The sequence below is a fragment of the Marmota flaviventris genome, chromosome 10 (assembly GCF_047511675.1).
Source record: "Marmota flaviventris isolate mMarFla1 chromosome 10, mMarFla1.hap1, whole genome shotgun sequence".
Lineage (NCBI taxonomy): Eukaryota > Metazoa > Chordata > Mammalia > Rodentia > Sciuridae > Marmota > Marmota flaviventris.
The window spans coordinates 17,710,099-17,994,379 of record NC_092507.1 but is presented as its reverse complement, the minus strand read 5'-3'; the positions used below and the strand labels follow the sequence as shown (position 1 = coordinate 17,994,379).

Sequence of the window (284,281 nt, the reverse complement as noted above, 5' to 3'; positions counted from 1 at the left end):
GAATTCCCTGCTGTCCTTTTTTTTTTTTGGTATCGGGGATTGGGCACTCAACCACTGAGCCACATCCCCAGCCCTATTTTGTATTTTATTTAGAGACAGCATCTCACTGAGTTGCTTAGTGCCTTGCTTTTGCTGAGGCTGGCTTTGAACTTGCAATCCTCCTGCCTCAGCCTCCCGAGCCACTGGGATTACAGGCACGTGCCATCACGCCCAGCCTCCTACCTGTCCATTTTAACCTTTTTCTCCTGTCTCAGTTTGACAAAGAATTATTGTGGTGCAGCACGCCCAGGAGACTTCAAAATAAATGTTTAAAACTCATGCATGAATGTTCACAGCATCAGAATTCCTAATAGCCCTGCAAGTCAGAAACAACCCAAATATCCTCCAACTGGTGAATGGATAAAAAAAAATGTGGTATGTCTATATAATGGAATATTATTCAGTCCTATAAAGGAAAGAAATACTGATTCACGCTGAAAATGTGCTAAACACAAGAAGCCAGTTACAAAATGTGACATTTGGTATGATTCCTTTTATATAGCATGTCCAGAATAGGTAAATCCACACAGAGCAAAGCGGACTAGTGGTTACCAAGGGCTGGGGAGGGGACAATGGGAACTGATCGCTAATGGACGTGGGGTTCCTTTTTGGGATGATGCATTTGATTCTGGAGATGGTTTCACAATTCTTTGATGACATATACTAAATACCACTGAATTGTGCACTTTATTTATTTATTTATTTGGCACTAGGAATTGAACTCCGGGGTACTTAGTCACTGAGCCACATTCCCAGCCCTTTTTAATATTTTATTTAGAGATAGGGTCTTGCTAAGTTTCTTAGGGCTTTGCTAAATTGCTAAGGTTGGCTTCAAACTTGCAATCCTCCTGCCTCAGCCTCCCAAGCCACTAGTATGACAGGCGTGCACTACCACACTTGGCTGAATTGTGTATTTTTAAAAAACTTTAAAATATTTTAAGTTGTAGATGGATCTTTATTTTATTTATCCATTTGCATGTGGTGCTGAGAATCAAACCCAGTGCCTCGTACTTCCTAGGCAAGTGCTGTACCACTGAGCCACAACCCCAGCCCTGAATTGTGTACTTTAAAAGGTAAACTTTAGGGCTGGGGTTGTGACTCAATGGTAGAGTGCTCGCCTAGCATGCACGAGGCACTGGGTTCTAGCCTCAGCATCACATAAATGTAAAATGAAGATATTGTGTCCACCTAAAACTTAAAAAATAAATATTAAAAAAGGTAAACTTTATGGATATGAATTATAGCTTACGCTGCTGTTCTTCAAAAGGCAAGCCATAGGATGACAAAGAACTTGCTTTATATACTTTGTGTATAAAACTCTTCCAAATCTATAATGAAAAGGGAAGACAGCAATATTTTAGAAACTGGGCTGAAAGACTGAAAAGTAACTGCACAAAAGAGGACATTAGTTCAATCCCCAGCCCTGCAAAGAAACCAAAGGAAACCAAAACAAAAGAAAAAGATGACATCCAGATGGCCAATAAACATATGGAAAAGCGATCAATTCAATTACATATCAGGCTACACAAAGCCACAAGGAGCAATCATTGCACCCACTTCAGAAAGGCTCAAATTAAATATTCTGACAGTTCTCTAGCACTGGAGTGTTCTGCACATGTACCAATTGTGGGAATGTAAGTTAGCGAGGCTCCTTGGCACTGCTGATGAAGGCTGAATATACCCACACCTTACGACCCAGAAATTCCTCTACCTGAAATGTCCACGCATGCACGAGAGGGAGAGGGAGAGGGAGAGGGAGAGGGGGAGGGGGAGGGGGAGGGGGAGAGGGAGAGGGAGAGGGAGAGGGAGAGGGACTCTCTGTGTGTACACGATGAGAACCAAACCACCAAGTTGTTCACAATCGCACCTCTTGCTGTATGGACCCTCAATTGGAAACAACAATCTGTGTGTGTGTGCTTATTTGTGTCATACTTGAATTAAAAAAAAAAAAAAAAACAAAAAACCTGGGCACAGTGGTGCATGCCTGTAATCCCAGTGGCTTGGGAGGCTGAGGCAGGAGGATCATGAGTTAAAAGCCAGCCTCAGGAATTTAGTGAGGTGCTCAGCCACTTAATGAGACCCTGTCTCTAAATAAGATACAAAAAGGGCTGGGGATGTGGGTCCGTGGTTAAGTGCTCCTGGATTCAATCCCTGGCACCAAAACAACCAACAACAATTTTACTTACCAAAAAAATCCTGCTATTCTTTCAGCCTCAGTGGTGCTGAGGATCGAACCCAGTGCCTCAGGCATGCCAGGCGAACGCTCTTCCACTGAGCCCCTGCCTCAGCCCTATTTTTAAATTTTTATTTGTTTCAACTAGTTATACATGACAGCAGAATGCAGCATAAATTTTCATTCTCTGGTTGTTCATGATGAGGAGTCACACCACTCGTGCAATCATACACCAACCAAGGGTAATGATGTCTGTCTTGCTCCACTATCTTTCCTTCCCCTTGACCCCCTCTTCTCCCTTCACTCCCCTCTGTACAATCCAATGTTCCTCCACTCTTCCCTAGACACCCCCTCTCACATTGTGGGTCAGCATCCACATATCAGAGAAAATATTTGGCCTTTGATTTTTTGGGATTGGCTTATTTCACTTAGCATGATAGTCTCCAGTTCCATCCATTTACCTGCAAATGCCATAATTTTTATCATCTTTTAAGGCTGAGTAATATTTCAGTGTGTGTGTGTTTGTGTGTGTGTGTGTGACATTTTCTTTTTTTTAATATTTATTTTTTAGTTGTAGTTGAACACAATACCTTTATTTTATTTATTTATGTTTATGTGGTGCTGAGAATTGTGCGAGGCGAGCCCTCTATGGCTGAGCCACAACCCCAGCCCCTATATGCCACAATTTCTTTATCCATTCATCTGTTAAAGGCATCTAGGTGGGTTCCACAGTTTAGCTATTATGAATTGAGCTGCTATAAACATTGATGTGGCTGTGTCACTGTAGTATGATGATTTTAAGTCCTTTGGGTATAAAGCGAGGAGTGGGGGTTCCACGCCAAGTTTCTAAGGAATCTCCAGACTGCTTTCCACAGTGATTGTACCAATTTGCTGTCCCACCAGCAAAGAATGAGTGTCTCTTTTCCCCCCACATCCTCGCCAACACTTATTGTTGTTTGTATTCATAATAGCTGCCATTCTGACTGGAGTGAGATGAAATCTTAGAGCAGTTTTTTTGATTTGCATTTCTCTAATTACCTAGAGATGGTGAACACTTTTCCATATGTTTGTAGATTGACTGGATTTCTTCTTCTGTGAAGTGTCTGTTCAGTTCATTAGCCCATTTATTGATTGGGTTATTTGTGGGTTTTTTTTGTGTGTGTGTGTGTATGTGTGTGTGTGTTTTGAGTTCTTTGTATATCCTGGAGATCAGTGCTGTATCTGATGTGAGTGTGATGAAGATTTTCTCCCACTCTGTAGGCTCTCTCTTCATGTTATTGATGGTTTCCTTTATTCAGGTTCTTTTAAAATGCCCTTTTATTAACATTCACAAAGTCACAAGGTCTCTGGGATACCCGTAATCGAAGGCAACTCTATTTTTCTCTGATTTCACTTCCCTCTTTGGAATCAATCTTTCTTTCTCTCTCTCTCTCTCTCTCTCTCTCTCTCTCTCTCTCTCTCTCTCTCGTACTGGGGGTTGAACCTAGGATGCTCTACTCTGTGTTAGTCAGCTTTTTCACTGCTACGACTAAAAGACCCGACCTGCACAACTGTAGAGGAATAAAGTGTATTTAGCGGCTCACCGTTTCACAGGTCTCAGTTCATATTCAGCTGGCTCCATTCCATGGGGCCCAAGGTGAGGCAGAACATCATGGTGGGTGAGCGTGGCAGAGGGAAGTGGCCCACGGGATGACCAGGATGCAGCGAGAGACACCACTTATCAGATACAAAATATATACCCCTAAGCCACGCCCCAATGCCCACCTCCTCCAGCCACACCCCACCCACCTTCAGTTACCTCTCAGTTAACCCCCAGGGATTAATTCACTGATTGTATTAATGCTCTCATAACCCAATCATTTCTCCTCTATAGAAACCCTCTTGCATTGTCTCACACATGAGCTTTTGGGGGACACCTCCCATCCAAACCATAACAACCCCTGAGCTGCATCCCCAGCCCTTTCTATTTTTTAAATTTTGAGACAGGGTCTTGCTCAGATACTGAGGCTGTCCTTGAACTTTGATCCTCCTGCCTCAGTTTCCTGAGTCCCTGGGGTTATAGACCAGCTCCACGGGGCCTGGCTTTTGTGGACTCTTTTGATGACTTGACCTGGTTTAGGAACATCTGTATGGGAAGAGCAAGAGATAGGAGACCAGCCACTTCCCAGTGGGTGACCACGAACAGGTGTCCCCCAGTGATAGGGTTATTAGCTACATGCAGCAGGAATTGATTGTGTTGATTTAAGCAGAACCGGAGACCAGAGACCAGAGAAAAGCTTCAGAGCTCAGAGCCAGGTGTTGATGCCTAAACTCACTCTAAGGCACCGTCAGTACCCGCACCATTGCTGCTCTTGCTGGGCCTGGCCCACAGAGCCACCCCATGGACACGGGGCCTGGACCCTTGATAATGCTGCAGTACGGCCACTGGAACTCCTGAAATAGTGCCACAAACCTGCCACCAGGGCAGATTCTGCACAGTTCCTGTCCCTTCGTGTGATCAGCTTTTAGATTCAACACTAGGACAGGAGTCCGGTTGGCAGAGCCTGTGTTACAGACCTCCTCTCTAGCTGGGAAAATGAGTATCCAACCTCCTCAGCTTTTTTTTTTTTTTTTTTTTTTAGCAGAAGGTGACCTTGATGCGTAGAGGATTCCCCAAACAGGACAGTGGTCACCAAAGGCATGATAAGTGCCCACTGCATCACCCAAGGACAAGTTACCGCCCTAAGCCTGTTTCCTCATCCATAAATGGGGCTAATGGCGGATCCTACGGGTGGGACTGATAAAGGGGCAAAGGAACTGTTGGGTGTGAAAGGCCTCCCCTGTGTTTGGCACACAGCGGGACGTTATTTTATGGTAAATATCATTATTGGTGATTTGATTTTTTTTTCCTAATGTCCTATAGTCCCTGAGGTCCCCAAACCTTGGCATCTCGATGCCTCTGGTTTCTATCTGCAGGCTGTGAAATGGGGTTCCACTTGTCATATCTGAGCACATCGACACGTTTTGTGACTCACAGAAAGGTCTGTTGAAGGGGCCTGCCTTTCCCCTCAGTGGTCAGAAGTCTGTGAAAGAGTCCAGAAGTTCCCCAAAAACTCGATTTACATTGTCAGGGAAAGGCGGTTTTTGGAAGAGACACTTGTTAGCTCTAAATATCATGGGAATTAACTCAACACATGTTGGATTTAAACTTTTTATTTATTTTTAATTTTTTTCTTTCAGCATTTAATACCTTTTCTTGACTCAGTGGCCAAATAAGGGAACATCTACTCAGTCAAGCAAGGCACCTCGTCAGAAAGGAAATCCAGAACGGTGATGCAGGGTCCCGGGTGACAGGACCGGCTCCTAGCACCTGCAGAGCAGGGACCCTGCCTTTATGTACATGGTGGTACCTCAGCCTGTCCTCAGGAGCCCTTAAAGGATGCTTCCTGAGTCATCTGCATGAGTTAAAAACAAGACCCTCAAATCCTTTTATTTGCTTCCTCTTCACCACCCTGTCCCCCTTCTCTCCTCCATGTCCAAACCTCCATTTAGCGAAACACAGCGGGGTGCAGCTCAGGGGGAGCACTTGCCTAGCCTGTGCAGGCGCTGGTTCCATCCCCAGGTGGCAATAACAGCAAAACCAGACCTGGAGGAGCCTGGCCCCAGGGAGACCCCACTGTGGAGAAGAGTAGGGTTTAGGCCTCAAACATTCCAAACCTTTTTTTTTTTTTAAGCAGAAAATGTTGAAGGGAGCATACCTGTTTGGGACTTGAGCCCTCCAAGAAATGGCTTTGCCCTGGCTGGGTGTCCTTCCCCCCTGACCCTAGGGTCTCAGCAGTGAATGAAGCAGGAGGCCTGAGAGCTGGACGGCCTCAGACAGGCTGTTGCCAAAACGGCTTTGCCCCTGCCTTCAGCTTGGAAGCTAGGCCCTGGGCTCCATGTAACCACAGACAAGCCTGTCCCCGTTCAGCTCACAGAGGGATCTGTGCTTCTTTGGGTCGGGATGGCAGGTCAGAGTGCTATCACAGAGAGGGACCTGGTTTTGAGTCCCGTCTTTGCAACTCCGGCTGTGTGACTTTGGACAAATACTGATTATTTTTGAGTTGGAAATGTTCACGTGCAAATGGACAAAATAATACCTTCCAGGGCTTTTGGGAAAACTAAACCATATGGGCTGATTCATGTGAAAGCACATTACAGAGTACTTGGTACTGACAGATGTTGTGACATAGAAGGAAGAAAAGATGGTGGATAGTCTCCAGAGCTATTCAAAGGAATATTTTTATAGGGAGATAAATGACCTGTGTGACCTGGGCCAGTCCTCTTACCCCATTGCCAGTCAATTTCAAAAGATAATTCTAACCCCAAGAGGGAGAGGGTAAATGTCACACTATGTCACTTTGTATGACACAATATTTATTACCTTGTTTCCAAGATGTCATCAATTATAAGATGTATAATTGAATCAAAAGGACAGAAAGAATAAAAAAAGAAATGGGGGACCCACCCACTGTAAGACATGTTCTGATTTCAGGATCATTAAAACATAACCAAACCTATGTTCGTACATCATTACCCAACACCATCAGTAATTATGCTGGTTCCCATTTGCTAATTGTCTACTGGGGGCCAGGCGCTGTACTCAGGCTGCTTTACTGGGTCTTTGACTCCCACGAGGCAGTTATTTCCATTTCCACCCCGCTGAACAGAGAAAGGTGGTCACTTTTCCAAGGTCACCCACCCTAAAGTAGGACTTGGAAGGCTGTCTTCTCAATCCCAAAATGTTGTCCCTAATATGCAGATTGTTCTCCCAGCTCAGGGTGAGAGATGAGCTTTCTACAAAGAAATGGTGTGTGAATGTGGAGCTCTGGATATGTCTCAGTTCTCTGCAAGGTGACCAAGAAGGACGGAAGTAACAGAGTTGGAATCTAATCCATCTCCAAATAAGGGTCGCTGGAGGGAAGGGGTTAACAGGACTGTCAGGGCTGTTTAGAATCCAGAGAAATGAGACAGTGTCAGGCCAGTCCCCCTGGAGCCCGAGGAAGAACCCTGACCAGCCACCAGGCTCATCCCAAGCCCAGGGACAATGGGACAACATTCACCTCTAATATTCCTCGAGGTCACCCTACTCCTTCTGCTGACGCTTTAATAACAAAGCAGAAACTTTTGAGAAGAATTCTGTTTTCTTTTTAACTTTAAAGGGGGAAAATAAGCTGACCAATCATCATGAGCTAGCAGGCTAGCGGTCACCCAGTCCTGGAACAGGTTATAAATTAACAAGTTGGTTTTCTGGTTAGTTAGTCCAGGTTAGTTCCCCTGTGCCTGATGAGGGGATTCAGTGTTTCGCTCTGCAAAGCTGTGCCCAGGGCACTTCATCTGAGAAGACTCCGGGACACTCTCAGAAGCACTCCTTGACCCATAACTCCTGACCAGAAGAGTCAGGACTACATGTCTGCCTGTCTGTCTGTCTGTCTGTTTAGCTAACGTGTTTGTGGGCAGAACGCCAAACCCACATCCATGGGTTCTCAGTGTAGCGCCACCTCATCAGATGACACAAAAACGTTGCACAGCTTTTGGGAGAGCGGCAGTGGGGACGTGGGCGCGGGTGGGCTGGGTCAGGCCAGAATGAGGTTAAGGACCCCCTGAAGCCACAGGGATGCGTGGAAGATGCCTCTGTCCACCCGACCGGAGGGACTCGTGGCAAAGCCGCCGGAGAAGTGTGCTGCTGGGTCTCCACTCTGCAGAGAGCTCCCTGGGCAGGGGCAGAGACAGCACAGGACAGGGGTCACCGGGTCTCCACGTGGACATCAGCCGGGCCGAAGGTCACCGCTGTAGGCTGCTGGCTGCTGTTGCTGTTTGGGTCCAGGGCAGAAGGGGCAGCCGGCTTGGGGCCCTTGGGCTCCAGCTCCCGCCTGATCCTCATTTTCCTATAAAGACAGGGGCACGTGTGGCAGGGTCTTCTCCCTCCTGTGGCGGGGAATGGGCTGTGACTAGGGTGCTGGTGAAAAGGTTAGTGCAGATCATCACGAAGTCACGCGGCTTAATTGCTGACCACAGAATTTCACAACTAGAAAGGACCTCAGACATCAGCTAGTCTGAACCTTCAATTTTTTTGTTCAACTTACTTATTTAGTTTTATTGGCTTATGTTAATGAATGAGTAAGGTGTCAGACGAGTGGCTATATTCACAACAAAATGAAGATGTTACCTGTCTTTTGTTCAGAGGTGTAGTGTGAATTAAACTCTGCAGCCTCATAGGCTTGCTAAGTTTATTGCTAGAAATATGTAAATGCTTATTTTTTTTTTTTGTATTAGAATTGAACCTGGAGTGCTTTACCACTGAGCTAAGTCTCTAGCCCTTTTTTTAATTTTTAATTTTGAGATGGGGTCTTACTAAGTTGCTGAGGCTAGCCTCCAATTTGCAATCCTCCTGCCTCAGCCTCCCGAGTTGCTGAGATAACAGGCAAGTGCCATTCACTGTTGGGCCCAACTTAAAAGCTTTTTATGTCATTGGGAATGTATTTAAAAGGTATATCCTATCTTCGCTTCCTATGCCATAAAAGTCAATAATTAACAATTAGGAATTCTAACATTTACATGATATTTTATCTTGTTGACATAAGTGTTTTTTAAAAGTTTATATCCTCAGTGAAGTTGCACAAATATTCTAATTAGTACCCCAATGCACTTCACTGATTTACCAATTGTTAAAAAGTTATCCCATTTGGTTTCTTCTCTGATCAGTCTTTTTTCTCTCTCTCTTTGCATGTGCTCAGAGTTCTTAAAAATCATGAGCCCGAGGCAGACTGATCACATGACTTCGGTCCTTTAGGCTCCTATAAAGAACAAGGGCCTTCTCCAATATGTTCCCAACTCAACCATCCCACTCTGAGATCCTTCCATTTTAAAGATCATGGAGTGGAGACACAGGTTTTGACAGCACGAAGATGCACCCAAGCCTCCATTTCCAGCCCACACAGCAGCAGGTGGGCAGCAGGTGGTGAGTTGGGGTGTCCAACCAATGTCAATCTGGGAGAGGGACCCAGAGCTCCAGCCACAAAGGAGAGGAAGGGAGGTCGACATTGGGGTTTGACTTGATGCCACTTCTTGGTTTGGGATAGACCCAATTTCTTCACTTCCTGTTATCGTTGCTATCGTTATGGTTTAGATATGAGGTGTCCCCCCAGAGTTCCTCTGTTGCTGCAGGAATCCCCAGAGGTGACACGGCTGGATCATGAGAGCTGAAGCTAATCGGTTCGCCCTGGTGTGACTAAACGGTGTGGTGGCTGTAGGCTGGCAGAGGCAGGTCACTGGACTGTGCCCTGGAAGGGTCATCATCCCTGCAGACCCTTCCCCCTGCTCTGCCTCCCAGCTGCCAGGAGGTGAGCAGCTTCCCTCTGCCACGCCCCTTGGTCATGACGAATGGACCCAGCTGACCACGCACTGGACTTCTGAAATTTATAAACTTGAAATAAACTTTTCCTGCTCTAAGTTGTCAGGTGTTTTGGTCACAGCAACAAAAAGCTAACAGTGGTTACCACATGTAACGGTGGGCACGTTCTCTCCAAAACCAGGACAGGTTTGAATCCCCCCTGGGCCCCTGAGGGCTGAGCCACCTTGAGCATGTGACTGGAGCCCAGCGCCTGTTCCCACACTGAAGGGGACAAAGCCCAGGGCCCCCATACCTGTTGTACATCTTCAGCAGGATCAGAACCACGGTGAAGATGACGATGACAACCACCACAATGGCGGCCACGATGGCTCCAGAACCTGCAGAGGGAGAGGAGCCAAGGGGGCCACTGGCGCTCAGTCAGACGAGCGGAGGGGGAGGCGCCCTCTGCGCCAGGGAAGGGGGACGCGGTCCTTCAAGCCCTGTTGGTGGGGAGGTGTGTGGCCACTCTCCATGTGGCCCTGCCCTGGGATCAACAGGGAGGGACCCGGATATCCCCCTCTCGCCTCCTTGCCTAGGACACCAATTTATATTTGAATTTAATGTAAACAAAGATAATATTTTAGTGTAGGTCTTTGCCAGGCAAAATTGGAGACTTACTTATACCAAATATTTGCTTATTATTTGTCCAAAGGTCTCATTTAAATGGGAATTCCAAAGTTTATCCAGCAACCCTACCACCAAAGGTCAGTTGGCAATGTTGGGCAGCTGTCACAACTTGGGAGCAGGGGACAGACGAAGGAATTGTGACTAGCACCTAGAGGGTGGAGGTCAGGAATAATGAGAACCATCTTACGAAGCACAAGACAGCTCCCCACAGCAGAGACTATCCAGCAGAGGTTGAAAACCTTAATGAAAGTCTCCACACGAGACTCCGCAGGGAGGGGAGGGCCACGTTGTCCTGTGGAGGGTGGCTGCCCTGCTCCTCCTCAGTCCCCTTCTGCTCTTTCTTCCTATGAATATTTGCACATGGTTTTCGCTTTGTTTTGACTTTAGTAAACCTTTTGGAAAAGCATGATGTACATTCACAAAAGTACAAATCATAAGCTGGGGGAATTTTCAGAGTACACACACGTGTGTAAAGAGCCACCCTGTCAAGACAGACCAGGATCCTGGGAGGCCTGGCGGATAGATTTTTCGGATATAGGATTACCAAGTTATTTTTAAAAATTAATGGAGATTTAATATGCACATACATGGTCTCATTGGTAATGTAGACACAGGGAGATGACCCGTGGTTCTTAGGTCAATGAGTTCTTTTTCCTCCTCCATTTTAGCTTGTATTTATAATTTCAAAATTATCTACAAAAAAATCACATTACTTTTGTATTATTGAAACAAGGAGAGGGTGTTTTGCTGTCCGTATCACAGGAAATGTTTGAAGCTGTGCTGGGGCTTCTAAGAATACACTAAGGGGCTGGGGTTGTGGCTTAGAGTGTCAGAGCGCTTGCCTAGCATGTGTGAGGCGCTGGGTTCGATCCTCAGCACCACATAAAAATAAACAATAAAGGTATTGTGTCCACCTGCAACTAAAATATATATATTAACAACAACAACAACAAAAGAATAGACTTGGCTTTGGCAGAGTTTGGAGAAGAGACAGTGACGTTCTGGATCACTCCTTGGTGACCCCAGGGCAGAGTCATATTGCGAGTGGCCATGCCCCAATCCCCCCAGCCCCAACAGGGCTTGAAGGACCACGTCCTTTTAGTTAAGAAAAAACAGGAGCATGCCCGTCTGACCTAGTGTCACTCTCTCTACTTCCCCTAGGGATTGTAGAGAGGGCCCGGCAGGCCTGCCCACCCAGCAAGTAGCAGGATAACTTGGGGGACCCCACCCTGAGAGCGACTCCTTCTGGGTCTCCAAGGAAGAGACGCAGCCTGTCATTCATCCAGCCGCCTGCAGGTACCACAGCCTGAAGCTGTCATTGGGGAAAACTGTACTTTTGTGTGGGGAAGGTTGTCCCTTAGGTGGAGGTGTGAACAGTTATACACACAGCCAACTGAGGTGGCTGAGAGGGTCCCCTGCTTCTCCTTATATAATCAGTTGGTTTTCTGAAAGAGCTATCTTCAAATTTTTCATTCTGGGGACCCCTTGTTCCTGGCAAGTATCTCCCCAGGTATGTCCTCCTCCATTAATTTACTCCCTTATGAGTTGATGGGATTTTTTGGTGGGGGTACCAGGGATTGTACTCAGGTTCATTCGATCACTGAGCCACATCCTAGCCCTATTTTGTAATTATTTAGAGACAAGGCCTCCTGAATTGCTTAGTGCCTTGCTTTTGCTGAGGCTGGCTTTGAACTTGCAATCCTCCTGTCTCAGCCTCCCAAGCTGTGGGGATTATAGGCATATGCTATTGCACCAGAGGCTGTTCTAAACTTTTATGTGGATTATCTGTTTGAGTCCTTATGACACCCGTGTGTGGCAGCTTCATTAATATCCCCATCTTACTGATGAAACTAAGGCCCCAGTCAGAGGTTGTGTGCCCAGGTCACACAGCCAGCCAGGGGTAGGCAGGGACTGAGACCCGGCGCTCCATCTCCAGAGCCCATGCTCTGGACTTCTGCACCAGGAGCTGGCCTGGCACTGGCCACCCAGCCCTCCCCAGCCTTCATGCCAAGGTGGCCTTACTCTTGTACAGGAAGTCTTCTCCCCTAGTGGTCATGTTCAAGAAGAAGGTGGCATCTCCCAGGGTGGTGGCTGTGGTCATCTCGATCCTGGTGAGAACAAAGAAGAAATTTTGCTTAAAACCCGAATAAGCCATATTATTTCTTTTAGTCTTTATCTGGACGACTGTAGAATATTCCAGCATGCAGATTCTTTTTTGACAGCCAATGAACCCAGGGCACATCACTAGACACCCCCTGGGGGTGTTGAAAATGATACATAGGATTCCTAAAGAGTTTCATTCTTCCAAGAAGTTTCAATTCACTCAATGATGTTCATTCAACTCCTTCTGTGCTTCAAAATATCTAAATTGATCTTCTAGAAACCCTGTGAGGTAAATTATTGTTGCTATTTTATTGATGAAACTGAAGCCCTCATAGTTATATGGAGCCCAAATTTACCCAGTGGTATTGAACCTGGGGTGTCGACCTCCATTCCATCAGGCCTTTCTTCACCCCGCAATAAGGACTGAAATGGTGCTTTTGCATTTAGGTTTTTTTTTTTTTTTGGTACCAGGTTTTGAACCCAGGGTTGCTTAACCATTGAGCCACATCCTCAAAGTCCCCCCCACACACACACTTTTTTTTTTTTAAAGAGAGAGTGAGAGAGGAGAGAGAGAGAGAGAGAGAGAGGTAATTTTAATATTTATTTTTTAGTTATCGGCGGATACAACATCTTTGTTTTGTATGTGGTGCTGAGGATCGAACCCGGGCCGCACGCATGCCAGGCGAGCGCGCTACCACTTGAGCCACATCCCCAGCCCACACACACACTTTTTTTAACTTTTTATTTTTGTGATAGTATTGTGTTGGGTTGCTTAGGGCAATTAACTTGCTAAATTGCTGAAGCTGGCTTTGGACTTGAGATCCTCCTGCCTCAGCCTCTCAAGTCTCTGGATTATAGGCGTGTACCACCAGGCCTGACAGAAGTTTTAATACCTAAGGAAGAATAAAAGAAGAGAGGAAGAAAGATGAAAACTTTAGCTCCGGTTAAGTTGTCAGTCATATAAACCATTGGCAGTGGAAAGCAATTTACTGGACAAGATGTATTTGAACAAGCCTTGAAGGCTGGCATAATTTGAGGACCAGAGGAGAAAGAACAAAGGTGAGAAAACCCTTAATGGGAAGAGAGAGATTGAATTTTGACCATCTGCCCTGCAAGAGTGTCTCTGTCTTCAGCACCTCTGAACACTCGCTTACCCTCTCCATCACTGGGAAGCGGCTGTCCTCCACGTTTGGCTATGGAGCAAGGGGAGGCTCAGAGTGGTAAAATGATTTTGCCAAAGTCACACAGCGAGGAAGAGACAGAACTCAGACTTAAACATACTCTTGGAGTGTACAATGTATATTGTTTCCCCCCCCCCCCTTGACACCACAATGAATCAAAATTCACAATACTAAACCGGGCGTGGTGTTTGTGCATGTAACCTTACCACTCAGGGGGCTGCGGCTGCAGGGTCACTTGAGTCCAGGAGGTTGAGATCAGCCTGGACAACACAGAGAGGCCCTGTCTCAAAAATACGAACAAAGACTCATAATCCTGTCACACTGGAGGGGTGAATCCAGAGTGTGCAGTTAATTTGATGTAACGCCACCAGAAGAAGCAGGTGAGATTCTTGACCATGAATACAGAGCCCACAATGATAATTACAAATAATTGCCCTGAACTATAGGAATTTTTAAAAAGGGGAGGAAATAAACCAGGGTTCTTTTTTTTTTTTTTTTAGACAGGGTCCTGCTACGTTTCCCAAGCTGACCTTGAACTCCTGGGCTGAACCCCTTCCTGCCTCAGCCTCCTGAGTGGCTGAAACTGCAGGCGTATATCACTGTGCCCAGGTACACATCAGTTTGGTGTTTGTTTGTTTGTTTGTTTGTTTGGTACTGGGGATTGAACTCAACCACTGAACCACATCCCCAGTCTTATTTTGTATTTTATTTAGAGACAGGGTCTCTTGAGTTGCTTAGCACCTTGCTTTTGCTGAGGCTGGCTTTGAACTTGCAATCCTCCTGCCTCAGCCTCCTGAGCCACTGAGATTACAGGTGTGTGCAGCTGCACCCGGCTACAAATCAGTTTTTTTTTTTTATTTTTAAATATTTTTAGTTGTAGATGGACCCAATACCTTTATTTTATGTGTTTAGTTTTATGTGATGCTGAGGCTCAAACCCAGTGCTCACATGTGCCAGGCAAATGCTCTACCACTGAGCCACAACCCCAGCTCCCCCATCTCTTTTTAAAAATTTTTATTTTGAGATAGGCTGGTGCCCACCTGGAGCTCCTCCTGCCTGGGAGTACAGATATGTGCCTCCACGCTGAGCAGAAGTATTTTCTAAATTACAAAGATTAATATAATAGGATCCCATGTACTTGCCATTCAGATTTAACAAATATTTATAGTTCCCATTTTCTTCAGTTCTTTTCAGATTTCAACAAAATTGAGATGAAGTTGAAGTACCTTTTCTATCTCAATCTCATTTTCTCCTTTCCCCAAGAAGCTGTGACCTTGACCATTAGGGATATTCCCATCAAAAAAGCATAGTGTTTTCCACCTACGTATCTATCCTTCACCATTCTGCACAGCGGGACTCTGCACACTTACTAGATGAAGGTCAAGCACAGAAGCCACCATCTGAGCACCTCCACCTGCCGCTATGCCAGGAGCTGGGGAGACGCTAGTGAAATCCACTCCTTGCCTTGGGAAATTCAATCCTGGGCTGGGTGGGGAAGAGAGTGTCTGTTGGGTTTGCTTGGATCACTCTGGGCCTCAAGAAAAGACCTTCTGTGGGGGGGGTAGGCTGTGGCTGTGGCTCAGCGGCAGAGCGCTTCCCTAGCCCGCGTGAGGCCCTGGATTCGATCCTCAGCACCACATAGAAATAAATAAATAAAATAAAGGCATTGTGTCCAACTACAACTAAAAAATAAATATTAAAAAAAAAAAAAGGAAAGACCTTCCCACCTGCGCATGCACCTACACCTGGCACAGAAAGCACTTCTGGGCTTCCCATCTTATTTCCAGCTTCTTGGCTCTGACACCAGGCTCTGCTGAAGGGCTGTGACGGTGGACATGCCATCAGTCACTGTGACAATGGACCACGCCATCTCCCTGGCATGGCTGGGCTGCTGTCCAGGGCTGGGCACCTCTGGCTCCCCACCATGCCCCACAGTGGGCCTCCCTGAGAATCCCGGCCACTGGGCGCCAGCTCCCCACTCTCCCAGCTCTGATGGAAACAGGGGTCAGCCTTCTACTGCCCACATCCACTGGGTCAGGCCATTTGCTCCCAGCCTGGGGACTCTGGTGACTGTGGCCTGCCCTGGGGGCCTGGCAGCTTCACAATGGCCCCCTGCTGCCAGGCCCCCCAGATCCACAGGAAGGGTTCTGCCTTCACCTGCAAGTCCAGTCTGTCTGTTTGTCCCTCTCCTCGAGGACCTAATCCTCAGATGCCCACCAGGAAACCCCGAGGGGCTCTGCCTGGGCCCCACACCCACCAACCTGTCTTCCCACCTGGCCTTCTGGTCTCCCAGTGCCTTAAACAGGCCCAGCCGGCCATGCCCCGGGGCCAGCGCCCTGGGAGGACGCCCACCCCCAGAGCTGAGCAGCCCTGTCCTCTCCTCCCACAGCCGCGCTGCTCTGCGAGAACCACCTCCAAGCCTGTGTCGCAGTCGCTCGTCTTGCAGCTCCGAGCATCGCAGTGGACATTAGTAAATATCTGCTGAGCTAATTAAGATGGGGATCTGGAGCCCACCTCAGGGAGAGACCCGCTCTCACGGACAGCGGTCCACCCCAGCGGGCAAAGGGTGTTAGCGCGCATGCGCTAAACCTTCTGCTTCTACCCTCCACAGCATCAAGCAGAGAAGACTCGCCATTGATGCTTTCTTACAATTCCTTCCAAAAACAGAAATGCAAACAGGTGGCCCCTGATCAAGGGTCACTCTGGGAGAGAGACGTGGCACAATCACTGGATAACCCAAACTGTGCCTGCGGAAACATCCACGGGAAAACCAACACGCCACAAAGGACAGAAGCCACCACCTGAGCACCTGCCACAGCCAAGACCTTGTGCCAGGTGTTTCTTATCCATGCAGTAATTGTGAAAGCTGGGGATGGAGCCGCGGGCATCTACCACCAAGCTACACCCCCGGCCCTTTTAATTGTTTTTTGAGATAGGGTCTCTCTAAGCTGTCCAGTCTGGCCATGGACTTGTGATCCTCCTGCCTCAGCATCTGGAGTTGCTGGAATTACAGGTGTGTACTACCACCCCTGGCCTTTCCCCTTGTTTCAGCTGAGGACCCCAAGACCCAGGGCTATAAAGCTTACTCTCCATGCTTATATAGTTTGGAAGCTGCAGAGCTGGGGTATGAACCTGGCCTTGCAAAGCCTGGGTCCCCCCACCACCCTGTCCCTGATATGCACACAGTGGGGTCCATTAGTAGTCACTGAGTACACACACACACACACACACACACACACTGACCCGCAATGCAGCCTCCTAGGCCACAGGACAGAGACTCCTTTGCAGGTCCTTTAGGGGCGACCTCCTGGGCACCGACTTCCAGGTGCAGACTCTCTCTCGAATGGGCCCAGTTCCTCCTCTTTCTGGGAGAACAGTGAGCAATCCCGGAGCAGATCTTGCCTCATCTCGGGACCTAAGGCTCTCAATTACATCTCTGTTCCTGCCACATCAGAGAAGGTGGGAGGGGGGTGGTGGAACATCCATGGCCAAGGACGTGGGTGTTTTTATGTGTGGGACCTCAGCGACTGTTGCCAACCAAGTGAAGTCCAGCAGGGGAATTTTAGAATCAAGTGTGGCTGAGATCAGGGTCCATGGTCACGGAAAACAGGGAGGGGGAGGCCGTTTTCACTGACAGAGGCTAAGTTAATGATAATAATGTATTTATTATGTGACAGGTGCTACACTTTACATGCAAACTCTCATTTAATGCTCAAACCTATCCAGTAACGAGGGCACAATCATTGTGTTCCTGCTACAGATGGGGGCACTGAGGCTCAGTGCAGAGAAGATACCCCCCGAGTCCACAAGGCTAATATGAAAGCCCTGGTGGGACTCAGGTGGGGTCTGATTTCGCAGCATCTTCTCCATCGATCCTCACTGGGCTGCCTCCGGGGAATGCACGAGGTAGAGATGCCCCGAATCAACGTGGGGCCTTGGCAAGAAAACCCCACTCAGGTTAGAGTTCAGCCAAGAGTCATGGCCCTTGTCCTGGGCCCCTGACCTTGACTATGACCTGACTGGAGCTGGTACTTGGCCACACTCTGGACTCTGCCTTCAGCTGAGCCTTAAGCACATTTACAGAATCTGCAAGGAACTCTTGTTCCTGGGGTTGTTGACAAATGGCCTTGTGTGGGAGGTCAGTTTGGGAAGCGGTGGAGGGTCATGAATGTTTACTTGTTGACTCATTCCTCGAGTACAAGAGCCATCTGGGAAATCAATGCTGCCAGACCCCCCATCTCCAAAGTACCTTGCTAGGGCACCCCTCTCACTTTGGCTTGCCTTACAAGTTCCTGTCTGGGTATGACAACGAGGACATTGCCAACCTCAGCAGACACCCCCACAAAGTACCAACTGCAATTCAAGAGCAGGTGACCCATGAAGGCCCTCGACCTGCCAGAACATTGGGGCTGACTTCTGCTAGTCACCTGAGAGATGCGAGGTACCTGCCTTGATCTTCCCCATACACCAGATCCTCACTGCTCCCCAAGTGGCCCCTTGAGCTGTTGGATGCTTCATCAGAAAACTGACCTTCATGTTGGCACCTCGTGATTTTAAAAAATTCAACAGTGACATTTTATTTTTCTGAAGTTTATCACTTTTACAAAGCAAAAAGCAGGTATTAATCCAGCAGAACTGATAAAAGTTCTGTGCCAGTGTTCACGTAAGTCAGTGATTAGGACACTGGTAACCAGTGTAAACACTAAACACTTTGGTGCCTTGTGATTTTCACCCATTGGTCCCAATTCTCTTTTTCCATCTCTTCTACACGACAACCTGTCAGTCAGTCACAGAGCACTTCTCTGTGGGGAAGGTTGAACTTGCTTGGATGTTAATTAGGACGGCTGATATCAGCCTGGCAATTCTACCTCCCACCAGTAGGTGGCGGAAGCAGTTGGTTGTAGGGTGGTAAATGTCCTGTTGAACCCAAGCTTGCTAAAGTGAGGGGTTTTCTGTCTCTTCAAAAACAGCAATTGTAGTTTTTCTGATGTTTTTCTTCTCTGTCATAAATAGTCCCAGCTCCTCAAACAACTCATTGACAATAGTGTCCCTCAGGGGTCCCTCATTCTTCTATTCAACATCTCCCTTAAATACGGTAAACGGTACGCATGACGTCAGAGGGAGCCTGACATGTTCAGAATGACATTTCTCTTGAGACTTCTCAGACCTCAGTGTGAATTCTACTGCTTACTAGCTGCATGTCCTAGGTCAGCTTTTTTCATCTCTCGATTTTCTGATCTGTAAAATAGGAATTACAATAGTCACAACCCCACAGGGACATCATCTGTGGCTGTCACACTGGGTTAATATGAATAGCCCATCAGCCACCCCAGAGCACTGCTCATCTGAGCCCCGTTGACCACCCTGAAACCCTTTTTCAGACTTACACTTGCTTATGAGCAAACAAAGCCCTAAGGTCTGCAAGTAAAGGGAGCTTCTTAGACGGCAAAGTGCTCTGGAAATTCAAGGCAAAGAGCAGCATCATGGGTGGTGACAGTATTATGAGGAGCTGTTGTCCGGTGACCAGGACTCCATTCTATACTTGTGGAAATGGCTTTGGGAAGTCTAAGCGCAGGACTTTCCATTGGCCTTCGTTGGCCTTCACCTTGCTGATTTGGTCCCTTGGGAGTGAAATTCCAGCTCCTCCTGGGAGGCTCTTGAGAACAGTGTGGTGGCAGTTCCCATGTGGCAGTGTGGTCACAGAACACATTGTGGAGGAGCTTGTGACCCAGTGAGGGCTTTGGGGTCAGGAAGACCTGGGTTCCAATCTTGGCCTGACCAGTGACCAGCTCCATGAGCCTCTTCTCCAGGACTCCGGTTTTCATCTGGAAACAAGGTTAACGTGCCCTGCCTCCTCCTGGGGTGCTGAGAACCCATGAGCTGCCACCACTGGCCAGCACAGTGCCTGGGGGGGTAGTGGCTGACGGGTCAGGGTCTGTTGCCTGTGCCCCTTCTCCTCCGACTCCCGTCTGAGTGCTCCCTGCTCCTCCTGGGAGCTCCCTGTTCTCCATCTGGTTATGCACATAAACAGGTATAGACCTGTTTTGGCGCGGTGTCCCGGGAGGGGCTCTGAGGCAGCGTTCACCAGGGCTTCCAGAAGCTCTGAATTTCCTCTCTTCCACTGAGGACAGAGGCAGAGCCAATCGTGACGCTCCCCCAGGGAGGCAGGAAATCCCACGGGGAGTTGCAGGGCCCAGGAGCTGCTGGCTGGCGGGGGAGGAGCAAGCAGCAGATTTATGACTTGGGATGAGAATCAGGTGGCCAGGATTCCCTTTGCCACCCACCTGCCATGTGACCCTGAAAGGCCTCCTCCTCCTGGACCTTGGGTTTGCTGTCTGCAGAATGGCCCAGTGTAGAGATAATCTTGAAGGACCTTTCCAATCTGTGGTTCTCTGGCTCAGAGCCGCCATTCATAGCTTAACTCAAGAACCACTGTTTCCCAAGAGTTATGCTTCTGTGTGTCGACCCCGGCTGCTAAGAGAGGGGAGCCAGCGGGAGCAGATCAACCTGGAAGGCAGGAAACCTTCCCGGAAGGCAGGGGACGCTAGAGCAACCTGAGAAGTTCCCAGGGGGTTTTGAGTAGGCAACAGAGTGCCTTGGAGTCCTTAGGAATGAATCTCCAAGTCTACTGGGGGCATAGTACCACGCTGCCCAAATCTGACACGCCATTCCCTGTCCATAGCTGTGGGGTCTCACACCACCTCATCCACACCCCCATCTGTCCTGTTTGTTTGGGGCTCTGTCCCAATGTGTGTCAGAACTTTCAAAGTTGAAGTCTGAATTCTGCTGACTGCCCTTGAACTTGAGTCAAGCCAGACACAACTGGATGCAGAATAATGTTCCTATGGCTGGTTCTCAGAAATCAGGAAGCACATGTTACGCTCCATGTACCCACCGTGCTTTCCTCCTCCCATCCTGATGCCCCACCCACCACCGTCCATCCTCCCACCTGTCCTGCCTTGTCATTCATTCAGCCGGTGTCCGCCACATGCTCAGCACCACGAAGATTGGGGGGCTCAGTCAGAGAGGAGGAGCAAGGGAGCAGTTTCCTTCCAGAATCTTTCCCTCCGTCAGTCTTTACCGGACATCTTCCTCCCCATGCCGGCCCAGCTCTGATCACAGAGATGGGACGATTAATATTCTAGTGAAGAACTGTGGGAAGGAGAAGGGGTTCTGGAAGTCTCGGTTCCAGGCCCGCCTCATCTCAGAGGACTTGTTGACTTGCTCGGTTTTAGATGATGCTTGAATATCCTTCGTTTCTCTGATTTTGTGGCTCACGTCGTGAGGAAAGGGAGCTCGAGGAGCCTCTACCCAAGACCTGCAAAGATGACGAGCTCTCGCTCAAGAGCCATAAATAGAGGTCCCAGATGAAAGTGGTCACAAGGCGGATTTGGCCTAGTGCCAAAAGGGCAGCACAGGCTGTGCTGGGAGTCCGTGGGAGGAAGGGGCCGTGGGCGTCCTGGTTGGGACCGGCAAGAACTGGAATGTGACCTGGGGCTTCCATTTGCCCCTCAGCCTTTGGGCCTAAGCCAAGGGCCCGGTGCTCAAGAGTTCTCAGACTACATACGAGCTCCCCGTACCTCACCAGGTGTCCCACTGTCCCTGGGGGTGGGCAGGAGGGAGGGAAGGCACCCCCAAGTTCTAGTTAGAAAGGGAGGGAGCTAACATGCAGGCAGACTCAAGGTGCCAGGAACTTGGGTTTTATTTCTATTTATGTTCTCTGGGAGGCTTCTTATCTCCATTTTTCTGGTAGGAATAAGAGGCTCAGAGAGGTTCAGCGATTTGCCCAAAGTAACAAGTGAATGGAGGAGTTGAGAATCCAGCTCGGCCCTTCCACTTCCACACTGTCCATGGCTGCAAGGCCTCCAGGAGGTAAGCAGGATTGCTGGGGCACTCTGAGGGTGGGTGGCCCTGGTGGGAAGGACTCTGCTCATTGTTCTTTCTACCTGTTGATATTCTGAGCCCAAGGGGTAGAGCAGGCCTCAAGGATAGCAAGGCTTCCTAGGCCCAGCACTGCTGGTGTTGCGTCTAGATAATTCTTTGTCGCACAGGGCTGTGCTGTGCATTGTAGGACGCTTAGTCGCATCCCGGGCCTCCGGGAGGCCAGAAGCATTCCCCGTTGTGACGAACCCCTGGTTGAGAACCACTGGAACAGAGCCACCAGACCTATTCTAAACCTATTCCTGATCTCTTCCTCCAAGAAGTTTCTAGACAAGAAGGAACACACTCAGTCTGTTCTTACATCTGTGGATGAACAACCAGTAGCAATGATGATGCCGATCACCACAACACAATAGGTGCCATTTAACAAGTGCTTACTGTGTACCAACTACCATGCTAAGTACCGTCAATGAGTGCTTACTGTGTACCAGCTACCATGCTAAGTACTTTACAAATACTTTATATATATTTTTCCACAGATATTTCCTTATTTTACAGATAAGGAACGGATGCTCAGAGAGTTAGGTAACTTGCCTGAAGTGTCTGTGCTAATATATGCCAAGGCTAGGATAAATTAATTTCCTATTGCTGCTCTAACAAAGGTCTCCAAATTTAGTGGCTTAAAACAACACACTTTTTTTTTTTTTTGTATAGTATAGTTAGAGGTCGTATGTCTAAAGGCAGTCTCAGTGGGCTAAAGTCAGTGTCCGCAGGGTGGGTTAGGGTTAGGGTCCCCTCTTCAGGAGGCTCTGGGGGACAACCTGTTTCCTGCCTGCCCTGCTCTGCTCCTTCCTCGGTCGTCCGACCAGCAGGAAACACCTTCCCCTCTGTCTGAACGCGGCTTCCACCATCACATCTCAGCTCTCGGACGCTCAGACCACCCTCTTACAAGGACCTTTGTGATTCTATCAATCCAGGGTCATGTCCCCATCTCAAATGCTTAAATGAATCACATCTGCAAAGTCCCTTCTGCCTTATAAACTAACGTATTCCCAGGCTGCAGGGACGGGGACGTGGACATCTTTGGCCTACTGTGTAGGACTTGGGGTCTTCTCTGAACCTAAGATTTGTGGACCCCTGCTTCATTCTTTTCCTGGTGCTGGGGAAGAAACCCAGGGCCTTGCCCACCTAGACAAGCTCTCAGCCACTGAGTTGGATCTGACATCAGCAGGGGCGGCTGGCACTGGCTGTATCAGGAGAGAACCTGAGAGCAGGAGCCAACCAAGATCCCGGGCCCTGGCCAGCGGGGGCAGGGTGTGGGCACGGCTCGGGAGGCCCCTGGGCAGGCAGACTTCTTCTGGGCCTGGTACCTGTCCTGTAACCTAACTTCACATACCCCCCCACCCCCGTTCCTCTGCCCTGAGGTTGGGATCCCCTTCCCTCCCTGGTCCCTGACAGGACCTTCCCCCTTTGCTGAGGGGAAGACACTTCCCGTCCTAGAGGTGGCCTGCACCCGGATGAAACCTTTCGCACCAGGGACGGCATTTGGGGCCTTGCTGTCCGCAACGCCCTGTGCGTCTTTTCCCAGGAAGCTCCGGAGGGTGTACTCCCTACAGGAGGGAGCAGAGAGAGGTGCAGGGGATGGGGGACTGGGGCCCCAACAGGAAGGAGGGACGCGGTGCCCCGGGCTGCCCACCTGGGGGCAGTCACTCTGAGGGAGGGGCGGGATCCGGGAACTCCACCAGGCAAGAAAGAGGAGAGCGGTGGATTTGCGTGTCTGTGCAGACGGAGAAGTGACCTGCCTTCCTGTTGGCATGTGTGTGGGGGGGGGGACCACTCATGACAGAAAACCAAGCTCCCCAAGGACTTGGGGGACAAAATTCCTCCCTCCTACTAGAGCCTCATCCCTGGTTCTCTTCACCACTCCCACCTCCATCATGGCCCCAGGATGCAGCTCCTGGTCATCACAGTGTGTGGTACCCAGTCTGAAAACCAGAGTCCACTGCCCTCTGCCTACTAATGGGGACACCGAGGGTCAGTGACGCACCCAGGGCCACGCAGGGAGGAGGTTTATCTGTGACATTTTTGAGAGTTCCTTCTGATTAATTTAAAACAAGATCAGTGGGAGGCTGAGGCAGGAGGGTCACCATTTTGAGGCCAACCTCAGCGACTTAGCAGGACCCTGTCTCAACAGGCCGGGAGGTGTAGCTCTGAGGTCGAGTGCTCACCTGGCGTGTGCCAGGCCCAGGGTTCAAGCCTTGGCACTGAGGTTTCTGAGTTACTCTGTCACCTATTAAAAGCAAGAATACGGAGATATAATTGAGTTTTCCCAGACGACGGCCAGCAAGCTCCTTGGGGAGCTTTTATTTATCTATTTTTAAAGAACCAAGGTCAAGTCGGACGTGGTGGACCACATCTGTAATCCCAGTGACTCAGGAGGCTGAGGCAGGAGCATCCCAAGTTCAAAGCCAGCCTCAGCCTGGCTGAGGCCCTAAGCAACTCAGTGAGATCCTGTCTCAAAATAAAAACACAATACAATAAAATTAAAAAGTAAAAATAAAAACAGGCTGGGGATGTAACTCAGTGGTAAAGCACCCCTGAGTTTAATCCCCAGACCCCCCCACAAAAAAAAAAAAAAAACCAAAGCCAATGTCCTCTTGCAAGTTCAAAAACCCTAAGTTTTTCCCGTAACAGACTTTCCAGTGGTCTCGCTTTTGATTTTTCTGCCTTCCCACTGCCTTCTCCAAGGGCCAGGCCAACCTCCAAGTGTTTGTTATTCAGGGTTAAGGATAAAGATGCCCCCTGGAGTATCTGCATCGTAATCAGGAATTCTAGGAAACCCACAGTCCGCAACCTTGAGGTGACAGTCCTTCTTGGAGCCCGAGTGTCCTGGTCTCCGGACCTCATCACCTTCCTGATGAACAGGGCGGCCTTGGAAGCTCAATGGAGAGACCTGATGGGGGCGAGAACCCTGGCCTGGAAGTGAGGAGCCCTGGACTTGAGTCTCATGCCTGTGTCTTGATTGCTGTGTGACCTTGTGCAACTTACTCATTCTCTCTGGTCTGCAGCTTGCTCTCTGCAAAACCGACAGCTGGGACCCAGTGACCTCCCTCTTAGACTCCTTTCATCCTGTGACCTGGAGCCTCCGGTGTGACTCAGGATGGCCCAGCCCTCCGTGCCACGTGCGAGGCCCCGAGGCCCTCCATCCCTCCATCCTTCCATCCCTCCATCCTGGCAGGCGCTCCCCTCCCTCAGGGCTGCTGTGGCAGGAGCCGGGGTGAGGAACAATCCCAGCCCTTCAGGCTGCGTGGCAGGAGCTGGCAGCCGGCCAGGCACAATAGCCCCGAGGTACAGAGGGGCGTTTGTCTGGGGACCCACAGCTTCATGGAACCCTGCCCTCGGCCTCCCCTTCCCCCCACCCTCTCAGACGGCAGTGCCACCTCAGCCTGGTCGTGAGATGGGACAGGGACGCTGCTCAGCCCTGAGCAGCCTGCGGTGGCCTGGGAGCTTGGAGGCTGGAAAAGACAAGGGGGTGGCAGGAAGGCAGGGAGCCCCGAGTGGGGCCAGGGGGACCCCAGACAGGGGGGAGGGGCAGACGCTGCAGGGACAGTGCAGGGGCTGTAGAGAGAGGGACAGGGACAGGCCCTGACCCCTCACTGACTAGTGAAGAGACTGTGGGCCGGGGCTTCCTCCTCGCTGGGCCTCAGTTTCCTCAGCTGTAAAATGGGGTGACTGTCCTGCCCTGATGTTCTGAGGACTCCACTAAATAAAATCGGGGCTCGTGACGGCCGTGGGGCGTCAGGGAGAGCAAGGGTGGACCCAGGAGTCGGGTCCAAGGGCACCTCGACACCCCTGAACTCACTCTTAGGGACAGACCATTCACACTCCTCGTTGTCCTCTGGACTGAGTAAGAAAGGCTGGAGGCGCCCTGCCTGGTGCCTGGCGAAGGCCGGAGGACTCGGCCACGGCCACACCCTGATCCTCGTGGACCCTCTATTACCATACATTTTTGTGGTCTCTATTTTTTTCCAATATGAGGGAAAAAGAACTGAAACATTTTCTTCCACCTTCAAAGGACCCCTCTCCCCAATTTTAAGAGCCGCCAAACCCTCCTTGGGGTCCTCCAGAGTAAGCCTCGTCCGCTGTGCCCAGGGGCTCTGGCCTTGCTTCGGAGTTCTCTGGGTCCTCGCCGGCCCTGGGCAGTGTCGCCAAGTTCCGCTGGACGCCAGGAACCTCGTCTCTGAGGAATCCACCTTGGGCTCAGGGTCCCGCGATGCCGGTGCCCCCCACTGCACAGAGCTGAGCTCAGGGGCCCTGTTAGTGCCACCCCTCCTAGTTTCAATGAGGCTGAGCCCTGTCCCCAGAGGCAGGTGGGACCCCAGAGAACCTCGGGTCTGGGAGAGTCCAGGTGAGCCCCACGGCGAGGGGCGGGTGTGTGGCTGGGCCGGACTCTTCAGGAACCAGGGTGGTGGGTGGTGAGCCTCTGGCGCCCTGCTGTGCTTGTCCCTTTGTCACGGTCTCTGTGCCAGCAGAGGTGCTTGGGCCTTCACGCTCGTGGTCCCAGTGAATCCTCATGGCACACCATTCTGCTTCACACCCAAGGAGACAGGCCCAGAGAGGCTGGGTAACCCGTCCAGAGTCACAGAGCCACCAGGGCAGGATGGGACCCGTCTCCTGTTCCCCACAGCCCTCCCTCCCCCCTCCTTAAAGTGTTGGGGGAGGGTGGGGGGACTTTCAGGGCGAGTGGACACCGAGGAAAGTGAGGGGCGGGTGCAGGAAGGAGGTTCTGGAGGACGTGCAGGTGCGCAAGGCGCCGTGCTCCCAGGGCCACCTTTGTCCTCCCAGGTGAGGGTCTGAGCAGCGGCAGGGCCGCTGCTGGTATGTGGGCCTCCCTGTCTGGGGGACGTGACAGGTGGGGCTGTCGCTGAACAGGCGAGAGGTCCTCGCCCCCTTGCCAAGCTGCTCAGAGCCAGTTCTGTTTACCCAGAAACCAGAGCGGGCGCAGGGCTCAGCCCAAACCGGCCCCCTTCAGGGCCCACAGAGGAAGGAGTGGCGGAGGCCAGGCCGGGCCTCAGGCTCAGAGGGAGGAGGGGGAGTGCTAGTTCCAGCCCATCTCTGTCCCCAGATCACTCACTGGCTGGGTGGGTGCTGCACCCTCTGTGTGACCCATCCGCCCAGGGGAGGACGGAGAAGGCCCACTGCAAACCTACCAGCTGCGCCGAGCCCACCCTGAGAGTCCTTAGGTGAGAAGAGTGACCGGGGTTAATCGAAACACCCAAACTCAGCCTGTTCCTTTTTGCTTTGGGAATGTGGTCCCGAGAGCTTTTAAGTGGCACCTGTGGCCCATATTATGCAGAAGGGCACTGACGGACACTCTGCCCTTCCTCGGCTGCCTCCCCACCAACACACACACATTCATTTGTTCAGTGCGCTCAGGGAATATTCATGAGCTGGAGAGCGTTAAACATGGGAGACAGAAGGAAAGGATCCCTGTGGCCTTTGAGCCACAGGAGCTTCTGAACTCTGCCTCAAAGATCCCTCGCGGCTTGTGTCGCGCACACCCACATCCTGAAACGCTGCCCTGCTTACTTTCACACTTACTTCTGGAAGGGCTTCCTAACCCTGTCTGCCTGGCAAACTTCTATTTATGTTTCAAAACCCCCAAACCTTCACCCACTTCAAACACGTCATCTAGGCCTTCACTAATTTTTTTTTTTAAAAGCCACCCCTTGAGGACTCCACCATCACCTCCACTCTCTCCGAGGACTCTTCCCTACTAATTTTGGGATGTCTGCAGTTTGACGATGTCATCAAGGTCATTGTCACCTCCCATCTTCCTTCCCCTCCTCCCAGGAACTCTGCCTCACTTACCCTCTTTAACTTTCTCCGCAGAAGAGCCACCGTCTGAAACCACCTAGGTTGTGACCTGTCTGTCCTCTACAGAAGCGAGGTTCCCTGCAAGGGCTCTGGTCTTCCTCCTCCCAGGGCGAGGTCCAGTGCCTGCCGCGGTTCTTGGGGCCCTGAAGGCACCTGGGATGTGCAAATGGTGGACGCTGGCAGCTGAGGGCAGGATGTGAACCACAGGCCCTGGAGCTGGATTGCGGGGTTCTAATCCCGGCCTTTTCTCAGACCCCATTGACGATCATCGTCATCATCAAATCATGCAGTTAGCTACGGTGATCATCACAGACCTGTCCCCAGCTGCTCCAGCAGTGGCCTGAGCGCCCAGGCTGTGTCTGGGTCCTGCCATGCCCAGCATGTCTCAGAATCTGTCTTCCCATTGCAGAAATGACACTGACACCCACCTGCAGCTTCTGAAGCCAGAAACCTAAGGTCACCACTGTCACCGGCGCATCACCCCATCACCAAGCTCTTTCAGATGGATCTTCGTTTCCTACAGATGCCCTTGTCTCCCCGTCTTCCCCACCTGTCCAGGTCCAGGCCTCTCAAGATCTGCACCTGGTAGCTCCCTGCAGGAGCTCAGTCTATCAGTCACTCCTGCCCCAGCCCCAGGGCCTTTGCATGTGCCAGGCCACTCTTTCCTCCCCCACTGATTTCTCTGATGCTTTAGTCACATCAAATCTCCACACCGTGCCCTGTCACAGGGCCGTTTCCCCCGCTCGCTACTGGTGGTAGTCAGCATCTTCCACCAGTGACAGAGCCCCACCCAGGACTCTGAAGCAGGAGCGTCAAGGGTGCTATTAAGCCCTCCAGCCCCAGTGCCTTGAGCACCACGTGGCACATCATGGGGGGGTTGCTCTGTGTCCCACGAACGAAATGAATTCCCAGCTACGCGAGTGAGCGGAGGGTGCTCAAAAATGGACCTGCAGCCCGGGCAAGGGTGGAGCCTGGTGGTGACACCCGTGTGACACTGAGCACAAGTCAGCCCGGGGGCTGTGGACCTGGGGGGCGGCTGCCTGGGGAGCTGGAATGTGAGGGCACCGTGGTCACTGTGCTCCTGGGCTATGGGGTCACAGCGACCTGGGTCTGAGTGCCAGGGAGAAAGTAGAAGCCGCACCTGTCCAGTTCCCAGGGCCCAGCCCTGCCGAGGACTGGACTGTCCCCCCAGCAGATGCCTATTAGCGTCTAAAACTTATATGTGAGGACGCAGAGGCACCAGGGGCTAAGCTCCTATCCAAGATGACCAGCTGGGAGAGGACGTTCCTTTTCTCCAAGACCCACCTGAAGTCCCTGCCTATGTCAAGTGGCCAGCCTCCCCGAGGCCCCGCCCATCCTCCCACAGCAGGTGCCTGGTCAGCACTGGCCCACACTCTGCTGTCCGTGGCAGCCAGACCCATCTCCTTCCTTCCTCCCTTCTTTCCTTTCCGACTGGCATTGAACCCAGGGGCGCTTAACCACAGAGCCACATCCTGGCCCTTTTCATATTTCTATTTAGAGACAGGGTCTGAGTTTCTTAGGGCCTTGCTGAGTTGCTGAGGCTGGCTTTGAACTCACGATCTTCCTGCCTCAGGATCTGACTTCAGAGTCTGGCCCACATTTTGGGGACTCGATAATCCCAGCAGCTAGGGAGGCTGAGGCAGGAGGATCGTGAGTTCAAAGCCAGCCTCAGCAAAAGTGAGGCCCTAAGCAACTCAGTGGGACCCTGTCTCTAAATAAAATACAAAATAGGGCTGGGGAGGTGGCTCCGTGGTCGAGTGTCCCTGAGTTCAATCCCTGGCACCAAATATATAAATAAAATAGACATAACGAGCACTTACTATGTGCCAAGCACCTCTCTAAAAAGTTCACAAATGATTTTTATTTGAATAGTTTGTAACCCACCTCATTCCCAAAGAACTCTGTGAGGTATCAGGGTCTTCATCTTAGGGGTGAAGAAACCGAGTTTTAGAGAAGCCAAGTAACTTGTCTGGGGTCACACAGCCAGTGAAGGTGGCAGACTTGGGTGGAAATGAGACTGAATACTCCAGAATTCAAGCTGTCACCTCTCTGCCTCACTGCCTTGGCTCAGTGAGTGAGAATCACTGTTATTTACCGAGATTTTGTAGGGGGGAAGGGAGGAGTGCCATCCTAGCTGGGAGGACAGTAGGGAGAACACAGTCAGGAGGGGAGTGTAGGATTGGGGGGGGGAGGGACAGTGAGGTCCCAGCACCATGGAGCTGAGGGCCCAGGGAAGGCCAGAGTGTAGATGAGACCTGAGGGATAGAGTGGGAATTCAACCTCCATGGAAGGAACCAGCATGCGCTGCTCTCAAGAATCCCTACGCGATGGATTCCATGGGAGGTAGGAGTGTGAAAAGTAGGAGTGTCAGAACCTGACAGCTCTGCTGGGTGGCCTTTGAAAAGTTACTTAACCTCTCTGTGCCTCCATTTCCTGTTCCATAAAATGGAGGTAGTAACAGGCCCCCCCCCCCTTCACTGGATCGTTGTCTGGGAGAAATAAAATAATAAATGTCAAGCCCCTGATGGTGTCTGGCAGAAAGCCACCATTTAACATAGTTCATTTCCCTCCCTTCCCCAAGACCTCTCCAGCTGTGCCAGAATCAAGAGTAAACTACGGTTTCAAAGCATGTCTGAGACTGAGAAGAAAGAAGAGTTGATTTCCGTGTCGCCTCTGGGTTATATAACTGAACTTCCCAGCTCGGTGCCCGGAGAGGGGGGGTGCTCAGGAGGCAGGCTGGCAGCAACAAAAATAAAGAGTTCTGCACTCGCTGTCCCGGGCCGCGGGTGGCAAACACCCAGCCTGCAAGGGCGGCCTGGCCGGGCAGAAGCTGGTGAGGCCTGAACTTGGCGCTGCAGGGCAGGGGACCTGGGATCCAGGCCCAACCCTTCCTGGGACATGGACATGTCACAAGCCAGCACTGGTTGGGCACTGGGTGCCCTGGGAGGCTAGATTCCAGCATGGCGGGGAGCCGGGGTGGGGGGGGGGCCTGCAATCCCCACCCCCTGCCTCCCACGCCTGTGCCCCCCAGTCCTGCCTCCTGCCTCCTCCAGACCTTGGATTTTTAAAAAAATTCTCTTGATGGGATTTGTCCCCTCTTGTGAGATGCCCTCCTTCCCTCAGCCCCTTGACCGAGGAGTAGACAGAGGGCGGGCTTTGGAATTAGACCGGGTTTGAATTCTGACAGTCTGGTCACCTTGGGCTCATGACCCCTCTAGGCCCATTTCCTCCACTGTAAACTGGGCTTTGTGACTCCTGTCTCATTCCTTGTTGTGACCACCAATGGTGCCAAATATTTAGCCTTACTGTATACACCAGGCACTGGGAGAGGATTTGCGGGCCTGAGTCCCATTCCTTTTCCTCCAAGACCCACCTGAAGTCCCTGCCTATGTCAAGTGGCCAGTCTCCCCGAGACCCCGCCCATCCTCCCACAGCAGGTGCCTGGTCAGCACCCGCCTATGCTGTGGTGTCCGTGGCCGCCAGGTCACCTCCTTCCTCCCTCCCTCCCTTCCTTTCATACTGGCATTGAACCCAGGGGGGCTTAACCACGGAGCCACATCCGGGGCCTTTTAATATTTTAATTTAGAGACAGGGTCTGCCTGAGTTGCTTAGTGCCTTGCTGTTGCTGAGGCTGGCTTTGAACTCCTGGTCCTCCTGCCTCAGCCTCCCATCCACTGGGATTTCAGGGCGTGGGCTGCCAAGCCCGGTGCCTGGCCTCTTTCCGTTGGAGGAGCTCCCTGGGGACAAAGCTGCCTCAGTTACAGCCAGGCTGCCAGCACCCAGCAGGGGAAGGGGTGAGTGAAAGCTGCGGGGCGGGGGAGGGTGCGCCAACAGAGGGCGCGGTGGGCACTGGCACTGCCTGGTCCTCTGCTCTGACTCCCTGAGCTCAGGCCGCCAGCCCCCCTCAGCTCTCTGGAGCCTCCTCTGGGCCCCCGTAGCTCCTGGACCTGGATCAGGCTTTTCTAACCCAAAACTAGGATGTTCACCCTGAGGGACGGCGGCCGTGGGGACCATGCAGTGGCCAAGTGGGGAAGCTACAGGGTGACACAGTGGAGCAGCTCTGGACTTCCTAGGTTGTCCTGGTCGTGGGCTCCCTGGCCTGGCCATGCACGCAGGCTGCAGGAATCATCTCCCAAGGGCTCAGGAGGTGACGTCCCGCGTGCTTTCCCTGCTGCGATGGGGTGGGGACATGGTCCTGTGCAGGATCAGAGGCCGAAGCAGGAGCCACTTACGGGAAACGGAATCGGAATTGTTCAATTTTACCTCCCAACCAAGTCTCCCCCATGTCATGGATCGATTCAAACGGGCTACAGAATAGAGCCCAATTCTGTCTCGGCAACCAAGGTCTCCTGAGGCTGCTGTGCCTTCTCCTTCGCTGACTTCCTCCCTCGCCCACCCAGGGCAGAACGGGGGATTTCCTGTCCCCTGGTCTCACCAGCACTTCCCCCTGCGGCCAGCTGTGGTTTCAAAAGGGCCCCACGGTGCGCCAGACCACGCCCCCAATGAGTGGCAGCGCCATCTCCCCGTCCCCTGACCTGGCTGGGCCCTGGCTGCTCAGAGCACCAGCACATGTTGGAAGTGGCGTGGGCTTTCTGGATATTGTCCCCAAGTGGCAGCCTCTGCTTCCTGCCTCTGGGGAGGTACCTGCTCTAGGTGAGAGCCCCCGCGGAGCTCCCAAGTGCCCAGCGTGGTGCAAAGTCCTGGGAGGGAGCCATCATCGACCCCCAAGCTGCTGAGCCTTCAGAACATCAGGCCACAACCACAGAACCCCCTGAGCAGCCCCCAGCGGATCCCAGTCAGCTGAAGGTGGCAGAGAACAGGTACCAGTCTGCACCCACCCACCCACTCCACCATGGCACCCACCACTCCTGTCAGGGCCTCTCACACCTCTGCCCTCTCCTAAAAATGGTTTGCAACAGTCACGGTGGCTTTGTATTGAGATCCCTTGTTCCTTTTAAGACAGGCTTAAACTTATTCCAAAACAGAGATTTTCCTTCTTTCTCCGCCGACCCCTGCCCCTCCTCCCATTTGGGATTGAACTTGGCCTCGCACACCGAGCTGCATTCCCCAGCTCCCTAAACAGAAAATTCCTATCACTTCTCAAAATGGAAACCAGTGTCACTTGCCATTAATAGAAAGTAACAAAAGAAATCAGATGAAACAATGTCATTAAATTCCAGCCAGACAGGGCCACCTTCCAAAGTGTCTGAGCCCAGGGCTCACCGTTTCCTCTTGGAAAGCTAAGGAACAGTGCTGCAGGGACACTGGTGACACAGTCAACCAGGCCCTGAGTTCCAGGACCCGGGGTGACACACATCAGCTTTGGGATCCCCGGGTCTGGAACTGAGCCAGGTGGCCTTGGATGCAGCAGAGCTGGGCAGCCTGTGACCCCTGCTGGACTGACTTTGGCACTCACTGGTCCCCGGATCAAGGTTCCCCCGGATCTGGCCGGCTCTCAGGATTTAGGAAGGCCCCCGACTTTCCAATACTGTTTTTCAAAAACTAGGTGTGTGTGTGTGTGTAAAATACTCTTCTTCCCAAAGTGGCGAACACCGTTCCTGCTTCTGGCACTGAACTTGGACTTGCCACTCTAACCGTCCCCAGCTCTCGCAGCACCTCCCGGGGCTGTTTCTGTCGTTATTTCCGTATTTCCTCTGGGAGCACTCTCAATGTGGCCTTTGTGTGTCCACCTTCTGAGGCTTTATTTGCCCAAGAATATTTTTTTAATGACCTCATGTTTAAGTGACAGTTTGGCTGGCTTGGAGATGCTGGATTGAAAGGTTCTTTTCTTTCGGTCATTTATGACATTACCTCCCCGGCTTCCTTTGTGGGGTGTTGTTAGGGAGAACTCTGTCTGAGCCTTGCTGCTGGGTCCGTGATCTGCTGTTTCTGCTCCTCCTCCTTCTCCTTCACGTTTCTAACTTTGCCATTGTGTCTCTGGGTCTTTCTTCCTCTGTTGGCTCTTGCATGGGTCCTTTCAATCTACCTTCATTCACATCCCTGTCATTTTGGAATATTTAATCTCCATTATTTCTGCAATACCTGGCTGGCGCTCTGCCAGGTAGGACAAGCGGCTTCTTCACCTTTAGGTTCCCAGGGAGAAGTGGACGGCGAGGAGGAGACACTCTCATGAGATTCACCTGCAGGGAGGGGGTGGGGTGGAGTGGAGGCAGCTTGATGGGTGGGGGGGACGGCTGAGCTGGTGCCAGCTTTTCTCAATGGCTCAGTCCAGCAGGTCTCAGCTGTCCCAGAGGACTCCGGGTCCCCAGGACCAATTTCTCCATGAAAGAGGCAGATGGTGATGGGCTCAAGACAAGGAGCAGGGACCCAGGCAGGGAGCTTCCCTAAAGGGCAGGGCAGCGGGAGGTCCAGGAGTCAGACTCCGTCAAGTTTCCACTCCTTCCATACTGACAGCTTGTGTGGGAGACCCTCTGGGCCTGTGGGTTCTGCCTCTGTGGGTTCAACCGGGGTGGATCGAAAATATTTAAAAAGTATTGCATCTGGCCAGCTGCAATGGCAAATGCCCGTGTCAGCCTCCTGAGCTGCTGGGATTCCCGTTGGCGCAGGTGTTCCAGCAGCTCAGGAGGCTGAGGCAGGAGGATCGTGAATTCTAAGCCAGCCTCAGCAAAAGCGAGGCACTAAGCAACTCAGCGAGACCCTGTCTCTAAGTAAAATACAAAATAGGGCTGGTGATGTGGCTCAGGGGTCGAGTGACCTGAGTTCAATCCCTGGTACCAAAAAAAAAAAAAAAAAAAGAATTTCATCTGAACTGAACAGACTTGTTACTTGTCACAAATCCGACACCATTTTATGTCAGGGACTTGGCAAGCTGGGGGAGGCTCTGGAGCCAATCTCCCAGGGAGGCAGAGCGTCACCTGTATGACCGAGGTACTCTGCTGGATGGGGGGGAGTCCATGGGAAACTGGGCACAGTCCTTGCCTCCATGGAGGTCACACTCTGACAACAAACAGGACTGGACCCAAGTCCTGGCACTGCCACCTGGGAAACGGTCTTTCCAGCCTGGGTTTCTGCTGCCGATGGGCAGGGCACCTAACCGCAGGGCTCCTGAGGCTTTGGGGTGGGGACAGGGGCTGCAGGAGAAGCCCCCACGTGATTAGCATGATGCTCAGAGCCCTGAAAGCTCTTGAAAATGGGAAGCATTGTTGTTGTTATGACCAGTGGCGTTATTTGGGAGGATCAGGTAGATAGGAACTTGGAGTTCTTTCTACAGGTAAATAAATTCCCTTTGATCCTACAGGCAAACGAGTTACCCTTACGGTTCATAACTGGAGAGAAGGCTGAGGTGGGGCACCCAAGATTTCAGAGAAAGAAGACCAAATGGGCTTGGCTCATAAAAAGGTTATGATCAAAAAGCTGTAAGATCTGGGCACAGTAGTGGCACGTGCCTGTCATCCCAGCGGCTCAGGAGGCTGAGGCAGGAGGATCACGTGTTCAAAGCCAGCTTCAGCAACTTAGCAAAGCCTTAAGCAACTCGGTGAGACCCTGTCTCTAAATAAAATATAAAAAGGGCTGGGGCTTGTTCATTGAGCATCCCTGGGTCCAATCCCTAGTACCAAAAAATAAGATAAAATAAAAAAGCAGCGTGGGGCTGGAGACATGGCTCAGAGTTAGAGCACTGGCCTGGTGTGCATGAGACCCTGGGTTGATTCCCAGTGGGGAGGAAAACAGAATAAGCAGCAAGGGTTGGGGGGTGCAAACCAACCAAATTCCACTTTCTAGAACAAACTATCCATACCATTAAAGGTGCTGAGATTCAGATAACCAGTCCTTTCCCAGCTCTTCTCTTTTTTCTTTCTTCCTGCCTTCCTTGCTCACAGGCAGCAGGGTGAGGGGTCAGAGCTCCTACAGTGCTGGGCGTGGGCTGGAGTCCCAGCCTGGCGCCTGGCTTGCTGCTGCAGGACCAACGTCTCCATTAGGACAGGGGCACCCTGCCTAAGGCCCACAAAATGTTTTCATTTCTTTCAAAATCCTAAGGAAAAATTGTCTTTCGGGTTGAACAAAATGCTCTGATGTACTGATAGGATCATAAACTGAACTGTAAATATGTTTATGGGGGGAGGGGCCCACAAAGGGTAATTGCTTCAGGCAGGGAAGTCAGAACAGACCCCTGCCCGACTCTGATGCCCCATCCCTCTGAACTTAGCAGGGGACTGAGGAGCGACCACACCTCCCAGGATGCCGTGGGTCTCACGGGGGACTGAGGCATGCGGAGCATCTGGCCCTGTGTGGGCAACAGGAAGTGCTCACCAACAAGGCCGACCATTCGTTTCCTCTGTGAACTTCAGGCTAAAGCCTTGGGAATCTTCAGGAGGGAGTGGGACTGAGCACAGGCGTGGGGACACAGGCACCCAGCTGCTTTTTGCACAACACACTAAGGAGACACCCCCAGACACCGGTGGAGGAACAGGGAGAAACTTCAAAGCAAGCTCAGTGGGTCCTGGGGGTCTGCAGAACCCACACATGCCGCAGAGAGAGCTCCCCGAAGAGCCAGGGCTGGGCCTGGGGAGGGAGGTTCTGCCACTGAGGACTCACGGGCTGAATGCAGGGGAATTGTGACAGGAATTTCATTTCACTTCATTCATTCATTTATTTATTGGGAGGAAAAGTTTATTTCCACTCACTATGTCAGAGGGGTATTTTTTTTTTTTTTTTTTGGATACCAGGAACTGAACTCAGGGACACTCAACCACTGAGCCACATCCCCAGCCCTATTTCATATTTTATTTAGAGACAGGGTCTCACTGAGTTGCTTAGTGTCTCGCTTTTTGCTGAGGCTGGTTTTGAACCTGTGATCCTCCTGCCTCAGCCTCCCAGGCTGCTGGGATTACAGGCCTGTGCCACCGTACCTGGCCACAGTTTCAGGGGTTTAGTTTACAGCTGGCTGCGTCCCTGGCTGTGGGCCCGAGGGGAGGCAGAGCACTGTGGCAGAGGAGTGGAGAAGGACTGGCACCTCAAGGTGGCAGGAGAGCAGAGGGAGCTCGTGACAGGAATTTTAAGACCCTGAGTCTGTTTATCCTAAAAGTTGGCTCAGCAGGCCCCAGACACAAGGTTTTCCACAGAAAACCGATACTTATTCAGCAGTTGCTGTGGAGTCACCGTCTCTGGTTAAGAAATCAGGAAGCGGAGGCTCAGAGAGGGGCTTGAGCCCAGGGCGGGGTGCAGGGAAAGGTCCCCGCTGCTCTGCGCCTCTTTGCCGCTGTGCTGCTGCTTGGAGCAAGGCCTGCAGCCCTTCCGCAGCTCTGCCAGCCCCTCCGAGGGCCCCCGAGTCTCAGGTGTGCCTGTCTTGGGCAAGAGGCCCTCAGAGCAGGCCTCGGGGCAGGCCGCAGAACAGACCTCTCTGTCTCAGACACTGGCACACCCTCTTTTCCATCCTCAGGCCAAACTACAGCCACCCCCAGTGGGAGTTTCCAACCACATGAGAGGCTCCAGCCCCGTCCCCCAGCTTCCCTGACACCCCGGCCTCCTCAGGAATCCAAGTTGGGGCTGGGACTCCCGTCCTCCTGCCTCCTCCTGCCCATCTAGGATCTATACTTCAGATCAGCAGCTCACTTCAGGGCAAACAAGGGCTCCATTCTACCGCACCCCAAAGCAAAGAGTGGGAGGCCAGGGGCTGAGAAGCCTCCTCTCCGGGTCCCAGTCCCCTGGCCTTTGAGATGAGGGGCACCCTCTATTATCTTCAGGTTCCCATTAGCTCCAACACTGACTCAGGTGCCAGGAGCAGTGGGTGGGTCGGCACGATGCTGCTTGCTTTCCCTCAGAGACCCAGGGGCCGCCACAGAGGGGCCTGTCCTCCTCAATTGTGCAAATGTCTAGTAGTGGCTCCTTTTCTGATGTGGTGGGAGAGAGAGTGGAGGCGATCAACATGGGAGAGGGGGGATACACCCCTCAAGTTGGAGGTGGGTGGGGACTGGACAATGAAAACAGAAGCTCGAGGTCAGTTTTGTCAGGATGGCCTCTCTCAGAGCCAAGAGCCCAGAACTCAGCCTGGATGTGTTCATTCCACAAATACTCATTAAGCCCCTAATATGTGCCAACCCCCAGGCTGGGCGGGGTAAGATGAGGATGGACGGAACTCTGCCCTCTGTGCTCCAGAGTTCACCGCCAGCCGTGGATAGCAAACAAATGACCATGGACAAGGATGGATACAGGTAGAAGAAGCCTCAAGCTCTTTGTGGGGTGGTGTCTCCTGTTGATAGGCTCCTCTGAATCTGTCCAAAAAATTGCTTCCTTTAAGGGACATGTGAACTGAACCCCAGAGAAAAGAAGGGGCTTGTCCAAAGTTAGGATAGACAGCCAGGAGGTAGGAGCCACCGGATTCCCACACCTGCGCCATTAACTGATTCTAAGGCTTGGCTGGGACCCTGGTGTTCCCTTCCCAGCTCCACCCAAATCCTGCCTCTTCCAAAAAGTCCTCCAGAATCTTCCTCCTAGACTCCAGGGCTTCCTTGGTCTTGCTAATCCTGTCCTGTATTTGACACAGTCACCTCCTCCTCCCGCAGAGGTACCCAGAGGACTGGAGTCCTCTGCATCTTTCCCCTGGAGGGGGTGGTTCGGTGGCGGCCTGTTAAATTTCCTGATCCGATCGGACCCTGGGTTCCTTCTCCGGCTGCGGGTTTTCATCTCAACAAACTGCAAATCTTCCAGAGGGGCCTGTGCTTGGGCCTGACCCATCAAGACGCCCATTTCACAGAGGAGGCAAACTCCGGCCCCCAGCGAGTCAAAGCCCTTTCTACCTCTCCGTTTCTGTTCCAGGAGTCTAGGTCTCTCACCCCTGAAGGCTGGGGTGGCTGATGGGAGGAGGAAACGATTTCTAGACGCCCCAAAGATCATCCCCCCCTCAGGACTGACTAGGGTGCTCCTCTGAGCTGGGTGGGGTTCAGTTTGCATTCCGGACACCTTTACGCGCTCACTCCAAATCCACCTGAGATGATCAGGATCCCTCCCGGCGCTCCCGACCACCCCCCAAAGGGCCAGACACCGGGCACTTACTCCCACAAAGGTGGGGGCGAGACTGGGGCCCTCGAACGCACCCTTGGACCCTCCTTGCCCAGCGCGCGGGCAGGTGACAGGGAGCCGCAGGCCTGAACCCGACCGCGGCTTTCTCGGGACAGATCGGGACCGCACGGCCCCTCCTACCTGTTCGGGCGACCCTGCTCGGCCTCTCGCCCGCCCCACCGCGGTCCCAGCGCGTGGTGGCCGCCGCTGTCGGCTCCCGGCGCCGCTGCCCGAGGATCCCGCCCCCGCCCGGGGGTCCCGCCCCGGCCCCGCCCCGCACAGGTGATCCTCGGAGCCTCGGGGGCCGCCCCGGGGGCGCCAGTGTCCCGCGCGCGCTGGAGTGGCGGCGCCTCCCCGCGGTGTCCCCACGCTGTTCTTGGGCCTGGCTCTCTTTTGGGGCTTGGTTTTGGCATCCCCCTGGGCGCTTGGTCCCCGGCCACATCTGTCAGGTGAGACTCCTCAGAGGACCACAGGACAAATTACGGGGCGGTGAGCTCCGAGAACCCGTGGAGGTGTCGTGAAAGCAGGACGTCGCTAATCTGGCTGAAGGGTTTGCGGGCAGGTTGAGATTTGGGCCATCGCAGAATGTTAGACGCCAGCAACCAGGATTGACAGCTGGAACCAGACCCCTCTGTCAGGCCGTCTGGCCTCCGCCGTCTCCTGGGAGCCCCGAGCTCTCTCCCTGGCACACAGGTGGCCTCGACGGGTATTATGGAGAGGGAAGAGATGTTAGAGGGCGAGGGAATCAATCCCCTCCTGGAACAAGCAGGGAAACGGAGGTCTGGGAAGCAGAGATGATTGCTCCAGGTCGCATAGCAGGTGAGTGACAGGCAAGGATAGACCCACATTTCCAGATATAATTTGAAAATTATATCCAGAAAATAATTGGTTATGGATTAAGTGCTGGGGAGACACCTTCAAGCTCTGATCGCTTCCTCCCTGTTGACTTAAGAACTGAGTTTCCTTCATAAGAAACTCCAAGGTGGTATACATTAACAAGCATTGATTAAGAAGTATAATTCATTAAGAAATATAATTCTGTCATTTTAATTCTTTACTAAAGATGTGGGACACGAGGCTGCAAGAGCTTTCTTGCGGTCAGGGCAAATCTGGCCACTAGGAGGGACCATGACCAGAGTCAGGAGCAAAACTATATATAGGGCCACTTTTGGATATTTCCAGAAGCTCTTCCTGGTGTTTTGTCAGGGCAAAGGCAGGGCCATAAGATAGTCCAGGCTCAAATCCTGGCTCAGAGTTTACTAATTCAAGGTGGGCGAAGTTTTTCAAAGATCTCTGAGACTCAGTTCTTTTCTGGAAAGTGAAGATAATATACTGTGCTCACCTTGGTATGGTTATGGTGAGGAATGCAAATGAGGCACTTGTAAGTGCTGGGCAAGTCGGGGAATTATCAGGCTAAGTGGTAGGAACTGGGGAGGGGAAGGTGCTGGCACAGAGGAGCCTTGGCGTCTCTGAGGACGTCCTCCTCTATAAGACTTGACGATCCTTCTGTTCTCCATGGCTGTACCCCACCTCCTGTGGTCTCCTCCTAACTCAAGCCCAAGCCTGCATAACGACTGGCCTGTCAGAATGACCTGGGGGGTCTTGGGAGCAGAGTTTTCCCTCACTAACCCTCCCCATAACCAGAGTCAGGCACAACAGGGAGTCACGCCCCTGAGGCCCAAGAATAAGAAGGCTCAAGGTGAGCGTTATCTCAGCTTATTCATTCATTAAGCACTGCGGAGTGACCAGGAAGGGTTGGGCACTTAGAGAGTCAACAACAGCCCCTCCTAGCCCTGTAACCTCACCTTCCAGTGGGGGCAGCGCAGGGCAGTTGGTACCCAGCCTTGAAGGATGGTAAGGCAAACAAAGGTAATCCGCTGAAAATTCTGTGAAGGAAATAATAATGTGCTGTCAGTGGTCAGTCAGGCAGAGGGCAGGGGAGCCTTCAGAAAAAGTGGGAAGAGCAACCACTGTCTGCAAGGAGAAGACAGATGGGCTGAGACTGACAGGACAGGCATGGGAGGGAAGGGCCGTGGGCTGTGTGTGCGGAGTCCATGAGGCCAGGGCAGCCACCAGAGTGGGAGGCGGAGGGAAGAGTGGACAGAATGAGGGCACAGGAGGCAGAGGTCAGATGCTGCAAGGTCTTACAGGTCAGAGTGAGGAGTTCAGATGTTATTCCAAGGCCTGCAGAAAGCCGTGGGAGGGTGAGAAGGAAAGCAACAACTTGCTTTTGCCTAAGGTTTTCTTTTTTGTGTGGGGGGTGGGGTACTGGGGATTGAACTCAGAGGCACTTGACCACTAAGACACATCCTCAGCCCTAGTTTGTATTTTATTTAGAGACAGGGACTCACTGAGTTGCTTAGTGCCTCGCCATTGCTGAGGCTGGCTTTGAACTTGCGATCCTCCTGCCTCAGCCTCCTGAGCTGCTGGGATTACAGGCGTGTGCCACCGTGCCTGGATTTTGCCTACATTTTTAGCAGATCAACCAACTGGCTGAGTGAGTCCAGGTGGGAGGGTGGTGTGGACGAGAGGTGGCAGTGGAAACTCTGTGATGTGCGGTGTGTTCTGCCGGAAGGGCAGATAGGATCCGCTGAAGGCTGAAAAAAATGAAAGCCATGAGGTGGCTTGGCTGTCAGTGAGTCAGTTCATGCCCTGAGCATCTGAGGCTTCCATTGTGCAGGAGGCAATTCAGGGACCTTCTTGTCTTCCTTATACCAAGAGTCTGAGCCCAGAAATGCAAGGACCGTGCCCGTGTCTCATGCATGTTGTATGAAGTCTGCACACGCTCACAATTCCAAGGGACAGAGTGTAGCCACACTACTGTGCTTATCAGGGAGACGCCACACACACAAATGCTAAAGGTGTGCAGCACATGGAGATGCACGCATCAACAGAAAAGGGAACACACGTGAACTCTGACACCTGTACAAAGCGTATGCCTGGGTGCGGATGAAGATTCGAGGGACATTTGGTGGAATGTAAATAAAGTGTGCTAATTTTCCTTGTCCTTTTCCCTAAAAAAGATGATGTTTACATAAAACAGTTTTGTACGTCAATGAAAATTGCTTTTAGAATTGGTTTCAGATGTACCATGTAGGTTCTATGCGCTGGGAGATTTAGAAATAGGAGAAAGGGGTTGGGGGTGTAGCTTGGTGGTAGAGTGTTGGCCTAGTGTGCCCGGGGTCCTGCGTTCAATCCCCAGACCCAACCATAGAAAGGGAAAAAGAAAGAAATTGAACAAATGTTGCTCCTGCATGGAGAACATCCAATGCAGCGAGGGACCCTTTCCTTCCTTATTAGCAGAGGTTACTGCTGTGGAGCAGCCTTCTAGCGCCTGGGTCTTTATCTCGGCCAGGATTGTCCATTCTCTTGCTTCTTCCCTCAAAGACTTAATCTGCTGTTTATGGCTTCCAAGATGGTTGCCGGGGAAACCAGCCAGGTGTCATATAGGATTAAATGCAATTTCAGTGGGGAGATGAAGCCCAGGGAATCAGGAATCCAGAGAAACCCCAGTCTACCTTGATTCATCCAATATGGAAAAAATGGAAATAAAGGTAAGAAGGACAATAGCTTTTGAAATCAGTTCTTTGCCTCTCAACCAAGGGGTGGGGGAACTGCAAAGGCCAAAAGGTTCGGGTCATGGCTCTTAATTATTTAGAGGGCCCACAGCGCTGTTTGTCCTAGGCCGTTCCCAGATAGACACCTACTGCATGGTGCCTGGGGGTGGGACCCAGAAGAGGGCAGGGCTCTTGTCCTGTGTGCCGACAACTCCCATTTCACCTCTGGGAGTGTCTGAGGATGGAGGGTGAGGAGAGAAGAGTCAGGGACCAGAGTTGGGGTCTGGAACCCCCAGCAAGCCACGTGATTTCTCTGGGCCCCTGTCTTCTTACTTGTAAAATGACCCGTGCACCGTGTGGTCCCTGAGGCCTCTCCCAGCTCTGTGTGTGCTAAGTCTGATTCTCACGGCGGCCTCTTTAAACAGGCAGCTCTGGTAATTCCCCAGCAGCTTCCTCATTTTAGGAATCAGTACAAACCACTTACAGGTAACTATAAAGAGGAAAAATTCCATTCCTGGAGTGAAAATGAGACGCTATAAATTAAGTTAAGCTCTTAGCCATCAGCAGAAGCCACTTTCCACCTTGAACCAGGAAGATAGGTTTATGTCTAGAGAATCCCGAGAGCACTTCCTGGCCGCAGGTAGCCCATTCACAGCCACCTCTGTGCTGAATCTGCCACCTCTGTACCTGCTGGTCCATCACTATCAAGGTCACCCTAGCAATCCCAGAGCAGAGCCAGAGAACAATGGTGAGAAGAACATAATTCAATAGCTACTCCATTTGTTTCTTTGTGTGACCTCAGCCATGTCTCCTAACCTCTGGGTCTCCTCATCGCCTCCAAAATCCATTCATTCATTCCATGCGTATTTACTGGTGCCTCTACACGTCAGCAATGAATAAAGAGACCAGTAATCCCTGCCTTGACGAAGATAGCATTTGAAAGAGGAACCAACAAAAATGAATAAATCAAGCCAGCCATGGTGGCACCTGCCTATAATCCCAGCGGCTCAGGAGACTGAGGCAGGAGGATCAACCTCAGCAATTTAACGAGGCCCTAAGCGACTTAGTGAGACTTGTCTCAAAAAATAAAAATGTCTGGGAATGTGATTATAGTGTTCTAAATGGATAGTTAGTGCAATGAGAACTCTCTAGCAGTTCTAGAGGCCTAGAACACGCAGTAACCAGGAGGAGAGGACCCCAGTTTGGGCAGACACGAGCATCCTTCAGCCCAGGGGGGTCTCAGTGCTGGTTGCCCCTTAGAATCCCCGGGGCACTCTGGAGGACTTCTGCAGGACCCAGCCTTAGAACTGGGCCTCTGGGGTGGGGCCAGCCTGCCGTGGTTGTTGACGAGGGACCCAGGTGATGCTAGTGTGACTCAGGTTGAAGCCACAGAGACAGTGGCCTGATGAGGCCTGGCAGCCAAGAACTCTGGTACCCAGCCCTGAATTTCTCATCTCCCAGGCTGAATGTGTCACTGTGTGCCATTAGGGACCCCACCAGGATGTCCCGGTGTCTGGCCCTCCTCCCACCTGCTGGCAGCTGACTCTCTTATTGAGGACAAATCACTGAGGGCTGTTTGACTCTTCCCACCATGACTGGGCTGTCAATCATTCCTGGTTGCTATCTGGTATGGGGGACCTGTGTCCCCCCAGACTCATGTGCTGAAGTTCTAATCTCCAGAATAGACAGTCCTTGATGGTTGAATTATGATTTTCAATGTTATAATGCAGTCAGTAGGAACCGTACTTTGAATTGAGGATTTTGAATGTTTTGGGGGCTAGTGATATTTGAGCTACTCATCTCTTGAGACATTGGGTGGCAGCAGCAAGTGCAGTGCCCAGGTAGCTCTGTAATCACTAGGGGACACTTTTTAGTGTATGTGTTGCTAAGCTAGGATGTGCAATATGTTAGACATATTAAATCCACTTTTGACTTTTAAAATTTTCATTAATTCTATATTTTTTTTGTACTAGGGATTGAAGGCAGGGGCACTTTCCCACTGAGTCACATCCCCAGCCCTTTTTATTTTGAGATAGAGTCTCCTTCTCACTAAGTTGCTGATGCTGGCCTTGAACTTGTGATCCTCCTTCCTTGGCCTCCTGAGTTGTTAGGATTTCAGTGTGCACCATTGTGCCCAGCCATTTCCTTTTCTTTTGATCATTTTCCCTCTTCTACTAAATTGTGAGTGTCTCAGTTCATCTTCGTCTTGGCATCCTCTGAAGCACCAAGCACGGATCTCTAGAAACATACTAGAAATCCAGCACACCATCAGGTGGAGTAGATTAAATAGGCTTTGGCCATCACAAAGGTCAGTAATAAAAATTACAGGTCCCATCTGGGTAACGTGGGCTAGGTACACAATCCACTTAATTGTCTAGACAGTTACCTAAGGTGAGTGCCGCTGTTGCGTTTTACACATGAAGGAACTGAGACTTGAACGGGTCATCCACCTTGCCCACGGTTACCCGGAAGAGTACCTGGCTTGGACCAGGAAAACCTTGTGACTGGAGCTGGAGATGGCGCTGGATCTTCAGGGGACCTAAGCCCTGGGCAGACCCTTCATTAACACTCAGCATTGACCATGTGCGACTCTTGCCCAGGTCTCCGTGGCATCACTGCTGGTCACCATCATCCCCACCTTCCCCGAGCTCCTCCCTCCCCACCCACATCCTTGTGGGCCACACCTGTTCCTCCAACAAGCCTGCACCGGGCCACTCCTCCCAGAGGCCAGCACCCTGCGTCCCCAGCTCCTCCTGCCCACAACGGCCTTCCTTCACCATCCCACCGTGAAGTCCCATCTAACCTCAAGAATTGTTGCTGAAAACTCGTCCTTGTCCCCAAAGCCAAGCCAATAATAAGGACATGGTTTGGAGAAAAAGGGAAAGGAAGGTTGATTGCTTTGCTGGTGAAGGAGAAGCACAGGGGACTCCTGTCCCGGAGGCTGTCATTCTGCCCATCAGCAGGAAGAGGTGACGCCATGGCTACATTCCCCGTGTTCTCTGCTGGAGTCGTCATTCCACTGTCAATTTGGGAAAGAGTCATTTCTGAGGTCTTCTGGTGCCATCTCCAAAGTCTGGATTCCTTCCATCCTGTGGTGGGTGTGTGATCCAGGACAGAGAACTGTCTAGATGGGGAAGAAAGGTGATCCTGTTTCCCCTGAGATTTGGGACGGGAGAGATTCCGGAGGAGAAGGGGGAGAGAAAGAGAAAGAAACACACCCGTTTAAAAAATAAGTTGCAGTGGCTGAGCAGCCAGGGCCACATCCAAAATATAAAGTAGACACTTTACAAAATAACGTCCCCCTTCTTGAAGGCTCTAGGAGGGCAGGGGCTGAAGTTTATGTTATATTTCCTGCAGTATTTAATGCTTAATGGATTTTTAAAATAAGTTTGAATCGCAAAATGCACTCATTTGCCTTAACATGCCCTTTGACTTGTATGGACTCTGTCCTTCTTGCTAGCTGTGGCCGTGGCAGGCAGAGGTGGATAGCTGGGCATTTATACAAGAGATGCTTATTCAGGGTGCTTGTTGGGGCTATGAGACATTTGGGACCAGATGTGGTCATTGGCTTTTTTTTTTTTAAATTTTGCCTAGAGCTGTTGCGTCTTGGGACATCACTCCTGTGAGAGGAAAGAGTGTCTATGTGGGGTGTTCAAAGCTCCCAGAATATAAGACTTGGCTTTCTGTCCTAAGATCTACTTAGACACTCAGGGAAACTGGAGGTGGGGGTGATCAGTCCCCCTCCCTTTGTCATCCAAAGCTGCTAAACAGAATCCTGGCTGCCCACCAGACTGGACACTGTGGGATTTTTTTTGCTTTTAAGATTTGCTTTTAAGATTGGCAGATTAAGGCCAAGCATTTTTATCCTTCCCTTAGTCTCTCTACGAGGTGAACCGAGTTCCAGTATAGGGAGAACTCGTCTGCGCAGCCTGGTGCTGTTCAAATGACAGTTCTTTGGGTCTAGGGAGCCGGGGAGGCTCACCTGTTCCAATCCATCGTCACGAAAGGCCAAGGATTTGGAAGTGACAAGTTCTGGCATCTTTGACACCCAACACCTGTGCTTGCCGGGTGTTTTCTCACACCTGCTGGATGGGGTTGTTACCTGCATAACACACCAGAAAGGGAGCCACAAAATTGTTGCCAAAAGTTTGGTCCTTGTCCCTGATGCCAGTCCAATAATGAGGACTGAAGGGAAAGCGAGGAGCGAGAGACGAGAGACGGAGACCAGGCGGAGATCACACGATGAGCTGACAGATAAAGGCCACCTCTCCACAGGAGACAGAGGCCACACAGGCTGGGGTTCTGGGACTTTTATGGGGGAGGCTCAGGAACCAGAGCCAGGGGGTCCTAATGCAGGGGGTTAGGGGTGGGGCTGGTATGAGGGGGTGGGGAGCCTTTCTCAGAAAGGCCCTTAGACGGGAAAGTGAAACTTTTTCCTTAAAATGGAGGCTGTCATTTAAGGTGGCCATCCAGATGCTAAGCAAGGACCTTATAGGCACAGCGAGAAAGTGGGCCCTCTCCAGACACTGAATCTCCTGGCACCTCATCTTGAACTTCCCCAGCCTCTAGCATGTGATTATAAATAAATTTCTGTTGTTTTTAAGTATTTATACCCATTTTATCTTTGTTGTAGCGATCTAAATGGACTTTGACAGTTTTATTTACATGAGCATACATACATACATACATACATATGTGTAATATGCACAGTCTGTAATATAAAATAGATCCCATAGTTCTGTGTCATGATACGAGATGATATTATCATATAACATATACTTTATATAATATATTACATACAATCTATATTAACACTGTTTATCATTTATTTATTCATTTTGTGGTTCTGGGGATGGAACCCAGGGTCTTGTGCATGCTAGATGAGTGTTCCACCCCTGACTTCACCCCCAGTCCTGACTTGTTATTTAAATTTCTGTTATCTGCACTTATTTTTTGTCCACCTGATCTCTCAGGATAGCTAGTCGAATCTCCCCTTCCTGTTCATATTTCCTCTACTCTGTAAAATTTTTCAAAATGCTGCCAACAGGCTCTCTCCCCAAGCCAACTACAGTCTGAGATGAACCCCTGTCCTAAACTTGACCCTTCCTGTGTCTCTTTTCCTCCAAGCCTGGAGTGCCCGGCCTCCCCGTACCCGCAGGTGCCCACCTCATCTCCAAGCCCAGTCGTGTCCTGCTTTGCTTTCTTGTCTGCCAGGCACTTCCTGGGCTTCCTGTGGCTCCCAACTGGGTTTTTGTCTATAAAATAATAATAGATGCCCAGCTTACCTCCTGGGTTCCTGTAAAGACCAAATATGATGCGTGTGACAACTACTTTGAAAACAGTGAGGTGCAAATGTCAAATGAATGGCAATAACTAAATTGGTAATTGGACCCACAGCGATTGGGATGCAAACATCAAGACTGTGCTGCGGCCCAGAGGAGAAGCGGTGGCTGGGCACCAGTGTCGGGAGCGGGAACCGTATCAGGAACAGAGCGGCCACTGAGTCAGGCTGCAGATTGTGCAGAAAAGAAAGCAGAGTGTCCCTTGGAGCTCTTTGAATACACTTGATCACAGAACGGCATTTTGTCACCTGAAACCGCTCCCAGAAAGCGCCCTTGGGAAGGGTGTGACTTCAGGGCTTGGAGCTCTTCTGTGAAGCTTGGTGGCTCTTGGTTTAGGTTTCAACTGAAGATCTTGTTCTCCCCACGGGGATCCTAGCGGTTTCAAGGAAAGGCAACGCCTTCTAGTAAAAGTCTTTTCTTTCCAAGTTAAAGGACAGGGATTGTAACTCTCCCTCAGTGGCACGTAAGAAGGTCAGTCTCATTTTTTCCCTTCCACCAGGACAGCCACCAGATATTCCTAATGACAATATGTTATTACTTATGTAGAGCATCCGTGGAACTAGAACCCTGCTAGGTGACTTACAGGTGCCTCAGTAACCCTTACTGCAAGGTGTTCTATTATTCACATTTTACAGATGAGAAAACGGAGGCTCACCAAGGTGAGGGTTAGGGACCTTGCCCCATGCTGCCCAGTGCTGGGTCACCCTCTGACCCCCGGCCTGGTCTGACTCCAAACCTGGGACACTGCCCCCCTGCAGAGATCCTTGCCACCCAGACTCCATCAGAAGCCTCCTCCCCAGGCCTTTCGCCTGCTCCCTCTCATGCCGCAGGGTGCCCCACCTCCACTCTGCCACAGCACGTGTCCTGAAGCCCCACCTGCACAGTCCTCCTTCACTTCACCCCTCCTGCAGGCCCAGTAACCCACAGCGGGATCCCGTGTCTCGGCCTCACTGCCCACTCCTGCATCACGCGACGCTCAGCTGGCCCAGTGGAGTCTGCTTTTGGGTTGTCTCAGGAGCCTCCTGCTTCCTCCCTCTCTGGGACTCACTCTTGTCCAACTGTCCTGCTCATCCCTTCTCTTTCAGGAGGACTTTCTTGCTGAGTTCAGCTGGCTGAGATGGCTCAACCTGAAGAATTTCTTTCTTTCTTTTTTTTAACCTTTATTTTGTTTGTTTTTATGTGGTGCTGGGGATTGAACCCAGGGCCTTACACATGCCAGGCAAGCGCTCTACCACTGAGCCACATCCCTGGCTCTCAAACCGAAGAATTTCTATAGCATCCACCCATCCATCCTTCCATCCTTCCATCCTTCCATCCATCCATCCATCCATCCTTCCATCCACCCATCCTTCCATCCTTCCTTCCATGCATCCATCCTTCCACCCTCATTCCATCCATCCATCCTTCCACCTATCCTTCCATCCTTCCTTCCATCCATCCATACTTCCACCCTCATTCTGAGAAACTAATGTAACTCCATTTTTGAGAAACCAGCCTCTACCTCAGAGAAAAGCCTGTCCAAGGAAGGGGGAGTGACCCTTGTCCTTGGAAAAACCCACAGAGCACTCCTAGGCCCATACCCACCCTGCTGAGTTGTTTGTCTGTAAATAACTGGAGAGGTCTGAGGCGCCAGGTGTCCCTGACTCAGTTAGACTAGGTGAGGACCCATAGCAACCCCCCTAGCAACCTCCAATCAGCATGAGACAGGGAAAATACCTGGAATGCCAGATGACCCCCAAATATTTTATGGTGGTTGAAAACAAGTTGGGAAACCATGTAGTTCAGCATGTACACCCCTCGTGGCCTAAACCAATCAGTTTAAAAGAATCCCCCTCTTGTACTAGCCAATCACTCCTACCTAACTTGTTCCAGCCACTGAATGTGCTAATCAGTATTAAGAGTTGTTGTTTGATTTTCCTGCGATGTGAAATGATTTGCTGTGTGATGTAGTGATGCATAGAGTATCCCCCCAAAACCTATAAAATCTCACTCCCTGGGACCGCTTCGTCAGGAATGGTCGTGAGTCCAGGCTCAAGCTTGCAATAAAGACTCTTGTGTGATTGCATCAGATTCGGCTCCTGGAGGTCTATTGGGGTCCCACGAATCTGACATAACAATTCCATTCATCCATCCTTCCATCCATTCATCCGTCCTTCCTTCCATCTATCCTTCTATCCTTCCACCCTCCAGAGCTGAGCTTTGTCAGGCACAGCCCAGGCATTGAGAATGAGGCACGTCTGGCTCCAGGCTTATGAACAATTACAATCCGATCCAGTCACACAGGGTGATTTCCAAGCACCACAGGAACATGCTGATGAACAAGAGGAGCATGACCCCTGACCCGGAGGAGCTCGCACCCCTTGGGGAGACTTCCAGTGTCAGGATGGAAGGTGCACAGGCTGGAGAGCAGGTAGAGGGAAGGAGCAAAGGAAGAGTGGCAGCAGGGCTGGAGCAGGGACACCAGAGAGGGTGGTGCCCAGGCAAGACTTCCCCATGGAGTGAGAAGAGCTAACTGCTTACTCCTGCGCTGTGGGTGGGCAGTGAATTCATGGTCTAGGGCTGCTGGAGCAAAGTACCATAAGCTGGGTGGTTTAGATAACAGAAGTGTATTGTTTCATAGTTCTGGAGGCTACAAGTTCAAGGTCAAGTTGTCCGCAGGGTGGGCTCCTCCTGAGGACTGCCCTCTAGTGGTTTGCTGGCAATCTTCAGTTCCCTTGGCCTATAGGAGAATCACATGCGCCCTCCCTCCGTGTGTGTGTGTGTGTGTGTGTGTGTACATACGCACACGAGTGTTGGTCTGTCCAAATCCCCCATCCCCACTTTTTTTTTTTTTAGAAGTACATTCACATCAAATCAGGGCTCACCCTAATGACCATGTCTCCAATGACTCTATCTCCAAGTAGGGTCATTGGATGAAATACTGTGAGGTAGGACTTCAACTTCTTTTATGAAATGCCGCAGCCTGGCTGGGCACAATTCAGGAGCCACTTATCAAGCAGAAACTAACTTTATTTTTAGAACACAGGCTGCACCACAGAAGCTCTTCAGGAATTCCCTGAGAGCCCAACTGCCACCACCGTCTTCCAGCGAGCCTCTCAACCCCCAACTCCTCCCGCTCTTGAGGCCGATTGGCTGGGTTGCATGGGCAGAGCTAAAAGAGTCCCCCAATGAGCAGCTCCGTGGTCTGAAAGGGCAAGGAAACAGCCCAATGAGCATCACCGCAGAGGAGCCAATCAGCTGGCAGCTGGAAATTTGCTGGGGCCACGGTGAGCCAATCAGCTGGAAGTTTGCTGGGGCCACAGTGAGCCAATCAGCTGGAAGTTTGCTGGGGCCACAGTGAGCCAATCAGCTGGAAGTTTGTTGGGGCCCCTTGGGCTGTGGCTCTCAACAATGAAAGATAAAAATATGTTGATAAGCTAGACTAGTCATTCCAGCCACTCAGGAGGTTGAGGCAGGAGGATCACAAATTCCAGGTTAGTCTCAGCAATTTAGTAGGTCCTAAGCAGCTTAGTGAGACCCTGTCTCAAAATAAAAAATAAATCCAGGCATGGTGGTGCACATCTGTAATCCCCGCTGCTCAGGAGGCTGAGGCAGGAGACTTGCAAGTTCAAAGCAGCCTCAGCAACTTAACAAGGCTCTAAGTAACTTAGTGAGACCCTGTCTCTAAATAAAAAGGGCTGGGGATGTGGCTCAGTGGTTAAGCACCCCTGGGTTCAATTTCTGGTATCAAATAAATAAAATACAATAAAAAGAAAGGGCTGGGGATGTGGCTCCGTGGGAAAGTATCACTGGGTTCAGTCCCTAAGGGAAAAACAAAAATGGAACTAGCAGGCCTCTAGAAAATTCTCTGCTGCCCAATGGCTGCTTCTCATTTCCAAGGAGACAAATCTCCATCCTAAAACTTCCATTTCTAATAAGATAGAATAAGTAGCCTGGGAAATGACTCAAGTTATAAAGGAAATAAGTAATAGAAGATGAGGAAATTTGAACCATTAAAGTCATTTAATCTTAGGGCTCAGCCAGGCAATCTCTGAGAAGTTATTTTTGGTCTAATTTCCTCTCTTGGTGGGAGGGGACCTGGCCAAATCTCCCAGCCCAGAAGACTGTATACTTTTCCATATTCAAGACACAAGAAAGACAGCACAGGGCCAACAATTAACGTGATTACTTCTTTGAACCCAAAAGAGATGGAAAACCTAGATTCAAACCACATACTGTGCCCAGACAAGAGTGAATGGCACCATTTATTTATGAATTTTCCTACCCGTGCAGGAGTAAATTCAATAAAAGATGAATGTAACTTTACTTGGAAAAAAATATTTGTATAAACACATTTAGCCACAAAACAGGTTGTACCTGGTATTTATGGGAAAGATTTATCCTAAAAGAAAAGGCAAAAATATCACCAATAAAAATCTGGGTTTCACCCAATCATAATCCAACAAGATATTTTCTTCTAGAGCAATAATACAGAAAATGACATGCTATTGTTAACTAGGAATGCAGAATCAAGGTAGGAAGGAAATAGAGTAATGACAGATTCCTAAAGTCTATGGAAAGGCTCTGGAAGGTTGGGGCCGTCGGACCTCTCAGTCTCCAGCTTGTTACCATCACAGGTCTGGGCGAGTGCCTCCTTCAGGGGTGTCTGTTGACTGTTTATCTGGTTAGTTGAGAAGGTTCTTGTGTTTTGCTTTACATAATGGAAGTGACCCATGCACCTCACTTACTCTTGTGTCACTCGGCTGTTTTCAAGATCCATCTGTGTGCTGTTATGCCTGTTCTTTTTTGGGGGTACTGGGGATTGAACTCAGGGGCACTCAACCACTGAGTCACACCCCCAGCCCTATTTTGTATTTTATTTAGAGACAGGGTCTCACTTAGTTGCTTAGTGCCTCGCTTTTGCTGAGGCTGGTTTGGAACTCGTGATCTTCCTGCCTCAGCCTGCCAAGTTGCTGGGATTGCAGGCGGGTACCACTGTGTCTGGCACAAATCATTAATTTTGATGTAACCAAATTTTATATATATATATATATATATATATATAAAATTTTTTTTTTGCTTTATGCTTTGAAAATTTTATGAGGACTCCCCCTGCTCCTGGGTCACATGACATATATCCCATTAATTTTGTAGTCATACATTCTGTACTTGTGTCTTTAACCCACTGTGTCCCATTGTCCTACATATAGGATGCCAACAAAATATTTAAAATGAGCAACAAACATACCACTTACGGATACTTTGAAATAAAAAATGCTTTGAGTTCTCTTCTTTGAGAAAATAGGAAATGATCAGAGCATTTGGAAAAATAAACGAAGAATAGATAAAGGACATTTAAAGTCTAGATTATGATTTCCAACCTATTTTAAGGCATTGTCATATTTACAGCTTTGAAAACTTGAGACTTATTATGCTAACTATCTGGAGTCCATCTTCTACAGGGTATTTGATGGGAGACCAATGTTTATTCACCTCCATATACGAAACCAGCTTTCCCAGCACCACTGGATGTTAACCTTTCTCCGTCTGTTTATGGTGGCACTTTATTGTATAATAAATTCTCACATAGACAGGAGTTAGTTTCTATTACTTTTCGGTAGTTGGTCTGTTCTTGCACCAGCCTCACCTCACTCTATAGGTTGTCATAATATTTGGTAGGGCATGTCATCTTCTCTTTTTCAAGTTGTCTTAAGATGGCACCCAGTGGCTTGGAAAGCTAGGGCAGGAGGATCACAAGTTTGAGGCCATTCTCAACAACTTAGTGAGACCGTGTCTCAAAAGAAAAAATAAAAAGGGCTGGAGATATGGCTCTGTGGTTAAACACCCTTGGTCAAATCCCAATACCAAAATAAAAGTTATCTTACCTACTTGTATTTCTTTATTCTTCCATAAATTTATTTTTATTTTATTTGTTTACTTTTTTGTGGTGCTGAGGATTGAGCCCAGGGCCTTGTGCATGTGAGGCAAGCACTCTACCAACTGAGCTATATCCCTAGTCCCTTTCATAAAAACTTTAGAATAAATTTAATGGGTTTATTATAGAAAATATAATTGGAATTTTGGTAGCTTTTATTAAATTTATATTAATTTGGAGAAAAATTGAAATTTATAAAAAGTTTAACCACTTTAGAGCATGAAACCTGCATGTACTAAAATTATCTAGATCCCTTTTAGAGTTTCAGTTTGTCTCTGGGGATGTTTTGTTGCAGTTGTGAATAGTATCTTATTGGTTATTCTTTGGTCATCCATAGTGTAAGGAAATGCTCCTGTTTTTTCTAAGTTATTCTTAGGTCAAGACACTTTGGTGAAATTTCCTATAGATTCTAATAGCTGGATAAACTTGATTTTCCCACCCATGAAACCCAGAGGGCTCTTTCTGATGCCCTAATGCAACACTACTCTTACAGTTAGTAAAATAATTTTATTTCACAAATCTATCCTTTAACCAGACCCCCAGTCAAGATTTTAGAATGTTCCTCCAAATGTTCAAGAACCCGGGCAACGAGACAAAGGGGGTCCAGTTCCTCACATCTGAGCAACACAGTGAACTGGGGGCTGCCTCACTGAGCTTCAGTCAATGACAATGGCACGTACAGGATGGCCCCCCGGGATCATACCACCTAGTGACGTTGAAGCTATCTTAGTTGGTGTTAGGTACGCTTTATGATGTTCACCCGCCAACATTTTCTATGACGCATTTCTGAGGACTGACCCCTGTCCTTAAACCATACACCACTGTACGGCTACCAGGAGACTATGTAAAAGGGCACATTTAAAATTTCCTAGAATTACTGCCATCCAGAAACTTCAATTCTTCCCAATATTTTGGATCACAAAATCACACGCTCTGAACCACCCATTTAAATATCTAACCCATGGGTCCCTTCCATTTATACTCTGAAACATGATTTATTCTCGATAAGCCTTATTTTCTGTCTTGAAAATAAGCTTGGCAAGACTTGAGATCTTTCCTACATAAGAATTTTAGTCTTTTCTGTACTTATTTTTCAGCCATGTTTCCGTGTGTGCCTAGGGGGCAGGGAGAGTTCCTCCTGCCATCTATTTTAACATTTCTTGGTGATAATAGGACTCTATATTTATATTGTTGAATTCTACTTTTACGACAGGCTTCAAGGGAAATTACTTAAATGTTTATATTTTCTATTTTGTATTTTTTAATTGTCTTTTCCCCCCTTAGGATGTTTACAGTGGTTTTCAAGGAGCCAACGAGCTAAACCTGATGCTGGGATCACAGTGTTCTACAAACCCTAGATGAGTTGGAGGAAGCTGCTGGAGGCCCCAGGAGCTTGGCAGCTCAGCTCCACCTGGAGACAGCCCCGCAGAAGAGTTTGGAGAAGCATCTGCAAAAGTGGAAAGGGCTTCGGCGGCCCTGCTTTAGTTTTATTAACAACAAAACAATATCTAGCTTTGACTTCTAATATATTTTCTCTGGAAAAATTAAAGACTTCAGTTTAACAGTAGAGCGTGGTCGGAAGAACCTGGGATAATGGCTTCTGATCCTTCCCAGGTCACTCTGGCCCAGGTGTGCGAGCTGGGCTCCGCCTCCTGTGCAGGTGTGGGTGGGTGGGGACAAGCTCAGGTGACTGAAGGAGGTGAAGGAGCGCCGGTTCCACAGCGCTCTTGTGGCGGGGGCACCCCACTCCTTCTCTGCCTCCTTCAAATGTAGCCTCTCTGCTTACCTGTTCTTTTTCATAATCCATTTTTTACATTGGGTGTCATGTAAGATTTCTTTTGAACAAAGAGCAGAGTTTTATGTCTTAAAAGTAAGTATTAACAAACCCTTTTACTAGAGAACCTCCGCAGTCTTTCGAGTTTCCATATTTTGATTTGGAGATTTATTTTTTTTTAAAGTCAAGACAGAAAATAAGCCTTATCAAGAATAAATCATATTTCAGGGAGGTGGAAACCAGGGCCAGAACTTTTCTTGGTGCAGAACTACACTACAGTCTTTATTCCGGTCGGCAGTGACTCACCCTTGAACTCTGGCACAGAACAGCATTCATGTTCAACAGGACTCCTGTTACAGGAACAAACATAATATTTCACTTTCCTGTATTTTTTATGTTAATGCCTAAATGTAACTGATGCATGTTGAAAATTGTACAAAGAACTCGATTCAGTGGGCTGATTAAATAAAAGCGACTTTATTTTTATTACTTTTAAAAACAAAACTTGTCACGAATCATCATGAAGCTTCTCCCCCCCCCAAATTACATTCTGCTTTTGTGTCCCCTCGACAGGACAAGGAAAATTCAGAGGTCCTCAAACCACAGGAGAGTTAAAGCTGACAATGGCCAAGCAAGTACAAACCCTGCTGTCTCTCCAAGCGCACGGACAGGTGGGACACGTGTACACAGATTACAGTTTTTGGAAGTACAGCTCACAGTACCCCAGAACGGAACACGAGGTCACAAATGTGTTCAGACACAACAGTAAATCCAACTCCTGGGCTCGATTAAGAGGAAGTGAGATGGTGGGGAAAGTTCTCTTGGGTTGGTGTGCATGACAGTGGGGACAGATATTCACACTCACTCCGGGTCGAGGAGCACAGGGAGCACAGGGCCCAACAATGGCACCGGCATTGGCCCTCTCTCCAGATCCGGATCTGAGCTTGGATGGTTGGGGACTAAACAGGAGATGAAGTGGAAAAGCACATGTTATCTGCATAGATCACCATGAACCTTCTGTACCACAAGAACAAACCTCAGTCAAGGCCATGCCGAGTTGCAAGAGTTGGATGAATGTGACTATTTCCAAAGGAAATGGGGGCTTACAGCACAGACCCTGCATCTGATTTAGTGGAAAGTCTATGAGCTTTTATTTTAGTGGGTAGGGGTGCTTGGACTTAGCCCCAGGATGGTTCTTAACCCGGGCTGGACGACGTTCACCATGTTCTTGGCCAATGAACGAGGCAGTTATTCTTGCTTCAGCTGCCGCGTGGCTGGTGCATTTGGGAATTATGACACCTTCAAGTTGGGAACACCCGGCCCCACATTTGTGATGAAGGAAAACAGTGTCACTCTGATGATGACGTTGGGGAGCTGTGAAGCAAGTGGGTATTTATCAGATGGTTGGCCAGGGTCACACAGCTGGTCCTTTCAGTTTATACTTTTAAACAAATGAGTTTCTATTATATGAACTTCCCCCATTAGAAGCTACTACTCCCCCCCGCCCCGCTCATCTGTTCCTTTACACAGTCAAAAAAAATGATTTTAAGTTGTCTATTTCCTTGAATGCAGAAAGATGAAAATGTAAATGTGGAAAAAAAAAAAAAAAGCACAGGGACAGGAAGAGGAGGGACAGGAAAAGGAAAGACGGCAGCGGTCACCTCTCCAACAGGTCTGAGGTCCTTGACTCTGGACGAAGGACCTGGCCCACCACAAACTGAGTGCATTTTCCATGGCTTAATTATGTCTGAGATCTGCCTTTTGAAAATAAATCCATGGTCTATAAATAACACATATAGAAAGTACAAAGCACGTACTTTTGGTTTAAAGTTTTCTTCAATTTATTCAGTACTTTCTCTCAAAAGAGAGAGAGAGAGAGAGAGAGAAATAGAATAAATTGATTAGTTGTACTGTTTGAGTTAACAACAACAACAAAAATCTTACATGCTCTTTGATTGGCAGGTAGAGAATGAAATCCGAGCCAAATAACAAAATATTATGGGGTTTTAATCATTTTAAAAATTAGAGTGAATAAATATTACCTAACAGGAAATTTTAAAATTTCTCAACTGTTGAAAATATCTACATTTCCTGGGGCTGGGGATGTGGCTCAAGTGGTAGCGCGCTCGCCTGGCATGCGTGCGGCCCAGGTTCGATCCTCAGCACCACATACAAACAAAACAAACTAAAGATGTTGTGTCCGCCGATAACTAAAAAATAAAATATTAAAATTCTCTCTCTCTCTCTTTAAAAAAAAAAAATCTACATTTCTTGACAGGTAAGTCGGGTCCATCCTGCAATCAGAAAGAGGCAGAGTCCTGAGCTTACAACTGTGGAGCGGAGCGGGGTGACGGTGTGTGCCAGAGTCCCAGAACATCAACTGAGCCCAGGAGTTTGAGACCAACCAGGGCAACACAGGGAGGCTCCACTGCAAATAAATAAATATATAAATAAATAAATAGCAAAATAAATTTATTGAGTGGCTGTCAGCTGAACTGACAAATGATGATCTGAATTCAATAAATTACTTGTTTCTGGAATTGTAAATTTCACCTGAATTTACATTGAGGCTTAGCAATGGCAAATATATACAAATAGGAGAGCTTATCATTTCAGCACGTGAGGGGCAAAAAAAACCCAGAAAACTTTTGTTTTCTCCAATTTGTGGGTTGTTTGGGTAATAGAGTTTAAGTCCTCAGAAATAAATTTACTATAATAAGAACTAAAGTACAACAACATGTTACCAACAATATACAGATATTATGGTTTGAATTTCTGCGTTTTTCTTTCTTTCTTTGCAGCGTAGCCACTGTGGTTTATCAGTTCTAACTCCGGTGCAATTCCCTCATATCTGTCCGGGGAGCTCTGGACATCTGCCACACAAAACAGCACAGAGCCAGCGGCCACCTGGCCAATAGCAGAGCACGCTCAGTTACAGGCCTTTTCTGTTAAGAGGGACCGCAAATTCTGAATAGAACACAGAGCATCAAATAGATACTACTTCTACCTTGGGAGGTTCAAATACACCTCTGAAACATAAGTGAGAAACTATCCTGTTTTAGGGAAAAACGATAACTATAAGCCAACATAAGAAATTTCATTGAAAACAAAAGTATGACCTCTCCCCTCGCCTGCTAATTCATAGAAAAATAGTATGCCTGACTTTTCTTCCCCAGCAAGCTGGAAATATCCCAATAGAAAAATTTAAAAGAGTCTTCAGAAAAAAATCTCATGGTTACCTTTTCTACTTTCAAGACTATTAATGGCATACACAAATATACGTACAGCACAGAAAAACTCAACAACTAGTGGCTGACAGTGCTGGGGAAGGTAGCAGACTGCAGAGCACACGGCCTGGCCGTCCAGAGGCTAGAACTGGGGTTCCCAATGGTAGAACGCGGCAGCCACCCCAACCACAGCCAGTCAAGCTTCCTCGTGATGTGTCCCTCTTCCCATGTACCAGTTCTTCCCCAGAGGCCCATCTGGGGGTGAGGGGGACATACCAGGAAGAGCCACCTGCATGCAGCACTCCCCCAGCTTCTACTAAGAGCCTGCCAAGGGTAAGAAGAGCGCACACACTGGCTGGCGCCACTTGGTTCTGATCATCATAGTGGATTTGGCATTTCTTTCCCCAAGGTTAACCAAAAAACAAAAACAAAAACTTGGAAAAAGAGAAAAAAGAAGATTCATTATTCATTATCAATAGTTATGAATTATTCTGTATTTCAGGTTTCTTTTTGTGCAAAAAAAAAAAAGTCATGTATACCAAATAACAATTACCCTTGATCAATGTATTAGAAGCCATTATACCAAAATAAAAACACCCAGCCAGATGATCAACACTGTAAGACTATTTTTAAATTTGTAAAAATGGGACTGCAAACAGGGTGCTACGGCTCCATGTGTGGTACCCAAGCCGAGTGCAATCTGGGGCGCTAACCTTGCTGGGGTGGGGAAGCCATGTTCCTAGTTGTCACTGTTTAAAACGGTCATCAGCGTCACATCTTGGGGGCTAATCCTTTAACCTGCCATTTGGAGTATCACTCAACATTTCAAACCCGTGAAACCGCGGCGCCTCCATCCCACCCGCAGCGAAGGGCAGCCCGGGTCCCTTGCAGCCTCCCGCCCTGGGGCCACAGCGCCCCCTGGAGGCGACGGCCAGAGCTGCGGCGGAGGCTCGCGCCGGCCTCACAGCGCACAGTCGAAGGCCTGGGGCTCCTTCTGCGCCGCGCTGGGGGGCTCCGGGCGCCGGGTCTGGGTGATTCTCTGCTTCGGGAGCTTTGGTTCCTCCTCCTCAGTTTCGCTCTCACAGACGTGCACCACCACGCTCGGTGTGGACTCGGTCCCCGCGTGCAGTTCGTACTTCTCCCCTGTGGAGGCAAGAAGGGCCCCAAGGCGTCACCTCCAGCAGGAAGAACCGCAGGTCCCTTGGAACATCTTGTGCTATTAGCATTTCTATTATTGATAATTTCAAAAAATCATTAAATCCTATGTTAGAGTACTTTATCTGGCTTTGGTGTTACAGATTCCATGACGTAAGGCTCTTATACACAATGGTGTCCCGGGCCTGAGGTCTTGCAAATTAGCATGTAGATGCCCCCGACTGTGGCATGAATAATACCAAGAATCTGCTGCACTTCATGATGGCTTCAGCGTCCCCCAGAGACGCTGGTAAGGCTCCAGGCAGCACCGGCAATCTATTCTAGGACCTCAGAAGTCAAAAAGGTGGGTGTCTTAAGAATTCCCAGCCTCTCCTCTAATCAAGCCCCTACAAGAGGTGAGACGCTGTCCTGGGTGGACAAGTAGCACGAAATCTGTGTCTGTGTTACTTTAAAGGGATAAGACAGGTGGGGAGAAATCAGGGAAGCAAGGTCAAAATGAAAGCTCAGAGAACAATTTGGAAGGGATGATATAACACGACAACCAATTCCTTGAGATACAAGGTAGTTGTCATCTATCTGGTACATGACGGGGCCAGTGAGAGAAGGCAGCTAATTCCAGTCCTAGAATTTGTAACAGTGAGGATATTAAGCCGGGCTGGTGGTGCAGCCCTGTAATCTCAGTGGTTCAGGAGGTTGGGGCAGGAGGATCATGAGTTCAAAGCCAGCCTCAGCAATTTATGGAGACCCTGTCTTTAAATACAATTAAAAAGGTGGTTTGGGGGGGAGAGCTACAGATGTGGTTCGGTGGTTAGGCACCCCTGAGTTCAATCCCTGGCACCATACACACACACACACACACACACACACACATCAGAACTATTGAGTGTTATGCACTGTAAATTGATCCCTGAAATCACAGTGAACATGAGGATCATCTCTATAGAGGAAAGCAAGGAAGGCTCAGAAAACTGAGGCTTCGGAACTCGCTCAGGATCTCGGAGCTCGAAAACACACAGCAGGAATCTGAACCCAGGCTGATGTGATGGTGTCTGCCATTGTCATTGTGTGCCCCTGGGTGGCCAGAACACACCAGGCTGAATGTGGCCTTCCATACGAAAGTGTCTTGGGACAAAAACGGGAAAAATCAAGGTTCGTTACCTGGCCCCAGTTTGGACACGGCGCAGAGCAGGTCGTAGTTGATCACGGGCATGGCGTCCTCGCTCTGTTTCCACCCCACGGGGGGCGACGCGGGAGGGGAGATGAGGAACTGTTTGGCAGGCTGAGGTGGCAGTAAGTAGGCTTTGTCCCGGGCCTCGCTGGACATCTGCACCTGCAGGAAGGGAGAGACTCACAGCCACTCTGTGGACGGGGCGGTTTTTCTTCGTTGCCATCATGACACGTACTGTCACACTGTCTGAGAGAAAATGTGAAACCTCCCCTGAGCGTCTTCCAGCCCCAGGAAGGTGGGGTGGGTGCCGTTGGGCTCATTGTGCGGGGCCACATACATCTGGTGCTCATTGAGGAGAATGAATGAATGAATGACCAAGGAAAGGCAGAGCAGGAACCACTTCCCAAAGGTGAGGTGAGCTACGGTGTGGCCTGCTCTCAGGGGGCGCTACTGGGAGACGGGGAGCCGCGGAAGTGGGGACCAATGGCAGTCTTCAGCCAGTGCCTTGAAGGGGACAGGGGACCCCCGCCTCTTCCTTTGCTGCTTCTTCTGCTTTCTGGCCACGAGGTGAGTGACTTTGTTCCCCCTGAGCTCTGGCCACGAGGCGCTGCCCTCACCACAGGCCCCAAAGCCAGGGGCCAGTGATCACCAAAACCTCCCAACTATGAGCCAAACCACCCCCTGCTCTTTACAGGTCAGTTATCTCGACTGATGCGACCCCCTTGTTAGAAGACAGGTAACTGTGCCATCTGATTTCACCTTCCCTTTCAAAAGACGACTGGGAAATGTCTACCCAGCTTTCATTCAGGTGTTCATTTGGAAAGCAAGATGGCAAACCTCTTTCGCTTTATATTTAGAAGTAAAAGAGCGGGAGGCAGGGGATACTTATTATTATTTTGGACGATAAAACAATATATTTCATTCATGAGATCTAATGCTTTTTTTTTTTCATTGATTCCTTTGAGAAAAAACTGGTTTATTAAAGAGCCACACCCACGCAGGATCAGAGAATGAGAGCCCTTGCCCGGGGATCACTACCAGCTCAGCCTTTCCACAGGGTTCTGCGCCCCCTGCTGGCCATCCCTCGGATTGGCAGTTTTTTTTCCAAGAGGCTCCTCAGACGAATCAAAACTCAAAAAGTGATTTGAGAGACTGTTCTCTCACATCTCAGGAGGACTTCGCATCCTAAGTGCCAGATACACAGGGAAAAAATTAACTCACTAACCACAGGGTCCCAGGGCTTAACCCTCGCGGAGCCCTCATTGAACAAAGCTGCCAGAAAAATGAATTCCTACCATTTCAGCAACACAAAGGTTAGGAGGATAAGTATATTCAGAAGGTAAATCAGATCGTGTACCTATAAAACAAAGGGAAGTTTACATTATTTGCTGGCTGGGATGGTTTGTTTCAAAAACCTCTGATTTGATGAGACAGCAGAGGAGGAGGTGAGAGTTCCCGTGGGTGGAGAGATTCAGAGAGCAGGTCCGCCACGCTGAGACGTACCTGTGCGAAATACAGCTTCAGCTTCTTCCCGTTGAAGTCTGTTTCATGGAGTTCGATCCGAGCTCTTGCTGCTGCTTCAGGTTTGCTGAAATTTATTCTGACTCTTCTAAAGCTTTTAAATAACTGAAAGGTAACCTGGTCATCGTAGAGAGTGAAAAGTGCTTCAAATCTCTCCTGTAAATTGAGGAACAGCAGGGTCCAGAGAAGTGGGGGGGGAGAAGAAGCAGATTTTAAGGCTATGTTCCAAGTGCGCACAATATATTGCAAGGAAGCCACTTTCCATTTAATGAAATGAAACTTAAATGATTAAACAGAAATACTGGGGTAAAACTCATTATCTTTTCATCAAAAAAAAAGCATAATTCTCCTGCAGGCACCTAAGATTCAAGATCCTCAAATTCATATGCTAAATTCTGCAATTTATACTTAGTTTAAATAAAATGGACCTTATTAAATACTGTGTAGGTTTGAATGCTATACATATAAGGTATAAATATGCTACCAACATGTCTAATTATAGAACAAGAACATTGCTACTGTTTTGAAGTGGCCAGCGCCTGAGTTGTTTACTTCCTCATCATATTCCGGTCCTCCCCCCTAACCGTTTCTGGAATTTTGTGGATATTCCCGTGCTTTCTTTTCATAGTTGCACAATGGTTATCTGTGTCCTTAAAAATGGAATCACACTGGGGCTGGGGTTGTGGCTCTATGGTAGAGTGCTCAGCTAGCACGCATGAGGCACTGGGTTTGATCCTTGGCACCACATAAAAATAAAGGTTATTGTGTCTAACTACAATTAAAACAAAATTTTAAAAAATGGAACCACACTGTACATATCCTACAACTTGTGCTTTTGCTTCCTCATTGCTCTGTTCCCGTGTTCTTTTTCAGTGCTGTCTAGTATTCTGTGGTAGAGCCATACCACAGTGTATCCGTTCCAACACTGTTGTGATTTGGATGCCTCCAGTTTTTTTTTTTTCCCTACTACAGTGCTGCTGTGAACATTCCTGTACAAAGATATTGCTACCCACATGTATGAGATTCTCTACTGGTACACATGGCACTCTGGGCCTTGGGTTGACACATCTTTACTAGATAATGCTGGATAGTTTTCCAACATGTTCGTACCCATTTCTCCTCTAAGAGCGGGTATGTGTTCCGCTTGTTCTGTACCCACCTACCTTTGACAGTTAAACTACCAGACTTTATCCACTAGAGGTATGGACAGGAAATGGACTCTAACTTTGACAATGACTCATATTTCCTTGAATAATAAACAAGGCTTAGGCTCATTTCACATTTATTGATTATTTGGGTTCTTCTTCCTCTCCTTCCTCCTCCTCCTTTTTGGCACTCTGCCCCTGAACTACCTCCCCGGTCCTCACATCACTGCGTGAGACAGGGTCTATGTTGATGAGGCCAGCCTCGAACCTGTGGCCCTCGGCAGCCTCAGCCCCCTGCGGCATGGCCCCACCTGTGACGGCTAATTACTGGACAAGAACAGGTTACATCCTGTTCATGTCTTTTGCTCGATTTTCTATTGGGTCATCTTTTTTTATTGAGTCGAAGTTCAATAGAGATACGGATTCTTTGTCAATTATATGGGCCACAAGTATCTGTGGTTCTTTCCCCCTTTTTAGAAACAGAAATTTTAAATTTGAACACTTCTGAATTTATGAGGGTTTCCTTCTGTGCCTTTTGTGCCCTAATTCTCCCACTCCTGGAGACCATGACGATGTTTTCCTAGGCTGCCTTCTAAGGTCTGTGGTTCTGCCTTTCACATGTAGGTCCTTATTCAACATGATTATTAGTTAATCACATAAAGTTCTTCACATGTAAAGACTGACACCTGCCAACCACTGTCCTCCCCCCCCACCCCCGTAAATCAGGTTGCATATTCTACGAATGGAATGATACAGTATGTGCTCCTTTTGGGGGGCATGTGGCTTCTCTCACTAAGTGTCATTGCTCTGAGATTCAGCCAAGTGGTTGGGGTCTATTTTTGTTCCAATGCTGAGCAGAATTCCGCCAGACAGGTCCTCATCCACTCACGTGCTCACAGACACCTGGGTCGGCTCCAGGTTTGAACTGTTATGAGTAAAGCTGCCGTAAACGTCTGGGCATAAGGTTTTGTGTTTTGTTTTTATTTCTGTGGGACAAATACCTGGAGTGGAAGGGCTGAATGTATGTCGTATGGAATTTATTTCTCAGACACTACCAAACTGCTTTCTAGGGCGGCGGTATCCTTTCACTACGTCTGGATCTCCAATGTCTTAGAAGCAGCTTTAAAAGAAGGTCAATTTTAAGACAAACCCTATTTTTGTTACTATATGTCACTATATTGTTTTCATATATTAAAGTGAAATGAACTAATACATATCATAGACAAAGAATTTTAAGATAGCACATCTGTTATTAAATGAAAACACATGAAAAGTTTGTAACTATTATCACCTCTAAGGGTGTTCACTGTTCCCTTAGCACCCGTTTCAAGACTTGCTAATTTAAAAAAAAAACTGGAATGAAGATGCTGTGAAACCACATTACATTTAATTTTGGGGGGTGGGTACTGGGGATTGAACTCAGGGGCACTCGACCACTGAGCCACATCCCCAGCTCTCTTTTGTATTTTATTTAGAGACAGGGTCTCACCGAGTTGCTTAGCACCTCACCATTGCTGAGGCTGGCTTTGAACTTGCTCCTCCTGCCCCAGCCTCCTAAGCCGCTGGGATTCAGACGTGGGCCACTGGGCCCAGCACATTTCATTCTTGATAGTAGCTTATTTTAAATGTTTTAAACAGTAAGCAAATATTAAAATTTCCGTGAGTGATAGTTAAACATCGGTACTGAACACAGCAGAAAGGGAAATTAAGGCCGAAACTAATGAAGCATGGCTGGTGAAATATTGTCATTCTGTACATAAATTGTTTTCTTTGTCCAGGATAACAATAGGACTTTTTTTTTGTAATTAGGATTAAACCAGGAGACTTTACCCTAGCTACCCCCCAGTGCTTTCCTTCTGTCTCTTTTCTTGAGACAGGGCCTTGATAGACTGCCCAGCCGGGCCTCCAACTCGCAATCCTCCTTCCTAACCCTCCCAGAGTGGCTAGGATTACAGGCATGTGCCCTGCTACTATTTATTCCAAATACCTCCCAACGAGGGATTTTCCTGTGTCACAATGCCGGTATGACCCACACTATCTTGCAAAAAGTTACTTGTATCAATTTTTCTTCCTACTGCCTTCAAAACAATTTTTTTCTCATTCCAGAAACACACTGTAATTGAAAGCACCCTGCAGATGGTAGCGACGGATCATCCTGTCTCTGCCTGCTAAATCCCATTACCTGTGACTTAATCAAGAATTTTTAAAAATGGTGAGGCTGCGGCTCAGTGGTAGAGAACATGCTCAATACATAAGAGACCCTGGCCTCGGGTCCCCAGGGTGCATATGGCTTTACACACACACACACACACACACAATTATACACAAACGAAGTCATGCAACAGTTGATGAGTAAGTTTTTCTAGGTTTTGTGTTTGCTCCCTTTCATATTCATTTTCTCCTTTATGTAGCATAAATACGGTTTATGAAATATGTGAAATCTGCCTGTGAGGGAGGTCCCGCAGAAACTTGAACATTGTGTAAGAGGCAAAACTTGGCGGTTGTGTATCTCTTCTCTGAAATGCTTGGGAGCAGAAGTAGTTCAGGTTGGATATCTGCATAGACTTTACCAGTTAAAAATCCCTAATCCCCAAATCCCAAATCTGAAATGTGAAAGTCAAAACTTTTTCAGCACCAACACAATGTTCAGAAAGTTCTGGATTTTGGAACATTTGGGATTTGGGGGTTGGGGATGCTCAAGCCATATTAATTGAGGGAAAAGTAAAGGCCCTCAGTAGGTGGCCTCCCTGAGGCTGCCCCTGACGTCACAGAAGGGATTTAGAAGCCTGGGGACAGAAGAGAGGATGGGATCTGGGAAAGTGAAACGAATCCGACGGGCGGTGACCGTTGCAGTTAGCAGCTCAAACACCAAATTATGATTTTTCTTCTTAGAACGGTTTCTGCAGTAACTCACTTTCATAAGTTTCTGAATTTCCTGATATGAAATTAGCATCACCTGCCATAAGGGAATGGTGGCACGTTTCCTCCAGAAATTTCATCCTTCAAAATATTAAAAAATGTATCTCATCCTTCAGATACAATAATGGGGACCCCAACATCAAACGTCCTCAGCCACGCTCCTCCAGGGGCCACCAGCGCGCCCCTCAGGCAGCAGAGGTCAGCAGGGCCACCGCACCTGCAGCCTCACACCAGACCCCGGCCGCTCAGGCCGCAGAACAGAGGCTGCCTCGGAGTCCCCTGCGGCACCTGAGCAGCCAACAGTACACTGAAGACCATGTCCCCAAATGCCAAGGAACGACGCGTGGCCAACTTCTCCAGGACTCAAGAAGAGCCCAGGGGAGCCGGGCGACGGGACCCCACAGGCAGTGGTGTGGCCAGGGCCTCCCGGGAGGTGGGCCAGGGCAGGTCTTCTGGACCCTTCCCCGCTGCCCTATGCGGACACAGGACACAGCGGTGCGTCTGTCCATCTCACCAGGGAGCGACTGTGGAAACGACCGTGCTGCACCCCTCTGCCCGGCCTGGAGGCAGCTAGAACCCTCCCTCCTCAACACTAAGCCAGCAGGAGGAAGGACTTCCCTGGTGGGAAGCGGAGCTGCCGCCCACTCGACAGTGAAGTCATTTCTGGTCCCTGAGGCAGGATACCACCACATCCTGTGTGATACATTTCTACAGGGGACAGGGACTGCAGGCTCCTCAATGTCATGGGCAAGGCCTCCATTTCTGCCTGGTGACAGGCAAAGCATCTACTGTACTCTGAAGGTCTGGGTCTCTCCAAAATTCCTGTTGAAATCTAACCCCCAATGTGGCAGTAGTAAGAGGTGACTAGGTCAGGAGCAGGTCCCCTTATAAATGGGATTAACATTTGTATCAAAGAGGCTTGAGGACCACCACTGGGGACACAAAGAAGGTGCCATCCATGAGGAATGGCCCTCATCAAACACCAAACCTGCTAGAGCCTTGATTTAGGACTTCTCAGCCTCTAGAACTGTAAACAATACCTGTTTGTTGTTATAAACTACCCAGCCTCAGGTGTTTTGTGATAGCAGCCCAAACTAAGACACTGCCTTTTGTTTCTTCTCAATCATTACTGCTCACTAAAACAACCAGAGGAAAGAACTTGACTGGCCAGAAAATGGCACATGTACAGCTGAGCATGGTGAATTGAAAACTTTGGTAATCTGAGCCCTTACAGAATTCTGGGATCTGAATTCAAAAGTGACAGAGGGGAGAACATATAAAAAAATTAAAAACCTTCTATAACCTTATTTATTTATGCTGCTTCAACATTTTTCCAGATCAGAAAGAAGCATGTAAATGAATCAAATTTCAAGAATACACAAAATACTACCTATTTGTATTCTGATGCTTAATCTATTTGTAAATACTCTGCCTACTGAACACAAATCTTTAAAGGGCTATGCTTCCCTCTCCCCCCAGATCTGTCATCTCTACACCACATGCAACAAAAAAGGTCACCATGATAGATCTTTTTCCTTTTTTAAAATTTTTGTTTTGCAGTGCTCGGAACTGAGCCCAGGGTCTCGTGCATGCCAGGCTAGCACTCTGCCAATGAGCCACACCCCAGCCCAGAAAGTCACTTCATGGCCTGGCTCAGGGTGGGGTGGCGATGAGAGAAATCCTTGATTGGAGTGCTGGTCAGAGGGAGAGTCTGCCACAGTTCACCACATTGGACACTTTCGCCAAGTTAATAACCAATGCACACAGGAAAACAAAAGGAGGCAGGAAGGGGAGGCTACAGCTGCAGAGACAGAGGAGGCTCGTGGGCCTCGGCCTCATGGAACACAGCCGGTGGGACCAGAGCCTGCTTCCTGAGTGCCTGTCCCCAAGCTGGCTGTGAGCATAGGAAGGTGGCTCTGGCCACAACACATCCTTAGATATTAGTAGTCATTCTGCGTGCTAAAATTTCTTTCTTCTGTAGCTAAGTTGGAGAAGACCCATCAGCACAGAAGTTATTTTCAAGCATCATAGCCTCAAAACATCTAGAAAACGCACGCAAGGGGTGCGACGTATCCCCGCCCAGCACACCCAGGCCAGGTGCCCACATACCCAGGCCGGGCATTAAGAGCTAGGCTGATTAGGCAGCTGTCAGGTCTGTGCCAGGAGTCCTGCACGCACACGCCGTTTTCAAGGTACCAAGGCACTGTTCCCACGCAGTGGTACTTAAACCATGTGGCCCATCCATAAAAAACACTTTTATTTGGCCTTTCTGGAAAACACTTACTGGAGACACGTAATCTTCAGAACCGCAGGTCTGAGAATCCACAAGTGCGGCTTTTTTTTTTTTTTTTTTGCAATGCGAGGGATTAAACCCAGGGCTTTGCAGTGCTGGGAAAGCGAGATCCCGGCTTCTGACAGCTGGTTTTTGTTTTGGAGCCTGAAGGTTGTTTGGTTGTTTAGTTATAAAGCCCCACTTCGGCTCGCTGACCAGCTGGACTACTTTTGTCATTGCTGGGCATCTTGGAGGGGCAGGCAGGCATTTATCTAAAGTCTCAATTAGCCCACAAAACTCTTCTGGCTGGAACCTGCCCAGGCCCTTGAGCTCAAATGTACCATCTTAAGACATCACAGGTGAGAAAAGCACTCAGGTGAGTTTTCCTCACACATTGTCCAGGACCGGCCAGCTGTCTGGGTCCTGCAGACCGCTGCCACATATTCTCCAGGTTCAGATGCCCAGGTCAGCCAGAAGGGTCCATGTCGGCAGCACCGGGAAACCCACCACGCTGCTCAGCAGGATGCCCCGACCCTTACCCACCCCCCGCTTGTCCCGAGAAAGTCCAGGTTCTGCCTCAACCTCCTGCCCGGCCCGGGGCTGCGTCCTGCACACCCCCTCTGCTCCTGGGAGTGGAGTGCATGGCTCTGCCTCAGATGCTGGCCAGCCCCGTCAGAGACGACGACATCAACCCGATGACCTCTGTGATTTCGGTGACTGAGCACAGGCTTCATACCTAAGCCACCTCCTCTGAGCAGAGAGGATCCCTTCCTGAGAGCTGGCAGCCTCTGCCACCCGCCTTTGGTGTGGATAAAATACTCCTGTGTCCAGAAGAGACGGTCCATTGCTTCAGACATGAGGCCACAAAAAAAGGCCCTAGGAGGAGCCCACAGCCTGGACAGGTGACTCTGGGAAGGTGTGTGGTGTCCACAGCTTGTTATCCGCACGGCAACAGAACTCTGCCCTCCACTGTTGGGGGTCAGTTCCGGCTCTACTATACAGCTGTGTGACCTTGGGCAAGGGGATTTCCTTGGCTGTGCCTCCAAGTCCCCTGCCTGTTATGAGGATGATACCAACACCCACTTCCTGGGGCTGTTGTGAGGACAGTGAGTGACCACCCAGAGCCCTGAGAACAGCTCTTACCCAGACAGAGCCGTTCCTAACAGAAACAGGGAAGAGCTCTTGCAGGGGTCCACGGGCCCGTCCAGCCGCAGAGAAACTGTTCTGTACCACGGGGGTCCCCAGAAGGAGGCGAATGCCCAGGGGTGACACTAGATGAACTAGACAGCGGGCGGGAGTCGCTGATGTAGGACCAGAATGCGCCCCTCCTAACAGTCCCACCCACTGCTCGCCACCCCTCTGGGAGACCTGTCCCCCAGAAGGCTCGGGTACACTGGGTGACAAGGTACACCACCAGCAGTGACATCACTGGCCAACTTCCTAGGATCCTTCAGCCCTGTTCCTGTGGTCCTGAGCACCCTGAAGCAGAGGAGCCTGACCTGGGTGGAGGGGGCATGCGGCAGGCTGCGTTACAGTCAGACTCTGCACAGTGAGAAAAATGCCAGTCACTTCTGCGGCTTTTAACCTTATTAATTCCATCTTTTGGTTTTGTTTTTGTTTTCTGTTGGTTAAAGTGAGCGGCTCCCGATGGCCTTGATGGTGGCTTGCCGCCGGTGCCTCCCTTGCCGGGAGAGTGAACTTCCGCTCACCTAAAGCCCAGCCAGAGGCTGATGTAAAGTTATCAACGTAAGCAAGAAAAAGGAGCAGCAGCGAGCCGGGTCCTTCATCCAGGTGGGTCATACGGGTCCCCACGGCCGGCCTGGGCGCCCGGGGACTGGAGAGGACTGGAGACCCGCCTCTGGTCGTCTGCTTCTCTGTGGCCCCATCCGAGTCTCTCCGGAGGTCCCTCTACTCCCCCACCCATGGGCTAAGCCTGGCCCCGGGGAGAGTGAGGAACCCAGGTGGCCGTGTGCGGTGCCGACCCAGCGACACAGAATCTCACACTCCTGGCAGTGTTCTCTCTGCGCACACGGGAGGACGGATGGAGACCCATCTTTCCAAAGGCAGGTGAACTCGAAAGATCGTCAGAAACAAACATGGGAAAGAATTAAAGGAGGCGCATTGTTTTGTTTTTTGGAAAAAAATCTTCCCAACTCTTCCTGAAGATTTGTTCTGGAAGCTTTAAATGGGGCGACTCAATGGAGTGGACACATGCTGATGGGCAGTTTGGGGGTCACAGAGGGGATCCCAGCTAAGACGAGGGATCACTTGGAGGGTGGCCTGGCATGGGGTGTCGGAGCCCAGCAGGGTCGAGGACGGCATGTCCAAGGGAGGGCAGCCCGGCACAGGATGCGAGGGAGGGTGTCCAGGCAGAGGGGCCAGAGGACAGGCCGGAGCCCAGGCAGGGTGAGGGGGGGGCACACACAGGCAGGACCCTGTAGAGGGGGGGTCGGTGTAGGAGGTGGCCCAGGACACACAGGAAGGGGGTGTTGGCAGCGACACAGTGGGGGAGGTGACTGACCCAGTGAATATGAGACAATGGAAGCAAATTTCTTCTCTCAGAGAAAAGTGTCATAAATTTGAAAAGGGAGAAAAATGGAACATATCCCTCAGCATTTCCTGGAGTTGGGAGGACAAGGCTCCACATGGCATCTGTAAATATGTCTGTGCCTCTACATCTCCTAGCTGTGTCCAGCAAGAGACCTGGAACAGTGACCGTCCAAGAGAAGCGAGCACACCTGCCTCCACACCTTGATTTCTAAACACTTCACCGAAAGTCGTCAGTGAAGTGGCTGATCCCCGGGCGGGGGCAGGGAAGGCACAAATCGATCCCGAATATCAGGATGTGCTAAAAAGTAAAGAATTACCCAAAAAACAACGGGCACATGTCCAAAGACCCGGAGCCACCTCATGCAGGGCAAAGACAGGTCCTCCCACTTTTTTTTTTTTTTTCCCAGTACTGGGGATGGAACCCAGGAAGTTGTACCTACACTCCTCCACAGAGCTACCTCCTCACCCTTTTTACATTGAGACAAGGTCTCCCTGAGTTGCCCAAGCTGACCTTGAACTTGTAATCCTCTTGCCTTAGCCTCCCAAGTATCTGGGATGACACACGTGTGCCACTGCCTCCAGCTGGGGTTTTCTATTTCTTAAAAAAAAAAAAAAAAAAAACTTTGGGATTTTGATAGGTATCGAGAGGAATCTAAATTTTTTTTGGTTGTAATAGCTGAACCTCTGAATCGGTAGGTTCTGCATCTGCAGAATCAACCAACCATAGACTAAAAATATAGTCAGGCCTATGACAGTTGTGTTTATAAAAACATTTACAAACATCTTCATGATTCCCTCCACAATACAGTGTGACAACGACTTACACAGCCTTGCATTGATAAGTCATAAGGAATCTGGAGGTGATTTTAAGAACTCAGGAGGATGTGCGCAGGCTCTGCCTTTCAGGTAAGAACATCCACAGAGTTTGGGATCCATGGGGATCTTGGAACCCATTCCCTACAGACACCGAGGACGACCATATTGAGGTTTCATAGTTCTCAGTGAGCAAGTGAAAAAGGAGTTCTAAAACAAGCCATGATCGTGAGCCCGCTGGATATCCTTGACTAGGATTTCTTCTACCTTTCAATGTCTGAGATTCTCCAATATTTAATGTAGCCTTGAAGCTAACTAAATCTATTGAGCTCTCGGCCAGAAAAGCACAATAGATTCAATCAAACATTCATTTATTGAAACCTTTTGATATTTCAGGCTGTTATAAAACACATTTCACTGTAACAGGAACATTCTCCCTTGAGTTGCTCCTTCAATGAATCACTTTTCTCAAACGATTTTACTTCTGGGTGGAACACAGTGCTGGTCACCCAATAACGGATTTTAGTCTGAAACCCAGAGAATCGGCTCGTTTGACTAACTTCCAAATGCCACTTGGTTTTCTTATTTTTCTATTCTTCTTTATATAGAACAATTTAAATAGTGCACATGACTACACAGACACCAAAAGAATTTGGTCACTGTATCTGGGATCATAAATTTCAGATTAAGTCTCCAACTTACGACGTAACCTCCCTCTGCTCCTAATTCTGTCTCTTGGTCACAGCACGGCATGGTTATTCACCAACAGCCAGTGCATCCCACAAACACTTACGGGTGTTACTCTGCCCTGGGAGCTCAACCAGATGCTGAGTGTCCCTGATCAAGCAGAGATGTCTTGAGGTACCCCATTAAAATGAGAAAAACGCTCAAATAAAATGGCCTGTGGAGAGCAGGTCAGTGGAAGTCATTCTTTATCCACAGAGACTCTCTTCCAGTTCCATTTACTGAATCCATGCAGACACCCTGACCTAAGGCTCACCTTGTAAGAATGTATATTATATTCTGAAAACTCATCATGCTCCAATCAGAAGCAAGTCCAATTTTTAATTCTTTTAAGAAAGGGAAAAACACAACAAAGAAGAAATGCCATCGCGCTGGGAAAAACCCAAACCCAAGAAAAAAGAAACACTAACCCGCAGCCGTCCTGACGGAGCTGCTGATTCACTGGCACCTGGACAGTGCAGCCACCCTGCTGCCGGGGAAATAAGAATGTTTATGGTTTATTTTCTTTGGGTTAATAGTTCTCCCCTCATGTGCATTCTGTTTTTAAGAAACAATGATGAAAACAGAGCCCAAATCCAGCAAATTTACCTTTATATGGTAACAGCACCCGTGTTATTTGGTCTAGTGCACTTGGAAGGATGTGCAAGCTGGTTTCAATGATAAGATGGCCATAAAGACAAAAATCTTTTCAAGTCAGGAAAAAAGTTCTTTCAAAAATAAAGTGTTTAATTGCAATCAGGATGGATTTGTCTGAAATCCATCAGAAGCGTCCACTCCTGAGTTCTGCACGTGTGTGGATCACCTGCATAAACAGGTGATTCCAGAGCCGGGCCTGTAATCCCAGCTACTGGGGCGCACACCTGTAATCCCAGCTACTGGGGAGGCTGAGGCAGGAGGAACCCAAGGTCCAGGCCAGCCTCAGCCACTTAGTGAGACCCTGCCTTAAAATCATAAAAAGGGCTGGGGATGTAGCTCAGGGTAGAGCCCTTGAGCAGCAGGTGTGAGGCCCTGGGTTAAATCTCCAGCACTGCAAACAAAACACTCGTGATTCCAGGAGAAAAATAAAGCCAAATAGGACACTGATATTGTAACCATTTGATTTTGCCCACATTTTATGTCTAATTGATGATCTTTCTGTGTGTGTATGCATGTGTGTGTATTTTACAATTTCAGACATTACTGATAAAATGATTGTCTAAAAGTCACCATGACTAGGAATTATCTACAAGGTGAAGTCTGCTAAATTGCTGCTGCTACTAGAACTTCCGCTGAGACAATTTTTGGTATGAATTTGGGTTAGATACAACCCCCAGGTTATTTAAAAAATGAAAACCAACAAGGACTCACCCCGTTGGCAAGTTAAAAACTCCTTAGGTTGTGGTTAGAAAAGGTTGAAACAGGCTTAAGATTGTGAGGTTTCTTGGGCTGGGGTTGTGGCTCAGAGGTAGAGCGCTCGCCTAGCATGCATGAGGCACTGGGTTCCATCCTCAGCACCATATAAAAATGAAATAAAGATATTGTGTCCACCTAAAACTAAAAAATAAATATTAAAAAAAAAGATTGTGAGGTTTCTTGCAAGAATTCTTGTGAGTATAAATTTGGGATAAACTGGTTTGAAGAACTTCTCAGATACCAAAGTTTTTGCAAGTTCAAGTTCCTCGTGTGAAACAGGGTAGTATTCGCATATAAGCCACAGCCCCCCATCTACTTTGAATCCTCTCTAGATTACTTAAAATTCCTAACACAATGCAAATGCTATGTAAATAGCTGTCACAGAGCACTGCTTAGGGGCGGTGACAAGGAAAAAGGTCTGCACATCACACATTCATGGGAGCCATTGGGGGGACTATTTTCAATCACTCACAGAGTGACACGAAGGGCTGGAGGTCATACATGTGGTTTCTCACATCAAACAGCAAGATTTACTTGTTTATAATATAAAAATTTTAGAGCTCTTAAAAAGTATGAGAAAACTAGGAAAGACAATTTCAAAATTTCCAAATTGTGACTGAACCCAGGGCATGCCTGCAATCCCAGAGGCTCGGGAGGCTGAGGCAGGAGGATCATGAGTTCAAACCAGTCTCAGAAATTTAGCGAGGCCCTCAGCAACTCAGTGAGACCCGGTCTCTAATAAAATACCAAAAAGGGCTGTGGCTGTGGCTTGGTGGGTAAGTGCCCCTGGGTTCAATCCTGGTACAAAAAAAGGAAACAGCATTTATAAATTAAAATGACCCCCAAAGACACAAAATTCAGGATGGTGACCCCCCCCCCTTGCTCCACCACAGGGAGGGGTGTCATCTGTAGGCAGGTTTACTTGGAGAACCTGTCTCCTCCTACCACTCCACCTCCACTGTCAGCTGACCTTCCCGCACAGCTTGGATGGCCGTTCCTCTGCTGGGAGCCTGCAGGGAACACACCCGTGGGAAGGCAAGCTCCTGCACTGACCCACACTCGGCACTATGGCGCCACCAGCGCAACTTCTGCCAACCACACAGGATGGCCTTCTGCTTCCTAGCGTGGCCCAACCTCCTGACGCAGCTCTCTTGCTCATTCTGTTCCCTCTGGCCCCAATTCCCTTCTTTTCCAGTTAAAATCAACGCCACAGCTCCTCACTGATGTCACCTCCTCTGGAGATCTTGGATTTCACTTGGTGTGATCCTGTCTCCTTGGAGACCTCAGAACACTGGCAAGCACTTCCCAGAGTGTTAGCATTCCACCTTACATCACCATGGATGGCCATCCCTGGGACGCGGAAGGGTCGTGCTCTAACTGCGAACAACTGGCACGGTGCCTCATGCATTGTAGGGCTCAGGTGTGGACTGAGTTAAACTGACTAGTTCCACTCCAGGAAGACAGTAGTTTGAGTGCACAGACATAAAGAAGGGGCAGTGAGGTATTTTTCAGAAGAAGATCAGAACATGAGAAACACGGAACATCGGCAGAGATCCATTACTTCTGTGGGATTAAGACCTACGGCTTATTTAGTGAGGTGTTATGGTGCAACTTGCAAGGCTGAGGCAGGAGGATCCTAAGTTTGAGGCCAGTCTCAGTAAATTAGAGACACCCTGTCTCAATTAAAAAAAGGGGGGTAGGGTGGGGTGGGGCTGTGGCTCAGTGGTAAAGCACCTCTGAGTGTAATCCCCAGTACAAAAGATTAAAAAAAAAAAAAGACCTATGGGCTTTTGAGGTTATGATGGAAAAATACACACACACTCCCACATATAACCTCTTTCCAGGTAAATAATAAATGAACTAAAGGAGAGTAATTTTTAAAGAAACAAACTGAGGCCAGGCGTGGTGGTACACACCTGTAATCCCAGCGCTCAGGAGGCTGAGGCAGGAGGATCACAAGTTCAAAGCCAGCCTCAGCAATGGTGAGGCCCTAATCAACTCAGTGAGATCCTGTCTCTAAATAAAACATCAAAAAAATAAGTATGGGGACGTGGCTCAATGCCCCTGAGTTCAATCCCCAGTACCCCCCACCAAAAAAAACCAAAACTGAATCATTTTTCCCCATATGAGTCGTCAAAAGTAATAACAAAAAAAATGTTTAACAATGATGCTACAATGAAATCCTAAATAGTCCTAATTGGCTGTATGTAACTAGCCCCAGGAAAAAGTGGAATTCCTTCTTTTATGAGTACTCCCCTGGAATAGGAAGATGAAAATCTTGAGCTTTTCCTTAATTACAGTCTCCAAAAAAGAAAGAATAAACGAATGAGTAGATTGAATAAGACTTATTTGAAGTCCACAAAAGCTAGTGCTTCTCACAATATTTGGGGGAAGGGACTGGTTTTTAAATATTTCCTATCTATCTGGTGCAACCTGTACTCTTTTATAATACAACACGAAGGCCTAAAGTCTGACATGCTTTCTGTTGAATTTGTCTCAGATCAATAACATGTGCTTCCCCCAAACCCATGTTCTCCAGGCCAGAAGTTCAGGGTGGGTAGGATGCTGCCTACCTTCTGCTCCTGGACTTCAAACACGGCTTCATGGACACTGCAAGCAAAAAGTGAGGTAGGCAGGTCACTTAGATCCATCATCTCTTCCAAGTCATCTTCATTTTCACCAAAAACCATCTCTTCCTCCTCTTCCTGGTCACTGCTACAGAGGTCTGATTGGCTGTCATTCCAAGATTTCATAGTGTCCCTTAGCATCATCCCCTAAAAGCAGGTCTTTTCTGTTTTTCAAGTTCTTAGGATATCAATAGGGCACCTACAGGTAAAAAAGAAGAAAACAACACCGAGGTAAAACTCTGAATGCCACCTAAGGTTCCAATCAATTGGCCTCAAGACAGCAGTTCATCAGGTGCAGCCATTCTATCCGGGAAAGAGCCATCAGCCTTCAAACCAACGTCCGCCAGCCCTCACAGGTGAATTCTATGTGTACTGATTTGATTTGCTTAGCATGTTTCACAGGGCAATGACAGATCTGGAAAAAACCAAGAGTTTTCCCATGACATTGGGAAAAGAAGGATCATATCAACATGTTCCCTGGCTGACAAGCAGCGGGAAGAAAAAAAATGTGAACGAGCACTGCCTGCACATATTTGTTTTGTATTTTAGCTCTAAAACATTGAAAGAGGCACAGCAGAATCAAACCCACGCAAGCCGCTCGCCATCTGTGCCCTGAAGTACTGTCTGATGCGCTGCTTCGCCTTAACGGGGTTGTTTTTTGAGGTATTCTCTCAAGACCTCAGTTACTCAGAACCAAAAGTCCTCTATGAAGTCAGTCTTTGTAAATATGTCTTGGAAATACTTACGGTGGCAAAGTTTAACATAAAAGACAATCGAAAAGACGTCCTTTTTCTGAACTTTTATTAAACATCAAGAATTTAAGTTAAAGACCTGGAGCCAACAGGGTCCCTCTGTTAAACACCAGAACGGAAGCTGTGCTGTACGTGTGTGTTACATAGGTCCCCCCAACACCCCCTATTCCAAGATCAGCATACCACTTAAGAATGAGTGCCTGAGGCCCAGGAACACTAAGTGATCATGGGTAAGGCCACCTCAACAGCTCCTGAGATTTTTCTCTTTTATTTGCAGAATGATCATCAAAGGATAAAATAGGGGTTTTCCCCCTTTATTCTGATATTAATCAAGGCTAATTCTAAAAAGTAAAATCTTCACTCATTCTCTGCTGCTTGGTACTGGGGGACACTCGATGAATGGGACATGGTTCTTATCCTCATGGAGCCCCGGGCCCAAGCAAGAATGTCCCCTCCTGGGTGCCAGTCATCCTCAGGGCTCCTCCTACAGCACCCCGTCCCCTGACCTGTCTGCTCAAGCCCTCCTCCTCCTCCTCCTCAGCAGACGCAGGTGCTCAACATCCCCACCTCCGGACTCTCTCTCCCCCTTCTACCTGGCTGCCCTTCGCCTTTCCTACCAACTTCCTGGAAAGAGCCGTCCATATTTGCCTCCTTCACTCCCTCGCCACCTGTCGCGCCCCAGTTCGGTGCGGCTGGGCGTCCGCCACTATCTTTTAGCTCCCACTGTCCTCATGACGGACAGCAGCAAGTTCTAAGAGGACGAGGATTTCAGGTCTCAGCTGTGTCTGCCGCACACGACCTCGCTGCCCACCCTGTCCACTCTCAGAGCTCCTCAGGCCCACCGTCTGCTCCTCACCCACCGCCTCCGCACTGGCCCCGCCTCCGCCCTTCACACCTGACCTGCGCGGGCCCCGCCCACTCCCCCTGCTGCTCCTCCTCCTCGTCTTCCCGGGTGGTCTGACCACCGTCGAGCTTCACCCACCAGCCTTCTCAGCCGAGTTTCCCTGTGGTCCGCCGGGTGCCCCGGCGCTCTCTCTCATTTCACCTGACTCTTGAGCCAGGAAGGACAGCACCATGCCTCTTTCTTCCCAAATGAACGATGGCTTTCCTGCCCATTTCCTTCCATTATGCCACACCCGTCTGTGCTCTTCTCCTTGACCAACCCCCTCTCTCAGGCATGTGCAGGCAGGGCCCTGCCCTTGTTCCAAGGGCTCCTTGCTGCTATTTGATTCCTCTGGCCCCAAGTCTCCTCTTCAGCTGATGTGTCCTCCTATTCTCATTGAGACCCTTCTCTATGGCCTTCATTTAGGTAGAGGATATTTCCCATTTCCCCTCTCCGTGTTCGTCACACCTCCTCTGAGCTCCTTTCTCTCAAATATTCCATATTTTCATGTTGGAGAGTCGGGATCATGCAGTGGTCATAGACTGACCAAGGCTGTGGGAGAAGCAAGGGCAGAATCTTGCTTGCCCACCAGGGGACAGAGGTGAACAGGGTAGAAAAAGGTGTAAGAGACTCTGAGCTGCTCCTCGGCCCCTCTTGCCTATATGCACTGGAAACTTCCAAATGTCTGTGCCCAGACTCAGGCCCTTCTCCTGAGTTCTAGGCTGGTATGTTTGGCTTTCCACTGAACAGATATCTATCTGGGAAGCTCGCAGGTCCTACAATTGTTTTGCACTTATTCCTTTAATTAGATTATGGCGCCAGAAATCTCCAGTCTCAGGGAGCCCCAGGAGAGTGGTGGGAAACGCTATCACACTGTGGTTTCCTTATCATCTTTAAGGCCAAGATGTCACGTACAGTCCCTCACGTCTCTGTTCTATATTATGATTATTTATTTGCAAACCACCCCTGCCTACAGACTGTGAGTGCCTTTGAATCCTCAGCCCTGGCATGGTTTGCAGCCCACCGTGGCTTAACAAGGACTCCTCAATAGGAGCAGAGAGCACCACAACGAGGACCCCACGGGCACGTCAGCACAGACAAAGGGAAATTTAATTCTGCATGGGATTAGACACAGGCTCTCAGAGGAGGCTGTGGTGAGACTTTCAGGTTGAACAGAGCTTCCGCAGGAAAAGAACCGGGTGTGTTCCGCTCCACGCCAACAATGCGTGAGTGCAGCCAGGGAGACAAAAAGATGAGCACGCACACAGGTCACATGCTCTCCAGTGGGTGCGGTGCACGGGGTGGAGGGGGTGGCGGGAGACAAAGCCAGACAGGCAGGTGTGAGCTGGGCTACAGAGCTCGACACAAAAGCAGTCCCATCAGCACACCATGGCCATGACAAAACCAACCCAATTTAACTTCCAGTGACACTGTTTTTATCTGCTCCTCTCCCAACCCATTATGAAGAGGCAAAGAAAATACCATGTCTAGATTTTTAAGAGGGTGATAAGTTGTGGGGGGGTTCTGGATGGAGAGATTTTGAGAAAGTGAGCTCATTTTCTGTGTGTGTGGTATCAGGGAGCAAGCCCCCGCCCTGTGCCTGCTAAGCACACTCTACCACTGAGCTCCCCCAGCCCCCAGCCTATGTTTGATAAGACTTTTTTGTTTGTTTCAAGTTCCCTCCTCCAACCTTAAAAAGAAGAAATAGAGCACAGGAAACAATCCTTCACCTAACATGAAAACACACACACAAATCTTAGAATGATATACCTTCATTTCCTGTTTTCTACCTTCAATTTTGAGTTAACTTTGTTCTTTTGCTTAGAACTTCAAACAGAAGTTATAAGAATTGTACAAGGAACTCCTGAATATCCTGTACCCAGAGTTACCAATTTTGCCCATTTGCCTTATCATTCTTTGTCTCTATTTAAAAAAAAATTTTTTTTCATGTATTTTGGTCATATATTACAGATTGAACCCAGGGTACTCTACCACTGAGCTACATCCCCAGTCCTTTTAATTTTTGAGACAGGTTTTCACTAAGTTGTTTATGTTGGCCTTGAACTTGTGATCTTCCTGCCTTAGCCTCCTGAGTTACTGGGATTAAAGGTGTGTGCCACCACGCCCAGCTTTTTCTCTATTTTTATACACATGCTCTGAACCATTGAAAATAAGATGAAGTATATACCCTTTTCCTCCCAAGTGACTTCAAGGTATAAGAACAAGATCGTTCTCTTATATAACCTAAAGTATTAAAAACATCAATATGATCCTATCTAATTAACAATCCATATTCATTTTTTTTTTTTTTTAAGTACTGGGGATTGAATTTATGGGCACTCAACCACTGAACCTTATCCCCAGCCCTATTTTGTATTTTATTTAGAGACAGGGTCTCACTGAGTTGCTCAGCAACTTGATTTTGCTCAGGTTGGCTTTGAACTTGTGATCCTTCTGCCTCAACCTCCCAAGCGACTGGGATTACAGGTGTGAGCCACTGGGCCCAGCTCATATTCAAATTTTGTCAGTTATCCCAACATTGTCCCTTCAAAGTTTTTAGGTTACTATTAATGTATTTGTATTTATACCAAAACATTTCAGTAATATTTATAGTATTGCTACATTTTGTTTACTCACAAATTCTAACATACTTAAAAAGGACAGACTACTAAGAAGCCACAGTAACTATAAGACAAGTCTGAGCAGTCCTTAAGTATATCCCAGAAAGATTCAGGCTCCATAATCAGCCTTCCTAGGATTGGATTCTGGCTCCTTAAGTACTCTATGTTAGATGAACTCTTTTGCTTATTTCTTCAACTATAAAATGGAGATAGTAATCCTCACCCAGTAAGAATAATTAAGGAGAGAATAATTAAGGAGATAATAATAATTAAGTAAGGAGAATTAAATGAGAGAATACATGCTCATATCCAGAATAATATTTTGCATATAGTCTATGCTCACTAATTAATTAACATAAGCATGATCTGAGTTAATGCACTGTTGGGCTGAAAGGACCCCAACAGTATCTGAACCACTGGTGGAACTGATATTCAAATCATGAAAAAAACAAAAAGAAGAAAAACACATATCTCCAAATGATCTAATTCCAAACACCAAAAATAAATTAAAAACAAATAAAGCAACAAAAATAAAACTAAGTTTGTATCACCAAGAAAACTGTTTACTAGTAGACTTATCAACAATGTGAGCTCCTTAACTACCAGTGGAGATAGTAATCTGATTCCAGAATGAAAACATTTGAAGATTTAAAAAACAGAGCTAGGGAAAAGGCCACAGTGCCTTTTTAGGGGCCTTACAGAATTTTAGGTCACCATACAACGCATACAATATCAGAGACATTATCATTCAGATTTTGGTTCTCTTGCTAAAGACAAACCAGGAGGGTTTTTTCAACATTGTCAACCATTACATAATTTTCTGACATCAGAAAATTACATGTGAAAAAGACAGTAATATGGAGGGAGGTCATTTAAGGTAACTCAGCTGCTGTTTAAAAGGTAAACTATGTTTCACTAGGACAAAGAAAAAAACGCAGAAGCCCATTGGTTCTTTGAGGCTGTTACTGGAGTTTCTGCCAACTCTGCCCGACTGTACTGCAAGACCATGCTCTCCCTCCGTTCACTAACCCAGGGAAATCTAGACCCACCCAGCAGAAATGCTGAACCCACATCCTCCTGCTTCTGTAAGCAAAGGTCTGAGCTAATCAGGGTTTAGCATCATCTCCAGCGCAACTGTAGCTGGGGCTGGCTTCTGGCAAATTGTTTCTTCATGGAAACATCAAATGAGTGGAAAAACTCCAAGGAGCAGGACCATCTGCTGCACTATGACAGGCCCTGTGACAAAAGTAATCCATCAAAGCAAAATGTCACGCACACGGAGTTGATCTTGCATTTTCTGCTCTGATAAGAAAAAGGTAAATTCCCCTTGGGGCTTTTGAACAAATAATTTTTTGAAAATAATATGCTTCCAATTTGGGGAACATTTTAATACCTTAGCCAGATGCACTTTTTAATGTTTTGGGTATGTTCAAAATGCTACAACAGTCCTGGAAGCAAATGTGTACCTCATTTGAATTTATAATTTAAATTTTTAAAAGGCCACTCAGGACTGACAATGTGGAGGTTCTGAATGTCTATCCCGAAGCCTCTATCTTCTCATTTACCGCTTACAGGTAAAATGTTACCATTTTCAGTAGCTGAGATTAAAAAAAAAAAATTGGTGCAATAGTAAAGCAAGTGAAAATTATGGGCTGGGGATATAACTCAGCATTAGAGTACTTTCCTACCACTTGAGAGTCTCCATCCCCAGCACTGCAAAAGGAAAAAAAAAAAAAAAGTGAAAATTAGATTTTTATATTTTGTGTGTGTTCATGACCTATGCTGTTTTTGCTGCTAATTTAGCATTGGTCCTGTTACAATTGAGGTTCCTGCTGCCCCCAGAAATAGTAGTATCTGTTAGCATGAGAGAGAAAACAGAAATAAACAACAAATATAAACTGTCGAGAATATAATAACAGGCCTTAAAGAATAATTTAAGTACAGCCATGAAAGTCTCATGTTATTTGTTTTGCTGTATATAATTTACTTCTGCTCAATATAATCTCTACCTTCCAGGTACAAAGTGGAGATCCCTGACCAGCCTCTACCTTCCATGGTATCTGGGGCAGGGGCCCAAGAAGCAAACACCACTGATTGCCCGGGCTGCCATTATTTCACAAGCTTCAGCTGAACACATTTCTAAGTCACATTACTCTTCACCAAGGTTTGGTTTTTCTTTAGACCAACAACTCCTATAACATCAGACAGAATCTCATTTCTTACCCTAATGTTCACGTTTTAAAGCTTTACAAGTGTTACATTTCAACAGCAGGAAAAATCCTATTTCCCATAAAAGCACAGAAATCTCTACCCAAGGAAACCATTTGCCAGTGAAATGAAATGTAAAGCTGATGATATGGGTAATGGTACTCTGAGTTTCCCAGCTTTTTTTCAGTCTTCCTGCATCCAAAGTCCATTTCTAGAATAAACTACATAAACTCTCCAGCAAAAGAATGAATTTGTGCGATGCATAAACATCTAGACCCCGAGTCTTCATAGTATGTTTTTACAGTTTAATATATTGAACCAGAGCTAATGAGATAGTCTTAAGGTATTTTAAGTAGTACATCAGAGACATCTATTAAATGCAGACTTCCATGCAAAATTCAAACAATCTGCTGTGCTGGGTAGCTTTCAATGAGGGAAATCGAGTATTCTTGGCTTTGAGCCCTATACCAAAACATCTCTTTAATCCTAGAGTGTATCTCAAACACTGTGAACTGCTCCCTACTCTAGAATCCTAATCTCTAAAGGAGATGATCAGATTTTGCACGGAAGCTGGAACGAAGCGACCTGGAACAGGTCACTATTGATTGCTCTACCTGTGCAGGGAGCGGATGGGGCAGGTAACAGGTTGCAAGAAGTCACGAATAAATGCATTCGGCGGTTATCCACGCACCGCGGGGAAGGGGCCCTGGAGGAACAGGGGGGCTTCCACCTTCTGGCCTGGGTTTACCAACTGCACCTCTCCTCCCTCCAGGGGAAGAGCGGGCCTGCCAGCTTTTCGAAAAGTCAGTTTGTGGGAGAAAACTGCAGGTGGAAGGGAGAAAAATTGGTGGTGGTGGTGGTGGTGATGGGGGGGGGGGGCGGGGACAACCAGGAACACCCCCCCACCACCGCCAGAAAAGACCCTGGGCGCGAGAGGGCTGGACGGGGGTCCTGACCGCAGCGCCTGGGGGGGGGGGCCCAGCTCACGGGAGCCCACCCCTCCCAGGCGCCTCCGACGGCCGCTGTTTTCACTTTTAGGGGCCCCGCGCCCCGGCCCGGGCTGCACACCTGCTGGGAGAGGCCCTGCGCCGGCCTCGCGGGGAAGGGGACACTCACCTGCGCGCTCACCGCTGCAGGAGGCAGGACCGAGGCCGGGGCCGCCCGACGGGGCTGCGGGGACCAGGACGCGGCGACTAGCTCGGCCGGGGGCGCACAGACGCCGGGGCCGGGGGGAGGGCAGAGCCGGAGCCGCCGCCACGCCCTCGACGCGGGGAAGCGGCCTCCTCGGCGGGGACGCGGGCGGCGCCTGGGGCCGAGCGCCGCGCGCGCTCCCGGGCCGCGCCCCCTCCTCCTCCCGGGGGGCGGGGGCTCTCCGTGCGCGCACCCGCCCGCGGCTCCCGCCGCTCGCTCCCAGCGCCGGGCCTCGGGCCCTCGCTCCGGAGTGGGGCGCTAAGTGTCCCCGAAAACAGGACCTTTGACGACCTTACCGTCTTCCGCTGTGACCAGCGAGTTTCCCTGTCTCCCGCCGGCCCCTACGACAGTCACAAGGGCCGTTTATAGGAATATTATTCCCGTTTACTCCGCGCCAGTTACTGTGCACCCTGCAGAGCGCCCCGCACCTTCACCTCGTGTAACCTCCCGTAACCAGCCAACCGGATATTACCGTCCCCGCTTTACAGACAGGAGGGGCTCCCAGGTGCTTAATTGCCCGAGGAGCAGAGACTAGGCGGTGGCCGAACTGTAGAGGGCACCAGGTGTGTGATTAGGTCCCCGGGACTCAACCCTGGCGCGGCGCCCCCTCCTCTTCCTCCTCGTGCTCCCGCCCCTCCCCCTTTCCTTTCCCTCCCTCCTCTTAACTGCTCTTTGCTCTAAACCTTATTACTACATTAATAACATTTACATCTTTAATGCTCTTTTTTGTTGTTGTTGTTTACAAAGCCTTTTTGCGCACAGTCGTGCTTGTCCCCGAAGCACTAGGAGACAGTGGGACCTAATGATGCCTGTCTTGCAGCTGGGAGGAGCCGGGGCCTAGGTTGTTCAGCGTCTTGTCCAGCCCGGGCTGCAGAATTGAGGCGACGCGGGCAGGCATTAGTGCTACAGTTTTACAAAGCAAAGAAGCCCAGTCTGGAGGGGAGCTGGTGTCTCTTCCTTTAGCTCACCGAGAAAGCAAGGGGTTTCGGGGGTTGCGAGCAGGAAAGGAACTTGTCTCAGCTCGGGTCTTCAAAGATACCCAGTAAGAAAAAAATCAGCTCTGATCACTCGCTTATGCCCCCTCAGAGGCCAGATAAAGCAAAGTGAAGTTCAAGATCAAGGTGTGTAGCATAGTCCAATTACTGTTACATTTAAAACAAGGGGTCGGTTGCTCCTGGGCACAGTCACACGTGTGTCCAATAGATGACCCCTACTTGCTTTCAGTGGTCTCTGCAGCTTCTGACCTGGGGCTCCTGCTCCATCTTGACTAACCAAGTTCTTCACTTTCATTTATTAACAAGTAATTATTGGAGAGTCTCTTTTGTAAAGATCACTCTAAGAACAGCAGTCATATTTCCTTCTCTACCTTTTTCTAAAACAGCAATTTCTGAAAAAATTGAGTTTTTAAGTCCAATGGTTTTGCACACCGGTGGTTCTATACCCCTGCTTAAGATCCACAATTCCCAGAAATGGTTTTGAGAGATCCTAAGTCAAAAGACCAGAGGGGCCTTGCTTAACTCAGTTTCCCTCCTGTGTTGGGCTGTGTGTTGGTGGTTGACTTGCAAGAATGAGGCCTATACAAATCTGCCCCTCAAGGAGCTCACAGATGGGAGAGACAGCAATTGTGATGTGGGTATATGTGTGTTTGTTAATAGAGACATTTGCAAAGCTCTGCAAAGGAGGAATGGGAGCAATTATACTTGCATAGGTCAGAAAAGGCTTTGAAGTTCAGAAGTTATCTAAGTAGGAATTTTGTAGGTAGAAAAGATGGGTAAGAATATTGCATAGAAATAACTACCTAGAGGCATATAGGATTCTTAGGTTGGTCTTTCTGGTGAGGATTATCAAGTATTATTCAAGATTCTCTTTTTTTGCATGCAGTACAAACTAGGTTAAGCAACAAATGGAATCCATCAACTTGCATAATAGAAGTGTTTAGTGCTTTAGACATGGCTGGATCCAGGTGCTTAAACTTTGACATCAGTATTAATCTTCTCCCCACTTCATGACTCTGCTTTCCTTTGTGTTGATTTTTCACGCTCAAGCTATCTTTCCCCATGAGTGGCAGAATGCTTGCAAATTTGAATCATATTCTTACCAGCAGAGTTTATTTTCCCCATGTAGAATAGAACACAAAACAGGCAAAGGAAAAATCTAGAAACCACCATGGTAGGCAAAGGAAGAGTTGCCATCTTGTACCAGCCAACTAGGTTGTGAGCAACTCGAGACCCAGGGGAGGAGAATGGAATCTTCCACACCCTCTTCTTTCCCGTTGCTGGTGGCCAGGTGACGGTCACACAGTGTGTAACAAATGCTTGTTATGAATGAACTGGACACCGGAGCACATTTCTAATACTCCCTCCCTCCCTCCCCGCATCACCGTGAGGCTTGACCTACAGGAAAAGAGAGAGTGAAAGCGATCCCTTGGCTCCATCCACTGAAACCCCTGCCAAGGCTGATAAGCATTTTGCAGTCCTGGAAAACTCAAGAAGCCTCGGTCAGATGATGCTACACATCCTGAGGAGCACAGCTCTTGTCTTGCAGGAAAATTTCCAGACCGGAGATTTCATTTCAGATATTCTTATCCTAACTTGAGTCGGTTTAACGGTCAATACTCTGAAACATCTTTATTAGATGTGTTAGGCTTGTGCGAGGGAGTAGTGCAAGTACAGAAGGTGGCCACGTCAACTTGAAATATTTTGCTGGTGGGATGGAAAGGGATGGGGCCCAAATTCCACTCCTAGATACATACTCAAAAGAAAGGTGGGTGAATTTCCACTGAGAGAGAGAAAAACAGAGACAGAGACTTAGACAAGAAAGCTCAACATCTTCATCCAGAATATTACCAGATTGGAAACGTCCCCAATATCCATCAACAGAACAATGATAAACTATGGCATATTCAAAAATGGAGTAGTAATATAATAGAAATAAAGAATGTTGAACTTATATACATAACAATATAGATAAATCTAAAAAATATTTATTAAGAAAAAGAATTGGGCTGGGGATGTGGCTCAAGCGGTAGCACGCTCGCCTGGCATGCGTGCGGCCAGGGTTCGATCCTCAGCACCACATACAAACAAAGATGTTGTGTCCGCCGAAAACTAAAAAAAATAAATAAATAAATATTTAAAAAAAAAAAAAGAAAAAGAATTACCTACGTACCCAAGGGTCTAGATGTCTGATTCCATTTACATGAAGTTCAAGAAGAGGCCAAAGTACTGTGATGATAAGCATCAGAACCGTGGTTGCTTCTGAGGAGTGGGGATTGATCAGAAAGGGCACAAGGAAACATCCAGGGCTGGTGGAAATGTTCTTTTCATGCCAACGAAATATAAGCCTTAAATATAGCTAATGACAGGTCCGAGGAGCTATCTTTTCACCTCATTTTTTTAGTGGCTGGACGGAGGCAGCAGAATGCTTCATGGAGTCGGGTGTATCATCAACCATGTGTCCTTTGAGCAAGTTCTTTAACCCATTGAGCCTTACTTTTCTCATATGTTAAATAGAATTGATGAGAACTTGCCTTGTAGGGTTGTTTTATAAATACCAGACACATTAGGATGCCCAGTGAGCATTAAAGGGTTTATAACGTTTACAGGTTAAATTTTATTATTATTATTATTTTTACCCAACAAGATATGAGCAAAAGAAAACTGTCTTAAATGGAAGAGGCACCGCTTCCTTTTTTTTCTAGCCTACCAAAGTGACCATGATGCGTGGAGCTTCAGCAGCCATTTGGGACCAGAGAGTAACCTTGAAGGTGGCAGCCACATGTTGGAATGATGGAACAGAATGATGCGGAGCCTGGGTCCGTTGTGACACCAGAGCTGCCCTACGAGCCCTGGGTTGCCTACATCTAGGCTGCCTTTACCTGGGAGAGAAACATTTCCGTATCTTATTAGGTGTCTGTTGCAACCAAACATCATCCCAGCTGATATACCCTGATAAGTAACCCTGTAGCTCCTGTACTACTTCTTCACAGCACCTATCACAGTTATAGTTAAGAGGATCATTATGCAATAATGGATATTGCCCAAGTCCCCAACTAGAATAGGTGCAGGGACTAGTTTGTTCACTCATGAGTCCCAGATATATATGTAAATAGTAAGTGCTCAGTAAACGTGGAAGAGAGCGAGGGAGTGAACAGCTGCTGCTGACTATGGGAAATCCCCTCAGGAGAAACCACGGCGTGGGAAAGGAAGAAGGCAGAAGCCAGAACCCAGCCTGCTTCAGCTCTGCCAGGTTTTCTTTGCCTTGGCCTTCATCTTTCTCCCATCAATGGGCACCTGGATGTGTGGATATTTAAACTCATGGTCTTGGGCTGGGGATGTGGCTCAAGCGGTAGCACGCTCGCCTGGCATGCGTGCGGCCTGGGTTCGATCCTCAGCACCACATACAAACAAAGATGTTGTGTCCGCTGAAAACTAAAAAATAAATATTAAAAAATAAATAAATAAACTCATGGTCTGCCACCCACTCTAGACCTCCCCTGGGATTCGTCTCATAGATGGTATGTTTTCCCAAAGAGCCTTCCATCAGCCAGCTTCCCTGGTAGTCCCCTCCTGTGTCCCCCAGGCAGCGAGGAAGGCCAACCAGTTGTTTGCAGGATTCGACAGTCTGTCATCACCACCGAGTTCAACATGGGTTGGGAGATGAATGGTGTCCATTTTTGAGTTTTGCACCTTCTCACTACAAAACTGGACTTGGTTCTGTAGGTAATTTGAAAGCAAAAGCATAAATAAGAAAATTAAAGTCAGCTTCACTCCTATGATCCAGAGATAGTCTCTATTCAGTATTTTCATATTTCCTTCCAATCTGAAGATTAGGTTTCTCATTGGAGTCAGTGAATTTGGATCTCCTGTCTATTTGGTCACATGAGATTACAAGAATATCCTGTGTTTCAAAACGTATTTTAAAGGGTTTTTAAACGATCTAAAATTACAGTGATGAATACATATTATGTAATGTTACATAGTATTACAATATTGGCAATTATTGTGTGTGCTCTTTGACTTTTTGAACTATTCCCTTATTTTTAGAATCAAGATTTCTTTCAAAATTTCCTTCTCTAACTAACGCTACAACGAATGCCTTTATACGTAAACACAATATTGCCCTTCTGTTTATTTCCTTAGCATGGAGCCCAGCGGAGGTTGCTAGGTAGAAGGGCATGAAGCTTTAAAAACTCCCGTGGAAAAAATCACAAAGTGCACTTTGGAAAGGTGCTGGAACGGTCCCTCCCACATCCTCAACCTAAATCTCACACATCCTCAATAATACTGAGAGCTGTGTTTAATTCTGAAAGGCTTGTCCTGTTCAATGGGCCACAGACAAAAACAACCGGCCAACCAAACGAAAAAGCCATGGCATCTTGATTATTAGGAGAATAGCCTTTTTCTGTGTGGGCATCATTTGAAAAGTGCCCAGCTCCTTCTCCTGTCAGCTCTTAGCATTGTTTCATTGGTTACAACAACACGGCCTATGGGTAAACAGTGACCTTGTTATGGTATTTGTTGGAATTTTCTCTTAATGACTTCCCTCTTGAAATTTTTCTTTCTTTCTTTTTTTTTTTTTTGATATGGACATTTTTCGGTTTGTATGTGAATGTGTTGAACTTTGTGACCTCTTCACTTACTGATTGTGACCTTCATTTTGTTTTCTGATGGTCTGTTCCCTTAAAATTTATTTTAATATGAAAACATGAAGACTCAATCTGAAATTCTTTCTCCAGTAGCTCTAACACTTGTTGTTAAGTAACCCACGTTAGAGCTGGGCTCAGTGGCATGGGCCTGTAATCCCAGCTACGTGGGAGGATGAGGCGGGAGGATCATAAGTTTGAGGCCAGCCTCAGCAATTTAGTGAGACCCTGTCTCTGATAAAATAAAAAGGACTTGGGATACAGCTCAGTGGTAGAGCTCTTGCCTAGCATGTGGGAAGCTCTGGGTTCCATCCCTAGTACTATAAGGAAAAAAAAATCCATTCTACCCACTGTTTCATACATACACGATTTGGTATATGTATTTTATATAGTTCCAGATTATTCCTTGTGTCTCGTGGACGTAGCTGTGAGTGGAAATGGTTTTGGTGGCTGTAGTTTTATTATCTGGAAGGGCACGTCAGGGTACACATATTTCACATACTTTTCAGAAAAGTTGTATCAATCTGTGCTGCCTCCTCCCGCCCACCCCTTCCCACACCCCCAACCTCAGCTGTACAGGAGCCACCAGGGCTGTGGGAGGTCTACTTCAAAGTCTCCAGGGCGGGGGCTCAGTGGCAGGGCCCTTGCCCAGCATGCACTGGGTTCAAAAAAAAAAAAACATGTCCTCAGAAGACACAGGCTGACACCTGCTTGTTTGTGCCACTCGCTGTTGTTGAACCCTGAGCAAACCACTTGCTCTAAGCCAACTTCCTCTTTAGCTCCGTGGCAGTGACAGTGGTACTTACCCATAAGATGGTGTTGAGGCTCCAATGAAGAGTTTCCTCAAGCTTCTGGAAAACTTAATTAAAGGTAGACAATCAAATGTTAAATTATTAAATGTTTATAAAAAGAAACCATACCCAGCCCTCAAAATTATTCAGGAGCACCTTTTTTTAAAAAAAGGCTGGACCTGGTTAGGGGCCCACGCCTATAATCCCGGTGAGTCAGGAGGCTGAGGCAGGAGGATTGCAAGTTCAAAGCCAGCCTCAGCAATTTGGCAAGACCTTAAGGAACTAAGGAACATGGTCTCCAAATAAAAAAGTAAAAGGGGCTGGGGATGTGGCTCAGTGGTTAAGCACCTCAGTCTCTGGTATCAAACAAAAACAAAACAAAAGACCAGAGGAGAAGCCCTGCACCTGGTGCAGGGAAAGCGAGGAACAAGAGCCGGGCGAGCGAGAAATGAAAGACGGAGACCATAGCGGACAAATAAAGGCCACCTCTCTTTAGGAGCGAGAGGCTACACAGGCTGGGTTCTGGGACTTTTATGAGGGAGGTTCAGGAATCAGAGCTGGGCTGGTCCTAATGCGGGGGGTGGGGGTAAAATGGCAGCTGTAGATGGCCATCCAGACGCTAAGCAAGAACCTTATATTCTCCCCTTTTTTGTTTTTATTGGAACCCTTAGGGAACAGGGATGAGGGTCAGTCTTCTATAACTGCTTCCTGTGGGAAGGGGCGGTGTTTAAATCCCTCATTAGGGGCATGGGATGTCATTGGAATGATGATGGAGGTTGAGTGGAGGTAGAATGTGTCCCTGGTGCCCCAATTTTTGGTGACGGGTTGTATTCCATCCTTCAGTAGAGGAGAGCTGTTGTTTCCAATGTTCAAGGTCCTGTTGGAGTTGTCTTGTTCTTTTCTGTACCAGATTGACTGACGTGATAATAGCATTCCTCCTGTGGGTACAGACAAAGTCTGCCAAGATCAAGGCCCCTTCGATTCTGCAGAACCACAGCAAAGAATCAGGCTGGGGTTGGATGGTTAGTATGGTTTGAGCACGTTGCTGTAAGTCTCCTAGAAATTGGAATGGTCACTCCTGGTAATGGTCCCCCGAGGGGTGAGTGCAGGATGAGGGAGGAAGGCAAAAATGAAGAAGGGAAGGGTGGTCCTCGTGGTCCTCAGAGTCCGGAAGAAGATTGGGGGTTCCAGCCTTGGAGAAACAGCTTGAGAGGGCCTGTGGGTGTCACTGTATAGAAGGGCGGAGAAAACTGTTTTAAATGCGAATTATGAGCCCCATATGGGATGCCCTCAAGGTGGGCTGCTGAGGGGGTGGTAAGGATGACCCCAAAGGGTCTGGTCCATTTTGTGGAGAATTGAGAGGAGGAGAGGGACCTGTTGGGCAGGTTAAAAGTACCAGGTCCCCAGGAGACAGAGTGGGAGAAGGGGAAGAGGCGGAACGAGGCTTTTCCAGAACAGCATCGCTGTATTGCCAAAGGTTCCTAGAGTATGCGAGAAGGGGCCAGGAAAGGTGGGGAGCAAGGGGCCTTCCTGTATGTGGGGGGTGTGGAAGAAGGTCCTCTAGAGATTCAAGGCATGAATGGGTGAGAGGAAGAGTCCTGAGGAGCGGGGAGGAGAAAACTGGGGTCTTCCATCAGGGAAACCTGAGAGATAAAAGGCATCAGGGGGTGGGGAATGGAAGCCCTGGTAGGTGAGGAGTCCTTTAGGGGATGGGGAGCCAGGATGGTGCGTGGGGCCCCAGAGGTGGGTTTCTTTGACTTGTTAATGAGCAGAGAGGTTGTGGCCCTTCCCCAAATAGTAGGTCAAGACCCTTCAATAGATAAGCCACAGGGACCAAGGTTGGCCCCAGCATGTGTCCGAGGGCCCCTAGAGCAAATCCCTGCTTTTCAGCCACATAAAGGTGAACTGGGTCTGTGAGATCAGGGCGATGGAGAGAGAGAGAAAGTTTGGAAGTCATTCTTCTGTGTTGGAGCCGATGGAAAAGTTAAATTGACTTTTCTTTTGTCTCTTATCAATGAAGCCTTCGGAGTCTGTCTTTGTATTTCAACGTTAGCTTCAGTGTGGCCTTGGCCAGGGATGTTGCTGCCCAGGGCTTTACAATGTTCTATGCCAATCAAAGGAGGGAGGAGGGTTCTGGGTCCCTTGTTTGTCTAGAAGTAGGGTCTCTGGAGGAATCCAGAGCCTCAGTGGCAAGTAGAAGCTGGGCGGGGGAGGAAGAGGAGCCAGGGAAGGCTTAGAGTGGGAAGGGAGAAAGCCTGCACAGAGGGATTAGAAGGGATTTCCTTCCGTTTTCCTGAGTGCTTACAAAAGTTACGAAGATTCCATAAAATACTGGGATCAAAGGTGCCACTAGGTGGCCATTGTCCAGTCATAGAAGGGCCATGATTGAGTGGACATTGAATTAGGGGCCAAGTGGAGAGGGGCTAAGTGGGCAAGGGGGCAGCCAGAGGTGAGTCAGGTGGATTCTGGACTGCGGTTCCCCACGGGGAGCTGGAGTGCTGAGTGGCTAGACGCAGGCGTCCCTGCTCTAGGCCAAACCAGAGTGAGAGAGGGGACAGCAGTGAAAAGAGATGGTCACCAACAATTCACTGGCCCTGAGGCTGAAGCCTTTCTGGGACTGAGAGAAGGGAGTCCTCTCCCGCTGCTTCCCTGGTCGCGGGCTGTGCTCATGGAAGTCTTGGTGCCTGGCCAGGGCTTTGGTGAGCTCTGCTGAGGAGCCGAGAACCAAGACCTGAGTGAACTCTCCAAGGGGAGGGGATGGGAAGGTGGAGAATCTTGGGGCTGGGCCAAGAACTAGGCTCACTTTTGTCTCTGAGAGGAGACTTGTCACTGCCGTCTCTAGGGATAGAATTGTGAGGAGGAGGGGAGGGGATGAGGCCGGCCGGGATCCCAAAGCAGCTCAAATCCCCGGAGGGGAGAGCAAAGCTGATGGGAGACCTTGATCAAGGCAGCTCTGCAAAGAGAGGGACAGCAGCAGCCAGGAGGGAGAGCAGGTGTTGTGATTGGGCCAGAAAATGGAGGGGGTCTCTGAGACGGATGTGAATGGGCTTGTGGTGTGAGGCCATAGAAGGACTTGAGCATCCTGGACAGTAGTGTCCACCTCAAAGTGGGTACCGGGAGGCACTGGCAGACGGAATAGGGGATGGTGCTGAGGTGAGGGTGAGGATCGGGGGAGCAGCAGGCGAGTCTGGATGGCAGCGTGAGGGAGGGGAGAAGGCTTTGAGGCCCACCTGAAATACACAGCTACCCTGGGTTCCTCGGAGTGATGATAGTGGTCGGGTGATGGGGACGTGGGCCTCGTCAGTCCCCTGCAGCCAGTCCTAAGAGTTGGAAAGGGGAACCAGAAGGGCCAGATGGTGGGGGGCTGCTATGGGCTTGGGGATAGTCAACGGCCCAGTGTCCCTCCTGATGGCATTTAGGACAAGGGCCCAAAGGCTCTAGAAGCTTAGGACATATATAAGCCCAGTGACCCGTCTGACCACATTTAAACAGGGTCCAGGTGGTCTTGAGGGACCCTTCTGTGGGTCAATGGAACCAGGGACAGATGCTGGGGCCAGACAGACGGCTTAAATGAGCATCTGATATTTCTGCTTTGGGGCCTTCTTGCCTCTCCCGTTATACACCTTAAAGGCCACTCCCAGAACCTCAGCTGGGGGAGTTAGGGACCCCTCTTGAGGTGCCTTAGTTTGGCTTTAATATCAAGGAAACTCTGGGAGAAAAAGTTGGTCAATAGTAGTGTCTCCCATCTGGAGTCTCAGGTCCAGCTTAGTATATTGTCATAAAGCCCTGGTCAGGCAGTCTAAAAATGCTGAAGGGTTTTCATTCTTATCTTGGATGATTTCCTGGAGCCTTTCATAATTGATAGCCTTATGGGCGGCCTTTCTAAGTAATGAATTGAGGCAAGTAATGAATTGGTTTCTACTCCTCCAGGTGAATTATAATCCCAATTGGGCTCCCGATCAAGGACCGCTTCCGTGCCAATTGGATGGGCAGGAGAGGTCTGATGTACCTCATCAACATAGTTTCTAGCTTGCTCCCAAACTCGCCTGCGCTCCTCGGGCAGGAGGGTGTCCATATGACCAGGAGGTCCATAGATCATATGGACATCACGGAAGGTCAGATCATATGATTGAGTCAGATATTGAAGCTCTTTGATCTATGTGGTGGGACTTGGAGTATCGGACCTAAGCCGCTTTTCTATCGTGAAAGATCTGACAAAGAAAAAGGCACAGGAACCCGGATTACACCCTCCACCCCAGCCACCTCGTGTAGAGGACACAGAGATGAGGGTTGGGCAGCAGCAGCCCATGAGCATGTGGCAGGAGGAGAGAAGGGCGGAGGGGCCGAGGGGACAGTTGCTGTGGAGGCTTCATTAGAAAGAGAATTGTGGTATGGCAGGGGCTCATCCGCTGGGTCCAAGGAGAAGGAGTCCTGGGTAGGATCTTCTGTCCCTTTGGAAGCAGGCATAGGGGAGATGTGAGCTAAGAGACTCGTGCAGGAGAGCAGGAGTTGCAGAGAGAGGGCTCAGAACGTAGAGAGGAGGAGCTGCTTGAACGTATGATGACTTTTTCCATTTTCCAGACCGACCACTCACAATAGTTGAAAAGGTCCCTGATAATATTGGGATCTAGAGTGCCCTTAGTGGTCATTTAGAGTCTTTATCCAAAGGATATTGAGGCCAGATCTGATTGCCCAAGCAGATAAGTTTTGGCGGGGTTAGGTCGGGGGTGAGAGCTCAAAACCCAAGACCCAAATGAAAGACCGCCTATAGACCCGGCCGACAGCAGGTATCAGCTGTAGCTGTGAAAGCTGTGACTGGGGGTGCCCCCGACTACACACGGTAACCCTGGGAGTACCTGACCATTAATGGTCACTTCCCAGGACCCGTACGTGGTTTAGGTCGACAAGAGACAGGGGCCTACAAGAAATGTCTCGTGGTGGGTACGGAGAGGGCACTCAGTGGAATGGAGGGCCTGGTCCCAAGATGGAATCTGGATGGGGGCCCAGGGATGCTCAGTGACCCTCGAAGAGGGGAGTGGGCACACCGGGGAACCTGATCCCAGGTTTCAGCACCAAAATGAAGGGAAAGCGAGGAATGAGAGATGGGAAACCAAGAAATGAGAGACGGAGACCAGGTGGAGATCACAAGAGAGTTTGTCAGAGCTGACAGATAAAGGCCACCTCTCCATAGGAGAGAGAGGCTACACAGGCTGGGGTTCAGGAGACTCAGGAATCAGAGTCAGGGTGATCCTAAATGCAGGGGGTTAGGGGTGAGATTGATATGAGGGAGTGGGGAGCCCTTCTCAGAAGACCCTTGGGCGGGAAAGAGGAACTTTTTCCTTAAAATGGTGGTTGTCACTTAAGATGGCCATCCAGATGCTAAGCAAGGACCTTGTACTTGGGACATAGACCTCTCTAAGGAGCAGGTGTTGGCATCTCTGAGGGAGGCGTCAGGGAGTTGGTTGTGCAAGGATTGGAAAGAACCATGAAACTAGACCCCGCTGCTGCGATGGAGGGGAGGCGCTTCGCCGTGCAGGGATCAGGAAGCAGCAAGGCCCTTTGCCTCCTGCAGCCTCAGTTTCCCTCCCAGGCTCCTAACAGGGAGCAGTGGGTACAGAGGAAAGAGGGTTGGCAGAGCTCCAGCCCCAGCACCCCAAAGCCAACGACAGGAGGACGGGTTTGGGGCAAAGAGAGGACAGCTTAATGACGGACACGTGTCAGCAGCCAGAGGCCTTTATCCTCAAGTAGGTCCCAGACTGGCTCTGAGTCTGGGGGAGGGGGCTTCGAAAAGACCCAGGAGGCTAAAGATAAGACTAACCTGGTGCAAACCCACTCCCAAGGGATTGAGATCAATGTCATTGGAGAGTCACCCCTTCCTTCCCTAAGGTGACAAAATTGATCCTCAAGACCTAAAGGAAAGGCAGGAAGCTCTTTGCCTTCTGCCTCTTGCCATCTCTCGTTAGGCTGCTCCCTGGCTCAAAGAAGAGCCACAGCTGGTGGTATTGAGGCTTTAGTAAATGCCAGGCCTTGTTCTGGATTAAAACTGTACAGCCTCCTATGAGGGTGACAGCATTATCACCACCTTAACAGACGAGGACACTGTGGGTCCGAGGAGCCCCATGCTCCCCCAAGGTAGAAGGCAGAGTAAGGGCGGTGCTCGGACTCCGCTGCAGCGCTGTGCGCTCCCCTGTGCTTTTCTCCCGCCACCAGACAGCCACACACAGGTCTAGAGGACATTGGTGTAGGCCCGTGCCACAGTACTTGGCCACCTGCAGGGGTTCCTGGTGCCACCAGGGTTCAACCTGCTGGTGCTCTGGTCGGGAAGACCGGGTTAGCGCCCTCCTCTCGCAGAGTGTGGCGGGTGAGGTGCTTGTTGAGGACCTCAGTACAAGTCCTGCAGCTGGGAAACCTGCCACTGGGAACGTCTTCTGACTGTTAGGGTGGCAGCGGAGTGGCCTAGTCCTGCGAGGATCCACTGGTTGGGTCCTTTTGAGAAAGAGGGTGTAAGACAAGTTCTTTAGGGAGGACCACTCTTTCTGGGCCCGGTGGGATCAGCCAGGCCTAGATTCTGGAGTGTGGAGCTTCCTGGTGGAGGGGCGCAGGGATGGAGAGCTGGCGCCGGGCTGTGAAGGCTTACCTGGAGCCAGGTGAGAACCTGCTCAGGAAGGGCTCCTGAGGTTAGGCTCAGGCCTGCAGGATCCAGGAAGCCATTTCCAGGGGTTGCTAGGGCCTGTTCCAAGCTTGGGAGGCACATCGTGGAGGGTTACTCCTTCCCTGGGACCAGAGTGGGTAAGGGAGGGCACATCAGTGGGTGGTCGCTGGCGGAGAGCAGCTGAGCTCTCTAGGTGCTGGCCTCAAGAACAGAGGTCATAGCAAGACAAGAAAGTCAGTGGGAAGCCCAAGACAAGCTGCAGAGAGCACAGCACCCTTGAAACAGTCCCTGAGGACTTCAAAAACCCAGGGGGCTGGGGCATAGCTCAGTGGTAGAGGATATGCTTGGCACTTGGGAGGCCCTGGGTTCCATCTCCAGCACCAAAGCCGAAACCTAAACCCAACCACATGCCCCAGAAGATGGGGAGACAATGTCACACTGAAGGGGGCTAATTTCTGCTTTTAGAAGCTTTTAAGAAAGCCAGGTGTTCTGGTGCACACCTATAACCCAGAGGCTAAGGCAGGAGGATCACAAGTTCAAAGCCAGCCTCAGCAAATAAGGGAGACCCTGTCTCTAAATAAAATATAAAAAGGGCTGGGGATGTGGCTCAGTGGTGAAGCACCCCTGGGTTCGATCCCAGGTACCAAAAAAAAAAAAAAAAGATCTGGGGGTGTGGATCATGACCTCCCAAGGCCTGAGACAGGCCCGGACATAAGGGTGTCATTGAAATACAAATTAGATGAACTTACTATCCAAGGGGATCACGGGGAGCTGGAGCTGCTGGTGGTAGCTGACTTGGCTGGAGGTGAAGGGACTATCTCTTGCCCTTTCAGTTCCACAGTATCCCAGGGAGCTCTGAGCCTTTTCTTGAGTCCAAGCTTTTGGATTTTGAAACCGCAGCAGTGATTTGGAAATGCCCATACTGTGACGTCTATCTTCCTTCTTGAATTTCTGTGATTTATTTCAATCAGAATGGATGCCTGATTTTTTAGGAACTGGGTCCTGTTCAGTGTGCTTATTTGATGAAGTAAGAAGTTTAAACAAGAACAATGAACTAAGACTTGCCCTATCAGATACTAAAGAACAGGGAAAGCCTCAGTGATTTCAACAGCGTGCTCCTGGTGAATGACTAGGCAGACAGCTCAATGGAGCAGAGTGCTAGTCCCCAAAATATAGAAATTTAGTTTTATATTAGTGACATTCAATTCCTAGGGCTAAGCTGGACTAGTCCAGGCACAGACCTGGGCGAGGTGGGCTGCAATCTGGACTGAATTGACGTGGCTCCACCTCCTGGCGCTGTACCTGGGGATAAACTCCCAGTAGCTCTCGGATGTAAACATAAAGCAAAAATATAAAAAGTAGAAGATACAAAAGAATTCTTTTATAATCTTGGAGTGGGGAAGACCTATCAAACCGATTTGAGATCCAGAGGCCACAAGAGAAAAGACATTATGTATATATAAATACTTATATCTACAAATAGGTATATAGAAAAAATTGAAGTTTATATAAAACACACACACACACACACACACAAAATAACCAGACTTTTTCATAGCAGTGAAAAGAAATATCATAAGCAAATCAAAAGGCAAAAAACCAAAGAGGGGAGAAATGCTTGTAGTTCAGATCACAGTAAAGGGTTTATCCGTGGCAAAAATCACTGTTAAAAATCAGCAGGAGGCACTGAATAATGGGTAAAGAGAATGGGTAATTTACAGAAAAACACATGGTACGTAACCATGCAAAGATGCCGCGTCTCATCCATAGGAAGAGAGGTGTGTGTGATAGGAGGTATTTGTAACCAAGCACCATCTACGCGGCTCTGTGGCCTCCTCATTGGGAGAACTGCACAGCTGTCTTTCAGTTTTTGAGTTAAGGACAAACAGGTTTTAGGAGAGTTCAACAGGGGCTCTGTGACTTGCTTTTTAATTAAAAAGCAGTCCTGAGAGTTGAGCATATAAAGATTTCCAGGTGCAAAGTGGAGATCACGTTTCCGCGTAACATGGAGACGGTGAGGCCATGTCCTCACTGCCCCCTGATCTGGTGTCCCCCTTCACGTTCTCGCACCAACACCTGTGGCGTCACAACAAGATGTCCACGTCGTGGCTTGCATTTGTTTTATGTTTATAACCTAATACTCTGCCCGGTGTGTTGTGGTTTAATAAGGCCACGAGGGGACACGGGTGCTGACCTACCAAACACAATCTCTTGGTGACACAGGGTGTGGACTTTGTTTCCCTCTTGTGTTTGTTTGGACCAAGAAAGCTGAATTCATCTCAAAAGCAAAACGAAATCACAACTGAATAACCTTTAAGTTGTATTGTTTCGTTCAACAGAGTCTCAGATTCGTGGATTCCTGTGGACTCAAAAGTGTCTCCAGCTCTGTGATGGCTCCGCAGTGTCCTTTGTCTGGTTAGTGGTTAGATGGTGGGACCACTAATGCATGTCAGCGGATGGCCTTCTGTTGCAGGTCCCAGCCTCCCTTGAAACTGTTTTCCTTCCCTTCTCAGCCGAAGCTGCAGTCCTCATGCACAGCAGACCCCTGCCCACTGAAACCCCCTCCAGCACACTGGGAAAGGCAGCCCAGCCCAGGAGAAGCTCAGGGTCCCAGCCAGGCAGCCCTGGGCTGGCATCCTGGCTCTGCTATTCACCAGCGATTTCCTCCCAAGCCTCAGTTTCTTCGCCTGTAAAATGGGGATAAGACTAAACTTTGTGGAATAATTATAAAGAAAACTTGAGATAAACATGAGGTTTTATGTGTTGTGTGGTATACAGTAAGTGCTTCATAAATGCATCATAAAGGAGACACAAGGTATACTTAAGGTCTTCATGCATCGTGGTATACAGTATGTGCTTTGTAAATGTATGAGTATGTATACATTTACTTAAGTGTGTGGTATAAGCAAACAGGTACTATACAACACCTGCCTTTATAAGTTGGAAACTTAGAATGAAGAGACATGTGTGCATAGAATTGCTTAAGTCACAAGTGTTCATTATATAATTTAAAATGGAAAAAAATTATTTAATAAAGTTTAAAGATGAGGTGTTCCCCACAAAGCTCCCGTGAGACAATGCAAGAATGTTTAGAGGTGAAATGATTGAGTTAGAGAGCCTTAACCTAAAAGTGCATTAATCCACTTGAATGGTATTACCTGGGTGGAAACGTAGGCAGATAGGATGTGGCTGGGTGAGGTGGGTCCCTGGGGGAATGCCTTTGGGGTATATATGCTTTCCCCAGTGAGCAGAGCTCTCTCTCTGCCCCCTGATTGCCAGATCCTGAACTGCTTTCCTCTCTACATCCCTCCACCATGATGTTCTGCCTCTCCTTAAGCCTGGAGCAGCGGAGTTGGCCATCTATGGACTGAGACCTCAGAAACAGTGAGCGCCAAATAAAACTTTTCTTCCTCTAAAATTGTTCTCCTCTGGTCTTTTGGTCATGGCAGCAAACAAGCTGATTCAAACAAGAGGGAAACTATTGCTTCAATATAACACACTGTCCTGAGGGGATGGTCCCAAGACTGCCCATCTATTAATTCATCTGCTCTTCACAGTAACCCTTAGGTAGTTAGCTAACCTTCCTTTTTCACAGATTTGGCGCCAAGATGTTAAGTAACTTGCCCTACACCACACTGCTAACAAGCCGTGCAGGTAGGATCTATGCTTTTAACCATTGCAGGGAAAAAGTGCTCAATTCAGCTTCCCTTGCATTGTGGGCATCTCTAGGTCTTCAGGGTTCATACAGCAGTCAGTAGCCATGTGTGGATTTCTAAATTTAAATTAAAATGGAAGAAAATTAAAAGTCCAGTTCCTTAGGCACACTAGCCACATTTAAAGTGTTCTACAGCTGCATGTGGACAATGGCTGCCATATAGGACAGTAATGACATCGAACATTTCCGCCGTCACAGAAAGTGCTATTAGCCAGTGTTGTTCTGGATGAATCTAGAAAATATCAGCCAAACAAAAGACTCAAATTCAATATATACTGCATGGATTTTTTTTAATTAAATACCATCTCAGTGTTATTTGCACCTAGTACACATTTTTCTTTTTAAAAAATAAGACATGCTATATTAGCCATGAAGTTAACAAAATATAAGCATCCACATAGAATATGTCCTAAAGTGACTTCATTTACACAGCTTCTCAGGGAAACACACAAGCGACTTTCTTTTGCCTACCAGCCAGTGTGGGGTTGATCCTAGGAACTCACAGGCTGCTGGGTGGGGCTTCCCGCACTGCCCTGATGGATGCCCCGTCTGCACAGCACCCTGGAGCTGGCTGGTTCCTACTAGAAACGCAGGCCCTGCCTTCCCTGCCCAGCATTCAATCCCATGCTGCAAAACCCATCTTCAAAGCAGTCTCTGAACATGTTTAATGTCTAATCAGGGAACCCAGAATCCCAGGCTGTACAACAGGGGGCAGAGGAAGACCAGAGATCAGCGGAAGTTTAAACCCACGTTTGGTGATGTTCCATCAGGTACCTGGCAGCTGGGAGGACGGGGCTGTTCAATGGGGCTTGGAGCATCAAGGGCTGGGAACGTCAGAGCCATGAGTGACAACAGGACTCAGAGCTGGGAGTGGCTCCTACCAGCCAGTGCGCATCACCATTAGTGGACAGTCCACTTTCACCTAGGGACAGCACCCGGGAATGGCCAGCCCAGGCAGATTCGGAACTCTGGACATGAGGGCCCCCCTTCGGCTGTCCTTTCCAGCTGCCTGAGACGATCCTCTGGCCGCACTCAGGAAACCACCACAGCCTTCTGCTCAGCCTTGAGGGGTGGTGTCACTACCCAGACCTGAGGACAGGGAGCTGCCTAGGCCCTGGTGGCAGTTCCTGGGTGGCACTGTCATTGTCACCCAGGAATGACCCATAGCAGACCTGAAATTAAGGTGCTCTTGTATCCATGCATCTCAAGAGAGCTGGCTGGCCCAAGGCCACATGGCTCATTAACCAAAGTGGGAAGGGACAGGGCTGGAGGGAGGCTGGGAGCACTCAGAAGGCCAAGGCCCATCACCTGGCTGGGTGCACTGAACAGCTCCCGCTGACCTTCCCTACCACTCCGCCCCTCCCTGACCCTAGAAAAACCACCCGGAAACAGGAATATCTGAAGAGCACTGAAACCTGATCCTATTTCCCCTTGGTGTGTCCTTGCAGGCCCAGAGGTTGACCTTGAAAGGTGCCTTCTCAGCCCGTTTCTTCCTCCACACTGAACAAGGCCTCCTGTCCACTCAGAGCTCATCCTGCCGTTCTCGTCCTCAGGAACCATCAATGGCTCCCAGGCCCTCCAGGGTACACTTTCCACTCTTCTGCCGGGTATTCAGGATGCTCAGCCTCCACTGCTGATCTTTCCTGGTTCATCTCCCACCCTTTTTTTTTTTTTTTTTGCAAATGCTGGCTCTTCTGCTGGGGCAGAGTGTGTGAGACCACCCCACTCTATAGGCTCTGCTTAAATCTTAGCTTGGCCCCGTCATTGTCACTACTATCTGTTCCTGGGGCCAGAATCACCTCCAATTCTGAAAACCCTTTGGGCTCAGGGCCTGGCCTGTTGCTTTCTGTGGTCTGCTCTTGGGGCTGGGAGTGTAGCTCAGGGGTAGAGCCCTTGCCTATTGTGTGCAAGGCCTGGGGTTCATCCCCAGCCGTGCAAAAAAGTGTGCACCTCTCACAGCCCTGCAGGAGTCGCCTGCATCCCTGTGTCTCCCCCTGCTGGCTGGAGGATGGGAACCCTGTCCTGCTGGTAGCTTCACCCTCTAAATGCTTAACGAGTAGTAAATACCTCATAAATATTGTTGAACGGTTTCGATACTCATCCTAAGGGAACAAAAAGCTCTTTGTTGCCTTGGTAGGCATTTAAGACAATACAGAAGTGGTTAAGACACAATACAGAGTGGTTATCAGGACAACAGGAATTGTGAAGTCAGGGTGCTAAATCAGCATTAAGCACAATCTACAGAGATAAGTGACCTATCAACACTGGCCTGTTAACACTGTTATCTTGCCTTAGTTAAAGGCTGCCCTGGGAAGCAGCAGCTGATCTAAGTAGTACTCACAGGGTGGGGGAAAGCTACAGATCCTATAGGGCCACTCAACCTGCCGCAAGCAGCCCAGAGAGGAAATGGAAGCATAACTCTCACCTCCTAGCAGGGGCCCCTTGGGGTCCTAACAGCTGCCTCTTTCCACTGCAGGCTTTCGAGGGCTGTGATCTTGGGTTACTAGCTATGGTGCCATTTGCCAATGAAGATACTTGGGCCCTACCCCATAGGCCCACCTAAAATGTCTCCGTAGCTGGGGTGCAGGAATCTGCATTTTAAATAAACTCCTGAGGGACCCTTATGTTCATTAAAGTTTGCAAACCTTTCTTTCCTTTAAGATGATCAGGTCTGTGGCCAGAGGGAGCCACAGCCCATCTGTGAGTACAGCTGCTTCTCCCAGGCACAGTGCTGTGGCTGGGGACCCCAGCAGCCTGCACTGATTCCAGGGAAATGACCAGTACCTCACAGGTGGGTGGTGGGTCTCTGAAGGGAGAGCACAGAGGGGGTGGCTGCAGGCTGGCTCTGGGCCGAGCACCTCCAGACTTCCCAGCGGGTGTTGGGCGGGAAAGTAACTCAGATTTCGTCTGTCCTGTATAAAGACATCCTTGGCTCCAAGTCCTCCTATTCTCCCCCTTCTTCTCTAACTGCCCCATTCCTTTGGGGGAAACACGATCATGCAGTTCTCACAGGACCAACACCACGTTAGTTTCTAGAGCAGATCCAGCACTGATGACCAGAGGCCGAGGGACACTGCCAAGGTGCCAGTGACCGCGTGTTCCGCTCACAGCAGGCCTGCTATGCCCCTGAACGGAGCGAGTGGATACTGTCAAAAATACGAATTGTGAGTGAGACAGTGGGAGACGAGCCTGCGAGTGGCGGAGGATGAGTTTAGAGGTCCCCAGGGCTTCGCTGGATTTAGGAGTAAGAGCAGAATCTCTGCCTGCAGCGCCCAAGAGCACGGCAACCTTGGTCACTGCCTGGGGAGGCTCAGTGCCCTCGGGAGGCCAGAAGGCTAAGCCAGGCTGGGCTGAATTCCACGCAGCCCACCTGGAATACTCTTCTCTCCCTCCCCAACCTCCCCATTTGGAAGTTCAAGACCAAGGTCACAAGGCTTTCCAAGATCCCCCTTCTATAGAGTTCTCGATTAAAAAAAAAAACAAAAAAACTTGAAAGGCAAGTTGTAGAAAGAAGGGAGCCGTCAGCCCGGCGTGGGCGGCCAGGGGGGGGAGCTGCAGTCCGGGAGGCTCACTCCTTCTTGGTGTGCTCCAGCACTCGGTAGGGAACCCCCGGGGCACTTCGGGAGCCGTGTTCCTCTTGCATGACTGGCAGTGTGGCAGGAGCGTAGATCTCGGAAATGCTGTCGTTGTTTTCCAGGGCCCCATAGGAAAAAGAAGCTTTGAGGTCAGGCTGCACCGTCATCCCCTTGTCATGCATGTTTTGCATCCCTGAAATGAAATCCATGCCCCGTCATTATGCAGAAAGGAGGCCCAAGAGGCTGCGCCTTCCTCCACCCGCCACACTAAGCAGGCGGCCAGGGGCCAGTCATGTGCACGCCCATTTCCTGAATGCTTTAGGTTGAAAAGAGAACACTCAGAAAGGGACAGTTGCTAAGCAACAGAGATAAGTCTTCAGGAAATATGCGCACAGACCAGCCACTGACCAGCCACTGTCTGGAGGAACCACCAGTGGACCTAGAATGAGATGGGATGTGTGTTTGGACCCACGGCGGGGTGGAAAGGGCACCATGCTTTGGATGTGGTAGATGCCAACACTCGACTGCTGAATGAACTCAGAAGTCAGAGCGCTTCACTGTACTGTTGAGGGATGAGAGTAACTTAGGCATCATGGACATGAGGGGGGCAGATGCATCATGATGCTTGGAGGGTGCTGATCTTCAACACCAGCATCCCCTGTCCAAGTGCAGGGTGACGTACGGCCATGTTAGTGCTCTGTGGGCACGTGACGCTGGGTTTCTACTCACATTTGAAGGCAGAGATCTTAATGAATTCCTTTAGCCTTACCCTGTCACTCCTCCAGTTAGGGGGGACCTGGTTACTTTTGAGGGCATCTCTTCTCTTGTCAAGGAATAGACTCTCAGATTCTCCTGTCCCCAGGATGAGTTAGAAGAAGCTGACTGCAAAGTGTCTTCCTGAAGACACGATGGGTAACAGCTGGCATCTGATGGCTTAACATGCCCCCAAGTAGTAATAGTGCCAATGGTAACAATGGTGACAGTGGCCGAGGTCTGAGTGTTCAGATGGTGGCAGACACTGTTCTGAACAGCTGGACGGTTGTTTTTCACATGACCCTCACAGCTGCTGCTGAGGAGAGTGAGGCAGTTGGAGGCTCACTGCCCGAGAACAGCAGCTCTCCAGCGGCAGTGCCAGGCTGCCAATCCAGGGGGCCACACTCTGAAGCCACTCTTAGCTGGAAGGCTGTGTGGTCTCCCCACATATCTGCATTGAATCCCCAAAGGATTCTAGGACAGGTGTAGCTGCCGCCCTCATTTCCTAGATAAGAAAACAGATTCAGTGGCTGGGGTTGTGACTGAGCGGGTAGAACGCTCGCCTTGTACGTGTGGGGCCCTGGGTTCCCTCCTCAGCACCACATATAAAATAAAGGTACTGTGTCCACCTACAACTAAAAACATATTAAAAAGAAAGAAAACAGATTCATAGAGAAGGAGCAATGTGCTTGGGATCACACAGCCAGCGAGACACGGGGCTGGGCTCTGCTCTTCTCCAGCCTGCAGCTGGCCCGGGAGCACCCAGTCTGTGGAAGGCCCCTTGCCTCCATGTGGCACATGACTCAGATAATGGTCATTTGAAGGGCACAGCTGAAGAGTCTGTGGTTTGGATTTGGGGTGACTGTTCCTCAGGGAAGAGGAGTGGCTTACAAGGCATTGTTTAGCTTTTGATCTTGACAATGTTCCCCAGGCAAAGAGGACCAGGAACACACCTACAGTTGAGCAGATTCAGGTTTATGGATGCACCCCAGTAAGATGCACGCCCTGGGGAGCCAGGGGTGTGTGAGTCACAGGGTGTCCGAAAGGATTCATTCTGGGATTTGGGTGGGGGTGGGGCGGGGTGGGGAGGGGTCGAGGAAGGGAGGCTCTGCTGTGGCTCCAATGCTGTCCAGAGAGCGCGGCTACTTCTCCTGGGATCTTAGTAGGTCTTCTCGAGGAGGGAAGCCTAGGCTGAGGCTGCAGATGTGACTGGCAAGGAGGCAGGAGGGTCTCACACTAGCCTGCGGGGTTGCAGGGTGGGCTGCTGGTCTTTTTATGCGGTGTGGAAAATGTTTATGTTTTGTCTGTGCTCAGACATGACAACAGAGTGGCCCTGTTTGTGTGGTCACCCATGATGGCCAGCGTGGCCTTGTGCTATGGTTTGGATCTGGAATGTCTCCCAACAGCTCACGCATTGAAAGCATGTTCCCCAAGGCAGCAAGGTGCAGAGGTGGGCTCTCAGGCAGGACTGGATCCTGAGGGCTCTGACCTCATGAATGGACTAATCCACTGATGGCTGGGAGTCGGGAGCTGGGTGGAGGGAGGTCACTGAGGCTGTGCTCTTCCTCTCCCTGTTTCCTGCCTGCAGGAGCTGAGCAGCTTCCCTCCACCATGACATTTCTGCCTTGGACTTGGCCTGTCACAAACTGGACTGGAACCTGTGAGCCAAAGTAAGTCTTTTCTCCCTCAAATTTTTCTTGTCAGGGATTTTGGTCACACAATAAGCTTATCTGCCACTGGAGATGTATGACATGGTTCTGCTCAGCAGGAGGCATCAGAGCCAGCAGAGGACCAGTGGGCTCCTGGGATGGGGGTGGGGGGCTGCTTCTCTCTTCTCAGGTTCAAGGAGGCTCTGGATCCCTAATACTTAAAGCCAATCTAAACTGACACGTAGCGGATTTTTGGAATTTGGAGACCTCTCGAGCAGCAGCTACTGGTCTGCTGTGTGGATAGCAATCCAGGCAGACAAAAGGCCAGGTCCTCCTGCTGACTAGGACACCGAGGGGCTGGAAGACAGACTGTGGCAGTTTCGTTGTGCCTGTGCTACCAGGTCCAACAAGCGTTTGAAAACTTGCAAAGTTTTTTAAAGCAAAAGGGAAATGAAACAAAATTCAAGCTGGCATCTACCATGTCCCAGACACAGTGCAAGAGGCCCTTCCGTATGACACCACTGCCCCGGAAGGAACCCAGTTTACAAGTGAGGATGAGCAGGTGGCAAAGGTGGAATTTGAATCCAAGTCATCTGCACCACAAGCTCACACTCTTCACAGGACAGAACACGCCTTGAATCAGGAGTGTCCTGACAGCCACCCTGATAGGGTAGGGTCTCCCTTCCTTGATGTCTGACCTCCCCTCTAGTCACAAGGTACAAAGAGAAAGTTCAAGAAGCACACCTACAAACAGGCCACAGAATGTTGGAATCTAAGATTACCCGAGGTTACCTTCTATTTTCCACCAAAAATGTCTGTATATATGTATATACAAGTATTTGTATAGATATATACACATACGTAGTTCACAAACACGAACGCACATACACATACACATACACATACACGCACACACGGAGTTGACACCTCACCTATCTGGAATTCAGCTATCCAGCGCCCTCATCTATCCGGAACACAGCCGAGAAACAAGGAAGTAAGCAAAAAAGGCATCTGAGCAGCCAGATTAGACGTTTCAAGGTCCATGCACCAAAGCCCATGCACTTGACTCCTAGGGGAGCCTCGGGTCCCCACCTTGGAGCTCACTCCACTTGGTTTTACACGTAACTTGAACAAGCGGGGTGAAATGGGAAGAGTGACGTGGAGCTGCCCTCCTCAGGCAGGCTGGTCACAGCGAGAATGACAGACAACAGCTGGACAGCACGAGGTGAGGAGGTAATACAGAAAGGACAATCAACTGCTTTCGCTGGGGATGGGTGGTAAGGGAGCACCTCGGTCAGCCCTGAGGACACTCCTGTGTCACAGAATCACCACCCAAAAGCTGCTCTGTGTCATCAGTGTGTCTGCATTTTGTTAATGAAGAATGGAGATTATGTTTTAGAGATAGAGCTCCACCTTACACATTTAAGTTCATGGTCACTGGCAACCTACAGAATCCAGGACAGCAACTCTCGCTGGGGCTGGCCCAACACCCGACTCCCCAGCCCGAATCCCTCTTGGCTGCACAGCACTCTCGGTTCTCTGCTGGCCCCGCCACTCCCTGCTGTGCAGCGCTCGCTGGGCGGATTCAGGATTCACGTGTTTATGTTACTGTCCAGGCTTAAAGGCATCTGACCTTGTGCTTCTCAGCTCCCCGGAAAATTAGAACAATCCACTCCCTTGTGGAATCCAGGGAGTGAGGTTATAGGATGTGAATTTCATTCATCCTGTTTTCCTTCCCCTCTCTGATCATTCCATTCCAACAAGATGAATGGATTTTTCCACTTTCAGGCATGAAGCCTGGCGCTGCAGATCATAATTACATTCAGTGTGCATCAGGGTTTTCTCTAAAAGATCCCAAAATAGTCAGGGGAACGGGCAAGATGTACTTTCAAAACCATCCGAGGTGCCTTAGCTGTTGCCTCCTCTTCTGCACAATGAGATTTAAAAAAAAAGAAAGAAAGAAAGAAAAAACAGTCACACTGTAAAGGCACAGAACACAGTTCCTGTACCCAGCCCAGAGCTGCGCTCATCTCTTTTGCAACAGGAAATGGCAGTCATTCTATACAGAGGGCCAGTGGGACATGTGAGGTCTGAACGTTACCTGGCATGGCATCCATGGAAATGTAGGGCTCAAATGGAATGGCTTTCTTCCTGTTCCGCGTGATTAAGAAGACGCCCAGGAACGCAATGAGGCACCTGAGGGAGGGAGATAAGGGACTCTTGCAATCACAGGTGCTAAGGGAAAGGCCCCACAGCCCAGAGAGCGGCCAGGCTGGGGGTGGGGGGGTATGAACACTAGTTGAATAATAACAGCCCAGCAGCCCACGTGCCCCGCAGGCACCAAGCTGTAATCAGAATAAATCAGACTCTCCTGATTCTTTCACTTCTACTCGGCCAGGAGTCTCAGAACCTTGTCTTTAAAAACAAATATAAAAACAGAAGTACAGAAAAGTAAAAATCTTTAAACTGAAAAGGGGGCTTCCTGTGCCCCCCCAGCCCCCCTCCGCACTCCAGGTAGGTGTGTAGTCTTCCCCAGAATTTTTCTATTTTTTCCTGATAGCTTATGTAAACTAGTTTCTAAAAATAGATGTGTAATTTACATGCAATAAAATCCAAGAACCCTAAATGTACATCTGGGTGGCTTTTGCTTCTGTCATCAGGTCCCAGGCCCAGACAGAACCATTCCCCCCCTCCTTGGAAGCTTTCTGTGCCACTTCTAGATGCAACAGGAAATGGCAGTCATTCTATACGGAGAGAGCCTGTGCCTGACTTCTCACTATGGACGCCATTTACCTATTTTCAGATTCTCCTTAGTCAAATCGTACAACCTCTACTTCTTATATCCAATAAATTATTTTTAAGATTCATCTACTTGGGCTGGGGTTGTGGCTCAGGGACAGAGCGCTTGCCTTGCATGTGTGAGGCCCTGGGTTCGATCCTTAGCACCATATAAAAATAAACAAAATAAAGATATTGTGCCCATTTTAAAAGAAAATTAAAGAAAGATTCATCTACTTTATTGCATGTATTAATAATTCATTAGTTTTAGTTGTGTAGCACCCATCGTCTGAATATTCTATACTTTTTTCTGCTCTCCTGTTGAAAGACATTTAGGGTGTTTCTCATTGGAGCTTATTATAGATAAAGCTACTATAAATACTCATATTGGAGACATTTTACCAAAATATGCACTCATTTCTTTTGGGTAAAAATCTAGATGTGGAGGGCTGGGGTTGTGGATCAGCGGTAGAGCACTGGGCTAGCAAGTGCAAAGCCTTGGGTTTGATCCTCAGCACCACATAAAAATAAAGGTATTATGTCCAATTACTACTACTAAAAAAAAAAAAAAAAAGAGAGAGAGAGAGAAAGCCATCTAGATGTATGAATTGCTGGAACATGGGGCAGGCCCCACTTTTAAAAAAATGTACCTTTTTTTTTTCATGTAATGCACCCTACAAGGGGTTCTTTGTCAGCACCTACAGGCTGGCCTCAAGTTTTCAAATGGCACCATAGCGCTTTACTATACAAATACAGCACAACTAATTTATCCTATGTCATCGATATTAGCTTACCTCTAATTGTTAGCTTATATAATTAATTTAAAAATTAAATACTTCATGTGTCTTTTATGTTCCCCTTCAAATGTTCTTCCAAGTTAAGTTTTACAAATTGAATGCTACATTAAAAAAGTATACTTATTTAACATGTTTATTGATGTTGACAAATTGTACCCCCACATTCAAGTACCCCTGGTCTCCCCTGCCACTTACTTTGAGACACAGAAAAGTCTGGTGGTTCATTTTCAAAATCTAGTATTCCTCCTTAATTGGATCCAATTGTAGCCCTTCTCTTTTGCCCACCCTAATTCTAAAATTAGCCAATTGCATTGGATTGTCACCCTGAACTCCTCCAATCAGGGTGAAGGACAGCACTGGCCATGTTCAAGATGTAAGCAGGTGGACTCGGGGCGCGCGCAGGTGCACTTGCTAGCCAGGTTCGGGAAGCCCCCTCTGCTAGAAGCATAGGTTTGCCTTGCCCACCCCCACCCCACTTCTGAGCCCGTGTTTGATTTCTCATGGCACCTCCTTATTTCTACTGTAGCCAACAGAATATTATCAATCCTGTTAAGTTTCTGCAAAATGTTGGTCTCTTATGGAACTTTAATGTGTTTCTTAGATGTGGGGTAAGGATGAGAGCCTTTTCATGGGTCAAAAAGGTATTGTTTTAGAAATGACCAAGAGATTAACACCCCAAAGAGAAGAGAGGAGGAGATATTGAGGAGTAAGATGGAAGGTCCAGACCCACAGCTCCCTGGCTCTGAGGGATCCTGAGACTGGAGCCCAGCCCCCTGCTGTGCCTGGCCCAGCGTGCCCGGGACTCACCCGAGTGCAAACATGCAGATGTGCAGCGCGTCCTCCCCGACGAAGTCCAGGTAAAACACTGCACCTGTGTCAGCCAGGAATAAAAACGTCACCCATCTGTCTGGGATGGGCTAGCTCTTCCCTGCAGGGAACAGATGCCTGGAGACATTAGAGTAACGACTAAAAGCCACCTAGGGGAACAGATGGTCTCCCTGTCCCCAACCCTGCAAGCCCCCTCTCATCTTTACCTTTCTTTTTGGAATGTTTTGAGATAATATCAGACTCCACAATTGCAGAGTCCCACGTACCTACCCTTCCTCCAGCTTTTGATCATGTAACCACAATGCATGATCAAGACCAGGACAATGACACTGCCATGATGCTCCTAATGGATGCCACCGACCTTCTTTACCATTCTTACACACACACACACGCACATAAGGCACGCACGCCTTCGCCCCTCCCCGCTGTTGGGCTGGATACACAGCCCCTGTGTCTGCATCCTCAGGGGCTCTGGGCCATGGTGGTCAGCGGATGCCCAGCCAACAGCTCCACTATTGCAGTGTTGGGGGTACCGCGCCCACTGCGCTGCCCTGCAGCCTACCTCTGTCTGGCATCGCTGCAACCCCATGGCTTCCTACTGTATTCTGGGGCTCCTACCCCCTGCTTGGCTCATTTCTGACTCAACCACAGCATCTGCTATTGCTTGCAACCTTGACTTGTTTACCATCTTCTTGACCAAGGTTCTCGGTTGGGACTTAGCTGTGGCTGCTCGGGTGGAGCCGCTCACAGCCCAGGTCCTGGGAGGCTGTGTGCCCTTGTTCCTGCCCCTGAGAATGGATCTGGATCCAACCTGTCCTAAGTGCAGGGCGCCGCTGCCCAGCCGGGCCCTCTTCCAGCGGAGGTGCTTGGTCCTTATCAGCTTGTTTACTCTGAGGACTTTTAGTCACCATTGCAATTTTAAAAATAAACAACAAGCTCATTGATACACTTGAAACCTCGCAAGCTGCTTGAGAAAAAAACTGGAAAAAAAAATTGGGGGTGGAATGGAAGAAAAGGGGACTCTAATTAAATGATCGCTTTCTGAGCACCTACGATGTTGCATACGCTTCAAATACTCACGACCTCTAAAAATGATGTAGAACAGATGTCTGATCACTTGGCTAGTAGGGGCTGGGGTGCTGCAGATGACAACCCAGATTGTTGAAGAAACCCTGCCTGGGATCTCCAAGCAGTATGGGGCAGAGGCACTTGGATCATATGTAATGCTATTCTAGGAGCTAAGTGTGATTACTCCCATTTTGGAAACATGGAACTGAGCTCAGAGGGCTTAAGTGACTTTACGAAGGTCACACAGTGAGCATATCTGCACTGAGATGCTAACCCAGGTCTTGCACATTCTCCATGAAGTCACATGACTCCACAGGCAGAACCAGTCAATGGGGCAGTGGTCAAGCCCCTACCCACTGGGGTGATGCCCCTGCTGCTATGGCAGAAGACAGGAACCTATGATGGCCCCCTTACCTGCAGTGATGGCCACAGTGGTGGACAGGATGTAGCCCACACTGGCAATCAAGGAGGAGTCGTAGATCTGGGAGGCTTGGCTTAAGAACCTGCAACACAAGCACTCGGTCAGGGGCCAGCTAGGGCTGTGACAGTGCAGCTTGGTCTGAAGCGTGAGGGGACATCCTCGGGTTAGGAGAGTGGCCTCCTCACATTAGGGACACCTGTGTCCTAGGTCTGGGGCCCACCCCAACCCCCAAGTGGGCACCACCTTCCTGTTTTGCACTTTTGATTGCAGGATCCCATCATCTGAGATGCCTGTCCCACCTCTTCCCACCCTGAAAAAAGCCACTCCTGGGTCTCTTCCACCTGCCACCCCTGCCAAGAAATGCTTAGAGCACATGTCACAATTTGCCTGGTGCTGTACTTATTTTTAAAAATTTTCTTCTAAATTCAAAATAATGTGATCATTGCAGTAAATACAGAAAAAAAAAGAGAAAAGTAGATTCCCTCCTGATCTCTGCATCCGTGATTAACGCTATCTCAGGTAGAACAGATTCCTCATCCTTTCTGGGGTGGCATTCTGGGGAGGACACCCCACACACCGTCAGCTGTAGCTCTCTGTTTATGGGTTGTCCCCCATCAGGGCTGTGAGTGCCTTGGTCAGGGACTGTGGCTCTGTGCTGGGCGCCCTGAGAGGAGCCAAAGCCCCTGGCAGGCATCCACGTATGCCCTGGGGCTCAGCAGAGGCTGCACCAGGCGCTGACTCCCTGGGGACAACTGGAATTCTCTGCAGTGGACTAAAAATAACCACAGTCAGAATGGTGGTGGTGGTGGTGACCATGGTCAGGAAGAGCTGATGAGCACAGGACGTTATCTGGGGACTGCACTGGGTCTGTGTGACGCTTGGGCAGGGACTACTCTCCCTGTGATGGACAGCCCGCGCCCCAGGGAGGCTGAGCAGGAGGCGGGAGCTGGACGCCTGGGCTCAGCTCTGGGCCCCGCCACTCCCCAGCTCAGTTCCCCATGTACAGAAAGGGGACAGCACCTCCCTCCAGAGGGTGCCCTGAGGACCAGATGAGCAAGCCCTGTGAAGCACAGTGCAGCCCCGTGGGGGACCCTGGGGGCCTCATGGCTGTGGACACCAAGCCCAGGGCTGGCTTCTGAGCTGAATGAGCCTCGTGCCCCTCCTCAGGCTGGCCACCTGCAACATTGCTGGGGCAACAGGGCTCAGGGCGAGGCCCAGGCCTCCCTCGGGGTGGCTGGTTCAATTCCTGTGCTGAGAGAAAGGAACGCACACTCTCGGACTTGGGAAGGTTTGGGGTGATTTCCTGAGGAACAGAAATGACCCCCCTTACTTTCCCATCTAGCAGACAAGTGGCCGCCTCCTAGGGAGGGCAAGGCCTCGTCTGAAGTCCTCAGATGGACACATGCCCGCCGGGAGAAGAGGGGGAGCCAGGCTGCCTCACCACAGGTCCTCACAGTGTGGGGGAACAGAAAATCCACCCTGGGCTTGTCTTTCAGGTGGCACAGAGTCCCTCCTCGTGACAGCTCAGCGCCCTTGTCCCTCCTGTAACCTGGAGGTCAACCCCGGGATCGGATCCTCCCCATGGCTTTAAAACCCAATGCTGTCAGATCCAGAGGACACAAGAGCCCTGCGTGGCAAGGCCTGGGCGGGAAAGCCCTGTGACTCACGCGGCTTGGTAGATGGCGGTGGCCACCATGCACACGAACATCACGTAGAAGATGGGGTAGTCGAGCTGCAGGTTCCCCTGGATGGACAGGACCAGCATCCCAGCCACAGCCTTGACTGTCACCACTGTCATGGAGCCTGCAGATGGAGGACAAGGGCGCGGGTAGTCCCGGGAGATGCGGGAGTCAGGTGGGCGTATGACCCCTAAGGACCTGGTGAGAGATGAGGGTCGGCCAGTAGCCAACCTGCTAACGGTGAGATGAGATATTTGGGTTGTTTCTCTTCACCTCTCATCAAAGAAATGGGGAGGGGGCAGCAGAACAGACAGGTGTTTCGAGCTCGCCTCAGGGGGCCAGTGTGCTCAGTCCTCTGCACCTGAGTGCCCACCCCGCGCCCGGCTCGCAGCAGAAGCACAAGGCCCAAAGGAGCTTCAGGTGGATAAACGAACCTCCTTGGAGCAGCAGCCTCATGGCGGCCACAGGAAAAACACGGTGTGCCAAGGGTCCGGGAGCTTTTCAATGCTCAGTCATTTGTATTTTTAAAAACGTTTATCCCAAGAAGTTTCCAGTGTTTCAGAACGCACGCCCCGTGCCACGCACACACACTCCCCATGCGTGTGTGCTTATGTATTTCAGAACTCTAGTCACACAACACTGTCCTCGTGTGGCATATACATTATAAACCAGGACAGGAAATATAATTTAAAAGGGAAATGAAAAAATATCACCTGGGTAGCCTCAGCAGAGCGTCCCATCACCCTCTGGAGACCATGGCCTTGACCCGGGGTGCAGGACGGCTCCTGGGCACACACCATCAGGTGCCCTGCCAGGCAGGGGTTACAAGAACAGACCTCGAGCAGGAGGTGAGTGGGGCCTGGCCCAGTCCCTGCTCTGCCCTCTCTAGCCACAGCCTGTTGCACAGTGGCTTCTGGGCCCCTTGGCCATTGCACCAGTTTCCAAACAGCCACTGAAGATGGGCTCGTGCCACCAGGCTGCCCTTGGGAGATGAGGGGACTGGCCTGCTGCCTCAGAACCGCTGGCCTTCCTACCCCTGAGGAGAGGATGCTTCTGGACTCAGGTTCCTCCAACCCACTTGGAAAGTCGTCACCAATGAATGAAGGACCTATTGACATTGTGACAGGGCTGAGCCTCAAAACACCATGCTCAGCCAAAGGAGCCAGTCACCAAGGCCACGGGCTCCACACAGAGAAGACGCTAGAGGGCAGAGCTCTGAGGAAGGACGCTGGGTGGGGGGACGCTGGGGCTGGGCAAGGGATGCTGGGCCGGGGGAGGGGACGGGAAGTAACTGTTCACAGCACGAGGTTTATTTTGGGGGTGACAAAGCCGTTCTAGCACTAGAGGAGGGCTGCAGAGCTCCGGGGTTGCACTAAGAGCCCCGACATGTGGGCTTCCAATGGGTGTGGGGGGGTTATGCCATATAAATTCTAACTCCATAAAGCTGTCCCACCAAAATAATAAATTAGAACAATGCAAACCTGTGCTCAGGGATGGCTTTTGGGGGAGGGGCAGAAGAGAAGCCACAGGAACCAGGTCTTCGTGCCCATCCCACGTAAGCCCTGATCCTCCCGGCCAGTTGGGGTTCTCTTGTACCCCTTTTTAGAGTGAGGACAGTGGCTTAAACAGGGAAAGTCACCAGCCGGGGACCATAGCATCAGCAAGAGGCAGCGCCCAGCGGATGTGTGCCCCCTTCTCCTATGAAGTTACATGCAGGTGGGTCCGTCTGTCCACTAACCAGACTCAGGAGCCATCTCCCCAACAGAACCATCCTTCTGAAAGGACAGGAGAGGGATCGAGAGAGGGAGAGAGGAATGGGGGGAGAGGGAGAGAGGTGGGGGGAGAGGGAGAGAGATGGGGGGAGGGAGAGAGGAATGGGGGGAGGGAGAGAGGGAGAGAAGGATCTGGCTTTGCCTTGAGCCCAGCATGGATTCTGCATGGCCCCTGGAGGGCTGCGCCACCTCTGGCCTCCTCTAAGTGACCTCTGGGCTCGCCTCCCTTGCTCTGCCTGAGGCTTCCTCTCTGTAGATGCCAAGGCCCCACTCACACAGCCCACGTGGTTGCCAACCTGCCCAAGGCCATCGCCTCCTTCTATGGAGGCTCCCGAGGACAGAACGAGTCTGTCCCTCTGTCCCACTGTGGAAGCAGCAGCTCCCGGCTCTTAGGAGGCTCCTTTGAGTGAGGATCCTGGAAATGAAGGGGCTGCCTCCCTCAGCAGGACCCCTGTTCCTGCAGCTGTCCACAGAGTGCCCACCCTGGTTGGCATCAGAGGCTTCTGCATCCAGAGGCCTCGGCTCCATCAACAAAACCCCCATTTCCTTCTGAGGCCACTGGCAAAACCCCACCCCCAGGCCCCACTCACCGAGCAAAGCCACCAAGAGGAGAATCACGACGATGCTGTTGGCATTCTTCTCCTTGTAGAAGTAGAGCAGCAGGCAGAAGAGAATGATCTCCACCAGCTACGGGGCAGCAAGGGGAGGTCAGAGCGGCCACCGAGGGCCCAGGGGGGCATCCCTGCAGGGCAGGGCCATCTGGCCTGCCGCTCTCTCAGTTACGGGCCCTCTGAGTTAAAGGGACTGAACACCAAGCGTTTCCACTGCCAGATCCAGTGGGAAGGAAACGCCCCGGGAGGGGTCCTGTCCTTGGGCAGCATGGGACAGCTGCCGCTCCCTCAGGCCAGAGCTTAGAGGGAGATGGGCCGCCTCATCTCCATCGGTCTCATCAGGTTGAGATGGGCTGTCCCCACGTCACTCCTCCAGGGGTGTCCCCATCACACCTGGGCGGGTTGAAGAGGAGACACTTGTTCACCCAGCAATTTGGTCAGGAACACAGTGTTCACCCCCCTTGTCCCAACCCAGGAGGAGGAAGGCATCTGGAGTGAGGGTCAGCTGAGCTGTCTCCAAACTGGTGTGTGACCTTGGGCAAGTCGACTTCCCTAACCCTCAGCCACCCGCTCTGAGTCGCAGGGATAATAATCCTAACTCTCCAGGGACAGAGGAGGCGCTTACTAAAGAGCCTGGTCATGGGGCAGGCCTTGTTCTCAGCGCTTTATCCCCATCACACTCATCAGCAAAATAATTCTATGAAGTGGATGTGGTCACAAGTGAGCCAATGGCAGAATGGGGCTTTGAACCTGGGCAGCCAGGGCAGCCTGGCTCCTGGACCATGGACAGTCTCACCAGACCACGTGGTTGAGGTCAGGGCCAGGTGCTCCGTTGGCAGAGCTGACTACCAGACGCCCAGCCTGAACTCTGAGAGGTGCCCCCCACCCTGCATCAGTGACTGTCCTTTCCACCCTCAGAGCCCAGGCGTTTGGCCACGGCTTCCCCATCAGCCACCAGCACCCAGCAACTCAAAGCAGGAACTGGGACAGGGCTCAGCGCCCCGCCAACCCCACACCCTACAGAATCTGCTTCGCAAAGAAACCAACGCAGAAACATCAACGGGTGTTTGAAAAAGAAAAAAATTAACATCCTTATGATTAGAGGCCCTAAGACACAAGCCGTTTCTGTCGGGAGTCACCCCGGCTCCAAAGACTAACTTCCCCATACCCCGAGAAGAGCCGTCCAATGGTGAGCCCTGCTGGCTCACATGATCCTTACCCACCAATCAGAAAGCACCCCAGCCAACTGTCAAACCTTTCAACCATTAAACTGTCATAACCATCAAACCACCCGGGCTCTATAAAGATGCAGAGCTGTTCCTCAATAAACGGGCATTTTCTCCGACGACGAGCCTTGTTCATTCTTTCAGTTCCCGCGTCCCCTGCTTCTCCCCGGCCTTGGTTCCAGTAACTATGTATGGTATTTTGTCATTGCCACAGTCAGGGTGTGACCTCCTGTTGGGAGGATTCTGGTTACATTAACAATCTCATTTGCACGAGGCCATCATAATCATCTTCCGTTGCTAGGGACACCCCACCAGGCAGATGTGGGGGTCACCACCAACAGCCCCAGGTCGTGCCTGTGTTCAGCAGGGGTGGGCTGGGGTGGGGTCCCAATCTTCCCGATGGTTCTTCACACTTCAACGAGTGCTCCAACAGCCCTTGGCGCTAAGTCCCCAGGTGGCTGCCCGGGTGCTGGCGTCTCCTGAGAGGCCCTGAGTCCTGTGAGGACTGTCACACTCATCAGCAAAACAATTCTATGAAGCGGATGTGGTCACAGTCCCAAGTAAGCCAATGGCAGAACGGGGAAATCAGAATCTCACTGATTTCTTAACCCTCCATGTCTGGCTCACGGGAAGCATGCAGTAAATAGTTATTAATCTGGTCTGGCCAAGTCTCTGGCTGGAAGCGCTGCCTCACAGTGATGACAGAGTGAGACAAACTGACTCTGGGCATCTACCTGGTGCTGGGTGACCTACACGTCTCCTCATGTAGCTCCAACCACAGTCCCAAGTCCAGTGATTCTTGCCACTTCACAGAGAAGAAAACAGAGAGAGAAACTGACTTGCCCAAGGCCGCACTGCACATGAGGGATTTGTGCTCAAGACTCCCTAAGTGAAAGGGCTGCTTGGGCCAAGGCTTCTTGGGAGGGGCAGGACCTTGGCTCTGTCCTGTGCACACTTCTCCATGCCCACTAGGGAACTTTGGACCTGGCTGGGGGTAGGGAGAGGGTCAGGGGAATCCATCCTCTTCCTGTGGCCTCTCAGAGGAAAAGGATATTCCAGGGAACTCGAGGCCCAGTCAGGGTCCCGGCTGCTCAGATCAGAGGAAGACAGTGAATGCCAGGCAGCTGGCCCTAGGGGAGCAGGTGGCAGGCGAGGCCAGATGGCCTGGCCTTCATACCCAGCTCTGCTGTCACGGACGGGACGCGGACCCCGAGCACGTCAGCTCACCTCACGGAGCCCCGGCTGCCCCTCCTGGCCTTCCATCAGCTGCCAACAGCTGGGTGGCACCAGGGAAATAATGTGCTTAAACCTTTTAGGATTTTAACTTGTCACAAAGATTTTCAGTGGTCACTGTAAAATTCTGGATGAAAGATGAAGAATAAATGAAAATGAGTCAAAATTTCATCTCAGAGACGACTCCCTGGAATTTGTTTTTTTCATGTGGTTTCCACAGACACAGTCTATGGACCAACCTGAACAGCCCCAGAAATGTGAGGCTGGCATCATGCCACGTGCGGCTCTAGTTGTCACTGAGGACGAGTGGCATCCACACTCCTGTGAACTGCGACTCCCGCCAGCCTGGCCTCAGAGACCATGAGACGTGCTGTGATTCCTGGAATCCCCTACTGCTGGGTACGGAGGTTTCTGCTTCCTGGACCCGATCCCCTCCTGCCATCTCAGGTGAGGCCCGGAGCCTTCTCTTACCGTGTACAGGAGGAAAGGCCAGCTCACGAGGTGCCTGGTGATGTTCTCGCCCGTCATCTTCTCGTGGCTGTTGGGGGCGAAGGTCACCAGCAGGTAGGTGCCCACGATTGCCAAGCCGCAGCCCACGAAGGACAAGACATAGCGCCCTGCAGGGAGGGAGGGATGTCAGTGGCCTCTGTGGGCACAGGCCCAGAGCAGGGGGTGCCTCAGTAACACAAGGTCAGGTTTTCCTTGAAGTACCTGAGACCTGTTTGTATTTGGGGGTTTTCTTTTAAAAATAAATTATCTTCCTTAATGCCCATTCTTTCTTTTTCTTTTTCTTTTCTTTTTGATACCAGGGACTGAACCCAAGGGTGTTAAACCACTGAACCACACCCCAGCCCTTTCGATTACTTTTTATTTTGAGACAGAGTCTCATTTTGTTGCTTACAGCCTTGCTAAATGGCTGAGGCTGGCTTCAAACCTGCAATCCTCCTGCCTCAGCCCCCAGAGCTGCTGGGATTACAAGCGCATGCCTCCATGCCTGGCTCTGCTGTTTTTTTCTGAAGTACTCTCTGTGATCTAACATGATCTGATTTGGTTGTTTGCTTGTTTATTGTATCCCCAACACACATTCACACCAAGAGACTAGCATCTCTGTGGGAGCAGGAACCCCGTCTGCTATATCCCCAGCACCTACAACACAGCATGGTACTTGGTTATTGGGGGGAACACTTCTTCCCCGCTCCTCAGGTTTCCGTGTGGAGGGACCTCTGTTAAAGTAACTTGTAATACTGTTGGTCCATGTTTTCCACTGGGTGGAGCTGACCTATTCTTAAAAGTTTAAACCTAGGGGTTTAGATATTGGTCTCAGGGCTAATTGGGAGCTGGGGCACATTGTGGGAGCTGTGAATAAATTCTTGGGGCTGCATACCTAAGCTGCAGGCTCCAATCCCGCCTTTATTGGTAACAGTGAGAACATCCGGCCTCCTGGGTTTGACCCTATTGCTCTGGAACTCAGTGCGCCTTTTCCCAGGCCTCAAAGCTCCCAGTAATAGATGCTCAATAAATGCAGACCGGATGGAGTGAATGAAGGCCCATTTTCAAAAGTCTCACAGACGATTCTGGTGTGTAGCCTGGCCTGGGGACCAGTGATCAAAACACCCAGCTCAGGGGGTGCTGAGGACAGTACAGAATCACAGACAGGGATAGGCGGTAGGCAGTCTCTTAATTGGGGTGAGCTAGTTTTATCTTGAATAAAAGACACAAGCATAAAACCCAGGACGGGGATCGAGGGATGGACTTACTCAGAAAGTCTCTAGGTTTCCATTTTTCTTTGATGAATATGATTCCTATGATGGCGCTAGCTGGAAGGAGAGAGGACAGAAGAGAGAAGTGAGGCTGCTGTCACTCAGAGGACGTCCCTTTGCCTGTGCCCTCGGGGCTGGCTCGTTCCAGGGGAGCTTGTTACTTCCTGACCTCTCACTCCCAGGAGCCCAGTCCCCTCTGTCCCTGTTCCTCCACCTCGGGAAGGAGCCCCTCCGAGTCTCCCAGGGTCCCCAGGAGCCACGGTGGAGGCCCCTCACTAGAGGCGGGTGCTGTCGTTGGCTCTATCAGACACGCAGGGACACTGAGGCTGGACGGGGTGAAGGACCCACCCAAGATCATGCGGCTCGTGATGTGGGCCAGGCTCTGGCTTCCCCATCACAACGTCCACCTTGGTGGCTCCCCCGTCCTTTCCTCTCCTCGACTCTTCCATGTCTGCAGATGCTAGGACAGGGCCAGCGGTCACTGTGAATGGACCTGGCTCACTCTCCCGAGGCGATTCCCAGCTCTCAGTCTAGGAGATGTGCTGCTGGATCCAGCTGCCCCTTGCTGGGTGCTGACCATCAGTAGCTTGAAGGGAGCCACAGCGGACTGACCACCCTTGCTCTGTGATCAGCAGCCCCGTGGACCAGCTGCTGCTTTTCTCCCTGTCCGCCTCCCTTTCTTTTCTCCTGTCTCTGTCTCTTTCTGTCTGTGAGTCAGTTTATCCACATTCCACTGAAAATAAAACTACTTCTCTTGAGTTATAGGGGCAGTTAAATAAGGTAATACTTAAATTAAATATTTAATTTAAATCACTTTGGTACATAGCAAATGCTTTATAACTAAACTATTATCATTAAAGTACCTGGAGCAGTGATGGATAAGCCAGAGGTACCCAATGAATGGTAGTCGCTGTCGTTGTTGTGATTATTATTTGCAGTACCAGAGATTGAACCCAGGGGCACTTTGCCACTGAGCCACATCCCCAGCCCTTTTTATTTTATTTAAAGACAGGGTCTCACTAAGTTGCTTAGGGCCTAAGTTGCTGAGGCTGGCCTTGAACTTGTGATCCTCCTGCCTCAGCCTCCTGAGTTGCTGGAATTATAGGCGTGCTATTATTTTTAGTATTATTTTTTCCTGGGTAACCTCAGAAGCTCTAAGAGTCCCTTAGGTCTCATGGCTGACACCTGAAATCTCATCATAATTCAGGCCTTTATTTTTAAGAATATTTCATATTTATTAAAGTTTAAAGACTAACAGTTAAAGTGCTAGTTACTCAGTCACTCATCTCTCTCTGCAATGGGCAGGAGAGAGAGATAAGGGCATAAATCTAAATAAGTACAGGGGCTGGGCAGAAAATGGTCAGAAGTCAACAGAGAAAGGCTGAGACTGTGCCACACGCTTGCCTTATGAGGGGTGTTCAGACGACACGACAGAGCAACGCTGTACGGGCAGCAGCAGGCCCGAGGACCTGCTCACCAGACCCCCCAGACAGGGACAAGGCCTTAAAACGGGGTCAAGGAGAGCAAAGTGTTTGTGAAGCTACTGACATCATTACTTTGAGAATTTTTTTCTGATTCTATTTCATTTGTGACCTCAGGACATTGGGATCCTTTGTCTTTCATTGATCCTCCGAGTTGCTGGTCTGGGGAAAATGCCAGATGTGGAAGTAAATGTAGTTATTAAAGGGGACTCAGGTCAGGCACGGTGGCACACTCCTGTAATCTCAGAGGCTCAGGAGGCTAAGGCAAGAGGATCGTGAGTTCAAAGCCAGCCTCAGCAAAAGCGAGGCCCTAAGCAACTCAGTGAGATCCTGTCTCTAAATAAAATACAAAATAGGGCTGGAGATGTGGCTCAGTGGTAGAGTGTCCTTGAGTTCCATCCCTGATACCCCCCCCCCAACAACAACAACAAAAAAGAAATCGGTTGCTGCAAAAAGATCCCGAGTGCACTTCTAGAGGTGCAGGTTATCTGAACCCCAGAACAAGGCGATTTATCTTGATGGTGCAAACACGTGGGTGAGGGTTCATCTTCCTCTTGCTGTGGAAATAAAAAGCCATCCTGACAAACTTCCTGAACAGGTTCTGGCGCCCGAGGCTCCTGGGCTGGGGAAGTAACTCTATCCCTCTGGCCTCCCTGTAAAATGGGGAGAACAGGCATCTCCCGGGGCGGCTGGTGGGAGGGTCAGGAGGCTGGCGGGTGGGCACACCAGGGCCAGGCCGCCGCCCTCTGTCAACGCCTGCTGCTCTCACAGCAAGAGCCGCTTGTTTGCTGAGTGCTCTGACCCTGGCGGTGGCACTGGCCCCGGGCAGGGCGGGACGGGTCTTACCTATCACGGAGACGGCGCCGAGGGGCACGATCAGCGAGAGCGGGGCGAAGGCGTAGGAGGCGAACACGCCCAGCTCGCCCAGCAGCATGAGGAAGAGGCCCAGCCACCATGTCTTGGTCTTGAAGTAGGCGCGCGGGTCCTTGGTGCCCGCCAGGCGGATGTGGCAGTACTTCTGGAACCCAGAGAGAACGAGACTCGCCCAGATGCGCGAGGCACGTCTCCCAGGTCTGCGCCCACCTTTAAGAATCACCCGGAGCCCTTACTGAGAGAAGATGAGCCGCAGCCAGCTGCACGCCAGCTCTCCCCCGTCACTCTAAGGCAGTTGTCCCCAACGATGAGGGGCTGAGAACCACCGAACCTTCCCTGGAAACCTGGATGGACACCTGCCTGGGCTCCTCCCCAGGGTCACCGCAGTGGGCAGTGGGAACGGGCACTGCTAACGCACACCACAGGCAGAGGGCAATCGGGGCGGGAGCCAGGTCCAAGGTCCCTGCCGTGGCCTGGCCTTCTCCCTCTGGCTGCAGTTCCCGGGGGTGCTCACGTATGGGATGCTCGCTGGTCATGCTCCCTTCTGTAGAAGGGGCCAGCAGCTTCTGCTGGGCAGCCGCGTGGGTATCAGTGGGCTCTGTCTCCCCTGGGCAGACCATGGCTCAAGCATGGTCAGCGCTCCTGTGTTTCTGGAAACGTGAACTGGGCACAGACACCGAGGCGGTAACTGAGGAAGGCTACGAGTCATGTGGAATTAGAGGACAAGTGTGCTAACTGGGAATCCTGGACACACGCACACATGCACAGGCGTGTACAACACACGCACAGGCGCGTATACATGCACACAGGCGTGTGCACACATGCATGGCAGAGGTGCACAAGGCATGGGTGTACAAGCCCCACACCTGTCCACAGGGCTACAGTTTCACACCTGCTCTAGGGAGGGGGGAGGGAGGTGGGGAGGGAAGTGGGCGGGGCTTAGGGACTTAGACCTGGGACAGGTGGTGTACCTGGGAGGTGACCCCAAGAAGCCAGGAAAGGAAGGGATGGAGAATGAATGAGGGGTACATTAATGAGAAGAAGGGCCCCGTGGACCACCGAGGCTCAGTTCCCGGGACCCCCAGAAACCCTGCCATTGGAGAGGAGCCTGGGACTTGTCCATGGGTGCCCATCCCCCACGGGCTGCAGGCCACTGTCCAGGGGCCTTAACGCTTCCTCTTCCCTCACTGCACCTTCCGCCAGGGGGGCAGTGCTCTGTGCCCTCAGGGGAGCCCCTCATGCTGCCAGCCTGCTCCAAACCACAGCTGCTTGTGAACACAGGGGCCAGAGGCTCTGCAGGGCACCCCGAGACTGTAAGCACCGGTCTGTGCTGTAATCAGAGCTGAACTTGACAGCAGCCCAGCAGCAAGGGGAACAGGAAAGGATGAGACCAGAACCCAGGAGGCCAGGCAGGAGGCTACTGCACAGCCCGGGCCCAAGAGGAGGGGAGGTCCTGAGCTGGGCGAGGGAGCGGGGCACAGAATCCAGAGAGACTCTGCATCAGTCCACCAGGCACTGTAGCAGGCACAGCCCAGGACGGAGCAGGCAGGGCCCACAGAGGAGGCAGCTGGACCTGGATGAGACACCCACCTCCTGCCCTGTCCCTGCTGTGGATGGTGCCAGTGAGGGAGACTTACCTGGAGGTTAAGTGCGATGCTGACCACGAGGTGCCCAAAAATCGCCAAGAGGGCGCCAATCAGGTTTTCCTGGAAGGAAAGTTCACAAAGCAGACGTGCGTCATGGCCAAGCCAGGGGACCCCAGGAAATACCTGATGCTCAACTATTTGCTGTCCCCATAGAAAACCAGAAAAACAACATCCAGCCTGAATTGGATACTCCAGGAAACTCCATCCTTCTGCCGTGTGGTCACAACGACCAGAAAAGCCATGCTTAGAAATCAGCATTTACAGGAGAAACACGGGTCTGGGTCCTGTCATCTTACTGAGAGCCTTCATGCTGCCAGAAGTACCCAAAGAGACCCGGTTAACTGGCTCAAGGCCTAGGGCCTTTCAATCATTTAATCTACAAAATGTTAATTTAGATCATCTTATGAATAAGGTTCAGAATCCTCGGCATGGTACGTGACTATCAAATGTATGTTCATTGTCAAATAATTAGGAAATACTGATTTGTAAAAAGAACACTGCAACAGAAAAGCCACCTGTAACTCACTAACCCAGAGATAATCACTACAAACATTGTGGTTCTTATTCCTGTAAGCTTTTTTCTGTCTACAAGTTTAGATGTCAATGGAAATTGTTGCTTTACTTTGTAAAATGACAACCTGTTTTATACAACCTGGTTTGTTTTTTTGAAACTCAACATATTGTGAACACATTTCCCTGTCAGCCATGTTTAATTTGTTGTTTTAAATAAGGGCCAAATAGTTCATGTGCTATATTTTATATCATTACCATGATTGGACATTTAGGCCATTTTCCTTTTTTATTTACTTGCTTTTTCTGCAGTACTGGGGACTGAGCCCTAGGGGCATTCTACCTCTGAGCCAAATCCCCAGCCCTTTTTATGTTTTATTTTGAGACAGGGTCTCACTAAGTTGCCCAGGCTGGCCTCAAACTGGTGATCCTCCCTCCTCAGCCTCCCGTGTAGCTGGGATCATAGGTGGATGCCTTGCTCCATTTCCTTCAGAAAAATTTTGCTGTGATTGAATATTCTAGTATGAAAGTTTGTGCATCTGTGTAGATTAGGCCCTTAGGATAAATTCTTTCTTTCTTTTTTGCAGTTCTGAGAGTGCATTCAGGGCCAGGTCCTGCTGGGCAAGAGCTTTACCATGAAGCCACACCTCCAGTCCCCTTAGGGTAAATGCTTAGGAACCCAATTGCTCTTAAGGTGCACTTAGCTTAGCATTTCAGCCACACCCTATTATGTCCCCAACATGCCCAGCAGAAGTACTCCACCCCTAACACTAAAGAAATGCTTTATTTTGGCGAAATAGTAATCCACCCTTCCCTGGATGCTGCTTTCCTTCCCGCCTCTGCTCCTGTCTCTCATTCCCATCTCTCTCTTCCCCGGGAGTCCTACCCAACCTCTAAGGCCTGGCCCCAGGATCAGCACAGCTCTGGCGCAGTGTCCAGTCTACCTGGAGAGAGAATCAGCGGGCGCCCCAGCGTGGCCGGAGCTGGCCGAGGCTCCTCCTCAGGAAAGGTCAACAGGGAGGGATGAAGTCACCCTCCCTCCCTCTTTCCCCCACTGGAACGCACAGTACTGACAGCTGAGGAGGTCTTCCAGGAAGGGGCAGCCGGCACGGGGCAGAGGGTCTGCCTAGGTCCCCAGGCACAGCTCTCTTTAACTTCTACCCAGCAAGGCGCAGGGCGCAGCACAGGGGAGGAGGCCGAGCTGGGAGCAGGTAATGGGGTGCTGGTCCCAGCTGCTGCCACTTCACAGCCACCCTGGACAAGTCCCTCCTCTGGGTCAGTTTATGTGTCCCCCATCTGGCCCAGATGACAGCTAAGAGCTCCTCCAGCCCTGCCCCAAGCTGGGTGGGTGGCCAACAGAAACCAGAGGACCTATCAGGCCAGGGCAAAGCTGGTTCTGACTTCACGTTCAGCCAGAAGGATCCGCTGACTGTGGGCAGAAACCTGTCCTTGCTGCAGTCAGACGGCCGCAGAGCTAAAGAGTCAAGGGAGACCTACCAGGCCAGGGCTTCCCTACCTGGGCTCCCCAAGACTGTGGGAATCATCCTTGAAGAAAAGGAGACAGTGAAACACCATACCCCTGAGTGCCCCCTTTCGGTTCCCCAAAATCTAGCCAAGTAAGGGAACAACGAAAAATAGTCCGGGAAGGTCCAGGTACAGAATATCCTTTTTGGAGGGGGTCCCGGGGATTGAACCCAGGGGCACTTAATCACCGAGCTACATCCCAGACCTTTTGACTTAGACCCAGGGTCTTGCTGGGTTGCTTAGGGCCTCGATAAGTTGCTGAAGCTGGCTTTGAACTTGTGATCTTCCTGCCACAGCCTCCGGAGCGGCTGGGATTACAGGGGTGAGCCACTGCACCCAGAAGATACATATGACCTTGCAGCACACTGGCTTTCTCTTACACTCACTGGGGGCCAGGGTGGTCAGTGGAAAGCTACCTTCTTACACATACAGCAGGACAGTTGCTCCAGATGCTGGTCGGACAAGCTAAGCAAGTTAATGCTGATGATGTCACTGCTTTTGCAGCCACATAGGAAAGTCCTCTCTCAGAGGCCACCCGGGCAGAACCGAAGGAACTGTGGAGAGGATGCATGTCACGCTTCCAGCTGGCTGCCACTGAACAGGAGGCACGAGGGACAGAGGCACTGCTTGGCAGAGCACTGAGGGACGGAGGCGCTGTCAGCCTGGTACCACAGGACCCCTCTTGGAGCAGTCTCTGATCTCCTGTAAGCTGTCCCCAATAAATCATACGTCTCACACGCTGTCTCCAGGTGCTCTTGTTGGCCTCTCTGCAACCTGACCCACTGTCCCGTGTTAATAAGGGTCAAAGGCAGAACCCACGGTGTGGCTGAACAAGCTCGGGCAACGCTGTGTCCCCATGGCTGCCTGGAGCCCGCGGGCACACCTTGGCGAAGCTCAGAGGACTTTCTCTGAGTCTTACTCAGGCCTCCCTGCCTTATTCAGCTCTGGGACACACTGGTCATTGGCTCTGTAGTAGATACCTCGGATTCTCGCTGGCCTAACATCATCATCACCTTCCTTGTCTTCTGGTGAGAGCACCCCAGTTCTGCTGTGGAGGACTTCTCCCTGACACCCCCCATGGGCAGTCTTATGAGGACTGTCATTCAAAGTGCTCCATCCTGGACAAGGACAGGCCTATGAGCCAAGCTTGACCCAAGTCAGCAGGTCAGAACTCTCTCTAGGGACCAAATCGTGGACTGGGACACACAAAGGCTTCCACCTATGGCCAGGCCTGGAGGGACCCTCAGCTCCTGCCCCACAGACCCCTGGAGCCATCCTGGTTCCTGCCCTTCAGTCTCTTTTGCTGAAGAGCTGGTTTCTGTTATTTGCAACCAAAGAGCCTAACGGAACCGACGCTTGCTTATCACTGATCCAACTTCCCGTGAGCAGGACTGGGTTTTTTTAAAATTATTTTTTCTTTCTCCTTTTTCTTAGAGACATGTCTTTGCTGAATACCACCAACAAGAAAAGCTGTTTCATTTTAAAACTCTCTATATTTGTTATCAATGTAAACAACTTTACAGATCTAAAGTTTAAAAAATCCTTACCATAAACTAAGTAATTCTTCTAACAAATGGTACTTAAATTCTCTTAAATTTCTAATGCTCTTCACATACGATGAAATTATTTTACGCTTTCAATTTGAAAAGGCAACTCCAGGACTTCGTTTCTGGGAACGTGGAGTACGCACACCTTCCCTGACTCTTCCTAAACCCTGGACACGGAAGAGAAGACAAACATGAGACAGACCCTGAGAGGGGCAGAGAAGGCAGACAGGCAGGCTAGGGAATTGGGACCCCAGAACGACACGGTGCAGAGTCCCTGAGTTTTCTTTGCCTTTTACCTGCCAGACACGGAGCCCAAGAAGCCGGCTCCCTGGAAACACCAACAGGAGCAGGGGGTGGGGGACCCCAGGAAAAGCCTGCTCTCCGCCCTAGGCCAGGAGACAGGCAGCTCAGTCAGAAGGGAAGTTCAGCCACTCCCCCGCTCTGTTCGGACGCCACGGGGACACCACAGGGACACCACGGCCCCCCCACCTGCACCAGGATGTCCAGATGGGAGCCTGGACTTCCACCCTTCCAGGGCTGCCACAGGGCACCTGCTACAGCCTCAAGGTCCACATCCCTCAGACTCACATGCTGCAGTCCTAACCCCCAGATAACTCAGGAGATGTCTTTGGGAAGCACCTCAGAAATGAGATTTGATCCTCATGAAAAGGATCTGAAAGAGATCCCTCGCCTCTTCCACCCCAAGAACATGGGGAGAAGCCGCCATCTGTCAACCAGAGAGCAGGCCCTCCCCAGACACAGAATCGGTGGCACCTCGATCATGGACTTCACAGCTTCCGGAACTATGAGAAATAAATTTCTGTTAGTGAGCTGCCCAGTCTATAGTGTTTTGTTACAGAAACCCAGATGGGATAAGACTCCACTTTGCTTTGGTCTTAGCGCCGTTGTCAAAAACATCCGTTGAGCGCAGATGTGAGTTTGTCTCTGGGCTCTGTTCTGTTCCACTGGGTCCGGTCTACCTTGGGCCAGCACCACACTGCTTTGATTACTGTGGCTCTGCAGTGATTTCTGAAAACCGGAAGTACGAGTCCTCTGACTCTAGTCCTACTTTTCCAAGATTGTTTTGGCTACGGGGGTCCCCCTGCATTTCCACATGAATTTTAGGATGAGCTTGTTTCAAGGTATTTTTTAATCTCTCCCCTTGTGATTTTTGGTTGGCTCCTTGGTTATTTAAGGTGTTGTTTAATTTCTAAATATTTGTGATTTTCCCATTTTGTTGCTGTGCATTTCCTTTGGTCAATGACTTATATAATTTCATTCCCTTATGATCAGGAAGCACACTTTGAATGGTCTTGATCTTTTCAGTGTACCGAGTCTTGTCTTCTGAACTGATGCATGCTCCAACTCAGAGAAGGTTCCGCGTGCACTTGAGAATTGGTGTCTTGTTATTTTGAATATCTGTTAGGTCTAGAGGGTTTACAGTATTGCTCAGGTTTTCCACCTCCTTGTTGACCTTCTGTCTATTTTTGAAAGTGGGGCATTGGTGTCTCCAACTGTATGGGATTGTCTATGTCTTCTTTGGATTCTGTCAGTTTTGGCTTCATGTATTTGTGGGCCCTGTTAGGTACATATATTTGATGATTGTTATATCTTCTTGATAGACGGACTCTTTTAAATTTTTTTTTCTTTGACTGGGGATTGAACCCGGGGTGCTCTACCACTGAGCTACAGCCCCAGACCTTTTTCCTTTTTTGAGACAGAGTCTAAGCTGCTGAGGCTGTCTTCAAACTTGCTAACTCCTGCCTTAGGCTCCTGGGTTGTTGGGATTACAGGTGAGCACCATTACACCTGGTACCTTTTTATAATTTAATGTTCTTCGAACCTCATAACAATCTTTGTCTTAAAGTCTATTTGATGTTAGTACAGCCACTCTTATTCTCCTTTGGTTACTGTTTGCAAGGAATGCCTTATTACTGCCGCCCTACTTGTGCCTTTGAATCTAAAGTAAGTCTTATGTAGATAGCATATACTTGGATCATACTTTTAAAAAATCTGTTCTGCCAGTCTCTGCTTTTTAAAAAAAATATTTTAGTTTTCAGTGGACACAACATCTTTATTTTATTTTATGTGGTGTTGAGGATCGAACCCAGCACCCTGCGCATGCCAGGCGAGCACGCTATCGCTTGAGCCACATCCCCAGCCCATCTGCTTTTTAATTGGAAAGTTTAATCCTTTTTTATTTAACATAATGGGTGATTCTGCTATTTTACTACTATTCTCTCTATGCCTGTGTCTTCCTGTTCCTCAGTTTCTCCATTACTGCCTCCCTTGATTATACAGCTATATTTTCCAGTGGAACAGGTAATTGAATCCAGGGGTGCTCTTCCACTGAGCTACATCCTTAGCCCTTTCTATTTTATTTCTAGACAGGGTTTCACTAAGTTCATGAGGATGACTTTGCACTTGTAATCCTCCTGCCTCAGTCTCCTGAGTCACTGGGATTACAGGCCACCATGCCAGCCTCTTATTTTTTCTTTTACTATTTATTTTTCAGTTATTTTTTTAGTGACTGTGCTGAGGATTACAATGAGCATCTTAATTTTTTAAAACAATTCAGCTTAGATTAATACCAATTTAAGCAGCATACAGAATTTTGCTCCTATATAGCTCCATTTCTCACCCCCATTATGCTATTATTGTCACAGATTTCTTCATTACCTTTTAAAAGGTAACCACCTTCCAGGAGTGGACAGAATTCTGTAACCCTGTCATTTTAAAACGATATCCAATTGGAGTCCTTGTTGATTAACAGAAGGAACTTTGTTTTTTTGGTACCATTGGTTCAATCCCAGGGGAGCTTAACCACTGAGCCACATCTTTAGCTCTTTTTATATTTTATTTATTTTAGGGGTACTGGGGGTTGAACTCTGCACTCAACCACTGAGCCACATCCCCAACCCTATTTTGTATTTTATTTAGAGACAGGGTCTCACTGAGTTGCTTAACACCTCGCTTTTTTGCTGAGGCTGGCTTTGAACTGGCGACCCTCCTGCCTCAGCCTTGCAAGCCTCTGGGATCACAGGCATGCGTCACAACGCCTGGCTTTATATTTTACTTTGAGACAGGGTCTCTCTAGGTTGCTTCGGGCCTCACTAAGTTGTGGAGGCTGGCTTTGAACTTGCGATCCTCCTACCTCAGCTCCCAAGGCACTGGGATTACAGGTGTGTGCCTGCTCCTGGTGAGGAATTTGGTCTATGTTCCCTAAGTGGCCTAATCTATGCACAAATAAATGGTGGTAAAGGTAAATGTGGCACATGTCACAAGACAGTTCCAGTGAAGAGGAGGATTTCAAAGAAGGAATCCACTCTGGGCACAAAGTCTAACTCCCTGGCTCTGGGTCATGTGGCAGAGGCAGCACTGAAAGGGCTTTAATTAAAATAAAATGCAGGCTCTAAGATTTCCATCCCCGGTGACTTCTCACGCTTGGCTGCTCCTTCCTATGGCCATGTGGCACCTGGCCCAAGACAGAGCGTTTCAAACACACAGTCCATCATTCGTGGACTGGAGACACAGCAGAAGTCCACCTGCAGGGTTCCGTGGGAACTCTGGGAGGAAACGACATTCCCAGGAAGTGCTCCTGCACAGCCCAGAGCAGCTGTGAGGTCAGAGGGATCCTGCCTTAAATCCCACCTCGATCCCTCCTGGCAGTGTGACTGGCCTCCCTCTCCTATCTGTAAAGTGGTGTTATTAAGAGTCCTGACTCCCAGGCTGTTGAAAGAATAAACAAGACTAGCCCATGAACACCACGTAGCACAATTCCTGGCACAAACTGTCAGGTTCATGGAAACGGACTTCTTTACTGCAGGACTCCCCGTTGCCCTCGATAGGCATTAACTATCAGCCAACAGCAGGACGCCTGAGGCCCTCCCAGGAGCTGGCACGTGCTAGTGGGAGGTGGTCAGGACTAGTAAAGAGCTCAGATTTTGGCAACTGGCAGACCAGGCTTCTTGTAGACGATGATGACGATGATAATGACAGACAACAACACTTACTGGGCACTTCATACACATTACCTCAGTCAATCCTCACAGCCACTTGCTGCCACCTCATTCCACAGGGAAGAAACAGACACAGGTGGGAGGAGTCGCTGGTAAGCGGATGAAGCACGATGGGACCCCAGTGGTCTGACCCCAGGGCCCGGCTCTTAACTATCAAGTCAAACTGTGTAACACATAAGCTGTGGAACTGAGCCTGGTGCGCTCAATAAACAGCAGGTAAGATCAAGGCTGGTCCTGAGCTCAGTCTCCCAGGCTCGACCGACAATTGTACCACCTGTCAGAGATGAGCACAAGCAGGTGGCATGCAGCAGAGGGAGGAAGGGCAGATTCCATGTGCCATCGCTGGGGCCTACTGTGTGCCAGGCACTGAATACAAATGTCACGCCCTGTCCCCGTCCTCATGCAGTGTATATTATATAGCTGATTATTTAATCTCACTGCGAGCAGAGCCACCTGGGAGCTTAGAGGCACAGGGTGCTCTAGGAATGCAGGCTGACCTAGTGTCTGGGGGGGTGCTGCTGAGGTCTAGAGAGGTGGGGCCGGGTGGGGTAAGCCGTTCCACAACCGTGGGGGGCTCCTGAGAGGGAAATGAGAATAGGACCTTTGAGGACCAGAACGGTGGCCAGTGTGAGGGGACAAGACCCAGGAAAATGGGCTCCAGGGCACTAAGAGGCAAGGCAGGGTCCAGGGAGGACGAAGGGAAGCCAGAGTGTCCAGGGAGGACGTTGGAGGTGGGCCTGTCACCTGGGGGGCTTCCACTCTCCCACCTCCACGAGTCTCGGCAAGTCAACTCCCCCACGTCTCACTTCCCGCAGACTTTTCTGGACACAGCAGGCTAACCAAGGTGCCTCAAGTGAAGAAAGTCACTGACTTAACTGGTAATGCTTTTTTTTTTTTAGTGCTAGGGATGAACCCAGGGCCTTGTGCATGCAAGGCAAGCACTCTACCAGCTGAGCTATGTCCCCAGCCCTGGGAATGCCTTTTTGATAAATTTCACAGAAATGGTGAAAGAGAAACAAAGTCTATGTTAAATTAGGTGTGTCCAGTACTTTGATTTGAACAAAAATGAAGGAGGCCCTAATCATACTTTTAGCTGGCTGGCTGATAAAGGTGGTTTATCACTGTGATTTTTTTTTTTTTTTTTTTTTTGCACAGAACTTGGAAGGCGTTCAAACAATTCAGCAATGCAGCTACAATGTCACTCTTCCATTCCAGGGACTTACAGCAGTGTGAGAGAACCTGTTAGTACTTCCAGCCACAGAAACCAAACTGGTGATAGAACGGACACTGAGCTCTACCCCCTTCTAGCAATTCAGATACTCAATTCTAACACACTGTTAGTTTGGGTTCAAAATTATCATAAAACTTTATATTCCATTAATCAATTGCTTAAATCCAGATGGGACAATAAAGAGGATCTTTTGACTGAGTCAACCCTTATGAACCTCAAATCCAAGGGAAAAAAAAAATTTATACCAAGAATTGAACCCAGAGGCACTTAACTACTGAGCCACACATCCCCAGCCCTTTCTAATATTGTTTAGAAACGGTCTCACTGATTCGCTGAGTGGCTGAGGCTGGCTTTGACCTGGAGCTCCTCCTGCCTCAGCCTCCCTAGCTGCTGAAGGAAATTTTAAAAAATGAAATTGATGAAATACTCTACATTTTTCCTTATGGCAAGTGTTAAAAATTATTCTTAGTTGGAAAGTCAATAGGCTAAGCCAGCTCCAGCACCTTGGGATAAGCAAACCAAAGTAAAATGGAACTTAATCCCACCAATCAGAAGCAGTGAATCACTTCTAATTAGAGGCCAACTGCCAAGCAGGGCCCATCAGGTGGTTTCTTTACTTTGCTTCTGCATTCAACCCACAAACCCACTGTTCCTGCTGCCACCCCGGAGCTCTCTGAACCCCTTCTGGTTCTGAGTGCTGCCCCATGCATGAGGCACTCCTTGCTCAAATAAACCCTCCTAAATTTAGCTTGTCTGAAGTTTGATGGGTGCCCATAAAACTTTTAAGTGTTGAAAGATAGAATTCTGAGATAAAATTCTGTGAGGGAAATTCAAGGGGAATACAAATTCAAGGAGAAAAAAAGAATGAGTTCAAATTTCCCAAGAGCTGAGGAGACGGTTTGGGTGATTTTCAGGAGGCTGGTGCTGGGCATGGAATGTGTAACCGGTTTTAAAGATGCCAGTATTTACATACTTTGCAAATGTTTTAAATTGCAATGAAAAATTTTAGATGGCAACTAAAAGATGTATCAGGAAACAGGTGCTATTTCTTTACAGGGTCACGTTTGAGGACCTCAAGGAAGCCCTCCGTTCCCTGTGGCCCTGATGGAGGACGCAGGGCAAAGCCCAGCCACCTGGAAGGAGCTTCCACCGTGGACCTGGGGCCTGTGCCAGGAGCACAGGCTGTTGCTATGGGGAGCTGGGGCCAGCCCTAGCACTGAGCTCCTGGGGCAGGAGGTGACCAAAGAACTCTGCTTCCCGTTCCATGAACATGTCCGGCTCGCAGCGGCCTTTGTGGGAGACAACGGAGAACCGCAACAGGCTCTGGGAGTGAGGGAGCCACTGGGGCTCACAGGGCAGCGGCTACGGGGCTCCTTCCTGAGGCCTGGCTTCCTCCTCCTCTGCCGGTGGGCAGGACAGGGACTGCCCTCCCTCTGGGCTGCCTCAGGGACTTCCTGAGGTGATCTGAAGAAAGGACTTACTTCAGCTCTGAGGGTTAAGGTGACCACATGAAAACGCCCATCTTTGGCCACCTTTGACCTCCAAAAATGGTTCCACCTGGAACAGATTGATGGCCAGTTTATGTTCTGCTCAGACAGTCCGTGCCCCCCTCCGACGCCATGCCGGCTACTCCAGGAGGCAGGCCGAGCAGGTGCCCTCGACTCGCCACCAATGGAGGAGAGCTGAGCAAGGGAAGGGACCCCCTGCCTCAGAGACATGGCAATGCCATTTCACAGAGGGCACTGGTGACGGGTGGGACTCGAAATGGAGACTTCACAGTGCACGAGGATAAGCCAATCTAGAGCAAAACGTTCCCAGTCAAATGGCTGCCAGGATGATGACGGCTGGTATGTACAGAGCGCTCAGAGACCGGCTGGCACAAGGTCCTCTCTGGGCACCTCTGGGCCACTAACAACCCTGTGAGGTGGTACAATTCCAATTCCTGTATTTGTCTTTAATACTGGACCTTCCTGTGTCGCCTCAGCTGGCCTCACACTCCTGGGCTCAAGTGATCTTCCTGCCTGAGCCTCCTGAGTGGCGGGCACATGGGGGTCCCCCACTGCGCCCAGCTGTGCTCCTGTTCTGAGCGCACACAGTGGAGGGGGCTCACAGAGGACAAAGTGAGCCTCAGAGAAGCAAAATAACTTAAGGGGGGTAAGGACAGGAGGACCTGAAACTGCAAGTCTGACTTCTGGCCTCCTGGTGACGATGACGCTCCAGTCTCCATGGTGCTGAGGGACCTTTCAGAGAGGACAAAGTAAACTAGGAAAAACGTAACCCCACTTGTAAGCGTCGTGCTCTCACCAATGACATGGGCAGGGGAGGTTTCTTTTAAAAGCCATTTCTACAGCATTAAACCAGGCAGGGACAGCTGTGACTGGTGACAGACATAACTCATGGCTTCCGTGCAGGCCTCTCCAAGGGCCTCATCAAGGCTAATTATGCCCCCAAACCCTTGTGAAGTGGTGACTGGTTCCATTTTATGAGCATTTAAAGTCTGGCAAAGAAGGCGCCACCGCCCAGGGTCACACAGGTTGCACACACACCTCTCAGCCACCCTCCAAGGTCTGGCGCAGGGCGATTGGAAGTTCAGGAGAATCCCGCCGGCAAATTTCTCCTCCAAGCCTGAAACAGTGAGACTGGCAGTTCTGGGGACAGCAAGGGAAGGACAGGGCAGCCCTGGAGAGCTTCCTCCTGGGGACCTGCTGGCCTCCTCGCTTGCCAAGGGTAACTCTGTTCTCACGGAGGTTACTTGAAGTGGGAGGCGCTTGTGAGCAAACCCAGAACCTGAATTTGACCTTGAAGTCAGGATTCCACCTTGGAGTCAGGGCTGTCTTAGGAAAAGGTGCAGACAGGAATAAGCAGGTCCCGGCCAGGGGTCTGGGTGGTGAGAACCGCCTCTTAGGGAACACAGGTCAGTGTCTTCACCTGGGACATCTCTGTCCCTGACATTGTCCCTGCAATGCCAGATGGGCAGATGGTTCTGGGGAAACACCTGATCCAGTTCCTGACCATTGCTCAGTTTTCCTGGGAAGAGGTTAAGAGCTCAGTCCAAACTGTCCATCCAGGTGGGAGCAAACGCCATGCTCCTCCTGCGGGTTGGTAGTTGAGGAGGCTCAGGACCAGGCCAAAGTGGCGACGGAGCCTGCGGCAGGCCAGGCTGAGCACGGCTCCTCCCATACCACTCTGGCCCACTGTGTTCCACTGGCCAGGCAGTGAGGCCTCCCACCTATCGGGATCCCCATATTTAGGGTAACTGTACATCGCCCGCATGGGACACCTGGGGAAGGCAAGGGCTGTATTCAGTACATGGGCATGAAGCACACGCCAGGATTTAGGGTCACTGCACTCATATAACACAGTCATGTGAGCAGGGCACGGGTGGCAACGTCACATGATATGGCCAATACTGACACAAGCCTTTATCATCACTACTAACAACTCCAAGGGCCCTTCTGGCTCTGATATTTTCTTACCCAAGAACTGATCTTTTACCACCTATAACTCTGCAAGAATAAACTGTCCTCAGGAAGGCAGCCCAAAGTTGGAGAGAGCAAACCTTGTGTGGATACTGGATTCCAAGTAGAACCTCAGCTCAGAGCGGCCACTGCTGCGATGTGCCACCAAGAGCCTCCATTTAAACACGGTGGTGACAAGACCAGCCATCACTTGCAGTTTAAACTGACCTCCCACAAGGCCTTGGCTTTGGAGTCTGGTGAGTACACAGTCCTGCATCCTGGCTTGCCCGGAGGCAGCTGGTATCCAAATGCAAGGGGCACACAGGTCTGGCTCAGCAGACCCAGCCACACCTGCTCGCTGGCTTCGGGCCACCTCCCTGATGCTTACCTTCTCTGGCAGGTGAGTCATTACCTTCCCTGAGGTTGTCATTTCCACATTTAATCACTAATCTCAGGGAGTGGGAAGGGTCTCACAGAGCGCCTGGCACAACATGAGCAGCACAGAGTGGCATCTGGGACCAAAGACCTCGGCAGTGCATAGACTTGATTTGAACCCCAGCTTTACTACCTGTTGACTGTGTGGCCTCAGGCAAGTTAATTGACCTCTCAGTGCCAGTTTCCTCGCATGTAAAACGGGGGTCTCCTCAAGGGGCTTCTGAGAGGATGAGCGCCATCACATAGCAGTCAACACTTGGCATATGTTCACTAGTGTTGTTATGACAGTAATTATTAGTTGGCTGTGGATAAAGAGCCTGTATTTTCCTGCCAAGAAGCCTGAGAAGGTCTTCGTGGAAGAGGTGATCGATCCTGCAGCAGAGCTGGAAGGACGGTGGGGTTTGCCGCAGAAGGAGGGAATGGCACAGGCCACCCGTTCCCAGCCCTCGCAGCCACCCTGCAGGATGGGTTTGAAACTGGCCTGCAGAGGCCGACGGACGCTCCCAGTCGGCATGGCAGAGAGCAACGGGGCTGGGATCTGAAGCCAGGTCTTGGGGAGTCCAAGGTCCATGCTCTTGACACCTGCTGGAGCTCTCTTTTATGCCAAATTCTGTCTTGAAGGAGAGGTACTGGTGTTAAGTATCTCCACCCTCCCCTTCCCCCGGATTCCCTGAGGGAAGCTGCCCCTCTGCTGACCATGTAGCTCCTGTTCCCCCAGCACCTGGCGGACACAGCAGGGGTACAGTCACTACCTAGAAGGAACTGAGGCCGATCTTCCAGGCAGAGAATGTGTGGGGACCTGCTGGGACAGACTCCCTCCTGGCTCTAGCACCCTCCTTCACAGCCAGAATCCAGGCCCTGTTGGGCAGGGTGGAGGGCAGGGCTTCGTCCACCAGTCAGGCTAGACTTGGGGCCACTCACTGCTTCCCTGTCCCAAGAGTAACAGGTGCCTGGAGGGCAGCCTCCCCAGCCCACATAGCCCTCTTCTCAGAGCTGCCCCGGGAACCATGCTTGTTGGACGGTCCCAGGCGCTGGCCAGCCCCTCCCCCAAAGGTCACTGACTGGACCAGGGTGGGCAGCGGCCCACCCTAGGCGTCAGCCTTCCCTCTTCTGAAGCAGGTGTAAGATGAGTTCCCGCCTCCAGGCCCCTCCGAGTGCTGAGCCACGCCATAGCCTTATAGTAATTCCCCCTTTGCCTTAGCTTTTCTGAGAGTTATAAAATTTTATTTTATTCCTTGCAAATAAAATAGCCTTGATAAAAAATCAAGGAGGAAGGAGAGCTTCCCCTTCAAGCCCTTCCCCACTCCCCGGGCAGAGCTAACCACACTTCCCGACTCTGCCTGTGCCTTCCCCTTCCTCCTCCTCGTGACCATGACCTTTCTGAGCTAAGTGCCTCCCTCTGCCTATGGTGCCTATCGCAGGGTCAGGACTGGTCCACGCAGGTGGCTGGGGGACAAGGCCACCACACTACTGAGGAGGTCACAGATCTTCTGGGGTCCCTTGTCTAGGAAGAAGCAGAATCAGGATGTGAACCCAGATCTTCTTCCCCTGACCCCACCTGGTACTTCCCTGGGCTCAAAACCAGCTGTTCCCATGCCCACCTCAGTCTCCGCCCCTTGGCAGTCACCATGACTGATTTATCTCTGCTCTGGCATCAAGATGTTCCATAATAAGTGATGGAACAGAATTTGTGATTAAAACGGCTTGTACCAGGAATCAGGGAGCCGCTCTGTTGTCCCAGACTCTGTCCTTTTGGTGCCCATTCCTCACCAATCATACCAACTTCTTATTTTCTGGATTCCTGACACCTGGCAGTCAGCCTTGCTGATGGGGGAGACACCGGCCCTCCCAAGCCGGCAAATTCTCAGCCCAGCACAGGAGGCCCCTCCCACGTGCTGACCAGCCAACCCAGAGCCCGCCCCCGCCAGCTCCTGGGTCAAACCCTCATGGGTCAGTATCCCCCTGCCCTAAATCAACCTGGGCACCAGACACCTGAGGAAAGTCCCCAGGTCCCAAAGTCTCTGAAAATTTTCCAAGTTAGCCAGGCCTTCCACATCACCCCGCCCTGCCCTGCCTTCCCTGGGACATCACAACAAAGGCTCTGGGCAGGGCCTTCCCTGGCCATCTGTGCACCCAGACCCACCCTGGTGCTTCCCCACGTGGCTTCCCCTGTGGCCCCTTCTCTTGGGGAACAATCTCCTTTCGATGGCACCAGCCTCTCTACAATGTCATTATAAAATGAGGCCCAGGCATGATCCAGAGAGAACAGCTTCTATCAGGACACCGACCGCTATTAATTAAGACTCTGAAAACCACAAAGCACAGGGACAGTTCCTGCTCTTCCCAGATCAAGGCGCTCAGCGAGGCCTGGTGTGGGCACTCGGGCTGAGCCGGATCCGGGAATTCCTCCAGGATCGTGACTGTGCCCCTGTCACTGTGCCTTTGGACTTGAGGGGTGGTTGGTTACTCCTGGGCAGGGACGTGGCTGGGAGGGGAACAAGGAGACTTCTGGTACTATAATGCTCTTGATCTGCGTGCGGGTCACGGTCACGTGTGCCCTCTTTGTTAAAATCTCGCACCTAGGGCTATGATTTATACACTTCTCTGTATGTATATTTCAATTAAATGGTTAAGAAAAATATTCCCTGGGCTGGGAGGTAACTGAGTGGAAGGGCATTTGTCTAGCATGTGCAAGACCCTGGGTCCAATCCAGTGGGTGGAGCTGGGGCTGTAGCTCAGTTGGTAGCGTGCCTGCCTCGCCTGCACAAGGCCTGGGTTCAATCCCCAGCACCACCACCAAAAAAAAAAAAAAAAAAAAAAGTCTCTGGCTTTCAGCCTAAGATCATCAGTTTCTCAGGACAAGTTGGGAGGGGGGAGGGAGCAGCTCAGATCACCTCCTCTAGAAATCCCCCACCTGGCTGATCATCCAAGTCACCTGAGGCATTTTATAAAATAATGTAGACTCCAGGTTTGTAGATATGCTCAGCCACGATTTTCAGGTGGGTAAAGAAGAGGGGGTGAAAGGCAGAGATGAGCCCAAGGGGGAGAAGCCTGTGTATTTTAGGGCACCCCCAGGTACTTCTGGTGGCCAGCTAGGACTGGGGACAATTCATGAACTCTGCCGCTTCATTTCACAGAGACAGAAACCGATGTACAGAGAGGGCCCGAGACTTGCCTGAGACCACCCACCAGTGATGACGGACTGGGCCAAGACCCTCTTCCTATCACAGCCCTAGAAGAATACGGTGGCCGCGCAGGGAGGGGAAATGACAGGCTTTCATGGAAAGAAGATCAAGGAGCAGGACACCAACGGTGAGAAAATGTCACCTTGGCACAGAACAGACCCAACTCTGGTCCCAGCTACACAGGTCTCCTGGGCATGACGGAGCCGCCGGGTCCGAGTCAATCCTGGCTCTGCAGAGAGCCCAGCTCCAGGCAAATCTGATGGCTTGTGTGTGTGCACAGTGTGCTCGGCTCGTCAGGCGGAAGTAAGATGATAAAAGCCTTTGATTTTCCCCAGTGCCCTATTTATTCTTCCTGCCTCGTACCCTTCTTTGACACGCAGGGGTGACACAGCACATTGGAGGGTGCTCTAGCAAAGAGGGGACTCGGCCAGGAGTCGAGGCACGAAGGAGAGAGTACCCTGTGGCACATGGGTGAGGAACAGGGCGTCATTGTCAGCCTGACCCTGTTTAAATTCTGGGCCTCACATAACCTCTCCAAAGGGGTAACAGCAAGTACGTGGCAAACCCTGGTCACTGTGCACAAGTGACTGCTCCGAGTGCTTCAACTGGCGAATTCACTTCATCCCCACAACCGCCAGGAGACAGAACTACTATTAGCCCATCTTACAGATGGGGAAAACTGTGGCTGCATTCAGTGTTATTTATTGTGAAGATTATCTGAGAAAATGCATGTGAGAACTAGCAGGTACCTGGGCAGAGCACAAAGCTCAATAAACATTAGTTGTCGTGATCTAGAAGTAATAGTATTCTAGTTCTGCTTCTGAACTTGCTATGTGATCTTCAGTATGTCACTTCTCATCTCTCGGCCTCAGTTTCCCAGTCCATAAAAGGAGGGGGTCTAAGTTCTTCACTGGCTCTAGGGTATTATCAGTCTCCGACTGATCCAGGAAAAAAAAATAAAACCTAAAATCCAAGATGCTGTACTCACAGGTATTGAGAAATGTGGACACTTGACATTAGAAACCCCTTAATTTTAAAAAGGCTCATTCCCTTTGACCGAATAATTGTACCTATGTGGATATAAGAAAATAATGAGAAAACCTGAAATGAAACCACCATTTGACCCAGCTATCCCACGCCTCAGTTTATACCCCCAAAATTTAAAATCAGCATACTACAGTGACGCAGCCATATCAATGTTTATAGCAGCTCAATTCACAATAGTTAAACTATGGAACCAACCTAAATGCCCTTCAACAGATGGATGGGTGAAGAAAATGTGGTACATATACACAATGGAATATTACTCGGCCATAAAGAAGAAATTATGGCTTCTGCTGGTAAATGGAAGGAACTACAGAATGTCATGCTAAGTGAAATAAGCCAATCCCCCCCAAAACAAAAGCTGAATGTTTTCTCTGATAAGCAGATGCTGATCCATAGTGGGGTGGGGGGATAAGGAAGAAGGAAGGAACTTTGGTTTGTGTAGAAGGGAGTGAGGGGAAGGTTGGGGCTTTGGGGGATGGGAAGGACGGTAGAAGGAGAGAGACATTATTATTACACTATATAAATGTATGATTACACTACTGGAGTGACTCTGCACCATGTATAGCCAGAGGAACGAGAAGTTGTGCTCCATTTGTGTATAATATGTCAAAATGCATTCTGCTGTCATGTATAACTAATTAGAATTTTTAAAAATAAGAAAAAAAATCAGAGATGGACACAAAGATTTACATTCTGTGATGTTGGCCGTTTGCAGTCACCCCAGATTAGAAATGACCTGCATATCCAACAATGGGAGTGTGTTCTACAACAGCTCAACAGATTATTGGGCAATCATTCAAAAAGCACGCGTTGGCTCACTCTCATGGCTCTGGGGAAATATTCTACAAGTTAGATTAAGTGAAACAACCAAGATCCAAAACCTCATGTACAACATGGCCCTGAAACTATAATACCAGAAAAAAGACACGAAGGAGATAAATCATGAACGCTGATTGCCTGCAACTACTGGAATATGTGATTCTTTAAAGCATCCAATCTTCTATGTAGGAATGCACTGCCTTCCCCTCTGCTTCTAAGCTGTGTCTCGACCTCCCTATTTTTATGGGTTTTAATGAGCATTTCCTTTCTCTCGGTTCCTGTGGCCCTGCATAGGTGGGGGCCGTCTGTTTCTGCCTGCCACAGGCACGTGCACCCTGGATACATCTGCCAGTCAAAGCCGCGCTGTGTTGTTTTCTGGTTTGAAAAATGCAAAATTCCCAAACCAAGAGAAAAGTCCTTGCCTTGTAAGAGAAGGAAGCCTCGCCTCCGGAGGCGGCGCTGCTGGTGGGCGGGAGCTGCTGCAGCTGCAGTCCTGCGCGCTCGGCTCGGTCCATGGCGCTCTAGTGGCTCATCCTCAGGGCCCGGCCTAGAGCTGGAGTGCGGCAGGCCATCCTCCCCGTGATGCTCACCTCCTCCCGGCTGCCATCTCCTCCTCGGCCAAATAGCACTCGAGGCTCTTCTGGCTGATCTATAGCTTTCTCTTTGGCTTCCCGGAGTGGAGAGCCAATTTCTGTCTCTCCCAAGCAGACAACGACGGTGCTGTGCTCTAGAGTGGTGGAGAGGGACATTAAAAATGCATGCAGAGCGAAACACAGTCCCCGCCTTGCTCCCTGAGAGCAGCGTCAGGACCACACTGGCCACGAGAGGCAGGGCCATTTGAGACACTGTATCATACCTTTGGCCCCCTGAAGACTGACATTGCTCATCCACCCCAAAAGTTTTCTCCTGGGTCCTTGGGCAATTCTTCCCTCTCCTACTCTTCTTGCTTCCTCCTATCATACCCTAAATTTAAACCCTCCTTTATTCCATAGGCTCTTAAGGACAGAAGTAGGATCCCCAGTGACGACCATCCCTGTTCACTTCATTGGACTGGTATTAACAGCACTTCTCAAACTTTTCTACCAAACAGAAAAGAAAGAGAAAATATGCTAGTGTTCCGAGGACTGCGGCCGAAACCCTACCACAGTGTAGGGAAATAAAAAATATAAAACCCAACATATGCACAAGAAAAACTCCAAACAAACAAAATTCATGTGATTTTGGATATTTAACATAAAAATATTTTAAATTGCCTTTGATCTGCCATGTTTTACCTTGGCCGGGTGATTTAACTTTTTAGGCAGCTTCCTGAGCTATAACAGATGGATACTAATGTTCCTAACCCATGGGTTAGGATTTATTATTGTGAGGATTTGTTGCAATAAGGCTTGTAAAACGCATGCCCAGTAAACAGTTAATCAATGTCAGCTGCTACTAGTTTTAATTTTATTCTCACCAGTTTGATCATTTAATTTCCTCATGCATATTCTTCCTGTTCTCTCCTGTAACCATCCATGAGACAGTTATTAAGGGCTCACTGTGTGTTAAACAGACACCGTCTCTGCCAGACCCCCAGGCTTTAGAAAACTGCCTATCCCATAGCTTCTAGTTCCTTCTGCCATCCCACCCTATGTCCAGGAATTCTGGTTCCTATTGTGAACAGCACATGCCTAAGAAATAGGGAGACTACCAAGCCCAGCACCCAGGAGACACCAGATGTGGCCTTCATGCCATGGCAGCCATGAGGGCCATTTGGCCTGAGTCTCACTTTGTCAAAGGGCCTCCTAATTGAACTGCTGCTGATGCCTCCAGTTGAGGCAGAATTCACAGACATGCACTCCCCAGGTAATGCCATAACTCACATCCCATAACCAGACTTGCAAAATTATGGGGAAAGCATAATTATTCTTCACTAGACTTTTATGTGTGTATGAAAGGCATTATTGTGTTATAGTTCTATATCCTTGCCTTGGCATTTTTTAATATAACATGAGTCTTAGGAAGAGTGGTATAGGGATCTTTCTGCCCCCGAGAGGCCCTGGGAAGCATCCAATCTGGACTTGAAGGGGCACTGGATCTGGGATTCCAGGAAGGCTTGCAGAAACCCCTGTTTGGCTGCTCCCTCCTGAGATCTAGTCCAGAGTCTGGGAATGACTCGTACCCACACCTGCTAAGCAGCTGCTGTGCTGTGGTCACTTCAAAGTCAAGAACGCCTGACCCACCCTAATCAGCCACAGCTCCAGAGCACAACAAACAGACATGCCCAGCCCCACCCACAGGATGTCAGAGAAAGCACACCGGCCTTGGGGACCTGTGAAGGGGGTGGCAGGCATCCAGGCCTCCTAACCTCCTTTAGGCCAGCTGGTTTTCTAGTATTGCTTTTGGTTGTAGTGGTTTTAACTGGCTTTTAAAAAGCAGCTTCCCGTTCCCTCTGCCTCAGAAACCCCCTGGCCTCTGAGGCATCTCCCGCAAAGACAGAAGGGTCTCCTAAGCTGGGTAAGCATCTTGCTCAGCTGGGAAGGGGTTTGGGCTGAAAGTCTCTGTGGAACTCTCTGCAAGCTGTACTCCCTTATAAGGCACCCATTCTTTGCCTGGTGGCTCTCTTTTCCTGATTTCAAAGTACTTTTCCAGGACTAACATATGTCCAAGCGGCAAGCAGCCAATGCTGTGTTGCCAGGCACCCCACGGTTAGAGCACACGGTCATTGACCCAAGAAATACAGAACTTGCTAGGTGCTTGCTTCCACTTCACCCCCCCCCCCCCACCTCTGATCTCAATGAATTATTTCAGCAGTCTCAAGAGCAGGTTCTTAAGAGGGAAGAACCCTGGCTTGTGCCCGCTAAGGCAGGGTTTGTATTAGAATTTGGATCTAAATGAAAACATAAATAAAACATGCTCTTTCCCACCACCTGACGATTCAGCTTCTGGCTGGCGAGTGTCAATTACGTGCCAAGCTTTCCCTTTCCTGGGCTTTGGCTCATGAAAGGGCTCCACGCTTCAGTCCCCTCCCACGGACCTGGATACTACTCCACACCTGGGTTCCAGCAGCCGGCGGCGGCGAAGACTGAGAATGCCTCCCCTCATCCCACCTGCTAACTCCGACTGCTATTTCCAGGATGCATGCACAAGAGTCACGGTGGCAAAGTTACTGCGTTTCGCTTCCTGGAAGCCCAGCATCACCGTCACTAAGGCAAGCCCGTGCCCACTCTCCTCTCATCTTCGATGAAAATGGGAAGGGAAAGAAAAAAAAAAAAAAAAAAAACCGGAGGCAACAGGACCCAAACCGACAAGGCAGGCGGCCGCAAGGAGGGAGGGTATTTATGATAAGGGACATTAGCTGATGACAAATGCATTGCTTTTCCGGAAAAACGAAGGCAGAATTCAAGTCCCCTTCTTCCCAGTCTTAATCGTGACTCACCGGCGGCGTTCGCTCGAAGGTCCACCTGGCCGAGGGTTCTGAGAAATGACTGGGGCTCTTGGTACAACCCGGAGGCACAGCCTCCTTAATTCCTTCCCAACTCGGAGCTGCCGGGTGCTGCAGTGTTTTGCTTTCAAATATCGCAATCTGATTTGTCTGACATCCTGTCAGTCAGAAGCTGGCGGGGACTTGACGCAGGCGAGTGGTTGTGCGGAGGGGATGGGCGGGACATCCTCCGGCCATTGGCTGCGGCGCTAAGCTTGCTTGAAGCGTAGGAGAGAGACCTGGGGACCCAGCTGGGCGCTCACCTGGTGGGGTCCCCTCTAGTGGACGGAGGAAGAACGTTGGAGCAACCTTCCTCCCCGTCCTCTGGCAGTGCAGGAGAGCTCAGGAGATTGCTCACCTCCACCTGCCCGACAGGTGTCCTCCCTTCTTATTCTCACGCCCACCTCCGGGCTTTGCTATTCCCGTATTCCACGTCCCCAAAGCCTAAACGTCCTTCCAGACCTAGCTCCCCTCCAAGTCCTCGAGTATACTGGGAGCCAGACGTACCTCTCCTGTCCTGCCCTCCGGTGCCACCTGTTGTCTGGGCTCCACATCGCGCTTCCCAGCACATCTGCAGCTTAGCAATACCGAAGGGCGGCCGCGAGCCTTCCACCCGACTGCCCTTTCCCCCGTGTTGAGCTGTACTAATGCCATCTCTGTGGAGCTTTGCAGATGTCAAAACGCTCTCCATCACACACGCATTTTCACGCGCACGCTTTTTGGTTCAGATCCTCACAGCAACTTTGAGAGGGACACTGACCTCACGCCCATTTTACAGACGAAGAAGTGACATTTGGGAGAGACCTCAACGAGGAGAAAGAACAGTTCTGGGTTCAGATCCCGGAGCAGGGAGAGCTCCGAGAGAACACTCGAGAGGGCGGGGAGAGCGATGCGGTAAGAGCCACCCAAAGGCGGCGGGGCTGGTGCTAGGAGCTGAGATCCGAGTAACGCGCCAAGGACAGCTTCTAATCTGTTCGGATTTCATCCTACATTTAAAGAGAACCACCGAATAAGCAGGGAAGTGACAAGGTCACCGTGACCATTCTGAAGCAGGGGGGCTCTTGGACTATTAAATGGCCGCCCGGGTATAGTTCCCCGTACCCACATTCTGTGGTTTGCTATCATCATAAACAGGGCTTAGGAGGAGGTGAATTCTCAGCTTTATTCCTGGAAGTGGGAGCTTTGAGTGAGCAAAATTCTAAGGCTTTTGGTCTATCCCAAGATTTCTGAAGACTCGCCTGGATGAAACTGAATTAGTTCCCCCACAGCTCTTGCGAATAATTAACCCGAACCCTAAAATTCTGGCAGCTTCCCTGCGGATTTTGAAACGCTTCTGACGATTGGTCAATAACTTTCCACGGCCAAGAAACGGGAGACACCATTGGCTGGACGTAGCGGGCGGACTCCGAATGTTAGTCCTGTGGTTGCCATAGCGACCGGGAGGCTGGGCGGTCCAGATTCAATACCCGTGACCTACAGGTAGGAGGCGGTTCCAGTTAGGGGCAGGTCCCTGAGGTCCTGAGGAGGAGCACACGGCGCAGCCCATGGGACGCCCCCTGAGATCCGCAGTCCCCGGGTGCGTACGGAATCCCGGTGCCCCTTCCCGGAGGTGTGCCCTCAATGTCCCCGCCCGCGGCTCGCCTTCTCCTCCCAGCTCCTGTGAGCGGCGTGGACGCCCGACCCCTTTGCCTCAGCCTTTGCAAGTGCACAAACGTTTGGGGGGTCCGGTGCCGGGTGGTGGGAGAGCCGGGTGGTGGGAGAGCCGCAGGTTGCTGAGCGCTAACCCCCGGTCCACCCACACCATCGGCTGCCCCTCAGCAAATGCCTTTCCTATTTGGGGACTTGATTTACCCGTATGTAAGACGGAAGGGTGACACTGCAGTCTAATGGTCACTAGTCGGCCGCTAGAGTGCCTTCCAGCCCTCTGACACACTTTCTCAGTCTAAAAAGCATACCTAACGGGGTTATTAGTCTGAGAGTGCTTTGAAAAATGTAAAATGCTTCCAAGATGTTTGATAGCATATCACTAAATCGTTAAAAATCAACTGTAGTCAAAACTACTTAGGCAAATTCCATAAAATTCCACAAAAAAGTAACAGTATAGCTGGCTTAGTATATGTACTAATATATCTTGATATACCAATGTACATACCTATCTATATACATATGATATATTGATATGCCAATATATACTTAGTACATATTGATATACCCTCTACAGTAATATGTGTAAAATACTATAGTATAAATGCATAAATTAGCTATATAATAACATTTTTGTAAAAAGAGATGGTAGAATGAGAGCATGCCTATTGTTATAATTATGTGAGTTAAATATAGAATCTAGTTCTGGGAAGATCATAAACAAATGAATTAATGATATACAAAATAAGATTGGGTAGTGAAAAGTGCTTTCAAAGAAATAAAGTAGAGTAAGGGTCTGGAGACAGATGGGCTGGTGCTTCTTAAGAAAGGGTGGTCAGGGACGACATTCCTAAGAAGGTTTGAGCAGAAGCCTAGACGATTTTAATGACAGGAACGTTGTCCATAGAGTGAGAACAGGTAGTCTCCATGCCACAAGGGAGATATTACAGAAGCCAAGACGTCCCTGGGGGAAGAGGGTTAGTCTTTAGTCTTAATAACTGCTTTCAAATTCTTGAAGTATAGTCATATAGAGTATCTCACTGTGACTCACAATAAGAAAGGCACTTACTTTACATTATAACCCAGAGCACACACATACACATAAAAATTTCACAAACCTAAATTTTGAAAAATCACCAATGAAGAAGAGAAATAAGATTTTTATTCTGAGTGGTTCCAAGGTTAGAAGTCAGGTGGGCTAAAGGGGGGGGGAGGGAATTCACTTTGATATAGGAAGGAACTTTCTAGCCATTAGAACTGCTCAACAGTGATGCCTCATTGAATTTTCAAACTGCATTCTGAAGAACCTTAGCATTCTGTGAAAATTCAAAACAGTTTCAAATGTTTGCTTTGTATTTTGGAACTGTATGCAACATCTAGCTTTTCTCATGGTCACTCAAGTGTAGTAAATGTCCAACTTTGCATGTTAACATTTAGTGTGTGCCACCTTAGACATTTCCCTGGAGGTCAATTGTGAGCAGAGATCAGGCTTCATGGGTTTGAAGCCTGATTCCACCTTACTCCTCGTAGGATCTTGGACAAGTCACCAAAAGCTTCCCTCTAAACTTCAGCCCTCTTGTGTGTAAAACAGTGGTGACACCTCACTCGATTACTGTAAGGATTGTGTGAAGTCTCTGTACAGGGGGCCATAAGTGCTCAATAAATGATAGCTATTATTTGAAGCTGTTAGTACAAAGTCTCTGTTTATATCAAATCCTAACGTTAGAAGAGCCTCCTGAGGTCAGGCTGCATCAACTGCTTCAGTGAATCATCATGCTAATCCTCACAAGTGTCCTGAGAGGAATGTGCTCTCATCCTTTCCAGTTTAGGAAGGAAGAAATGAGCCCAGAAAACTAGACCTATGTAGTGGCAGGACCAGAATCCTGAACGCAGGACTGGATACCCTTGACTGCTGCACCTGGGAATTGCTTAAATCTATGAGTTGGTCAGGAGGAAGGTATATCTTCACTGCTCTTTCTCAGATTCTAGGCCCGTGACAACCTGTCATGTACAGTTGTACAAACAAGTACCCCAGTGAGGCACCCCTGAGCAGTGCTCCGTCCACACCTGGGCTGCACCAACTCCCCTCTCGACTTCCCAGGTAGGTTGGGGAGGGCTGGGAGGTAGCAGTGCTGTCGTTGGGTGGCAGGGATAGCGATTGTTTTGAACATTTCCATAATTTCTAACAATTTTGCAACATTTTGATAATTTAGATGCATTATTATTATAATAAGAGAATAATTTTTAAAAAATATTTTTTAATTGTAGGTGGACACAATGCCTTTATTTTTATTTATTTATTTTTATGTAGTGCTGAGGATCAAACCCAGTGCCTAAGTTAGTCGAACACTCTACCACTGAGCCACAACCCTAGCCCCAATAAGAGAATAATTTTAATCACCATAATTCTAGAATACTGATGCAAGTTAGTCGAACACTCTACCACTGAGCCACAACCCTAGCCCCAATAAGAGAATAATTTTAATCACCATAATTCTAGAATACTGATGCATTTTTTTTTAGTAACAGTTTTATTGAAGTTAGGGAAGAGGATGGTTCTTATTGAAACAATCAGCATTGAAGGGTTTGTGAACGGGGTTGTTTTTCTAGACCGTTAAAGATATTGTTACAATGGAGTGGCGATTGTGCTGTGATCATTATTGATTTTTTTTCTGTTATTTTGAATCTCTTAATTTCTTGGAGGGTAATACCAAGTAATTCAATTAAATATTAAATTCTTAGTATAGATTACCAACCAATGAAGATTGAGAAATGTGGCTGAAGGTGACAGAATAAAGTAAGGAACAGATACCTGGGGGAGGGGGTTTAGCTTAGCATAAAATTATTTATTTAATCCTCCATTCATTAGTATTTACAAATGGTATAAGTTCGGGCCCGGGGAGTGGGCAAGATTAACCCCAAGACCACTCATGAAAAAATGAACCCTGGAAATTAGACTGTCTGTGCTGATCACAACTAAAAAGTAGACCAATGTGAAACTCTTTTTAGATGTCAGAGAACAGGCAGTGCCACACAGCAATTCCTGAGGCTAGAAAAGCAAAATGAGCCCTACAGTCGTCCCCACTAAGACTGTAGACAGTTTCCAGGCCACATTATAAGGGTGGAGGGAGTGATACAAAGAAATTCTGGATTTCTGAGTTGAGGGGTGCTACAGTTTGGATCTTGAATGCACCCCAAAGGCCCATGTGTTGAAGGCTTTGTTCCCAGACCGGCACTATCGGAAGGTAGCAGAACCTCTAGGAGCAGTGGCCTAATGAAGGAGTTGGTCGCTGGGGGCGTGCCTTTGAAGAGGATATTGGGCCCCTGGTCCCTTCCTGTTTCCCTTTGCTTCCCATCTGCCATGAGTGAATAGGCCTCCTCTGCCATGTGTTCCCACCATGGAGTAAGGTGCTGCCACAGGCCCAGAGTGAAGGGCCAAGCAGCTACGGATTGAAACCTCTGAAACTGTAACTCCAAATAAGCTTTTCCTCCTTTTAAGTTGATTATCTCAGGTATTTTGTCACCGTGACAGAAAGCTGACTAACAGAAGGAGTTAGAGATCAGAGTTTCAGGGAGGCTAAAGAATCCAGAATTTACAAGCTAGAATACAAGAGGTGGGGAGCTGTAGGCAAAAAAGTTCATAAATCTAAAGAGGGGTCTCCCCAAGTCTTCGGCTGAGTAATACTCTGCTCATGCATGAAAAGAAACTAAGACTGGGGCAGAGGGCAGCAGGCTGAGCAATTTCTGGGGCTACTCAGAACGGTCACATTTCATGTTCCCATGAACCAGAATGGAGAGCATTGGATTAGAGAGGGGCTGGGGAGAGTCACAGAAGCGCATGCCCTAGTAGTTCCCAGGAAAAAAGGTGCTCTGCACCTTTCAGAGTTTGAAATCCTGGAAGGATCATCTATAAGTTACTGAGAAGTACGCCAGAGGCGGGGGAGTACAACATTCTTTTCAAGAATACATCACAGTGCATCACTCAGCAATGTAATTCACAATATCTAGTCCCCATACAAAATCGCCATGAGAAGACATGGAGAAATATGACCCACATGCTGGGGAATAACCAATCAATAAAATAGTCCCAGAAATGACAGAGATTCTAGAACTATCAGAAAAGGACCTTAAAGCAACTATTATAAATCTTACAAATATGCTCAAGGACGTAAAGGAAAACAGGAACACGACGAGGCTAGGAATGGAAGAGGCTTTTTTTTTAACTTAAAAAATTGTTTTTAAAACAAAATAAAAGTTCAATTGATAGCATATGCAGAAGCTTAGACACTATGGAAGGTGAGAGAGAGGTGTGGGGAGCTGAGGACATAACAATATAGGAAAGGAGAGAGAAAGCAGAAAAAAAGAAAAAACAGTCACTGAAAAATAAAAGATTAAAAAAGTAAAAATAAAAATGAAAAAACAAAACAAAACAGAAACAACCAGTGGTTGAAAGTTTTCCAAATTTGATGAAAACTATAAGTGTACAGATTCAGGAAGTTCAGTGGAGCCCAAACATTTAAAAGCATTAAAGAAAATTATGCCCTTAAATCAAATGGCCGAGGGGTAATTAGAGTAATTAAAATCATAGAAAGTAGAACGGTGGCAGCCTGGGGAGTGGGGTGGGGTGGGGGGGAATATGGAGGAAGTACCATCTTGTATTAAACACCAAGGAGAGTTTCACTTCTGCAAGATGAAAGATTTATAGAGCTACATGGTGGTGATGGTTGCACAATATTATGAATTGAATTCCAAATTCCACTGAACTGTATACTTAGAAATGGTTAAGATATTGTTTCCAACTAAAATAATAATCACTTGAAATTTTTTTAAAATCTCAAAGATATGGAAATGGTTAATATGGTTAATTTTTATGCTGTGTGTATTTTAACACAATAAAAAATTGGAAAACATCAAATTGCTGTATAAAAGTGATAAACAAAAGATTAAAAATAGGTAAATAAAAAGACATATTAATGGGCCGGGGGTTGTGGCTCAGCTGAAGAGCACTTGCCTGGCACGTGTGAGGCCCTGGTTCAATCCTCAGCACCACATGTAAATAATAAAAAAGAAAAAAAAGGTATTGTGTCGACCTACAACTAAATTAACCAAATATATTTTTAAAAAAGACATATTACTTACAGAGGAGAAAAATTACAATAGACTTCTCATAAAAAATTATGCAAGTTGGAAAACAATGGACGAATATATTTTAAAGTGCTAGGGAGAGTTGATAGTAGGGGAAAAACCTGATGAATCCAATGGCCAAGTGAAAATAACTCTCAAAAAAATGAAAGAAAGTGATGACCATTTCAAACAAACAAAAACCTAGAAAGTGTGTTATCAGAAGATCTGCTTTGCAAAAAATGCTAATAGAAGTTCTGTAGATAGAAGCACAATGGTGCCAGACAGAATCTTGGATTTACACAGGATTAAAAAGCACCCAAAATGGTAAACATCAAATACATTTATTCTTATTTTAATCTCTTTAAAAGATAATTGAGTGGTTACATAAAAAAAAATGTGAGATTTATAATATATGTAGGACTATTTTTTTCAGTTGTAGTTGGACATAATACCTTTATTTTATTTATTCATTTTTGTGTGGTACTGAGGATCAAACCCAGGGCTTCCAACATGCTAGGTGAGTACTCTACCACTGAGCCACAACCTCAGCCCATAGAACTACTTTTATTTCTATATACTATCAATAAACAATTGGAAATTGAAATTTTTTAAAATTCCATTTTCATGACAAAAATATGATTTACCTCTAAGATTCAATTTAACAAAATATGTGCTGTATCTGTACACTAACTACAAAATATCACTGAGAATTTTAAAAAGACCTAAACCTAAGCAAGGCATAGTGGGGCACACCTATGATCCCATTGACTCAGGAGGCCAAGGCAGGAGGATCCTAAGTTCAAGGTCAGCCTGGTCAATTATCGAGCTCCTGTCTCAAAATGAAAAATAAAAAGGGCTGAGGATGTGGCTCAATGGTAAAGCACCCCTGGGTTCAACCCCCAATACCAAAAAAAAAAAAAAAAAAAAAAAAGTTAGATCCCCAGCACTGCAACAAACAAACACACTGAGGAAGGAAATGTTGGTGAGGATTTGGAGCAATGGAAACAAATAATGATACACGCAACAGTTTGGAAGATTTCCAAAGGTGTCATTCTAAGTGAAAAAAAAGACAGACATGACAGTACTTAATGACCAAAAGCATTTCTATCAGGTGGGGCAGGTACTGACTGCAGAAGGACTTGGGAACTTGCTTGGGATGAAGGTAAATTTAATATCCTTATCATGGTGGTATCATTAGGGATTGAACCCAGGGGTACTCTGCCACTGAGCTGTACACCCAGTCCTTTTTATTTTTATTTTGAGATAGGGTCAACACTGATGAATTTTTATTGTACATCAGTTATACCCCAGTAAAGCTCAATTTGTAAGATGAAAATAAAATTCAGAGCTTTAAGTAGCTCTGTCAGCAACATCAGCAGCGAGCTCTCACAGATCTCCTACTGCAGACCACACAAAGTGCGGGGGACTTGGGGGTCACAGAACTTGGTGAAGCTCAGCCTCTACCCAACAAGATTTCTCAGTGCAGCCTGTAGATAGAACAGAACCCCACTGTGATAATACCAGTGTGAAATGGTCCCTACAAATGTTGCATTTTGCAGTTCTAGGTGCTTAGAAGAAGAGTTAGCAGAGGTTTTCCACAAACAAATGGAATGCATCACAGAACTTTGCTAACATGGACAACTTTGCACAGAAGGACGAACGCCTTGGTAGACCTTCCAGACACACCAACAAGATACAGAAAGGTCCAGTCAATTTCAATAACCCGTCTGTGCCAGGAGAAGAGGGCTCTTGACAGTACATGAGAGCACACTGGGTGGGGACATAGCAAATCCTGGGTTGTGTCCACCAGCCACCCTGAAGGCTTGCCTTAGCTCCTGCTGCCCTAATGGTGATGACTGGGAAGAAGGTCCTCAACAACAACAAAAAGGCAGACTTGTTATTTCCGTGTATCTGTTAAGAATCACAGTCCTCAAATTTCAGCTGTGTAAGAGATCTTGTCTTCTTTGATTCCTAAAACTCAGTGTAAGTTCTCACCGAAAGTCCCCATTCTTTTGCTTTTAACTGATTTCTGGGTTTATAGTTAAAGTTTGTTTCTTACAGGCAGCCAAGAGTTGGGTCTTTCTTTCCTACTTAACCTGACCATCTCTGTCTTTTTTCTGATATTTTAGACTGCATATATTTAATGTGATTTATTCCTATGTTGTTTAAGTCTGTTGCTTTGTAAATTGCTTTTTATCTGGCTTGTTTATTCTTTCTTCTTTTTTTTTGTCTTTTATATTGTTCTTATGCTTCTACTTTATCTCTTTTGTTATTGGGAATAACTCTTTGTAGTATTTTCCTCACGGTTGCTATAGAGCAAAGTTTGGCAAAATGTGGCCTTTGGGTCAAATCTGACCTGCTGCCTGTTTTTATAAACAAAATTTTGTTGGAACACACCTATTCCTATTTACTTATGTATTATCTGTGGCTGCTTTTACTCTGGAATGGCATAGTTGGATGGTTGCAGCGAAGACGATGCAGTTGGCCAAGCCTAAAATAATTACTATCGAGCCCTTGATAGAAAAAGTCATTGATCTCTTCTTTAGACTTTATAGAAAACATCTTTAACTTATCACAACCAACCATGAAGTGATGTCCTCACACTTCACATGGAGAAGAGCCTTAAAGCAATATATTTAAATTTTTCTCTTTGTGGCCTTTGCGTTGTTATCATCAAACATTCTACTTCTACACATAGATATTATAAACCCCACATGACTTTGTTATTATTTTTGCTTTAAACATTCAAATTGTTTTTAAACCGATTCACGTTTTATATTTATATTTAAAATGATCCATTGATACTCATAATTTTATATTTTACATATACCCAAATATTCACTATTTCCAGACTCTTCATTCCTCTATGTAGATCCAGGTTTCCCATTGGTATCATTTTTCTTCTGCGGGAAGGACCTGCTTCAGTGTTTCCTATAGGTCCAGTTTGCTGGTGATCCATTCTTTCCATTTTCGTATACTTTAGAATTTTTTTGGCCGGGTGAAGCAGCACACATTGATTGCCCTTCTCAGAGATCCCATTCTTCTTTGGCCAGTTTCAGTGACTTGATTGTTTCGTATATTTCACCCATTAATTTTTTTTTTTCTTTCTGACTGGGAAGGCAATTCCAGCCCCATTTTGGCTGGAGACGGAGTTTCAGTCCCCCAGAGGGTTTTTTCAGGTCCTGTTTCACCGTGTTCTCTCATCAAGAGAGCGGCTGGGGCTCTGCCACCTCTGTAGCCAGAGCCTCCATCTCAGTCACCTTTCCTTCTCCTGGGAGAATGGCCTCCTTGTACCCTCTTCTAACCCCCTGTCTGTACTGCCTCCTCTATAAACCCTTTGTTAGTTTACAAACTTAGGCTTTTAGAGACCAAAGTCTTGCAGCTGCTCTGCTCTTTGACTTGCTGGAGCGCATCCTTAAGGCAAAGGGTGCGTCGCCATCACCTACGTAAATGAGGAGCAGTGGCAAAGGGAGGAAAAGAGGGAACGTGCACTGCTCTCTCCGCACTTTCAGCTTTTTCTACGTGCTCCATGCTCAGCCCAGGCAAATGAGGCTAGAGTGTCCCTGTCTCCATTATTTCATCATTCATTTATTGAGGGCTTACCATGGGCCTGGCTCAGGAGGGGGAAGCACAGTGTAGTAATTAAGAGCCTGTGATCCTGAGACAAATCATGTTCAAATCCCAGCTGTTCTAGTTATGGCTGGGTGATTTGGGTGAGTAACTTAACCCCTCTGACCTTAGGTTCCTCATCTGTAAGGCTGGTTCCTACTAGAACCCCAGAGAGGCTTCTATTAGCATTGGGTTTTCCTCCCTGGAAAAGAGTTTGGCTTTTTCAAAAACTCAGACAGCCAGGTGCTGTGGAGCATGCCTGTAATCCTAATAACTTGGGAGGCTGGGGTAAGAGGATGGCAAATTTGAGGCCAGCCTCAGCCACTTAGAGGGACCCTAAGCAACTTAGTGAGACACTGTCTCAAAATAAAAAGTATAAAGGACGGAGGATATAACTCATGGTAAGGTACAATCCCCAGTACTGGGGGAAAAAAAATCAGAGACCAAGAAACCCGCCTACAGGATTGTTTTCATGCAAACACACACCACTGCTGTCCACCCACACCCCTTTCCTTTCTCTCGGCCATCTGGTTCCGCAGCCACGGTATCTTCTCCCTGAGGTTGAGGATTCTGAGGTCAAGATGCTTTGGCTTACTGCTGTGAACAGCCCAGAGTCAGGATGGACCCCACTCAAACTTTGGCTGGGGTGTCAACACCAATGAGTGGGGAGGGGGTCTCGGGAGGGTGTGAGAAGGTCCCTCACTCACACATGAGGCTTCCTGTGGGGGGTGAGCAGGCCTTAACTATTCCAAAATGGTTTGGGGACAGGGAGACCGGCTGGCAGGGGGCCTTTGTTGTGTTAGGGGTGGGGCTGGAGGGAGGGCAGGGGCTTTCATGGTTTGAATTCAGGAATGTCCCAGAAGGGAGCACCGGGCCCTGTCATCAGCCTTCCCGGAGCCGGAGCCGGGTGGGGTGGAAGGGGAAGAGGGAGGGGTGGGGCTCAAAAGCGGTGAGCCCTGTGCTGAACCCACAGGCTGGAGTTTGTAATCGACCTGTTCACCAGATTGACACTGTCAAGTTCTAGCAACTGGGACAACTTCCCAGACCGGGGGAGGGGGACACATCTTCTGAGCACTTCTACGCCCAGCCCAGACATCCACAATGTAAGCCTAGTTTTCTGGAAGCGACCCCCTTTCTGCTTTTGAACCCCACGTCTGCTCAAAGCAGAATCCGCCACCTGCCTTGCACAGCGTCCTAGAGTGCGAGCCACTCCACTCTCTGCGGATCTCTAGGTGACCGACCCGGTCCCTGGAGGACAGAGAGCAATGGTTCTGTCCCCTGTCCTTCCCCTCTTTCCCTTCTTCCTTCCTTTTGCCTGTGACTGACTGCTTCAGTGTGCTTATGTGACCCCCATCTCATTAGTGTGAGACTGGAGAGGGGGAAACCCCAACAACTTACCAAAAGGAAAAGAAAAACAAGTGGGGAAGACTTTTTTTGAAAATTCAGTTTCATGTTTGCCTCTTGTCAAAAGGCAAGTTTCACTGGGCGTGGTGGCACACGCCTGTAATCCCAGTGGGTCAGGAGGCTGAGGTAGGAGGATTGAGAGTTTGAGGCCAGCCTCAGCAAGTTAGGGAGGCCCTAAGCAATTTAGTGAGACCCTGTCTCAAAGTAAAAATTTAGTGAGACCCTGTCTCAAAGTAAAAAAAAAAAAAAAAGGGCTGGGGATATTGCTCAGTGGTCAAGTGCCCCTGGGTCCAATCCCCAGTAGAAAAATAAACCAATAAAAGGCAAGTTTCTCTTCTGTTCCATTTAAAATAAAACTTTAGTGTACACCTCTGTGTTTTCTGTATTTGTCAGTTCATTTTTTTTGGTGCTGATTTTTATTTTGTTTTTGTGGTTTAGGTTTTACTGCTGCATATCCAACAAAACCCTCCATTCCTTTTAAATCACAAATTCCAGTAGCTCCAGAACAAGAAAAAAAAGGATTTAACAGTCAAGCCAAGAGATTTTATCATAAGCAGGTAATGACACTGTGTTGGAGGTGGGTTATTTTTGGATTTTAGCCTGAAGACATGTTGTGAGTCTCTCTGTGAACAGCAGAGGGCAGTGTCGTCAAAGGAGTCACAGCCTCCTCCCCGCCCTTGCGGCCATTGGGGGGCTGTAAGACTGTCTTGGGACCTTACAGCAGCCTTTTCTGGACCCATGGTGTCAAAAATATTGAGGTGAACCACATATCTTTAAAAAGTATATTTGAAGATCATAAAAATATAAAATTCCCCCAATCCCATGTGTACTCAGTTAAAGAAAAAAAGTCTCACTCTAGTCCATATTACATGGGAAGAAATCACGATTTTCTTCAAATAACATGAGGGAGGAGTCTGATAAATTTAGAATTACCTTCGTGAGGAGGCCCGCACACCTTTTCCAAAAAGCTTCCTTAAACAATAGCTCATGACTGCGCTCCTCCCTCTGCACCCTCTTCCCCACATTTCTGTGTCTCCTTACCCTCTTTTCTACTTTGGGGTTTCTGGGGCCTGGCCTTCTCCCCTCTCACCAGCAGGGGGCCGAGGCAACTCCATGGTTCATTCCCTCATTGAACCAAGACCTGGAGAAGAACCCTCTGGAGGAGCGATGGCCTCAGTCACCTTGTGCTGTCTTCTAAATGTGGTCATCCTGCCACCTTGCCCAGGAGGTCTAGGATCTGAACACGGGCGAGGTGTGACGCTGAGAGCCCCCGGCTTCCTCAGCCTGGTTCCTCCCCCGTGAGCAGGAGTGAGGAGCCAGAGGGCGTTGGCAGCTCACGTGAGATATTTCAGGATTTTAAGAAGCAAACAATAAGGAATACTGTGCACACCCCCCACCCCACCCCCCACACGGGTACTTTTTAAAATTACTTGTAGATTTCCCCAAAGAGGATAAATATTTGCTCAGGCATTTTCTCTCCTTTCTAGTTTCTCTGGATCTTAGCTGCCAGGCCCTTCTCCGCTGCCATCTGGGTTTCCACGTGGCAATCTCACCACACCATAATGTCCCTCTACAGGGTGATTGCAGCCCGGCCTCACCACTGATTGATCCCTGCCGTGTGTCAAATCCCTTTTAGGTTGTTCCTCTCCTCCGCAGAACAATGCTAACAGGGAGGGTTTATTATTTTAATTTAACAGAAGAGGAAACTGAGTCTTAGGGAGGTAGAGTGACCCACCCAAGGTCACACACGAAGGGTTGGGCACAGAAGAGGCGCTCAATAAATATTTGCTGACTCAGCGTTGGAAGAATTAGCTCTCAGCCCAGGCCCAGCTCACTCCAAAGCCTCTTGCGCTTTCCACACTGAACCACGCCTGCTTTTGTGGCCTGCGAGGCCATAAATTTGGCTGATGGAAGTCAGCATGTGTCTAGAAAGGGCGCTGGCAACTAGAGCTCTGGCCAGGGCGAGATGTGAGTGATTGGGTCTGGAGACGCAGGTCCAGAGACCTCAGGGGCCCGACTTTGATAAATTGTCATTTAAAACACTAGCATTTTCAGAACATTTTCTACCAAAGAAGCCAGGGTGGCAGCCAGCCGAAGCTACAGGCAGCATCAAACACAGAGTCAGTGCGCTTGGAAGTTTGATCCCCACTTTTCAAATATGGCGACACTACGTATTTGAACTTGATGTTAAAGGCATGGAGGTTAATGGAAAGGGCATGGGATCCCAGATCAGGCCCCCCGCCGTGTTCCATTCTGTCACTGGGTGCTGTCACACCAGCTGTGTGTCTTTTCTAGGCTTCAACTTCCTCATCTGAAACATAGAATTCAGGTCATATGTAGACACAGAAAATCAACAGCGCACTGAGAAGCTAAGGAGCTTGTAGAACATCACCCAATAATTTAGTGAGGCAATGCGAGTTAAAAGGCCTCCCCGCCCTCCTCAGGACAGGAACCGTCCACACCCCGAGCCTGAGCTCATCCCTGGCCTGAATCCTCACCTCCCGTCGGGGCCCACTAGTGTGTCTGGAGCACGGGGAATGGCTGCCTCCGGAGGGCGCGCCTTCCTCCCCAGGCCAACTGTGCAAGGCTGTGGCCTCCTTGCCAGCTCACGGTCCCCAGGAGATGGCCGCTAGGGGCAGAGTCCTTCGCAGGGCTTGGTGTCTGCACGGACAATCTGTGCGGCTGGACCTTCTCTACCTGTGTGCATCTGGCTGGTCCTCTGCGCTCAGGCCGAGCACAGCCCCGGGACCTGCTGGAAGTTTGCTCCCATCTCCCCTTTTCATTCCCAATTCACCATAGGTCGAGGGCACCTTTTCCCAAGCTGGGTGGCCCTAAGGACGTGCTAAAGCCCCTCTGTGAACCAGAGAAAGCAAAGCTGGGGCTGCTGCCTCCTCCGTCCCTCCCTGGGTTGCTCATGGGGTTCAAGAGCAGTTAGAAAACCACAGACCTGGCCACCCGCCCTTCCCCACACCTTGCCTCTCAGGTTCGCAGGTGGTGAGGGACGTGTGTCCCAGAGAGGGCGTGTGCCCTGGGGAGATGCCAGCTCTCTTACCTGTTGGTCTGTACTCTCTGCACTTCTTGGGCCACAGTCAGACTCAGTGGAAGCGCTCTCTCTCTCTCTCTCTTTTTGGCAGTGCTGGGGATTGAACCCAGGACCTTGTGCATGGGAGGCACAAACTCTGAGCTAGATCCCCAGCCCCCTCAGTGGCAGCTCTGTAGCCTTGGGTGAAGTCATCAGGGTGGATGGACACATTGTCCTGAGACCATGAAACTAAGGCCTTTGTCAAAAGAAGCTCTTCCCCGGGGAACTTTGAACTTGCAGGCAATTTTGCCAGTAGATCAGCCGCAGGCCAGAGCTGCTCCCCTCAGGCCTGGCCTCCCCCTGTTACACACCCCAACCAGAGCGACCCATGTCCCTCCACCTTGTGCTCATCTGAGAAACACCAGCTAGTCACTTCTAAAACAGCCCAGAGCCGGGCGGATCACCTTGCTGACCCAGGGTGGTCTTTAGCCAGTGGCTCTGCAGAGCCTGCATTTTCCAAGCCAGAAGTTGGTTTGACAAACCAGCGATTTGATACAAAGTACTAATTGGACAGAATTTTAATATCAGACTGTATGAAGATGTGACTGGCTCTCAGCTCTGCAAGTCCTGCCATGTCCCTGCTCCCTCCTCCTCTCCCCTCTCTGTGCCTAGTCTGAGGTCAGGTGACTATGGCTTGTCGTCCATCTTGGCACATGCAGAGGTGCCCATCCAGGACTTGAATCTTCAAATGAGCTCTCAAAGTGCCTTTCAACCAAATGCTGCATGGAGGTACCCTGGGTGGGACGATGGGGACACACCTGCCAATCCACCCTGCAGACCTCTGGCCCCCCCCACCCCCCCACAGGGTCTTGACTCCCTCAAGGCTCTTGCAGCCCTGTGAAGAGCAGTGATGGGGATGATGACCGTGGCTTCCATGCTCTGTCACTGTCCTGCCCCCTTCTCATGTCATGACTCACACAAGCCTCTCACCGTGACACAGGCAAGGGGACAATAGTTTGGCATCTGGCACGGGCTCAGTGCAGCTCTCAAGAGCAGTCAGCAGAGCCCTGGTGAATGTGACTCTCTTCCCCTTTCGCTCCCCACGCCCATTTTCGTTTCTTTGTTTGTTTGGTTTTGCTTCTGAGATGGTCTCAGCCAAGAAGCCAAGGGGTGGCCAAGTTCACACCCTCCCAACTTAACTCACCACTGTCACAAAACATTAGTCACCTGAACTGTCATCCCGCAGGGAAAGGCTCTGGATTTTTATCATCCGCCCAAAGAGCCACCCCCTCCAAGGAGTTGTGGGAGAAAACCTGGATCCCCCGAAGCTGGCTGTCACCTGAAGGTCACCCCACTGTCCCCTCTGCAAGGAGCCTTTGCCAGTCCCTGTGGTTTAAATACCCCTACCCTGGCCAAATTCACATTACCACTGGCAAAGTCTATTTTCAGCAGCTCGGCTCACGGGTGCCACGGGCCAGCTGCAGCCTGCTGCTGCCAGGAGGCCTCTCCGTGGACACTCATTAAGAGCAAAAGGGAGCACTGTTTCCTCCAGGCCAAGAGGTGACAGTCCTCTTCCTGCTTGCCCTGGGCTCAAGCCAGTTTGCAGTGTGGCAGAGTTAAAGTATGACTGAGGTCCAGTAGGGTCAGATTTCACAGATAAAAATACAGGTCTTCAGTTCAATTAGAGTGTGGGATAGCTATTTTATTAGTGTAAGTATGCCCCAAATGCGACATGGGATATGCTTACACTAAAATAGCTATTGGTTGTTTATCTGAAATTCTGATTGAGCTGGGCACAGTGGGTCAGCGCATCCGTCCACATTTTGTGTTTCATCTAGCCACCCTGGCTCCCCAGGGACACGAGTGCTCAGAAAATTCTTGGGAAGAGATATGTCAGGTTTGAGCAGGGGTGGCAGACTGGGACTTAGAGATGTGGGTTTTTTGGTCCCTTTTTAAAAGAACTTTATATATATATTTATATATAATACCTTTTATTTTATGTATTTATTTTTATCCGGTGCTGAGGATTGAACCCAGTGCCTCCCACATGCTAGGCAAGCGCTCTACCACTGTCCCTCAGCCCCTCTTCTGTCCCTAGTTTAAACCTAGAAGAGCCACACACTTCCTGCTGCAGCTTTTCCTAGATTCAGGAACTCTGGAAGCTCAGTGGCATCCAAGACCCAGCACCTTGGATTTAGAGAGAGAAGCTAAGGCCCAAAGAGGTGACTTGTGCCAGGTGGCAGCACCATTTCCTCTGTGCCGAATGCTCTGACCCTTGCCCCGTGGCAGGTGGGCAGGGGAGGTGATTTATAAATAATGACAGTCCTCAGTGGACAGAAGGGGAGCTGACTGCAGGGACAGGAGCCGGCGAACCCAGACACCAGCGCCCAGGCTGAGGGTTGAGAGGACCTGGTGGTGGGTGCAGGTGTGGGGGCTGCAGGGATGAGGAAGCGTTTCTCTAGGGAGCTGTTTGCAGGGTGAGCTTCCCCCCACGAGCGCTCCCTGGGTGTGGGGCACCGTCCTGATACCTTACGGCACTTGCTCATTTAATCCCCATTTTAAAGACAAGAAGACCCCAGGTCACGTGACTAGTAAATGTCAGAGCCAGAATTTGAACCCACACAGTCTCACCATGTTCTCAGTTAAACTAGATTTAACTGTTACCCACGGAACCAGACTAATGCTCTGATGAGATTGTGTAGGAAAGACGGGGAAAGTCACAGGGTTAGGAATCAGGAATTGTGGTCTCCGTGCTTTCTGCCCGAGGAAGGTGGTCAGGGCAGGATGTAGCTGGGCGGCAGAGACTGGAGATGGCAAAATCCAAGTCTGGTGCCTGGGTTCAAATCTGGGGCCCAGCTCTTAGTAGCCATGGGCCCCACTCCTCTGAACCCCACTTGCCTTAATGTGGCTCTGATAGTGCATCTACTGCCAGGGCCGGGTGAGGCGTAAAGGAGACAGCGCCAGGCACTTCACGCTGAGGGCAGGAACTGCCACTTAGGGCAGTGGGACTGTGGGCGAATTCACCTCCCTGTGCCTGGGTGTCTGTGGAATGGGGTGGCATTCCTTCCTCACTGGTGGTGCTGAAACCCAGACAAGCTTGGAAAAGCCCCAGCACCAAGTAGGTGCTCAGTAAACGCTTGCCACGGTGAAGCCTCCTCGTCATTTGAGCCTCTCGCCTGGCCAATGATGACGTTTTCTTACGCCTGGTGACTAGCCTGGGAAATGGTGCAGCTGGACTGCCGTCCCACAGAAGTGGCCGCCTGGCTGCTGTGGCTCTGCTCCTGTCCCTCTCCAGCACAGCTGTGGCATCTAGCACCTGTCCCAGGAGCTGGCCTCCTTTTATCTGGGTTAGAAACGGTCTCCCACGGGAGGCAGGTCGCCCTGGTTTCTCTTCTCAAGGGCCCAGGAGGAAGCTGAGTCAGGAGGTGCCGCGTCCGGCTAACGGAGCCGAGTCCGGCGAGGGACGGCGGGGTTAAAGAATACACAGGACACCAAGGTTCTTCATCCAGGAGGGAGCATGCGCGCGCTTTATTGCCAAATTTGTTCCCCTTATATATCTTTTTAACAGCTGCGGGAAATCACTCAAAAGTGAGGAGGGAAGAGTAATAACTGCGTCCTTGGGTTACCGTCACGTCACCGTCCCCTATCAGGAGGCTCGAACAGGTCAAGATGTTCCTGAGCACATATGCTCGAGGCAGATAAACAGGGAACCGCAAGCCCGAGTCACGGCCTTGTGAGCTGGCCACATTGACATGCAGAACAAAGAACTGGGGGTTGAGTCCCCAGGGGCCAGGGCGGGCCTGCTACCAACAAGGAGGGTGTGGTGACGCGAAGCTGTCCCCCTCCCCTTACCCAATCCATACCCGGGACCTGCACACCGGCCACATCTGGTGTCCCTTTGTACCCTCATTCCTCTAATGACATGGAAAAATCCAACAACATTCTTTGGGAGGACGATTCGGTGTGGTCCTTGGGAGTCCTGTCCCATGCTCGGTCGCTGAGAGAGACACTGGGCAAGTTGGGAAATGGTGCAGCTGGACTGCGTCCCACGGAAGGGGCACTGCTGCCCGTCCCGTGGGGTGACAGTGAGGCCTGGTGTCAACAGATGCCACGATGGCAGAAAAGAGCCCTGGAGCGGCTGCGACCTAATGCCTCTGCCTTCTCTTGGCTTTCAGGATGACATTCCGGGTCCTGGGTTCTACAACGTCATCCACAAGTCTCCTGTGTTCAACAGCGTCTCACTGTCCAAGAAGGGGACCTGCACCTTTCCCTCCATGGTGAGAGCCGTCCCCGGGGTGGGGGTCAGTCATTCCTTCCTGCAGTGTGGAGTCAGGCCCTGGACACGGGGTCCTTCCTCTCCAGAGGCCTTGTTTCTAATTAGGAGAGGAAATGCCTCCTCAGATTGCACACAGGTATATTGGACCCAGTGTCAAAATAATTTTCTTTTTCCATTGTCACATGTTGCCAGAGTGGAAAGAGAAGCCAGAGGCACATCCAGACCCGATCATCCAAACCAATGCTGTCGTCATCAAGTGGGCCAAACAGGTGTCCTCCTGAGATTTTTAGGCATGACAGGAAAACGTCACTCTTACCATATTTCGTCCTCAGATCGGTTTTGACCCCGTGCTTGTTCTAATTAGGTTGTTCAGATTATTGAGAAATCTGACAGAACCAAAAAGAAAGCAGGCAGCGGCCTGAATTGTGATCCCAACTTCTTCCTCCTCTTTTTTCTGTATGGTGTGGGATTTTTCTCTTTGTTGAGGTCTCTAGACAATCAAATAGAAGAATCAAACATGAAGAAGTGCCCATGACCCTGACCAGACCTGGGGAAGATGTTCATTTCCTATTTTTCTTTTTTTTTTTTTCGCTGGCCTTGGAACCCAGGACTTCACTCAGGGTCGGCCCTTGCGCTACCCCTAAGCCACATTCCAATTTATAATTATTTTTAAGAAAAGGACTGTCAGCCTTAAAAATATTTATAAATTGGCAGGAAAAATAGATAGAGTGAGAGAAAGGTCCAAACTGGGGCGAGACCAGCTGAGGTAGAAGAGAGGACAAAACCCATGTACCCTCTGTCCCTCCAGAGGTGATCCTGGTCTCCTGCATAGACGAGCTGTGATTCCTGACATCAGAATTGACTTTTTAAGCCACACGCAGGGACCATGTAGGACACACTGACTGTAGCCACTTCTTATTGGAAGTCAAGTTTGGCAGAGTTGAATATTCAAGAAGCAAACCGCCTTGGGAGTTCACTCCCCATTACTGAGGAGGCCAAGGACACACATGTCCCCACTAGTCCACACACAGAAGGCCCCTACCTATTTTTCTGTCCCCACCCCAGGAAAAAGGCTCAAAAGCAGTTGGCAAAAGAAGTGCCATCTTACAATGCCCTGGCACAGAGAGGGGACTTAAGAACTGATCCTGACTCAGTGGTGGAACGCGATGTGACCTCAGGCACGTCACCCTTCGTGTCCTAGTTGTCTCATAAAAGTGGAGCCTCCCTGGAGGCGCTGGGCAGGTTGCATGAGTGAAACGCTCTTTGAAACTGCAAAGCATCATGAACAGGCTAAATGTTATGATTGTTGCCACCTGAGTCACGAACAGGACTTCCGGCAACACCTAGGTTTTCTCTCCCAGCACTTCTTCACAGGGAGGAGCTCTGCCCTTCTTCCTTGGTGCCAAGACGGGGACTGGATTGGAGAACGACATCCTGCTAGGATTAACCTCCAGATGATGAGGCTGGGCTGTCTGGGGGAAAGGGGCCCGCGGGTAGCTCTGAGATTATGGAATCTACTCAGGCCTTTCCAAGCTCAGAACCAAACCCTTTGGGGGCTCCCTTCTTTTGAAGGCAGACAGCGAGTTGTCCTCCCTTGGATGGTGGAGGGACTTTGCATTCATGTTTCCAAACACTTAAGTTCCTGCATCCTTGGGCAGAGGCCCCAGGTGTCGATGCCATCTGTCAGGTGTCCCCGCATCGGCCCAGAGACAATGCCATCTGTCCACCCCTCTTGCAGTGACCCTCACATTGAGCACCTTCTCCACTTCCGGATCCCAAGGCTCTGAGGGAATTAGAGTAGCCCTCACCAGAGGAAGAGGGCCGTGGCCAGGAGGAGTGTGACTTGTGGGTGAGGCTGACTCAAACCTCTGGGTCTATAAATTTTAGAAACTTCCTGGTCACCTGGAACAGCGACGGCCGCCTTTTGAGAAGACCTGTCATCTCTGTGTTCACAGGGTGTCAAGTGCCCCATTAATAGATTCCAAGTCTTTGTTCCAGAATTTTTCACAGGACTGGCTAGGAAGGCAAATGACACAGGGGGCCTTTCTCTGTGTGCCGGCAGGAGTGACACCGGAGGAGTTAGTGTGTGCTGGAGAGAGGTTCCCAAATGCCAGTGTGTGGCCAGATGGGAGACCACAGCCCCGCAGGTGAACCAGGGCTGTGGAGGGTGGGCAAGCCAGTCACTCTACACTGTGCTCTGAAGCTAATCCCGTGACAACACCTTTGAAACTTTGCCTCTACTGGGGATTTTTTAGAATAATTTTCCCCCAAATGAAAAACGAATGTCTTTTTAGCCAAAAAGATTCTATGATGGAATAAGTTTGCAGTTAGTCAGGGACCACGCCTCTTCACCTACTCCTTTTAGGATGGGGGATTGGTGCAGGTCGGCTGCCTGGCTAAGACTGTTGGTCCCACCACTTAGTGAGCAGAAGTCCAATTTCCTCACCCATAAAGTGCAAGGACCTTTCACTGCATTTAATTTCCTCACCCATAAAGTGCAAGATATTCACTCCTCGGGGTTCTCATGAAGGTTAAATGCAGAGCAAGGTCCTTGGTAAACAATTGGCCAAAATGAAAAGGATGCACCAGGCTATGGGGCCTGAACTTCAACACATTCTTAGATCAGAAGGAGGCAGAGCTGGCCTCGAACCAGACTAGGCCCTAGCTGAGGACACTCCCACCTCTGGTGGTCCCTAGACCAGGCCTGGGCACCGTCACCACTGAGCACAGAGTGGGGTGGGCCGAGATGGAGGGCGGACGCCTTCCTCAGCTCCCCCCACTTCTGTGTTTGTGTTTATTGACCCCTGTCAACCCGGGGGAAACCCAGGGCAGTGTTCTCAAGCTTTTAACCATAAAATTATGGGAAATGTTTTATCAGACTCCAACACTAGCCATGCTGTGCCGGGGCAAAGCGATGTTATCGCTGAGTTTCTGTGGCTTTTGTCCCTGTTCATTTGACAAACATTGATTCTGTTTGTTTTTCGACTGAAAATAGTTTATCATGTCTCCATGAAAGGAATGGCATTGGGTCTGCTGAAACAGCAGGAATATTATAGGGTTCTAGGAAAGGCAGTGATGGGAGGGGTGGAGGCGTGGGTAGAGGCTGGCCTCCGCTACCTTGAAGACGCGAGAATCAGTTCCTTGAGAATCAGTTCCTCGCTCGGACCATTTAACCTAAGAAACAAGATGCAGGTTTACTCAGAGGGAAAGTCTCGGCCAGGGAAGAAAGTCTAAAACTTCCCATCATATAGATTACCCAACCGCCCATGAGTCAACCTTAACAGGATTGGGTGGAAATGCATTTATGGCAAAATTATTTTTGCCAAGTCCCAAACAGATGATGAATAATTTGGGTTAATTTACAGATGTGGAACAGGTCCAAACTCGCATTTTCCCAGGGCAGATCCTCAAAGCCCCAGGTCAATTGATCATCGTTACCCCGTGGTCTCCATTTAGAAGGTGCTTTTAGATCCAGTGCTGGGCGCCATCATTTTGATCTGTCCTTCAGGGCCACAAGATTATGTGACAACACTGATTCCTTTGGCTTCTTCCTCACAGAGCGTCCGCTTGGGCACCATCATTTCTAAATACCCTGCGGCGAATGCGTACACTATCCCATCAGATTTTATTTCGAAGAAAGACTTCAGTAATTCCTGTTCTAGCATGTTCCAGTTGCCAAGCTTCATGAAAGTTCTCAAATCCGAAACCCCCGCACCAAACCACTACAACGTAAGAACGTTGCACGTGTCTGCTGAGTGCGTGCGGACGTGTGGACGAATGGTGGGCTAAAGCAGGGGAGGGTGGGCTCAGGGGGATGGCATTCTGTGCAGCTGGCCAGTCACTCAGCATCTGTTGAGGACCAGACAGGTCCCTGCAGCTAGAGAAGCCTGAGCAGCAGGGGGTCAGGATGGAGCCGCAGGAAGACCTCTGCCCTAAGGGACACTGACTGCAATCTGACTGTCATCTGACTTTTCAGGGACACAGTTTCCTCACCTGTAGCGATGGGTACATTCCTTAGCACTCTCCCTGCAGACAGTACGTTTACTGTTCAGATTCTTGTAGGGAATGTGAACCCCTGTCTTTCCATTTCAGAAGACTGTTTTTTGTTTTGTTTTTTTGACACTGTGCTCCACCAACTGTGACCATGTTGTAAATGCCGAGGCAGAATGGACCATGGGCACGGTGCATTCAGGAAGGTTGGGTCCACACCTTGGCTCTGCCCGTCTCTAGGTGGCTCTGGGCAGGTCCCTTAACTTTTCAGGACTTAGTCGAATGATCTATAAAATGGGTGTATGTGTCAGGCTGGGCTGTAGCTCAGTGGTGGAGCGCTCGCCTAGTACGTCTGAGGTTCGATCCTCTGCACTACATGAAAATAAACAGACAAAGCCCCGCAGTCCATAGACAACTAGAAATTTTTTAAAAAATGGGTGTATGTGTCCACCTCATAGTGTTAACACAAATATGAAATGAGATAGCCTGGCTGGGTGTCTAGGTCAGCACCTGGCCCCCAAGGACTGTGTGGTGCGTGGAGATGGGTGGGCTGGCCTTGGGCAGGTCCCTCTGCCCCCAGAGCTGCCATCTAGGGTGGCACTAATTAGACTTGCCCTACAGGGTTAGTACCAGGAACCAATGAGACAACACATGTGAGAGCACCGTGCCCCGTGTGGGCTGGGCATCACACCGAGTGTTAATGGTATTTATTGTGCCTCATTTCAAACTATTTTGGCCTAAGATTAGTTCATTTTCAATTGTGATATTTATAAATCATATGCATTTTCTGACTACAAAGATCCTGCCCATCTCCTGTGACTGATTCAGTCAATAATGATGTGCTCAAAGCAATGCAGGTACCTTCTAGGCCAGCACTGACCAGCAGAAATGCAATGGAGACCAGCTAGGTCATTTAAGATTTCCCAGCAGCCACGTTGAGATAGAAGGAACAGGAGAAAATAACGTTCATCATGTGTTTTACTTAACACAGCAGATCCGAAACATTATCGTTTCAACTTCTAATCAATATATCAATTATTGATTAGGTACTTAAGGAAGATTCTTTTCTTACACTAAGTCTTGAAAGTCCAGTGTATGAGCTGGGCGTGGTGGCACAAGCCTGTAATTCCAGGGACTAGGGAGGCTGAGGCAGGAGGATCCCGAGTTCCCGGCCAGCCTCAGCACCTTAGGGAGGCCCTAAACAACTGAGTGAGACCCTGTCTCTAAATAAAAAAGGGCCGAGGATGTAGCTCAGTGGTAAAATGCCCCTGGGTTCAACCCCCAGTGCCACAAATAAATACAGTCCAGCGTATGTTTTATACTTGGCGCACATCTCAAGTTCAACTAGCCACATTTCCAGGGCAGTGGTCACATGTGGCCGGCAGCTGCTGTCCTGGGCAGCTCTGCTGTAGGTCTTCCCCTGGGTAACTGGGAGTGAGGCTGGTGGCGGAGGTGAGGGTGGTGGAGGTGAGGGTGGCAGAGGTGAGGATGGTGGCAGAGGTGAGGATGGTAGAGGTGAGGGTGGCGGAGGTGAGGGTGGTGGAGGTGAAGATGGTGGAGGTGAGGGATGGTGGCAGAGGTAAGGATGATAGAGGTGAGGATGGTGGAGGTGAGGGTGGTGGAGGTGAGGGTGGCAGAGGTGAGGGTGGCAGAGGTGAGGGTGGTGGAGGTGAGTGAGGGTAGTGGTGTGCTTTTCATGGACTGAGTGCTGATTGGAGAGTTTTGTATTTATCATATTTAAGACCCACAGAGTCCAAGAAATAAGTCATCCCCATCTTACAGAAGAGGAAGCCGAGGCTCAGCGCGGGGAAGGGAGTTGTTCAAAGGTGTCGTTTTCACGTCAGTGGGCGCGAGGGGGAAGCTGGAAATAATCAGGGTCACGCTGTTGTGGCCCTGTCAGGCCTCTCTGCACGAGTCCTGGGCTACACTGTGCCAGGCTGGTGACACTGCTGAGACTCCAGCAGGGAACTCAGATAAGAGCCAGTAAATGGCCAAGGAATTGCAGGTGTGGCTGGTCTTGAGAGAGAGAGAGAGAGAGAGAGAGAGAGACGTGCTGCCTGAGAGAGAGTTCATGAGGGGCAGAAGGGACGGCGTAGCATTCCTTCAGACTTGGTCAGAGATGGCTCAAAGGCTGAGACCCAGGAATTGAAGGAGAGGCCAGAGCTGAGGGAACAGCATGTGCAAAGGTCTGGGACAGCAAAGAACTTAGCCCACAAGGAACCACATGAAAGTCCAGCGGCTCTTGTACTGTGAGTCAGGAGAAGGGAGAAAGCGGGGTCAGTTTTTCGCCTGCCCTAGAGACCCGGGTAGGGAGTCTCAACTTTGTTCTGCATGTCCTAGGAAGACCGTGGTGAGGGGGTGGGAAGTGTGGGGTGATGTGACCTGAGCTTCTCCAGCTGCTCACGGCGAGTGACTGGTGTGGTTCCGGGTAGCTGCTGAACACCAGCAAGGAGACTGTTAAACTAACAGGGCCAGGACAAGGTGTGTCCAAGAAAGCTGTAATGAAGGTGTGACCACTGTGCCTTTGCCATCCCGAGGGGACCGGGTGACCTGGGAGACAAGCAGCCAGGACTGGTGTAGCAGGGCTCTGCTTGTGGCTGAGGGTCCTGTGTCTCCCTGTCTGCCTCCAGCCTCTGCCTGCTCCCCGGGGCCCAGCTGCACCTCTCCATGACATAATCTCTGTGACATCAAAGGGGAAACCTCAGCCCTGCACAATGTCCACCTAGAAGCGGCCACTTCCCAAGTCAGAATTTCTTCTTTCTGCTAACAGATCCATCTCCCGCACGGGCTTTAGTTCATCAGTAATTTAATAGGACTCTAAAAATAACACGTGCGCATCATGAAACGGGTTCCAGCACTCTGGGGGACCCTTATAATTCCATGGCCCAAGGCCACCACCGTGAGAGCTAGCTATAATCTCCTCCTCTCCCGTGTCCCTTGTGGCTGCATCCTGGGCTTCTCCACGTTGTGGATTCTGGCTGGGGCAATGCTTAGCGCCATTCTCCTTAAACCTGCTGAGTGTTTTCCTAGTCGCATGGCAAAATCGCCCTGCGACAGGGTATAAAGAATGTCCCCCCTTTGGTGGCTTTCTGTCTGGGTGAAGAAAAAAACTGAAGCCGCTGTTTTGTTTGCAGGAAGCTTTTTTCTGGCCAGGAGAACAATGGGGGAGTCAGGTGGCCGGAGCAGAAGAGTAATCCTGTTAGCCACGGCTCAGCCCGGCTCTGCCTGGGCCGGGAAGGACCCCCTCTTCTCCTCCCCAGGTGCCTTGTCATTCCCTCCTCCCTGGCGACCTGGTCCTGTCTTTCCTCCAGTCATTAGCCTGCCCATCTGGTCTCTTTGTTTGCCCTCTCTGCATGTGGCCTCCCCACCAGGACCCTGGGAAAAGCTAAATTCCTGCACCTTGGCCAACTCCAAATCGAAATGCCATCTGCATTTCTCGAGAAACATATTTATGACAGAGGAGTATCTAGAAAAATCAAACCATCCACCCCAGCAAATGGTTGCACGCATTCAGCAAATATTCCCAGGGCTCACGGTACGGTTTTTATTGCGTCTGTTATCTAATGAATTCAGGAGACCGACTGCAAACTGGCATTTAAAATATTTATGATTCATTGGTAACAGAAGAATGATCTTAGATTGCTTTTTCTATTGTTTGGAGTGTTCTGAACACATTGGATGCTTTCAAATGTATATTGTGGGCCTCAGACAAAATTCTTAATGTCTGGTCGGTCCAGAAAAGTCAGGGCAGGGAGTGCTTGCCAACGTGATCACAATCGGAACCATACAATCCTCCGAGCTACATTTAAGAGAGGGACTGTTTGGACAGTGAGGAATGCAGCCAGGGATCAGGGTGGGGATGGGGAAGCACTAAGTGTCCTGAAAATATTAAAAATAGCAGGAAAATGAAATGAAAAGGGTTTGTGTGTGTAGCACTACACTTTTTTTTTTTGGGGTACTGGAGATTGAACCCAGGGATGCTTAACCACTGAGCCACATCCTCAGCCCCCCTCCCTTTTTAAAATTTTATTTAGAGACAGGGTCTCACCGAGCTACTTAGGGTCTCATTAAGTTGCTGAGGCTGGCTTTGAACTCAGGATCCTCCTGCCTCGGCCTCCCAAGCTGCTGGGATTACAGGTATGGCCACCATGCCCGACTAGCACCACGTACTTCTTAAAAAACTTTCCTATGGATGATTTCTGTTGACTGTCCCCCTCCCCTGATGATGCTCTGAGGCAAGTAGAGCAGGGATCATCTGTTCCCTTTTACAGATGAGAAAGGTCAGGTTCAGAGAGGTTGAACAGCTTGCACAGGGCCACACAGGCTGGGGTCAGACCTAGAGCACTTGGGCTGGGATACCAGGAAAGGCACAGAGGGACCTTTTCAGCCTCTGTCAGGTTACAATATATTTTGTAATCCAAGTTTGCCACTGTGTAGGCAAGAGGGCAGAGGTGTGGAGAAGGCAGGCCCTGGACACTCTGCCATTTCCCCCCAGGCCTCCATCTCTTGCTGCAAGCTAAAGAACAATGTCTCCACCCGAGCTGGGTTCCTGTCCAAGACCGGGAGAGACTCTTTCACCACCACTGTCACAGGACCTCCGCCAGGTACGCAGCGGCCTTGCTCTGGCCTGGCTGAGGGTCGAGCTGCAGCTCTGGTTTTCAGCCCCCCCCCAACGCAGTCCCCGTTTCTTTGTGGGAAGTGACTGTGGAAGGAGTGGGGGAGGGGAGGCGGGGGCAGCAGGATCTGGTGCTAAATGAATAACAGAAGGTGGGGGGGAGACCAGCGTCCCCTCCAGGGGGACTACACTGGCTCTGGAAGCGCTACCCGCCACCCCCCCCCACCCCCCCCCCCCACCCCGTCCCCAGCAGCTGTCCTGGCATCCCCTTCCATGGTAGGTACGTGGGCTTTGGGCAGCCAAGCGGGGAAGTGGCTTCTCCTTCAGATGGGTGCAAATCCACCCACCCGGGTGCATCACAGGGCGCGGGAGGCAGGACCCAGAAGGAAAGACGGTGCGTCCTGGTCCTTTGACAGCCTTGAGGTGCCTTTCCTCCTGAGCCTGGAGGCCATGTTGTCACGGAGCAGTGGGAGCACGGGTGACGGCTCATGGGCTGAGAGCCAGCTCTTGCTGGGTTTCCCGTGCAGCGCCCCCTGTCCCAGGCCCTCACCTGTCCCAGGCCCTCACCTGACACAGGTGCATTTAGCCCTGTCTTGGGGTGAGGGAATGGAGGCTCAGACAGGTGAAGTGACTCGCCCAGTGTCACTGGCCAGCAAACAGCAGGCTAAGCCCAGAGGACCTTAGAGGACCTTAGTGAGGACCCCACTTCCCCGTTATTCCACGGTGCCTTCTGGAACGTCCAGATTCAGGACTAGGCCAGAGCCTGCCTGAAGCCACCCCTGCTGGGGCTGAGGGGGGCACAGAGCCCCTGTGGTCTGGGGCCTCCAGCGCCCTAGGCCAGCCCAGGGGGCTCCTGAAGACCCTGGAGCCCCGGAGCTCCGAGGGGAGTGGGGAGGCGTGGCCTGTGCCTCTGGCCTCTCGCAGGAGGGTGTGGATAAAATTGCAGGCAGGTCAGATTCCACCAAACCCAGATGAAATTGAGCTCAGTCTGCAGCCGAGGAACAATCCAGCGCTAATTAGGAGGCGCAGCCTGGTAAAGCTCCCGCCTTGCGTCACCGTGGGCACAGCCCCCTTGCTGTTTATACAGAGGACCAGAGCCGGAGTCCCTGCCGGTGGCCCCGGGATGTGGGGGCCCCTAGAACCAGCCATCTGGGCTTCCTTCCTTCCTTCCAGCAGGGTCCCAAGGGCCCTCAGACCTTTAGAGCACAGAGCTGGCTGGGGGGGGGGGGTTCTAGCACCTGCTGAGCACCCCGGGAGCTGGGGGCTTTGCACTCCTGTTACACTGGGTGCTCCAGAACAGGAGCTTGTGTTGGTGCACACTCGTGGGTGCTTCTGCTCCATCTCCATTTTACAGGGAAAAATGATGCCAGGACACAGGTGACTGGCCCAGGTCCCTCAGCTTCACACCCCCGCCCCCGCCTTCCTGGCAGGTGGCTCTCTCTACCTTTATTTTTTGCTTTTTCATTATTTTCCACAGTTTAATATTGCTTTAACATTTTTTGTTAGAATGTGCATGTGTGTGTGTGTGTGTGTGTGTGTGTACGTGCGTGCATGCATGTGTGAAAGATAAAAACAGAAATATGAGAGGAATGTACCAATATTGAAAATGTTGCTGGTATTTACCTTTTAAAAATTTCAGCATATAATATATTAAGTATATGTTTCATGTGGTAAAAATCCTTCCAAGAAGCCCCTCACAGGGGCACATGCCTATAAATCCCACCAACTTGGGAGGCTGAGGCAGGAGGATGGCAAAATCAAGGTCAGCCTCAGCAATTTAGCAAGATCTTTTCTCAAAATAAGAAAAATTAAAAGGGCTGGAGATGCAGCTCAGTGGTAAGGCACTCCTGGGTTCAATCCCAGATCTTTAAAAAAAATCCTTTCAAGACACCCTTCTTCCTGGCTGCATAGTGTTCCATAGTATGATGGGACCCTCAATGAAGGCACAAATGCCCTCTGGTTAGAAATCTAGGTGGCTTAAAATTGACTGCTAATCTGCATCAAATGACAGTGGCCATCCTTGTACTAATCGCTTGTGTACAATCAAGATTACTTCCTTATACAAAGAGTTTAAAGTGGAATTGCTAAGTCAAAAGGTATGTAAAATATTTAAGGTTTTTGATGTTTGTGACCAAAGTGCCCTGCAGGGTAATTTGTCCTCTTGCTTCACTGGGGCACCTGCTTTTCCTCCCTGGAGAAGATGGGTTCAATCACACCTTGCTAATGCGCACCCTACTATTCCAGTGCTTTTGCAACGGAAATGTAATTTTTATTTAAAACGATCGAGATCAGATTCACAGTGCCCGGAGAACTGGAGGTCACCCTCCCACCCTCCTGCCAACCACGGCTGTGGCCCACTCCACTTTCTGGATTCTGCCCATTTTCACTGAGATGTGCCGTGTGTGCGTAGATGCTGTGGCAGGGGTGCGGACTGTGGGCCTGGTGTTTTTATTCGGGCCTGTTGACAAGCGTGTCCGTGGGGCGTTAGGAGAGTTTTATTCACACTGTCAGGGCTGCTGTCCCCTCAGCCGGGCCCTTGACCCATTCCGCCCCCGCCCAGACGTTCAGGCTGTTGATTTACTCACACTTTCTCGTGAGGTAGCGGCTGTTGCTGGCTACCTCCTCGGACTGGAGCTTTTCCGTTCCCCCAGGTAATTCCCTTAACTTCTGAGTGACGGGGCCTTGGCCCAGCCCCTTGCCCTTCCCAGGGCTCCTGGCAGCTGAGGAGATGCAGCCGCTGCCCTGCCCCCAGCTCAGGCCATCCTCTTCTCTGAAGTCTTGTGCCCAAATAAATTGGATTCTCTCACGGTGTCTTGAGGTGGGCGTGGTGGGAAAGCCCGGGCTTTTGAGGCAGGTGGACTTTTCTCTCCCTAACAGGGTTCAATAAGTACTGTTGCTGTGTAATATCTACAAAGCAACCACTGAAGTATTTATCTAGGTATCAGGGATTGAACCACTGAGGGGTGCCTAACCACTGAGCCACACCCCCAGCCCTTTTTTTATATTTAGAGACAGGTGAGTCTCACTAAGTTTCTTAGGGCCTCGCTAAGTTGCTGAGGCTGTCTTTGAACTCGCGATCCTCCTGCCTCAGCCTCCTGAGCTGCTGGGATCACCGGCACGCACCACTGGGCCTGGTGAGATCTATTATTCTTTACTCTGTAGAGCAGCATACTAGGCTTGATCTAAGTCCCTGGCTAGATGTCCTAAGTCCTCTGGCAAGTTATTTAGTGTCTTTGAGTCATTGTGTCAGAATGGAGGGGACAGTGCCCACCCTGCAGGGCAGTGAGGACTGGGTGATCCCAGCGTGTGAGGCCCAGGGCCAGTTCTCCAGCGTTACTAGACAGTATTACTCTTGGCTGTTCCAGGCAGCCCCGGCGTTTGACCGTCGTGGGGTGATATGGCCTTACAGCCCTTAAATGCATTCTTAGGTGGGAGATACGAATTTTTACTTATTTGAGAAGAGTTCCTTATTCCGTTTTAAAATTTCTTTCTGTTTAGGACAGTATGATGTCAACGAATCCCTTGTGAAGCAGTCACCAAAGTCGTTAATGTCTTGCTTTAAATCAAAAACTGATCGTGGATTAAAACTGACGTCAACAGGCCCAGGGCCCGGTTACTACAACCCAAACGATTACACCAGGGTTCCAAAGAAGACCCATATTCCGTGAGTCCGGATTATTCTTTTGCTAGTTTCGTTTTGCAAGGTGGTTTGGGGGCAGTATCCTAATGTGGGCAGAAAGGGGGAGAGATGTCACTACTGAGCAGGATTCAGTACCAGGGACTCTTGCAGACACACATAGTAGGTGTTCAGTACATGCTTGCCCAATGCATAGTGTCTATTGAGCAATTGCTCTATGCCAGGAACTTAGAATCTCACTCAATTATCATGATGACCCTGTCGTAGGAATAAATATTCTTACTTCATAGAAGAAGTAAGACTTTAGCTCCCGTGAGGTGCCCCAGGCTCAGGACTGTGCAGATCTTCCCACATTCCCCGTGTCGTGTGCCATCCGCTGCGGCAGGGTTCTGATTCGGCAGTGTAAAGTCTCCATGGAGCGGCAGGACATAGGAGGGGCAGGAGGCTCTCTGAGTTTTTGGTCAAACCTCCTGAATTTGAACCTCAGCTCTGCTGTTTTGGGCTGTGGGACCTTGGGCCATATGCCAACCTCTGTGAGCCTCCATGCCCTATCTGCACAGGGGGGTGACTCAAGCCTGTGGAGCTGCTTTCAAAATTAAAAACGTATGTTAGGCATCTAGGGGTAAATGGTGAGTTGATACTAGCACAGGTTTGAAAAGCAGAGGAGACGTCGCATCTTCACGTTTAATACCTCACACCGTCAGTGTTACTTTCCTCAGACACTTAGATGGTGGTAGAGCTTCTAGAGCTATTTGCAGTAAGGTCAGTCACCCTGTAAGCCCTCCCTCTGCCGATCCTCCAAGCAGGGCTGGCTTTGGGCAGGTGTAGCCACTTGGGTCTCTCCAGAGAGGTCAGGTTATAGTCACAGTGGGTCAGAAGCCTAGGTAACTCAGGGGCTGGCACTACCGAGTATCCCCTGACGGTCAGCCTGGGACAAGGGGACAGGGATTAGGGAGAGGAGCAAGTCCTGAATCTGCCACATCAAACAGCATCTGGAGAAGGGCCTCGGCCTCAGAGAGCGGCGACTAGGTGAGTCCCTCCTGCTCTGCGGTTCCTGGGGTCTGCAGCTCCGCCCCCCTTCCCAGTCTCCAGAAACAGGCCCCTCCAAATGTCAGAGACGTCCTGCTGCAGGCTGGCTTGGGTCACCTTCACGTGCCAGCTGTCCCCTGCTCTGCAGGTCAACAGAGTGGTTGAGAGTGAGCCTCAGGCTTCAGTGCAGACGAGAGTCCGTCTCCTCGGGCTTCTGCAAGGCCTACGGGAGGAGGAACTGGAAACAGCTGTGACTCCTTCCACCTCTGCCGCACCGCACCGTGTGGTGTCCCAGCCCTCGGTCACCTGGGGTGTGCAGATGAGGAAGCGCCCCATCTCCCTGAGATAGTCAGCTGTCACTCCTGGTGCAGCTGGCATTGCTCCACATCCCAGGGACACAGAGGTCATCAGGAACAGTTGGGATTTGAAATGGCAGCTCAAGCCCCAACACAAATCTGGAAGCTTCTTCAAGGCAAATGGCCACAGGAGACAGGAGAGCAGAGAACCTTTCGTTTTTAACCCTTTTACCTGGTTGGTTGGATTTTGCTCAGGTTTGGAGCAGCAAGTTGAAGTCATTCTCATCATTCCCATCTGGTGGCATTTCTGCCTGTCACTCAGCGGGCTCCGTAGGTCTGTGGGTGCTCAGGGGAACGGGATGCCACTTTAGCCAGGTCCTCCCAGAACAACCCCAGCGCAAGGCAGAAGAGCATCGTCACATGCTGGCTCACGTGGGACCCCAGGTCATGTAGCCACACCCCTCATGGGGCACCAATGGGGCCAGGGGTGGCCCTGTGTGTCTGGGGTGTCGGGCGCTCACTGGCTTTCTGTGATGCTTCGTGAATGGAGGATCGGGTTCGTCCAGCAGGGAAGCCCTGTGCTCTGGTCCCCCGTGCAGACACCACGTCCCCGGGCCTCCCTTCTCCACGAGTGAAGAGGGGACCTGCTCACATCTGGCACTTTGGGACCCAGCTTTGTTCGCCATGTCACTCAGGGGAGCACAGAAGGGGACGGTGAACTGAGGCCAGCCTGGACCACAGAGGAGAGGCCCAAAATGTCCGCTTATAAGTTGACAAGAAAGAACGGAGGTGAGAATCTACAATTTTACTTAAAAACAAGAAGACAAAACGGATAGGCCTTGGACTATTCTAGAAGAGTGTTCATCTGTTTACATTGAGCCATGAAGGAGACGGTGGAATAGGAAGGAGAGGTCCAGTTGAAGGTTGAAGGACTATCCAAGCCTCCCACCTGTCGATGCCACTCATTTCCCGCTGTGTCCTGGAGGGCAGGGGAACAGGAGCCTGGGCCCATGGTGGGTGGTCAGCCTGGGCATTGCTTCCTCCTGAGACACTTGTGGCCTGGTCACCTGTGGACCTCCAGGGTCCCCATCCTTGGGGTTACAGCTCGCAAACACAGCACGGGGCTCTGCTTTCTCCAGGGTGCAGGGACGTGAGGCCGGTGGACTCCCCCCTGAGGAGTTCATCCCGTGTGACTCCCCCTTCCAAGAGCAGAGCCCAGGGAGCAGGAGAAAGACTGCAGTGCTCAGGGGTGCCCGCTCAGTGTGTCTGCCAGGGAGACCTTGTGGCAGCATGGCAGCGGGTTAGTGCCAGCTGGTCAGGGCCTGGGGCCTCCCACCATCCCCACTCTCCAGCCCCAGGGACGGGGGCAGGCAGGTCGCTTAGCTCCTGGGAGCTCCGGGCCCTTCATCTCTGGGAATTGGGGTAAGAGCACTGTGACTCATCGCAGTGAACTGGGGAAGAACCCTGGTGACGTGGTGCCAGGATGAGAGGACGTGGCCGCTGAGCTCGGGTTGGCCCAGTCTGGAGCAGGTCCTGGCACCCACCTGTGTTCCTGGGGTAGCCCCTGCAGGGCCGATGCCGTGCCAGGGCCGGCAGTGTGTTGTGCCAGCCCTCCTGAGCTCCTCGGCTGGAGGGCCGTCTCAAAGCTAAGAGGATTTATCAGCTTCTGGTGCCAGCCAAGGTCTCCCTTCCAGGTCCTGGGTGACTCAGGGGAGTGGGCGGGTCAGGGTAGGGGCTTTGGAGATCAAAACGGCTCCTCCTGGTGCAGCTTCAAGGCCCACCCGCCTGTGGAGGTGGCGCCCAGGGACGGCCTTCTAACCTGGAGCTGCTTCCTGGAGTCTCTAAGCCCCTGGTTTTGCACAGACACGCTGTGGTCACAGCCAGAGCCAAAGGATCAGGCCCGCTGGCCCCGCTCCAATTTGGGTAATTACATTGCACCCCCCTGAAGAGCCCCTGGATTTCCAATTAGATATGGGAGGCTTCTTCCCAAGCGACTGTCATCTGTCACCCGCTACCTGTTGAACAGACACCGCATTCCACCCCAGGGGCAAATCGCTGCCCTTTAATGTTGAGAAAAATTGCCCCTTCACCCCTCCCAGCCCTGGGAACCCCTGAGGCAGAGTGAATCTGTGCCTGGGAGTGTCCCAAGGGTCTCGGATGCAGTGACCTGCTGCGTCCTCCAAGCCTTCATTATTCTGGGCGATTTGCAAGCAGCTGAGCTGGAAGCTGCCAACACATTGAATCCTGTTGGGGGCCAACCAAGAGCCTTTGAAAGCTGTTTCCTTTCCGTGGGGTGAGAGCAGGTGGCTCTGCTCTCAAGGGGACGCTCATAAAGCCCCTGACGACAGAGTTGTGTCGGCTGCCCTGGGTCCGGTCTGCATGTCCAGCCCCACGGCCGCACAGGACGCCCCTGGCCGAGGCTTAGTCTTGGGTGGGGCTCAGGGGTCTGGCTCCTTTGCTGCCTCTGCCCCTTGGTGTTCCTCTGAGGCTCAGCGAGTGTCCTCCCTGAGGGTCCCACAGCTGAATCAGACACAGTCCCCTCTCTTCCCTTCCAGAGTGGGCAGGTAGGAGGCTTGGAAATCTAGCAGGTTGGGGACAAAGGAAGGAAGAGCAGCAGGTGTGCTGGCCCCGGATACCCCCGCCCAGAAGCTCCAGCGGCAGCCCCCTGTCAACCTCCTGCCTCTCCTAGGGGACAGGGGGTGCCTGTGCCCTCGGGAAAGTGCAGCTGTGCTGTGGGCTGGAGCTGGGACCCACATCTGGGTCCTCCACCTCCCTGTGGAGGTCGGAGGGGACTGTCCAGGGCTGCCAGTCGGGGAGGGCGGAAGGGGTGAAGCCTGAGTCCGAGCTGGCAGGGCAGACGGGTGCTCCTGGCAGAGGGGCGCCCTGGGCAGGGCGGGGACTGCCGAGCAGTGTGTGCGAGTGTTTGGGTGGAAGTTAGGCTGCTCCAGAGGCCACGGAGCTTCCCCTGGAACTTCTCCTGCTTGGGTGGGTTTGGGGAGGAAACAAGCGAAGCAGGCAGGCTCCAGGCTCGTGGGTAAATGGGGGGTGGAAGGGCCCAGCCTTCCTCTCCTGGTGTCCCCAACCCCCCATCCCCCCCATGCCCTGGGTCTGTGAGGCCCTCCCTGCTGGTGCCCTGCTGTGCTGCTGCTGCTGGCGTGTCCTTCCCTGTCCTTCCCACCTGAAGGTCACCTGCTTCCCTTGCAGGGCACCTGCCACCCTTCCAGGGTGGGCTTCCGGGTTCCCCAGTAGGAGCTGCTGGTCTCCACTCCCCACACAGAGTTTTAAACTCTGTCCTAACCCGTGTCAAAAAGTCACCCGAGGAAAGCAGTGGTCAGTCCCACACTGCTGGGGTCAGGTATCACTGCCGCCATTTCACAGACGAAGAAACTGAGGCTTGGAAGGCCAAGGGACTTTCCTGAGGACACACCGCTGGCGAGTGGGGAGGGAACCTTCTGTCTGAGAGCACAGCTGTCCTGCCTTAGCTGTCAGCAGCCATGATTGAACTCTCAGGGGACGGTCCAGCCCTCGAGGACATTCAGGCCTGGGCCTTAGCCCAGAGCCGTGTGGATGGAGTCACACACGTGGCTGGTGCCACTGAAGACCCCCAGCATTGGGCTGAGGGTGCTGAGCCACCCCTGGCCTATGACAGAGCAGAGGAGGGGACCTCTCGGGCTCTCCCTGGCTGCCAGGGTTGTGGCTCAGCTGCTGAGGCCTCTTGCGGGTCACCCTGCGCAGCAGAGCAGACACCTCGTGGTCTTCTCAAAGCACAGGGTGGCCTCCTGGGCTTGGGGCAGCCCTGACCAACAGGCAACCCATGCATGGCCAGCTCCTCTTGGCTGTCATTCCCGGACCCAAGCCTGCCTCTCAGAGGCCAGTCGCCCACTCACCGAAGAGGGAGCCACGGCCAGGCCAGGCCGCAGGCCGCGTCTGTTTATAAGGGGACAGGTGTCGGCCACACCTGTGCCCACTTCTATGCAGACTGGGGTGGGAGCCAATGGAGGCAGTGCTCCTCCTGTTCCTGTGGTGGACATCTTTGTTCTAAACATAAGTGTCCAGGTCAGCTGTCCCCCATCACAAGACGTGAGCCCCAGGCTAGGTTAGGGCAGCTTTCCTCGGCCTCCGCAGCAGTGCGGATGCCCCTGCCTCCGGGTGGCTCTGAGTGAGGCCCAAACCTCTCTCTCCTGAAGCTTAGCTGCTTCTCTGCGGTGCTGCAGGACCATGACCACGGCTACTCTTACTGAGCACCTACTATGCGCTGGTGCTTCACATGCCTTTCTCTCTCCATCATAACACTTCTATAAAGAGCAGGCGTTTTTGCTCCTGGCTAAGGACACTGATGCTGAGGTACAAAGAGCTCAGGGACTTGTCCAAAGTCTCACAGCCAGTTGGTGGCATGACCGGAACTCAGACCCAGGTCTGTTCAACCCTGGAACTCCATCCCCTCGGCCATGGTGCCTTCTCCAATTGCTCGGCCCCAGTGACGTCACGCCAGCATCCCACCCATGTGCTCGGTGACTTTAAATACGTGACTTTCTCTCTCTAGACACCAACTTATTTAACAAAATAAGAAGACGGAGTGGACATCTCTAGGTCCCTTTGTCTCTGTGGGTTTAAAAAAGTGGTGGCAACAGAATGCCAGGACCCAGGAACCCCTAGTCGTCTCCCTGCTTGGAGGAGGGGTGAGGCTCCCTGGGCCACCCCACGCCCTAAGAGCCTTCGCTCCACTTTGGTGAGAGACCTTGGAAGAAAGTCTGGGTACAGGCAGGAGGAGGCAGCCCTTCCTCTGGCACCCCCAGGACCCCTGGCCACCAGGAAAACTGCAAGTTGAGGCCTGGCGAAGGGTCACAACTGGAAGGGACGACGGAGGTCACCCTGCCCAACTCCCTCAGTTTACAGACGGAGAAACGAGTGAGTGCGGGGGCTTGGACTCCGCCCGGACCTGGCCAGCTTTCTGTGGTCTCTCCATGCCAGAGAGAAAAGGAGACTCCTTCTCCCCGAGGAGGCAGAAGACAGACTGAAAACGTGCCGGTGTCATCTGGGTCACGAGAGCGCTCTGGATGCCCCACCTAATGTCTCTCCACGCCTGGATCTTGCCTTTCCAGGAAGATATCTAGCAGAATTCTGGAACCTTAACCTCTGGAATCTCGGGACAGTCTCTAGGTACCTGCTAGTCGTGGGATACCACATCCCTGGGACGTGGGACGCCTCTTCACCTCGCCTGGCCACGGCAGGCAGCACGGGTAGACCACCAACACTCTTCCCGTGGAGCCCACCCGAGGCCTTAGAACTCTCCACAGAGCTCCAACAGGCACTGCCGATCAAGGACCCTTCCTGCTTGGCGCAGTAACCAGAGCTGTGCCCGGGCATTCTGAGCGCTCAGCTCTGGGCCAGGCCCTGTTCTGCATGCTGCCATGTTTGAGCTGCATCGTCTCATTTAACCCTGGCAAAAGCCTCCAAGGTGGGTACTGCTATGATCACCCTTGTGTAGATGAAGAAACTGAGGTCCGGGGGCTCAGGGCTCATGAGCAGCCGATCCAGGCTCTGCCCAGCTCTCCCGTACCTTGCAGTACCCTGGGGCTGTGGGGCTCTGGCTGTTCTAAACGTCGGCACTTCCCAGCAGACCACTTGGCTGACCTCTTCCCATCTTGTCTTTTTCAAAGGAAAAACTCCATGCTGAACTTCTCTGCTCAGCCTCTGCCTCTGCCCCTGAAGCCGTCTCTGCCAGGCCCTGGGCAGTATGAGATCGTGGACTACGAGGGGCCCCCCAAGCACTTCATCTCTAGCGCGTCATTTGTGTCCAACACCAGCCGGTGGACAGCAGGACCGTCCCAGCAAGGCCTGCCCGGCCCAGGTCAGAGGACTGTTCTGAGTGATTGTAAACGCCAGCTCCTCTGGGATTGTTTGTCATCGAGGCCGTTGAACGCCACTGATTTATGGGTTGTTTGCTGAACAGGTTACAGAGCGAGAGGAGATTTGGGAGATTTAGGAGTCTTCAGCTCACGTTTTTCAAGAGTATACAAAGATTTTGTTTTTTTAAGGTGGAAGGGCTCTTGGAGGTGATCCAGGTCAGGGATTTATAACCCAGGATGGGAAGGTTCGAGAGGTCAAAGACAGGTGCTAGGTAGCCAGTGACTCTGAATTCCCTGCAGACATTATTCTCCGTGGTGAGGGGCCATGGCTTTTGTCAAATTATCAGAAAAGTTCTTATTCCTAAAAATCTACATGCCATGCCAGGTGTGGTGGCACACGCCTGTAATCCCAGCTACTCGGGAGGCTGAGGCAGGAGGATCACAATTCAAGGCCAGCCTGGACAACTTAGTGTCTAAAAATAAAAACAGAGGACTGGGGATGTGGCTCAGTGTTACGACACCCCTGGTTCAGGGCCAAGTACCGCAAGAAAGAAACAGTTAAGCCACTGGTCCAGTCCGGCCAAGGCATTTCACAGGCAGGGACACTGGGAGCGAGCTACACACAGGGCCTCTGTGGCAGGACAGAGGCCCGGACACCTTGCTCATGGCGACCAGAGACTGTTCAGTGAACTGCTCTGCAGCCAGCCCCACCCCCTCCTACAGAGGCACCGACAGTGACCCTCCCTCACATCTGGGATCCAACAGTGACCCCCCCTCACATGTGGGATCCCTTGGGAGCTGATGTCCTGAGGGCCTCGTTCTGATGGTGATCTCTGTGCTTCCTCACCTAGCTGTAGCTCCCCTTAGATCCCTTAGCTGTCACCACTCTCTGACAACGGCCAGAACTGGTGGCAACACGGACCAACAGGTGTGGCTGGGTGGCAGGTGACGTGGGAGAAAGGCAAAGTTAGGCGAGTGTTGAAGAGTCTCCCACCCTGGGAGACTGAGGTGACAGTCCTGTGTCTCCCAGAGGCACCACAGTCTGGTAGGGGAGACACACCCTCCCCGCCACACACAGGTGAGGGAAATGGGAGGGGGCAGGGGAAGATCATTGTCCTAGCTTGGGCCTTTTGCATACTTGGTGAGGGTCAGACCAACAAGACAGCAGAGGGGTGACCCCAGGGGCTTCTAGTCAGCCCAGGAGAACGTGGCGTGGTCCACGGAGTGTGCTACTTCCATAAGAGGGTGAGCTCCAGGGACCTTGGGATGGCCTGTTTGACCTGGCCCTGTCCTCTAGAGCTTCGTCTGACGGTGGGCACCTGACCCTCAGGTTGGGCTGTTCCTGCTGCTGGGATGACCTGCACCAAGTGGACTTCCCTGAGGGGTCTCTGGTGAGCACGTGCAGGCGTCTGCCTCGGGTGTGCGCAGGTGTCCTGGCTGCCGTGGGTGCCCCTCGGCAGCTTCCTCAGAGGACACCGAGGGGGCCTGTTAACGAAGCCGGCTTCAGAACAGAGCACTGCAGGCTCTGGTTCCCAAGCCCTACTTGTCCTAGTTGCTGTCCTCCCAGAGGACCGTGTCTGCAAATCTCACCAAGCTAACACCTTGGGTCTTTAAGAATTTTCCTTTACTCAATATGTTTTTCAAATTTCTAGAAAACAGTCTTGCAAATTTTGTTCTGTTAAAGAGTTAAACAGAGGGTTGGGCCGTGGCTCATGGCAGAGCACTGGCCCAGCCTGCACAAGGCCCAGGTTCGACCCCAGCACCGCAAGACAGAAACCAAACAAAAATGTAAACAGGAGAAACAGTTCCCCAAGCCAAGTTCAAGTCCAGCCCTGGCCAGTTAAGAGCCAGGTGACAGGAGGCCATTCCCTTCCTCCCTCTCTGTCTCCTCCACCGTGAGACACAGGGGTCCCTGGGCCTTTCCAGCCTGAGGCAGGAGGCCAGAGGACCCAGGGGCCAGCCTCTCCCTCTCATGCGTCTCTCTCTCCCCTCAGCCACCTACAAGCCGGAATTCCCGGGAAAGCAGTCGTTCCTCTACAACGAGGACCACAAATGGATCCCAGTGATGTAGTGAGGTAGCGCAGGCTCAGTGAGAGCCCCAGCCCCAGCCCCGCCCCGCCCTCCCCAGGATATTCACCAGGAGGACCTGTGTTGCATGCGACAGCTGACGACCTGCCACCTGCCCCAGTGCTACTGCAAGGGGCTGCCATCACCCTTGCCTGCCCCCCCCCCACCAGCTCCAGCAGTGTCCCCAGCAGGGGGTAGACGGAGCCCCTGGTCTTCCCCAGGCACTCCCCAGGCTGGCTCTGGGCGACTCACCTCCTGAAGCAGGGCCTCCAGGAAGGAGACGGTCCACCTGACAGCAGCCCCCAGCCGTCGTGGAGCAGGGCTTGGGGTGGAGTGTGCCCCAGCCTGGTCCCCTCTGTCCGCCCTTGACTTCTGGACTCCTTCTTGATTTCAGAAGCCAGGAAGACCCAGAGACACCAGGAAGGTGCTGGCTGGGCCCTCGACTCAGCTAAGGCTTCATGTTGCACCTTCAGGAAGAGCCTGGAAGCTGGCCCCGCCCCGGTCCTTTTCTTCGTCACCCCCCTGGAGAGCTGCCCGTGGTTCACAGGCTTGTGTAGCACGTGTGACAGTCCCTTGCTGGAGCCAGAGTCCTGGACGGAGCAGTTCCCAGGGGCAGGGAGGCCACACTGTGCCCTGTGCCACCAGATCTCTCCCCCCTGACCTTGCCCCTGCCTGAGCCTGGGCTCCATCCCCTCCTGACCTCCTGCTTCGGTGACAGAGACAGACTTATTGACCAAGTTGGACGCCATTTTTAACAGATCTCTTCGGGCCTGCATAATTTCTCCTCATCAAGAGGAAGGTGGAGCCCACCACTCAGCCTTGCGTGGAGTTTCTCTTGCACCTCCCCCAGCCCCAGCCCTGCCGACAGGTCCTGGCCTCTCGGGAATGCTGCACCCTGGGCCTTCCTGTTAGAACTGGCTGCTGATGGGCTCTCCCTTTGGGGGTGGGTGAAGGAGAGGGAGGGAAAGGAGGGAATAACACTTTCAATTAAACGGAATTCTTGCTTCTCACTAAAGCCGGCCTTTTGGTGAACTTCAGACTCCAGCAAGGGCCCCGTGGCCTTGGAATGACTGAGAGGCAGCCTAGAGGGTTGTGGGAAGAGCAAGGAGGTTGGGGTTTAAAGTCAGAATCACCTTGTGCTTCCCTCTGCACTTCCCAGGGTCTCAGCTTCTCCAGGGGAAGAGCTGGGGTGGGACTCGGGGGCTCCAAGTTCTGACACTTTCAGAGGCTGAGCAGACCATGCATCGAGTGCAACAGGTCAGGTGGGCACGGGGACTGGTGCGAGATTGCCGCCATCTCACAGGGCACCCAACACCACTCAGCTCCAGCAAAGTGGTGCTAGAGCTGAAGATTTTCTACTAAATTCAGGGAAATCCTTTTTTTTTTTTTTTAGTACAGGGGATTGAGCCCACAAATGCTTCACTACTGAGCTACAACCCCAGACCTTTTAGATTTTTATTTTGAGACAGGTTTCATTAAGTTGCCCAGGCTGGCCTCAAACTTGCAATCCTCCTGCTTCAGCCTCCAGAGTGCTGGAATTATAGGTGCGGGTCATCATGCCCAGCAAGCCCAGGAACTCTTTACTATAGTAAATCTTTTAACATGAGATATGGACAACTATATTCCAATTTGAAATAATTATTTGAGTTAAAGGAAACTCTTTTGGGGGTCATTGATTGTCCACATTTATGCTAGAAGTTCTGTAAGATTCTTCAAAGCTGACACTCAGAGTCATCCTTTGTTTGACCCAGGCTCTTGACACTGGGGCCAGATCCTGAGGCCTTGATTTTAAGCTTCCTCTGACCTTGGGTACTCGACCTTAGCAGGTGACTGGCTGCTATTTGCTGGGCTTGGGGCTGGTGATAACGTATAGGAAAACCACAAAGCCCTCTTCACCCTTCAGAGGACTCTGCCAATTGAACTGTCTCTCCAGTGACCCCGTCCAAGTGGGCCAGGAAAGAGACCTGAGGAGAGAACAGCAGGGCTGGTCGGCCAATCAGAACCCACATTCTATGGGGGACATACTGCGCTGAGGCCCTAAGCTCAGGGTGCTGTCTTGATCCTCCTCCTCTTTTAAGATGTCACGGGCTGTTCACAGCTGCATCCCCTGAGGTTTCCTACCCACAGCTGGACACCAGGCTCACCTCAAGAGGGAGCTGTTGCTGGACGTGGTGGCACACACCTGTCATCCCAGTGACTTGGGAGACTCAGGCAGGAGGATCACAAGTTCAAAGCCAGCTTGGTCAACTTAGCAAGACCCTCAGCAATTTAGCAAGACCCTGTCTCAAAAAATAAAAGGGCTGGGGAATATAGCTCACTGGTAGAGCACCCATGAGTTCGATTTTCATTGCCCACCGCAAAAAAAGAAAAGGAGGGAGCCATCATAGGGTCCATGCTGAGAGCATGTGCAGGCTGCAGCCCTCGGAGTTCTGACTTGGTCCATCGTTGGTGTCTTCACTGAAGTTCTGAGTGTGACTGCAGCGTACCTAGCTAGTGTCAGGACACACTAACAGTTTAGTAAAGTATTTCCCAAATTTCAGTGTGCGCACAAATCACTTGGAGATCTTGTTAAAATGCAGGTTTGGTACGTCTGGGGTGGGGCCTGAGATTCTGCATTCCCAACAAGCTGCTGGGGGAGCCCCCGTGCTGTTGACCTTGGTGATTCCTGCTGCGCAGAAGTGTGGGCAGACCCAGGGGCTGCAGAGGCTCCAAGGCCTGTGGAGTGGCGCCCCTTTAGAGCAGTAGTTCTCCATCCGAGGTTCTTGATCGCATGCTGTGGTCACCTGGGGAACATCACAAAGTACTGACATCTGACCCCACCCAGGGTCACTAGCTCATTTAGTTACTCCAGGGTGGGGTCTGGGCAGTGGGGGAGAGAAGAGGGTGGAGAGAAGAGGGCCGGCAAAAGTGTCAAGGTGATTCCAACAGGTGATCAAGATTGAGAGGCAGCACCTTCCAGTTCCCAAGTGGCTCTGGGAGGGGAGCTGGGTAGGAAGCTCAGAAGAAGGAAAGCTGAGCACCTACTGTGTGCCTGCAGCCTGTGTTACTGCTCAGCACTCAGGTGGTTGCTTTTTTTTTTTTTTTGAGCTGGGGCCATGTTGCCAGGCCTGGCCTCAATTCGCCACCCTCCTGCTTCAGCTGGGACTAGGGGTGGGTGCCACCACATCCAGCGGCCCTCCTGTCATTTAACCTTCACACGTCACTTTTCTCTGACCTCTGGAGTGATGTCACAGCACTAGTGAGGCCTGGGCGGGGCAGAGTAACCCTGGATGTTCTGCAGGGCCCGTTCTGCAGGGCCCCTCCGGCAGGGCCACAGGAGCCATGTTGAAGCCTGATCCGTGACGCTGAGCCTGTCCTTAACATTTTGAGATTTTATTCAAAGTGAATTTTTTTTTGCCTCAATTTTAAAAGACGCTGCATTGTACTTTTACTTAACTACTTTACTGAGCTCTTTGGTACCCCTTAATTCTTATGCCCAAGGCTGGTACCTCACTTGCTTGACCCTGGTCCCAGCCCTGACTCTAGGCAGGGCCTTGGGAATGGAACCATAAACTCTGGTGGAGCTGAAAGGTCCTAACAGGAATCTTGGTTTTCAAACTTTAAAAAGAGTTTTGTTTAGACAAACATTTAAAACAAATCTTAATATGTAAAAAGCAGAGGTGGTGGGATTGAAGGCAGGGAGGTGCTCGGGGATGCATCCCCTCCCCCACATCATGACCCTAGGGCTCTCAGGATGCCAGCGTAGACCACCTCCTGCACCTTCCAAGGAAACAGGCTGGATGCAGCGGTGGGAAGGGAAGAGGAGAGGAAGGAAGGAAGCCTTGACTTGTGGTTTGCTCCCCAGGGCGATACAGGGCTTGGCCTGTAACCCCCACCGTGGCTGATTTCAGTGCACCAACATGTTGTCACTGGCCATGCTGTTGGGAGAGATGTGCATCGTCATTTTATGAGCCAGCAGGAGCTGGCCCCAGAGAAAGCAATGGCCTGGAGGGGACGCAGAGATGGTACAAGAAGCAGGTCACGTGGCTCCCAGACCTGGGCTCTGCCCCCTGGCCCCAGCTGGGAGTTCCTCGCCATGGCCATTCTGGTCCTTCCAGGCCTTTATCTCAGTCAACGATCCTAGGGTTGTCACAGTCATCCTGGTGGGGCCATAGGGGCTGCACGTCTGTGCTCACCTCCATCCTGCAGCCCAGGGCAAGGCACTCCCGGGACAGAGCCACTGCGGAGAGGAGAGGGGCCTCATCCGCCCTGGCCCCTCTTTTTGCTGGAAGACCCTCAAAAAAGGAGTGAATGCAGCGTGTGAGGTAATACATAGGGAGACTTTTATTACTAAATACTATGAGTATACAAAATGCATAATCGAATAACAGCTAAAAAAAATAGTCCAAGAAATGTGAAATACACATTTTTTGAAATGATAAAAATGTATCCATGAAAAATATAAAACGTTGCATATATACATACAATATATTTATATATATAACATAAGTGAAACTTATAATAAGAAATGTGTACAGCAGCGATGGCAAGGTGGTAGTGTTGACAGCGGTCACTTTGTTCCAGAGCTCTGTTATTTACATCTCGCCTTGAGAAGTCAGTGAGGAAGAGGTGTTGCCACTACAGTGTCTTTTAAAAGTCATTTGCACTGAAAATCAAGCATTTTCAAGTTAAGTGACCAAAGGGTGAGAAATCCTTGGTCTGAAGTTGACGGAAGAATCCGGAGCAGGCCATGCCAGGGTTGGGCGGGCCATGCCAGGGTCAAGCTGGCTGTGCAGCCTGTGGGGGGAGGGCTCCACCTCTGAAGGCAGCCGGCAGGGGACGGGGAGGAGGGACCGGCCGGGAGGGTGTTGACCAGGGCGCTGCGTCTGGTGGGCGGGCACTGGCAGGATTCAAGCAAGGATGGAGTTCGGATCGGCAGACCCTCGGAGTCCCTTCTTGGCTTGACGGCTGGGGTCTGTGACTTGGGGGCCACTTCCCTCAAGGAGCACATTCAAGTAACAGCACTGAGGCATGCAGAGAGGCTGGGTGTGGCACGGGCCACTTCCCGGGTCTGGGGTTTGGGGGCGTGGGCCCTACAGCTCCTTCAGGATGATCTGAATCTTGCCGTCCAGCTCCCCCATGTCCAGCAGGAAGGCCACATGGTTGCTGTAGTGCTGGATGATGTTGTCATCCATGTTGACCAAGATCCTGGAAGAGAGGAGGCGGCGTGGTTGGAACATGCCAGGGGCCTGCATCCTGTCCCTCTGAGGGACACAGAGGACAGCCACATTTCAGGCACCTCACAAACTGCCTTGGGGTCCTGCCCACCAGCCTGCAGGGTGGTAATCACAGTCCCCTTTACAGGAGAGGGGCCGAGTCAAACCTGCCACGCCCAACCTGCTGCACATGCACCTGGGCACCTGGGAGTGACACGCAGATCTGGGGGAGAGTGCTCCCCTGGTCACCCAGTAACCACAGGGACACACAGGGAGTTCAAGTCAGGAGGTGTGGCAGTTTGGGTTCAGCAGGAGGCTGTGATTGATGTGCCACTCAGGTATGCCAGCCACACGGGAGGCAGATGCCACCCAGACCCTGGCTTGGTGTTATCCCCTGAAGCTGACACCCCAGGACTAACTCTCCAGGCAAGGATCTGGCCAGCCTGACAAAGACCAGATTGCCACCTCCTGTCCATCTGCCCTTATCATCTCCAGCATTTGCTGAGGATGTGCCTCCCTCCAACACCAGGGCCACATGGAGATGAACTGGATCGTCACCCTGTCCGCCAGGAGTGCAGGATCTCACAGGCTGGGAGGAGGAGCCCCACAGCTGTTACTCCAGTTCACAGGTAAGGAAGCTGAGGTTCAGTGACACAGTGATCTGCCCATGGTCACACGGTTAGGTGACGGCAGAGCTGGGATCCGAATCTAGACCTCGGTTCCCACAGGGGTGGAGCCCCACAGATCCAGGCTGGGAAGTGGCAGATACGAGGAAAACAAACTCTGGGTGCGGGGAGAGCTCGGGGGTGAGCTGACCCTCCGAGGGCAGAGTGGACGGTCTGCTCTCACAAGGGCTACACAAGAGAGGGACCGCAGTGAGGACAGCAGTGAGGGTCACAGCCTGCGTCCAGCTGTCCCTGCCAGCACCAGCCTGCCGGGCTGCTTCTTCCAGGGCGAGGCCTGGCCTGTGCAGCCTGGGTGCTGGCGCCAGTGTTGAGTTTCAGGATCCCCCTCCTTGGGTCCTGCCTGGGGTTTCTGCATTTCACAGAGGGATCTTGTCTGGGGGCTGGAGGCTGGGAACAGGCCAGAGGAGACGAGGGCTGCCCAGGGGGTGGGCGCTGGGTGGCCTTTCCCACAGTGGTGCTGGCAGGTGCCGGGCACCATGTAGGTGCCTCCCGTCCTGCGACCTGAACACTGACTCCCTCCACCCAGTGGGGCCTTCCGTCACCAGGGATCACGCCCTCCCCTCTCAGGACGATGACAAGTGGATCCTGAGTGGCAGGGCTTGTCAGGGACCGCTGTCACTGAGTACGGGCCTCTGGTTACTTCCCAGCTTCCAGCTGCCTTCTGCCCTGGGTCAAGTTCAACCCCTGGCCAGCTGCCAGCAAAAGCAGTGTATCTGTTCATCTTTCAGGCGCTCAGCGGTGCTGTAAGCGATCCTATCTACCTCTGCACTGGGCCTCCCGAGGGTTTGCAAGAGGCAAGCAGCCCGCTTAGGACTTCTCATCCTCAAGGACCCCAAGGGGGACCGCAGATGTGCCCGGCCTCCTCTCCCCAAAGGTGTTTTGGGGAACATTCTCGTTTAGATATTTCAGACCACCCTAGGGCTGAGATCTCAGAGAGCCTGGTGGGTGGGTGTGGGCTGCCTCTGCAGGGCCACGGAGGGATGCCCCAGGCAGCCCAGCCACAGCCCTATTGCACATGACCTGGCAGTCAGAGGGACACGGAGGAAGAGAGATAAAATGGGGAGGGGGCTCCTGCACGGCTTTAGGCAAGTGGGGATCCCCTGCGGTTGATCTTGTAACTACCTTCCTGGGACCTCAGTTTCCTCATCTGTGGAAATAGAGATAATACCACCAAGCTCAAAGGGCCTACACGACACCCGGACATTATTTAGCCCAGTGCCCATCTGTAAGAAGGGGCTCTGCCGACGGAAGTGATTATAATTAGGGTTGACACAGTTGCCTGGGCTTACGGGAAAGCCTCTGAGGACCCAGCCAGTGGAGCCAGGGGTGGGCATCCCCGTGGCCACCGCCTTCCCCTCCTATACAGGCGGCCCCCAGGGTGGGACGTGTGGGGGAGCCCAGCACAGGTGGGGCTGGAGCAGGGGACGTGGGAGTGGCCCTGGGGGACCTGGGGCTGGGCTTGTCTGGGCAAAACTGAGCCACGAAGTAGATTCGGCTCCAGAGAGCGTGTGAGCCTCAGTTTGAAACCGAAACTTGGGGGAAAATAAAAACACACGTGCAAAAGCCCGCAGGTCACTTCTACAACCCAAACCAAACGGGTGCCTTCCCAGGGCCAGGGACGGAGACCTTCCCCCCAACCGCAGCCTTCGTGGGAGGCTGGGCCTGCTTAGAGGAGGCCTCTCTGCATGATCTTGAAAAGGAACACCCACAGACAGCAGCCACAGGGCAGCGCCACCCAGGGCTACTCAGAAGAGCCCCTGAAGTCAGACTGCCCAGGCAGCGGGGTCAGGCCTGAGCTGTGGGCAGAGGGCCCTGCTCCTGAGTCCTCTGGGTTGGAAATAAAGCCGTGACAATTCCTCACTGCCCCTGCTGGGCTGGTGGAGTGACTTGGTCAGGAAGGGTGGCAGAGGCCCAGCTCCCCAGCTCTGACCAGGCGACTGAAGCCTAGGAGTCCAGAACCTTCTGGCAACCAAGGGGTCTGCTGGACAAAGGGCACTGAGATCCCCAGGAGCCTCTGGTGGGTGCACAGGCTCTGCCCAGCCCCCTCCTTGGGGGCCAGAGCTGCTCTCCTTCTACCTAGTCCAGCCTGGAGGTGAGGTGGAGGGGGCCCAGGGAGCATCCCTGGCCGGGCACCCTCCACACAGCTCCCAGTCACAGCTCCCTCTGCAGGATCAGGGCCAGCCGCGCTGTCCTGCCCCGGCTATCTGCAGCAACTGTGCTAGGCCGTCCTCCCTCTGGGCCTCCATTCCCCGGCTGAATGTCCACTGCCCTGAACATTGCTCATCACCTCTGAGCCTCAGTTTCCCTGTCTGTCGCACTCCTAGTGCAGCTGTGAGGGTTAAATAAAATATGCTCAGCCCACAATGACACACAGGAGGTGGCCCAGTGACTGGTGGCCACTGAAATCATTATTACCATAATCAAATATCTTGGTCATTCAGTGGCCTTGGGATTTGAACTTGGGTCTTCTGATGTATAACTCTGTACCTCCCCCTACACCCCAGGAGTCATGTACGAAGACCCTCCTCCTCCCCATCCCCTCCCTCCCACTAGTGACCAGGCCACTGGTCTCCCTCTGAGTGTCCCCCATCCCCCAGCCTCTCCACAGAGGCCAGGTATGAAGTCTCCTCACACTGAGCAGCCAGCGTGGGGGCCGAAGTGGGCACTCACCCCCGCTTGCATTTCTTGTAGACTTTGTAAATGTTCTCTTCAGGGAACCCGTACTTCTCAGAGATCTGGAAGAGAAAGGTAGGGGATTCACGCCTGCTGCCCAACCCAGGTTTACACAAGTCTTCTAAACACCATTGTTTTTCACATGCTGAATGTAAATTTTATGTATGTATGGAAAATATGAAGAAAATTAAAAGCATTCATCGTCCTGATTCCCAGAGATGAACACCGTTCACACCTTGGCCTACGCTTCCCACGTGTACGGACAATTTCGTATTCACATAGGTGGTTTTGTATCACTTTAAACTTATCATCGTAGGATGAGCCTTCCTAATGAGCATCTCCCGTTGCCCTTACCTCCTGCCTAGAGCCAGACACATGGATGGTCCAATGTTCAGGGTGCCACCATTCTCCCGCTGGGTGGCTGTTATGGTTTGGATGTGAGGGTCCCCCAAAAGCTCATGTGTGAGACAATGCAAGAAGGCTTAGCGGTGAGATGATGGGTTACAAGAGCCTCAATCCAATCAGTGAATTGATCCCCTGACGGGATTCACGGAGTGGTGACAAGGCTGGCTGGGTGTGGCTGGAGGAGGTAGTCCCTGGGGTGGGCTTTGGGGGTGTGTATTTTGGGAGATGAGCAGAGTCTATCTGCTTCCTGCCGTCACATTCCCAGCTTCTGTTCTGCTCCACCTAGAGCCCTGAGGAATGGAGCCAGCCTTCTATGAATGAGACCCCTGAAACTGGCTTTTCATCCTCTAATGGCTCTTCACAGATCCTTGGGTCACAGCAGCGGGAAAGCTGACTAAACAGTGGCCCTGTGCAAACTGCTCATGGGGACAGTAGAGAGTGTACCTCGGAGGATGGCTGGAAGAATTGAGTCAATCCAGGTAAGACACTGAGGACGGCTCCCCACACCCAGCAACGCCTGCGTAAGTGGCCACAGCCCCGCTTTAGAAGGAGGGAGGTGGGGTGCGCCTTGCCGTGCTGAGGGGGGAAATCCGAAACTTCCCCACTCTGGGCAGGAACTGTGAGCTCAGCTGGGGGTGTGCCTGTGAGCCCCCAGACAGGCAGCCAGGCACTGCACGGAGGCCTGGAACCAGGTCAGCTGGCCCCGCCACATCCCTAGTGTCGCTGCTTGCTCTCCAGACAGGAAGCTGCGCTCCAAGGCCTGTGGAGCTCCTGCAGCCCATGCCACCACGTCTCCCCAGAGCTCCCAAGGTTTCCTCTTGGCAAACAGATCCAGTCCGGTCCCAGCTCTGCCTCCTGGCGTTCAGAATGTTGAATAGCTCCCTTACTTCCCTGAGCCTCAGTTTCCTCATTTGTAAAGTGAGGAAGTAATGTGCAGTAAAAGGTGTCCACAGAGGGTGTCCGCCCACGACATTCACATAAAGGAGCAGCCGGTGCCCGTCCCATGCACTCAGGGAGGCACCTGTGTTCAGAGGAACTGGCCGCCTTGAGCAGCATGGCTCAGGTCAGGACCAGGGGGAGCTCGGCCCCTCGGGGCATCTTAGGAAGATGGCCTGGGCTCAGCTCTTCACTACTCTTCCTCTTTGGGGGACAGTCCTGGGGATTGAACCCAGGGGCACTCTACCACGGAGCTATAACCCCAGCCCTTTTAAATTTTTTTTATTTTGAGATAGGATCTTTCTAATTGCCCAGGCTGGCCTTGAACTTGGACTCTTCCTGTCTCAGGCTCCTCTATAATTACAGGAGTACACCACCACACTCAGATCCTCAGCTACTCTTTTTTTTTTTTTTTTTGGTACCAGGGATTGAACGCAGGGACAGCCACTGAGCCACATTCCTGGTCCTACTTTGCATTTTATTTAGAGACAGACGCATCCTCACTTTTGCTGAGGCTGGCTTTGAACTTGCAATCCTCCTGCCTCAGCCTCCTGAGCCGCTGGGATTACAGCTGCGCCCGGCTCCCCGTTACTCTGACAGCCACCCTTCCACACCAGAAAAGCCCTTAAACCATTTGTTTTAATGGTGATACAGCCAGAAGCTACCAGGGAGACTCTAAAGAAGAACTCTAAACTTTCTAAACGTAAGTTAAAGAACTTGCACAAAGATAGCATGAGCTGCCTCAAAAGGTAGTGAGCTCCCTATCCTCCGAGGTATCCAGGTCCAGAGTGGATGCCCTCAGAGGAGCTGTTGGAAAGAGAGCTCAAGCTCCAGATGGGAAGCTGGCCCTTTAAAATACCATGCAAACACGGATTAGGAGTCTACACTGGAGTGTCATTAATGGCCTTTTGTGAGCCCAACTTCCTGGGTATGATGGAGCAGGCGGCAATACGTAGAACAGGACAGCGGAATGGAGATGCTTGGACTAGAGGGTAGCCCTGGTGCTCCCGCCAGGCCACCCTGGCAAGTCCCCTGACCTCTGGAGCTGCTTGCTCACGGGACCTGAGAAGGTGCTGCCAGTACGGCTTCCCACTGGTTAGAGGATGCCAGGGGCGGCTGGTGCAGCCTGCCCACACGGTGCCCGGCACCGGGGACTCTCACAGGAGGAGCCAAAGTGACAATTTAATTCATTTTTCCCCTCCAGCCGGAGGCCTCTGGCTTTTCTGGGGGCTTAGCCTCCAGACACGGCTGCCCTGGAGGAGCCTGGGCTCTCGGCTGGGCAGGGAGCTGGCCCTCGGTCTTGCTCAGGGCCAGGCTGTGGCCTGCTCTCTGGCGGTGGGGGCTGGGGAGGTCTCCTTGCCCAGGTCCCACCCTTGGCCACCTCAGCCAGCTCCCCAGCCAACCGCAAGCAGGAGGAATGAGGCCCCCTGGGAGAGGAAAAAAAGAGTGTCTCTGGGCCTGGCCTTTTGGGTTTCATTCCCATTAAAACAGAAACAGGTTTGCAAAACCAACAAAAGCCCTGGCCTGTCAGACAGCAGCCATCAGATTAAGGAGGATTTATGGTGTGTGCAACTCCCAGGGTGGAGCCAGGGTTCTGGCTGGGAGATAACATCACGAACACCCCCACAGCAGGGCCCGCAGGCCCCCCGCCGGGTGGGACGGTAGGCCACCAGAAAGCCCAGGTTCTCAGCCATCCCTTCCCAGAGACTGCCTGCGCGAAGTGGGCCTCCTGGGACAGGGTGGGCTTGGGGCCCACCAGGCTCTGGCTCGGGTGTGGACCCCCAGCGTCTTACCGCATTCCTCAGCCCCTGCAGGTCCGGGGTCTTCAACATGAGGGCGTCGAACACCTCCTCGGTCTCCCTCCGTACGTATAACAACACTGAAAAACAGAGGGTGGCTCTCAGAGCTGTGACAAGGGCAACAGGGCAGCAAGCCTGGGGGCCCTTAGAGGTGGGGGTCTTGGAAATATTACTTTAACATTAAGGTCAATTTCCACTGTGGGGGCTGAGGAAACACAGCCCGGAAACACACAGACTTAGACGGCCCTGATTTTGGACCCATTTGAATGCCTGCTCTGGTGACCTTGAAGAAGTGATTTTAACATCACTGAGCCTTACTTTATTGGTCGGCAAAATGGGGGCCCTTCCCCAACTTCAGAGCTGTGGGAATGACTGACGACGTTTAGAAGCACTAAGTGCATTGCTCAGCTCAGGTCAAGGGTATGGGAATCCATGGGTCTCAGCTGCTGGGAGTTTCTTCCTGGTGGTCAGCCATAGCCCCCAGAGGCCTGGGCCAGCCTCACCTCCCACCACACACAGGTGTCCCAGATTTAGAGTGGCAAAGGTAGAAAAGCAGAAACGGAAGCCACCCAGCCCCCACCCCTTGGAGAAAGTGTGGGAACCCTCCAGCATGAAAAAAGAGCAGGGGCCCTAGACACCCAGGGGGACAGCGGGCAGATGCCCTGCAGCCCTGGCCATCTCTCCAACACCTAGGGACCCCCTGCCCCCACAAGCCTTGGCCCAAGTCCAGCTCCAAGGTGTAGAGACCCCTGCCCTCCTCAGGAGGCCTTGTGGGTGGGGCCTGGTGGGCGCTGGGACACAGAGGGCGGCGGGCTACCTCTCTGAAGGTCATCTTCCTTGGCTTGCTTGGAGGGGAGAGGCTCAAACTCCTCGGCAAAGGGTGAGCAGGTGCGCTTCAGGGGCAGCCTGTGGGGATGGGAGGGTGGTGAGCACCTGCTGGGCTCCAGGGTCCCTAACGTGGGGAAGGCTGCAGGACGGGGGTGCAAAGCAGGTGTGGAGCTGCGCAGCTTGGGTTCCAGTCTAGCTCCCTCACAGGGGCTCTGGGCCCTGGGGTGAGTTCCTTAGCTCAGGGTGACCCCATCTATAACGCGAGGTGACGAGAAAGTACAAATAACAGGGGCTGGGTTGTGGCTCAGCGGTAGAGGGCTCGCCCAACATGTGTGAGGTGCTGGGTCCGACCCTCAGCAACACATAAAAATAACTAAATAAAATAAAGGTATCGTGTCCAACTACAATTAAAAAAACATTAAAAAAAAAAAAAAGTAACAGCCCCACGGGAAGCTGCCCACAGAGACAGCGCACACTGCTCTCCCCCCATGTGCCGTGCAGGCCGCAGTCAGAGGGGACGATGGCCGTCATCAGCCTTGGTCCCTTGGAAAGAATCAGGCTGGGCTGAGGCTGTGGGAGGAGGAGGACTGTGGGTTTCGGAGCAGGACAGACGGGGTTCCCGTCCTGCCTCTGCTACTGGACGTCGAGGGACCACCAGCTCGCCCCTCCCCTCCTGGCCAAGGTTCCGCTGTCTGCACAGGACAGCAATAGCCCTAGTGGGAATGCTTGAGGGCAGGGACTGGGCGAAAGCAGCGTGTGGACAGTGGGTCTGGGTGCGGGGAGGGGCCTGGTGATAACATGTGATCTGCATGAAGCACTTGGCTGTTTCAGAAGGTTCTGTGCCCTCCCTGCCTGCCTCCCCCACGGCTGTCCCCCTCCTTTGACGATCTGTGGGCTAGGACTTAGGGAGGCTCAGGTTTGCATGAAGGCACAAACGCTGTGGCTGACAGGGAAAGACAGTGTGCTGTGGCCTCTGGGGTGTGCTGAGGGAGAGGGCGGGACAGGGCCAGGGCCATGTCCTCCCGCACAAGCCCTCCGTGCTTTCCGAATCTGTACCCCCACCCCCAGCCTTTTCTTTCCCTTTTACAAGCAGGTGTCTTCGCCAGAGATTCGCCAACTTTTCATATAAAACAAACCTATAAAAACCAGGCGGTTTCAGTGAGAAGGGAGAGTGCGTCGAGCTTGGGGGCTGGGACCGAGTTTTACAGTCCCTTCTTCTGGCCCCAGGCCCTGGCCGGGGCAGTGTGAGGGGACAGGGAGCCCTGGCCGGGGCAGTGCAAGGGGACAGAGAGCCCTGGCCGGGGCAGTGCAAGGGGACAGAGAGCCCTGGCCGGGGCAGTGTGAGGGGACAGGGAGCCCTGGCCGGGGCAGTGTGAGGGGACAGGGAGCCCTGGCCGGGGCAGTGCAAGGGGACAGAGAGCCCTGGCCGGGGCAGTGAAAGGGGACAGGGAGCCCTGGCTGCTTCTTCCATACCTGTTGGAGCTGCCGTGTCCTGCTGAGGTGACCGCCTGCAATGAGGAGAAAGAGACATTTCGATCACAAGCAGGAAAATGAGAGGAGCCTCAGCCCTCGAGGCTTTTCAGCAGGAAAACTGTCTGTGGGGAGGGTGGTGTTTCAACGAGTTTCCAGGGCTCTGTTCACATGGGTCCCCTAAGGGGGCTGAATCCCCATCTGAAGGAGTCACCTAGCCCAAGCTGCTGAGTTGGGGACCTACAGACACAGGGTGGTGGGAAAGCAATGGTAGGCCGATCAATGCGCCCACCCCGGACAGCGCGCCCAGGGGCTGGGAGCCCCGGCTGGGAACTGGGCAGCGGAAGCTGGGGCATGGTGGGGGGAAGAGGCACCCTGTGTGTGCCACTGTGGCACTGCTACTCCTATTGTGCTGTCCGGTGGCCATCACCCTTTGAGGTCCTGTGAGACCCAGGCTCCAGAGGGCAGAGCCCCTGGGGTTGCACAGCCAGCACGGGGCAGGCTCGGGCGGCTCAGGGTCTCTGCTTGGTGTTTCCCTGGGCCACCCAGGCTCATGTGTGCAGGGGCAGGTCCCTCCCTCTTCCCCATGGATTAGCTGTCGACATTAATCCCTAGTGGTCATCTCCCTGCGTGGGGCTGGTTGGCCAGAGGAATCGAGAGAGAACAGTCGAGGCAGCCACCTGGGCCATGGAGGCCTCGGTGCTGCTACCAGGGCAGAGCAGGGAGGACAGGGGTGCAGAACAGCTTTCAGTGTGCCAGGGCCACATGGGTGCTGGCAGCTCTTTTCCGCTCCAAGGTCTTCCTCCTTGTCCTAAGTCAACACACCAAACCCACCTTGGCCACCACGGCCGTTTCTGCAGACACTCCCACAGAAACTGGGGCGCCATGCCCTCCACGAAGGGAAGCTGTCGGAGTGCTTGTTGCGAACCAGACCTGGGGACAGGCTGGAGGGCCTTGATTCCACTACTGACTCATTCTATGCCCTGTCTGAGAAAGGGGGTGAACAGTTTCCCTCAAGGACAGCTGGGTCGGGAGCCGGATAACGTGCTCCCTCCAGGTGCTCAGAGGTGGCTCCCCTGGCTTGACAGGTGGAGCAGCTAGTAGTCAAGGGCACGGATCCCGGAATCAGGCTTCTGATTCCAATTCTGGCTCTGCCACTTTCTAGCTGTGTGATTTGGGGAGGTTTCTCAACTTCCCTGTGCCTCCATTTGGGGTCCACAGCTCCTAGGTCAGGGCGTGGACTCGACAGGGTTGCAGTAAAGGCAGGTGAGTAATGTGTGCACGTAACACAGAGCCTGCTGCATACAGAGGGATGCTGCACTGTCACCACGCAGCCAGCTTCAGTGTGGCCGTACTGGGACCTAGGGCTTAGATATCAGAGACCTCCCCGGAGTCCCAGGCATGAACGTTCTGATGAACACCAAAGTCCATTTCCTCACCGACATTCTACTCTCGGATGGAATAGGTCACTGACAGGGACACGTGTCATTTTGTTTTTAATCCCCTAGGACTCAATAAATGAAGACTGATTATTTAATATCAGGACCTAGAAACATCTAGATTGGCCAGTACTGGTGAGTGGCTGGCTGCTGTCTACTGGCCTGGCTAAGGCAGGCCCCAACAAGGGACCAGGCTCCTCTTGGCACCCCCTTCCCAGCCAGGACCCTGCCCTCACCCCTGCAGAGCGCTGCAGGCTGGAGAAGTGGACGTTGGGGATGAACAGCACCGGTGGGGTCTCCAGGTCGGCCTCAGGCCGCAGGTAGGTGGTCTCGTTGCCCCTGAAGCCCGACAGCAGGCAGCCCTTGATGCCTGATGGGAAAGGAAGCCGTGGGCCTGAGGTCCCTCCACGCAGGTCCCCCTCTGGCCTCCTTCTCCTCTTCACCCCGCACAGCCCAGCCAGCCCCTGGTTCATCCCCACTGACCACTGCTGGAGTCCGGGCACTTGACCTTCCTGCGGAACTGCTTCCGCTCATCATCCCGCATCTTCCTCTCAGCTCCCTGGGGTGGGGGAAAGGGGGTCACCAAGGGCCTTGGAGGGGCTGGCCCTGTCACAGCTGCTGCTTCACATTTTGCATCTTAAATAGAGGCCCAGCTTTTGGTCCCCACAGTGACACCAGAAAATGAGAAGGTACCAGCATCTGGCCCAGCCTGGTCCTGCCTGCCCGGGGTCAGCACAGGCAGTGAGAGGGGGAAAGGGCGGGAAGGAGGACACTGAGAGAGCCCCGGCAGAGGGAGGGAGAGAGGGCTTTAAACAGCGTGGGGGAGGGGAGGAGAGAGGACCCAGGAATGGAGAGAGTCGGAGATAAGAAACACGAGAAAGACACAGAGGAACGAAGACATGGAGTGAGGTTTACAGAGGCCGCAGTGAGAGGGGACACTGCTGCAGAGACAGGAGGACGCATGGGAACAGACACCGGCAGGACATCAGGGGACATCAGGGAGGAGACAGGGCAACAGACACACCTAGAGAAGCCAGGGGGCTGCCTGGTGGGGCCTCGTCCCTCCCAGGACCCAGCGAGGGTGGCCCACCACCCACCTTGTCGCAAAAGATCTTGATCTGGCAGACTGCGCGGTGCACCAGGCGCTCAGTGCCCGAGCCACAGTCATAGGTGTCAATTTGCAAGTTCAAGGGGACACCCTTCACCCCCTTCTGCGAGGAGAAGTCTGTGCTCAGGCAGTTGACGCCAATGAAAATCTGGGGACAGAATGGGGAGCCGGGTCAGTGGCCTGCACAGGTCTCCGGCCCTGTCGGTTGGGGCTTCTGTGTGCCAGGGATGGGAAACTGATGCTCAGATAGGCAGCGCAACTTTCCCAAAGCAACACAGACCGCAGGTGGTGAGGTGGGGTCTGCAGACAGATTCAAGGCCCAGGCCCCTCGCCACTGGGCGGGTGCTCCCACTAGCCCGACAAGGACAGCCCACATCAACGGTCCTTTAGAGACTGAAATCTAAGAACCTCATCTTTCTGCAACCGAGAGACAGGACACCACTTTTCTGCTGGCCCAGGGACACAGCGGGTGAGACACAGCCCCCTCACCTAACGGGCAGCTCCAGCCATTGCTGGACCCTCCAGCAAAAGGTTCCCTCTACGCATACCCCACCCACTAACCTGGGCCCCTGTCACCTGCACCTTATAGCCGTGGAGTCTGAGGGACAGAAGCTCCCTACACTCCCCCAGGGAATCAGGAAAAATGAGCCACCAGATCTGTGGTGGGAAGCTGGACCTGCCACTCATGAGCCTTGGGGCTTTGACAGATCCTGTGACCTCCCTGAGCCTCAGTGTCCACGTTAAACCTTTCTTGTGTGGCTAAGGCTATGCCCTGCTGAGGCAGCCTGGGGTGGTCTCAGCGGGGTGAGCCCCGGCTGACTGTGGCTGGTGACTGTCTAACCTTTCCAGGAGCTCAAGGCCACACCCCATCCCAGGCTGGTCCCTGTTCTTTGGGACACTGTCCTTGGAAATGCCCCTGACCTGAGTCGGGGTTTAGGTGGGGTGCTGAAGCAGGCCTCCTTTGTCCCTCTGTGGGGGCCGGGCCCTCAGGCACATGCCGGACATACCTCCCCCTCAGCCAGCTCAGGCCTAATGCGGCCCCCACCCAGCTCCGGCTCGTACCTGAGAAAGACCCAAGCCTGGGGCCCTAGAGGCTGTGAGAAAGTCCCCACCGAAACCCACCGCTCCCTTCCCACGAAACTTTCCCCCCTCCTGAACTGGAGGCCCCAGCTCCTCCTCCAGCCCCTGGCTGTTTGAATAATAATAATCCCTGCCTCGGGCCTCCCTCTGTGCCGTGGAGCTCCTTCACCTCTGTCCCTGCTTAGCTCCCAGCCCACCAGGGCCAGAAACCTTTGAGATGACCCAGCCCTGGTGGGCAAGGCCAGCCTGCTCCAGCAAGAGGTTGACCAGAGCAGTGCCCCTGCCTCCTCGCAGCTCCCCGGGCAGAAGCAACGCAGACAGGCCCACAAGCACACGGAGGCTGGCAGCTGGACTCCACGCCGAGGCTGGCGGGACCTCTGCGGCTGGGGAGACCCTCACCTCTCCTGGGCAGAGGATCATCCTTCCCATCTTCCCAACTGAGGGCAGAGAGCCAACCGGGAGTTGAGCCTCAGCTCCCAGACTTCCAAGCGTGTCCCTGCAAGCTGGCTCGCTGTGTGACCTCGCACAAGCTCAGGCTTCCCATCTGGGTTCCACCCCTCACCTGCCTCGCCTGGCCCTCACTAAGACCTGCCGAGGCCCGGAGAGGCAAAGTTGCCCGGCTGGCAGGAGGCAGGACTGGGCAGACCCCGCCTGCGGCCTGGGGTCCCAGCTCCTGGGCACTCTGGATCCTGCCTCAACGTGGGAGCCGCCTCAGAGCACATGCCCCAGTCCGAGGTGCAGGCAAGCTTCTCCCCCAGGAGGGGAATTCTAGGCAGCCCTGGCCACCCCCACCCTACCCCCACTGACCTTGGCCTCCTCGGTGACATTCCACATGAAGGACAGGGCGTTGTAGGCCACCTCCTCGATGTGCTGCACAGTGTTGAAGTTCTCTTTGCAGTCAGCTGAAACCACAGGAGTCGGGAGGAGCGTCAGGAGGGAAGGGACGTGGGGCACAGGGCAGGGGCGAGCAGGAGCCGGGCCTCAGTCCGGGAGGAAGGAGGAACACTGGGCCCGGGTTACAGACTGGAGGGCAAGTCTAGCCTGGGGAACAGATCTGCCAGAGCCCAGAGGGAACCCCATAGCCCCTGTCGCCTGGTGGAGGTTGTCCTTTCCATGGGGGTTAGTAAGTAGGAGGTCTCCCAGGAGAAGTGACAGGTGATATGGTAGTGATAGCAGTAACAACGGTAGTAACAGTGGTCGTGACCGTAGTAATACTGGCAACAACCATTTCTTGAACACCTAGACTTGGCAGGCCCTCGGGTAATCCTCACAACTCCACTGGGCATATTCAGTTTATACGTGAGGAAAATGGAGCTCAGAGTGGTTTGGCTACTTGGTGAAGGTCACACAGCTAATAAAAGGCAAAGCTCAGATCTGTCTGGCTCTGTGACCCATGCTCCCAATTCCCCTGCCACCCAGCCTCTTGGATAAGTCGCTGAACTGTGCCCCATTTGTATCGAGTTCTGTAGGCTACACAGTACCAGGCAGAGATCAGCACCACAGGCATGCAGGGGAGCTGGCCGAGGCTGGGGGGAGGGCGGGTGGAGACAGACCTGCAGGCAGGAAGGGGAGCTGTGCCTCCCCCTATTTCGGGGCAGGCGGGGGCATGGTGGTACACACAGGGTGGCTGTCACCTGCTGACAGAGTCTGAGGATCTCACCCCAAACAAGAACCACCAGTACTGTGCCTCAGCTGTCTACCACCACTGCCAGCCCTGCATGGTGTGCGCTATGTCACCTAGACACACCGTAGGGGACAAACAGGCCAGCATCTCAGGGCCTATCTCTGGGACCCTGCGGAGTCCCCAGACCCTGTTTATCCCAAAGCACCCTGAAAAGAGGCCACGGCTTCATGTCAGCAGGTGCAGGTTCCCGTGCCCCCACCTGGTCTGCCTGGAGACAGGTCACAGGGGCTGGGGGGGCACAGCAGGAGGAGGCCTGGGGGGAGGCTGGCCCGGGGCGGCGGGCGCTCACCCACGTCGATGACGCGCTGCTTGGCGGTGGGCTGCCGGGAGTGCCAGTGCTTCCAGAACCGCAGCTGCTCCACGGGCACCTTCTCATTGTCGAAGACGACCATCACCACGCTCTGGGGGCATGGCAGCAGTGTCACCGCAGCTCGGGGCGCCTGGTCCCTTCCCAGGATCAACCCGCCTCTCCCCGGGCCCCGGCTGGCCCCATGCCGCCCCCTCCCCGGCTGCTTCAAGCCAACGCACCTTGACTTTGTTGGACGACAGGGCCAGGCCTGTGCCACCTGCTGGGGTCCGCAGGGTGACAGGGTAGAACTGGCCCTTGTTGAGGTAGGCCATGGGCGACTCGCCAGACTTGATGTGGATGGCTTTGGGGGAGCCCAGGGTGTACTCAAAGTCACTGCAAGGGGAGGAGGGGACAGTGAGGCCAGGCCAGCAGGGGTCTCCCTGGCAGCGAGCCGAGGCTCTCATGGACTCTCCCTGTGACCTTCCAAGTCACTTTACTTCCCTGGGCCTCAGTCTCTGCATTTTGGGTTCTATGTAAAGGGCTAGTTGAGCCACGGTCCTGATGAACACCAGAGAAGCTGGAGAGGTGCAAGTGCAGGGAGACCAGAGCCTGCGCTGCCGGGCACCAGGCTCAGGACAGGACGAGGAGATCATTCTCTTTCCTTTTACTGCACTTCCCCCCTTTCCCATTCACTGATTATGTGCTGGGGACCATGTAAAGCTGTCTGCAGCCCCTGCCCCTCGCCAAGCCCCTGTCCCCCTGGTCAAGGATCCAGAGGGGCCACATTACCTCTTGAGGCTAGGATAGTCCTCTGCACACGGGGGTTCCGGGGATGCTTTCAGGATATCTGGGAAGAGCAGCGACTGCAGAGAGACATAATCCCGATATAGTAAGTGACCACGTGCAGGTTTCCGGAGCCTCAGCCCAGGGTCGCGCATACAGCTGTACAGACTGTGCAGTGGGCAACTTGGAAAACAGTACAGGGCAACCCTGCCTCAGCTCTGGGACTTCTTCCTTGGATTCCAAACCTCTGACCTTTCCACTCTCTCATCTCCTTCTGTACATGAGTGCACATATGCGGTGTACCGTAGGGGCCCAGGAGGGCTCTCACCTCCTGAGGGTCATCTTTGAAGGTGCTGTCTGGCTGCCAGCGCTGTGTGGGTGGCACCCCATGAATGCTCTCAAACAAGGAGTTGAGGGAGCCGGTATCGTACATATCACTGGGGGGCAAAAGGTAGCTGTCCTCAGAGCCCACTTCCAGCTTGCTGGGGCCGGCAGGGAGGGGAGCTGCCTTGCCAGGGTTGGGCACAGCTGCCTCCAAGCTCATCAGGCTGTTCTTCTTGAGCAGATCCGGGTACTCTGGGGTTCCAGGCGCGTTCTCTGATAAGAATTTCATGAGGTGCGTGGGGCTTTCGAGGGGAGTGAGGTCCGTCTCATATTCCATGCTGTGGTAGAACCTGGGGGGAGGGCAAAGTGAGTGCTATGTTCTCTGGGGCAGGAGGGGCCCTTGGTTAGACTGGAGGTGACACACTGACACACTGACTTTCTTCCATCCAAATTTTCTTTTGGTGCTGGGGATCAATCCTGGGGGCACGGAGCTATGTCCCCAGCCTTTTTTATTTTTTTTTATTTTGAGAGTCTTGCTCAGTTGCTGAGGCTGGCCTTGAACTTGTGATCCTACCTCAGCCTCCTGAGCCGCTGGCACTACAGGTGTGTGCCACTGCGCCTACGCACCCGGGGACTGTTTCGGCCTTGCAAGAAGCAGGCCGCTGCGGCAGACCGATCTCACCAGGGATGAGAAGAAGGTGCCCAGAGTGGAACCATACACTTGTTCAGGGTCGAGGGGGAGAACATGTCTTATCCACTTACAGGACTTGTTAATTTAAAAAATGCAAGTTTATCATTTATTTCTTAGCCAGAGTCAAATATCCTGTGTCAAAAATGTCCCCACTTCAAAACAACAGTATGAAGTCATCCGGTGAGCTGTGTATGGGAGGGGGCTGTGGATCTGTGGGTGTGGTAAATAGATGTTTAGAGAAAGGTCTGGAAGGATGTACCCTGAATTGTTAAGGTGGACAGAGGTGCGGATCACAGGACATTTTTACTGTTTACTTATAGTCAGTTTTTTTTTTATTCCAGTTGTAGAGGACATAATATCTTTATTTTACTTATTTATTTTTATGTGGTGCTGATGGAACCCAAGGCCTCACACGTGCCAGGCAAGCGCCCCCCACTGAGCCATGACCCAGCCCTGGAATCAGTGTTGAGAAAGGCCCCCAAAGCAAACCCAGGCTGGGCTGCGGCTGCGCAGGGAGGCCGAGCAGGCCCCGCCCACACGCTGCTGCGTGCCAGGAGGTGCCCGCTGCGGGGGGTTTTCTGGAAGGCACGAAGGCCCGCGACGCTTCCCGGCACAGGCCTTGCTCGATCATTTTTGAGAAGTCACCCAATTGGTCGGAAAGGAGAAAGTGGAGAGAGAGGGGCAAGGTCCCCCCAGCAACCCTCTGGCCATGGCTGCTGTCTACAAGGAAGGGAACACTGGTGGCCCGAGGCACGAATGCCAGGCAGAAGCCCAAAGAACCAGAGGGAAGAAGTAAGGAACACAACTGTCCCCTCACTAAGGACAGAGCAGCTCCCCTCCCCCAAAAAGGCTGTGGGGCGGAGGGTTTGGAGCAGGGACAGAAGGGCTGCCTCCAGGGCTTCCCCGCTGGGGCTTTGAAGTTTGTTTTCAGTAAACACCAGCTCAGTGGCCTGCAGGCAGGGGTGTGTGTGTGTGTGTGTGTGTGTGTGTGTGTATGAGCGAGCACGTCCAGGAAAGCCCAGGGCAGCCCCCTGCCTCTTCCGCCTTCACCAGCCCCTTCAAAAATATTTTGGAAGATCTTATACATCACACTGCCATAAAGACGGCTTCAAGGGTTAGGGTTCGGCTTAGTGGGAACAGAAGGCCTGCTTGGCTCGCTCAGGGCCCTGGTTCAACCTCTAGCACTGCAAAAAGAAAAACAAAAAAATGAGAAGAGGAAGAAGACAGGCAGGTTTAATGCTGTGGGTTGGAGTATATTAATTTTTTTCTTCTGATTGTCAAAGAAATTAAAGCACTTTCATGAGCCCCTAAAGGCACTGTGGGCGCTGTCCCCTGTGTCCCTGTGTCTAACAGGCAAGTCTGTCCATGTTAGAGGGGTCTGAGGTGGGGGAGGGCTGGGGAGGGCAGAGATGGCCTCACCTCTTTCCTTGGTCATTTCGGCCCGCGGTGCTGGAAGACAGTATCCGCTTCTCCTTGGGGCCCTGGGGGCAGAAAGGCAGGATTTATGAATGATTCTTGGCTAAGATCTAGCTGTTAAGAGCCTCAACCTGCTTCTGTGGCTTTGGCCTGGAACTCTGGGAGAAGACTCATGGGTCTTTCAGGTTGGCCGTAACTCTAGCCACCATTTAGTCTGGTCCCCAAGTCAGGGAGCAGAGAGAAGCAGCTCAGGCTTACAAGTTAAAGAGCTTTGAACTTGGAGTCAGGCAGACCTGGCTTCCTCCCTTTACTGCTTAAAGTTCTGTGTAAGTTTATATAAAAGACTGCACCTCTCTGAGATGGTTGCTTCATATGTCAAGTGTAGGATTATAAAACCAACTTCAAGGAATTATGAAGATTTATTCATAAAATAATACTGGCTTTTAAAGTAGAGAACTCCTTGTGCACTAGACCTTGTACCAAATGCTTCTATTCTCTGATTTAACCCTCACCCCACCGGGAGATATCGACTGTCATCACCACTGCGTGGATGAGGTGAGGGCAAGAGAGACTCCATTATCTTGGTGCTGAGGAGCACGGACTCTGAATCCAGAGTTCCTGGTTCAATTCCTACACGCATACTAGCTGTGTGGCCTGGGCAAGGCACTTAACCTCTGCACCCCACATCCTCATCTATAAAACACAGGTGACAAAAATAACTTCAGGGATGGCCGCGAGTGCTCAGAACGGCACCTAGTGCAGACAAGACACAGCCTGACCGCACAAATGTGGCCTTCCATGATTATAGTATTATCACACCTCAGAACATTCTAACTCATTGTCCCCAAGGCTGATAAAGCCAAGACTCCAAGCCAGGCTAGTGACTCCAAAGCCTGGGCTCTTAATCACGCCCCATGGGACAGTATGCAAGAAGGTCCTGGCTTGCAGTAAGAAGCAGGAAGCGGTCCCCTTTACCACTGTGTTGCCCAAGCTACACGGCCAGCTTGGGGCATGACGAGGTTTTGAACTCCAAGCTGGTACTGGCCATATGGCAAGACCATGTCCTCACTATCCACAGGACTGCTCCAGACCCAGGTGGATCTCGCCAAGACACTGTATACTACACAAAAACCATGTAGACGTCACCTTCAAAGCCTGGCCCCACCGTTCTGGCCCTAGGAATGGCCTCTTGCCCCAGAGAGATGGTGCTGGATTTTATTTGTCTTAGGGTCCAAACTTAACCTATAAATTCCAGGTTGGGGTTTGAATCAGACTAAGAATTCTGGCTCCTGCCACGGCCCCCACACTGAGGTAGCCATTTCCGTTCCTCTCCTGCTAGCCCGGGCTGGACACGGTAGTCTTCTGGGAAAGCAGCAGAGTGAGGTGACCAGATCACTCCAGGATGAGAATCCAAGTCAGAAAAGAGGGTGGCCTTCTACCTGGACCCACATGCCCCTGCCCTCCTGTGGCCTCTGAATTCATGAAGAGAATGTGTCTTCCTTCTTGTGGTGAAGTGGACAGTAAGTTTCAGGGCTAATGTGCAAGGCGGCTCTACATCTTCCAAGTTCAGTTTCGAATCAGTTATCTCAACAACTGGCTATTCTTGTCCCTGATCCCCAAATCTAGGCAAGTGTCTTGGTGCAGCCCCCCAGCCCAGGGACAGCAGATAAGTGTGCTGTCCTGGGTCAGTTCTGGCAGGGCTGCTGGAGTACTGAGCAGCCAGAGCTGCCGCAGCCTGTGTTCCCTCAGTGAGGATGCAGCCTGGGTCCCAGTGGCAATGCCTGGCACAGGTAGCGGGGGTGTCACCTGTGTTCCATGTTTGTGATTGCTAACTGGATGGAGCCCTGTTTATCAGAGATGGGAGGGACGAATTCCTATTCTCAGGAACCAACAGTCTCAAAGTCAAGGTCAGGGCCCTGGAAATAATTAGAGAACAATAGAAGACAGTGTGGCAGTGAGGCAGGAAGGAGAGCAAGATGCTCGGGAGAGGGAGCAGATGTGGCAGAGTGGCATCCAGGAGAAGGCTGGCCTTGGTGAGGCTCAGAAGGAAGGAAGGAAGGGGGTGGGGGCGGGCTAAGTTAGACAGGAGGAGTGTTCCAGGTACCGGGGCTGCAACAGGAGGGTGGGGTGATGGGAGGCTGGGGCGATCCCAGGGACAGGACAGAGGGTGGCCGGGCTACAGTGAGCCTGGCGAGGCGTTCATCTGTCAACCCACACCTGGCGTGCCCTGGGTGGCTGTGTGGGGTGCTGGGGACTCAGTGATGACACGACGTTTTCCTTCCCTCCAGGAGCTCAGTCTCATGGAGGAAATGGAGGAGTGAATGAGCAGGCGGCAAGTTTCTAAGGCTAGGCGGGGAGGATGCCGGTGGGTATGAGGGCCCCAGAGGAGGTACAGAATGGGGACCCAAGAAAGCACCCCTCACCCCATGAAAGAAGGAGGTGACATTTAAGCTAAGATCCAAGCAGCGAATGGAGTTTAGCCAGGAGGAAGGGGCAGGGGCCAGGAGGCGGAAACAGCGCGTACCAAGGCCCTGGGGTGAGGGGCTGGGCCGGCTGCTGGTGGCTGCCACAGCCTGAAAGCAGACCCCCATTCAGTGGGAAGGGGGCGACGTACCATGTAGTAGTCGTAGAGGAAGCTCAGGGCTGCCACGCTGTCGTCGTCACCGTTGACTCTCATCATGGCCTTCGTGGCGGCTGTCAAGGGGTTTTCCAGGTACGTCCTCCAGGCCTCATCCTCGCTGGTGTAGGGGAGCTTCTGAAAGTTGACTGGGTCGTTCTTCAGCAGCCGCACAGACCTGAAGCTGGAGGCGCACGAGGAGGGTCAAACTTAGGAAGGTCCCTGCGTGCGCAGCCTCGAGCCAACGCCCAGGAACTCAGAGAGCCACCAGCCTCGGAAACTTGGAACTGCTGTGCCACATTGGGCAGCTCGGGGCAGCGGGATGGACATGAGCTCTGGGGCTGGATGGGCACCAATGCTGCCCCGTAGAGGCTGTGGACGGGGGCCTCCGTTCCCTTCTCTGCAGTGAGGGCCACAGAGCCAACCTTGCGAGACTAGGGGGGATTCAACGGGACACGCGTCAGGAGAAGTTCAGAGGCGATCGATGCAACCAGATGGGAAGTGACAATGACATGCTGCAAAGATGAAAATGGCTGGACAGCCCAGCATGCGTTCTTCTGAGGCTGCTGCCCTCAAGGCCGTGAAAGACACAGAGGCTGCGGATCACTGTGTCAGGGGACCACGGCCAATGACAGAAGCCCTTAGGCAGCAGTGGTCTTGGGAAGTGGCACTGTGGACCACCCTTTGTTGTAGGGTCCCCAGGCAGCTGCTCAGATGCCAGGACGTGGAGCTGAACGTTTAGGGCACACGGAGGCAGGCAGAACCTGGGCGCTGTGCCGAGAAGCTTCCACAAATACAAGGCACGGTCCCCAAGAGACAAGCCCCACGAGCTCGAAGGAAAGGGGCCCCGAAAAGCTACAGGAGGAGGCAGACATTTAGCTGGGGACGCTCGGCCCTGGAGATGGCTTCGCTCAGTGGCAGATGGGAGCAGATGTAGGACGGTGGGGACACAATGTAGAATGACGATGATAAAATAGCCCCTCGTCTGCATCGGGCATCGGCCATGGTTTAGGAACTGAGCTGGACTCCTCTCGAGAATCATCATCTAGCCCCGTTCTCACGACCACCTGCCGAGGCGGCTTCTGGTATCACTTCTGTTTTTGGTAGAGGACACTGAAACTCAGAAAAGTCAAAAGGGCACGGTGCAGGGTCCCGGTCAGAGAGTGGCCCAGAGGGGATTCAGGCTCTGACGGAAGGGTGCTGTAGGACAGGACGGTGTTCTCAGACTTGAGCTGTAGGAGAAGGACTCGTATCGCTGGGCCGACCTCTGGAGTTTCTGAGTCCCTCTGGGGCAGGGGGGTGATGGAGAATTTACATTTCTGACAACTTCCCTGGTGCTGCTACTGCTAGAAGCCTGGGGACCACACTCTGAGAATGGCTCAGGACATATGCTCTCAGTCACGAGCAAACCTGGCCGAGAGCCTCTTGGAGCAGAGTGTGTGGAGGAGGCTGCAGGTGAGAGGACGGGCTTTCCAGGCTGGGGCTGGAGAGAGCCCCAGAGATGAAGCTCTTCTGCCGCCCCAAAGCCTCCCTTTATCCACGGGCCTGGTGGGCTCGCCCATGTTAGGGCCACAGGAACCCGTCAGCTGCCATTGACCATAATGACTTTCACTAGATCTGCACATTCCCAGACGCTACAAGGTCAGGATTTCACTTCAGCCCACTGACACCTGAGACCAAGGATGAGAAAATGCCCAAGATCGTCCAGCCTTCAGTGACACACCAGGACTTAAACTCAGGCTTGTCTGGCACCAAAGTCACACGCTTTCCACTTAGCCACACTGCTCCGCCACAGTGCAAGAGGGCAGTCTTTACCAGAGCAGAAAAAATGCGTTAGTAATAAAATTTCAGGCACTGTGGCAGGTTAGTGGGTGGGCAAGAGCCACCTGTCACCCAGTGACTCGGGCCCACATTCTCCAGCTTGGTGGAAGCAACAGCCCAGACTAGATCTCGGCAGGCAGGGGTGGGGGGCTGGGGGGGTAGAAGTCAACTCTTCTGCGGACTTCATCTAAGGCGGTGTCTCCCATTCCACTTCACGGGGCCCCAGGTATAGGGCTCTGTGAGGGGGGCAGAAGGAGCTGTCACACAAGAAAGAGAAATGACAGAAACCTTCCTGCTCTAGGGGTGCGGAGAGGGAGGCACACCCCAAGTTTCTGCTGCTATAAATCAAGGAGCTGCAGACAGAGAAGTGAGAAAAGGCTCCTAGCTGCCTCCTGGGCCTGGGGTTAGAGGAACTTACCCACTGAGCCCAGGGTGGCTGCCCCCGCTCTGCCCAGCCCCAGGCTAAGGGAACTCCCAAACTCGGCAGGCAGGCCTGGGAGAAATGGAGGAAGGCTGGGTGGCCCGGAGCGCTCCTCCCCAACAGGCCAACCAGTGCTTAGCCCCACTTCTCATTTGTAAGTAAGTCTATAAAGTACCCACTGTGTAGGATTATGAGGATCAAGGGCACTAGCTTAGAACTGTGCCTGGCACATAATAGGCACTTAATATGTGCACGCTATTGCGGTACTCCAGGTCAGCTTGGTCACACGAAACAGTGGCAGAACTGGGCCTGGGATAAGAGGGTGGAGTGTCTGTTTTTATGTGTGTAAGTGTATATCTATATATTGGGGTACTGGAGATCCAACTGAGGGCCTCATGCATGCTAGGCAAGCACTCTACCACTGAGCTACACACCCCTAGCTCCTTTTTCTTTTTAATATTTATTTTTAAGTTGTAGTTGGACACAATACCTTTTTTAAAAATTATTTTTATGTGGTGCTAAGGATTGAACCCAGGGCCTTGCATGTGCTAGGCGAGCACTCTACTGCTGAGCCACAACCTCAACCCACCCAACCCCAAGTTCTTTTTTAAATTTTATTTTGAGATGAGATCTTGCTAAGTTGCCCAGACTGGCCTGGAACTTGCAATCCTCCTGCCTCAGCATCCTGGGAGCTGGGATAACAGGTGTATACTACTGTGTTTGACTTTCCTACACTTTTTGAAAAAGAAATTTTAGGAAACAATAATAAAATCATACCTAAAACAAAGGAACTGATAGTATTTTCTGATCACCTGGGAGACTTTCCTGGCCTACAAGGGTCTCCAACGCACCCTCTGGGGATCCCAAAGTCTGATTCCTTGATAAAGGCTACATCTTCAGCATTTCCTGTAGGCAGACACAGGATCACTGCATCTATGTGACCTCTCAGCTCCCACAAGCAGTAGCTCTGAAAACAGGAGGTATCATCCCCTTCTACAGAAGGGGAAATTGAGTCACCTCAGGCAATATCACCTAAATGGGGACTTGCTGGGCTCCAAGATGCAGCTCAGAACCTCTCTGTTAGTCTCCTTTCTAGATGCCTTTCCTATTCTGGAAATTTCCCCTCTCTGGAATACACTGAGCCAATTCTCTTCTGCAAGGCAGAAAGGAATTTTCCACCCACACAGGCAGGAGGAACTAAGTAGGAAGACGAGGCGATGACTGGAAGAGTTTCTGGCCAGAAGCTGAAATCCTAGTGTCCTGGCCCCGAGGCCGGCCCACACCTACATCCATCTCATGTCCTAGCACCAAGCATTCAGCTTCTGGAAAGTCTTGACTACGGATAAGCTTAGCATTGCATTGTGTGTTGAATCCTGAAATCCAATAAGTTTTGGTTCTCTGTGTCTCTCTTGCACATACATGGGCACGCGCACTCTCTCTCTCTCTCTCCTCTCTCTCTCTCTCTCTCTCTCTCAGATTGAACCCAGGGGGGCTTTACCATTAAGCTACATCCCCAATCTTTTTTTTTTTTAAGACAGGGTCTCACTAACTTGCTGAGGCTGGCCTCCAACTTGTGATCCTTCTGCCTCAGCCTTCCCAGTAGCTGGGATTACAGGTGTGCCCCACCACACCCAGCTTTGTTCTCTGTTTTCTTAAAGATTGGGTCGAGGACCCAGTGGGTGAGACAGAGGGGAAAAAAATCCCAGGAGTCGATACAGGATGACTGGGGAAAGGCTTCCAAGAAGGGATCATTCAAGAGTGACAGGGCTAGAACAGAGGGAAACTAGGTGACTCCTCTCTTATGAGGTCACCTTCCCTAAGGCCTACGCAAATTCTCTATTGGTGTCTGTGTCCAAGATGGAACTCCTGAGCTCTCAGAAGATGAAAAGGAATGGGCGGGGGGTGTGCTCAGTCTTGGGCAACCGCCAACTTGAGATCCTGTGGCACACACCAGGTGGCCCCGTGGGAAGCACTGCCGTGGTGTGGTAACTCTGTCCTAGAGTAAGCCCCTTCGCCTTCTGAGCCTGCTTCCTCATCTGTGACATGGGTCTCCTGAATGTCTTCTGCCCGCCAGTCAGGGACTGTTCTAGATAGATAAGGCTCTGCTCCCATGGAACTCACTGTCTAATTGGAGAAGACAGACCATAAACAAGTAGGTAAATGAGTTAATTTTAGTTGGTGATAAGTGCTGTAGGAAAATTAGAACACGGTAATGCAATGGCGAGTCACCAGGGTGGCTACTTTAGAGGAGAGTTAATCTCTTGGGTTGTTAGGAGAATTAAGTGCATTTACGTGAGAAATGTGCTTAGCCTAGAGCCTGCCGGAGAATAATCTCTCAGCAAATAATAGCCATCATCACATCATCATCCTGGAACCCCCAAATGAGAGTAAAGGGGAGACTGCCCGAGGTTCTTAGGTTATCACTACCCCCAAGCCTCCTGTCTGTGAACCAGGTTCCGCGTCAAAGACAAAAGAGAGCTAATAACCCCTTGCCTCAGCTTGCACCTCCATTATCTTGTGGGGCCTCCCAACACACATGGAGTGTTATTATTCCTACTTTAAAGACCTGGAAATAGACAACAGAGACATTAGGTGACCTGTGTCTGGCCTGAGAACTCCACAACTAGCTGCTTTTCCACCAAGGGATGTAGGAGAGAGTCCAAAACAATAAACCCGCACGGCACCCATCTATCATTTTAACAAGGATTTTTCAAGTAACTGCTATGTGCCAGACCCTGTCCTAGGCAAAGAGGATGAGGCTGGAGACAGGGGTCAGCAAGGGGGCACTTTAACGGCAGTCAGACAGACGGGACCACCAAAACCAAAGAGCAGATATCAGACAGGCAAAGAAGGCTCAGAAGGAAAAGAAGCCAGAGGACTTCCGACCTGCCCAAACCCTGGGGAGTGACGGAGGCTTGCTGAGGAGGGGGTGGAGGAGAAGAGGGAGGATGGAGATGGGTGGGGAGCGCCTGGGACCTTCCAGCTGAGAGCAAAGACAAGATCAAAGGCATAACCTGGGACAGCTCCCAGGGCTGTCCTCCTACTGTGTGCCAAGTATGAGCCAGATGCTTTGCATGTCACCTTGCCTCAGGGAAGGCCAGCCCACTGAGGAGGAAGCTCAAGTCCCAGATTTGATAATCGCTCACATTTGCATAGCATGTTATATTCTTCAGCGTGCCTCTCATATAGCTGTCATACCTGGGATCCTGCAATGCCGCTGTCCGGTAGGGAGGGGAGACGTGACTGTCCCCAATTGATAGCAGGAAAAAGGAAAAAGGGTGACGGACAGGGCCGCTGGTTTGCCTAAGGCCACGCAGCTGGCATCTCAAGATGTCAAGCCTAGAACTGAGGTCTCTGGTTCTCACCTTCCAGAACCTTCACAAAGCCACTTCCCCAGCGCCTCCCAGTCTGGCTTCTCCTTTGGGAAAGAGTTGGAAGTAAGATCAAGAAAGAGGAGCTCATGGGCTGGGGATATGGCTCAAGAAGTAGCTCGCTCGCCTGGCATGTGCGAGGCACTGGGTTCGATCCTCAGCACCACATAAAAAGTCCACCTAAAGCTAAAAAATATTAAAAAAAAGAAAGAAAGAGAGAGGAGCTCAGGAGTCTGGTTGCCAGGCCTCACTTGGGAGGTCTCCTATCACTGGCCCACAGGGATATGCACACTGCCCAGGCAGAGGCCCAGGGTGGGTGGAGTCTTCCCCTCAGTTTACTTTGGGCCCAAGGCATAAAAGGGGTGTGGTCCCAGCTGCTCGGTGCCCAGTCACCCTCTTATCCTCCTGACTCCAACATGCATCATCCCGGGCACTGGGAGGGAGGCGACCAAGAGTGGGGAGGTGGGGTTTCATCCCAACAAGCCCCTCTGACTGGCAACAGCCTCTGCTTTCTGCCTGAGCCACTTAAAACTTCCAGTGGGACTAAGTAGATGCCGTCTTGCTTCCATCTCACTCTGCAAAACCCAGCAATTTAAGGCACAAAGAGACCTAAGAAATCTAGTCCCAGAGAGGAGGTGTGACTTGCCTAAGGACACACAGCAGGATTGAGACTCAAGTCTCCTAGCGTCCTGTCCAGTGCTTAGTCCAACACTCCCCTGTCTCCCCGTCATCTCCATCATACAGAGACAGTCAATTAAACTTTTCACTTAGTGGGTTTTGCAGAAAGTGGGAGAAAACCAACCACCAAAGGAGTAGGTTCAAGCCCAGCCCACAGAGGTACCTGGCCTGGATCCTCAGGCTGGAGGGGTTAGGAGAGTTTCAGGGGCCACTTGAGCTGGGTGTTGACACCCAGATCCGCCCAATCAGTGACCTGCCAAACCTTGCTGTGAGCCACCCAGCCTCATCAGCAGCGATCAATCACACTCACTAATCATCCCAGGGAGGCCCTGACACAGCTGCTCACGGAGGAACCATTTTCCAGTCAGCCCCACGCAAGGTGCCCCAGGGTTCTCGTGGCTGCTGGTAGCTCATCTGGTTTTTTGGATGCGCAGGTTGGGAAATGTATCTTGTCACACGGGCTGGGGGCTCCTTTGAAGGGGGGCTTAATGGAGAAATGGTAGAATGTAGGGCATAGCTTTTTACTGACTCCGGTTTGAACAAGGCCATGTGAACTCATGGGGACAGGGGTGGGTGGCCCTAGAGCCATGCAGACCTGGGTTCCAGTCCCATCCCTGCTACTCACTGTGTGACTTTAAGCAAGCAACCTGACATCTCTGTGCCTGAGTTTCTAACCTATAAAATGTGGGAAGAGGAGAGTATGAACCTCAAGGAATTATTATGAGAGCTACCTTTCAAGAAGGGATTACCAAGCACCAGGTGCTAGCTGACCAATTCCTGGTCATGTCTTGGTAGCCCCCACAAACTGCACAGTTCACAGCCTCTCTTTCTCCCACCGTAAAGTGGGACATCTCTTCCCAGCTGGCAGAAGCAGGCTTGAAGCTTGGAGATGCCAAGATAAGGGGGTGAGCATCACCTGCTTCCCCATCGGGATCCAGGTGGGCAAGTTGAGGGCTGTCAGCCTCCAGCAACCACTGCTAGTTGCATGTAAATTAATTATGTGCCATTTTCTAATTATACCAGAAACTCAGTTTCTACCCTTTGAAAAATTCTTCCTGTATGGGAATTGCTCTTTCATGCTCTTGGTTTCTTGTCAGATTTTCTATTTTTTTCACGATTATTCAACTGAGGTGTGAAAGAAACTGAAACCCACCTCTACACCCAGAGGTTCATTCACTCACGGATTCACTCAACATACTGAAGGTCACTCTATAAGAGGCCACGTGAAGAGCACTGGGGACACAGTGGTGAATACCACGCTGGTCCTGCCCTTGAAAGTTCCTGATTTGAACCCGAGCCCTAACCCTAACTCAACATCGGTGACACATTTCTCTTGAAGACTTTCACTAGGTCAGTTGCTCTGGCCTTTTTAGGAGGCAAAGGGGTGGGGGAAGGGACAAAGAAAGAAAGGGGGGAGGCAGGGAGGGAGGAAGACAGATAGATAGATAGACAGAGATAGCCAGTGAGGATTATCTGCTACATTTTACAAATGGGAAAGCAGAGTCCCAGAAAGGGAAGGCAGATAAGTGAAGGGAAAGGATCTAAATTATTTGGTACAGTTAGGTACTGTGCCTTTTTTGTTCTCACACGTGTCCTGTGAGATGGGTGTTTTGGTCACTATTTTACACGAACAAAAACTGACACTTAGGTAAAAGATCTGGAGGAAAAGTCATCCAATCCACAGGTGGCAGAGCAGGTGATCCTGGAGCAAGGCCCTCAGCCCGCTGACTCAGCACAGCACTGAGGTCAGGAGTGGATCTGGGAACCTCCTGCTTCCCAATCCTCTGCCTGGTCTCCTAGGCCAATGGTTCTTACACTTGAACATGCATCAGAATCACCTGGAGGGCCTGTTAAAACACATCATGCCGAGCCCCACCCCCAGAGTTTCTGATTTAGTAGGTCTAGGGTGGGGCTGAGAATTTGCATTTCCAGGTTCCCAGATGATGATGAAGATGATGATCCAGGCACCACACTTTGAGAGCACTGTTCTAGGTAAACTAACAAGTCTCTCTTTAAAATAGTGGGGTGAACTAATCTCTTAACACCGACTCCCTCTCTCCCCCTTCCTCATTTCAAAAGCAACATAGGTTTGTAAAATATATGTATATAAAATGTGAAACCCACAAAGAAACAGGAAGCAGAAAAGAGAATTCATTCATTTTCTTCCACTCTGAGAAAAGGACTGTTTTCTATCTATATATAGATATTTTCTATCTATATAGAGATATACCTATCTCCTTGTCCTTTTTAAATGTCTAGGCACAGGATGGCCGTATTATTGTGGCTCATTGTTCTGGCTCCTGATGAAGACCCATGTAAAATCCCAGTTCTTTGGTGAATCCCTGGGCACTCCTGAGCCAAATCTTAGTCCCCTCTTCTGCAAAATTACACTTACACCTCTGTGTCGTTGGGAGGAATAAAGGCCACAATGTAGCCATCAAGTATTTGACACAGTGTCTGTGTCAAATGTGGAGTCAGTGCTCAATTTCTGCTGTTTTTGTTTTAACCCACCAGAAAGCTGAGGATCCAACTTGTGCTTCAGCTCTGCTGCCTCTCTGCCCGCTCCTGTCCCCCAGTGTGGGACTTCTTGACAAACTGTTGGGCCTGTCGCTGGCTCTCAGAGCCTAAGGAACCTGGGGTGCCCAGGCCTCCGCCGTTAGGGCTGTCCCTCAGCCTCTCCGCACAGTCCGCCTGTTTTACAGCCCAGGCTTAATGAGGGCTTTTAACTTTTCATTCACCAGCAGCGTAGCTCCGACTTTTAATAACACACCTTGTGCACGACAAAAATTTGCTCCTGGCAATCATGGTTTCGACCACAAAACCGCAGCGGGGAGGCGTTCCTGGTTAACTCTTTCAGCGCTCCAGGCAGTCTGGAGCCGGTGCTCTCCGAGATCAGATGGACGGCGGCCGGGCCTTGGCCACTGGCCCAGCCTGGATCTCGGCCCCCCAGTCGCCTCTCTCTGGCGATTTGGGGATGGGGATAAAATTCCCAAAAGGGAGTAGGGGTCCAGGCTGCGGGATGAGGGAAGCAGCAGGGATTATCCTGACATGCAGCCTCCATTTGATGGACCTACTATGTGCCAGGTCCAATTGTGGCCCAGCCCTCCTTCCTTCCGCGGTAGATCCGCACCCGACTCAGGCGCGAGGTTGGCTGGTGCAGGCGTGCCAGGCACACAGTAGGCCCCCGGAGAGCCTCAGGGCACTCGGAAGGGCCTGCGGGTCACCAGACGCCCACAGCAGCTGGACTAGGCCCCACCAGTGGAATGCACTGCCCGCTTGGGAAGGCAGAGGGAGGCCTGCGCGCAGGCGCAGCGCGGCACACAGCACCGTTCGTTTTCCCGCGAGAACTGGGGCCACAGCCCCAGGAACCCTGGCGGCAGGGCCCAGCCCCAGGGCACGGCGAGGCTGCGGGCTAGAGGCAGCCAGGGCGGCTGGCAGAGGTCTGGGGGCTGGCGGAGGCGCCCGGCGCTGGGCCTGACCACATGAAAGGCCCAGGCGCTTGCCACCCACCAGCTGCCTGGAGCTGGTTTCTGACTCCACCGGCAGGCCTCCATCCTGCCCAACACCAGGCCTTCCAAGTGCCGCCCTCCACCCGAGGCCTAGTAATCAGGCTGACGTTCTTGGAGCTCCTACTTGAAGCCGGGTGATCCACTTAGGGGAGCTCACTGTTCCCTCGGGAGGTAGGTATTTATAGACATCATTCACAGATGGGGAAACTGAGGGTCAGGGAGGACAAATTCACCAGGACCCTGCAGTTGGTAAGAGGCAGAATGGAGAGATTCAAGTTCAGCTTTTTGCACTGCACCCAGGGTTAGCAAGAGTCGGTCCTTCCATCAAGGCTCAAAACGTATGTTTGAACCACTCTTCTCAGCTCCATGCTTCTTCAGGGGCTGCCCCAGCAAGACTGAAGGCGGCAACAGCAGCAGCTCAGAACTTGCAAGCCAAGCACTTAGTAACCCCCCCTTATCAGTAGGGGCAGCTGAGCCCCAGGCTGTGTCATTGTAATCTCAAGTGGTGGCTTCAGAGTCAGCCTGCAATTACTCAGCAGGCACAGGCTTCCTTCTCCAAGCACCCAAATAGAGAAGCCTCAACTGTCTGTGGATCTGACTTCAAATCCCAAATCAGTAAGGAGGAGAAAAGTAGAAAATCTTTCTCCAAGTAATCCCGCTTCCGGACACTTGCCCCCTGAGGAGCAACACAAATAGATTCTGTCTGCAACAAATAGATCTGCAGTTTTAACCAGAAGATCTAAATGGGATGGAGACACATCTCAAAATATTTTTGTGTATGTCCCAAGTGTGGAAACTGGAAAGCAAGAGGGTTCATAAAAGCTCAGTTGTTTCTTTTTATATGAAATAACTACGGAGTTGTTAGCTTGCTCTCAATCAGGCTTTAAAGCAATCACTAATCTAAAATCGTTGAATCCTGAACAACTCCGTGAGGTGGGTACTACTATTGGCCACAATTTACAGGCAAGGATCCCAAGAAGTGAAGCAACTTGCCTAGTTGACAAACTGTTGGGCCTTCACTGGCTCTTGGAGCCTAAGGAACCTGGGGTGCCCGGGCCACAGATAAGTGGCTGGGCTGGGACTTGACCCCAAGCTTCCGTGCAGTGCTCCTACTCATTGTGGTCCCAATTGTCAAATTGAAATTCATTCAAATGTTATCTGATGCCTGTTAACCCCAGTGATTGTACTATGATCATAACTGACCAACCCAGAAGAGCCCCAAAGCTGGCTAGTATCATGGAATACTGGACCAGCCAACTGCTCTGCCTGCAGGTCTTTAAGTTCTTAAACCAATCAATTGAATAGCTTGGAGGAGGGAAAAAAAAAAAAAAAGACTCTTCAACTCTTGCTTCTGCCCACTCTTCAACTCTTGCTTCTGCCCACTCATCTCTGAGGGTGGCCGGAAGAAGACAGTGTTTGAAAGGTCTGGTTTCTACCAGCGTCCTGAACCCAAGCAGCCCAGATCCTAGCTTCATCCCACCTCCTCTGAGGTCTGGACCTCTAGCCTGGGGGTCCACACTAAAGATCAGCATTAGCCAATCAGAATTCTAAATCCCAAATGTGGGCTGGGATGCACCTGCCTCCTGCCAGGCAACAGAGGTGACCTCACCAAAAACCACTCCTCAGCTTCCCCAGCCTTAGAACTGCCTTTGAATAAAATCAACCACATTTTATGGACACCTCTTCAGACCTCGGCTCTGGCTAAGCATTTTACAGACTTCAGCCACTTAACTCTCTCCAGAATCCTACCAAACAGTCTTGTACCCATTGTCCAGACGAGGAAACTGCCAGGGACAGTCTGGATTTGAACCTAGGTCAAGCCCACCACAGAGTGCGCACGTTCCACCGCCACGCTCACTGTACCTTTCTCGCTTGGGATGGTTCCAGCTCAACAAACAAGTCCCTTTAGAGAAACCCAACTCTCTGCCCAAGACGCTATTGGAACCACCTCCAAGAAGTTCCTTTTGGCAAGAAGATAGAAAGCCTCCATCAGGTTAGGATTGTCTCTCATTTCCGAGGCCCCTTCGGAGGATCAGAAAGTGGTGCCAAAACCCTCCAGTTTCAGTCCCGTGTTTCCCCTAGCTGGCTCGAAACTGCTCCGCAGAGAAAAGAGAAGAGCCACTTTCCCAGGGAAACGCTGAGCGCGAGCCGCGGGGGCCTGCCTGGGCACGCAGCGCGAGCGGCGGCCCATTCATTCACCCGAACAAATTGCCGTGTGAACCCCGGCGTCGGCCTCCCCGCTCTACCCCCGGGAACCCCGTCCGAGCCCCCGCCGGCCGCGGCCGCAGTACTCACTCAAGTTCATTCGACATCTTCCTGCTCCCGGCTGCGGCCACCCGAGCGGCGCTGGGGCTCTGCTGACCGCGCGTCCCTAGTGCGGGCGCGACACAGACATCCCCGGCCCAGGGCAGTGTTTGATTTATGTTGAGGTTTGGGTGTTGGGGTTTTGCTGACAGCTAGGTTCCCAGCAGCGCGGGCGCTGATTGGCTGCGGGGACAGGTGCCGGCGACTGCGGGGATACCTAACAGGTGCAGCTGTTAACTCCTGGCCGCCGCGTGGGGGCGGAGACGGGGCCGGCTGGGCGCGGCCGGCCAATTCCCTGCTGGGCGAGGGGGCGGGGGGGGGGCGGAGATGAGCGGAGGAGGGAGGAGGGGACAGTCAGGTTGGAAAGAGGTAAGACGACGAGCCGAAAGTACAAGATAAACAGACAGGGCTTAAAAAAAAAAAAACCTCCATCCCTGTTTCTAGTCGGTGTCCCGGATCCCAGAAACATCCCCCTACCACCACCAAATTCCATTGTCCCCTCCTCTGCCACTGGGAAATGTCAAAGGAGAGCAGACCCTCCCCAGGAAGGCCTCGGCTACGTTCCCTTCTATTCCTCAGGACTTTCCCCCTTAGGATGACATTTATAAATAACGTTTTGCAATTATCCGAGCGATTTCTTTTGATTTTCCTAGTAACCCACAATGGTGGACTTCCGGTCACCTCGCCTCTGCCTTCCTCTCCTACGCCCACGGCACAGGAGGGAGGAAATGCAGGCTTGATTTGCCCGAGGGCACAAGCTAGTGAGTGGCAGAGTGCGTCTGGGTCTTCAGTCCTCTCCTCTAAGTGTGACTCCCCCTTGAGCTGAATCTAGTGGCCTCAATTCAACGTGCATCTATTAAGCACCCGATGTATGTGAGGGCCTACTCATGGTTCTGGGGAAACAGAGGCCAAAAAACCAGGGTTACTCCTCTGGAGGAGTTTACCGTGTGCGTGTGTGTGTGTGTGTGTGTGTGTGTGTATGTGTGGTGGGGGTGGTAGCAGTGGCGGGAGAGTGGGGCTAGTGCAGCTTTTATCTACTATGATACAGATCTAAATGGGATGTGGGCAAACCATGGGCCTCTGGCCAGCACATAAGGGATGGACAAGTTGAAGCTGTCCACCTCTGAGGCCTGAACTGGCCGGTGGTTCTCAGACTCCTAAGTGCTTTGTTCTACATTGGGAACTCGGAAATCAGATGCCTGTTAGAGCAACTGTGGAATAATGGCCAGGAGCTGTCTTCTATAAAGAACAAGGTCGGTAACCCCAGAATATCCCCAAACACAAAGAGGAGAACTCCGGGGCTTTCAAAAGAGATTCCACCAGGGTTAATTTGAAATTAAATGTAAGCTGAAGATCTCGGGATCTTTTCTTCCCCTTCTCTCTTGCTGCCCCCTCCCGCTTGGCCTGGTCTTCCAGGGAACCTGGTTTCTGTCTCAGCTGCTGCCGCCAGAAAGTCAGAATTCAAAGGTGCCCTCTTGGGTTTGAGAACCTGGAGAGTTTGGTCTCTCATTGGAGTCTGTGAGGAGGCACCCAACGGGCCCTCACAATAGGAAATAATAATAGTTGCTGATAATTAAGCCACCTCCTCAGAGCAGTCCCCTCCAATCACCTTTGTCAAAGGAGACATTCAGTTCTTTGTGTCACACCACTTCATTTGTGTTCTCTGCAGAGGCCTTGGGACTTTTTGGATAGTTTTCTAACTGTTCGTCTGTCTGCCCTTCCTCTGGAATATGAACGCTGTGAATCTCCCCTTCAGGCTCTGGCTTCCAGCAGGTCTCCATACCCTGTGTGTCCCAGCTCCACCTTCACATGTGTTATTTAATGCTTGAACCACCCTGGGAGTGGACACTTATCGTTCCGTGTTCCCACTTTAGAGATGAGCAGACTGCGGTACCGAGGGATTAAGCTGATGGCTTGGGCACCCCCCCCCCCCCCCCCCGCAGCGGCAGAGCTGGAGCTGGGATTTAATGGCGAGCACAGCCCTGCTGAGCAGCCCCTTCCCAGGGGCTGTTGGTGGCAGGAAGGCTCTTCTGGCCAACTGTAACTGCACAGCGTGCTGCAGCCCAAAGGGTGGCACACTTCTCTGTGCGAACCTGTCTGCACACCTTGGAAGGCTGTGGAGTTTCTGTCAGTGTGTTGCAATTCGCTGTGAAGGGCTGGGGTGACTCACACTGGTTGGGCCTGGAGGGGGCTGGAATTCTACGTGGCATGTCTGTGCTCTCTCGGCTTAGAGATTTATTTATTTATTATTTTTATTTTTTTGCAGTACTGGGAATTGAACCTAGGGGCACTCTACCACTAACCTATATCTCCAGCCCTTTATGTTTTAATTTAAGACAGGGTCTCACCAAGTTGCCCACGCTACCCTCCAACTTGTGGTCTTTTCAAGTGGCTGGATTATAGTTGTGTGCCACTGTACCCGGCTCACTGAACTTTTTAATTGATGAATGTCTATAGAACTGGCGACTGAAGCCAAGGGCACTGTGTCTCTGAGCTAAATCCCAGCCCTATTTATTGAGACAGGGTCTTGCTGAGTTGTCCAGACTGACCACGAACATGTGCTCTTCCTGCTTTGGCCTCCTGAGTTGCCGGGATCACGGGTATGTACAACACCTGGCTTCACTGGGCTTTTAAAAACAGGTTCTCTCTCACTCTCTTTGGGTCCTGCCTCTTTGGTCACCCAAGCCCATTTCTGGAAATGTGCAAAGGCCCGAGTCATGGAGAGGATTTCTCTGCCTCCACACATTGGAAGGCTCCAGGTGGTCCCCTGGGAAGGATGGAGGAACAAGGGATCCCTCCATCCTACCCAGGGTCTGGAGTAGGCAGGGACACCATGAATCAGTTTGCAATGTTAGAGGACCCCTCAAAGAGCAGTGACACCTCCCTGTTAGGAGGCAAGACTGTTCTAGGCCTTCATTCCACAACTCAGAGACCAAGGTTTTAAAGAGACATGGCCCAGGTGTTGCTGCAGCCCACCCGGCTCCTGGGTAGCATGATTTTGGCCTAGGACTGGGTGAGGCTGACCCTTCTTTCCCTTTCTGGGATAACCCAGTTCTTGGGTTCTCTCTGTCGAGATTAAAAACAGAGACCAACCAATCATATGTAATATAGCGATTATATTCACAATAACAGTAAATAATGATGGCTGCTGGTTAGTGTTTGTGTTTTGCAAGCACTGTGTTAAGAATTACTTGTGTTATGGGATGGCTCTAAGACTGATGAAATTCTAAATCCCAGCTCAGCCAGGCACAGTGGTGCACACCTGGAATCCCAGCAACTCTGGAGGCTGACACAGGAGGATCACAAGCTCAGGCCAGCCTCAGAAACTTAGTGAGACCCTGTCTCAAAAAAAACAAAGGACTAGGGGTGAGGCTCAGTGGTAAAAACTCTGCTAGGTTCAATCCCCAGTACCAAAACCAAACAATCAGATCTCAGCCAGGCCTTTTACTTGCTCCATGATGTTGGGCAGATGACTTAAGCTCTGAGGCTCAGTTTCCTCACCTGTAAATGGTTATAAAAATAACATCCAGCCCCTGTCAGGCTATTGTGAGTGCTCAGTGAGGTAATGCACGAGAAGCACATTGTGCAGTCCCTGGCGCTCAGTTGTTAGAAAAGCCTTTCTTCCTCCCTCTTTTAATCTTCATTTGAACCTAATGAAGAAGATGACAACCTACTTTATAGATGAAGAAACTGAGGCTTCTGCTGGTTAATTGATTTGCTGAAAGTCAGAAGCTAATAAGTGAAGGAATTGAGATTTGAATTCACCTGACCCCATTCTGGTAGAACTGGACTAAGTTAGGGTTCTGAATTCAAGTTCTCCCTGACCTCTGGCCTCTTTATTCTGAGTAATCCCCTCCTCTCAGAGCCCCAGTTTCCATCCTATAAAGCCAGATTAGTGAGTCACAATAAGGATGGATTTAATATCAGAAGCACCTGAGTTTTCTTTCCAGATGACTTCTGCTCCTTCTCAGATGTTATGCGCTATCCTGTTGGAGGATGGCACAGCCCTCATCCCTCCCCCTCCTTTGCGAGATTATGACTGCCCTGAGTCAACGGCTCTGGAAGAACGCGACACTCCCTGTGGTGTGTTGGAGGGGAGTGAGCTTAAGACACTGAGCAGTAAGCTGAGAGCCAGGCTGCTCTGTGTCTTTGCAGAGTTTACCACACCAGCGTGGGGCCTTTATTCCACACGGTGGCCCTGCTTAGAGCCCTTCCTTTTCTAACACTTAACACTTGATTATCTGAAACTTTTAATGAAAATCTAGTGGCCTGTTGAAATGACATATACCTAGCCAGGAATGGTGGTGGCACATTGTAATCCTAGCATCTTGGGAGGCTGAGGCAGGAGGATCCTGAGTTCAAAGCCAACCTCAGCAATTCAGTAAGGCTCTTAGGAGAACCTGTCACAAAATTAAAAAAAAAAAAAAAAGCTGGGTATTTGGCTTAGTGGTTAAACGCTCCTGGGTTCAAACCTGGTACCAAAAAAAAGAAAAGAAAAAGAAGTGATAGTACCTATCAGTACCTTTCTGTGGCACTGAAATGACAAGATTAATTTTTGCTTGCTCCACCCCCAAAATGTTCTGTATTGAGTTTGTATTACTTTTGAATTAGAAAGTCTACGTAAAGCTCTGGTTTAAATAGCATTAAACCAGGGCTGTGGCTGTGGCTCAGTGGTAGAGCACTTGCCTAGCATGTATGAGGCACTGGGTTCAATCCTCAGCACTACATAAAAGTAAAATAAAGATACGGTATCTACCTAAAGCTAAAATATAAGTATTTTAAAAAAATAAATAGCATTAAACCAAAATAAGTGCCCAATGACTGAATAGCCATTGTGTGCCCAACCTTCCTGGGGATAAGCTACAGATAAAAAGAAAATATTCAGAGTCCTTGTTCAGAGGTTTCATAGGATGCACAGGGGTGGAGAATCAGCACCTGGCTGCTTTGCAGGCACCAGGCTTCGAGCTCAGGTGCTAGATCTGATCATGACTTAGCAGTAACAGTTATACCCATGTATTCAGCACTTCACTCTGTGATGCTTGGTTCAATGGGTAGTCCCATTTCTACCTGTAAAACTTGGCCTCACAATCCACCAAGATGGGCATCATTCCTGCAGTGTCGTCCGAGTTACTAAAGGATGTAGAAAGCTCTGGAGTCAACTGCCTGAGACCTCGGACAAGCAACTTCACCTCCTCTTCAGCTGGGTTTCCTTCCAGCTGAAGCGATTGCCATGAGGGTTAGACAAGGAAACAGCGCGCGGGGCCCTGTTCTCATGCTTTATGTGTCGACTGTGTGATTCTCTCAAGAGTCCTAGGAAAAAGTAGGTGCCATGCTTACCCACATTTACAGAAGCGGAGCGAGCTTGGAGAGGTGAGGAAGCATCTGAGGTCGCCTGGCCATCCACTTAGTGACCGAAAATCAAACCGAGGTCTGCTTGACCCCAAAGCCGTGGAAACTGTCCTTCCCCTCTCATGGGTTCCTTTTTTTGAACAAGCCCTAGAATGGATGACAGAAGAGAGGAGGAGGAAAGAAGAAACACCGACAGGCTGATTGACAGTTCAGGTAAGGTAGGTGGGTCTGTAAGCTTCTGGAAAGCAGAAACTATACAAAGAAAAACGAACTCACCTGGCACCTGTCTCAGGTCTCAATAGCTGCTCGGTAATATTTGTTGAGAAATGAAGAACGGATGAAAGAGCATCACGTATACAAGTTACTGACATTCCAGGCAGACCTGCTGTTGCCTTCCACCCACACGGGAAGGCCTCCAACGTTTGACTCCTCTTTTAAATAGCATATACCAGTGTCTTCACTCTCGATCTGTGATTTCACTGCTGTAAGAAGTTTCCATCAATCCTCAGGCCTAAGCATTAAAGGAGATATTGATGTTAAACCAGTGGCAAAAATGGGTACCCAGTGTTATGGGTAAGCATCCACTAGAAAGAGGTCGTCTCAGCCACTTCCTGTTCTGTGAACTCACAGCTGAGTTCATGGCAGTAGGTACCCAACCTCCCTTAAAAACAGTCCCATCTATGTGTAGAGCTCATTTCCAGGTGTCCCCTGAGCTTTATCTCTGACCCAGCAGCCACCCTGAGAGGATGGAGCAAGGTGTTCCTGGTCCCCTTTGAGAGAGAAACCCAGAGTCCGAGAGGCTGCCCGAGTTAAGGGAAGGACTTTGAATTAGAGCGTCAGCATCATCCTAGATACGGTGGTGACTCTGAGGGGTCCCAGAGGCCTGTCCAGGGCCACCCCTAAAGCTCTGAGGGTGTTTCAGCACCATCCTCGCCCGTCACTGGGAGGGTGGAGGACGTGGCCCTCCCGTGAGGTTCGGTGGGCCTGGAAGTGGTGCCCGTGCAGAGCCGGGGCAGGAGTGGGCAGCCTCTGGCCCTTTGACAGTCTGTACTTTAGATTTTTATCAGTTCTGCCAGTAACACCACCTACATTCCTTCCTAGAGGTTCCTGGAACATGAGGACTCTATAGGGTCTAGGGTCACCCTGATATCATCCCTTAAAATAAGATCAAGTCTCTGAATACCCTGAAAGTGAGCAGTTGTTTTTATCACGTATTCAGTTAGATGAGCCAAAACGCTAACCCAGTACTGGCGAGGGTGAGGGGAATGGGCTTCTCTCCTCGTTGGAAAAAATGGACGAGTTCGAACTTCTGCTTTCATCCTTTGATCTGGCGGTTTCACCCATAGGAATTTGGTCTAAGCAAATAATCTCTGTGTGCAAAGAGTTCTCTGCAAGGACGTGCATTGGAGCATGGCTCACAATCCTGAGGAATCAGAAGTAACAGGAACACCCCTCAGCGGAGTCCGGGGAAGAAAGTGCACACACCAAATGCAGCTGCTCACCAGGCCACAGTTTTAAAAAGATGTCACAGAGGTGTCCTTAGTCCCCTGGAAGTCATTTACCATAGTTAGCATTTTCTAGTCATCCTCATAGGGACCTCACGAGGTAAGAGCTGTTGTCCTTATTTTCAGATGAGGAAAGTGAGGCCCAGGAGTGCACACCTTACCCAAGGTGGTTCTGGAGGGGTACTTCTTTAATTTTTTTTTTTTTTTAGACATGGTTTTGCTGAGTTGCTGAGGCTAGCCTTGAATTTGTGATCCTCCTGCCTTAGCCTACCCAGTTGCTAGGATTATAGGCTGGTGGCACTGTGCCTGGCCCCAAGGTTATTTTCAGAGTGTCTCTGAGCTGAGTGGAACCTGGGTCTGGTTGCCTATATGTAAGTCTTTCCCTTCCTGTGCCTTAACGAATTGTCCATTCCTATTTGTAAAGTCCATTTATATGAATAGAGAAAGATCAGGAACGATCACCAGGGGTGCTGATGGAAAACGGAAATTTTGCAGTTATTAAAAAATAGCAAGTCAAAGCAGGCTTTCATGGCTGAGCTAGGAAGAAAGCAGCCTCAGTGCCGTTTAGAGATCCTTCCTCTGTTGCCAGAATCAGCAGCCAGCACAGCAGCCAGAGAGGTGTGGGGAGGAATGCGCTCTCAGTCCTGGGAGGGGAAGGCTTGCCGGAAGGAACTGAGCCCAGCCACCTGGTGGCCCACTCTTGGTGCCTGAGGCCTGCTCTTTCCAGGGACCCGGGCCCCGCAGCCTCCTCCGCTATCGCTGTTGCTGGGTCCATCTCCAGCCTGTGCCTTAAGGGCCATTACACAACACACTGCCCACTTCCAGATAAAAGTACTTCGCAGAGGAAAAACTATCAGTCCCAATCACCATCCTGGCAAGCAACTCTGAAGATGCATCTCTTCCTCCGCAGGGGTCACACTGGGGCCACCTCCCTGGGTCTGGGTGGGGTGGGGCCCCTGTGCTCTGGGCTCAGAGAGGTTCTGATGGGCACAGTGAAGCCAGGGGGTCCCCGCCAGCCCTGTTACTTCCAGGGCTGCCACTGGTGTTCGCTTAGGTCTGATCTCGGGGTAGGGGGGTAGGGCAGGAGGGAGGGGGTGTTTCCTGGGCTCTGCAGCCCGAGGAAGACAGAGCTCCGAGGTTGATTGCTCAATCTTGGCCCTGAACACTTGGGTGAGGGATTTTCTGAACCCTGGCTGGGCTGCCAGCAAAATTTTAGGGTCCTTTATTTAGGACCAGATGGCCTGGCAGAGAGGACGAGGAAGGAGAGGATTTAGAAACTGTGACCTTTGGTCCTCAGGAAGGTGACCACGCCAAGTCACCATCCATGTCTGCCACTGCGCTCCTTTGCCCTGGCCCTGGAGGGCTGCCACACCGCCCAGGCTCTCGTGTGTGCAGCTCCCCTTCCTGCTCAGGCTGGGCGTCAGTCAGCTCAGTCACCACAGCGTCCTTTCCCCAGTGCTCTGGGATCTCCCTCGCGTCAAGGTCCAGCTGTCTGTATTCAGTATCTCCTTCAGTGAAAATGGGACATGTATTTAATCATTAAAAACTGGAGCTGGTCATGGGGGCACACGCTCAGGAGGCTGAGGCTGGAGGATTGCAAGTGCCAGGCCAGCTTGGGCGACTTAATGAGACCCCGTCTCAAAATTTTAAAAAAGACCTGGGGATATAGCTCAGTGGCAAAGCAGCCCCGGGTTCAATCTAATACCACCAAAAAAAAAAAAAAAGACTAGGAACTGGGCTGTGGCCTCGGGGGTAGAGGGCATGCTTAGCATGTGTGAGGCCCTGGGTTCCATCCCCAGCACCACCCCAAATTATTATAATTACTGCCATTTTGTTTTAGTTAGCTTTCTTCCCTGCTGTGACTAAAGGACCCATCCCAAACAGCTGTAGAGGAGGAAAAGCTTATTTGGAGGCTTATGGTCTCAGAGGTCTCAATCCTCATAATCAAGGCGAGAAAGAACGTCGGGGCAGAAGAGTGTGGCAGAGGGAAGCAGCTCACATGGTGATCAGGAGATGGAGACTCCACTCATCAGACAGGAATATGCGCCCCAAAGCCACGACCTGAATCCCACCTCCTCCAGCCACTCCCCTCCACTTCAGTTACCACCCGGTTACTCCATATCAGGGGGTGAGTCCACTGATTCGGTTCAGCTAAATCATTTCTGCTCTGAACCCTTTGCACTGTCTACACCTGAGCCTTTGGGGGACGCCTCACATCCGCCCCATGACACATTCATGCCAGGGTCTATGTACTTGACCTTTCCTGTCCCCTCAGTCCTTACAATCGCCCATGTCTGTTTGATAGGTGTGGAAACAGGCCGCAGAACTTGACAGGTGGTTCCCAGAGTGTCCACATGCTGGGATGTGAGCTCCAGTTGTTGGGCTTGAATGCTGACCCGTTGCCTCTGTTGCCTCTGTGGGCAGTCATTCCGCGACCACCCGAGGTCTCGAGGTCTCGCTTAGGCCAAGCCTCTGCTCCACAGGCTGGGAGGAAAGAGAGGAATCGTCTCCACACCCACAGGGAAGCCCAGTGGGGAACCTTCATGAAGTCCCTCTACTTGGAAAATTCCCTCCTTTACATAGCAGCGGACTTCTGCAATGTTGTATTTGTTAACAAATTTCACAGAATCTCTTGTATTGGAGGAGTCTGCAAGAGTTCCCTAATCTTACCCTCCAGGGAATACAGAAATCTCTGGGGACCACCTGCCTCAGCCCTCACACGTCAGTCATAGAGCACAATTAAGAGCTTAGATGCTGGAGCCAGCCTACTTGAGTTTGAGTTCTGGATGTACCACTTGCTGCTGTGTGTCGTCAGGCATGTGCTTTGACCTCTCTGAGCCCAATCTTCATCTGTAAAGTAGGCATAACTCCTACCTCTTAAGGTTTTTGCAAGTGAGGTAATATGTGCCAGACATTGAACACTGTTCTGGTGCATGATAAGATCTGATAAATGTTGGTTATTGTTTTCATCCTTAGAGGTGGGCATATCTCGCCACCCCAGTGAAACAGTAAGTCCTTGTCTTCCATCTCCCTTGGCTTCTGCCACACAGGGCACCCAGCCCAGAGCAGATGACGGTTAGTCACTGTGTTCCCTGCCTTGGAGGCTGGGAGCCTGACACTGCTCTGTGCCCAGGTTCCCTGGAAACCTGATTCACTCCTTGGCAGCCCCTTTCACAACAAGCACAGTGGTCTGTCCCCCTGTCGTGGCAGTCACCCCCAGCCCTGCCATTGACGGGCCCTGAAGAAATCTCCAAGAAGAAAGCGCATGATAAGCAGGGGGCGAGGGTTTCACCCTCCAGCCCATGACTTTGGTTGTTGACCCCATTTCAAAATGACTAGTGGCCTTTGAATTGTCCGATGGCCCAGTCTAGGGTCACAGGAATTCATTTGGCTGCTCTTGGACTAAAGTGACCAAAAAAAAAAAAAAGTATGGAAGCCTTTTGTCTCACACTCTTCCTCTCTGCAGACCTTGTGAGGTGCTCTAGGGGTGTTGAAGGTTAGGGCCCTTCATTAAAGACGAACCAAGCCTTCAGCAGTGTCAAGGATCCTGAGCCCAGGCTTCGAGACACTAGGTTTGAAGCCTGGCTCCGCTTTTTGCTAGCTGTGACCCTGAACTTCATGACTTGGGTTGTTTTTTCAAGTCAGTTTCCTTATCTGTAAAATGGGAACATCACTGATTTCCTAGGACGGTTGGTTGTAAGGATTCGCTGCACACCAAGGACTCTCTGCAGTTTCTGGCCCGGAGCCCAGTGCTCAGCTGTGACCAGTGCTGTTGTCATGCAGGGAGGGAGCAGCCTGGGCCAGGGGTGGAGCATGGGACCAGCAGGGTCTGAGTTCCAGCTGTTGGGAGGCCGTGTTCACCTTGAGCAAGTCGCCACCCCCCCAGGCTGGAGCTTCAACTGTGAAATGAATGATCTGCCTGAAGTCACTGGGTGCTTCCCAGCTGCTGAGCTCTGTGACCCTGAAGGTCCTAAAAAAGAAAAGGAGAGGAAAAAGGATTGGCACCAGATTCCAAGGTCCCGTTTCATGACCCCAGCGCCTGGACGCCATCTTCACACACCGCTCTGCTCAGGACTTCCTGGGCTAAGTGAGCTGTGTGCAAGGCCCAGGGGCGGCCTGAGGCTGGAGAGCAGGGCCTGCACCAGGCAGCCAGGCCCCAGCCTCAGAGCAGGGACTGCCCTGCCTGGTGCCTTGGGCAAGAGTCCTCCTGCTTCCCCAGAATGGATGAGTTTATGGCAGCCGAGAGCTCTGCTGTAAACAGGCCACACCTGGGAAAGGGGCACTTTCTCTTCAGGGGGCCCAGTGACCTCTGACATCCCCTCCTCGCCCTCCTGGCAGTCTGAGTCATGCCCAGCAGGAGACAAACCTGGGAATGAAGGGGGCATTCAGCATCCCTGTGAGGTCCCTCCTCCTGGCTCTCCCACCTGAGGGGGTGGGATTCACAGGAAATAAAAAACAAACAACAATAACAACAAGCCCCCAAAACCAAGCCCAGCCAGTTGGCTTCAACTTGTTCTACCAGTTTTCACCCCTTCTGTAAAAAGCTCATTTAACCATTTTAATGCTACAGATTTCCCCTTAGAGTCACAACGGCCTTTAGAGGAATTCAGTCACATTAACAAACACGAGTGCCTGTGACACCTCAGTGACAACACTGTGGCAGTTGTCATGATGTTGCTGGCTTAACCTTGGGGGGTCCCAGTGATGATTTTCATTTTTCAGGGGGCAAACTGAGCCAAGAGAAGTAAAGGGATTTCTTTGGGTGACAGGGCTGGGGTTTGGGCCCAGGTCCCTGGTTCCTCCCAGACCTCCTGGGCAGCCTGGACGAGGTCACGTGCAGCCCTGCTGGTGAGGCTCTGCCCCCAGCCAAGTGCGCAGATCTGTCTGCCTCCTCTGCGCCTGGGAGACCCAGGTGACCGCCTTCTAGTCCTTTGGCAGCACAGCCTCAAGAGGTGACTTGTCTTGAGCTCCTCGTCAGAGGACAGAGCCCAGTGCCCCATGCTTCTGTCTGTGGGAGAGAGATGGGCTTTGGGCCTAGACTGTTGCTTCCTGTCACTGTCCCGCCCAGTGGCCAGTAAGCAGGACTCCCCATGGTCCTCCTCAGGCCAGCTCGGCCTGTGCTGGGCCAGCCTTCCTGGGAACGTTGCTTCCCGCTCCTGGACGTGAATCCCTTCCAAGCTAGTCACCCGGAGGGAGGCACGGAGCCCAGACTCCAGGCCGCAGGCACTCTGAGGGCAGAACACCGGGAAGCCGAGGAGCCAGGCGCAGTGAAGCCTCCGGAAGGCCTGCGGCCAGGAAGCCTGTTGTGTGTGTTCACCCAACACTTTCCAAACTGAGGTGACCACAATTTCATTCTCCATGTCCCCTCCCAGTGCCCATCATAACCCAAGAAGCAGTGACATAGTCAAGGAAAAGAGTTCACGTTTGATGGGTTATAGAAACGGTCGAGCTTCCCAGGATTCGGGCCTGGGGAGAGAACGCCTCGAACAGGGTGGAGCCTGCTTTTATTTTCTTCCTGGTTCTGGGACCTAAAGCCTGGGCTGGAGCATGATGGACAAACCCCAGGCCAGAGCCCAGTGCCAGAGAAGTACTTTTTGGGTGAATGAATGGACAGACAACATGTTGAGTAGGCATTCGTGGTAGACAGACGCACGGGGGGACGCACCAGCAATCAGGTGACTGACCCCCTGGCCTCCAGGCTCTTCCTGAGCTGTGTGCTGGTTCCTCGTGTGGCCACCCGTGTCCCATCTCCCCTCCGGCCACCCTGGCAGCCGCCCTGCCCCACCCCTCAGGATGAAGCCCATGAAGCTGCAGCCCACCTGCTGTGCCTCCTGCTTTCTCCCTCCTCCCTACGGGGTCCCCTCCTCTGGTCACTCCTGTCCCCAGATACACATTTAGCTCAACTGTCTCCCTTCCTGCCCCACCCCTCAATCTGTCCCCTCTGCCCGACCCCCTCTGCCTTCTGTGGTGATCATTTGATCCTCACGGTGCTTTCAGGCCCTCGGGTCCAGCAGCTGTGTTAAATGGAGCGACACCAGAGGACATCCGAACGACCCCTGTGTGTGAAGGTCAAGAGAAGACGAAACTCACCTGTGGGGAACATCAGAACTGGTGGTCTACGGGAGTGGGGGTTGGTTAGAAGGGGCACAGAGGGGCTCTGGGGGGACATGGAAGTGCTCCGGATCGTGGTTCTGTGGTGGTGACGTGGGGGAGCACACTTGCCGGAATTTGCTGAATTGTAAGGTCGGTACGGTGCTCGGCACCTTTTTTTTTTTTTTGGTACTGGGGACTGGACCCAGGGGGCTTTACCCCTGAGCCACATGCCTGCCCTTTTGTGTTTTTTCACCTTGAGACAGGCTCTCACTACGTTACTTAGGCCCTTGCTACACTGCCGAGGCTGGCCTTGAACCTGCGACCCTCCTGGACCGCTGGGATTGCAGCTACTCCACCCTGCTGGGCTCTGTGGTGTACGTTTCATCTGAAAATAAAAGTCGCCACCCAGATCTGCTTGGCAAGGTCTCCTCTGTCCGGGGAGGACCGCCTCCCCCAAGAGTTCTGCAGGTTCCCATTTCTCCACTTTCCCGTAGGATGAGCGTCCACCTCGGCCTTCACCACACAGATGTCCGTGACATTGAATTGAAGCCAGATTTGTTGGGAGTCACTCCAGCTCCAAAGACTGACTTCCCCATCACCCCCTCAGAGAGCTGTCCAATGGTGAGCCCTGCTGACTCACGTGATCCTTACCCACCAATCAGAAAGCACCCCGTGCCAACTGTCAAACCGTTAAACTGTTAAACTGTCATAACTGTCAGTCCCCCCCCCCCACCCCCCGGCTCTATAAATATGCAGAGCTATTCCTCAATAAATGGGCATTTTCTCCGATGAAGAGCCTTGTTGGTTCTTTCAAGATTCATGAAAATAGGGGCTGGGGATGTGGCTCAAGTGGTAGTGCGCTCGCCTGGCATGCACGCGGCCTGGGTTCGATCCTCAGCACCACATACAAACAAAGATGTTGTGTCCGCCGAAAAAAAACCCAAAACACTAAAAATAAATAAATAAATATTAAAAATTAAAAAAAAAATGATTCATGAAAATAAAGAAAGACAACAGCTACCATCTATTAAGCACCTACTATGTGCCAAACTGTATGCTAACATTTACACACATTTTAGTCATACATGAAATAAGTACCAAGTAGCCATTAAGTCTTTTCCACAGGCAAACACGCATGACAAATAGGAATGGTTTAGCTACATGACATCATAACAGGCAGAATCACATGACCACGTTTCAAACTCCAAAGTCACTGTGTGGTGGAGTCCGTGTGTGTGTGTGTGTGTGTGGTGTGTATTATCACACCCTGTGTATGTGTGTGTGTGTGTGTGTGTGTGTTTGTGTATTATCACCCCCTCCATTTTGCACTGAGAATACCATTGGTCCTTCGAATCTGTGGGTCTCTATCTGTGGAATCAACCAACCATGGATCAGAAACACTTGGGGAAAAGAGTTTTGTCTCTATTGAACACATTCAGACCTTTCTTGTAGTCATCATCCCCTAAACAACACAGCAAAACAAGGCTTAGAGAGCACGATGTCACAAGTCATCTGGAGATGTCTCAGAGCACGCAGGAGGGTATATGTAGGGTATATGCACAAACCGTTTTACATAAGGCACCTGAGCATCTGCAGACTTGGGTATTTGCTGAGGGTCATGGAACCAATTCCCGGATGATGGCAAGGGGTGACTGCACTGAGACCCAAGGTCGCAAAAGCATGTAGTGCCAGAAATAGAATGCAAACCCAGGAACGGCCTGGTCTCAGAATCCGTAAGCCTGGCTGCCTCAAACAAGGCATTGCATAATTCCAGAAAAAAAAATGTGAGATCTTTCTTGTCAAAGAGCCATGCAAGGGGACAGGGGTTGTGGCTCAGTGGTAGAGCACTTGCCTAGCATATATGAGGCCCTGGATTCCATCCTTAGCACCACATAAATAAATTAAATAAAGGTATTGTGTCCATCTACAACTAAAAAAAAATTTAAAATATTAAGCAAAAGAAAAAAAGAGACGTGCAAACAGCAGTTTCCCAGAACTCGAGGGCCTTCCTTTGTCACCCTGACTGCCCCATTCATCAGCCACACGCTCTTGGGTATTCCCCACCCTCCCTCAGCCTGGTGTTCTCCCATCTGCGGAATTTGTGACCTCTCAGCGCACGGAAGTCCTCACCTTACTGCTGATGTTTATTGTTTTGCTATTTTACCAGGATCACAGCTGCCTGTCCTCCCGGAGGAGTGGCTGTGACGGACAGTTTCACTGTGAACAGTTATTGCAGCAGCCACTCAGCCCGTGACTCAGAGCAGTTCGTGCACCCCCTGATGTGGTGACTCTAGGGACCCCAGCTGACTTGGAAGGAAGAAAACACCTTGCCTTTGTTTTTAAAGGAGCGTCCCTGGCTGCTCGGGGCTTCTCATTCCCTAACTCATTCTGCAATGCAGTTGGGGTGATGAATGGACCAGCAAGACCCAGGTGCCCCCCTTGAGTTGCTGGTGAAGTCCAACCCGGGCTCTCAGCAGCTGCCGGAGGTGGGGGACCTGCCCTATGGGCTTGGGCCTGAGGGGCTGACTGAGAGTGAGCTCTGAGGCCCAGGCATTGGGGTTCCTGTTCTGTGTGAAACAATCCGGAAAACCCTCGTGATAGAGGAAGAGTTTGGTTTTTGTGATTTGTACCGTTCAAAAATCCAGTTGCATTTGAACTATTTCTCTTCTGATGATATGCACATTGAGAGGGAAAATCAATGAAAACTAAATACTCATGGTTTTCCATCCAAAGACATCTACCGTGTTCTTCCTTACCTCTGCTCCGCTGTGGGGAAGCAAACTCTCCAGAGCTAACTGCACGGACGCTCAGGACTGGCCCCGAGCCTGGCCCTGTGTGGGGGGGCTGGCCAGTCAGATTCTCTGAGCCTCCTCCGTCTCCTCAATTATGAAGTGAGAATAAAAAGAGCACCTATGATACCTAAATATTTATTAACTTTTTTTTTAAAGCAAGCGTTTATGTTATAGGATTGAAATAATACCTGAAGTGACTCAACAGATGTGGGTTCTTACAATAGCAAATATATTTTCTTTCCTCCTAAATCCTGTTGTTATGGATAATGTTTATATCCCACTCTTGTCACCTCCAAGCAACAATATGTTCCTCTCTCCAGCATTAAATATAAGGACCTCTATATGGAAGAACTGTGCCTGGATTTTCTAGACCCCCACTGATGATGGTCATGTCCAGAATGTCCAGAATTTCATTACTATACACAGAGCTGCGTGAACAGGATTATGGCTAAACAACCCGATTTGAAGAAGTAGAACTGCAGGGTTTTAAGGGTAGGCTACCCTTAAAACTTGTGATATTGTTACCAAACTGCCTTTTAAAGCAAGCATCTATGTTTGCACTGTAGCCAGCTTCTTTCCGACCAACAGGAATGGGAGTGACTGCTTCCCTGTACCATCACCATCACTGGGGTTTATCATTTTTGTTCATCTTTAAGCAATTATTCTTGAGCAATGGAATTTTTTGCTGAGAAATGGGGCACTCCCCGAGGACAGTGAGGAATTAGCTCCTTCGTCTCTGCATTTCTCCTGTGCCCAGTGCGTCCTCTGCCCATGGTACACATTCAGGACACATTTGAACTGGGTCTTGGAAGCTGTGGGTGAATTATTAAGTGCCTTGCACAGACAGTTCTTATAAGATGCAAATGCTAACCACTCAGAATTGTATCTGGATGAAATTCGGAGACTCTGCATCAAGGAAGGCAAAGAAACCATATCAGATGTTAATCCCCCAAGGAGGAGTTCTGAGCTCAGCCTGGGGCGGGGGGGGGGGGGGGCTTATCCAGGGACAGATTTGCACGTGTAATTCAAGATCCTCTCCACCTTCAGATATGGGGGGGGGGGCTCTGAACCAGGATCCCTGCCCTCCCTCTGTCACCGCGTTGGCAGAGTCCTGGCTTGTTACTTCATCCTCTAGAGCTTGGTTTCCCCATCTATTTCAAGGGCAGCAGAACATTATTTCTACGGGAGGTATTTGGACAATCACAGAATTCTGCTTCTCTCTCCCTTCCAACACTGATTGACCACCACTGTGCCCTCTACCTGTGCTGGGAATGGGTTGGCCAGGGGGCCGAGGGGCTGGCCTACTTAGGTTCAAAATCCTTGCCCTCTCACCTTCTCACAGTGCAAACGTGGGCAGTGCGACCCTCCTCTGAGGGTTTATTGGGAGGATTAAATACACTCAGTGCAGAGCGCTGAGGACAAAGCTTGGCACGCGGGAAGCACCGAGCACCAGCCTGACCGTGGCCTGCGAGGTCGCTGTTTAAAGGTAAGGGAGACAAGGCACCGAGAAGTCCCATAGCTGGCAAGATCAGGGTTTGATCCCACGTCTGTGTGACTCAGGATCATTTCCAGAATCCCACAATGTTGAAGCTGGACAACAGATTATCTAATCCAGTTCCCTAACCAGAGAGGAAATCAAGCCCCAGAGAGTGGTGGAACTCGCCCAGGGGCACAGGGCAAGACCACAGCGGCCGGCTCCTCCTGGCAGCCCTGTGCCCAGAGGCAGCGAACGCCCCGCTCCTCAGCTAGAAGAGCAGCCGGGAGCCTCGGGCACTTGACAGTGACAGCCTGAAGCTCTGCAGTCCACACAGGGCTGGGCAGGGCCAGGAGAAGGCACTGTTGCCAGTGGCCGCTCCAGTTACTCCTTTTGTCCAATAATTCCAGGCCTGGTCCCCTCCCAGTCCTCTGCAGGCTCCTGCCTGGACTTGTGCTGACTAGGCTCCCCCCGGGTGCCAAGGCAGGGTGACTGCTCCTCCCAGGCCTCGCCCTGTCCTGGCTTCAGGTCCACCACTGGGTGGGGCGAGCCAAACAAAGAGGCTCAGGAGGAAGGGTCCCTGTCCTCCTCCTCGGCAGCCACACTGCCTCTGCTTGGCTTTTATAGTTTTTGTTGTTTTTTTTTTACAATGATAGACTTTAGTTAACCCAATATTAAAAGGTATCATTTCAATGTGTAATGAACAAAAATAATTAACAAGGTATTTTACAATATTTTTGTGCAAGTATTTGAAATGGGCTGTATATTTTTCACTTGCAACACACCAAACAGGGAAATAACCCTAGTGTCCTTCAGCTGATTAATAGGTAAACAAAAGGTGATACACCCACATCATGAAATATTATGCAGCCATAAACAAGAGTGAAGTGCAACAGGAAGGAACTTTGAAAACAAATGTTAAGTGAAAGAAATCAGACACAATCCACATATTGGATGGTTCCATTTTTATTAAATGTGCAGAAGAGACAAACCCATAGACACAGAAACGGGACCAGTGGTTGCCAGGAGCTTGGGGGGTAGGAGGGAATAACTGTTAGCAGCTATGAGATTTCCTTTCGGGATGTTAAAATGTTTTGAATTAGATACTAGTGATGTTTTCATAACCTGGGAATATACCAAAACGGTTGGGCTGTGCATTTTAAAATGTTAAAATTTTACAGTACTGGAGTCTACAATCACATAGTGGTATTTAATAGGAAAATATTTCACATTGATTTGGTTTCTAAATTTAAATGTAAATCCATTAAAATTAAATAAAGTTCCAAATGCAGTTTTTGGTTGCAAGTCTTAACTGCGCCCTGTGGCCAGTGGCTGCTGTTGACCCAGAGCTCTGAGCTTTGCAATCAGAAGAGCCTCCTTGGCGACCTCCTGGGTACATCTGAAGTCCCTGGAGAAGGTTGGTACCGGGAGCCTGAACTACGTCACACAGGCCATCCCAGCATGATGCAGGGTCATTCCAATTCCCAACAACAATTTCCCTTATAGACAAGGAAAGCCGTAAAATGTCAAAAGCAGAAGGAATCTCTGAGACGACCTTTATTTTTATTTTTTTTTAACTTTTTGGGGGGTGATGCCAGAGATTGAACTCAGGGGCACTGGACCACTGAGCCACATCCTGGCTCTATTTTGTATTTTATTTAGAGACAGGGCCTCACTGAGTCGCTTAGCGCCTCTCTGTTGCTGAGGCTGGCTTTGAACTTGTGCTCCTCCTGCCTCACCTCCCGAGCTGGTAGGATCATGACCTTTATTTAAGTGTGCATGGAGCACCGGTCACTCTGGGTGCACAGCTCTGTGGGCCTGACCCCCAGTGGAGATGCAGAACAGCTCCCTTGCCCCAGAGTCCCCGGGATGCCCAGTCATGGTTTCAAGCTGTCCATCTTGACTGCCCACTGCTTCCCAGGCCCTGCCTGCTCCGCAGCTCCTCACCTGATCCCTCACCACCCTGGGTCGTGGGCCTCCTGTCCCCCTTTGCCCAAAACCTCACAGCTCTTGGGGTGGAGCTGGGAGGTGAACCCAGGTCCACACTTGGAACCCCTGCCTCACAAGACCGCTCCTCCAGTGGGGGCCACGGGGCCTGCTGCTCCTCTGAACCCCGATGGCGCTCTCTCCACGGCTGGCCTGCTCCACAGACAACCCTTCCTGGGTGATCCAGCTCCCACTCTGGGGCTGGGGGGCTGGGTGCCTTGCCCCCGGCCCAGAGCACAGCCTGTGTGGCTCAGCTGCCCTCCTCCTGCGTCTATGGCAGAGAGCCAGGGCTGACCGCTGTCACCAGGAAACCTGGACTTCTCCTAAGTCCCTCCTCTGTCAGCAGAGCAAGGCAGGTCCCTCAGCCACCCGCTACCCGAGCCTTCCTGGCTGGACATCACTTCCTGGACCATCACCTCTCTCTGAAGCTGGTGGCCTCTGTGCCCCACGGCAGCAGAACAACAGGCCCAGGGAGCACAGGTGGCTGACCCGGGCCTCCACAGACCATAGCAGGTCAGAGGCAGGCCCAGGAACCTGGGGTCTGGATTTCCAATCAGTGTCCAGGCTCCATGGGCCAAGGGGTCTCTCTCCCAAACAGGCTGCCACCCTCCTGACCCCCGAGCTCTCTCTACAGCCCCCTCCCCTCCTGCAGTAAGCAAGTGTCAAGACTTCCCAGGTGTGGTCTCAGGTGGGGAGGGAGCCGGGGGGCTTGAGGACAGTGAGACCTGGCAGCTCCTACCAGGTCCTGAGGTGGGAGGGGGCTGCTTTCACACTCAGGCCTGGTGGCCTCAACCCAGTATTAACAAGGGGCACATTTTTGTAACAACCCCCTCAGAACTGCACAGCGACTCTAATCCTCAGCTTTTCAGGATAAAGTGGAGGAAAGGGGAAACCAAATATTTTATGAGTGCAGAAAGACAGCCACTCCTTCCCCTGCGTGCCTCTGTGACAGCTCTCGAGACAAGAAAGAGCCAGGCCCAGAAGAACGGAGCCGTGGAGTCCAGGAGCCCACCGCCAACAGCGGGTGGTGATTCCTCTTCAGCTTCAACTCCCTGGGCTCCAGAGCAGGGGTCCAAACTGAAAAGACAGGTGTGAGGCATAGAAGCAGAAATGAACCCCTGACGTCTACATTTGGGGTCTGAACCACCAAGCCAGGGCTTCATTTGCCAGGTCTACCCTGGGGTCTACTGTTGTTGGTTGATTTTTGCTTTTCCAAAATGTAACATGGATTTTCTGGAGATGTTTTTTTTTTTTTTTTCAAAAGGACCAAAGACAGTACATGACTAAAACTTTTAAAAGACATATCTTTAAAATTCCATGGTAGCATTTAAAAATCTTTCAAACTATTTTTTTTGTTGTTCATAAGTAGATTTTATATTTCTCCACAAAAATGGAATCACAGACAAGATACTGTATTTTATTGACTTGTTTTCTTCAAAAAACTGTTAGCCGGGCATAGTGGTGCACACCTGTAATCCCAGCGGCCCAGGGAGGCTGAGGCAGGAGGACTGAGAGTTCAAAGCCAGCCTCAGCAAAAGCGAGGCCCTAAGCAACCCAGTGAGACGCTGTCTCTAAATAAAATACAAAATAGGGCTGGGGATGTGGCTCAGTGGCCGAGTGCCCCTGGGTTCAATCCCTGTACCCCCCCCCAAATCTGTTACCGTTCTTTCGTTGCTGATTATATCACTAGTTCTTAGGTAAACCAGGTAAGCTATTAATACAGCCAGAAAGGGTCCACCCCAGCCTCCTGGGAGATGAACTTGACTCAGCACAGGGAGATAACTCGTCTCTCCCGTAAACACGGCTGTGAAGCACTCAAGCCCTGAGATGAAAGAGAGGCGCACGGCTGAATCAGCACTCAGGTCTCAGGGCCTGTTTTATGAAGCATGCCGGGTGTCAAATGTCACCAGATGAAAATAAAGGACTTCTGTTGAGGAGGCCCACATCCCTCCCCCCAGCCCTTCTCGCCTACCCCAGCTTGAGGCGGAGGAAAAGTCTCTGCGAAAGCAGCTTCCTCAGAGAGCGGCGGGCTCCCGGAGCAGCAGGACCCTACTCTGGGCCTGGGGTTGTGGCTCAGTGGGAGAGGCCCTGGGTTCCTTCCCCAGCTCTGAGACTTTACTGTCTTGGGAGAACTTACTTTCTTTCCTTTTTTGTTTGTTTGTTTGTTTGTTTGTTTGTTTCAGTCCAGGGGAATTGAATCCAAGGTCACTCTGCCACTGAGCCACATCCCCAGCCCTTTTGATTTTTTTTTGGAGACAGGGTCATGCTAAATTGCTTTAGGGCCTCACTAAATTGCTGAGTCTGGCCTCAAATTTCTGATCCTCCTGCCTCAGCCTCCCAAATCTGGGATTACAGATGTATGCCACCACATCCTGGGGGAGACCAATATTAAAAGCAATGTAGACAGGAGATCTCCTCCTGCAGGCGAGCTGTGTGTTGTGTTTGCCCTCGAGGGATAGGAAGCTTCGAACTCTAGGCCCACCTTGACCTAAGTGGAATGAATGAGCTGGACATTTCTGGTCCTCACCCTGTCCCTGTCCCTTTCCAGTGAAGGAACCCCCTTGCCTGGCCAAACGTCAGACTTTGCAAGGCAATAAACAGCCTATAAACGTCCTCAGAAAGAAAGCTCAGGAAGGAGGAAGCGCTAATTAAGGAAATCCTGAATGTTCCGAGCCTGCCCATGATTAAGAGGCACACAACAACAGCCAAAGTGAAGAAGCTTATAAATCACCGTAGCTGGGGGTGGGGCCGGGCAGCAGGAGCCCCGGGTTCACTTGTGGGGTTAAGGGAGCCTCCTGCTCCCCGCGGTTGCCCAATGCCAGGCAGATAGTCCCTCCCTGTCTTACTGGGAGAGGTAAGTGTGAGGGAGGTGACCATTGCACCGTCACCCACAAATCAGAGTGATACTTGCTCTGGGCCACAGAGGGAAGTGGGTCACGGGGGGAACGCGGGAACCCAGCTTTGTCTTGGGATTGCGCTCCCGGATCACTACACACCACGGCTCCCTTTCCCTCTCCTAAGGCTCACCCCACCCCCTCCAGAAAACACATTATGAAACAGGAAGGATCCAAGGGCAGGGAACAGGAGCCGAGCAGCTGACTCACGGGCAGGCGAGGGCTTTGGTGGAATTTGCTTTCCATCAAGGATTCATTCTGTCGCTCACCCTGGATGGTCTTTCAATTGAGGGCTTCGTGTAGGCAAAATGGGAACCCCTGACTCAGGCAGGATTCTGTGACCCAGGATCTGGATGCAAACGGGAAATGTATGCTCAGATGTGGCCTGTGGTACGTCCAAGACCAACAGGCCCTTGATACCCGAGGTCTGTGTCCTCATGACTCCTCATCAGTGAAGGCCAGCAGCAGCAGCCAGGGCAGAAGGTGGCACCTGACCCTCCCTGCACCCTCGGGGGCCCCAGGCACTTGTAGACATATTTCCTTTTCTAGTTCTCACAATAAATCCAGGAATAAACCCAGGCTCAGCGAGGTGACGTGACCACCAGGATCACACAGTGTCAGAGCCAAGAGCGGGCGCAGGGCTGCTGGATTCCAAGCCTGGGTCCTTCCTGGCCACTTCCAACCTGATCGTGATGCTGTTGGGATGCAAACTGGGGCCGAGGTGCACATCCGGGGCTCAGAGCCGGAAAGACCCTGGGGCTGTCGGGGCCACCTATTTTAGGGTGAGTCACTTCACCTCCCAGAGTGCCTGTTTTTTTCTGCTGTAAAATGGGGGAATAACACCATTTGTGAGGATTCAGAAGGACACTTCACATCAGGGGCTCAGCCCACACAGGAAGTCATCTGTCACTGCAGGCTGATGTGGGCTGGGGGTGATGGCTTCTGGGGCACTGGGCAGGAGGGGCTAAGGAGGAGCCCAGCAGGGCCTTTAGGAACTGCACAAAGTGGGCTCATTATTTCCACAATTTTGGTGAAACCCATAATTGTACCCCCCCCTGGGGCCCCTGGTCCTGGGACACTGAGAGCATCTCCCCAGGCTCCGGGATCAGGTCTCATCACTGTGTGGACGGGCTGGCACAGGGTGCGGGGCTGGGGGGGAGGGACACTTGTCAGTTAGCAGTGTGCACCCAAAGTTACACCAAGGATCACCCACCCAAAGGGAGAAGGGGAGCCCTCTCAGAGATGGGCACCTTAGCGTTTCGGCCCAAGCTTCAGTGGGTGCCCCCCGAGCTCATATGTAATATGCTGAATTTGAGCCAAGTTCATATGAAATAGCAGATCCTCCCACGGAGCTCTTGCCACATGCCATACTCTGGGCTGGCACGTTTCACGTGGCTGGCACGTTTCCATGGGCCAGACTCTGCTCTGAGCACTTCCTGTGTATTAACTCATCCAGCAAGGGAAGTGAGTCCATTATCACCCCGTTTTTACAGACAGGGAAACTGAGGCTCAAAGACATCCAGTAGCCTGCTCAAGGCCACAGGGCTAGAAAGTGAAGCAGCTTCATCTCCAAGTGGGGCCGTCTGGACCTGGCCACATATTTAATTACTGCTTCTCTCTCCTCGAGCCACTGTTATTGTCCCCACTTGACAGATGAGCAAACAGAGGCCCAGAGGTGACCTAAACCAGTCTATGCCACAGCCACACTCAGACTGTCCTAGCACACTGGCCTGCGTTCTGACGGCGGGGGGTCTTCTCTCAGGTGGACATAAATGACGTGGGCGGGGAGACAGAGGCAGATGCCCAGGGACAACAACAGTCTATTGTCCTCAATTTATGGATGAGGAAATGAAGTCCCCAGAGGTGAGGTCCCTGCCCAGCCAGTGAGCAGTGGAGCAGAGGCTTGAACCCCTGGCTCCTGAGCCAGAGCCCTGGGGCATCCCACCTTCTACTCTTGGGAATTCACTCTGGGTCTTGGAGGTGACTGGTTGCCAGGTCACTTAGAGAACATTTGTGGTGGGCCACGGGGACAAGAGCCCAAGCTGAGGAGCTCCCTGTTCTCCTGCGTTTCAGTATCTGGTGGGAGGGCCCGAGGAGGCAGCCCAGCCGCTGGGTCATGGGGGGTGAGGGTGGGGGGTGGACGAGCAAGACTTGGTCACTGAAGCCCGGAGGTGCAGGAGGCACCCGACAGGGACAGCCGGGGGCCTTTGCGGGTGAGGCTGTCCTCGAAGTTGGACTTGGAGAGGTGGGAAACTGCCCCGGCAGGGCCTGGGGAGACTGGGCTGCGGGGAAGGCCTGGGGACAGGAAAGCCCAGGGTGTGGCGGGGGACCCGGAGGAACTGGGCTGGGTGCAGGGAGGGAAGTGGAAGGAGACCAGGGGAAAGGTCTGTCACAAGCCGACCACAGAAGACAGGAAAGGCGAGCGAAGGAGTGGGAACTCAAGGATTGGGGAGCAGGATGGGCCAGCCCCGTGTTCCCACCTCACCGTGAGGGGGTCAGCCTCCTGAACCCTCGAAGGGACAAGCCATGGTGGTCCTGGCCACGGGGGCCTGCTCTGGAGCCAGCTGCACGGGTCCAACCAGCTCTGGGGACTCGGCCCACCACTGTGCTTCTGCACGTTTCGGTTTCCTTGTCTGTGAACTAGGGACAGTACCACTCACCTCCTGGGACTGACGCTAGGGTTAAATTAGCTACTAGGCTCACGAGGCACAGGACAGAGCCAGTCACCTAGTAGGACACCTAACGCGCTGGCGCTGACCGCATATCAACCAATGCCCCCAGCCACTCCGCTTTCTTCTGGCCGTTAGGGAAGAAGGAGCTTCAAGGGGGTTCCATCTCACTCGACGGCTACTCACCGGAGACTTTCCTCCTCCTCCAGGCCATGGCCCACCCCACCCCGACCCTGTTCTTCTGAGGTCAGACCTCAGCTCCCCCTGGGTGCCCATCCTTGATTTCAGCTCACACCACTCACAGGTCCCTGGTCCAGGCCAGGCCCTGCGCTGACCACGGCAAAGCCCTGCGTGGAAGTGGCAGCCCTGCCCTGGGCCCAGGGCTTCTGACTGTTACCCATGACCCACGGGAGGGTGTGGAGCAGGCTCCTGGGAATCCTGAGGAAAGAGTGGAGACCCAGGGCCATGCAGAAGAGCAGAGAGGGAGGAGAAAGCTGTCATTTCAAAGGAGGAATGTCCCGTCATGGCCTGGCGTCGTGAAGTCTTTTTTATTTTTGTGCTGGATATCGAACCCAGGGCCACGGGCATGCGAGGCCCCTGAGCCAGGGCCCCAGCCTTTTTTATTTTATGTTGAGACAATCTCACTAAGTTGCCCAGGGTGGCCTCGAACTTGTGATCCTCCTGCCTCAGTCTCCAAGTAGCTGGGATTACAGGCATGTGCCCCCGTGCAGGGCAAGACATCATTTTATTGACAACCATCTTCCACACTCAGATAATTGTCTCAATAGCCAGAGGGGACGGATGGGAACAGAGTATCTGAACGTGAGGCCAGCATGGAGTTCTGGTGCAGAAAGCCCTTCCCCAAACCAAGGTGGAACCCCTGCCTACCCCAGGGTACGCCCACGTGGTCACAGGTTCCCCATGATGGTAACGATGGCTGGTTCTGAGCACCCTACTGCATGTCAGGCATTGAGCTTGGCGTTTTATAGACATCCTTGACCCCTCATGTAATTCTCAGGGCCATCTGTGAAGGGAAGGAAACCCAGCTCAGATGCTGACACCCAGGAGCAGCCTTGTGGCCTGGTGCAGGTACCAGTGCGCTTGCAGAACGCCAAACGGAACCTTCAAAGGGGGAGGAAGGCTGAGTCTGCACCGTTGATCCTCATTATATGCATATTCCATGTTTTAAAATCTGCCTACTTGATAAAATATTTTTATGACACTCCCCTCCCCCAATCAATAATTATGGTGCCTTTACCGTCATTCACATACAGACAGAGCGACCCAAACTCAGGATCACTGAGTTCCTCAGTGTGTACAGTCCCAGATGAGGTCAAACAGAGTGACACTCTGCCTTCTTGTTGAAGACAAGTGGTATTAAATAAGATGTCTTTATTTAATAGGAGAATCACATAATACAAAGTTACATATTGATCCATGTGTGGGGGTGCACGCCTGTAATCTCAGCAACTTGGGGGGCTGAGGCAGGAGGATCACAAGTTTGAGGCCAGCCTCAGCAACTTACTGAGGCCCTGTCCCACAGTAAAAAATAACAAGGTCTGTAGGTCGGTGGCAAAATGTTCCTGGGTTCAATCTTCAGTACCAAAAAAAAAAAAAAAAAAAAAAGTTATAAATTTCTCGGTTGATGAAAATGTTGTGGTCAGTAGCACACAGGAACTTGACCATGGGTTTCTCCAAGGAGCAATGGTTCAGTATTTGCTGATTCAGTATTTGCAGCAACTTACAGGGGAACTAGTGCAAATAACTAGAAATTACTATATTTCCACTAAATGGAAATTCTTTATTAAAAGTTCTGCTAGGCACAGTGGTGCACGCTTGTAATCCCAGGGGCTCTGGAGGCTGAGGCAGGAGGAACGTGAGTTTAAAGCCAGCCTCAGCAAAAAGTGAGGCATTCAGCAACTCAGTGAGACCCTGACTCTAAATAAAATACAAAATAGGGCTGGGGATGTGGCTCAGGGGTTGATTGCCTCTGAGTTTAATCCTTGATATCAGAAACAAAAAGTTCTTTTGGGGTTGAGGGTGTGACTCAGTAGTAGCATTTGGGAGGTCCTGAGTTCCATCCCCAGCACCACATACACACACACACAAAGTACTTCTTTCTGTCATATACACACCTGTGCATGCACACACACATGCATGTTTATGTTCTTGTTATTTGAAATCTTTTAACCAATTCAGAATAAAATAAAAGGTTGAAAGTCTCCTTTTATCTTCTACCCCCACCTCCAGCCTACCTCTCTTCCCCCATTTATACTTTGATGGTTTCATGCAGACTGTTTTATAAAAGTATTTACAAGATTTATTTATAGTACAATGATTTTTAAATCTTCTTATTCAGACTCTTACATACACATTTACAGTCATATCAAAGGATATATGGTCCACTTTAGGGTTGTTTCTAAATTAACCTATATGGGATCCTACTATGTGAATTATTTTGCAAATTTTTTTTTTGCACCTACCTGTGGGTTGTATGGTGCTTTCATGTTGCTGGGCCCACAAACCTGCCTCCCTCTTTTCAAACGTCTTCTCTATGCGGTGAGTGTGTGCTCTCTAATATGTCTAGCCACTTCCCTTCATCTTTGTTTTTTTTTTTTTTTTTTTCATTACTGGGATTGAAGCCAGGAGTGCTCTAGCAGTGAGCTCTATCCCCAGCCCTTTTTTATTTTTTCATCTCACTAAATTGCCCAGGCTGGCCTCAAACTTGTGATCCTCCTGCCTCAGCCTCCTGAGCTGCTGGAATTACAGGCGTGTGCCACTGGGCCTGACTCCACTTCCCCCTTTGATGGGCATTTGGATTCTTTCTGTTTCTTCACCATCACAAACATTTCTTTCATTGATGTTGTGCTGGGGATGGAACCCAGGGCCTCAGACAAGCTAGGCGAGAGTGCTCGGCCTCTGAGCTACAGCCCAGGACCCTACAAACAAGTCTTTATATATATATATAACTTTATTTTATTTATTTATTTATTTTTATGTGGTGCTGAGGATCGAACCCAGGCCCTGGCACATGCAAGGCGAGCCCTCTACCGCTGAGCCACAACCCCAGCACCCCCTACAAACATTTCTTGTTCATGACAATGGAGATTCAGAAGGGAATCAAGGTCCAAGGGGCCCTTTTGTAGATGGGACTTGTGTTCCTTCCCGAGGGCTTTCACTGGGAGAAGCCGGGGCCAAGTCTTGTTCAGATCCGGGGCTAGAGCGAGGGCCAGAGAGCAGAATCCCGGTGGAGCTCTGGTTACGTGTCTGAGAAGCAGGTGCCTGTGAGGGCAGGGCAGGCGGCGGGCACCGAGCCCGCTCCTGGCAGTGCGTGTGGCCCTGTGCAAACACCCAGCTTTGTCACTGGCTGAATAGGAAAGTCAGCCCCAAATTAGCACTGATGGGAGGGCGTTCAACTCTCTTGTGGGGCCCTTTGAGAAAGCACAATAGGACTGTTCCCGGGGCGGACCATCCAGCCCCAACAGGTCTGAGTTGGAGACAGGCGTCCAGCCGGAACGCCAGGCCCTCCTCTTCGGGCTCGTCAGCAGCCCACTCATGGGATTTTCAGCACAGCTCCCAGTCTTGGAGGGTGCGTGCCCGGAGGGCTGTGTCCAGCAGGGGCAGGCTGCGGAGCCAGGAGGGCAGAATCTCATGGCCAGTTAAGGCTTTGACACGAGAGGCCTGGACTCCAGCTCCAGCTGAGAAACCCCAAGCATCTGTTCCCCCTCTGGGCCTTAGTTCCCTCTGGGGACAATAGTAGTAATGATTTCAAGGACTTAAGTTTATATGAGACCATGCAGAGTCACTTTCTCAAAGGTCCCTTTCTGACCTGCCTCTTTAAAACTGCAGGGTCTCCCACCTGGGCCCAGTCTCTTGCTCCCTTCCTGCTTTCTCTCCTTCCCCAGCCCCTGTGACCTTCCAGCCTGCTCTTGGTCACCTCTTTGTATTTATCACCTGTCTTCCCCGGCAGAAGCTGAACAAGGACAGAACTTCAGGTCCTTGTGTTCACTGCCAAATCCTGAGTCTTATCCAGGGCCTGGGACATAGTAGGCCCTCAGGCCAAGCTGGCCACGCCCAGAGCACTCAGCCCAGTGTTCTGGGTTCTTCTAAGAGAAGCTGCTCTCACGGAGCACAGTGGTGGGCATTACTCGTATCCTCAGTGTGACGCCCCAGGGCACACAGACAACAGGCCCTTGGGCGCAGGGCTGTGCCTCTTGGGATTCCCACCCTCCCCCGTCACAAGCCCAGAAGAGAACTATCTGGGCCTGTGGACGCCCACAGCAGAGGCCCAGGCCTTGCCCCGAAGTCTCCTCACATGACACCTGCGTGTGCGTGTAGGTGCGTGTGTCGCCAGGTGCCTGTGGGTTTTCCCTTCAGCACAGAGGTCCGCGCTCTCCACCGCCACCCCGTCTCTCAAGATGAAGGCCGAGGTGTGGCCGCGCCTGGCCAGGCATGTAGCAGCCTGCGGGAGTGCTGGGGCCGAGGCAGCGTGGGTGAGGCCCAGGGTTGGCCTGCCCCAGCGGCCTGGGCTTCAGAATGGGCCTGCCTGGGCCTGCCCGCTCCTAATCTGACCACACAATCAGGGAACTGACTGAACCCCAACTCGTTCTAGGGGAGCTTAGAAGCCCAGAGCCACGAGGCACCTCAGCCTGAACCCCGAGGTTTCTGTACCCCCTCCTGGCCTTGGCCCAACGCTAACCTGGCAAGATGCCAAGCCCATGGGCCTCACCGAAACACAGGAGGTGTCTTAACCCAGGCCATCAGGGTCCTGCAAGGGGCGCTGATGTTGCCCGAGTGCCCACTCAGTGTGCGGCCTGCGCGGCGGGGAATGGAGCTGAGGAGCCGGCCACAGAGCCAGCCCCTCCTTGGAGCGCCCAGTCTGGCCTGAGGAGATGGACATGGAACAAAGAGCTCCTGAAATTACAGCTGGGATGAGCCCAGGAGGAAAAGTACAAAGGATGTGGGCGCTTTTAACTGGGCCCTGCACTGAGCTGGGGTGTCCTCTGAAGAAATGTCCTCAGGAAGGATTGTTGGCATGACCCAAACCGAGGCGCTGGGGCTGGGGTGGGTGGTAACTCCGAGGGGGAACAGCACGTAGGGAGGCCCAGAGGCAAGAGTGAGGCTCCCTGTGATTTCACTGAAACCCTGCATCACCCCGAGAGGAGACTTTTTATTCTGCTGATGAGGAAACTGGGGCTGCAAGAGGTTAGGTAACCTGCCCAGGATTCCACCGTGTGCATCAGCCCGGGGGGTTCCCGAGGACTCAACCTGAGTCACCCTCCCCTCCAAAACACCAGGCTCATTTGCCTGTGGAAATGTTCAGAGTTTCAGGGCTAAGGGGGCTGCTGGAGAGGACACCCATCATGGAGAGAGGGAGAGGGGACAGGAAAGGGAGGAATCCTACTTCCGAGGTTCCTGGGAAGGTAGTTCCGGGATTCAGACCCCCTTTCCCTGGCTCCTCCTTGGACACTGTCCCATCTGATACCTGAAGTGAATACCCTCCTGAAATGAATCACAGTGCAAGGCTGGCCAGATGGGTGCAAATGCGTAAATAAATAAAGCAGACATGTGGCCAGTCCCTCCTCCTGGGGGAAGCAGATCAGCAGTGTTTCCAGATACGAGGGGCGGGGGGGGGTCTTCACTGAGTCATCACAGGTGATTTTCCCTGGGCGGCTGAATAAGGTCGACTCTAACAGGCAAAGAAAACTCTCAGGTGATCAGACTCCCAGTAACAGAAGAAGACAGTGTCGGGCCACTGACTGTGACCAGCCAGAGAGCTGTCTCCTATCCCAAGGTGAACAACCTCAGCTGGACTTTCCGGGCTGCAGAAGGTGGCATCTGCTTTGAGGAAGCCCCAGTTGTCACCTCCCACACTCCCTGACAGGGACCCAATGACGATGACTGGAGCCTCCAGATGGCAAGGGAGGCCCAGGTACCCACCTGTCTCCAGGTAACCGCACCTACCTGGATGCGCACTGGGTAACTTGACATGAGCCACTCATTTCCATTTGCCCAGGTGAGTCAGTGTCTACTGTCACAGGCCTCGGGGGCCCCAACCTTGCCCCTGGACCAGGGACCTCCAGGGGAGCAGCAAAGCGGGACTTCTGGTTCAAAGGGCAGAGGCATCCCCAACCCAGCTTCAGGAACAGGCTGTCCTGATTCATTCAGGGTTGAGCAGGTGGAGGGCCCCGAAGACATTAGAAAAATCCCTCCAGAAACCACTGCCTGAGACCTTTGAAAACAGGACACAGTGAGGCTAATTAACTTGCCCGAAGTCACACAGCTAGGACTTGCCGAGTCAGGACTAGAATGGGGCGTGGGCAAACCCCAGAGCCCCTCCTATCCTGGGGTGAGTCTACTCATATCTATTATGGGGTAGGTATGGAAAACAGGCCTGAAAGTGATTGTCCTTAACGGATGGGACTAGAGGGGAAGGAGGGGCTTTCACTTCCTATTCTTTCACTTCACACTTGTTTATTATGTCATTTTGTCTTGTTTTGTTTCCCGTAACATACATTGTTTTCAGGGAAATGGGAAAAGATATTCTTATCTGTTTTGTTTTGGTACCAGGGATTGGACCCAGGGGTCCAATCTACCACTGAGCTAAGTCCCCAGCCCTTTTTATTTTTTGAGATAGGGCTGGCTAAGTTGCTGAGGTTGTCCTTCAACTCCTGCCTCAGCCTCCCAACTAGCTAGAATTACAGTCCTGCCGCCTCTCCCAGCGACTCCATTCTAAACATGGTGCTTCTGTTACTAGTACTTACCAGAGGCCTTAAAATATCCTCAGGGAGTAATCACGTGGGGTCAAGGGGAAGGGGATCTAAGGTAAGTTTCTGTCGCTTTATCACCTCATATGTGTATGACACATTCCAAATGTGGGACTTTGATCACTGGAATATCATGTAGCCTGCAAGAGTAGAGTTTCAAGGCAGGTGAGGTGGCACATACCTTTAATCCCAGTTACTCAGGAGAATGAGGCAGGAGTATCACAAGTTCAAGTCTAGCCTGGGCAACTCAGTGAGACCCCGCTTCTGTTTCAAACAACACGCAATGACAATGGGAATATGTTAATGACATAGAGCTAAAATTAGGAAAGAGGATATGCAACTGTCCACCTACAGTGATGCCACTTTTTTTTTTTTTTAAATCTTATATGAGAAATACTAGAAAAAATGTGCCAAGCATTATAAATATCTAAGTGGCAGGGTTATGGTAACTTTAAGCTTCTTTCTACTATTATTTATTTTCTCAAAATTTTCAACAATAATCATATATAACCTACATATAACTTTTACGTATAACCTTTATTTGTAACTCTTCTAATTGGCCACAATAACAAAACTGTCAGTGTTTCTAGTATTTGCTTTGTGCCCGGCACTAGGCTAAGAATGTCCGTGTATCATCTCATTTAATCTTCACAACAAGAGTAGACTTGAGGAAAAGAGACTTAGAAATGCTAAGTAATTCGTTCTTTGTCACTCAACTAGCAAGGGGTGAGACCAGGATCAGAACTCAGGCACTCTGACTGCAGAAGCTACTCTCAACCATTATAAATTCTATTTTTCTTTAGATTAAAGATGGATCTTTGAGGACAGGCTCCTGTTCATTGTTCCCAGCAGGCAGGAAGAGCAGATTCAGGGCTTCCACGTACAGTCAAGCAGAATAACTGTGCTCTGCCTCATAGAGAATGTCCTCTGCTTCCGTGCTGTGAGCCTTGGTAAGGACTCGTACACATCTGGAGAGAGAGGGTCCTTTTCAGGGAAATGTGAATTCAAACCATAATGAGATGCTACTAAAACCTTCCAGAAACATTCAAAAGACTGACATCATCAAGTGTGGACAAGGACGTGGAGCAACCAGAACCCTCATTCACTGTTGGTGGTAAAGTGATACATGGATGGTGGTGTAATAAAATGATATGACCACTCTGGGAAAAGATTTGTCCGTATTTTATAAAATGAAACGTACATTTATTCTGTGACTCAATCATTACACTCTTCAGAATTTACTCAAGAGAAATCAAGGCATATGCTCATAGAAAGTCTTCTATCAGAGGGACTGAAAGCCTCTTTTCATAGTTGCTCCAGACTGGAAATGGCTGAGGTCCTTAACAAGAGAAAGGTTAAGCAAACTTCTGTATTTTCCTGCAAAGAGAATTCTACATAAATTAGAGAGATCTAATAGCCTAAGGAGGAATGGATCACTCATCTGCATAACAACAGGGACCAATCTCAAAAACAGAATGTGGAGTACAAGGAGCCTCACACAAATAAGCAGTTTGATTCCATTTATATCAACTTTCACGACAAATGAAACTCATCTATCATGGAAAAATATCAGAACAATGTGTTCCGGGGAGTCGAGGAGAGTACCAAGTTTCTGGGGTGATGGAAACGTTCCCTATCTTGATAGGATTTGAGGTCACGCAGGTGAATACATTTATCAAAATTCAATAAATATGAATTTAAGATCTGCAAATTTCCTAAGGACAAAATTGTGAGCAGATGCAGAATTCCAGTTAAAGATATGCACACGAAAGGCTTAAGGGGAGTACATTGGTGTCTGAAATTTACCTTGAAATGCATAAAAAAGTAGATGCATTAAATGGATAAAGGGTGACTGTGTACCAAGGGGAGCAGTTAGATGTTGATGGTAGGGTTTAGATGGGAAGTTGGAGGACACACTGAATAAAACACTTCCAACTTTACTGCATATTTGAAAACTTTAAAAATGAAATATTAAAAAATATACTCGCTATATACAAACCTAGAGCTTCATGAAAGGGGTTGGGCACAGAATCCATGCTGCGTGAGTTCATTTAGCTGAAGGCCAGAACAGAAGGTGAACGGAAGAAATGACGCACCAGGCTAGCGGCCAGGACAGCGGTTGAGTCGTGTCCAAGTTTCTGGAAAAATTTTGACTTCTGCCTGAGCATGGTGGCTGCTGAGGCAGGAGGATTGCAAGTTTGAGGCCAGTCTGGGCTACTTAGTGAGACCCTGTATCAAAATCAAACTTTTTTAAAGGGCTGGGGATGTGGCTCAGTGGTACAGCACCCCTGGGTTCCACCCCCAGTACTGGGCGGGGCAGGAGAGCTCTGCTTCTCCATCTTGGTACTAATGATGTTCAGCTGTGGAAATACATAATTTTCTGTAATGTATATTATGGTTTTTCACATGCACCTCATTCCTAATGAGGTTTTTTTTTTTTTTTTTTGCTTTTTTATTTTATTTTTTTTTTATTGTTGGTTGTTCAAAACATTACATAGTTCTTGATATATCATCTTTCACACTTTGCTTCAAGTGGGTTATGAACTCCCATTTTTAGCCCATATACAGATTGCAGAATCACATCAATTATACATCCATTGATTTACATATTGCCATACTAGTGACTGTCATGTTCTGCTACCTTTCCTATCCTCTACTATCCCCCCTCCCCTCCCCTCCCCACCCCTCTTCTCTCTCTACCCCCTCTACAGACCTTCATTTCTCCCCCTTGTATTATTTTTCTCTTTCCCCTCATTTCCTCTTGTATGTTCTTTTGTATAACCCTGAGGGTCTCCTTCCATTTCCATGCAATTTCCCTTTTCTCTCCCTTTCCCTCCCACCTCTCATCTCTGTTTAATGTTAATCTTCTTCTCATGCTCTTCGTCCCTACTCTGTTCTTAGTTACTCTCCTTATATCAAAGAAGACATTTGGCATTTGTTTTTTAGGGATTGGCTAGCTTCACTTAGCATAATCTGCTCTAGTGCCATCCATTTCCCTGCAAATTCTATGATTTTGTCATTTTTTAATGCAGAGTAATACTCCATTGTGTATAAATGCCACATTTTTTTAATCCATTCCCTAATGAGTTTTTAAAAGACTCACCAAATTACCAACTCCTGCGGAAATCCCTATATGGTAACTATTCACACCCCCCATCCTGGGACCCTGACCTTGGTTGCTTCCCCCTCTTCCCTACACCTGTGTCTCCCTCCCCTCCACCACAGCAGCCACCACCCTGACTCTGAAACACACTCTCCCAGGTCCAACAGGACAGGAAAGAGAACAGTAAAATGGAAAAAAAAAAAAGATCCCTGCTTTGAAGTCAGAGAAATTTGGGTTCAAATTCTGCCACTTAACAGCTGTGTGACCAGGGAAATGCTCTCCCTGGGAATAATTGGTGGCTTCCGTATTCTCAGCCTTCCTGCTTCCAACACCACCGGGGTGTCATGGTCGGACAGCAAGAAGGGTTTGGGGGTGGTCAGGGGCACGGGGACCACTCAAGTTCAGCCTCTCGGAGGCCTTTCCTCATCTGCATTAGCAGAGCCAATGGTTCCTGCCTGGCAGGGTAGTTGTGAGGTCTACAAGAACTTTGAAGCCCTCTGGGGACCCTCCCCTTCTTGAAGTTTCCAAAGCCCACTCGGGGGTATGTTTCAGCTCGGTGTCCAAGCTGGCTGTGCCTTGGACATCCTGGAATGGGGGGTCTGGAGCTGCGAGGCGCGGACACCCAGTGCGGTAACGGCCGGCCCTCAGGCACCTGCCCCTGGGGACTAGCGGAGTAGCCCGGCTGGCTCGCCAGGGAAGTCGCTCCAGCTATTAGGTTCGTGATTGCCCTTTGGTGAGTAACTTGCAGACAGGACCAGTCATCCCCTGGAGCAAGCTCCATTCAGGCATAAAGTGTCTTCTTGGGGCACTGGCAAGACCAAGGCTTCTTCGAAGCCCCGGGCTGGGACCTAAGAGCTGGGGGCCGGGCCCTAAAGGTGGACCTCAGCTTTCTAAAGGTGCCACCAAACCCAGGCTCATGAGGATCCTGAGCTTCAAAGAAGTAGCTTCTCTTCTACCCGCCCAGTCTGTCAGGGCCCTGACCAGCTTCCCCGGGGTGTAGCTGGTCATTCTGGTTAGGGACGTGTGCCAGCCATGGATCTGATGGTTTGCAAGCCAAGAATCCTTGAACGGAGACCACTGACCCCAGCCCAGGACTCCTTAGATGGGCAATCGACTCAATTTCTGCCCCAGAGGGAACAGCACTGAGGACCAAAGGGACTCTGGCTTGTTTGCCAGGCCATGTGCTGAGGCCATCCCCACACTGTGGCCTTGGTACAGACTACCCATTGCTCAGATGAGGAAACTGAGGGTTAGAGAGATGCAGTGATCTGCCCTGGGACGCGAGATCTGAGCACTCACCCTGTCACACCAGCACCCCAGGGATGACAGATGACACCCCACATCCCCAACCCTTTTTATTTTTTATTTTGAGACAGGGTCTCGCTAAGTTGCTGAGGAGAAGAACTAATCTTTATCACAGGCCTTCTCAATAGATTCAGCATTAGGTGTCAGGACAGGTGAATTCTCTCTGGTGAGCTCATGGCCACAGGTCTGGCAAGAGGTTAGTGCGAGTTCTCCTACACTGAATGAGAAAATTGAGGATGGGGGGGGGGGGGTTCGGCTATATGTTATACAGCAAAAGAGCGGGCACCGGGGTTCAAAGGCTCTACAGATGCTTCTGCCATCCCCTACTGGGCTGAGCCTACAAGCCAGTTGCCTTCAGCCAGGCTTAAAGAGCAGAGCCTTATGACATGCCTGTAATCCCAGAGACTCTGGAGGCTGAGGCAGGAGGATCACAAGTTTGAGGCCAGCCTTCTCAACTTAGTGAGACCCTGTCTCAAAAAAAAAAAAATGCCTAAGGATGTAGCTAAGTGGTAGAACATCCTTGGGTTCAATCCCCAGCACTGGGGGGAAATAAAACATAAAATAAGTAAATAAAAATAGCCCCATATAGAATACACCTGATTGGCCTGAATGAAGCGGCTGAGTGTCAAAATATCTGGGTAGACAGGAAGAGAAGTCAGTGTGAGTTGAAACAAATAATTGCCCAGGTCCCTAGTACTTTGGGGCTGTAATACTCGGTGGTAAAGATAACAGGGTCCCAGAGCCAGCTTGCCTGCGTTCAAACCCTGGCTTTACCACGGACTAGCTGTGTGATTTCAGGCATGTTGCCAGACTTTTCTGTTCCTAGTTCCCTCATCTATAAAATGGGGGTAGATGATGACAGCTGTCTAACATACCTATCTCCCAGGGTTAATAGGAGGGTTAAGCAGTTAATGTATGCCGAGTGCTCAGAACAGAGCCTGGCACGCCTCGCGCATTGTATAAGTGCCCGTGATTCCATCTGCGAGTTGGGCAATGTACCCAAGGCACTCGAGTTGTGCTACATGCCAAAATATCTTTGCTGAGTTGCAATTTGATGTTATACCCTGGTTTTTATAGAGGGTGGGGGTGGCAAGCAGCTACTGAAGAATGTCAGTGTCACTGGTGAAGCCCGAGACATTGTTCACCACATTGCACAACGCCCCTTATCTCGAGATTCCCATGCCCTGTTCCTCCTGGAGCTGAGCCCCAGAGACATGTGTCTCTCTGACCAGCATGCTGATGCATGGGAGTTGCTCAAGACCCCCTTGGCTCTCCGGAACTTGGAAATGAAAGGCGCTGGCCGTTTGGCTTAAATTCAAGTCCTAGATACAATGGTATCGGTTGGTTTCTTTCTTTATTTTTACAAACAATTTTAATTTTAACCTTTAATTGTTTTGAAATAGAAGTTTCACAGGGAGGGATGGGGAAAGATTGATCGACGGGGACTCAGTCACAGTTAGATGCGAACAGGAGGTTCTGGTGAGCAATTTCACAGTAGGAGGACTCCAGATAATGATAAGGCACCCTACATTTCATAAGTTTGAAGAAAGGATTTTGAAAGTTTTCACTTTGTAAAGAGATGATAAATGTTTGGGGAGACAGACATGCCTAACCTGATTTAAACAGGACACAATAGATCTATGTATCCAACATCATATTAATGTGTACAATCTTCTGTTTCGTGCATTGGTTAAAAATAAATTTTCAAAAGAAATTATTTCATAGACTTTCTGATTTTAAAATAAATGTTTTTTTTAATTATAAACAAAAATTTCAACGTTTTGACACATGCATTAGGATGTACGTAGTGTGTGTGTTCTGTCCAGGTGTGCTTTAGATATTTGTACATGTTGTGTGTGTGTGTGTGTGTGTGTGTATGAGTGCGCGTGCACATGCATGTATATACACTTTCTTGGTCAGGGTGCTGCTGTGGATTGAACCCAGGACCTCGCACATGATAAGCAGGTCCTCTACCACCGAGCTGTAACTCTAACCCTGTGCACCTGATTTTGGAAACAAAGCTAAAAAGAAGGAATTGTGACTCTGTTTTGAAATTCACCTTAATCTTTTAGCCAACAACAGACTGTTTGATAGGTTAACAACAACAGTAATAATAACCTCATTTATTCATTCAGCAAAATATTTAGATATTCATTGAATATTTTCTAGGCACTTTCTTTAGTCACTGAGAATATAGACGTGAACACAAGGACAAGGACCCCCCCTCCTATAGGAGTTACTGAGCCATATACCATGAAAAATGATCATTTCAAATTGTGCTGCAAAGACCGCAATGCGCCGTTTTGGGGGCAGCGTTTGGAAGGCAGGCCCTTAAAATCTTTCTTTGAAGAGGCATCATTTGAGCTCAGCCCTGAGTTACAAGGTTGGAAGAGCTTTGACTGGACCCAGGCAGAGGAGATGCTAAGGGCCAAGGCCCTGGGGTGGTGGTAAGTATGTTCTGCTTTAGGAACAGCAGGCAGACTGCTGGGGCTGGAGCAGAGGGAGAGGTCAGTCCTGCAAATCAGGGACGTGGGGGTTGGAGTTTGTTTTAAGCTTCATGCTCTGATTTGGCCATCTGAAAACCTTCCAGGGCAGCAGGCACTGGAGTGGCAGCAGCAGGCATTGGAACCCAAGGTGGATTCAGGCTTCGTTTGGAGTGAGCCAAAGCACAGGTGTGCTTACAGACTTCAGGAACCTGGCTTGGGGTTGGCTCAGAGGCTTTCAATCACAGCAATAGTTATGACTTACTGCACAACTGCTAATGTCAAAAATGGTGCTGAGCTCACTTACAAATCCACATCTGCTCAAAGCAGGGCTGTGTGGCATGGATTAGACCCACCCAAGGGCCTTGCAGAAGTCTCAGGGATTTGTGTGTCCTTATCCCGGGGTTTCTCACTCATTGCCAAGTTTGAGTACACCGGCCCTTCAGCCATTCAACAAGGCCGCAGGGAGGACGCCCGTGTTGGTTTCACAGAGTGGGAATCTGGGGCCCGGACACAGGTGACTTGCTTAAACTCACAGCTTCCCCTGTGATGGCACCTGAAGAGCTCAGCGAGGCAGTCAAAAGATTGACAATGAAAATGGTACCACACGTCGATTTAACAGCTGCACAGAACTCTCGTTTATGGATTCGCTGGCACCAAACATTATCTTTCCTTTTTATCTTTATTTTCACCGCTGTGGGGTGTGACGTGGACTTGGCCCAGAACCACGGGTCATAAATCCTTTCCACCCGCAGCCAGCGTGAAGCACCATCTCAACAGCAGTTAATTACCTTCATGATCATTGATAACACCAATAATTGCATGTCCCATTCATTGAGTGCTTACTACAGGCCGGCCCTGTGCTCAGAACTCTGGACACATCATCTCCTTTATGCGCCTGAGTGCGTGTGGGCCAGAGCCGCTCACACCTTCCTCCCGGGGTATCTATTGCTGGAGAGTGAGATACCATCAGCTCTGCATGGTGATTAAGCATCTCAGGCCTTTGCTACCATTTCCATAATGAGGCAGTGGCTTCTGACCTACTTCCTGGGTCAAAAGTGGCCTTGGAGGCTTGACCTCTTATGGGGATTTGGTGATTCTAGTGGCAAAATCTGACCCATGGCCTGTCCCTTTATGATCCAGAGCAGAGTGGAGCAGTGGATATTGGTGAGGGAAAGGGGGAAGAAAGGCTAAAGTATGAATCAGGCTCGGGTCCCATGATTACTGGGTACCAGAGAAGTCAGCCTCATCATGATGGCATCCCAGAGGACAGCAGGGCTGCTGCTTCCGGAGACCACATCCACCCATGATGACAACATGGGAGAGCTCAATGTCACATGGAGTGCATTCTTCCTCCACTCCTCTCCCACAGTCTTTCCTACTCTCAGCCTGGCCCTGAGGCTGTCCCTGGGGGAGCAGGTAGAGAGCTGTTAGAGAGAAATGCTTGGGGTACAGGCATTTCATCTGGGGATGCTTCTGTTCATGCACTCACTAGATTCTCTGCCTGTAGATCCATACACACATCCATCTATCCAATCATCCATCCACTCTTCCATCCATCCATCCACACATCCATCCATCCACTCATCCATCCATCCACTCTTCCATCCATCCACCCACCCACTCTTCATCCATCCATCCACTCTTCCTTCCATCCATCCACCCACCCACTCTTCATCCATCCATCCACTCTTCCATCCATCCATCCACTCATCCATCCATCCACTCTTCCATCCATCTACTCATCCATCCATCCATCCACTCATCCATCCATCCACTCTTCCATCCATCCATCCACTCATCCATCCATCCACTCTTCCATCCATCTACTCATCATCCATCCATCCACTCTTCCATCCATCCATCCACTCATCCATCCATCCATCCACTCTTCCATCCATCCATCCACTCATCCATCCATCCATCCACTCATCCATCCATCCACTCTTCCATCCATCTACTCATCCATGCATCCATCCACTCATCCATCCATCCACTCTTCCATCCATCCATCCACTCATCCATCCATCCATCCACTCATCCATCCACCCACCCACTCTTCATCCATCCATCTACTCTTCCATCCATCCATCCACTCATCCATCCATCCACTCTTCCATCCATCCATCCATCCACTCATCCATCCATCCATCCATCCACTCATCCATCCATTCATCCACTCTTCCATCCATCCATCCACTCATCCATCCATCCATCCACTCATCCATCCATTCATCCACTCTTCCATCCATCCATCCACTCATCCATCCATCCAATCATCCATCCATCCATCCATCCATCCACTCATCCATCCATCCATCCACTCATCCATCCATCCACTCATCCATCCATCCATCCATCCACTCTTCCATCCATCCACTCTTCCATCCATCCATCCATCCACTCATCCATCCATCCATCCACTCTTCCATCCATCCATCCATCCATCCATCCACTCATCCATCCATCCATCCACTCTTCCATCCATCCATCCATCCATCCATCCACTCATCCATCCATCCATCCATCCACTCATCCATCCATCCATCCATCCACTCTTCCATCCATCCACTCTTCCATCCATCCATCCATCCACTCATCCATCCATCCATCCATCCATCCATCCACTCATCCATCCATTCATCCACTCTTCCATCCATCCATCCATCCACTCATCCATCCATCCATCCATCCACTCATCCATCCATCCATCCATCCACTCATCCATCCATTCATCCACTCTTCCATCCATCCATCCACTCATCCATCCATCCAATCATCCATCCACTCATCCATCCATCCATCTATCCATCCACTTGTCCATTCATCTAGTCATCTATCCATCCACCCACTCATCTACCCATCTTTACTGCTCTTAGGCAGCATACAGTCTCATACAGGAAACAGAAATGAAGTGGCCATGCATAGACATGGAGGGTAGCTCTAGGAGACTTACTAAGCTGTGTTAAATAACTTCAGCTGAATCAGTCAGAGTCGGTGTGGCCTCTGCAGGCACACGCCCCCGCCCATTATTTGCATGGCCGTGGTAAGTCCCTTCTCTCTATGAGCCTCAGTTCCTTCATCTGGAAACAGGAGTGACAGTAACACCTGATTCATGAAGTTGTCGTGAGAATTAATGGAAATCTGTGACTAAAGCATGATGCCTGGCAATGATTGGTTATTTCATTCTCCTTTCCTTCTTTAAGTTATCTAAGAGGTACCGGAATGGATAAGATCTGGTTCCCATCACAAAGGGACCGAGAATATCAAGGGAGAGTGACCATGGGTTTAGCCCTTACTCTTTGCCGGACCCTGTGAGCTGCTTTTTAAATTTTAATTTAGTTTGTTCAAAAATACTATCAGGGAGGTTTTATGATCTCCATTTCACAGACGAGGAAACAGAGGCTCAGACAGTAAATTGATTTGCCCAATTTGTACAGCTAGTAAATGGCTGGGCTGAGATTTGAACTGGATTTCTCCTACTGCAGGTCTGACCCTCAAACACTAAGCTATAGTGTGTGTATGGCTATAGAGGGTAGGAGGTAATAAGTATCCTAATAAAGGTTCCAGAATAATCTTCTGGAAACAGAGAAAAAAATGTTTGGATTTTTTGGAAAGGGTGATATTTGAACTCAATTTTTAAGAAAATATATCCATAATATTATCTCACAGAAATTGCAAATGGCAACTGCCCTCCAGGCAGAGAGCCAGGTCAGGTAGCAGCAGAGAGAAAAATGGGGTACAATAGTTTTGAGGAGCAATCTCAGGATTATGCCACTTATAAAGCCTGAAGTGTCATTTTAATCTAAATCCATCACCTCACAAACAGAAGTCCAAGAAGGGTTTGGGGCATTTTAAAATTTTGTCCAATACCATATAATGGAAACCTATTATGTACCAGACAATATTGTTTAATAGGACAGATGAGGTCCTTGCCCTCACAGAAGTATGAGTGAATTAAAAAGAAAAAATGAGAAAACAGAGAAGGCAGCTCTGTTGGGTACAGGGGCCTGTCGTAAGCACAAGTTTTCCCTTGGAAACAGGCTGGACTGGCCAAAGGTGACCCTTCATTTCTTGACTACACACTTCATCCCCTGATCTCTTATGTATGTTTTGAGGTTTTTGGTTCAAATGAATGTGTGCTATCAACTCTCAAGAATCTTTTTCCAATCCAAATGGAGCATCTGGAGTTCTAGGGGTGACAGATTTGAAGCTGCCAACTTTTTTTGCGGAACATACATCGGGTTCTGGACATGCAGGGAAGACCAAGAGATAAAGCCCGAAGCCTCCATCATCTCAAAGGTTGAACTTTCCTTGATGAGGCAAAGAGAATGGTGGAGGGTCCCATCATTGCTTTGATTGGCATTTTCCTGAGTATTAATGAAATGAAGCATTTTTTTGTTGTTTGGGTTTGTTTTCTTTGTTTCACAGTTCTGGGGATTAAACTGAACCCAGGGCCTTATGCACACTAGGCAAGGGCTCTACCACTAAGCTGTATCCCCAGGCCTGAAGTGAAACATCTCTTCATACATCTCCTAGCCATTTGGGTTTCCTGCTTGCTGATAGCCTTTGTTTTTTTCTATGACTTCCTCCTCTAACTTTGCACAGGAAGAAACTATAGTCAAAAAAGTCACACGATTTGCCTAAGGTCAGATAACTAATTTATGTAAAATTCAGAAAACCATGTAATCTATTGGATGGCACCTGCTTAAGACCTACTTGTGAGACTGAATTTAAATTAACTGAGAAGAACCCTAAATGAGAGGCACCATCATTGGGTGAAGGGAGCATGGGATCCAGAGTCAGCCACCCTTGGTCAGCTCTAAACTTGGCTTTCGCTTCATTCACCATGGGGTCTCAAGTGAGTGCTAAGACAATCAGGGCACTTACCACCAGGGCTCACTCAGTAATCATTTCTTTTCCCCTCCTGCTCCTTCCTGGAGGATGCAAGAGAGCCAGGTGCACGGGGGTGCAAGAGGCCACGTCCAGTGTGCATGGATGGTGCTGTGGTTTGAATGTGTCCCCAAAATTCATGTGCTGGAAAGTTGCAAAAGCATTGGGAGGTGGGGCCTAATTAGCAGCATTTGGGTCACAAGGGCTTGGCCCTCACAAATGCTTTCCAGTCATTCTCATGGGAGTGGGTCAGTTAGCACAAGGTTCTGTTATAAAAGTGACTTTGGTCGTCTCATGTTCTCTCCTGCTTTCTTTCTTCCAGTGATCCTTCTGCCATACTGTGACCCAGCAAGAAGGCTCTCACCAGGTGTAACCTCTAGATCTTGGACTTTCCAGCTTCCAGAACTATAAGATACAAATGTATTGTTTTAAAAATTGCCAGTCTGTGGTATCCTGTCATAGCAGCAGGAAGTGGACTAAGAGGGATGGTGTGGTAGACTGAATAATAGCCCCCCGCAAAACGTCTAGTCCTAATCCCCAGAGCCTGAGGATAGGTGTGCTTATGTAGTGAAAGCAACTTTGCAGATATAATTAAGGATCTTGAGATGGGCTGTTAGAAGGGTGAAAGGCCCAATGTCAGGGGAACAGAAGGAAGAGGGGAAGGTGAGTACAAAGAGAGAAGGGAGGGCAACAGCCGGGTTGGAATGAGGTATTCTGAGGAGGAAGGAGCCATGAGCCAGTGATAGCAGAAGCCTCTAGACGCTGGAGAGGGGAGAAAACCAGATTCTCCCTAGAGCCTTCTGAGAGAGAATTCCTGAACTTTGGCCCAGTGAAGGCTTCTGACCTCTAGCATAGGTGGAGGTAACTGTGTGTGTGTGTGTGTGTGTGTGTGTGTGTGTGTGTGTGTTGGTGGAGATGCTGGGGGGGAGGGAGCCCAGGGTCTTGGGCAGGCTGGGCCAGGGTTCTATCACTGAAGGTGATATCACACCTTTGGGGTTCAGCACAGCAGCAAAAGAAAACCAACATGGACAGCATCTCGGGAAAACCAAGTTTACCGAAGGAGAAGAAAGAATCAGTAGTGACGAAATAATAATAGATCCTATTCTTTCAGTGTTTATTTATTTATTTATTTTTAATGTGGCAAGGAGTGTTCCAAACTCTTGTTTCAAATTACCTCACTTAATCTCCACATCATCAAGTGAATGCTAAGCCATCATCTCTTTTCTGTTAGGAGAACAGAGGCCCAGCGAGTGCAAGGAATTTAGCCATATTAAGTCCAGAGAAGCCAGTGTTGGAACCCAGGCCTGCCTGTCATCAAAACACCTTGCTCTTCTAGAAACAGAAGTCTGCTGGGGCATGGGCAGAGGCCAGAGGAGGTCTGGAAGTTTCAGAGCTGGTGGGTCCCTTCCAGATCCATTCAGTATGCATTTATTTGCACAACTTCTGTGTTCTCAGCAGTGTGTTACTGCAGAGGAGGCCCATGCATCCTCCTGGGGCGTGGGGGGTGGGGGGCAAGATGCAGGGCAGCGCTAGAGAGCCACACTGCAGGATTCTGAAAACATAACCCTGTAATGAAAGGCCTGGTTGAGTTTAAATGAAATGGAAAGAGAGGGAAAAATCAGAGGTTGGGTGCGATGGTTTGAGTCGGGTCTGTCCTCTCTGAAATTCACATTGACATGTAATGCTTATTATGGGATATCAAGAGGCAGGATCTTTTAGAGGTAATTGGGGCTCTGTTCTTATGAGTGGATAACCCACTCCTGCCCTTAGCTTGAGAGTGGTCTGCTATCGAAGTCAGTGTGGCTAGCCCTCTCAAACGCTCCCTGTCTCTCACCATGGGAAGCTCTGTGCCACCTCGGGACTCTGCCAGCAGGAAGGCCATCGCCAGATGCAGCCCCTTGAAGTTGCACCAGAACTGTGAGCCCAAGTAAATCTCATTTGTAGAGTAACTTGCCTAGTCTGTGGGATTCTGCTATTAGCAACAAGAAAATGGATTAAGACACTGAGGTTAGCAGAGGGGGCTGTGGAGAGAAGGTGGAGCCTTAAGTGGATCGGAAGAAAGTGCAGGGATTAGGGAGAGGGGAAGAGGTCACACTAAGGAGGCCAATGGCTCAAGAAGGGTATGGTGTCCATATTTTGCCAGGCCCCTTGGGAGTTATCAAAAATTTAGTCTCAGAAGACTTGAGTGATTCCACAACAAAACTCTGAAGCCTCCTATCACTCAACAAGGAAGGTAAGGAAGGGCTGAAGGTAGGAATGAGCAAGTCACCAACTCATAGAAAGACCTTCCTTCGCATCAGTTATCAAAGGAATGAAAATTCAAACAAGATGCAAATATTTGCCTATCAAATCAGCCCCGATGTGAGAACATGATAAAGCCCTGCGTTGCCAAGGGTGTGGGTGAAACAGGCGCTCTCATTCATGGCTGGTGGGAGTGGAAATTAGCACAACCTTTCAGAAAAACAATTTGGCAATGTCCATCAAAAGCCCTGGTGTGTTTACATCCTTTGATCCTGAGCCGCCTCTTCAGGGAATTGTACACAGAGAAAACCTTGATAAATGAGATGATCCCTGCATCCTTGCTTACCCAGTCGAGTAGCAGCGGAAGTGTCCGGAAGGGGAATGTTAAGTGAATTATGGTATCTCTACACGAGAAGTAGTGTACTCCATTCAAAATAAGGGGAATGGCGAATTTGGATTGACTTGTTCAGGTCATTAAGTGAACGCAGCAGGACACAAGGCTGTCTACATAGCAAAGTAAACGTATACAGAAAAAATTTTTTTGGAATCATGGTTTAAAAACACGTATGTTTACCCCCTTCGCCATTTTCAGCACAGCGTAGTTAACTTTGTGCACATTGTCGGCAAACCGATCTCTAGAATTTTTCATCTTGTGTCCCTGAAACTCTGCACCTGCTGAACATTTTCCCTACCACCAAGGCCCTGGAAACCACCATTTTACTTTTTCTGACTTTGATTACTTTTCACACACTGGAATCACATGGTATTTGACTTTTTTTGTGTGATTGGCTTATTTCACTTAGCAGGATGTCAAACTATTTTTTAAATGGTATTTTGGGAGCGGGGGTACCAGGAATTGAACTCAGGGGCACCTGACCACTGAGCCACATCCCCAGCCCTATTTTCTATTTTATTTAGACGCAGGGTCTCACTGAGTTGCTTATCACCTTGCTGTTGCTGAGTTTGGCTTTGAACTCACGATCCTCCTGTCTCAGCCTCCCAAGCTGCTGAGATTATAGGCGTGCACCACCATGCCTGGTTTAAATGGTATTTTTTAAAGGATTCAAATAAAATGTGCCAAACGTTATGGCTGTCTATGGGTGGAGGCTCTAAGTATGATTTTTAAAAATTCTTTTTATGTTTGCCTTTTTCCAAGTGGTTTAGATTCATATTATCCTCTTAATGATTAAATTTCATTTTAAGGAAATGGGCAAGGAAAACAAGCCCAAGAAGTTTGAGAAGTAGCACATGCTCCAACTCCTCATGTCCTATGAAGGTGGGAACCTGGGCCACAGGAAGCCCGGGCTTGCAGCGTGCCAGGGTTTCTCTGCCAGTTGCCCCCTGTGCAGGGCCTGCAGCCAGGGGCCAGCCAGGGTTCTCTCCTCCGAGTGTCTTCCGTCCTGTGTGTGGGTTAGAGATGGGGCCAGCTGACACTCACCGCCCAGCACGACCTGTGATTCACTCCTTCCTCTCCCGGGGAATGTTAAATAGCTGTCTGCTCTGAGCTCTCTCTAGACCCAACAACAGCCCTTGGGGACTTAAAGCAGTGGAACCCCACCCGCTGCGTGCAGAGTTACACGGAGGGGCCGATGCTGATTTAAAAAGGACCTCATTAGGCATGAACTGGAAAGGAGGTGGAGGTCACAGAAACACACCACCCAGCCCCGACTGCTTGAGTCCAGTGCTCTATCAGAAGATCCTTGCGGGCCCAGATCTTTTTTGTCCAGCAACTCCACCCTCCAGCCCTGATTACAGGGTTGTAAGCCTTGTAGAGGCTTCATAAATATTCATTCATTGGATGAACTAAGAGCATCCTATCATTTAGAAAAACAGCTCATTTGAGGTGTGGTGCGTTCATCTTGGGAAATCATCAAGACACTGGAAAGTTACAGCAACAGGCAGGGGACTGGCAGGGAGGAGACCTCAGGCAGGGGAGCTGGGAAGGCTTCAAGGCCCATCAGAGGGGCTCCCAGCCTCCTGTCATACCTCCCCGCCCTGGCATGCTCCCAAGCTCATGCCCACCCTTATCCCTGATGAGAACACGGAGAGGCCAAAGGCAGCCCAGATCCCGTCTCCCATCCTATTCGGGTCAGCTGGATACAATCAGCTTTAACTGGTGTGGCCCCTAACCAGGGCCAGAGAACTAAGTATGAGTCCAAACGAAGTGACCTACAGTATCCAACAGGTAACAAGCTACATTATAAGGCCAACTCAATTTTTCAATATTTGCTCATACAGTTCTTAGAAACTTGATATGTATCACCTAATTCCACTGTCACCGTGGGAGGAAGGGACTGTTCTCACCCTCATGTTACAAATAAAGGGAGCCCAGATGGAGAGGTTTAGGAAACCTCCCAAAGTGATAGGTGGTAGAGGTGGGATCTGATGACTTACAACCTTGGCCTGTCACCAGGCCAAGCTGCCTCCCGTCCACACCTACCAGCAAAGTGTTGCTATGAGGCTTGAAAATGAGGTCAGGTATGTGAAAGCATGTTGTGAACTCCACACACTGTATGATTGTTAGACTGGCTGCAGAGACAGTCACAGGACTGGGCGAAAGGAAGAGACTGGAAAATTTCATGGCCATCTACCACGCCTGCGTCTGCCCCTAAACCTTCTCAATTCCCATGAGGGTGTTTGGCCCTCGGGCAGCCCATCCCTCCCAAGGTAGGCAGGAAGGAATTTTCCCTGCTCTGGAACCAAGAGTGGTTTCACAACAAGGGCTGCGCCCTGTGGGCTCTCTGTACCACCCAATTGCCCTATCCATCAGCAGACAAGCTGACCAGAGTACCTACTACGGCCCAGCACAGCACCAAGCCCTCTGTCCCACTGGATGCCAGGCCAGGCTGGAGAAGGGAAAGCCCCATGAAAGCAGCCTAACTCCAGAGCCCCGGGGAAAGAGTCTGAGTAGAGGAAGGCCTCTGTTGGATGTCACTGGAGGTAAGAAAGCACAGGTGACAACATCACAAGTTGTGTAGTTCCGGCTCTCTGTGCTGACTGCTGACTGACTCAACTGCAAAACACATCACCCATTCATCAGGGTGACCACACACCTTCTCAGCAAGGTGGGGTGGCACAGTGTTCGGCAACATGCGCTCCTGAATCAGACCTGGGGTGGAACCAGGCACTGCTTCTTCCTTGTTGGGGACTTTAATTGAACCACTTCAACTTTCTGATCCTCAGTGGCCAACGCCTGCAAAACTGGACCCATGTCATCCATTCACAAGATTTCTGTGAGGAGTAGATGAAAGGATGATGCCCATGAAGGCTTTAGCAAAGTACCAGGCACATAGCAGGTGCTCAGTAAAAGTACTTGTGTGTGGCAGGGCTAATAGGGGTGGGTAGGTTACAGAACGAATGAGAAAAAGCCTTGCCTGAAAGAATTATACACTCAGTAGCAGGGGCAGAAAAGCACAGAGCTATCTAATATCAAAGACAACAATGAACACTGAGTTATTTCATTTAATCCTTGTCCAAGATTAGGCAACAAAAAAGTTTGGAAGTCAGGATTTGAACCCAGGATGTCTTATTAAAAGAGAGTTACTTATTAATTTGGAGAAAAAAGATTGGATCCAGAGTTAAGAGATAGGAATGAGCCCCCTTTCAGATCAGCTTCCCAAGCTGTTATACATTTGTTTAAAGCTTTTGGAAACAAATGTTTGTGCACTTGTCAAGTTGATAATTATTATGTACAATAGAAGAAACTGAAACCAGACGTGGTCCTATATATAGATAGTAAATTACAGAGGAAAGGTTTGAAATGTGTTGTGATTTTTTTTTTTTTTTTTTGTGCCAGGGATTGAACCCAGGGGCACTTAACCACCAAGCCACACATTCCCATCCATTTTTTTATATTTTATTAGAGACAGGGTCTCTCTGAGTTACTCAGGGCCTCACCAAGTTTCTGAGGCTGAGTTTGAACTCACAAACCTCCTGCCTCAGCCTCCCAAGGCACTGGGATTACAGGTGTGTACCACTGTGCCTGGCTTTGTTGTGATTCTGAGCCTGTGCTAGGCCACTCTGTCAGTCATGCCACTCCATCAGTCCCAAGAGATGGGAAATTCATCACTAGTCTGCTAGTGACGCAGCAGGCTGCCCAATCACCCACTGTTCTATTCTCACTCACTGTCAAAGAATTAATAAATCTGCACTAGGGTGATGGTGTCGCCTTGGTGACCTGCTCATGGTACCAGGCATTGAAGCAAAGATATGAGAAATCCCCTCCCTGAACCCGCCTGTGTATGATGACCTACTGGGTGCTCCACTCTCTGCTAAGCCCCTCCGCATACGGAAGTCCTGCCCTCCCTGTGCTTCTATGCCAGCAGCGAGCCACGGCCAGCACCCATGGACTAGTCAGCCACACAAGGCAAACCTCAGTTTTACATTGAAATGTCATTATTAAGACCTGGGTTCTGACACTCAATGCCTGTGTGGTTCTGCGCAAGTCACTTCACCCCTCTGAGCCTGTGAAACGGCTGACACTGACATCTGTGTTGGGCAGAACAGAACGGGTTCCAGGGTGGAATCGGGGATGAAGGCGGGCTTGGGTGACAGACAAGGACCGAACGCTAACTGCTCTGCCCTAGGTGTGTGATCAACGTAAGTTACTCAACTTCTCGGAGCCCCCTCCCTTCCTCCTAAGAACCTAACGCGGCCAGAGCAGGCCTCCCAGAGACGGGACTTGTACAAGCAGAAAGAAAAGGTAGACCACGTCCCAGAAGAGAAACAATGAACCTCCTGAGACAAGGGCCCCAAGGGACTTGATATTTGGCCAGACTGAAAATACCGAGTCCGGGGCTGCCCCTGGGCCTTATGCTGATACTGTTCGGAGAGTAAGCCGGAGCCTCGAGAGGTGAACACGTGCTCCTTTCCGCATTACCACGCAGGCGCAGAAGAAGCCAGCCCCGCCTCCCAGACCAGAGTGCACTTCCAATTCCAGGGTGCACCGCGCGACCTACGTCTCGTAGCAGGCTCCAATTGGGCCTCAACCAGCCCACAGACCAACACTGAGCTCTCCTATTGGACAGAGCCTCACGCAGACCTGCCTTTCTAAGGCACCTTGGGCCAATCAGCTGAAGCAGGACTGCAGGGTCGCTCTGGAGACAGGCCGAGCTGCCCCACAGTCGGGAAGGACGGGTTTTCCTCAACTTTGAGGACCCCGGGGAGTTTTCAGCCAGACCTGGCTCGCTGGCCTGAGTTAGCACCACGTGCTCAGTGTCATGTGACCGGTGGCTGGAGTCCATCCTGCCTCCTGCCAAGTTTATGAAGCATTGCCCTAATGTTGCCGTTCCTGGTCCTGTGACAGAATTTATGTGTCCACCAGCGTGACCCAGCGTGAGACCAAGGAGGAAAATTACCCTGGTCATTGATTGGAAGCGAGACAGGGTTTCATGGATGGCTGCTGTGACCCGAGCACCAAGAGGAGCATCAAGTGATGCAGACATGGCCCATGGCCACGAAAAGCGTCCGTTTCCTTGGAGAAAGAAGACATTTTCAGAAATACAGTGCGAAAGGGACGAAGATGGCCGGCCACACCTGTAATCCCAGCGACTTGGGAGGCTGAGGCAGGAGGATCACAAGTTCAAGGCCAGCCTCAGCAGTTAGCAACTTAGTGAGACCCTGTCTCGAAATTAAAAAAAAAAAAAAAAAATACTTGGGGTGTAGGGGGGGGGGGGCTAGTGACTGGGGATGTGGCTCAGTGGTAAAGCCCCTCTGGGTTCATTCTTTAACACCCAAAAAAAAGAAGAGGAATAGGAGGAAGAAGAAAGATGGGGTGCTCTGATGCTCGGGGAGGGCAAGTTGGATGTAGTAGTGTTGGAGCTCTGGTGCAGGAAAGAGTTTCTTAGGATAATGCCACCGAGGCCGTACTGAGTACTGGTGAAGAACTAGCCCTCACAAGATCTCTGTCACTGAGAGGCAGAAGAGTAATAGTGGTTAGGAGCACAAGCTTTAGAGCCCGTCTACCTGAGTTCAAATTGCCATTCTCCTATTTTCTAGCTCTACACCCTTATCTCACCTACCTCTTGGAGTGGATGTGAGGTTTGAGTAAAATGATGAAAGTGAGTGCCTGGCATGTAGGAAGAACGTCATTCATTCTCCAGTGATCACATACCCTCAAGTGAGCACAGCACAAACTATAGATTCCACAAGGACAAGACTGAAACTGCCAACTCTTCTCATCCCACAATGACCTGCAGTTCACCCTGAGTGTGAGAAGAGAGGGTGCAGCAGACCCACACAAGTGCCTTCCTCTGATGGCCCCAGATGAGGTGGGGAAGGCTCATCAGAATCCCTGGGGCCATTTATCCTTACTGACCTGCCAGGTTTATGACATTGTCAGTGCAGGTTTTCCTGCCTTCCTGAGGCCTTGTCTGAGACTGACCTTTCACTGGATGAGATGGACCCCTTCGATGGTTGAGGAAGAGAAGCTGACCCCCACCTTTTGGGGTTTGTCCTTAGATGGCAGACACCAGACTGGGCACATATAAAGGTTTCCAGCACTTTAACTCTTGATGTTTCTCAACTCCTCCTTTCTTCAGCTTTCCTCCAGGCTTCTAAGGAGTAAGGGGAGGCTTCCAGTAGTGACTCCAGTCTTCCCATGATTTGAGTGACAAAGTTTCCTTTTTGGTTGGCACTCCCTTCCTGGTTGAGTTTGTCACTATATTGTCATCCATTAGAAATAGATTATAAAGTCCCAGGAGGGAAGAATTATTGAACTTTACTCCACTTTTTCCAGTTGCCTTTATTTAAATATTAACCTTAAAGTAATTTATTTGGGGTTGGGTCCTCATAGAATTAGATCTGTGTCTGATTGATCTCTGTGTCACCAGAATTGCCTACAAGGCCTGGGTAGAGAGTAGGGGCCCCGTGAGTGTTTGAGGAGTGGATGCTTGGACGCCACAGCTCATTTTGGCCTGGACACTCAGGAGCTCATGTCCAACAGGAAATTTTCCCAGTGTCATCCTTGTTGCCTGAAATTACCCCACTTGACAGTTTTATCTTTTTGAATTCACCTTTCTCTCCCTGGCCTCCTGGAGTTTGAATTCTCTTTTAAAAGCACTTGGTTAAGGGTTCTTAGCTTGGTGTCCAGAGGGCTCTGACAGGTTCTTGAGTCCTCCAAAAGTGCATGCAGAATTTTCAGAAGTGTGTGGGTAGTTCTCTTGTGGTCAGGGTCACCATTTGAGTTTTAAAAGGGCTGTGATAAGAAAAAGTGAAGAAGTGCAGTTAGGAGTTAGGATGAGGTTTGCACCTGGAGACTTCTCTAGTTCCTGGATCATCACTATCCAACAGCATGTGTTCACTGTCTTCTCCTCGACAGAGTGGGTTGGGGAGATGGGGGTTGCACTCACAGGGTTGTCATCAGGATTCATTGTGTTTTGAGGTTCATAAATCTGGTTGGGTATTCTGAAATGTACTTCTGCACTCACACTTGAAATTTTCTTGAAGGGCTTCCATTGCTCTTGAAGACTTGCTCTGGTGCTTGTGGCCCTACAGTCTCTCTTCATACCTCTCTTCACTTCAGCTGCAGTTCTGGGGATGGGCCCAGGGCCTCCCAGGTGCTAGGCAAGCAGCTACACTCCCAGCCTCAGCCCAAGCCCAAGCTCTGTTTTAGTTTCTTGAATAAACCTTGCTTCTTCCCAGAGTAGGACCTTTGCACTTAGGTTCCTGGAGCACATTCTGAGGTATCCCGCCTTTCCTTCGTTACCTAGATACCTCTTGCTTTTCCTTTATATCCCTGCTCAGTTATCTGTTCCTCGGGCATGAATTCCTCAACCACTGGGACTAGACAAGGACTTATGCTCTCAGAGCACTGGCCACTGCTTCACTGTACTGCTGGGGTAATTCTGTGACTTTACAGTGATTTCTGTCATTCCTTAATGGATGCCCAGCCACACACTGGATTGAGGGCTGCAGGACCCACCTCTGTTTTTCCTCTCTATTCCCAACATGGGGCGCAAGGTGTGCACTTGATACGTGCTAAATATATGTTCAGACCAAGAAAACTGTCTTCATAGCGGGGGCAGCCTGTAGCTGAAACAGTTTCTCAGAGGTCTTCTTACTATTGCTGTGCTGCTCACAGGAGGGTTTGTTCATGTGGATGGTGTAGGATGGTCAGTTGGGGTATAAACTATGGAACCAGATGGTTGGAGCTCAGATTCTGGCTTAGCCACTTATTAACCGTATTGCCCTGAGCAGGTTATTTAGTCTCTTTGGTTTCCTCTTCTTTAACATGGGGGTGATCATAGCACTAACTTCATAGGGTACTTGTGAAAAATTGGCAAATACACACACTCAAAGCACAGAGCAGTGTCCAGCCAGTATGTGGCCCTCATTATTGGCCTATGATCCAAGTTCCTCCTACATTTGGCACTGAATACTTGATGCATCTAAAACTTAGGAGCCTTTACTTTAGATTTCTTCACTCTCTCTATTTACTCATCCAGCACAAGTAGCAAGGCCATGACAAAGCCACACTGATAGTGGATCCTGGGTGGCTCACCAGGCTTATTGCATGACTGAACCACTCCAAACTCCAGCTTCCCTATGCATGTGAGCCAAGTCTTAGTTTCAGCAAAATGACAAATGACCACGTGTCTTGGATTATGGAGTTTGCTTACTAAGAGATGAAACCCCAAATATGATATCAGCCAATGCAAGCCAGAGTTTGAAGGGAGAATTCATTATTGCCCCTGATTCTTCAGAATGAATAATAGTTCACACTATTCCTTGGAGCCAAGGAAGCAACTTAATATTTGCTGAGCATCTACTATATCCCTGACACTTTGCATACATTATTTAATTTGATCCTCATGTCAACCCTGCATTTAGAAATGAGCAAAATATGTCTCTGAGACATTCAGCTTGGTACCCAAGGTCACACAGTGAAATGATTGGCATTTGAATGTAATAGGTCTGACTCCAAAGCTCATACACTTTCTGATAATATTGGGCACTTTCCTTAGAAAAAGCTCTGGAAGATTCTTTGTGGTGTTGGAATGGTTCTGTATTCTGATTTTGGTAATGGTTGTAAAAATTCATACATGTGATAAAATTTCATTGAAATATGTGTACATGTGAACACACAGAACGGCTTCATGTAATGCAGAAACTCATAAATTCCAAAGGTTTATTTTGAGCAACTAGTATCAATGTCAGTTTTCTGGCTTCAACTGTGTCCTTTGGTTGCATGACCTGTTATTGGGGGAGACTGGATGAAGGATATATGGGAACTCCCCAAACCATTTTTGCAACTTCTTGTGCGTCAAACTATCTAGAAATAAAAGTACGAAAACTCTGTGAAAGTTAAAAAAAAAAAAGCTTATTGAAGGGAGAGTTGAGGGTACCTAACGAACAGTGGGCTTCCCAGGCTTACTTTTGGGTTTTTTTGGGTCAGGTGACTTGCAAAAGCTGAGGAAGAAGCAGCCCTGCCCTGGGGCCTACACACACCATCAGATTGTCCTGTGCAGGGGACTGACAGTCATGCTCATCACTGAGACACACCCTGATCCAGTGTGTGCCAAAGCCAACTTGTACCATCATTCAGGAGCTAGTCGTGTGCATCTGTTCCCTAAATTTGAGCGACTTTGGGTTGGTAGTCATGGAGGACCCTTTAAACGTGGAAACCAGCGACTGCTACACATTGGAGCTTTTTGTTTTCCTGGGCAGCACACCACCACTCTGATCTATACCTACCCCACACCAGAAAGACACTTCGTGCTTCCCAAGGGGCAGTGTGGTACCTATCGTAAGAGCTGGCTCTAGCACGAGTTCAGTTTCCAGCTGTCATTGGCAAGCCACACAGAGATCATTTTGGTCATTCTGACTTATGGCACTAGGCAGTGCTTTGAGACCTTCAGATGACAAATAGGTGATGTTTGCTCCACCCCCCCACCCCCCACCCCCATGTTCTGAATCAACCAGAGAGGCCACAGTGGGCCGTGCACAGTGGAGTTGGTCCTGGGCTAACTGCTCTACCCTTGGTTTAGGGCATTTTGGTGGTCCAAGTCCCCACTCTGGGACTCAGTTGACTCAGGTAATAAGGGTCATTGAGCCAGATAGTCCCTAAGGGTTATCCCTAAGAACAATTTACTTTCAAAATGGGGACTCAGGCCTGGATCTGCCACCTGTTCCCTGTGTGGACTTAGACAAGTCCCTTTACCTCTTCGAGGTCTCATTTGCTCCATCTGTGATGGGGGATAATAATCTCTCACTAAAGTAATTTTGTTCTGAGACATAAATGAATTGTAGAAAATGTGCCTCCTGCCGTCAAGGGGTCCCAGGCCTGTTAGAGACTTAAAACACACCCACCGAATCAGCGACAGCTGAGTTTCCTGAAATGTGGCTCAGGAGATGGTTTTAGTTAGCATTCAGACTAGTCTTATGCACTTGTTTTAAGATGTCTCAAGAGAAAATAAATAACAATCTCAGAGCTCACAGGTACTATTGCTGAAAATGACACATTTTAAAAATGGGAGTCAAAATCCAACTTAGAATGTTCACTAAAAAAAAAAAAAGGTGGATATTATAAGGGAAATCTCAAAAGTGAAGCTTTGTAACTACTGAAAGCAAAAGTCCTTGGTGCGGAGGCTCCAAACGCCTTTAACTCTTTTGCTGTAGGATAACAGGCAAATTTGGGCTTCAGACATTGAAGACCTCAAAAGCAGTTCTCCCTGTCCATCATGGGGGGAGGCCGTGGGACTGAGGGCTTCCTGTAGCGCTGGATGGCCCCTCGACAGGGCTGTTTTGACAGAGTTGATCTAGATGCCACCAGATCAGTTAGGGAGCTTTGGGCTGGAAGAAATGGAAACTGTGACTCAAAATAGTTTAAACAAGGAGGGATTTTATAGACCTCATAACTGGAAGTCCAAAGGCTGGATGGGCCCCAGGGCCAGCTCTGGGGTGGCCCCACAATGTCTGCAAGTCCTGGGTCCCTCTGTCTCTCCTCTGCAGTGCACAGTGTTGACTCCACCCAAGACTGGCTCCTCTCAGCCACTGAGGGATGGCTGCCTTCTGGACTCCCTGCCGCCTCTGGCTACCTGCCTCCTCCCTCTTCAGCTTCTTCGTGAAAGGAAGAGAGAGCACTTCTTTTGCAGCCACCAAACAAAAGTTCTTCCTTTCAGTCTGACCTGGATGACGTGGTCACCTGCCCACCCTGAGCTGATAATTTGCCAGAGGAAGGCTGTTCTCAGCTTGCTTTCAGCCTGGGTTTCTGAACCATTCGTGGGGGAGGGGATCACCAAGGATGGCCTGGACTAATCTGGGCTGTGGTACTGGCGGTGACAGTACTGCTGCTGCTCCCCAGTGGAGGAGGGACAGAACGGTGGGGGAACAACCGAGCGTTCATCATCACCATCATTACTGTGGCAAGTATTGCTGGCTGATCACCAAGCTCGTTTCCTCTTGTTCCCAGACACACCGCTGGACTACATTTCCCAGACTCCCTTGCACTCAGAAACAGCCACATGATAGTTTAGCCAATGGACTATTGGAGGAAGCAGGTATGTGACCTTCTGCTGTCTGGAATAAAAATGTTCCTAAGACACCACTGGTAAACACTGTCATGTTAAATTAATTAATCAATTTTTTGAAGGGCTGGGGCTCAAATCCAGATCTTCACTTATGCTAGGCAGTTGTTCTACCACTAAGCTACGCCTGCAGCCCTCTGTCGATATTTCAGAATTAGCAGGCCACATATGCTCTCTGTCACAATTCATTCCACCTATATAAAAATGAACTCAAAATGGATCATAGGAGCTGGGCTGTCATTGAACGATGTCATTTATCAGCCCACGTGCCGAAAATGTGTCAGCAGGAGTGATTTTTATAAATATATATGGATTTTTTATGAATCTATTTGCTATCATCAAATTCACAATTAAAAAGAGAAAAACCTAAAAAGTCATGCTCTCTGAGATTGGAATTTATTCCACACGTTTTTGTTCATTTCTGCTCTCTTAATGTTCTACAGTGAATATGAATTATTTTGACAATGATGAAATGTTGTTATGAACACATCTGTTATTATAAATATAAACATGTATATGAAATGGGGCTTGGGACAAAAGACCAGACGGAACCGCACCCAAGCCCTCCCCAGTGTTGATGGGCTCGTGGGTTCCTGCGCTCTGTTCTTTGGGCTTATCGGGAGTTCCTAAATTCTCTTTATTACTTATGGAAGAGGAGGAAAGTTATTTCAAAGCAATAAAAAATCACTTCCCTCCCGCCACTCATTTAGGACCTTTTAATTCTACCCCCGGAGCTGGCTCCTGGCAGCCGCTCTCACCCCACACCCAGGGCCTTCTGGGGGAAGGGGCACCGAGACAGGAAGGCTCACCTGCCCGGGCATGCCAGGGCGGACTCGGAGGCCCTGCCCCTGAGTCACAGGGAAAACCTTAAACACCTGCTCCAGAGGCTGCCCTCTTCCCCCAAGGCTGCACTCTCAGGAGGACTAGAAGGTTTTGAGAGCCATCCCTGAGTTAGGGCAGGCAGGGCCCTGCGGGCTGAAGGGAAGCAGCCTCCCAGTTTCAGTGACTTTTGTGCTGTATGGGAAGCAGGGTGGGGTTTGTGGAGTCCGGCTGCCTGAGTTCCAAGTTCAGCTGTACTACTTACCAGCTGTGTGACCTCACATGGGCTTCTTAACCTCTCTGAGCCTCAGTTCTCTCATCTGCAAAATGGAGTAGTGATAGCATCAATAAGGAGATCCTGTGATGCAGACATACTAATAAAGCATCACACAAAATCTGAAATAATGTACATGTCCCCCTTATTAAGTGAAAAAGGCATCAGGATATACATCATTTCACAGCAGGTGAAATGACAAGCAGCCAGTAACCTCTTCAAACCAGAGACACATGCACACACACACACACACACACACACACACACACACACCTTGGCTGGTAAACACAGGAGGCCACCTCGGCAGGATTAATCTTGAATGACGGAGCTGGGAATTGTGCAAGGTCTCCTCTGATTGCGCTTCCCCCTTTTTCAAATCCATCCCGGATCCCACAGGATTGCAACATTCCCTCCAGATACTTTCTGTCCAGTGCCCACTTAGTGCCCCATGCAAAGCGCTAGGGGAGTGAATGAACGGCCACTTGGGAAGGCAGCTTGGGCTGAGGGTGCAGCCCCCTGGCAGAGCACTTGCCTAGCACCCCCAGCAACCCAAAAAAACTCAAAATACCAAGGGGGCTTGGGCTGGCCGCTGGAGCAGACCCCGGCTTCCCCGTAGGGGGGGCTGCTGTCATTCCCCTAGCTAGAGCCCAGCTGATTGCCACCCACACCCAGAGCGCCAGTGTGGGTCGCAGCTTCTGGCAGACTCCCTAAACTCCTCGAAAGTGGCAGCAGGGTCCCACGATGCTCTTCCTTTAGTCCAGAACCTCCTCCTCCTCATCACCAGGGCCCTGCTGTCCCCTGCTCACCGATCACCTCCTCCAGGAAGCTGGCCCTGCTCCCCTCTGCCCACTCCGGGTGGGGCCTTCTCCGGCTCCCCCTGCCCTGCTCACCCCAGTACATCCCACCCTCCTGTTCGCTTGCTGGAGGCCCCGCAGCTACACCTCCCGGGGGAGGCCCAGCCAGAGGCAGGGACCGGGTTTTATTCACCTGTGCCTCTGGCACCGCGCACAGGGCTTTCGTAGGGTCCCGAGCGGCCCTGGCTAAGGTGGCCCCAGGAGACACCTGAATCTGCCAGGGCTCAGCGGACCTCAGGGCCGGGGTTAAGCACCTGCGCTTTGGCTGGACAAACCCAGGCGCAACCCCAGCGCCGCACCCTCCTGGCTTGGAACAGGGACAAGTCCATTGCCCCCTGGACCTTGGTGGCCTTGTGGATAAAATGAGAAAATATCACTCCCCAGAGCACGGGGTCCTGAATCTCAAGTGCAACAGGCTCAGGAGGGAGTTGGCTCGGAGCCTTGCACACAGCAGGCGCTCCATACATGCTCTGTCAACTCCAAGAGTGGCAGCTGGAACCCACTGGCCCCACTCCCAGAAGCCTGGAGCCCGGGAAGGGGCTGGCCCCAGGGGACTCAGGGAGCCTGGCCTCCTAAACCAGCCTCCTGACCTCATTTCCAGCCCCTCTCTGGGGCCTCCAAGGCTGGGGCGCCCTCTCTTCATGCCAAAAATTAGCCTATCGCATCCTGTGAAACTCGGGTGGGTGACTCAGAGACAGGCGGGCTCCTTGATGGCTGTTCCCAGGGCTGGGCTCCGGGGCAAGGCCAAGGCGTGGGCCTCCACACACACCCACACCCGGGGACCCCCAGGCTGGGGAGCACCCTCCCGCCCCCGCTCTCCCTCCTCTGACTTTTCCTCCCCTCTTCTCCAGCTCCTGTTTTCTTGGCTGCGG

The 284,281-nt window shown here is 50.6% G+C and overlaps 5 protein-coding genes and 1 long non-coding RNA gene across 9 annotated transcripts; 2 read left to right on the top strand and 4 right to left on the bottom strand.

The window, feature by feature from the left end:
• Positions 1 to 7,976: 7,976 nt before the first annotated feature.
• Positions 7,977 to 12,351, bottom strand: Ncmap (non-compact myelin associated protein). Its single transcript, XM_027936998.2, has 3 exons — positions 12,273 to 12,351; positions 9,877 to 9,961; positions 7,977 to 8,118 (listed from the first exon to the last, which is right to left on the bottom strand). The coding sequence occupies exons 1-3, from the start codon at positions 12,349 to 12,351 to the stop codon at positions 7,977 to 7,979; spliced, it is 306 nt and encodes a 101-aa protein (XP_027792799.1).
• A 46,657-nt stretch (positions 12,352 to 59,008) lies between these two features.
• Rcan3 (RCAN family member 3) lies at positions 59,009 to 84,643 on the bottom strand. 2 transcript variants are annotated; one of them, XM_027937710.3, is made up of 5 exons: positions 84,401 to 84,643; positions 76,396 to 76,648; positions 61,970 to 62,143; positions 60,457 to 60,628; positions 59,009 to 59,286 (listed from the first exon to the last, which is right to left on the bottom strand). In XM_027937710.3, the coding sequence occupies exons 2-5, from the start codon at positions 76,591 to 76,593 to the stop codon at positions 59,105 to 59,107; spliced, it is 726 nt and encodes a 241-aa protein (XP_027793511.1). In that variant the 5' UTR covers positions 76,594 to 76,648; positions 84,401 to 84,643; the 3' UTR covers positions 59,009 to 59,104. The 2 variants fall into 2 exon arrangements, with proteins under 2 accessions (XP_027793511.1, XP_027793510.1); XM_027937709.2 differs by lacking the exon at positions 84,401 to 84,643 and adding an exon at positions 84,030 to 84,188.
• A 16,536-nt stretch (positions 84,644 to 101,179) lies between these two features.
• Positions 101,180 to 146,361, bottom strand: Nipal3 (NIPA like domain containing 3). Of its 2 annotated transcripts, none has more exons than XM_027937151.3 (12): positions 146,250 to 146,361; positions 143,254 to 143,558; positions 125,048 to 125,116; positions 123,384 to 123,555; positions 121,054 to 121,113; positions 119,768 to 119,913; positions 116,817 to 116,913; positions 114,443 to 114,578; positions 112,769 to 112,857; positions 111,266 to 111,329; positions 108,985 to 109,079; positions 101,180 to 104,674 (listed from the first exon to the last, which is right to left on the bottom strand). In XM_027937151.3, exons 2-12 carry the CDS (start codon positions 143,344 to 143,346, stop codon positions 104,475 to 104,477), a joined length of 1,221 nt encoding a protein of 406 aa, XP_027792952.2. In that variant the 5' UTR covers positions 143,347 to 143,558; positions 146,250 to 146,361; the 3' UTR covers positions 101,180 to 104,474. The 2 variants fall into 2 exon arrangements, with proteins under 2 accessions (XP_027792952.2, XP_071473589.1); XM_071617488.1 differs by lacking the exon at positions 146,250 to 146,361 and adding an exon at positions 145,866 to 145,941.
• A 997-nt stretch (positions 146,362 to 147,358) lies between these two features.
• Positions 147,359 to 187,669, top strand: Stpg1 (sperm tail PG-rich repeat containing 1). Of its 2 annotated transcripts, XM_027937677.2 has the most exons (11): positions 147,359 to 147,870; positions 149,921 to 150,039; positions 154,622 to 154,765; positions 158,514 to 158,632; positions 165,273 to 165,374; positions 168,932 to 169,102; positions 173,859 to 173,967; positions 177,477 to 177,642; positions 184,601 to 184,791; positions 186,784 to 186,864; positions 187,251 to 187,335. In XM_027937677.2, the coding sequence occupies exons 3-10, from the start codon at positions 154,696 to 154,698 to the stop codon at positions 186,858 to 186,860; spliced, it is 1,005 nt and encodes a 334-aa protein (XP_027793478.2). In that variant the 5' UTR covers positions 147,359 to 147,870; positions 149,921 to 150,039; positions 154,622 to 154,695; the 3' UTR covers positions 186,861 to 186,864; positions 187,251 to 187,335. The 2 variants fall into 2 exon arrangements, with proteins under 2 accessions (XP_027793478.2, XP_071474802.1); XM_071618701.1 differs by lacking the exon at positions 184,601 to 184,791 and having other exon boundaries at positions 187,251 to 187,669.
• Positions 187,670 to 191,928: 4,259 nt separating this feature from the next.
• Grhl3 (grainyhead like transcription factor 3) lies at positions 191,929 to 224,572 on the bottom strand. The gene is made up of 16 exons (XM_027937673.3): positions 224,375 to 224,572; positions 212,277 to 212,463; positions 209,666 to 209,727; positions 207,560 to 207,905; positions 207,238 to 207,311; positions 206,688 to 206,841; positions 206,449 to 206,560; positions 205,283 to 205,377; positions 203,385 to 203,543; positions 202,771 to 202,846; positions 202,524 to 202,657; positions 200,852 to 200,886; positions 199,368 to 199,456; positions 198,545 to 198,630; positions 195,408 to 195,472; positions 191,929 to 192,043 (listed from the first exon to the last, which is right to left on the bottom strand). The coding sequence occupies exons 1-16, from the start codon at positions 224,389 to 224,391 to the stop codon at positions 191,929 to 191,931; spliced, it is 1,806 nt and encodes a 601-aa protein (XP_027793474.1). The 5' UTR covers positions 224,392 to 224,572.
• A 12,827-nt stretch (positions 224,573 to 237,399) lies between these two features.
• LOC139707222 (uncharacterized) lies at positions 237,400 to 238,123 on the top strand. The gene is made up of 2 exons (XR_011708794.1): positions 237,400 to 237,480; positions 237,594 to 238,123. It is a non-coding gene; the product is annotated as an uncharacterized lncRNA (long non-coding RNA).
• Positions 238,124 to 284,281: the final 46,158 nt, after the last annotated feature.

Coding starts and splice junctions, on each gene's coding strand:
- Ncmap (XM_027936998.2), bottom strand. CDS start 12,351: ATGACCACAGCCACCACCCTGGGAGATGCCACCTTCTTCTTGAACATG. Junction 9,962..12,272: donor AGAAGACTTCCTGTACAAGA/GTAAGGCCACCT, acceptor CTCCCTCTGCAG/GTTCTGGAGCCATCGTGGCC. Junction 8,119..9,876: donor CTGCTGAAGATGTACAACAG/GTATGGGGGCCC, acceptor CTGTCTTTATAG/GAAAATGAGGATCAGGCGGG.
- Rcan3 (XM_027937710.3), bottom strand. CDS start 76,593: ATGATGCTAAGGGACACTATGAAATCTTGGAATGACAGCCAATCAGAC. Junction 62,144..76,395: donor TTGAAGTCCAGGAGCAGAAG/GTAGGCAGCATC, acceptor CTCAATTTACAG/GAGAGATTTGAAGCACTTTT. Junction 59,287..60,456: donor CGTGTCCAAACTGGGGCCAG/GTAACGAACCTT, acceptor TTGCCTCCACAG/GGGAGAAGTACGAACTGCAC.
- Nipal3 (XM_027937151.3), bottom strand. CDS start 143,346: ATGGACCGAGCCGAGCGCGCAGGACTGCAGCTGCAGCAGCTCCCGCCC. Junction 125,117..143,253: donor AGGCTTCCTTCTCTTACAAG/GCAAGGACTTTT, acceptor CTTTCCTTCCAG/GAAAACCTGATTGGCGCCCT. Junction 121,114..123,383: donor CGGCGCCGTCTCCGTGATAG/GTAAGACCCGTC, acceptor CTCTCCTTCCAG/CTAGCGCCATCATAGGAATC.
- Stpg1 (XM_027937677.2), top strand. CDS start 154,696: ATGGACAACTTTGCACAGAAGGACGAACGCCTTGGTAGACCTTCCAGA. Junction 158,633..165,272: donor AGAGATTTTATCATAAGCAG/GTAATGACACTG, acceptor CTTGGCTTTCAG/GATGACATTCCGGGTCCTGG. Junction 173,968..177,476: donor TGTCACAGGACCTCCGCCAG/GTACGCAGCGGC, acceptor CTTTCTGTTTAG/GACAGTATGATGTCAACGAA.
- Grhl3 (XM_027937673.3), bottom strand. Junction 209,728..212,276: donor TCCTCTACGACTACTACATG/GTACGTCGCCCC, acceptor TTCTGCCCCCAG/GGCCCCAAGGAGAAGCGGAT. Junction 206,842..207,237: donor GACTATCCTAGCCTCAAGAG/GTAATGTGGCCC, acceptor CTCCCCTTGCAG/TGACTTTGAGTACACCCTGG.